The 279,396-nt window shown below is 42.0% G+C and overlaps 3 protein-coding genes and 2 long non-coding RNA genes across 14 annotated transcripts; 3 read left to right on the forward strand and 2 right to left on the reverse strand.

The window, feature by feature from the left end:
• The first annotated feature begins 8,047 nt into the window (after positions 1 to 8,047).
• On the forward strand, positions 8,048 to 140,698 carry RASSF7 (Ras association domain family member 7). 6 transcript variants are annotated; one of them, XM_072985605.2, is made up of 6 exons: positions 8,048 to 14,997; positions 120,956 to 121,109; positions 126,098 to 127,005; positions 133,898 to 134,066; positions 135,106 to 135,213; positions 137,188 to 140,698. In XM_072985605.2, the coding sequence occupies exons 2-6, from the start codon at positions 121,007 to 121,009 to the stop codon at positions 137,217 to 137,219; spliced, it is 1,320 nt and encodes a 439-aa protein (XP_072841706.2). In that variant the 5' UTR covers positions 8,048 to 14,997; positions 120,956 to 121,006; the 3' UTR covers positions 137,220 to 140,698. The 6 variants fall into 6 exon arrangements, with proteins under 6 accessions (XP_072841706.2, XP_078239779.1, XP_072841708.2 ...); XM_020784122.3 differs by lacking the exon at positions 8,048 to 14,997 and adding an exon at positions 73,346 to 73,715; XM_020784123.3 differs by lacking the exon at positions 8,048 to 14,997 and adding an exon at positions 73,847 to 73,994.
• Positions 45,949 to 73,316, reverse strand: LOC144586042 (uncharacterized). Its single transcript, XR_013540741.1, has 2 exons — positions 70,633 to 73,316; positions 45,949 to 53,148 (listed from the first exon to the last, which is right to left on the reverse strand). It is a non-coding gene; the product is annotated as an uncharacterized LOC144586042 (long non-coding RNA).
• A 40,902-nt stretch (positions 140,699 to 181,600) lies between the features above and the next one.
• PHRF1 (PHD and ring finger domains 1) lies at positions 181,601 to 213,248 on the forward strand. 2 transcript variants are annotated; one of them, XM_072985608.2, is made up of 18 exons: positions 181,601 to 181,802; positions 190,061 to 190,175; positions 190,633 to 190,746; positions 192,082 to 192,311; positions 193,426 to 193,509; positions 197,450 to 197,571; positions 197,761 to 197,861; positions 198,445 to 198,617; positions 199,073 to 199,202; positions 199,667 to 199,788; positions 200,186 to 200,373; positions 201,233 to 201,349; positions 206,546 to 206,700; positions 206,998 to 209,721; positions 210,556 to 210,707; positions 211,188 to 211,448; positions 211,956 to 212,084; positions 212,281 to 213,248. In XM_072985608.2, the coding sequence occupies exons 2-18, from the start codon at positions 190,085 to 190,087 to the stop codon at positions 212,416 to 212,418; spliced, it is 5,031 nt and encodes a 1,676-aa protein (XP_072841709.2). In that variant the 5' UTR covers positions 181,601 to 181,802; positions 190,061 to 190,084; the 3' UTR covers positions 212,419 to 213,248. The 2 variants fall into 2 exon arrangements, with proteins under 2 accessions (XP_072841709.2, XP_020639789.3); XM_020784130.3 differs by having other exon boundaries at positions 210,556 to 210,632.
• Positions 186,771 to 269,268, reverse strand: IRF7 (interferon regulatory factor 7). 4 transcript variants are annotated; one of them, XM_072985610.2, is made up of 12 exons: positions 269,142 to 269,203; positions 262,661 to 262,767; positions 260,108 to 260,270; positions 258,832 to 259,027; positions 257,889 to 257,971; positions 255,313 to 255,364; positions 249,172 to 249,300; positions 247,466 to 247,684; positions 244,888 to 245,100; positions 241,463 to 241,831; positions 238,201 to 238,319; positions 186,771 to 187,147 (listed from the first exon to the last, which is right to left on the reverse strand). In XM_072985610.2, the coding sequence occupies exons 2-12, from the start codon at positions 262,681 to 262,683 to the stop codon at positions 187,085 to 187,087; spliced, it is 1,629 nt and encodes a 542-aa protein (XP_072841711.2). In that variant the 5' UTR covers positions 262,684 to 262,767; positions 269,142 to 269,203; the 3' UTR covers positions 186,771 to 187,084. The 4 variants fall into 4 exon arrangements, with proteins under 4 accessions (XP_072841711.2, XP_078239780.1, XP_020639822.3 ...); XM_078383654.1 differs by lacking the exon at positions 186,771 to 187,147 and adding an exon at positions 236,925 to 237,199 and having other exon boundaries at positions 269,151 to 269,268; XM_020784163.3 differs by lacking the exon at positions 186,771 to 187,147 and adding an exon at positions 236,925 to 237,199.
• LOC144586043 (uncharacterized) lies at positions 218,116 to 221,445 on the forward strand. Its single transcript, XR_013540742.1, has 2 exons — positions 218,116 to 219,952; positions 220,013 to 221,445. It is a non-coding gene; the product is annotated as an uncharacterized LOC144586043 (long non-coding RNA).
• Positions 269,269 to 279,396: the final 10,128 nt, after the last annotated feature.

A 279,396-nucleotide genomic window follows, 5' to 3' on the forward strand; every position in this document is an offset into this window, starting at 1 on the left:
CCCCCCCCCGGAAAAAATAATACTCTTTCGCTCTCTGAAATATTACCCCTTCCTGATCCTTTGCTATTCCCCACCCCACCCCCTGTACTCCCATCTCAATTCCTATTCCCATTGAAAATGAAACAAAAAAAGACTTCCCCCTTCCATCCAGCAATGCCCACAGCTTCCTAACGATGAAGGGAACTACACAGGAACCTTGGGACCATTGGAGTGTAGTTGGAAATGTTTAATTTCTGAAATAAGGTTGATGGTGACTATGACACCATCAACCTTACTTACCCAAACAGGATTTCAGCTGCAGGCAGCTTATGAACATAGAAATGCATATAGGTTCAACTCAAGTTCAAGTAGTTAATTTATTGCCCTTCTGGTGAGACATCTTTACAAAAGAAAGAGTCTCCAGAAGCTGGCATAAGAAACTCATTGCTGTATTAAAAAACAGAGAGAGAGGGAGAAGGAGAAGGCAGAAGAGTAGGAAGGAGCCTAACAGGCAATAGACGGTCTCCATTAGCTATCTGGTTTAATCCTTCCTTCCCTGGAGCTGTGGCATGTGAATATATAATAATATCCAACAGATCAAACCATCTATGGTGACTTCTTGGTTAACTACTGCCTACACATGTTTGTAAGAAAGAGTTTAACCCACATATGAATGAAGTAAGGCCATTTCTCTTGTGTCTGTGGTCATGGCAGGATATGTAACCTTGTAATATATGAGGCTGGATCTAGTTGAAGTCAATTTATGGAAAGGTGTGAGGGTTCGCTATTAGCCTCCAACTTTTGCTCAAATAAACCAGGAGACATTTTTAATCTAACATTTAAACTTGTGTTTATTTCTCTTGACAACAGTGTGACATCTCTCAATGGTTCTGTCTGCATCCTCTCCTGCAATATCAACAGGCCTTGCAGGGGCAACCATAATTCAGTATCAAACGGGTTCAAGGACTTAACTTCCCAGGGTCCAGGGACAAACGGGTCATAACTGGGAGCCTCAACTTCTGTACCTCTTTCTTTCGGTAGCAGTAGTGTCTCATCATTTCCATCTTCACCCCATATTGGATCTCCTTCTCCCATAAAATGTCCCCACGGTCCCAGAGGTGCATCTTCCTCTGTGCTTCCTCCGCTCGCCATGCCCGACGTGCCTCGGCTCCTCGGACCATCACCTCTTTCTCTTCTCTCAGCTTTCGCCTCCACTCCTGGGCCTCAGATTCGCCCCAGTATGAAGGTCGCTGAGGTAAACCTCTCCTGCGATGGTAATCTGCCTCTTCCCGAGGCACCTTCACCTTTTCCCATTTCCCCATCCAGGGATCTTCCACCCAGATGAGTTCCCAACCCCCCAGTTTGTTGTCATGGTCCCTATTTATAATCCCCATTCCCGCCTCTACTACGGCCCTCCCCTTCTCCTCCTTTCCCGCCAATTCCCTCTCCGTCTGCGTTGCCACAGTCAGACCCCGCAGATTTGTTTCCAGTTCCCGGGTGTCTATCCCCTGGTGTATCTTTCTTGGAGGGATTGGCGGCAGAGTGGTCTGCACCTCTTTAGATATCTTACTTGGGGACAACACTCTGACGGGAGCCTCTATGCTCTCGTCCTGCTTATCACAAAAGGACTACCAATAATTTAAAACATTGAAAAGAAGGAGGAGTCATTTGGCAACTTGAAACCCAACAAATTTACCACAGCATAGGCTTTCATGGGTTGCAGCCCACTTAATGAGATGCATAGTGAGTCAAATATAGAAGATGTAACACCCTGAGAGCCATCCGTGCTATGGTATTTCTGATTGCTACCTACAGGTATGAAAGCCAGGCAATGAAAGCCATCTAGGAAAAAAAAGAAAAAGAATAACACTTCATTCAACATGTGGGGCAGGAGGGGAGCTTTATGGATACCATGGGCCACCAGAAAGACTAATAAGCATGTAGTCGATCAAATTAAGCCTGAACTTTCCCTAGAAGTAAAAATAACTAGACTAAAGCAAACATACTTTGGGTATGTTGTGAGACGATACTATCTGAAAAAGATTAAAATGTTTGGAAAAGTTGAAGGCAGCATAAAAAGAGGAAGACCAAACATGAGATAGATTAACTCAAAAAAGGAACTCCAGCCTTGAGTTTGCAAGACCTGAGCATAACTGTTAATGATAGAACCTTTTGGAGACTGATCATTTGTAGGGTCTCCGGAAGTTGGAAGCAACTTGACAGCAAGTTATAGTAATAACAAGGAAATCAGAGGTGAGCTTACATGTATTACAGGGTAGTAAATTTAACCAAAAAAAATTGATAGTAATGTAATTTACCCCATTTGTGATATGTTTAATGATCTAGTGCAGTGGTGTCGAACTGTGGCCCTCCACATGTTCTTGGACTTCAACTCCCAGAAGCCTTCACCACCACCTCTGCTGGCCAGGATTTCTGGGAGTTGAAGGCCAAGAACATCTGGAGGGCCACAGTTTGACACCACTGATCTAGTGGCTGGTTTGCATAAGTGGCCTAAAGCCTTGAAACTTACAAGCACAAGCATAAAGGATATCAGCTGTGCTAAATATTATTTATTATTATTTATTTTATTTATTTATTTGTCTTTTATATCACCCATCTAGATAAATCTACTCTGGGTGGTTTACAATGCAAAAAGCAATAGAATTAAAAACATCATTTTAAAAAAACCTAAAACAAACAAACATAATCCAAGATGGAAAAAACAGGGGAAGAAATTACGTAATGTCAGGAGGGAAGGCCTGCCTGAAGAGCCAGGTCTTCAGTTTATTCTTAAACATTCCCAGTGAGGGAGCCAGGCAGATCTCAGGGAGAGGGATGTTCCAAAGGCAAGGGGCCACCACAGAGAAGGCCTGGTTTCTAGTATTTTTTCCTTCCGTACCTGTCTCGGAGTTAAGTTCCTTAGCCGCCCAGCCTGGCTAGAACAAGTGACACAGGTAGAACTAGGTGGAAGAAGCAGTCTGACAGGTATCAAGGTCCTAAACTGTTTAGGGCTTTATATGTAATCATTAGCACATTGAAATTGATGCCGAATCTAATGGGTAACCAGTGTAAGGCAGCCAGAATGGGGAAAAATGATAATTTTCACCCCAGTTAATAATCTGGCCTCCGTGTTCTGGACCATTTGAAGTTTCTGCATCAATTGCAAGGGAAGTCCCACATAGAGTGCATTACAGTAGTCTAATCTCGAGACTACGAGCACATGGACAAGTGTGGTGAGTGCCACAACATCAAGATAGGTGCGCAGCTGGGCATGTAAATGGGTGGTGCAGACCACAGACGTTACCTGGGATTCCATGGCAAGCGCCAGGTCAAGATGGACCTCCAAGCTGCGGACCACATTCTTTGTGGTGAGAGTCGCTCTCCCAAAAGAGAGGGAGCTTCCCACTGATGACAGGGGCACCCACCCTCAGGACCTCCATCTTGTCCAGGTTCAGCCTCAGTCCATTCTCCTGCATCCATTGCAAAACAGCAACCAGGCAGCGCTCAAGGGACATAACGGCATCCACTGCTGATGGAAAAAAGGAGATGTAGAGCTGAATGTCATCAGCATACTGATGACATGAGGCACCACACCCCTGGATAATGCCCCCAGTGGCCTCATGTAGATATTAAACTGCATTGGAGAGATGATCGAACCCTGTGGGACCCCACAATTGAGGAGCCACGGGGCTGAAACATTCTCCCCAAACTGGACTCTCTGAGAACAATCCTCCAAGAAGTCCCAGAGCAAAGCAAGAGCCAGACCACTGATCCTCAACTAGGAGAGCCTCCCCAGGAGGATACCGTGGTCGATGGTATCAAAGGTGGCTGAGATGTTGAGGAGAACCAACAAGGACATTTTGCCCCCGTCAGCCTCCCTCAATAGGTCATCCAGCAGGGTGAACAATGCGTTTCCATACCGTGGCGTGGCCTGAAGCCTGACTGGAATGGATCCAGGGCACTGGTTTCATCCAAAAGGGCCTGAAGCTGATTGGCCACCACTCTCTCTACTAGCTTGCTAAGGAAAGAAACATTGGCGACGGACCTATAGTTGCCAATGTGGTTCACCACCAAGCTCAGTTTCTTCCTGATGCCTAATGAGTGTCTCCTTGAGGGCAAGAGGAAGCTTGCCCCCGTGGAGAGACCCATTAATTATTGCAGTGGCCCATTCCGTTGTTGTAGGCCTGGCTGCTTTGATTAGCCAGGCGGGGCAAGGGAGGAGGTGGTGGGATGACAGCGATCAAGCACTTCGTCCACCTTTACTGAAATCACCAGGTGAAACTGAGTTTAATTCTCATCGGACATGATGATGCGCTGCATGTCTCGGCTCAATCTACTATTTTCAAATAGGGGGTTAGGTCCTGGCAGATGGCCTCCACTTTAGATTTAACAAATGCTGCAAATTGGTCAGGTGAGATGGTAAGGGGAGGCCAGTCATTATGACCAATTTTGGATAGATTGTGTACTATACAGAAGAGTTCCGCCTGCTGATTGGATGTTTCACTTATCTGGGCAGCAAATTAAACTTTCCTGGCAACCTTCACCTTGACAAGGTAAGGGTTAGACGCGATCCTGGCAGCTTTTAGATTATTTTCCATCAGGTTCTGCCTCCAAATGCTCTCCAGCCTTCTCCTGTTCCGCTTCATAGCTTGCAGCTGTTGGTCAAACCAATGTGCAGGTTGAGCTCTGCACTGGAGTGGGTGTTTAGGAGCGATCGTGTCCACAGCCTTGGTGGTGGTGGTGAACCAGCTGTCAACCAGAACCTCAACAGGCCAGCCAGATCAATCAGAATCCCTTGCATGGCATTCTGGAATCCTATAGGATCCAGTAGCCTACGAGGTCAGACCATTAAAATAGGTCCCTGCTCCCCACAGAGAGGGAGAGCCATTGTGAGGCTGGCTTTTATTAGGTGGTGGTCTGACCATGACAAGGGGACTGACCCAAGGATAGTCTCCATTGGGCCACACTCACTCTGCTTAGTGGAGAACATCCGGTCTAGCATGTGACCACCTATGTGGGTGGGGCCCTTAACATGTTGGAACATGTCCAAGGAAGCCATGGTTTCCAAGAACTCAAGAGCCGGTCTGGAAACCTCCACCTCCACATGGATGTTGAAATCACCCAAGACCAATAGCCTTGGGGATCCCAACAGAGCCACCGAGACAAAGTCCGCCAGCTCAGGTAAGGAGATGGCTGGATCACGGGGAGCACGGTATACCAGCAAGATCCCAATACCATCCTTGGTCCCAATCAACATGTGAAGGGCCTCCAGATCCGGCGTCGCCACAGCATAGGGCCTAAAAACCTCAAAAGTATTTCTATGAACAATGGCCACACCCCTTCAAGCTGGAGCAGTGCAGCGTGAAGCAGATGCTCATGAGCTTGTTTTGCAGAGTAAGAAAAACAAAAGGGAAACCCACACACATTGCAGCCTTTAGGTCTGCTTGTAAAACCTCCAGCTTGCCACACCAAAGGCTGAAAGTTAGTTACCCTGTCAGCATCTGTCTGTTACGACAGCATGTAGTGGGCTTGGGTTACATTTCTCATTGAATATGCATTCAGATAATAATGAACTACACTTTCTCTAGATATGTGAGGTTGTGATTATCACTGTGAGAAAAGAATCTTAGGGATACTGAGCAAATCACATCAAACAACCTCCCATTAAAAAGGCTACTAGACTTCAAGCTTCATCACTTAACACTTGCTGATAAGCTTTATCATTATGGCAGCTCCATAACACCCAGCCTTTCCTAGAATTACATACATTTTATGCAAATTTTATAATTATATGGTGTGTGCGGTATGTTTTCTAAAATATGACACTACGCAATACCATGGCTGCTGCTGCTGTTCTTTGTCACCTAGCTAGCTTCTTTACACATACGGACATAACTGTGGGCCATGTGATGGAGGCATGATTCTGAAGAAGTAGAAGTTGGAAAAGGCAACAGGGCTGTTGGATGCAGGCTGCTGAACAGCTAGGTGGAAGGTGGCACAAACTCACAGCAGGCCCATTTGTCCCTCTGAAAGTTCACCACAGGAAGTGTCCTATGCCAGTAATACTTAAGTATTTTTAGGTACAAGTTTGTGTAGAATGCCAGCTTCTTTTCTAAATGTTTGAGGCAGCCGCTAACAGGGATCCCTGATGTTTGGAGGATTTTCTTCACTATTTTGGAGGAAATAAGGCTTGCAGGAAGAAAGTCTCCCTCTTGCTATCCTGAACTGAAGGAGGAACTGACATAAAAGGAGTATGTGTAAAAACAGCAGTTGGGAATGTAGAACTGATTGATATTGAAACAGATCTGTGAGCAAGTTACATTCATCTCTGAGTTCATGGCCTTTCTCCAGTAAACTGATGTGGGATTGTAGATTAGCAGCCATGAAGAAATCTCTACTTTTTGCCTCCACTGATGGCATGCTTATATATATATTTAATTGTGCAGCTGTTGCAAAAAGGAAATCTCCAGTTCAAAGGAAACCCAACCTGAGTGGGTGTTAGAGAAGGCTTGCGAAGCATTGGCCCTCTCTTTTGCAGTATCAGCCTCCGGGTTCTTTTCTGCAGGAGCCTCCTTGCTGTGGATGAAGGTCATGTTGCAAAACAAAGATTTAGATCAGCAAACACTTCATAGAGGACTGCTAGAAATAAGTCTGTTTAATCTGATTCAGATGCCAGCCAATTCCTGTTTCTTATTCTGTTGTACTATAGATACTAGGGCTGGGACTTTCAGGAAAAAAAGAATTCCAAATCTGATCATTCAGTGGAAACCCTTGGCTGAATTATGAGATGGGAAGCCATTAAATGGCAGGTGGTAGAGCATCCGTTTTACCTCCATGATGTTCCCACACTGTTTCTTCATGCCTCTAAAAGGCCCCCACTTCGTGTCATAACCATTGCTTGTGATTTGCAACGGTGCATGGGGGAACACATCCTTATGGAGGCAGTCTCCATATACTCTTCAATGGGTCCTCATCCCATTTGGCATGGGAGATTCCCACCAAATTATAGGAGTGGGAGTTATTTCCCCCCAAAAAAGTCCCCTCTCTAATAGTTACATCGATCCTTTCCTTTCCTTTCCTTTCCTTTCCTTTCCTTTCCTTTCCTTTCCTTTCCTTTCCTTTCCTTTCCTTTCCTTTCCTTTGCAATTCTGTTCACACATGTGGAGGAGTGTTTTTAACCTAAAACTGCATATCCATAAATTCATGACCATGGAATGGGGGCAGGAGCAGAGCATGATGTTCCCGTCATGTGATGTCATGGCCAGGCTATTGTACTTTTGTCATATAATGTCATATAAATAAGTTTCACTGTAAGACACAGTAATGCTGGGAAAAGCTGGAAGTGGCAAGCTATGAAGGAAAACAAATATGGGATGAAATGACATAGGAAGGAAGACATAATTTGAGCAGGGCTATTGGAGGTCAGTAATACATAGGCTTGTTCATGCACATGACAACACCCCTGACTGCAAAGATAACAGCATTCGGTACAGTGGGGCCTCGACTTATGAACGTCCCTACATCCCTATTTTGAGTTACGAAAAGCTCCGGCTGCAAAATTTTGCTTCGACTGCCGGAGTTTCCATTTATGAACAGAAAAAGGCGGGGAATTGAAACCGTTGGTGGTGAAGAGGCTGCTTCTTCGCCCCCATGGTTAGGAAAAGGGAGGCTCAGCCTCCCGGGCTTCCAACACCGCCCTGACCACCGCGCCGGGTGCCAGCTTCCCGGGCGTCCAAACCCCCTCCTCTGCCCTATGCCTCCCATCCCCGTGGGGACCGGAGGCAGAGGGCAGCAGGTGCAGCTTTGGAAACCTGGGATTTTTTTCTTTGGCTGGAACGGATTAATCGGTTTTCAGTGCATTCCTATGGGAAATGGTGCTTCAACTTACGAAATTTTTTAGTTACATGGGTGGTTTATTTATTTATTTATTTATTTATTTATTTATTTATTTATTTATTTATTTATTTATTTATTTATTTATTTATTTATTTATATCCCACCTATCTGGTTGTGTCAGGACCACTCTAGGCGGCTAACAACATTAAAAAGTAATACAATAAAGTGTGGTTCTAATACACACTTCATTTCCCCCCACTTCTTTGGTCCTTAGAGGAAGTGTTCAATTTGCTAAAATTGTGAAGTGACTCTCTTCACAATATTGGCAAATTAAAAGAGGAAGTCTTACTTTGTTTTGTTTCCAGTGATCACACACACTGGAAATGGACCAAAACAGTGCAATCCTACCTGCACCAAAAAAGTAGAAGCCCCTGCTAGGGGCCAGAAAGATTCAAGTAGCAACACTCTAGGGTTGGGCTGGTTTGCTCCAACAAAAGATGTTGCCTGTTGGAGTGAACCAGCCTATCCCTGCAGTACATTGAGCAGCAGGCTAAATGCCCATGTAGCCAGACTCTAAGGTGGTTTCTCTTTCCCCTTCTCTTGCTCTTTGGATTTTGTAACTTTGGTCATCTCAAAACCTCTTCTATGGTCACCTGATATTTACATGTGGTTGCCTGGTATTTACATACAATATCCTTTCCATAGCTCCCTTTCAGTTATTGAACTGAATATTTATTTATTTATTTATTTACAATATTTTTTAGCCGCACCATCTTCCACACCTTGATTTGTAGGAGGTAATTAATTATCTCATTTATTTATTTTTAATCTCAGACCACACATACAGACAAACCTAAGTGAAGTAACAGCATGGTTTCATATGGGTGGAAGACAATTTTGTCAAGTCAGTAGAAGCTATATATAGGTACTTTATGGTACCTGTACTTGGATATCTACAATCAAAGCGTAGTCATAATGACTAGAAAATAAAGGGTACAGTAGCCACTCCCTTTAAGTGAAATTAATTCTAATTTGCAGCTTTTGACAACTATGTGGTTGGATTTAGTGGAAAGTGTTAATTGAAAGTGTTAATTAATCAGCAAGCATATCTTGATAACTAGGATGTGGGATTAAAAAAAAATTAGGAGACCTAAACATAAATCAGGAAATGTAAAAATGTAAATAGTCTCAACATAATCTATTTTGAGTCATGAGATGTAAATATATACATATGTATGTGTCTGAGTGTAAAAATATGTTGCATCTGACATATAGCGACTCCCATAGGCTATTCAACATATGTGAGACACTTAAGAAGTGATTTTACCATTACAAATCCATAAGGAGTTTCTGTGTCCAAGGGAGGTTTGAACCCAGGTCTCCTGGGTCCTGGTCTATCAACTACAACACACATACTCAACAAGTCAAATAAAAGGATAAAATATCTGATAGTGATCAGTACCCTTTCCTATATTTGATGGAATGTGGCAAATGATTAATCAGAAAACTGGACTCTGGCTTCTTGAATCAAATGAGTTTTAAGAACTGTCTGTCAAGACAGACATTTGTATGGACAATACTGCCCGAGACAAGCTGGTATCAGCCAGCCAAACAGGTTCAGCCGAAAAAGACATATAAGACATATTTCTAAACAAGTCATAATAATCAACTTCCCAGTTTGTGGGCGAAACTCACTTTTAAAGATTTTTTTATACATTGCAGTTGGGGTCAAACTACATACAGTATTGAACACAGCTGTATGCTTTTTCCCTTTCTCTCAGTTTGGTTATTGATAGTTTTAAAAGAAAGAAACAATAAAAGCTGCTTTGGAAGCGGCAAGTTTCAACAGGAAAACGGACTAGTTAACATTTGGTGTTCTGCTGATAAATTTCCTTGTTTAAAAATTCCTCCTCTCTGTTGCTTTTTACTTTGCATGTTGTGGCAGGATGTGTTTATGACTTGCAATGGAGCTAAGTGATCAGAAATAAATGTGACTTTCATGTCCTCTGTTGAAACTCACAATCTGAGAGACTAATTTTGATTTTTTTAAAATGGAAGAAGAGTTACATGTACAACTAATATGTAATTTGATACACAATATATTATATAGAGGGGTTTTTGCACTGTATGTTACATGATGTCAAGTTGGAAGTGACTAACAGTTACTCTAATAGGACTTGCAAGGCAAGTGAGATACAGTATTTAAATAATGATTTAACCAGTTCCCCACACACCTCATTAATTTCCATGGCTTTGTGGGATTTGAACCCAGGTCTCCTTAGTGTACTGGAAAGGAGAGCACCAGTACTATTCTATAAAAGGTACAGAATCTCTCTTTGCAGATATTGTATGTTTACAGAATGCGTTAATAACAACTATGTAATGTCTACTAAAGACCCATGGGCTGAATAGGAAGGACACTTCAATCTGTCACTTAGGTGTGGAGTGTAATCCCTTGTGTAGTATGCAGGCCACCTCAATAAGTCTATACAAATATTTGACTTTAGTGTTTGACTGATTTAGCAAAATTATGGCCTCAACTACGGGTCTAGGCTAGATTTCAACATAATATGTATGAACAGAATGTTGATTAAACAAACAAGCTCATTGGTTGTTGTAGGTTTTTTGGGTTGTTTGGCCATGTTCTGAACGTTTTTCTTCCTAACCTTTTTGCCAGTCTCAGTGTCCGACATCTTCATGTGAAGGTGTAGAAAAAGAGAGTGTGCCATCCGCAGAGACGAAAGTGGAAAAAGATGATGAAAAGAAAGAACAGCTGACTAGCAGCGAAAGTAACAAAGAAGAGAGGAAAGGGTTAACAGATAAGGAAGGGGAGTTAAAGCTGGAAGTGTGTTTGGCTGAAGGGGAGTGGGAGGAGTCAGAGGTGACAGTTGGTGGGGGATATAAGGATAAGGAGGGGTGGTGTGGTTTAGTGCTGTGGTGGAGGAGTACAAAAGAAAAAGGAGGGAAGAAAAACGACAAGCCTTTGAGAAGGTCCGCACCCAAGGTTTAATAAGAGATTTCCCTAACCTTCAAGTGGGCGGACTCTTGCCTAATCCCTCAACTCAAAGAAAACCACCACCTTATGGACCAGCGAAAGAGTGGAAAGTGATCGTGGCTCCGTGGGAAGAAGAGTTACAGCGAGAACACGATTGGAGAAGAGTTTGATGAGGGTCCTGATGAGAGGGGGTGGATATGGCACAAATGCTGTGGGACAATTTGTGCCATGAGGAGTCCCCCACCCCCTCAGTGGGGTTGCAAGAAACCCTATGGGGGCCAGCGCCGTTAACTCCTTGGGACTACATTCTAAGTTTAGAACATGTTAATGAGAGTTTATCACCCAGTTGTAAACCGTTGGAACCGTTGAAAGATGTGCTGGAGAGTGGAAGTGGTAATAAAAGTTCGATTGTTAAAGTTATAAGGACTCAACCCTTGTTATTTCCCGCCGACATGGAGGGGCCGCCTGAGGGGAAAGGCGAACTTTCTGACACTTCAGAGAACAGGAGTTAAAACTCTGTCTGTGTTCTGGTGTAGTGTGTTCGATAGTTGAGTATTTGTAGTTGTGGGATCCACTTTTTGTCCTTTTCAGGAGATTGGGTGACTATGGTTGTGACAGCCTCATCTCACATCACAAAGGAGGTGTCACGTCACTCTTACATACACACTTTACACGGTGCCACCAACCACACACATATCTGACTCCTCAGACAATAGTATGGATTTTAAAAATAAAATGATTGTTTATTGATACAACATAAGTAATAGTAAATCACTGTATTAACTAAAAAAGGCAATCAATATAATAAAGTATCCCCTCATACACTCTCACACACAGACCTTCACTAACACAGTACCTCATAACCTGCACATGCCCTAAGTCCCTAACAAGACCCTAACCAAGTCCCTATCTGACTCACACATCATTCACTCCCCTTTATATACCTTAGCTCCTCCCTCTGAAATCCCACCTCCTGTCCTGCTATAGGCAGATGAACTCCAGCCATAGCAATGACAGGCAGGTGACATCATCGCAGCCGTCACAATGGTGATCTGAGTGTTTTTTATTATGGGTGTATTGTTGTGATGGGGGGGAGATGATCTGTCACTGTGATTGATGGGTGTTGTTAGTCTTTTGTGTGCAGTGATCACTGGTCCTTGTGGCTGGGTAGAGTTCATTGAGCTTTTTGCAGGGTGCATTTTTCAGTGCTGGGAGCCAGGCTTTGTTGAGTTTTAGACTTTCTTCTTTTTTGTTGAAGCTGTGCTGGTGTTTGTGGATTTCATTGGCTTCCTTGTGTAGTCTAACATAATGATTTTTGGTGTTGTCCAGTAATTCTGTGTTTTGAAATAGGATTTCATGTCGACTGAGCAAATATCAAGCAGTGCTTCTAGACAACCCAGAACTTTGGCTAGTTATGAGCACGTGCCTTAATCCAGTGACCCTCCTCCCTACGCCCCGTGTAGGGGATGATCCTATTCTCCATGACTGTCCGCAAATGATTGAGGCACAATTTTCTAGTTGATCAGATTCAAAGGACTCTCCTTTGAGTAACCCAGATTTAGATTTTCTTTGTTGTTGTTGTTGTTGATGGTAGCAGCTTGATATGTAATGTGCAAATAGCCATTTATGCTGTACTAACAGCTATGGAAAATATCAAAGCTGAGCCCTTGGCCCCCACACCTCAGCCCCAAAAGTGAATTAATAAATAGCACTGACCCAAGCCCTATGTTTGGCTAAGGGCCAGAAGGTTAATATATATACAGACTCCTGTTATGCATTTGGGGTGCTCCATGCCTTTGACGGACTTTGGTGACAATGGAAGGTGAGGAAATAAAACATTTGGAGGAGGTCAAGAGTTTGTTGGAAGCTGTGCATTTGCTGACTAAAGTGGTGGTGATGCATGTCAAAGGACATGGGAAGGAGGAAGATTTAAAAATTAGGGAATAAGGTTAGCTGGTGAGACAGCACGAAGCACTGCTGAAAATGCCCCTATACCCGATGCGGCATTGGCCGTTGTCCTGGTTTTGGCCATCCCATTGCGTCCCCCCCCCCCGAGATATACGAAGCAAGAAAAGTGTAGGATTTTAGAGAAAAAGGGCACACTAGGCGAGGGGGGTGGTGGTTTTATTCGACTGATGGCAGAACATTTTCTGTGGGAGCTCCATTGACTTGTAACAGTAGGGCAAACAAAACTGCTGCAAATGCAGGGAGAAAAGTGAAGAGGATTTATATCAGGCACTTTGGCAAAGAATTCTGGTGCCTGGAGAACTGAATCACCTGGAAGGATCTGTATCAATCAACATAATGATCAATTATTTGGGACAGATTCCATATATAAATTACATTCTGATATGATTGTAATCTGCTGTAGTGGAGCCTACCTCCTTAAAAAGTTGTTCTTCTTCAAGTTCCAGTTAACCATTCCATTTAAGGAAAGCATTGTGCTCCTGCTCCCATCCTGGCTCCAATCTGTTTTCCTTCTCCTGTGGTAACATTTATTTCTGTGTGTTGTCAGCATTACTTCTTGCTACGTTTTTGGGATATGGTGGTGGTAGTGAGGGCTTTTGAATTTTTTTTTTTGTACCTTGGCATTCATTGGCATTCCCACAAGCTCATGGACATCCTCCTCCTGTTTCTCATCAACCCAGGTATACTGTAGCTACAATCCTGTTAGCATTCACCCACTGTGTTTGCATTAGAAGTCATGTAGTGTGGCAACAGACAAACTGTTTAATTGCATATCTACTGCAGCCTTGTCCCAAGAGCAAGACAGGTATCTTCTCTGCCAGAAGAAACCATACAATTTAATTATATGCCTTAGTGCTAAGGTGGGAAATATATACACCAGATATACAGTAGGTGTTCACTGCTGTTTCTTGGATGCATATAGTGAGTTTAGGGCCCTTTCTCTCATGGCTAATTGTGTATGCATCACAAACTTGCTCTCAAGGTTGTGCTCTTGTTGCAGAACCCAAACAGCAATTTGTAGTGAAATTTTATCGCTCCAACAGTGTTGTAGTTTGTTGTGTAGAATAAGGCAATGTATTGCTCGTGTCTATTTGAATATTGTTTATGATTTGTTCAGCCCACACCCCATAGACACTAATGTCTTGCCTGTAGTGGGTGTTTTGCTCCTTTTTTTAGTTTGTAGCAGAGACTGATGAGGCTTCAGATCCTGAGCTCCAACCTATTTGTTTTGTGGTTTCTTGTTGTGTGTGTGTTTTTTCCCCCTAACACATTGTACAATTACAATGATATCATAAGCAGTGATACATTTCTTCTAATTAAAGGTTTCCTTTGACAATCTCGGACTGCTTGTGGTTCACACACACAATGCAATGAAATCATATGCATCTCAAATTGCCAAAGGAAGCTTTTAACTTGGTGTTGCTATTATTCCCATTGCACATGTGGTGTTCCACAACAGGATTTCAGCCAGTATGGGTTTTTTTTTAACTTATTTTTCCCCTCAAGTATGGTGTACTTTCTGACCAGGAGGCATGAGTATAAAAATTTGTGAAATTGTGCTATTGCCCTTTGAAATAGCAGCTTGAGGGTATGTTGTGCAAAAGCTAAAGTGCAGTTTTGACTCATGGCACAAAAAGTCCCAAGGACTCACCTCCCCTCTCCTTTCTGGTCAGGTTAGCTGAGTCAGTAACTTTCCACATGAAAGCAGCAGTTAGAGGCAGACGTGAACTGATGTGAAGTAAAGAGGGAGGATGGAGGATAAAGTTTTAAAATCAGATTTTGGGAAGTTGCACAAAGCACATTCAGTTAGTATATTGACTCAGCCACCATATCAGTTCTCTTGTCAGCGTGTTTTGTATCTCTCCCCCTTCTCCCCAACTTGTGGCTTTGTGGCACAGCTTAAGTAGGATTTCTGTAATGAGGGAATGTGGCGGGAGGAGGGAAGTGTTGAACTCATACAAAGAAAGCTCCCTTGGGTCCTTATGGATATTGTCGTGCTTTTCATTCACACAGACACTGAGGAAGCGTCACATGACCTAAGGCTGAGTGCTGTTTGAGCCCTGGGGTCTGATTGGTCACTGGCTCCTTTTTTGAAAGCCTAGGTGTCCGTGGCAACGAGAAGCAGGTCAGCCATACTTTCTGGGCCTCTCAGAGAAGTGCAGGACGGGCAGAAGAAAGATCAGCAACAGATGCATAGCAGGCAACACGACTTTCTTCAGGTAAGTATAGGCTGTTTAGGTTGTGGTTTTTTCCCCTTCTTCCTAGTCAAACTTTCATAAGCAAATTTGTGTATTTCTGCTTAAATGTATTTTCAAGTGAAATGTAGTGTCAAATCTTGAATCTCATGCTTAGAGCATTAGAATTAGCCGTCTTGGTTTTTCTGTGCAAAGTTTTCCAAGGCACTGGTATATATCCTTGGAAATTGCACCTGTGAAAATATTTGTTAAGTCAGAGGGCTACTTTGCACATGCTATCTTGAAATTTTTTAATTGCTTACATCTATTTTAAATATTACATATATGTATCCTATTGGGTCGGAGATGACAAATAAAGATTGACTGACATGCCCATCTATAAAATGAGACAACCATGAGCTTGCTTCCAGAATTATATATCTTACTGTATATCAGAAATAAAACAGGTGGATTAGATTTCAGACTGTATGTTCTATATAAATGATTGAACACTAGAGTATTTCTCAGCTACATTGATTTTCACAAGTGGCTTTAGAAATAACTTAAAGGTGTTTAATATAGATCCAGATCTGAAGTACTTATATTTAACCTGAAAGTAACACCTTTTTAAAGCTAAACTTGATTCTGAGCATGTATAGTTATGATTATGGTCACAGCTATATGGAATACAACACTTGTTTTTCAGAGTATCTCTCTGATTTGCTGGAAATCAGTATACTGTACTTAGAAATTCTGGCATCTAAATGAGAATGATAGAGCAGCAGTATATATTTATGTATACATTTCATTATTAACGTATAGGGCCTTCCTTCCTTCCTTGAGGGAAGCCTGTCCATCTTCAGAGTGCAACTGGCACAGCACTGCAGCCAAGGGTAGCAGACAGACTCAGGACAAAAATGAATACCCATACATACATACATACATACATACATACATACAGACAGACAGACAGACAGACAGACAGACAGACAGACAGACAGACAGACATATGTGCCCTTATGTGTGTGTGTGCATAACATGCAAACAAGCAAGCGAGCAAGCTTTCACACAGACCCCTAGCAGAAGGAGAACATGGCTGGATCCTTACTCTGCTTCTGGTAAGCAGGCAGGCAGAAGTATGCTCATACCTGTGGCCTGAGTTAGGGTCACTTGTCCTAAGGGATGAGACAGCATTACCATTTCCCATGTTAGCTCTCTATCTTTCATAGCTTCAAACACATCTCTCTTTAGCCTCACACACATCTAGTATCAAAACTGGGCTGAAAGAAAAATGTTTTCACAAATGGAACACAGCAAGATACAGTGGGGTCTTGACTTGAGAACTTAATCCGTATTGGAAGGCGGTTCTCAAGTCAAAAAGTTCTCAAGTCAAATCTGCATTTCCCATAGGAATGCATTGAAAACCATTTGATCCGTATCTGCTCTTTTCCGTCCATAGAAACTAATGGGAAGCCGCTATACTGCCTTCGACCACTAGAGGGGGATATTTTGTTTCTTTTTTTCTTAGGTCAAGAAAGGTTCAGGGAAGGCAGGGAAAATACAGTCCAGGCATTCTGAAGACTCCCAATCCACTCTCTAAACGCTGGGAGGAGCGAGGAAACAGACAGGCACCCTTTTCACTGGCCAACAGTGAACTGAAAGTTCACTTTTTGCACTTTCCCTGCCTCCCACGTGGGTTTTTTTCAGTTCTTAACTCAAATCTAAGTACTTAAGTCAAGTCAATATTTTCCTATGAGAGCGGTTCTTAAGTCAAAATGTTCTTAACTCGAGCCGTTCTTAAGTCAAGACCCCACTGTACAGTAAGGCGGGAGAGAGAGGATGCTCTGCTGTCCTTACCTGCTTGTTCCATATAATGGAAAAACAGATACCTTCCCCAGCTATGTTGTATCTGGAAAAAAAAAGGAAAAGTAAATGTGAATCTTCTGTCGTGATGGACTCTACAGCTGCATTTTCATTTATTTCTAAGTACTGTAAACATGTTCTGAATCTCCTTGAAAGCAAGTCTCACTTATTTTTAATATTACTTACACCACCTATCTATATTTATCTATGAGTAATTTTACTGCATTCAGTAGCAGTTACACAGTTTTTGTTTCAAGATCAGTAGACTTAATAGTATTCAGTTCTTCTAAAAACCTCCGGTTTCTGAATGTGGGATATTGTGCTTCTGTACCCATGATTCAAAAGGCCAGGAAATGGCCCAATATTGCTGCACAATATTGGGCCCACACTGCCAGCAGGTAAAAGGATGCCAAGCTTTGCATGGCAAAGGGCAGCCTGAATGTTGACAACACCAATGGCAGCAGTCAAGATGGTCTACAGGATATTTTCTTCTGCTCACTACCATTCACACTTATTGAAAAACAACCCTGACAGTTGCTTTGTGTTTGGGTGAGAAGTGGTGAACTGATGAAAAAAGGAGTCAGTTTCTGGGATTTTCCCTTAGTGAATGGTAGTGGTGCTGGGAAAACCATGTTCAACATGTTGGCCAACAGCCTGTGGAGAATTCCATGATTCTCTATACTATTTCACATATATGTGAAAAACCTGAAAGAGGCTGTCCTGAATTTTGTGGTCTGGTATCACCAGTATGCCGATGACACACAACTCCATCCACTTTTTAAGATCTTCCAGGAGTTCCTTTTTACTTTGCAAGTAAACCGGGTAAAATTTACTTTGAGAATCATCACCAGTCACAAAGCTAAAGGAAGGAAGGAAGGAAGGAACGAAGTTAATTTATTTAGTTATTTATTTAAAATATTTTTAACCTCCCTTTGTCCTTGAAAAAGACCCAAAGTGGCTTACAACAATTTAAAAACAGCAGTTAAGATTATTAACAATGAGTGTATAATACTAGAGGATCAATGAATACAATACTAAAAAAACATACACAGCCTGCTTACGTAAGGACAGGAAAGATGGGGCCAGCCTGGCTTCCTGTGGGAGATACTTACAGAATCTGGAGGAGGCAGTAGAGGGACCAGCAGGGTAGCAAATCTGGGGACACCATTCTGTATTCAACTGCTACCCCTACTATATTAGATCACTGAATCAGTTTTTGAATGGATCAGCCAAACCTTATAAAAATCTTAAGTTGGAATCAACTTAAAGTGATTCTAATAAGGCTTTCAAGGTAAGTGAACTGGTAAGTTTTACCAGTTTCACGTCCCAGTGAATTTCCATGGCTGAACGAGGATTCAAATCCAGACCTCTTCAGTCTATTCTGCCTACTACGCCACACTGAGTATCCAAAGAGGATATATTTCTGAATAAAAGCCTAATGTTAACTATGGTGGAAGGGGAATTCTGGGAGCAATTTCCCCCAAGCTCTGCCCATAACTCTGCATAATGGGAGACTCTCCTTCACCACACCACGTCTTCTTTCTTTTATTCTGAAGGCCATAGCAGGGTTAAAAATGACAGATACCTGCTCTTTGGGCTTACTAGAGACACATTATGATTGGCCAGAATGCTATGCTATGCTAATAAATCCTTTGCAATTCTCAGAAGTTATGTTTCTGCATGAGAATAAAACAATGCTGTTGTTTTTTAAAAAAATCACAACTCAAAAATCCTTTGCCCAAGTATCACCAAATGTAGCACAGAGCAAGAGCACACGTTCTGCTACATCCATGCCAAATTTGGTACTGATTTGAGGTCCAGTTTCATAGTTAACAATTTTTTGTTTGGAGCACTCCCTTATTTTTTTGCCTTATGGAATGTTGAATACTGCTAATGCACAATATATTGGTGCGCTGCTGGGCACCAATAATATTGCAGCCTTGTGTGTAGTTCTGGGATACGGCACACCATGATATCCCAAATAGCCAGCAAGAGGAACCAGCAGGGTCCCTTGCTGACAGAAAATGATTTTCATGAAATTTTGTAACAGATGAGAGCTAAATAGATCCTCTACAGTATTTCAAAAGGCAGAGTTTCAGAAATATATTTGCTTTTATTCTACTGTTGGTGTTAAGAGAATAAAATAGCCTGGCATTGATCCAGAGCTGTTAAATTGCAACAGTTTAACGGAGTCAGTGGCATCTCCCACCTCTAGTAGTAGAGGGAAACTTGTCAGCACAAAGCTGTCTTCTGTTCTGCCTCAAGGGTGAACGGGTGGGGGAAATGACTGCTCAGTTAAATCAAGGACAAGAATTGCTAGCTAAGGAGAACAGTACATTCTGAAGTAGGGCTGGGAGCGGCTGCCTTGTAGAAATATGAGCATTAATTGCAGGAAAAAGGTCTTCAAATGTGAAGTTGTATTACTGAATTGCAGACAAGCTTTAGAACGAAAGCAATGCCTCTGGAAATGTTCACAAACACATTTATAAAAATGCCAGAAACAACCTAGAATGAAAAAATCAGTATGTATTATTTGTCTTCCCTTACTTTGGGTGATGAGCTTCAGGTGGAGAAAAGCTGAAGCTCACCACCCAAAGTAAGGGAAGACAAATAATACATGCTGATTTTTACATTCTAGATTGGTTCTGGCATTTTTATAAATGTGTTTGTGAACATTTCCAGAGGCATTGCTTTCTTTCTAAATGTATATATTTAAGCCAGTTTTGAAATCTGCTATTGGCATGAAATCCTCTATTGGTTGTTCTTCAGAATCAGCTTTGGATATGCAGTTGTTCAAAGGCTGCAGTCTTTAGACTTCTTTACACATGCACATATATGGGGTTGAGGCAAAGAGAAATGGGGTCAAGTGCACTAATGCAATGCAAAAAAAGGTCTGACTGTAATCAGCTTCATGATCTTGACCCTTCCACTGTAAAACTCAATCAGTTTGGTACTTGTTCTGAGGATCTTACAATCTAAAATTGAACATAGGAGAGAACAGAAGAAGGGAAGGCATGGATATAGTACAGTATGTCATTGTTTCAATGAGACATACTTAGGCTTAGGCTTTGTTAGAAGCTCAGCTGCAGTGAGGCAATAAACATGGTGTTGAAACTGCCTTAGTTTCAACATCCAGTTGATCACTAAGGTATCAATTGATGTTGATACCTTAGTGATCAACTGGATTGTTTAGCATACAGTTTCCTACCTAATGCTGCAATTTTGTACAAGTACACTGGGCCATTAAATATATACATTTGTAAAATGTGCCACAGTAGTTTTTCCATAATTTTATTTCCTTGCAATTTATGTAATGAAATATATAAATGTACATAAGTAAACTTCTGTTAATTTGGATGGAATGGAGATTGTTATTTGCAATATTGTATTCTGTTTGGTTGGTATGAGTTTTACAAGTAATTTATGAGTAATTACTGCAATACTGGTGTGGAAAGTAGTAGCAAACTCCCTGCAGCAGAGTTTAATGATACAGTATACGATATTGATGACTTCTACTCACTTTGTGATAAAGCTTATTAATGTGGAGTAATATGTGAGATAAAAGTATAATAGTGCTGTTGGAGAAGAATGTTAATTGAGAAGAAAAGGAAGTAAAGGTCATTGAAATGTTAATAAAACAAGACTTATATATATAAGTTTGTCATCCTTTTCTCTTTTCTTTATAGTTCTTCAGTGTATTGCTTCCACTTTCCCTTTATTTTACAGTGGGGTCTTGACTTGAGAACTTAATCCGTATTGGAAGGCGGTTCTCAAGTCAAAAAGTCTGTAAGTCAAGTCTCCATTGACCTACAGTGCATTGAAAACCAATTAATCCCGTAACAGGCCGTTTTTGTTACATTTTGGTTTTTTTCTGGTCTGTAAGTCAAATCTCAGTCTGCAAGTCAAACCTAAATTTTGCGGCCAGAGAAGTCTGTAATTCAAAAAGTCTGTAAGTCAAGCCGTCTGTAAGTCAAGGGTCCACTGTATCTTGGTTAGATAATATGTTCCCCAATGACCTATGATTGTCAGCATGTCTTGTTTTGGTGTGTGATCAGTTTTCTCATAGATATTTTCATAGAAACTTTCAATTTCTTCTTCAGTGTCTGTAGCTGGAACATAGACTTGAATGATGGTTTTGTTGGCAGGTTTTCTAAAATTAATATTATTCATTTAGACCTTCCATTATAGCCTCTAACAGCCTGTGTTACATCTTACCAAGTATTAGAGCCACTCGGTTTCTTCTGAGTTTATCATTTTCAGAATAAAATACATTGTACAGTAGTTGACAGAAAATGTCCCATTTCAGCCCGATTTAGTTCACTGACACCAAGTACTGTACTGCAATGTTTAAATATCCCATTGCTTGCTTTACAGTTTCAAGTTTACCTTGATTCATACTTCTCACATTCCATTTGTGTGTTTTGGGTAGCATCAGACTTTCATTTATTTGCATGTTGGCAACTAGATATTCTTCTTTTGGCTGTAATCCAGTTGCATTATTAGTGACAGTTCTATTCATACTTGTCCTTTGTTCTTCCCCAATAGCTGTTTGAGTGCATTCAGATTCAGGAATATCATCTTCTAGCATTATCGCTTGTTTCATTTTGAATTGTCTCATCAATGTAAGAAAGAATCAGCAGTGATTTATCATTGCCTTCTTCTGTGCAGTCTAAAACGTTAGTGTGAGTGTAACTCCTGTTGCCTGTGAAAGATCCTCTGCCACCTTCAGCTACCCAATAGCTATCCTTCAGCAACCCCCATCACCACTGGAAACATCAATTATGTTCTGCTAATTTGACTGTTATTCCTGAAGAGGGTGTCTGTTTTGCAGTCTGTTGTCTCAAAACTTTGATAATTCCACCTTGGGTGGCCCTGTCAGAAGTCCAGATTCATAATGGAGTCTAGCCTCCTGATAGCATTGCTCTTGGTTTCTCTGAAATGCTCAAACCCCCTCACCATGTTAAGGTGTGCATCAATGATGGGGTTTAGTGTTGTAGCCTTAAAGAATCACAGCTGATCAAACTTAGTTGTTTTGTTTCTGTTGTTGCTCTCTAATTAGAAATGGTTTTTTGATGAGACATGCACTTGGTGCAGGTGCACTGTTATTTTCTCATCATTTATCCTTCTTCTGTTTTACACCATGCAAAATATTAGTTTATTACATGGACTAAATTATTATTAGCATGGATTGGATCTCACATTATATTTTTGTCATAGTAATTAACTACCTTTTCTTTAAATGTTTCAGATTAATTTCTGCATTTATACACACAGATACCTTGTCTGCCTATGTATGCAAATGTGCAAAGATTATCCAGACCTGTGAAAAAAAGGAAGTAAATTGTGTAGGACTGTCGATGCAACCATAAGCTCAAACCCAATGTGTATTTGTGTGTTTTCACCATAAGTAAATGCCAGTGGTAGAATAACGAATCTACAGAACTATGTTTATTTATTTACAAGATTTTTTTAGCTGCACCATTACCAGTGGTCTCTGAGCAACGTACAACAATATGAAAACTTTAAAAACATTAAAACCATTAAAATAGGCAATATTATAATTATACCCTATATTAAAAACAGTCATTAAAACATTAATACAGTATTAAAAAATCCTGCTGCTCATATGGCCAGCTAAAGAATATTATTTAATTAAAATGCTGGCTAAACAGAAAGGTTTTTGCCTGGTACCGAAAAGGCAGGGTCGTATGGAAGAAGGCGATCCTTTAGGTCAGGGGTCCCCAACCCCCGGTCCGCGGCCCGGTGCCGGGCCCCAAGGAGCCATCAGCTGGGCCGCGGGGACACAATGGCAGCCATGACAAATAATGGCGGGAAGGCTATTTGAATTTCCCCAGCTCTTGCCTCCCACCGCTGGGTCCGTCTGTGGTGCTGGCTTTCCAGGCGGGCTCCGGGAGGCAGAGCCCGACTGGAACGCCAGCAGCGTGGACAGACCATGCGGGAGGGGGCGAATGTAAGGACCCACCAGCTCATAAGCCAGGCTCCTTGCCGAGCCTTCCAGGTGCCCCACGTTTTTGTCTCTTTGGGGGTTGGGGTGTGTTCCTTGGGGTTGCACCTTCTAAAATGCCACCTTCGGAAGTGAGCCTTCCCCCAGGGAGCCACGCCGGCCTCCTTTCTGTGCGCTCAAAATGGGGCAGGGAGGCGAAGGAGAAGTCTGGCCACACTTTGGGGCGAACTCGCGTGCGTGCGTGCGTCAGGGCGGGCGCTCGGGCTCCGCCGCTCCCTACCCCGGACCCACCGGCTCATAAGCCAGACTCCTTGCCGAGCCTTCCAGGTGCCCCACGTTTTTGTCTCTTTGGGGGTTGGGGTGTGTTCCTTGGGGTTGTGCCTTCTAAAATGCCACCTTCGGAAGCGAGCCTTCCCCCAGGGAGCCACGCCGGCCTCCTTTCTGCACGCTCAAAACGGGGCGGGGAGGCGGAGAAAAGTCTGGCCACACTTTGGGGGTGAACCCTCGTGCGTGTGTGTCAGGGCAGGCGTTGGGCGCCACCACTCCCTGCCTCGGACCCACTGGCTCATAATCCAGAGTAACGCTGCCTCTTCCCCCTCCCTCCCCCCCCGGTCCCTTTCAAAGGTGTATGTCCCTTCATAAGAGCAGGCTGCAAACCGGAGGCTCTTCCCCCTCTGTCCCTGGAGGCAGAGCCCAGCTAGGAGGCCATTTGAATTTCCCCGGCTCTTGCCTCCAGCCGCAGTGTCCGTCCGCGCTGCTCTCTTTCCAGGGGCTTTCCAGGCGGGCTCCGGGAGGCAGAGTCTGGCTGAAAAGCCAGCAGTGCAGACGGACCCATGGGGGTCTAGGGGCAGAGGGGGAAGAGCCTCCGGCTCACAGCATGCTCTAAGAAGGGACAGGATAGGGATGCTGCCCGTCTTCGCTCTCCTGCCCCCTCCTCCAAAGGGGGAGGTCCCGGTAAGGTCCAGGCGCTGGGTCTGTCTGTGCTTCTGGCTTTCTAAGGGCTTCCCAGGAGGGCTCCAAGAGAATTAGATTTTAATTTTCATTTCACGCAGAGGGTGGGGAGGAGCGCACGGGGGGTGCACGTGTGTGAGTTGGCAGGGGCTCCTGCGCATGCGTGAAGTGGTGGGGAATGCGCGCGCAGCTATGGCGTGCGCGCCCTCCCCAAACACTTTGTGCGTGCACTGGAGAGCGCGAGCGCGAGGGGCCGCCCCACCTCCCTCAGAGGCTCCGCCGGTCCGCATGACAAAAAACGTTGAGGACCACTGCTTTAGGTAACCAGGTCCTAAGCCATTCAGGGCTTTATATGTCAAAGTAAGCACTTTGAATTGGGCCTGAGCAGCAACCGGCAGCCAGTGTAAATTTTTCAGAACCGGTGTGATATGAGTCCGTGTGGCAGCACCACTTTGAAAACTCTGCACCTGAAGTCTGCATATAGAGAGCATTTGAAGCCCCAGCAGGCATCCTTGGTCCCGGTTCTATGCTCAAGTGTGATGAGGTTAGATGAGAGCTGATCCCCTGCTTTCCAGTATCTTCCATAGGAACTTCCATAGGAACTGACAACTGCATAAATTCGTCACTAAAGTACCTCTCTAAATTGAAAACCTGCTTCTTCTGTTTTCCCTTGTGGTCAGGAATTACAGTATTAGCTAACAAAGATAGCAACACCACAAGCATCCTCCAATTTTAATTAAATTTCCTGTGCATGACATGTATCTTGCTGGAATTACATTTCTAGAAAGATATAGGTTTAAAATATAGTGCTAAATTACCATATCCTAAGACGAATAAACAAGCTCCAAATGTACTAAAAGCTCAACAGCAATCTGCCTGTTCATCCTTCCGTAGGACATAGGATCTAATGTGTGAATGGGAGTAGATTGTGTCTGTACTGGAGAGCAGCTTTCAGTCAGGATCCATTTTGCATTAAGGTGGTCATGTATCTGATTTAAGAGAAGTGAGTGAAAGTCAAGTTTAAAGATTTATCATAAAAATCTGGAAGAGAGAACAGCAGTGAATTCAAGTTAGAACTTTGACAGCAGATTGCTCAGGGATGCGGGTAAATTTTTCTTGCTAGGGAGTGATACCCTGTATTTCTATTTAACTCAGAATAATTTTTGCACTATCTATCTATCTATCTATCTATCTATCTATCTATCTATCTATCTATCTATCTATCTATCTATCTATCTATCTATCTATCTATCTATCTATCTATCTATCTATCTATCTATCTATCTGCCTGCCTGCCTGCCTGCCTGCCTGCCTGCCTGCCTGCCTGCCTGCCTGCCTGCCTGCCTGCCTGCCTGCCTGCCTGCCTGCCTGCCTGCCTGCCTGCCTGCCTGCCTGCCTGTCCACATATGCAAATTATATGGAAACACGCAAAAAACATGTGTGGTTTTGTTTTGTTTTGGTATTGGGAAGTGACCATGCTAATTTTGTAGATATGGCCTAAGAATGGGAAATGTACAACTGACTTATAAAACTCAGGTGAGAACTCTTTGTCGTTGCTTCTGGAGATATGGGCCTTTAAAACGGATGTTGTTTTTTTCCATTTAGAAGAGCAACTTACCTAATCTAAGAACACTGGAGCCACTATAGTGGGAACAGAATGAGGGAAACTAAAAGAGCATTTTCTTTCTTTATATCAGAGTGGTGCACAATTTAAATTATGGACTTATATGAAATATAGGTATAATTAAAATAAATTAAAATGTTAAGGTAATTATACTATTTTTTTGACCAGAAAGTGGGCTACTTTGAAAGCATTATCTTGGCCATTTGCTAGATCTTCTTTGCTACACCTGGTGGGGCATAAATTAACATGCACATAAGTGCTGGATTGATTCAGTTTCTCCACAGTCATAGAAAATGTGTCCTATATGTATCAAAGGTATCTTCATTTTACTTGATTATTCTTTGACATTCCTACTTCACTTTGAAGCCTAATAAGTGACTTCCAGATGGTCCAGCTAGAGTCTTGTCCTGGTGCAAAGAGCATGAAGGGTTGCTGTTGTTGCTCATTCAGGCAGTAGCAGCTAAGTTGACCTACAGTTTGCATTTTCTGATGACGCTGGTTCCACTTTGGTTAATTACTGAAAAACAGTGGTGATATTCCTTTTTCTACTACATGCAAGACACAAATTTTAAATAATACTGAATTTTTTAAAATGCAGAATGCTTACAGATAAAATAATATATTATGTAAATCTTTTTAAAAAGAAATCTGGGAGACATCCGGCTTGATGCTGTGATGAGACAGCAATAGGAGGATGGAGCTCCGTCCTCTTGGCTGAATTCCAACATGTTTGGGACTCCCTACGGGGTTAAAACAACCCCGAAGAGGTGGCAAAAGGGGAGAGAAGCCTGTTGATGGGGGGGGGAGGAACAGTGGTTACTCATGTTTTCTCCATAAAACCCCCCAATCAACCAGCGAGCTGAAACAATTAGCTTGCTTGCAAGTTGTCGGTAGCCAGCAAATGAAGAATAGATAAATCAGCCAATTTAACATCATTGTTACCACTGGGTGAGATACAAAATCTTAACTATACTGCTGTATGATTATCTCTGGACGGAATAATCCATTTAACAAAAATAAGCGTCTCTTAGCCCCAACACTAAATAGAGCAGCGGTGAATCTGGAGAAGGAGAAGATGCAAAGAGATGCAAAGAAAATAAATTGGACATTAATTAAACACTTAACTATACTTCAAGGAAGTAAGTTTATTACTTTGGTGTTAAACTTAAGAAATTTTCCTCTTAAAAGTATTTTAGCCAAACAACGTTGGGAGTAAAACTGTTTGTTATGGCTATCTTACAGTGTTGGCAAAAAGACCAGAACATGACCTTGAATACTCTAACTTGGAACTCTGTTTTGACTTTCCTTTTTTCCCTGAGAACTGACTAGAACATAGACAATTAACTTTGGAAAGTCTAATACAAACATCGAGTGAACAGGGCTGTCAACTTACGTCAGAGACTGGATTCAAAATTAACTCTAAAGGTGATCAATTTACTAAAATAGACTTTTTGAAGCAATTATTGGTGGAACTGGACTGACTGCTCTAAGCTACTGGATATCTTTCACTTGAAATACAAGTACTTGGCACCTTGGGACATAATGCTACAACAACGGAAATTTTGGGATGAAACAAAATCTACCCTTCAAGCAATCTTAGAAATAGTGAGATCCCATAAAGAAGAGGTGAAATCATTCAAGGAACAACGAACAAATATAGTGTTGCAGCCCCTGTCTTCATCTTCTCTATGGTTGTTGTTAGGCACAAAAAAATCTCACAGTGGGTCCTCCACATCATGTATAATTACTTTGTTTAATGAAATGAGTTTCCTACAATCTTTAACGCAGCCTAATGTCCTGACTTTTATGTTTTCAGTCATAGTAAGAAGCACTTCAGTCGGTGCTGTTTTGTCTTCCGTTCCACCCTGTGAGAAATTTCACATCGATCAAATTAATTTTTCAGCACTCCTACAAAAGTATGGGCAGCCCTGTCCCATGTTTTTTATGGCAGTGAGAGTTTGAGTAGCATGTTCTTTGTACCTAAAAGCAGTCTCAATCTCTTAATGTACTGAAAATGAGACTCTTCACTCTGGCGGAAAAGAAGACTATCACTGTCTGCTATCCTTCTTCAGAACAGCATGTCAGCTTTCTGGGAAAGTAAAAACTAAGAATCAGCCTCTGTAAAGAAAAAGCACTTCTCTAGGAAAAGTTATTGTACTTCTCTAGGGGGAAAAAGGGGGAGGAATGTTTTTTTCTGGAAAAATGGATTTGGGGGGGAATTTACATCTTTAGGGCACCTTTAAAAAAATTAGTATGCATTGATAGGATTGCCTACAAATATTTGCAGTTGTGACTGGGATCATACTTTTGTTGAACATAAAATCCTTCATAGGCATCCTTCAGTCTCGAGAGACTATGGTAGCGTGCTCTGTATGGAGGACTTGGAACAGCGTCTACTGTTTTGACGCTGTACGTGGAGCTGGAGTGTCCTCTCCAGGGCATGAAGCCTGGGTAAAATAATATGGAGGATAGGCTGTTACCAAAGCAGCAAATCCCCCCTTTCCACGTCACTGAAATAGTCCAATGGAAAGGCAAGAGCCAATACAACTGGTTCCAGCGATGTCGCAGGAGTTGACAGAGCAACACGAACTGCCTCCAGGACTCCGGCTCCAGTTTTTGCCTCAAGGTTAACTCCTGAAGCCTTTTCCAACTCCTATAGCCACAAACCAGTGGAGTTTTCCTTCTCCTAGATGGGCTGCCTTCCAGGCTTTGGACCCAATCGTCCAAAGAATTTTTAAAATGATGGTTCCAAAGCAAAGTGCTTTCTGTATACTTGTGTCCTTTTTTCCAATTTGCTACCAGTAAGGAAAACAAGGCAAGCTTCCCATGTTTGGCCTGCCGGGTAACAATACCTTGACCAGACTTTGTCATCCTTTGTGATGCAGTTCATCACCTTTATAAATATCTTGTCCAGCAGAGACTTTTTGCCCCTCTCTGAGGTAGAGCTATGTTGTCCTCAAGAGACAAGAGTCTGGAAAGCAGCAGAGGCTCGCTGTTAGCATAACCAAAAAAGAAAGAGGAAAAGACCCCAGAAGACATTTCCTCAAGCAAGAGATCCAGGGTGGGGAAGTTCATTCTAACTTGCTGCTTATATTGCAGTTGTCTCTCTCCATCGAAATCACCAGCAGGGCTGGCAATTGATGACAACTCCAAAGAGGGAAAAGAGTCAGAGGCATAACACCATTACCAGGTAAAGTATTCTAACAGTTTGGGGACTGAAATAGGTGGCAGGGAAGGCCAGGGAGTCCTCCGGAGGCAGAGGCAGCTTTCCCGGTGTGTGTGTGTGTATGTGTGTGTGTGTGTGTTAGACCGGGCCGACCAGAGAAGACCCAAGACCTTTCATTGGATAAAACAACTGAGGTCAGGAAACCAAGGGTTTTATACTTCATCTGTTGCAGCTGCATTTATACTCTGCCAAGGGAATCACCAGGAAACAAGAACAACGGTGAACGATCCGGAGCTGCCCCGCCTCTCCTTCCTCCTCCTGCTCCGCAGGAGTAAAAAAGTTCCCTGACTGCCCACAATATTTTTCTCTGGGCTTGAGGTGGGGCTGCAGTTCCCAGAGTCCTTTGAGGCAGCTCAAATGATACCAACATCAGGTAAAGTATTAAAACTTCACAAATATTAAAACCAAAATCTCAAGGTGCACTGTGCCTTTATTAAGATCGATTAAATACCACTGAGATGTGTGAACTTCCAGTTTCCTCAGGGCATTTCATTAGGGTAAGCCAAAGCCTAGTTAAAACTAGTGGTCACAACAGGTCTTTAATATAGACTACCTCATCCCATTTTTTGAAACATTATAAAACAGAATATTTAAACACATGTGGTTTTATTGAAGCATAACGGGAAACTGAATCTTTTAGCTATTCAGGGATCCTCTACAAAAGGTCTGGTATGACAGGAACAGACTACTGCAAAACCAGAACTGTCAAGATATTGTAAATCCTTCCCAACAGTTTTCCTTTGTGTAGCTCATGACCCCTACACACATATTTTATATGGGAGTTCCCTAAATGAACAAAAGGACAAGTATCTTGTTCACAGACCAATAAAGGTTAGAATGCAGACTTGCAAAATCCAAATCCAAAATATATTTGGTAGGGTTTGGGGATTCTTTTAATATAATTTCACACATCACATCAGCACAGCATTACATTACAGTACATCTCTTCAGGCTTCCTCACTTCGCTTTTGTTTAGTTTGGAAATATACAAATAATTCTTCTTTGCTTCATAAACATTCATTCTCGATACCACAGTCTGCTCCTGTTTTTGTTTTGGAGACAGAATTTAGCTTCTCTGTCTTCCAGTTCCAAGTATGAGACTATTTGATTTTTTTCATTGGCTAATTACTGATGTCCATGTGTATAAGTTGATTATTCCATTGCTTGAAGGGTGTGTTTGCAATAAACAGATTGCTGGAGTCATGGCATTCTCTAAGTTGCTATCTTAATTTTGGTTCTGTCTGCTAGGTGAAATTCCCCTAAATTTTCTTCTTATTTGGTTCCTATTGTTGCATTCCAGTCACCTGTGATTATCAGCAACTCTTGTTCCGATCTGTGATCAGTTTCCTCCTGGACACTTGCATAGAAGCTTTCTATTTCTTCTTCTTCAGCATCTGTGGTTGCAACATAGACTTGAATTATGGCTATGCTGATAAGCTTTCCAAGAAGTCTGACTTGGTCAGATTTTGTATTATAATATCTAACTGCTTGTGCTACATCTTTCCTAGTATTAGAACCATAGCATTTCTCCTGAGTTCATCATTTCCAGAATAAAACACTTTGTAAGTATCTGAAAATATCCTCTTTCAGTCTACTTGATTAACACCAGGTACTGCAATGTTTAAACATTCTGTTTCTTGCTTTGCAGTGTCAAATTTATCTTGGTTCAGATATCTTACGTTCCACATTCAATTTATATATGTTAGGTAGCATCCTTTTGCCTCTGTATATATTGGCCACCAGACTTCTTGGGTTAAATCCAGTTGCTTTTTTAGTGATAGTACTATTTGTACTTGTCCTTTACTCTCAGCTTCTCTGATACACTCAAACCTATAACCCCATTAGCTTGAACATCCAAGAAGAAGATGCCTGTTGCTAGATTATATCTTTTTTAAAATTAGGATAAGGGAGCATTCCTACAAACAATATTTTAGAAGGAAAAACAAGAGCACTTGTTTCTAACATCACTCTCCTTCCTGAGATAAATGCATTTAGCAAGTGTGTGATTGACTTGTATGTATACATATACATGTGTGGCACAGAGGAGGGGGATTTTATATTATTGAGGTACTAAATGTGCAAAGTGTTGGTCAAAGTCCTCTTACCAAGTTATGCTGGTGCAATACAAATGGCATAACTTTTGGATTAAAATTGTCCCAGGTTAAGAAACTACCATAGACACTATCAGTTGCATATTAAGTTAGTTGTTTTGGTGTGTAACTCATAATGTCTGTGGTGATTTCTTAACTGGGAGAGATTCACTTATAAATTATGCCATTTGTGTAGCTACACAAGGATTTTGGCCAGTTATCTGTCACAGATTACTGCATAGTTTAAAATAAGTGGAACGACAATTCTTAGCAATGGTAATAGTGATAATATAATTGTCCTTGTATTGCAAGGTTACTTGACTGGCAGAGAATTTCAAAGATCTCTTTTGAATTAATTTCTCATTAATAAATGGAGGAAGACTTCTGTTATTCAGATCAGTCTGCACCTAATCATTGAGGTGGAAGAAATCCCCTTAACACATATTTAGTCATTTAGCAGCAGATGTTTCATACATATATCGAACATGAATGTAGATCTAACTGCAGTTTGGCCACTACAAGTATGGTCATTCAGACCAAAATCTTGATGGTTGTGGATTTCTATGCAGAAATCATGATAACTTTCTCTAACACCTGACGCATCTAGAGGACACATTTCAAAGAACCTGTCATTACCTTTGCATGTCCAACATTGCTGAGTCTGAGTCTGTTTTTTAAAACAGGTTTAACCATTCATACAGATATCAAGAGCAATTTCTAATGTATTGGTTAGCAGAGAGCACAGTGGTGCCCTTGTTAAAGAAATTAACATTAATGTATCAGAAGAGTTCATTACAAATAGATGGCTTTGGATAAAACTATATGAATTCTCAGCTGGCTGGATAGCTCTTTAGTTTAGGTATCTGGCTATGGAGCCAGGGGTTGGGAGTTCAATTCCCCATGGTGCCTCCTTTGAGTAGAGCCAGAGTGTGTGGTCTTCGGCAAGCTACAGAATCACAGGGTGCTCTCAAAAGAAGGGAATGGTAAAACACTTTTGAGTAGTCTCTACTTGGAGCCCAGCGCTGGGAGGCTTGTTTGGAGTCCGGTGTTGTGAGGCTTGGAAGAACTCGGTGCTGCGAGGTTTGGAAGAACCCGACTCCACAAGGCTTGGTGAGCCTGGTGCTGGGGGGTTGAGAGACATAGCCCAACACTGCATGGCTCTGAAAAACTTGCCCCACGAAGCTTGGTGAGCCCAGCGCTGAAAGACTGAGAAGTGCTGAGAGGCTTGGTGGAGTCTTGGAGTTGGGAGGCTTGTTGGAGCCCAGTGTTGTGGGGCTCTGCTAGCTGTTCTGTTGGTGGTTCCAGATGACATTGACAATGGTGGAGGCAGAGCGAGCTGAGGCGACGGCGCTATTGTTACTCATTCAATAAGTCTCCAGAACGTTTGCTCTGAAAGTTCTGTGATTCCATCATCGACAATAGCCATAGAAACCACTCTCACTCACCTCTTCACTTGGTATGCTCAGTGAGGGTTTTTCATCTGACCTCCTGCCGTGGAGAAGGGCAACAGCAGCGCCTTTTTTCTCTCCTGCTACCTTTATTCCAGACCGTGCTTCGCTTGCAATCACTGCTCCCATAAACTTAATTCTAACAGTCTCCTTGGAAAAGACAAGATCTACAGCCAAATTAGAGGGACGTGGTAGCATTGTGGGTTAAACTGTAGAAGCCTCTGTGCTGCGAGGTCAGAAGGCCAGCAGTCATAAGATCAAATCTACATGACAGAGTGAGCTCTCATCACTTGTCCCAGCTCCTGCCAACCTAGCAGTTCGGAAGCATGTACATGCAAGTAGATAAATAGGTACCACCTCGGTGGGAAGGTAACAGCATTCCGTGTCTAGTTGCACTGGCCACGTGACCACAGAAACTGTCTATGGACAAATGCTGGCTCTACAGTTTGGAGATGGGGATGAGCACCGTGCCCTAGAGTCGGACACGACTGGACTAAATGTCAAGGGGAACCTTTACCTTACAGCTAAATTGCAACGGGACAGGACCTGGCTGTGGGGGGACATCTTGGTTTTATATTCTTTATATTCTTTCTTTTTAATTTTATTTTTACTTTATTTTATTTCATTCAATTTCACTTTACTCTGCTTTTTTTGTCCTCACTCATCTTTCTTAAACAAATGTACAGTGTTGCCTCGCATAGTGATCGCTCTGTTTTACGGTGAAATTGCTTAGCGATGCTGTTTTGTGATTGCAAAAGTGATCGCTTTGCGATGGTCCCTAAGGGTGAATTTCATTTTGCAATGATCGCAGGGAAGCGATCATCGCAAAGCCCCCATTTTCGACCAGCTGATCGGCGGTTTCAAAATGGCTGCCAGGTAAACAAAATGGCCGCCCGCTGTTTTCAGGCACGAATTCCTCACTTTAGAGGCACCGAAAATGGCGGCACTATGGAGGATCTTCACTTAAAAGTGAGTTTTAAGCCCATAGGAATGCATTAATTGCGTTTTAATGCGTTTCTATGGGCTTTTTATTTTCGCTTAGCGATATTATTGCTTAGCAGCGATTTTTTTGGAACGAATTAACATTTCTAAGCGAGGCAGCACTGTATACTCTTACACTTAGAGGTATGGTGGTCGGATGGGCTTTCTTCCTATCTTTAACTATACGAAGTATCTTACCCTACCCTAAGTTGCAATAATTATTTAAATGGTATTAATGTCTTGCCTATTTTTATTGATTCTAATTCAATTAATAGTGTGTAATTTATTTTGTTTATGTTAAGTCATTACTCTTAATTATTGTGTACTTACTCTTACCTTAATTGAGTTCTCTGCTACTGTTAGACTGTTTTGTGCTAGGAATGGAGAGGAAGGCCTGCCTACCAGTGAGGGCTTCAAGAACATATAGGTGATTATGGGTAAGGGAAGATATGGTGTTGGTACAACTCTTAGTCGTTCCAGAAGAACGGTGAACAGATGCCTGAAAGCTGTCCATTGTTCTGGCGCTGTTACCACCTACCAGGCTCGAGGTAGCCAGCTCAGTCACCCCTCCACTCTAACTTTGCTGCTGTTGAATGCCAGGTCTGTATCTGATTTTTTAGTGGATGGGGAGTGTTTGGGGAATTTTATGTATGTGCATGTGTCCGTCTCTGGGTGTCTGTAAATAAATAAATAAATAAATAAATAAATAAATAAATAAATAAATAAATAAATATCCAATAAAGCCCAGCTAATACTGTACAAGATCTTATTCTGGAAAAGGATGCAAATCTAGCTTGCATAACCAAGACATGGGGGTGTACCTCTGTCTCTGGCTTGCCCCCCCGTTATGCTGTCCAGCACCAGGGTAGACCGGAGGGTTGGGGGGAGGAGTTGTGATTGTTTATAAGGACATGAGGTTGTCAGGCTCTCTGCCATGGTGATGCCAGGCCTAGAGGCCCTCCACGTGTTGATTGGGGCCAGGGATGGTATTGGAATCTTGCTGGTATACCATGCTCTCTGAAACCCAGCCACCTCCCTACCGGAGCTAAACAACTTTGTCTTTGCGGTTCTGTTGGGATCCCCGAGACTGACTGTCTTGGGCAATTTCAACATCCATTTGGAGGCAGAGGTTACTGGTCCAGCTCTTGAGTTCTTGGAAATCATGGCTTCCTTGGACATGTCCCAACATGTTAATGGCCCCACACACGTGGGTGGGCACACTTTCGATCTGGTTTTCTACACTAAGCAGAGAGAGTGTGACCCGATGGTGACTGACCTTCAGTTGGTCTCCTTGACATGGTTGGACCATCACCTGATAAAGTGCAATCTCACAATGGCCCTCCCTCCCCGTGGGGAGCAGAGACCTATTTTCATGGTCCACCCTCGCAGACTACTGGATCCTATTGGATTCCAGGATGCCATGCATGGGATTCTGATTGACTTGGCTGGCACTCCTGTCGAGGCCCTGATAGATGGCTGATATGCCGCCGCCAGGGCTATAGACACGATCGCTCCTAAACGCCCTCTCCGCTGCAGAGCCAGACCAGCACATTGGTTTAACTAGCAGCTGAAGGTGATGAAGCAGAAAAGGAGAAGGCTAGAGAGCGTTTGGAGGTGGAACCCGATGGAAAATAACTTAAAAGCTGCCAAGGCCACGTCTAACCTCTATCTTGCTAAGGCAGAGGCTGCTAGAAAAGCCTACTTCACTGTCTGGTTAAGCGAAGCATCCAATCAGCAGGTGAAACTTTTCCGTATAGTACGCGACCTATCCGGAATTGGTCACAATGATTGGCCTACATCCAGCATTTCTTGTGATCAATTTGCAGCATTTTAAAAATAAAAAATAGAGACCATCTGCCAGGATCTCGCCCCCTATTTGAAAACAGTGGTTTGAGCTGAGAAATCCAATGCAGCACCTTGTCTGTTGAGAATTACTCAGTTTCAACCTGTGATGTCCACGGAGGTGGACAAGGTCTTTGATCCCTGTTGAGGCACCTCCTCCTCCCTTGACCGAGAGACACTATCGGCAGCGAGGGGGACCTCTGGATGCCTTCCAGGGCTTCTCTGCCACCATGGGAGGCATCTTGGAGGTCCCCCCACCGCCAATCATGCCTCCGAAGCATGATCAGTGGTGGGGGGACCTCCAAGATGCCTCCCATAGTGGTGGAGAAGCCCTGGAAGGCATCCAGAAGCACAATTGGTGGCCTACGGACTGGAAGGGGGAGGTGGGGAAAGCACCAAATTTGAATTTGGCACTTTCCCTGCCTCCCCTTCTGGTCCGTAGGTCGATTCTCTGGCCGCAAGTCGATCGGAAATTTTGCGGCCGGAGAAGTCCGTACATTGAAAAGTACACAAGTGGAGCTACTTGCAAGTCGAGGGTCCACTGCAGTTGAGAGGGTGGTGGCCGATCAGCTTCAGGCTCTCTTGGATTAAACCAATGCCCTGTATCCATTTCAGTTGGGCTTCAGGCCTTGCCACAGCACGGAAACGGCATTGGTCACCCTGCTGGATGACCTACTTAGGGAGGACTAAGACAAAATGTCTTTGCTCATCCTCGTTGATATCTCAGCTGCCTTTGATACCGTCAACCACAGTATCCTCCTGGGGAGGCTCTCTGAGTTGGGGATTGGTGGCCTTGCTCTTGCTTGGCTCCAGTCCTTCTTGGAGGGCCGTTCTCAGAGAGTGCAGCTAGGGGAGAATGTATTGGTCCCGTGGTCCCTCAGTTGTGGGTTCTTCGGAGTTCGATCATCTCCCCAATGCTGTTTAATATCTATATGAGGCCGTGGAGAGTCATCTGGGGATGTGGAGCTTTGTGTCATCAATATGCTGATGGCACCCAGCTCTACATCGCCTTTTCTCCATCTGCAGTGGATGCCATTCTGTCCCTTGGGTGCTGCCTGGAGGCCGTTCTGCAATGGATGCAGTCAAATGGACTAAGGTTGAATCTGGACAAGATGGAGGTCCTGTGGGTGGGGCCCCCCAATGTCAGTGGCTTGGGAAACTCCCTCTCTTTTTGGGGGGGGATGATTCTCACCACAAAGAATTTGGTTCATAGTCTTTGGGTCCATCTTGACCCGGCACTTACCATGGAGACCCAGGTAGTGTCCGTGTTTCGGTCTGCCAACTTACATCTTCAGCGGATTGCCCGGCTGCGTCCCTATCTAGATACGGGGGTGCTCACCACACTGGTCCATGTACTCGTAGTCTCAAGAATAGACTACTGTAACTCTCTACGTGGGGCTTCCTTTGAGACTGATGCAGAAGTTTCAGATGGTCCAGAAAATGGCGGCCAGGCTATTAACAGGGGTGAAAAGATTTTCACCACATTTCCCCCACTCTGGCTCCCTTACACTGGCTACCTAGTCACTTCCACATTGATTTCAAGGTGTTAACCATTACATATAAAGCCCTTAATGGTTTATGACCTCAATACCTGACAAAGCGCCTTCTTCCACCCAGTTCTACCCTTATGACCTGCTCCAGTCAGGTTGGGCGGCTGAGGGGTCCAACGCCAAGAGGTGGGAAAAAAACAGAAATTGGGCTTTCTCGGCTGAGATCCTCCTGGGTTTATATGTAAACTGCCCAAAGTATACCCATTCTAGATGGGCGGTATAAATGAATGAATGAATGAATGAATGAATGAATGAAACCCTGAAAAGGGTCACCATAAGTAAGAATTGACTTAACTGCACATGATTACTATTTTATAAGAACTCTCTGCATTGCGGCTAGTTTGGGTTTTGTCTTTTGTTGTTGTTGATTATGCATGCACAGCTCTTTTGATAACATGACTGGGGGGTGAGAGGAAATAATGGCATCTTGTGGGTGTTTCTTCCTTGGTGTCTCATCCAAATGTGACAGAGAGACAAATACCACTTCTTTGGAAGGGGAACATTGTTCTGTGCCCTGAGAATTGCTCGTGAATGCTGCATATTTATTGTATCCTTTCATATTACGCATTCAGCAAACCTGCCCAAAAATTGCCCCAAGCCATTCTGCCTGTCAAACAGATGCTTAAGTCAGTGATGGATTGAGCTGTTTTTGGATTAAAATGCTGTAAAATGGATCCTGAAACAGCTCCAGTTCCATTTTTTTGAAATCTTATCTCCTTCTCTGCTTCCCACCCTGCTTGTCTATAGAGCTGTAAATTAGTTTCCAAAGCACCAATTCTCCACTGGCAGTGCTACATACATGAAAGGGAGAGTCTGTCAATAATATGGAAAGAATCACCCACCCTTAAGGAGCTGATTTGAAAAGTTTTATTCTGTCTGCATGAATAAAATCCCCATGAAGACAAGGAAGGGTGAGGGGGAGAGCCCTATTCCTTTTAGGACAAAATAGGTATTATATGTATGCAAGAATTAACACTGAAAGCACTTTTGAGTTGGAGGGGAATGACTCAGGCAGACTTTCATGTTCGATAAATCAGCAAATCCCATCTTTAAGCCTTGAAGACCAGTCACAAAACAAAAAGCATTAATTTGCAAGGTCCAGGCAGTGACTAAAGCTCCTGCTGTGCTCTCAATTACTTTTAGCAGTTAAGGAATCCTCCTCTATTTTAATTATGCATTACCTGTAATGTCTGCTTCTTCGTTCAATCCTGACCTTGTTTCAGTTAAGCTACAGTGGAAAATAGTAAAGTGCAAAGTTAGGCATGAATAAGCTATTGACAAACCATAGATGCTGTCATCATGTATCATTTACCTCCCTGTGGCATTTGGCTTACCACTAGCCTCTCTGGCTGCCTTGTAGCAGTGCTCCAAAAGCAAGTGCCTTAGTTTGTATATTGTGCAAATGAAGTAGTTGATTAGTTGTATTTGTTTTCAGTCCATATGCTTCAGCCTCTGCATCATTTATATAGTAACAAATGATCAGAGAAAGGCAGAGTAATGATTGGTGTTGTACTTCAAAAAGGAAGATCCATGTCCAAATACCGGATCAGTCTCAAACAAATCTACTTCACTTGCTTCTTTTCATGATAAAATGGCCAGACAGGAACCATGATGTATATTGCCAATGCATATAATGTTTTTTTAAAGAAGACTTTTGCCATGCACGGGGGCCTCTAATGATATTAGACAGCTGTAATTTTTTGCCATCCGTTTTGTATTAATAGAAAAAAATAAAAATAAAAACCACCAATCCATGAAAACATTGCAAGAATTCATCGTGAGTGACACATTGATATCTGATTTGCAAGGGGAAAATGCAGGGAAGAAGGCAAACTGCAAAAATCAGCAAAAACAAAGTGTTATTTCCTTTTGATAACTAGATTAAACACTTCATGATAACTAAAAAAATCCTAGCTTAATTGTCTTTGCCACATTTGACATTCCATTGTTGTTACAATAATTTTGTACAATCAGGTAAATTCTGACTGACAACAACTTTTACCAGAGTTTTTTTAGGTACTCAGAAGTGGTTTACCAGTATTGTACCTTGTTCTGCTGGTGTTGTAGGACTGTACTGTTTGCTCAAGACTGCATAGAGTGGACCTTCTTCTGGGAGGCCCAATCAGAAATCGGACTCCTGACTCCCATGCTCCAACCTATTCAGCTATCCTCAGCATGTTCATATCTATCTATCTATCTATCTATCTATCTATCTATCTATCTATCTATCTATCTATCTATCTATCTATCTATCTATCTATCTATCTATCTATCTATCTATCTATCTATCTATCTATCTATCTATCTATCTATCTATCTATCTAATCCACACATATGTCAAATATTCTGAATATCAGTTAGTCCTAAACCCCAATATAAGCAGCTATTGTTTGGCTATTAGTTATTAATAATTAAAATAGTTTTAATTTTTCTTTTGTTTTTGCTTGATATGCTAGCATAGACTAACATGGGTATCTCTTCTAAAAACAGCAGAAAATAAGATTTATAGCAGAACCTGGAAATCTTTTTTTAAAACTGTACCATCCAGGAGTCCTCTGCCACATAATCACTGACCATGTTAGCTGGGGGATTCTGAAACGTGCAGTCCAGATAAATGAACTTTGCTAGTCTCTGCTTCTTAGTTAATACAAATAATTCAATCTCCTTTGCACATTCACTGAGGTATAAGACCCATTTAATTTGGTAAGACATAGCATTTCAGAGAATCATACCATATTCTCAGAACAAATAATAATGTGTGTTTGTGTGTATATAAGGAATAAACGGAAGAAGACAATAAGGGGGGCATAGAATCTCCCACACAGAGTAAAATAACTGAAACCTCTCTCACTATCAATGCAGACTAAGGACCTAACCACACATGCTAAAAGCACCCCAGTTATACCTAAGCTTTTCATACCTCCTTTGCACTGATACATTTATTTTTGTGTTTACGTGGTATATATATGTACCGTCAGGAGTGTTCACATTTTTAAAAACTCTATCAATTTCTTTCTTTTGGAACCATTATAGTTGGCTACACTACTCTTTATTTTGTATTGATTGATTTTCTCTACTGTTTCTTGGGGCAATCAGTCTCCACTTGTCCTTTTAAAAAAAAAATAACAAAACTACTTCAACACTAGAGATGGGCACAAACCTCAGTTTGGAGGTTTGTGCCCGTTTGTATGCACTGAACCACAGGTGCCGCGTGTTCCCTTCCCCCATGTCCCCAGCTGGATCACCCACTCACAAGACAGTGTGCGCTCCTCTCACATTGTGCTGTGGCTAACCTGAGTTTGTCACTGGAGCCCCATTACAGGTGATGATAGACACATTTTTAAATTCATATTTTCCCCTTTCACATGTGAATCACAAAGTGCAATGTGATTTGAACAGCCAGAGGGATGTGCAGGTGAGGGGTACTGCAACATCTGCCCTTTCATCCCTGTAGTCTGTCCATGAAATTCTTTCCTTTACTGGTTGAGGAAGAAATGTGCCTGGGAGAAGAGCCTAGAGTATAAAACAGGTAAGGAAAGATCCGCCTTCAACATCCCTATATGGGGTGTTTTTTTGTTTTGTTTTGTTTAGCCTTGAATTGCACCCTGTCCATGCAAAGAAAAAGGGGTAGATCAATATTCAGATCACTGTTAACAAGAGAAGCTCTGGCAGGCTTTACATATGTACAGGAAGCCTAAAGGTGACCCAGGATCACATAAGAATTCACTGAATTTGTGTGGCAGACTCTAGATTGGTTTGTGGGTTTGTGATTAAATAATCCAATCAACCAATCTAATCCAGCACCACCTCTTGCATTTGTACCAACATGCCATTGCCAGGAGATGTAGCATCACCTGGCATATCATGAAAGTCTCCAGTGATGGAACAGCATTGGATCCCTATGCACCAATTTCATTTTATGCTATGACTTCATGAATAGAACTGTTTCACTGCCAAATTCCATTTGAAACAAAATTCAGCAACATCTCAATAAACAAGTATTTGCCATCATTTTCTTTCTGTACATCCCAGAGCTGTTGTTTCTTGGTTGATTTAAACATAATTTGACCTTATCATATTTCAGGGTCGTGTAAAACATGAGGCAATGCTATGATGTTTTGGACTTTTTTATTTGGCACATTGGCAATTAAAAAATGAAGCAGCATGATAGAGGCATCTAAAATTTCTTCCCATCTACTTTCATTCTCTGTTGTAATAATAGGACCTGGGATAATGCAGTGAAGCTGAACATTGAGAGATTCATGACAGACAAGAAGAAGCAGTACTTTACTCAGGAAATAATTAAAATATGGAAGAAAATTGGATAAAGTTAATGAGAATGGAGTTGTCAATGACAATGACTATTAGTTGTAAGAGCTGAGTAGGTCCAGAGACTGTGATTGTCAATGCCAGTTGTCAATGCTGTAAGACTCTGCAGAGACATCACAGTTGCACCCACAGCAGAAACAACTAAAGGAATGCACAAAAATACCAGTAAGTTGTTAGCTTCAGAGAAATCAACAGCAATGAATATTTGAAACTCATCTCTCCCTTTATGATTTGTCTTTTTTCAAGAGATCTGTTTCATTCACTCATCCTGTCACAAAATACTACTTGCTTTAAAAAGTGTCTGGACGTTGCTGGTCAAAATGCTTATGCTGTTTTGCAATAATTTGGAAAGGCAATACCTTATTAAAGTATTTAATGGGCATTAATAGGTTGTTGTGGGTTTTTCGGGCTCTTTCGCCGTGTTCTCAAGGTTATTCTTCCTACTGTTTGTGTAGTCCTTGTGGCTGGGTAGAGTTTGTTGACCTTTTGCACGCTGTATTTTTCAGTGCTGGGAGCCAAGTTTTGTTGAGTTTTAAACTTTCTTCTTTTTTGTTGAAGCTCTGCTGGTGTTTGTGGATTTCAGTGGCTTCCCTGTGCAGTCTAACGTAATGATTGCTGGTGTTGTCCAGTAATTCTGTGTTTTGAAATAGGATTTCATGTCCAGCTTGTTTTAGGGCATGTTCAACTACTGCCGGTTTTTCCGGTTGTTTTAGTCTGCAGTGTCTCTCATGTTCTTTGATTCTGGTGTGGATGCTTTGTTTTGTGGTTCCAATATATACCTGGCCACAAGTGCAAAATATCCGGTATACTCCTGCAGTGGTGAGGGGGTCCCTTCTGTCCTTTTCTGACCATGACATTTGTTGTTTTTTTGTAGTGGGCCTGAATACTGTTTCTAGATTGTGTTTTTTCAAAAATTTCCCCATGCGGTCTGTGACCCCTTTGATGTATGGCAGAAACACCTTATTTGTGGGTGGCTGTTTTTCTTCTTCAGTTTGGTGTTGTTTTCTTGGTTTGATGGCTCTTGTGATTTCATTTTTGGAGTAGCCATTTGCTTATAGGGCCCAATTCAGATGGTTGAGTTCGGTGCTGAGAAATTGAGCTTCACAGTTCCGATTTGCACAGTCTACCAGTGTTTTGATTATGCCTCTTTTTTGCTGTGGGTGGTGGTTGGAGTTTTGTGTAGGTACTGGTCTGTGTGGGTGGGTTTTCTGTAGACCTTGTGTCCCAATAGGAGGTAAGTTTTACGAACTCTACCCAGCCACAAGGACCAGTGATCACTAGAAGGACTACACACAAAAGACCAGGTAATGACACCCATCAATCACAGTGACAGATAATCTCTCCGCCTTATCACAACAATACACTCACAACAAAAACACACTGATCACCATAATCACCCATCTGAAAGAACAAAAGCTGATCCCACAGCTATAAATACTCAACTCCCAAACAAACTGCAGCAGAGCACAGAGTGCTACTCCTGTTCTCTGAAGATGCCAGCCACAGAGACTGGCGAAACATTAGGAAGAACAATCTTCAGAACATGGCCAAAGAGCCCGAAAAACCCACAACAACCATTAGATCCCAGCTGTGAAAGCTTTCGCAAATACTGTACATTGGACATTAATAGCTTGATCTGCAAGTCACTAAAAACAATGAATTAAACCAGTTGATTTCCACTTATTTCAACGAACCTAAATTATTTTACACCCATATACTTCAGCGTGGTGAAACTGTGGATATAAATAATATTTAATATTTATCACCTATTTAATGCTTTACTCAACACCTCATGTATGCATTATCAGAGCTGTTCCTACAAAAAGGGCCAACTCCAGGTCTGAATAGGCCCTTGGCACCATGCTTCCTGATGACATCATCCCTTCCCAGCTTTATAGCCTTCATTCAATGACAAGAGCTTAGTCTAGGAAGTTGTCTCCCTTGTCAAGTCCCCACAGTGTCTAACAGCTCCCCTGTGTTGTGTTTTCACGGGCATTGGGGGAAATGTAATCAGAAAAGTAACTAGGGGTAATACAGACAAAACAGATGCCAGCACTGGTGGAGCCAAGAGACAGGCAATGGCTTTGGTGGACCCTGTGCAGGATGCTCATGTGTTCTTACAGCATCCCAAAGGTATTACTGCTAATATCAACTGCACCCTGTTTAGAAACAACCTGAAAGTTAGGTCAGCATTATTCCTAATAAAAAGTTATTAACTGATGTCATATTTGGAGTTGTTTTTATTTCAATTGCTGTCGTAATTACTTTTATTCACCACCCTTGTATCCATATGCATGAAGGGTAGCTTAGAAATGTTACAGTAAATTAATTAATTGCATAATTGCAGACAGGCTTGACCTGGATCTGAGAGAATGGCTTATCCAAGATCACTTGGATAAAGATGAGATTCATGTTGGAGACTATATTCCAGCTCTGTATGTATGCATATATGTATTATTTCCACTTGTATACCGCCCTAAAGTGCACACTCTCTCTGAGTGATTAATAACACATTAAATTGCATATAATGAATGATACAAAATACCATACAATAACTGCAGCAACATAGATAAGATCCTGTCACTATTTTTTACCCATCAATGTTGCACTCTAGCCCTTGAAAAAAATACTGTTAGGTCATATTGTTTTGTCAGCACCTGTTCACTTGGTTTGCAAGGTATAGAATGCAAACATTGTTGGATAATGGGTCACCAGTGAGTTTTTTAAAAAGCTATGCAGCATAGCATATCTCTGTAATAGTCACTTTCATGCTGTGTCATGGCATACTCAGTTATGTGCTTATTTGCTCAGACACTGACTCTGTCTTTGCATAGGCTCTGATACAGGCCCTTGATTACAAGTGGGTGACTGAGAGGCAGGAGAGGCAGACTTATGCTGCCTTGCAGTAAAGCAGCATCTTAATGTTTGGAGAAGAGAGGTCATCTTTAGACAAACAGTCATTGCTATTCCAGTAGCCTTCATGTCCTGTAACATAGTCAGCTGGCAGGGAACTGAAACTCTTTAACAGCTGCAGTTTTTCTTTTGAACCTAACAGCAAAGGAATGGGATCAGTGGGTCATCTCTGTGAGACCCCTGGGAAGGAGGAAGGCTCTCCTAGAAAGTCTTTTAAACCCAAACTAAATTAGTGTGACTGTGTTGTTAACTGCTTGAGAGATCCAGATGGCGAAGGTCATCAGCTGCCTTGCAAGCAGAGGCACTAAATAGTGTTTGCATTCCCAGGAACATAATGAATGCTGCTGCTGCTGCTGCTGCATCCCAGGAAAGGGGGGAAATAGATGCTTGCTGACACCTGTGAAAAACAAGATGAGGCAGGAGGAGTACAACCAGCTGTGTTGCTTCGGCTTTGTTGTTCTTCCCAACTGTGCTTTATGATCCAGGCTGCAGTTCCCTCTACCTGGAAGCAAACTTTGTTGAACCTGCGGAGCTTTGTGTTCATTACTTAACAGCATCAAAAGCACCTCTTTATGTGCAATCCTCTTTGTGCATAATCAGAAGTAAGACCTGTTATATTGAATGGGGCTTACTCTTTAATAAGTATGTTTAAGGTTGCAATCTTCCATGTATTGAGTGTTCAGCAGCATTTACCATCCTTACCCTCACAATACCCCATTAGATAGAACATTAAATTATATTCTAGTAAAGGAATACATATAGTCCAGTATAGAGCTATCTGTGCCTCTCTAGTCTGGAAATATATCCCCTTGTCATAAGTGCTTAGGTAATAGTAACTCTTTAGAGAGGGTTTGGGGGAGTCAGCAGGCAACTGAGATGGAGAAATCTTTTAAAATTTGTGGATTTTAAATAATGTTTTAAAACCTTTATTTACTATGGTTTTAAAATCTAAATTGTAATTTATTTATTTGTTTTAATTAATTCTTGATTTCAATTTTTTATGCACCACCTTGATAAAAATCAAAAGAGTAAATAAAATAAGATGTATGTAATTTTTTATGGCTAATTGTGGCTAATTGTAGCAAGGTGCATCTCAGTTGCATGCCTTGTCTCATGTCCAATGACACAACTGAAATGTATCCCAACACCTCAGCAATTGGGCACAATTAGCTGTAGCACGTAACTAGAAACTTAAACAAAAATAAATGGGATTCTGACCATCATCTATTGGATCAGACCTCAGTATTTTGACATAGTAATGATTGGGCTATATGTTGTTATTGTTATGTGCTGTCAAGTCACCTCCGACCTATAGCAACACTATGAATGAACGATCTCCATAATGTCCTGTCTTCAACAGCCCTGCTTAGCTCTTGTAAATTCAAGTCTGCAGCTTCCTTTAGGGAAACGATTCATCTTGTATTTGCTCTTTTTATTTTCCTACTACCTTCATCTTTTCCCGGCATTATTGTCTTTTCATACCTTCTCATGATGTGCCCAAACAAGACAGCTTCATTTTCAATTTTTGTCTCCAGAGATAGCTCAGGTTTGATTCGATTTAGGACCCAGTTATTTGTCTTTCTGGCAATCCAGGGTATCTGCAAAGCTTTCCTGCAGCACCATATTTCAACCAGATCAGTTCCTGTCAACTTTATTTACCATCTAGCTTTCACACCCATACATGATGATCTTTGTCTGGGTAACAGTCTTACATTTATCTTTTCTAATTCCTTCATTGTTGCCCTTCTGAGTCTCAGTCATCTTCTGATTTTTTGGCTGCAGTTTCTATTTGGATTAATTACTGAACCACAATATATAAATCTTGGACTATTTCGATTTCTTCATTGTCAACACTAAAGTTGTATAGTTCTTGTAGTCATGATTTTTATCTTCTTAACATTCAACTGCAGTCATGCTTTGACACTTTCTTCTTCCACTTTAACTAAATGACATATGAAGTCGTTGCTGCTTTCTGCCAAAAAAAAATGTATCATCAAGGCTACCCCTTTATACTACTGTCATCTGCATATCTTCAATCATTGATGTTTCTTCCACCAATTTTCACTCTTCCTTCATCTGACTCTAGTTCAGCTTTCCGTATGGTATGTTCTGTGTACAAATTGAATAGATAAATACATATAACTTTAAATATACAGTATAAAAAACTTTATTTTATAATGTTATATTGAAATGCACAGCATATGAAAGTATTTATTTATTTATTTATTTATTTATTTATTTATTTATTTATTTATTTATTTATTTATTGTATTTATACCCCGCCTATCTAGTCATTTCGACCACTCTAGGCGGCTAGAGTTACTGAAAAGTATCATTACTTTTCGGGAAGATGGTGGCAAAACTCAGATGGGAGAGTGAAGGATGTTAAGAGATACTTTAAAAATATACTCTGGGTTTATAGTGAATAATATTTCAAGGAAAATATAGAATATAATGCACAGTGATATATTCAAATTAATTTTACATCTATACCTAAAAGCCACTTCTTTACCCCCTCAGCCTTCTCCCTGGTGGATAAACATGAAACAAAAACTTATTAACTGATAACAGTGAGAGACATCAGGTGAAAAGCACCTGAGTTTTTTCCCCCAAAAGCTTGGCAAACATTGTTTTGGAGATCAATGAGAGCGGCAGTTCCCTTCTACTTCTGAGAAGTATCTATGCTGTTCTGAGTCACAATTGTAATTACAGCACTAAGCAAGAGATCCTGTCCCAGGAAGGTTTGTTTAGTTAATTATCTGGCCCAAAAGATGAAAAGGGAGGTGGAAATGTGATGTATATCAGGTCAGCAGGGTCATGGGATAAGACAGAAAGCTTAGTGGGTGTGAAGTTGAGGAGGACATGCTGTGTACAAAAGTTACAAGAGGCTTTGGGACAGTAGACCTCAGATCAAGTAACCACTGACAAGCAGACGTATTTTCATAGCTCAGTAGTCTCAATTTTTTTGTTTTTGTTGAAATGTCTGTGGAATTGCTTTGAATATATGCAGTGTGTATGAGAAACACACAGCCTTGCGAGGTACAAATTCTTCCAAGGCAACTTATAAATAACATCAAAATACATTTAAAAACCCATAATAAATAATATTAACATAATACAAAAAGTGATAGCTCATGAACAGAATTGGGAGGCACTTCCCTAATGTAATGGAAAATATGCTGTACAAATGCCGTAACACATTTATGGGCACCAAGAAAGGTAAAAGCAAAAAATACATGGAACTTGTTTTAAAGAAAAGTAGTGAAATTATCATGGCTTTTTTTACTCTTAAAGAATAATATTATTGTCTCTTATTATCTCCCCCAAATAACCCATTACAGAAGGTATTGTTTGTTGTGCTGTGTTCCAAATTCTACTATAAGAACAATTTTCTATATAGAGGAGCAGTCAGTTGCATGATCCCCATAACCTTACTAGGTATATACAGTATATCACAGAAGTGAGTACATTCTCTCACATTTCATAAATATTTTAGTATATCTTTTATTGTGACAACACTGAAGAAACGACACTTGGCTACAAGGTAAAGCAGTGAGTATGCAGCTTGTATAACAGTGTAAATGTGCTGTCACCTCAAAATAACACAACACACAGCCATTAATGTCTAAACCGCTGGCAACAAAAGTGAGTACACCCTTAAGTGACAATGTCCAAATTGGGCACGAAGTGTCGATATTTTGTGTGGCGACCATTATTTCCCAGCACTGTGTATGGTCCTTCCTTCTGTGGTCCTGCACTACACTCCTCTTTTACTTCTTTCTCTGGACTAAACCCACTCTTCTGAACCCCAGCTTCCCCTTTCCCTGCCTCCTTCTCTCCTGTAATCAAGAAGCCTTCAGTCACCTCTCATTCCCACCTTTTCTACTCCCCTCTCTCCTCCATCTGTCCTCCCTCTACTGTCAAGTCCTCCATCCTCATGGGTAGAGTAGATAAAAGGGTGCTGATTCCTTCTGGCCCAGGCGATCAAGGGGACGGCTCACTTCCAAGCTTGACTGTGTCAATGGGTTCCTCTTCACAGCATCCCTTTATATTATGTATATTTAAGAAATATTGTAAGCAGGTATCTGGATAATGTTGATGGTAACACTCATTGCACAATAGAACAGTCAGCCAATTCATCTCTTTCTCACCAGATATTCATAGTCCAGTTACTAGGTACAGTATTTCCCTTTTATATGTGCTTTACATATAAAAGGGAAATACTTCCTGCTAGATTGATCTCTAGAAATCTGAAGCAGACAATATTCTCTGATTATCTTGATTGGATATCACCTGAGACATTTCATTGCAATAGTAAAACTAGGATGGAAAGTAAGTTGATTTGCATCCAAAAATATCTGCATATATGTAACTTCTATGGCCACATTCGTGGAATTCTAGGGCAAGAAATATTTGCTTCCATACTGGGCTTATTATTCAGACGTTGTATGTGTTATTATTCTATGAGCACCAAATTTTCCATTCTTACTCATCTCTCCAGTCAGAACCAATCTGGGAGGGCCTTGTTGATTTCCAATGGCCAAACATAACTAGCTGCTCCTCCCCCGCCTCCCAGTTCAGTGCATATAATTTTCTTAAATCTGGCATGAAACTTTGCTTTGAATGCTTAGCTGAAGCTTTATTGGAGCAGCACTGCCTTTAAAAGATTGGAGAATCAGTTTTAACAGGCAAATGCCACTACAGTAACAGTAATAAACGTTGATGATTACAATGACTGCTAAGTTACTCCAGTTAAATATTAAACCTACAACTGTACACCAAAACTGGAATAAACATCACTGACCAAAATGAGATTCTTATCTATGTTGCTTAAATTTCAGTTGTATATTCTAAGCAAAGCTGGCAATGTCTTTAAAACGATTTTTATTGTGTGCTGTAGTTCTACATTGCATATTTTTTTCAAAAAGATCTGTTGTGTTGCATATATTATTTTAATGTAATAGCTGGTAATAAGAATATAATTTAAAAGAACAATTAAAGGTGTTGAGTGACACTGTATATACATTTTGCAAGGTAAGCATTTAAACAAAGAAAGACGCTTCACAAAATATGATATCAACCTAGCAGTTCCCACACACAAGGCAAACTTACTCTCATTAAGTGCAAAAGTGATGTTGCATTATATCGTATAAAGCAATTCAATAAAAGTGGCCTAACCAGTTATCTGGAAATTAAAAACTACAGACTTATCTTTTTTTATATATAAAAAAGAGAGAATAGAAAAGAAAAAAATGCTATGACCTTTTTGCTCATTTCAGGTTATGCAAAGTAGAAGTATCCTGGATGAAAACAGCAAGTCGAAAATCACTCTCCCATCGAGCTGTCTGTTTAAATATCTGCAAGACTGGTGTCTAATAGATAAATAGATAAATAAACTTTGCTTCCATCATGGAGCTAAGGGCAATGGTCCCGGGGCTCCCCGCATAATATTGGCCAGGTTGAGACCTGTTTGGTGTCTGGTGAATTCCCTTACATAGCAAAGTGATGAGTTTCCCTTGGGAACCAACTTCTTCATTTGGGTATGTTGACAGTGCTGAGAGCCCAGTGCTAGTTTACCCTCACCCATTAGTGCATGGTTGGAAGGTCTGTAAGCCATCCAGTACATTGATTGTAAGTGTTACAGACCTTTTAGATAATCTTTAGCTTTTAAAAGCCTTCTAACTTCTCTAGGGTTAGTCCTCCCTGATATGACAAATTATGCTCTTTTAAGATCTGCAACTCTTTTTAAAAAAAATTTGTACATATCTGGATGAGTGGGAGGAAGTGAAACACATGATTTTAGCATGGCTAGATAAATCATCTGCTTCTTTATCTTATAGATCTATACTTTGAATTTATCTTCAATTCAAAGCTCAGTATTTTGGAATAATACATAAATCTGGAGTAAGATCTCCTGGTGTTGATTGGATAAAAACTGACTCCAACCCCAGCTCTGGCATACAGACAGCAGATCTTGAGGGACCATCAAAAGGCAGCAAATATATATATTAAGTTTCCAACAGCAAATAAAAAAAGTAACCATAGTCCATTCATAGAAAAAAAAATTCCAAACTGGGTAATATCTTTATTGTAACTGTAGGAAATTGCAAATACTGTAACTAATAATAACAAATAATCAGGCAAAGATAGTATAAACCTTGGGTTTAAGGCAAATGGTTCAAAAATTGGGCCAGATGTGATGATCACTCATGAAACTAGACTGCCATTAAAACAAATTTCAGTTTAGATTTTACATGAGATTCTACAAACAAGTGTCAGATCTGCTGGAGGAGTGTGCAGAGGAGGAAAAATCAAGCTTTTGTCAGCAGAGCGGGGAAGGCTTGAACAGGGAAGCCACCTAGAGTGGTCGCAATGACCAGATAGGCAGGGTATAAATAGAATAAATAAATAAATAAATAAATAAATAAATAAATAAATAAATAAATACATACATACATACATACATACATACATACATACATACATACATACATACATACATACATACATAAAATAAACTGTTACCTTTGTCACCTTCTTTTCATGTGCCACCTTCTTTGGTGGCAGCCTGGGTTCAGGAGACAGTGGCATCATATCTGGCTCAAGTTTTAGACCAAGAGTTCTGGAGAACTCAAAATCTCACCCTGCTTCTAATGTTTGTCGTTGTTGTTGTTTTTTTCTGTCAAGTCACCTATGACTTATGGTGACGTTAAGAATGAGCAATCTTCAAAATGTCCTGTCCTCAGTTGCCCTGCCCAACTCTTGTAAACTCATGTCTGTGGGTTCTTTTGGGGGGTCCGTCCTTCTTGTTATTTGGTCTTCCTCTTTTTCTGCTGCCCTCAACTTTTCCCAGCATTATTGTCTTTTCCTGACTTCTATTGATGTGCCTAAAATAGGACAGCTTCCGTTTCAACATTTTTGTCTCTAGAGATAGTTCAGGCTTGAATTCATCTATGATCCACTTGTTCATATTTCTGGCAGTCCAAGCTAACTGCAAAGCTATCCTTCAGCACCACATTTCAAATGGATCAATTTTCCCTGTCAGCTTTCTTGTAACATTTTGTTGATCCAATAAAGATATTGAATAATGCAGACATTTATTCACTTTATTATCATATTGTTACTGATGGTATACCATTTAAAATTTTCTGCCTCAAGTATCAAAATGTCCTGATCAGTTACTTGTTACAGCTGCCAGTCAGCATTTCTTCTAATCTTCTGTTTCTGCCATGGGCATAGAGTGTGAATCTGTGAACTCACAACATGAAAATGTAATACTCTCTGTTTCTATGGGGTTGTGTGTATATTCTGCAAACATAAACTTTACAAATATATATATGCAATTTGTACACCCTGAGTTCTATTGACCAGCAGCAGAGCAAGAGTTGCTTGAAGAAACAAGGAAGAATACCGATATCTCTTTGAAGCAAAATAAGAACAAAATCCCAGATATATTTTATCATCCAAGGTAATAAGATCCACAGCATAAAAGAAACAACTATAAATATATAACCTTTAAATCCTTAAAATAAAATGCAAATGCTACTATATAAGGTCACTACATGGATTCACCCTTCCAGTGTCCCTCATGCACAAACATATTGCCAACTTTTCCCTTTGAAACCTGTTCATCAGCCCTTTATTTTGTTTTAATTTTCCTTAGTCTACAAAATTGGGATTCAAGAATACCTGAAATAAAGGGCCAATTCAAAATCTTCTGAGTCAGGTACTAGTTTCTTTGAAACCCTAATCCTTCAAGACTTTAGCAAATGACTGGAGTTTAGAAAAGCTCAAGTAGACACATTTCATTCCTGGCAATTCTTTAAACAGAGATTTTTTTTTCAATCCCCTATGTTACTTGCTGCCAAGAAAGGTGACAGTTTTGTGGCACGACCTTATCATTTGAAGAACACAGGCTTTTTATTACTTTTATGCAGCAGGTGCATCTTTCTGCGTTCACCAGAAACTCCCTCTTGGTTTTTCCTTTCATTTATAATCGAAATCAATGTGGAGCAAGGATTTCCCTAGCAAAAAGCTGAGGTTAGGTCTTGTAAGTAAGGATTCTGGAATTTTAAAAGAAAGAAAGAAAGAAAGAAAGAAAGAAAGAAAGAAAGAAGGAAGGAAGGAAGGAAGGAAGGAAGGAAGGAAGGAAGGAAGGAAGGAAGGAAGGAAGGAAGGAAGGAAGGAAGGAAGGAAGGAAGGAAGGAAGGAAGGAAGGAAGGAAAACCAATTATCATGGAGAATCTGGAGCATGGATATCATGTCTAATTTGGTTCCAAGAATGGCAGGGAATCCTGCAATTGCCTGTAGGACTTGTGTAATACATGTAACAATACCTTAATATTTGATCAGAGAATGGCTTTGGCCAGGTTACCTGACCAGATCCACTGAGTCATTTCCTGTGTTTTGCTTCTGGTTTAGAATTGAAACCCTTTGGTTACACCATGATCTGGTTACCACAGCGACTGTGGACTTATTAGTATATGTATCTGTTATTGCAAATCATTGTTCTATGCTCCATCCCTCCCAATATGCAAGAAATGACTCAAGACAGCATTATAAAAGGTAGTCTTTAAGGACATTGTACCCTCAATTTATGTAAATTTTAACATTTGAACCTCAGGTTTCTGTAGACCATTGCAGCTGAGTCACTTATATTGCCATTTTGATTGTGTCATAAAGTTTTCATGATAATAAAGAGGGAGGGGTTGTGGGGTTTTGCTTGTTTGTATACTGCCCAGAGTAGCTTTAATTCACTAACTGAACAGTATATTTAATTAATTTTTAGTTGTCCTTTTTTTAATGTAAAATTAAGGAATCAACAGGTGACATTGCTTGTTAAGTTGGAATTCTGTGACAAACTGTGTTATAACAAGTTGACTTTCACAGGGACAGAACTTCCCATCTCTGTACCATTTTCAATCCCGCAAAAAACATATTTTAATTTCTTAGTGTGTGCAGCTGTTAAAGGTGTGGAACATCTATTGAAAAAATACCAGTACACTAAATGAGACAAATGTTCTCAGCTAAACTAGGTGTGCTTCATCTAAACTTTCTTGACTTTTTATGCATTCCTGTGGAGAACTTCCAAAGCAATCTATTTGTAAGTGAATCTTTCATATTGAACAAACTGTGTTCTTCGCAGCCCCCACTCCACCCATCAGGATGTTTAAAATCTGTTAGTAATATTAAACAAAACTGGAAGCCAGCAATAGTTGTGTCATAAAACAAGGCAGTTAGGACTTTTGTCACAAGGGAGAAAATCAAAAAGACTTCTTCATTTTGAAATGGTAGTGAACTGGGTTTTAATTAACTATTTGGGTTGCAGCTGCTATGTGAACATGTTTTAGCACAAGGGGAGGGAAATTAAGGCTGCAGTTTTGTACACAATTGAAGCTTCTTATATCAAAGTAACTTGAATGTAAGCAGCCTAACTATGTGTAGTACAGCAGCTAAAATAATGATGTTCATGTAATGCAATACATGTCAGATATGATCATAGGACTGTAGCATGGTGTCGGAAAGAGTCCTGATTGTTGTTTACTTCTCTATGCTTATGTTCATTAACAACATGTTATCCAGTTCAGGTGTAACATGGGACAACGTCCAGAAATTGGTAGTCCTATTATCCTGAACATACTGGCCAGGTTGGCTCCGCCTAATGGGTTTTGGATCCCAGAAATATCTGTGCCAGGAAATAGATTCCCCCAGCTCTGTTCTAAACTAGAGTTATATACCCCATCTTTGGGCTTTTCTTTCCCCACTTGCCCCTCCTTCTCTGGTACAGCTACGAGGTGAATGATTATAAGCATCTGCTTCTACTTTCCAAATAACTAGATCTCCCCATAATGTTGATCTCTGTGGTCTGAAAACAAGCCAGGGTCAATTTGATTCCAGCTTTTTGTAACAATCCCCCAATCTCTTTACATGCAGTGTCAGAAATGTAGATGATGGGCTCGGATTCCCAATGAAAAGAACATTAGCTCCAATGGTTGTTGTGGGTCTTTCGGGCTCTTTGGCCGTGTTCTGAAGGTTGTTCTTCCTAACATTTTGCCAGTCTCTGTGGCCGGCATCTTCAGAGGACAGCACTCTGTGCTCTGGTGCAGTTTGTTTGGGAGTTGAGTATTTATGGCTGTGAGATCAGCTTTTGTCCTTTTCAGGAGATGGGTGATTAGTGTGACGTTGTGGGTGTACTGTTGTGATAAGGTGTCATCCACATATCAGAACCAGACTGTGGGTGCAAAGGGTGCCGAAGCCAGAGCCAGTTTTTCGAAATGCTCCATGTAGAAGTTTGCTATAACCGGGCTGAGGGGGCTCCCCATGGCCACTCCATCTGCCTGTTCATAGAACTCGTTATCCCACTGAAAGTAGCTGGTCGTTAGGCTGTGTTGGAAAAGGGTCTTGATGTCTTCTGGAAAGATCTGCTGGAGGAGTGTCAGAGTGTTCTTTATCGGTACGTTAGTGAACAGAGATACTACGCCAAAACTGATCAGTCTGTCCCCAGGGTTAAGTTTTAGGGTACTGATTTTGCTTATGAAATGTTCTGAGTCTTTGATGTAGGATGAGGTTTGTCCAATGTGGATCTGTAGGAGGGTCGCTAGGCATTTGGCTAATTCATACGTTGGGGAGCTGATGGCACTTACATGGCCGAAGAGCCCGAAAAACCCACAACAACCATTAGATTCCGCCTGTGAAAGCCTTCATGAAAACATTAGCTCCCTTTGCCAGTGTATTACATTTCTGTTTTCTTCAGTGTTCCAGAGTTCTGTCTAGTGTCAGGATATGCAAACTGGTTCTTATGGAGAAGGTGGACTGATGGACAAAAACTATGAGACACTGGTACCCTTGATGGTTTTTAACATACTGCTTTATGAAGAACTATCCTGCAAATCCCATGATTAAAATTATTCATTTAAATGGTCACATGCCATATACTGTATGTCTGAATAATCAGGCTGCACTGCTAGGTACATTTACTAGGTGCATTGACCTCTGTCTGATTTACTTTACAGTTAGCATGCATGGAATTGCATTAAATACCTTGGCCTATGACTTCTGTTCTTTTGTATAAGATGATAACTTCATAAATTAGTCAGTGCTAATGGTTTTGCAGTTATCAACATAGAACGCTATGCTTGTACAGTTGGTTAGTTAAAATGATCAGTTTTTAACTGAACAAATACACATTTGCTTGGGATTTGTTAAAGTGTTTTTGTTGCCTGTGTTATAGTTTCTAACAAGAAAAGAAAGAAGAATCAGAAACAAGCATGACCCATTCCTAACTAATGCAAGAGAGAAAGATTTGCAAGAGATAAAGTTCTGTCATTACTTTTTGGGAGAAGCAGGGGAGAGTAAATCAGGTGGTTTGTTTGCTCATGAGAAAAAGTTGAGACTAGAACATCAACAACTCAAAAAAAGTAAAGTCATTAGTTTCAGTGGAACATCCAGTTGAGTGTGTTTAGAGTTAACACTAGTTATACAGTAAGATTGTGTGACAGAGAAAGATGGAACAGATTGTAGTTCTCAAAGCATAATTTTAGATTCTTCAACGTGGTGTCTATGAATCCACACTAGTGGGTTAAGACAGTGCCTGCGCTGGCCTCTCGGAATCTTCTAGAGCTGTAGGGAAAGTAACAAAGTTTGAGTTGCCCTGTATTGTGCACGCTCCGCCCGCCAAACCCCAGTTCCATTTTTCCGCCATCGGAGTTGGAACCTCTCAGTTAGAACTGCTTTAAAATTTTTATTTCTTCGTGTTTTTGACCTGGACTCGGCTTTTCGACTTCCTTATCTCTGTTGCCCTGACTATGGATCATTTTGACTTCTCTTCTGCCTCTGGCGATATCGCAAGTACTCTCTAAATTGGATAATTGGAGCCTTTTTACCGCCCGCTGAGGCGCCACGCGCCTACTGGACTCTTTCTATTTTGTGGTTTCCTGCTCCTATTAGCTTATGCCACCTAAAAGAAAACCGTCCCCTAAAAGAGGCCCTTTTAGACTCTGCTCATCCTGTTCCAGAAAATTGCCTTTTCAGGATGGACATTCCCTCTGTATCTTCTGTCTAGGAGAGACACATTTGACTTCTCATTGCAAACACTGCAAAGAATTTCCCAAAGCCACCCTCAAAGCTCGCCAGCCATCGGATATGGAGTCTGTCCCATCCACCTCTTCAGTCCGTTCAAAAGTCACTATAGTTTCCTCACCTCCTCCTGAGTCTGCTAAAGAAAAGACCAAAGAAAAGGCAAAAAAGAAGTCTACAACTAAGAAAACACTTGCCACTTCATCGGCTCCCTCAACATCTTCTGTTCCAATGGCTTCTCAGCAACTGAAACAGAAGAAATTGATGGCTAAACCCAAATCGAAGTCTAAGGAGGTCACCTTGGTTGTGCCTCCTATATCGTCTCTGCCCTCGCCTATTCTCGAAGACTCTTCCCGGGACCGGGATTCGATGTCGGAAATGGGTGCCTCTTTACCGCCTCGACAGGAGGCTCCAGTCGATGTTGAGAGGTCACCAACGACTAGCCAGCTGGTGCAAGCAATTGCTGGCATAGTCAATGCCCCACATAGCCCTGTATTAACCGAGCGGGTGTCTCGATCCCAGTCTTCGGCACCAGGATCTCTCGGCTCCAAGTCTCCATCTCCACCTCGAGGGAGACCTGAGAAGCCTTTGGATGTCCCCTCTCCTCGACATCCATCCTCGGATTGTGATGGAGAGCCTCCATCTAAGCAACCTCAACACCATCATAAGCATAAACATGGCTCCGGTGTCGACAGGCGGAAAAAGCATCGACATCGAGACTACACCTCCTCTTCTGACTCAGACGACAGTCTCGAGAGAAGGAGGTCCTGCCGTCGACGTCGTAAACGGGATTATTCTTCAGAGTCATCCTCAACATCGAGAGACCACAGGAGAAGAAGGAAAAAGGCAAGATATACTTCTTTCTTGTCTTCACCATCCATTTCACCTCCGAGGAAGCATCGACACCGAAAATCCCTCGGTGTCGATAGACAGGAACCCTCAACGTTGAAAGGAAAGGGAGCTTCCACATCAATGGGGCATAAGCCTGATAGTCATGCCACAGGGTCTCAGCCTGCTATTCCCCAGAAAACCACTACTGGAGCAGATAGAGTTCAACACCCTGACATATTTCCTGTCTCTGACGCGGAACATCAGATTTCAGAGGACTCTTCTGAGCACGATGAAGAGGTGACATCTGAAGTTTCCTTGGACACACCTCTCCTAGGGGAGCCTTTAGGATTGGATGCTGCTGACATCCACCCATCCTCCCCATCTGAGGACTTTTCCTCTTACTCTCAGATGGTTTCAAGAATGGCAACCACCTTAAGAATGGAAGTTAAAAAATCTCTCACACGTGAAGATGACCTAATCTTCGGAGACATTAACAAAGAAAGGTCTCACCCTGTCAGCCTTTCTTATGTCCCTGAGTTACTAGACCTTATTATGCAATATTGGGAACACCCTGCCAATTCCACCTCAATATCCAGAAGGACTGAAAGCCTCTATTGGATTCATGGTCCTAAAACCTCCTTTCTGCTGAAACACCCTGCTCCAAATTCTCTGGTAGTCGAATCTAGTTCCTCGAAGATTCCTACAAAGGGTCATGCCACACCTTCCAACAAAGAGGGTAGGAAATTAGAAGTGTTGGGGTGTCGACTATACACCATGACCACTTTTGTCTTAAGGGCAATCAATTATTTGGTAGCCATGGGTGCATACCAGAAGCAACTCTGGGCAAGAGTTCTACCAGCTTTGCAAGTCGCACCAGAGGATATCAGACAGATATGCCTCAACGCCCATGCTGAAGCTTTAACTGTGTCCAAACACCAACGCTTGGCATCCCGACACATTGCTGATGCCACTGCCAGAAATCTTGCTTCCATCATCACCTTACGACGCCATGCTTGGCTCAGATCAGCAAATATTATGGAGGATATTAGAACCAGGGTTGAGATGCATCTGGCTTATTCAGTGAAAAAACCGATGAAAATCTAGCGAACTTGCACAAGAGTAAAAAGATGGCAAAGTCTTATTCTATCCAGCAACAACCTCGAACCTCCAAATTCCAATGGCATTCTAAATATTCACAACAATCATATCAGCAGTCTACACCTTCCTTCTACCGTCCTTTTCGGAACCAGGGTAAGCTAAGATCTTCCCAGGCCTCTTCTTCCAGCTCTACCTTCAAGCCCCAATCAAATAAGCGACAGTCTTACAAGACAACCGGGAGGAAGTCTAAACAATATCTTTGACTTCACCAGAACCATCTCCAGTATGGACCACATAACCCGCCTATCTCGTCATCTTCACAACTGGCTCAAGATAACACAAGACTCCTGGGTCTTAAACATTATAAGCTCAGGCTACTGGCTGGAGTTTATAGAATTGCCTCCTCTAGGATGGGTCAAGCCTACATCGTTCAATCCCATCCTAGAAGAAGAGATTCTCACTCTTCTTGCAAAACAAGCCATCCAGAAGGTACCAAACTGGGACATTCAAAACGGGTTTTACTCCCGATACTTCACAGTACCCAAGAGGGACGGCGGCCTAAGGCCAATTCTGGATCTGAGGGACTTAAATACCTACCTCAAACCACGGCGTTTCAGGATGGTCACCTTAGAAGCGATAATTCACCTGCTGAAGAGAGGAGACTGGTTTGTTGTGGTGGATCTAAAAGATGCGTATTTCCATATCACCATCCATCAAAAGCACAGGAAATACCTGCGTCTAATCTTCATGGACACCATATACCAATATGTGGCTCTTCCATTCGGTCTCTCAACAGCCCCCAAGACCTTCACCAAGTGCATGGCCCCGGTGGCAGCTTTCCTCCATCTACAAGGGATACAGATTTACCCTTATATTGACGACTGGTGGTGTCCAGATCCAAAGCAAAAGCAATTAAGGACACACAGTATGTTCTGCACACCCTGCAGTGCTAGGCCTGTCAATAAACTACGAAAAGTCCCACCTGGAACCATCTCAGGTGATGGACTACATTGGGGCAAGACTGGACTCGATCAATGCTCGCATGTTCCTACCACCAGAACACATAAGAAAAATAAGAAAAGCAGTTCGGAAGTTCAAGCCCCAAGGCAGAGTGTCAGCAAAGCACGCACAACATCTTCTGGGTCTCATGGCATCAACGACCTGTGCCTTGTCCCACGCTTGCCTCAAAATGCGCTCCCTTCAGTCTTAACTGCTTGCTCTATTCAATCCTCTACAGGACAGTCAGCACAAGCGTCTAACAGTCACACCAGAGCTAGCACATCAGCTTCAGTGGTGGACATTTCCACCACATCTTCTCGTAGGATGACCTTTTCGACCCCTACAGTTGACACGGCAGGTTAAAACAGATGCCAGTCCCCTAGGTTGGGGAGCTCACTGCGAGGGACACCAAATTCACGCCCTTTGGTCCCCTCAAGAAGCCTCGCTCCATATCAGTCACCTGGAGCTCATAGCAGTGATGAAGGCGCTCAGAGCATTTCTCCCTCTGGTGAAGGGCAGAGCGATACAAGTGGTCACAGACAACATGACGACCATGTTCTATATAAACAAGCAGGGAGGAACACGGTCAAAGTCCCTTCTGTTTCTGGCAGTTCATTTATGGCAATGGTGCTACCATCAACACATCTTCCCTGTGGCCATCCATGTATCCACAACGGACAATCAGTTGGCAGACAAGTTGAGCCGACACTCCTTTCAATCTCACGAGTGGGAGCTCGATCAGCAGGTGTTCCTCAGTCTGTGCCACAAATGGGGACATCCATCCATAGATATGTTCGCAATACAGACCAATAAGAAGTGCATCAAATATGCTTCCCGTGCAGGAAAGGGCAAAGGGTCCCTAGGAGACGCCTTTATGATCCCATGGAACAAAGGCCTCCTCTACCTCTTTCTACCGATACCCATCATTCAAAGAGCCCTAATCAGGACACTTCAAATGGAAGTGGAAGCATTGTTCTCCATGCTCCTGCAATCAGCAGTGGACAGCATACAGTTGCCCCTTCTTCCACACCTGATCACTCAAGACGAGGGGAACATCCTTCATCCAGACTTGGAATTTCTCCACTTGACAGTGTGGAGGATTTCCTGTCAATAAATGAAGTCACTGATAAAACAAGGAAGCCAGCCACAAAGCTACTCTACAAATACAAGTGGCGAAACTTTCTTAAGTTCACTGAGGAGTGCAAATTGCAATCTTCACCTGTGGCTTTGTCTACGCTCCTCCTCTGTCTTCGACATCTGTTTGACCTAGGACTTTCCAAGTCTACCTTGAAAGTTTACACCTCAGCCATTGTTGCCTTTCAGCCACATGGCTCTGAAACATCCAGGTGGTTTTCGCATCCCACACTAGAAGCTTTCTTCAAGGGTCTGTCCAACATGAGACCTCCTCTAAAAATGCCTGCACCGCAATGGTCACTGCAATTGGTACTTCATTGCCTCACTCGCCATCCCTTTGAGCCCATGGCTTCCTGTGACCTTCGGTTACTCTCTCTCAAGAATTTATTCTTGGTGGCCATCACTTCTGCTCGTAGAGCTAGTGAACTGGCAGCATTTCGTGCAGACTCACCATACCTTCAGTTCTTCAAGGACGTTTCTTTTCTCCCTAAAGTGGTTTCTGAGTTCCACGTTAGCCACTCTTTAATATTACCAACTTTGTTTCCTGATCCAGTTACTGATGTTGAGCGCATGCTCCATTCTTTAGATGTTCAAAGAGCATTGGCTTAATATGTCACTAGAACTAAAGACTTTAGGAAAGTTCCAAGACTGTTCCTCTGTTTCTATGGTCAGTGCAAAGGTTCCGCTGCCTCTTCTTCTACTCTGTCCAGATGGTTGGTCTCCACCATTTCTCTGGCCTATGAATTGCAGAACAAACCTCTCCCTGAGGGTCTCAGAGCTCATTCTACCAGAGCTGTTGCCACATCGACGGCCATGCTGCGAGGAGTTGACATCCAAGACATTTGCAGAGCAGCAACCTGGTCCAATGCGTCTACCTTTGTTACACATTACAGACTGGACCTCCGGGCCAAGAATGAGACCAGGTTTGGGAGAGCAATGCTTACTTCACTTCTGCAGTGACGGCCCTCCTTCCGGTAAGTCAGCTTGCTAGTCACCCACTACTGTGGATTCATAGAGACCACGTTGAAGAAGGACAGGTTACTTACCTGTAAACATGGTTCTTCAAGTGGATCTCTATGAATACACACATCCTGCCCAACCTCCCCACTGTCCGTCACTGTATGGTTGAGTCCAACTCTGACTATGTGGAGGGCGGATGGAACTGGGGTTTGGCGGGCGGAACGTGCGCAATACAGGGCAACTCAAACTTTGTTACTTTCCTTACAGCTCTAGAAGATTCCGAGAGGCCAGCGCAGGCGCTGTCTTAACCCACTAGTGTGTATGAGATCCACTTGAAGAACCATGTTTACAGGTAAGTAACCTGTCTGTTGACAAATCAGTATGTTCTCCAGCATTTTTGGAGCAGTAACCAGGAAAGCTGTCAGAAAAGGTTAGTCATCTTTGTAACTTATAGAATCATAGAAAGATGAGAGTTGAAGGAGCCTATAAGGCCATCGGGTCCAACCTCTGTTCAATGCAGGAATCCAAATCAAAGCAGTTCTGGCAGATGGTTGTCCAATTTTCTTTTGAATGCCTCCAGCATTATCAATAATCAAGATGTTGTTCCGTAACTTTGTCTGACAAACTCATAGAAGATGTGTAATAAAACAGGCTTCCAAGAAATTCTGCCCGCTTGGCAAATTCTCTTGTTTTGAGTTCCTTTGTTAGCATTTCCCCCAGCAGTTCATTTAGAGCATACGCAGCAAAATGTATAGTGACCCCAAGAAGAAGAAGAAGAAGAAGAAGGAGAAGGAGAAGAAGAGGAAGATCATAAAGCTAAGGTTACATATATAGTATTCAAAGTTTGAAAGGAACAAGTTATAGGTAAAACATTTAAAATGGCAGGAAGATTTAATGTAGTTACATTTCAAAAGTAAGACAGAGAGCAGTAACAACTTACATTACTGGTGTAATAATAATATTATTCTTTGTGGTCTCTGTGATTCACACAGATGGGTACTTCTGCACCTTCACAGATGCTCTTGGGAACATTCTAGAACTTCACACCTCTTCTCAGCTAATATACGAGTATTGCTCCATCAGTGGTCACTCCTTAGGTCCCTCTAACTGCTGACAGGACAACATATTGTGAGTGTTTGGACAATTAAGTTCATTGACAGAACAGTCAAAACCTAGGGGTTTATCACCTTTTTTCTTACCTTCTCTTTGTTTTGTTTTTTGTTAATTTTCCTTTTTAAAAGATTAATATATACAGTGGTGCCTCGCTTAGCGATGTTAATTGGTTCCAAAAAATTCATCGCTATGGGAAAACATTGCTAAGCGAAACACAGTTTCCCATAGAAATGCATTGAAAAATGGATAATCCGTTCCAATGGGAACGGATTGCCGTCCTTAAGCGAAAATCACCATAGGAAACATCGCTAAGCGAAATGCGGTTCCCCAATTGAAATGCATTGAAACCTATTGAAATGCATTGAAACCAATGCATCTCAATGGGGGAAAAAATTACAACAAATTGAAAAAGAGTCGGAACAAAGTCAAATTAGTTTAACAAAGGGTTTATTAAGTGCACTTATGATTTCAAGCATTCTAAACATTTTTTAAACATTTTTAAACGTATAAAAAACAGCCAACAGGAGGCTGTCAAAACCATCGTAAAGTGAAACAGGGGGACCCAAACTGTCATCGCTATGCGAAACATAGTCCCAAACATCGCTATGCAAAAATCTCCCATAGGGAACATAGTTAAACGGAGCGCAAGATCGCTCCGAAAAAGCCATCGCTAAGCGAATTCATTGTTAAACGAAGCGCTCATTAAGCGAGGCACTGTATATTTATATTTATACTTATTTATTTCAATTTCTATACCATCCCATTAGTGTTGCAACCCTCTGGGTGGTTCACAACAAACAAACAAACAAGTAGCACTTAAAAACAGGCAGTCATTGTTAAGTTATTCATGTGGGGACAGTCACTCAAAACTGTGGACTCAATCTCAAAAGAACAGCCTTAACTTCAATCTTGACTGCCTGTAAAATCCCATATAGAAATACTATGATGAGGACAGTTATTAAAGAAGACCAGGCTAGTCCTTAAAAAAACCTAGACTCTATTCTACCTAAGCCCAAAGCTTAGCCACCTGCAATGTATCAAAATTGGCCTTACTGAAAACACAACAGATTGTTCCAGAGTCATCAAAAGTTTTGACTCCATCATCTTTGGCACTGAAGAAAAGAAGGAAGGCCACAGAGACAGAGTCTTCAAAACCTTAAAAAAGAGAGGAAAGACAAAAACCAACTGTAATCAGTTGTGGTTTGTCCCTCATTACCTTGAAAGACTTCAGATTTGAGAAATATCACAGACATTGTATATTTAGAGTCAGTATCTGAAGAAGAAGCTGGCCTCTCTGGGCATGCAACACATAAGTCACCACAAAGTGACACTTATGCTTCTTCTCTGGCCTGACACCTTACCAGTTCACCAGAGCTGGAGAAGACTATTACTGATACTGGCTATCCATAAGAACCCAAACAACATCAAGCATTGACATGTTGATATTGATCGATTTCAAGATTACCAATTAGAAGGAGAGGCACAATTAAGGAGAAGACATATTCAAGGTAGACTGATGGCTCTTCTGCATCCCTTTTTTGCCTCACCACCTTTCTGTGTGAAGGTGGTCTGGCATTCTTCAATGGCACACTGTGATGATAGATGAGCTTGGGAGATGTTCCAAAGCTTATTCTACCAGATGGCAAGATCAAGAACTCCCTCAGTATTATTGAGCCACAAACCTTCAGCATTAAAGTCTTTGATGCAAAGAAAAACATTGATGCCAAAGTCCGTTTCACTGGCATTGACACCAAAGGGAAGCTGGTTTGATCTTAACTCCAGGATCTGGCATCAAGCTGTCAAAAAGCATAAAGGAAATACCATGTCTGACCCTAATAATTCTGAAACAGAACTGCCTTGGCACTGAGAAGTTAAAAAAATATAAAGAGAAGACTAAAGATGGCCTGGTAGATTTTGACCTAGAAAATATTTCCTGTGGTCATGCAAAGTATTTAAAACCAAAGAAAGATCTGTGAATTTCAACACATGACAGATTTGATGGTGGTCGCGGTGACTACAGACTTGAAGAAGCTAAAATTTACCTTGAAAAGTGCTGAGCTGGTTCTTTGTTGTTTAGTTGTTAAGTTGTGTCCAACTCTTCGTGACGCCATGGACCAGAGCGCACCAGGCCCTCCTGTCTTCCACTGCCTCCCGGAGTTGGGTCAAATTCATGGTGGTAGCTTTAGTGACACTGTCCAACCATCTCATCCTCTGTCGTCCCCTTCTCCTCTTGCCTTCACACTTTCCCAGCATCAGGGTCTTTTCCAGGGAGTCTTCTCTTCTCATGAGAGGGCCAAAGTATTGGAGCCTCAGCTTCAGGATCTGCCTTTCCAGTGAGCACTCAGGGTTGATTTCCTTCAGAATGGATAGGTTTGTTCTCCTGCAGTCCAGGGGACTCAAGCATCGATTCTTCGGCAGTCAGCCTTCTTTACGGTCCACCTCTCACTTCCATACAGTGGGCCCTCGACTTACGAACTTAATACAGTGGTGCCTCGCATAGCGATGTTAATTCGTTCCAAAAAAATCATCGCTATGTGAAACCATCGCTATGCGAAACACAATTTCCCATAGGAATGCATTGGAAACCGGTTAATCCGTTCCAATTGGAACGGATTGCCATTGTTAAGCGAAAAAACCCATAGGAAACATTGCTAAGCGAAACAATGTTTCCTCCATTAGAATGTATTGAAGCTGACTCAATACATTTCAATGGCTTTGCGAAGTCAATTTTTGCAAAATTAAGTGTGTCATAAAAGGGTCAAAAATGGTTTTAAATGCTTGGATTAGCTTCTGCACCCTCTAAAATGGATGCAAAAGTTAATTTGGCTTTGATCTGACTTTTCGTTAATTTATGGTGATTTTCCCCCCCAACTTTTGACAGCTGTCAAAATCTGACAGCTCCATTATTTCCTATGGGGGAAGAAAAAATTCACAAAAAATTAACGAAGACTCAGCAACTGTTCTAAATGCTTGGGTTCGTTAGAGGACCCCCTAGGTCGTGTGCAAACCTGATTTGGCTTTGATCTGAACTTTCATTAATTTATGGTGAATTGTTTTCTCCCCCATAGGAAAGCATGGAGCTGTCAGATTTTGACAGGTCCATTGGTTCCTATGGGCCGAAAAAAAAATTCACCATAAATTAATGAAAAGTCAGATCAAAGCCAAATCAGGTTTGCACATGACTTAAGCAGTCCTCTAACGAATCCAAGCATTTAGAACCGTTTTTGACCCTTCTAAGACACTTTTTTAATTGAAAAAAGAAACATCGTTAAGTGAAGCAGGGGACCTAAAATCGCATTCGTTATGCGAAGCATGGTTCCAAACTTCGCTAAGCGAAAATCGCCCATAGGAAACATCGTTATACGGTGCATATTATTTTCTTAAAAAACACATCGTTATGCGAATTCATCGCTAAACGAGGCAATCATTAAGCGAGGCACCACTGTACGTTCTGGAAGTCCGTTCGTACCTTGAACGTTCGTAAGTCAAAACCAAATTTCCCCATAGGAATGCACTGAAAATTAATTAATGTGTTCGTATGGGGAAAAAAAGGTCAGAAACTTAAACATAAATAAAAGAAAGCCACTTACCAGGCCTTGGTAGCCCCGGAACTGCAGGAAAAAGAGCACCAAACAGCTAAAAGCCAGGAGCCTGGCAGCCATTTTGTGCTCTTTTCCTCTCCTGCCCGCCCTCTCCCCGCCTAACAGCTGATTGGCTGGCTCTTAAGAGGCTTCTGGAGGCTTGCTCAGCACCTAAAAAGGCAGGGGAATAAAGCTCCCCCGCTTTCAGAAGTCCACCATGACCCTCAGCCAGCAGTCAAAGGGCAGGGCCCAGCAAGCCCGTCGCCGAGACAATCACCCTGCTTGGACTTCCACTGTTCATCGTGAAATCCCAAGCCTTCCACCGGCTGCTGCATTTTTTTGCCCCTTGGTATGACCTCCTCTCACAGAGAACTCTCCGTTCTAGAGTGCTGCCCTCGCTCTTTGACTCTGTGAGGGAGGTGGTCTGCAACCATTTTTCATGGCTAAAGGGGTGCAAGGTGCACTTCACAGTAGACCTGTGGAGCGGAGGTCAGCATGGCTAGCTGTTGCTCACAGCCCACTGGTGGCAGCCAGAGGACTTGAATAGTGGCAGGACTTTGGCTACAGGGCCACAGGGGGAGGCCCTTGCCCTGCCTCCAGGCTACAGGTCCATTCTGCTGCAGGCGCAGCACAGGGAAGCTCAGGCAACAGGGAGGAACATTACCAATGAGTTCTTGTCCACACTGCAGGAGTGGGCACCGGAGGGGGAGGTGACCCATGGCCACATGGTCACAGATGCTGGGTGGAACATGTTGGCGGCATTGAACACAGTGGGCTTTGAGGGCATTGTATGTCCAGACATCGACCCATCACAGGAAGACTGCAGAGTTTATCTTGTGCCAACAACCACCACCATCCCTTTTCTTCATCAATAACAAAACAAACAACATCATTGTATGGCTTCAGACTGCAGAGCTGATCATCTGGTTTTCCAAAGCTGTCGTCCTGGCTTTCCCATGCCAAGAGGGCTCGGCTGACCCAAGCCCTTCCTAGTAGTCAAAAACAGCATACTTGACTAAATAATTAAATATTTCCAGAGGCGTGTGTTTCATATGTCACCTTGATGGCAAACGCCACCCTATTGTTCATCTATGTTGAAGATTTCTGCCACTACAGACCCAATGGGCAAAGCCTACTTTGCTGGCAATTGTCTTGGTACCCAATGCCTATTAAGACATGCTTTCCTGCCTACTTTGGAGCCAACTACCTCAATGCTTGATGTGGCAACACACTCTACGTTGCTGCTGCCAACTTCCTCAATGCCCAATGGGGCAAGACACGGTACTTTGCTGCTGCCCATTACCGCAGTGCCCGATGGGGCAACACACTCTGCTTTCAGTCCCACGCCAACTCAGTAGGTAGGCAGAAGTTGGAACAAACTACCCAAGCGAATTAGCTCAGCTCACCAGTGGCCCTGCAGATTAACTGCTGTAGTAGCAGCGCAGCCGGGCTCTGCCCCACCCACCCAAAGCCTGTCTGCGTGTCACCTGAACGTGCCAAGAGGGCCATCTAACCCTTTTGGCAAACCCAGAGCCAGTACCAGCACCCCCGAACAAGCAAAGAGGGCCATCCAGCTCTCTTGGCAGACCCAGACTGAGCAGTAAGAAAAATGAATAAATAGTTGCTTTTGTACAACTAAAATGTACAAGAGTAAAGTGTTGGGTGACGCCCATAATGTGCCAAGACAGAGGGCTGTCCGGCCATGTTGGCACACCCAAAGCATGGCTCTGCCCCATCCAAGCCTGTCCAGGCGTCAACCCATTGCCTGCCTTCAGATGGCAGAGCTCGTCTGGTTTCCAATCCATGCCAAGGGGGCTGGGCTGTCTCAGCCTCCCCAGACCTCTGAGTGCTATCTTTATCAAATCTGGGCAGTCTCAGCAGCCAAGTTACAAGCAATCCCCAGCTTTCCAGTTCTAAACGAGCATCTTTGTTGCCCCATCACCCGGTTTCAGATTGCAGAGCTGATCTGTTTCCGACAGCCCCGCGCCCTTGTGGATTAACCACTGTTAGTAGCACCGATCCTGTTCATTTGATGGTGCTGTTGAAAGTTGCAAGCAACCTCAGTTGCCTCCTGGGGGCAAAAGCCTTTCCTTTGCAGGCAAATGTTGCTGAAAAAGACCAGAGTCTCCTCTGCTGCCTTTTGTCTCAGTACCCCAATGGGGCAAGACATGGTACTTTGCTGCTGCCAACTACCTCAGTGCCCGATGGGGCCAAAAGAGCCTGTTTTCCTGCTGCCAACTTCCTCAGTGCCTGATGGAGCCAAAAAGCCTGCTGTGCTGCCAAATACCTCCTTGCCTCCAGTCCTCCTGAGGGCAAATTCTACTTCACTGGCAAATGTAATGTTGTGCTGAGCTGAAGACAAACTCGATGCCTCATGCATGCCTCTGCCAAAGTGACCTCTCAATCTGCTGGGGCTAAATATAACTTGCTCAATGCCATGGGCTTCTGTGCCGTGTGGCAAACCCTCCTGGGGGGGACCCAATTTGTGGGTGAATAACTTGGAGTTCCAATATCCAATCTTCACCAAAGTTGGCAGGCATGTTGGGGAAAGAAATAGTGAGCTCTGTTGTGAATCTGGAGTCTCCAAGTACCTGGGTCAAGCTTTTCTGGGGGGTCCTCTTTGTGACTATATAACTTGGGGCTCCATGATCCAATGTTCACTGAACATTCAGAAGTTGTAGGAAAGTGTCTGAGGAAGTTTCCCTGCAAATTTGGTGTCTCTAGGTCATCGGGGGCCAGTGTTATAGCTATTTAAAGTGCAGATGAATTGACGGATTGATTTGTTCAAGAATATTCGTATATTCGTATTCGTTGATTCGTTAACCTTGATGAATAACAGATCAAAACGAATCACCATTTTTTTATTTTGATTCATCCCCATCTCTAGTCAAGAGCCCTAATATATATGTTCCCTCCTTTCCCTTTAATTCACTGAATGGTCGTGAAAATCAATGAATAAGGGACAGATGCAATACTAATAACCTCTTGGTGGTTGCAGCAATTATGATTCACAGCCCTACTACTGATAGAAGTGGACAGCCTGAGACTTCTTGAGATGTCCTAACATGTTACAATGGTCCTATGTGTCATCCAGACATAATTATAATTGAAATTTTAAACAGAGGAAATTTAAAGAGTTTGCAAAATCCATTAATGAGCCATATTTGCCAGCAACATTGCATTGTATACTTCACTTTCTCCTAAATTTAAAGAGAGAGGTCTTACGCAGTTCTTTGCAAAAGTTTTTGTCTGCTATTGTGGCTGATCAGCCAGAACCTTCAAAATCATCAAAACATTTTACAAAATCCATAGTAAAGAGGTTTATAAAAGGATTAAACAATATTTGCCCGGACATAAAACCACCAACACCACAGTGGCCCTTGTCAGTGGTTATAATTCATTTGACAAAGCTTCCTTTTGAATTCTTGCCTTCAACCCATTTGAACCTGCTGAGCTACAAAACTGTGTAAGTTAGTTAGCTGCACTGTGCTCTGACACACCTTACTTACAGTTTCATAAAGATAAGGTGACTTTGTATTCGCAAAGGCTTTCATGGTCGGGAACAACAACCATAAGGTGATTTTGTTTACGGATGTTTCATTTTTACCTAAGGTACCTCTGAGTTTTTGTACAAACCAACCATTAGCATTACATACGTTTTTTCCAACATCTACATCCTCCCTGGAAAAGATGCTTCACATAATGGAAGTTACGTGTTCTTGTATTCTGTGTTAATAGAACAAGCCAATAGAGTGTTTGTTACCAGGGAAACAAAAAAGGTGAACGAGTAATGTCAGAGAGACTATCTAAATGGGTAATAACATCAGTCTCATCAAATTAGTCAAATACCCCTTACCTACTTCATTAAAGGGACATTCAATTTGAGCTATGACAGCATGAACAACCTTTTAAAATGAGGTCCAATTACAGGACATTGGCAAGGCTGCGACTTGGGCACAGCCTATGACTTTTGTCAAATTGGATGTTAAAGCCAAATTGGATACATCATTGGTCATGCGGTGCTGTCTTCTGTGCTTGCATGACATCTCAGGCATGCAGCTGGCACTTTCTTAATTAGCTGCAATTTGCCTCATTGATTTACATGACATCATTTATTCTGGAGTAAAATTCCAATAGCAACCTGGCCACTAAGCTTCGCTCCAAAAAAAGTAACACACAACAGTTAACCTAGTGGATTACTTTCCTAACATTGTAAAATGATTACAATGAGTTAGTCTTCAGATGCATTGTTCTGTGAAGAAGTGGACTATAGCTAATGTCAAATAAAACTTTATAGTATTTGAGGTGCTATAAGATCGTCATTTTCAAACACTGACGTGAATAATGGGAATAAATAAATGGCTTTCAAAGTTCCAATACTATTTGAGGTAAACCAGAGTAAGCCTATTAATTATCATTGGTCTCCTGTGAGAAAGCCTTGCAATCAACTTTATCTGTGGGCTGTGCCATCCTTATCTACAGATGAAGAGGAGCAGCAGAAGAAGACATTTCCCAGAGCAGAGATACCAGGATAGCACTTTCTGTAATACCAGCTGGTGAAAGAGGAAACTAATCCAGTGAACAGGATTAGTAAAGTATGATGTCACAATAAGCTAATTCTCATTCTGTAAGGGCACTTCCAGACATCTGCTTCCCAAGTTATGGTGTCACAGACTTGGAAGCAAAATAGGATGAACCTAACAGGAGGATAGATAACCTGAGAAACTGGTGTTACTCTTGGTGGCAAAGTGCAGCTCTTGCTTTCTGTTGCTGTAGTGACCCTCCTCCTGCCTCTTATTCCTCTCCAACCAGAGGGTAGGCATCACCATGACTGTTCTGGCCTTGGATAATACAGTTAAATCAACAGCTACTACTACCTGCAGCAGCACAACTACATCTGGCTTGTGGATATTCATTTACAAATACAGTGGGATTACTAGAATAAACTGACAGGAGCATCATGAGGTAGAATGAAAGTGTGTTTGGTTTTGCTTCTGTCACAATCCCCATGTGGCCCCTGATTGTTTCACCAAACTAAGAGCTCATGCTACTTGTCTTTCAGCTGCCACCAGTTGATTACATCAACATTGTTTATTATTAATAATACAGTGGGGTCTTGACTTAAGAACGGCTTGAGTTAAGAACATTTTGACTTAAGAACCACTCTCATAGGAAAATATTGACTTGACTTACATACTTAGATTTGAGTTAAGAACTGAAAAAAACCACGTGGGAGGCAGGGAAAATGTAAAATTTGAACTTTCAGTTAACTGTTGGCCAGTGAAAAGGGTGCCTATCTGCTTACTCACTCCTCCCAGCGTTTAGAGAGTGGATTGGGAGACAGTCTTCAGACTGCCTGGACTGTATTTTCCCTGCCTTCCCTGAACCTTTCTTGACCTAAGGAAAAAAAAAAAAAGAAAAAATATCCCCCTCTAGTGGTCGAAGGCAGAATAGCAGCTTCCCATTAGTATCTATGAACGGAAAAGAGCAGATACGGATCAAATGGTTTTCAATGCATTCCTATGGGAAATTCAGATTTGACCTGAGAACTTTTTGACTTGAGAACCGCCTTCCAATACGGATTAAGTTCTCAAGTCAAGACCCCACTGTAGAGGTCCAGGCAATGTGTCATTTTTAAAAGAACCAAATAGAAATTGTTTATTGTTACAGATGTTGACAGGACAAGCAACGTTGTTCACTCTTAAACAAACATCCTCCTTTATCCACTCTCAACCACCGCTCTCCCACCCAAAATCCCCAAACTCTCCCAACTCGCAATCTCCCAATTTAACCCCCCCTCCTCCTGCTGAGTCCCTTATATCTCATGATTTCACCCCTTCAGAACTCCCATTGGTCTATGCAGATAGGATATGAATATTCATGACCTGAGTGGATGTCACAGCTTCTACAGGCTAATAGCTGTTTTTCTGCAACTTTTAGCTGACTGAAGCATGAAAATTAATTTTTAACCACCAATATGCAGCTAGGTAGCCCACCCCTGCAGAATGGCTCCACCACTGTAGTAATCAGGATTCTTAATGAGATATGCAGCCCTTTGTCTCCCATTAACTTGCCAGTCTCTGAGACTCAACTCCCAATGAAGTGCTGGTTGACTGGGTAAGCACTGACCTGGTTTGTTTGTTTTGAAAAGCTGGAGGAAAACAACCACAAAAATCTGACTATGCTTTGGGCCAAATGTCCCTAGAGATGATACATGCAGACTCATCTCTGGTTAAGTTTAAAAATAATTTTAAAGGCACACTTTTTTCCATTCTGCCTATACTGAGCTGTATTTGTAAATAAAAATTGGATAGATGGATGGCCAGATACAGTTGCTGCTAAGTTTGCTGCTTGATTTTGAGGTTTAAATGTTGAAATTGTACTTGGATTCATGGATTTCGAGTCTTGTAAAAACATATTAAGTACTTTAATACTTAAATGTGATAGAGCTGAGTAGGGAACCGTTAGAGACAGGGAGCTGGAAACAAATGACAGAGAACATGAGATATGAGGATGACAAGTATAGTGTAGAATCAGTGTAGATAGAGTGTTTGACTAGGACTCAAGAGCTTTAAGTTCAAACCACTGCTCAGCCATGGAAACTCACTGGTGATAACAATGATAAATATTTATATATCTCATATATCTTGAAAACTGCATTAGGGTTGCCTTAAGTCAAAATCAGCTTGATGGCACATGAAACATGACAAAGATGCATACTCTTGCTCAACCATCTGTATTCCAAGAAGACCTTTACAGAAGCATTTACTGGCTGAAATGTTGAGATCATTGTTAACAGAGGAGCTATCAACAACATCTGATGTCCAGACAACATGGCATTATTACCTGACAATTCAGATGGTCAGCAAAGATTATGCAATAAAGCCAAGTGAACTTAGTAGCTGACAGTTTGAAAATTAAGGTGAAGAAAGCCAAATTCATGGTAAATGAATGAAGCAAGCACTAAAGAAATGCAGTTGAAGGTCCAAAATGGATACATGGAGTGTTTTGGCAAATACTGTTTAAATCATTGGAATCTGGATTACCTGAACCATGGTATTGTAGCTGTGCAATAGAAGACAAACTAGAGATGACCCAGAGCATCTTAAGATGAACAATATGCAATAGAAAACTAACATTGGTTACATCTATTACACAGTGTAATTCTTTGTCTTGTTCTGATATATGGCATGGAATTGTGGATTAACACAGACAACTACAGTATTTTAAAAGACAAGCATCTGAAATGCGTTTTTATTTCTGGATGAAAAGAATTTATTGGATGAAGGTAACCAAGGAAGCAGCAATAAGACAAGTTAATAAAGAGCAAGAAATCGTTTTAAAAAAATTAAAATGCAGAAAGCAACAGATGGTTACAGCTGACCATGCACGATAAGAAAATAAACGAGGAGGAGGCGTTAGCAGGTGAAGGACATGTTGGTTGAAATAAACCGGAGGCTGGTTTGGGCCTAACTCAGCATAATTGTTCAGAGCCACCAGGATGGAAGTCAGAATAGCTATCACACCGTCCCAGCTCCAGCAGAGGAGAAAAGAAAGGAAACCACAGCGAACAATTCCTGAAAAATCGCCTTCCGGTACAGGTTAATGTTTGCAAGCCAAGACCGCTTCATCCAAAGTTTGGAGAATCTGCTGACTGGCACGCGGCCCCGCCGTGAAAACACGCCCTGGTCTTGCAGGCGGCGCCTTCTGTCCTCTCCCCGGTCAGTCAGCCCACACCTGTTGACACAGCAGGGCTCGGGGCGGGGCCAAGCCCCGGGGGGCGGGGCAAGGCCAGGCGGCGGGAGGGAGGGAGTTCTTCGCTCCGGGCCGGTGTGTTGAGGCGAGGCTGCAGGTTGCCCCGGGAGAGAAAGGAGGGAAGTCGCGGCTTTCTGGCAGGAGCGGAGCGAGGAGGGACGCGCGCCGCGCCAGGCAGCCAGCCCCTGCTTTGCTCGGAGGGGACGGAGAAGAGGCGGAGGCCGGCCGGCCAGCCAGAGACGCCACGGGGAGGCGGGTGGCGTCGGCATCGGCGAGCCGGTGCAGCGAGAGGCAGGAGCAGCAGCTTTACAAAGTCGGAGAGAAGCGACGGAGCTGCCGCCGGGAGGGCCGAGCCGGGCTGGGCCGGTGGCGCTCGGCAAAGAGGATTTGCTTCGCGGCGTCTGTCCCGGCTTATGGGAGCGGAGCTTCGGCCAGGTAAGGGGAGGGCGTGCAGGGGGCGCGGAGGTCGCTCTCTTCCCCCCTTCCCTCCCTCCCGCCGTTTCCGGATTGCCGTCGACGACCCCGCGCTCCTGTGGCTCCCTCGCCCTCCGCGCCTTCTACCCTTCTTGGAGGTGCTTACCTGGGAGTAAGCCTCCTTCGCTGGGACTTCGCGCTGAGCAGACCTCCGTCGGGACTGCGCAGCTAATCGTCCCTCCGCAGCCGCCGGCCCCTTTCCTCGTCACGCTCCCTTCGTCCTCCTCATACTTTCTTCGGGTGAGCCGCAAAGTGCCATTTCGAGTCCCTTTTTCTTCTCAGGCGGGCGAGCGGGGGCCCCAGCATCCCCCCCCCAACCCTGTTATTGTATCCTTGTAGCGTAGTCGCCGCGGAAGACCGAAGGGCAGTGTTGGTGGTTGCGGCACCGGATCCTTCCCCTCCCCCCCCCCGAACTCTCTGTCCCACAAGTTGGGAGTCACCCCCCCCTTGGCAAGCTGGCCCTTCTGCCCCCTCCCTTGTCGTCGTGCCTTACGGAGAAAGGGGGGGGGACACCGGCTGGCAATCTGCCCCCCTCTTTTCTATTCCTGTCCCTTCCTTTCTTAGGGAAAATCCACTGGCTCGGAAGTCCGCTCGGGAGTGGCTCAGCCTGTTCTACCTGCTTGCCTGTATCTCTCGATCTGCTAGAGCCACCACGCAATATTCCCAACTAGCGAATATTTGAGGACCGGGTCCCATGCCTCCCCCTTGGAGGTTGGCTGCTGAGTTTTTCGAAGATGCCCACGAGCTTTAAAACTAAATTACCTGGAATTCCTGTTCTTAAATTTTTTTTTCTGAAGGGCTTTCCAAATAGAGATCTCTTCTTAGAAAGTCGTTGAGAAGATCTTTCTATAGGATTGAAGCAGAAGCTTGGGGGAGCACAGGAGGCCTTAGGGCAAACACCCAGCCATATGCACTGCATCGGATTGTGATTTGCATGTGGCACGATGGGCTGAGACTCACATATGCTTGCATGTTCCCTATTGTGCTGGATTTATATCTAACCTCTTCCTTGAACTCTTCCATTTAGATATTTGACCCACCCTGTCCCTGAAGGCTCAGAGCATGTGTCAACAGCTATAAGAGTATGAAAAACAATACTGTACTGTACTGAGTACAGTATTTAAAAGCATGTGAATTCTACTTGAAGACATATTAGCAATACTGCAGTAGGCATGCATTTCATCAGGCTGTAAGGCTGTAGTCGCATGCATTTATTTTGGAAGTAAAATGCGAATAAATCCAATGAAAGCTTTTTTCTCTTTCCCTTTGGAAATGTTTAAACTGGTTTAAACAGAGAGATAATGTTTAAGGTTTAAACAGAGACATAATTTCTACTTTATATATCTGTCTGGAACTTTCTATATGAAATATCTTGTGCTGCTAACACTCAGTACTCAGCAGCTATCAGACAAATCGGTGGGAGGCATCAACAGTGCAGCAGACTTAGTTTTCAATTGCACATGTTGTGTTTGCACTCAGCCTGGCAACAGGATTTCAGTCTTCCCACATCTTTGTCGAAAGTTAAGGAGATGAAACAAACAGGCTTTTTATTATGTAACTTTATACACTTCTCTGCATTAACAAATTCCTTTGGGACCAGTGCAAAACTGCCAGTTCCTTTTTGTTTGCTCTGATTTTTAGGCATGATAAATTGTCCATAAAAGGAGTGCATCTTACAAGGCTTGTCTAATGTTATAATATCTGATTTTTTTCAGCAGTCTGCTCATCTGTGTTTCATTTTTTTCCCTTCTGTACTTTAACTGATGCAGCACATATGGGCTTTATATCCAATCTACAGGGTAAAATAAACATGCTGCACTGCAGTCGCTGTATATATCCTTAGTTACAAAGTAGTTTTCTGTATGAAGAAAACAACATGTGTAAAGCAGCCTTAACCTATATTGTTAGAGTTGTTATGTAAACCTGGCTGCTCCTCTGGGGTTTGTCCTGTACTCACCTCTATCTCCCAGCAGTTTTTTGTGTTGGGTGATATTATTGTTTCATGTGACTGAGGGCTGGAACCTTCTGACTTCCTCTTCTTTGTCCTGTCACTGCCTGTGGTTTGTGACCTTAGGCAAGTTTCTTATCTATTGACAAAGTCAAATTAATGTACATTGGAATTATTTGTTTGAACTACTCATGCTCTTTATTGGGTTCGACCAGAAAAAAGAGTCATAGTGGTTGCAATGAAGGGTTCGGTCATCAACACCATAAAGGGTAACATACAGCAGTCATTTAAAAAAAAACACAAGGAAGAGAATAAAAATGATGAGTGTATTTCTTTGGCACAACAGAAATGAGAAAGTTGTGAGCTGTCAGGTGGGTATCGTGTTGGAATACATTCCAGAAGATTTTGTCTGCTAAGTTCCTCTTGCATGTTACCAGATAACTTTTGTTAACTTAGATGCAAATGAGTACAGTACTAGATTTATTTGGATGTGGAAAATCACAGAACCTAATGTTAGATCAGTAGTTGAGCTCCTTTTATCATATATGCCAGTATAACATAGCATAAACAATCATAATTCCTAAATACATTAAATCATGGGTGGTCCACTTGTTGCCGTGCAAATATACTTTGGTCAGAAACTTTAGCCAGTCTGGAGGGCTATCAACTATCAAGATGGGAGTCTTAAAGTTAGTGGTCCTGCCACTCTCCAGTGAATGCTGAAATACTTGTGTATTCATAGGTTTGTCACCAGCTTTTTAAGGGTAAAGAGCAATTGGGGGAACTCTGGGTTTTCTTACTGCCTTTCACAAAATGTAGCTAATCGTATCAGTATAAACATATCTGGAGATAGTGGCTCTACTTTCATCTCTTTGGACTCTTTAATTGTTGTTTCTCTGGGTTACAGCTGCTCCTTATATTTGTGCTTGCTTGATGTTAGAACATTTATGTGTTTCTGTAGTAACAGTCAGACCCCGAGCATCTTGATTTAGAAGTAAGGTCTACTGAATTGCATAGAGCCATTCCAAATAAATGGCTCTGCAGTCTAAATCATTTTATTTTATGATCTCTGCTGTAAGTTTTAATTGATGTGGAGCCAATCTCTACTGTCTGCCCATCTTTCATAGAAAATAGCAGAATAAATAGATGAGGCTCAGGTGAAGGAATAGTGAAAATTGGTGAAAGAAGCATAAATAAAGATATGCAGATGGCACCTTCTTACTAGCAGAAAGCTAGAAACCTTGGTTCAATAATCAATCCAAAGGGAGACGGCAGCCAAGAAATAAGAAGACTGAGATGTCGCAGGGCAACAAGGAAGGAATTAGAAAAGATAATTATTAGGGAGTGGATCCATTTCTTATTTGATCTTCCTCTTTCCTGCTGCTTTCAATCTTTCTTAGCATTATTGTGTTTTCCAGACAATCCTGCCTTCTTGTGATGTTCCCAGTTTATAATTTTTGCCTCCAGAGATAGTTCAGACTTGACTTGCTGTAGCACCTACTTACCTGTCTTTCTGGCAGTCCAGGGTTTCCACAAAGCTCTCCTCTAGCACCATTTTTCAAATGAATCATTTTTCCCCTGTTAGCTTCTTAACTGTCCAGGTTTCACATCCATATGTGGTCATCAGAAATACAAGAGTGTGGATGGTCTTGGTCTCCAGTAACACATCCTTATGTTTCATGATCTTTTCTAATTCCTTCATTGTTACTCTTCCTAATCTCAGTCTTATTTTGGTTTCTTGACTGCAGTCTTTGTTTGGATTAATGGTTGAACCAAGGTATATAGAATCTCTTAATTATTTCAGTTTATTCATTGTCAACATTAAAGTTGTACAGTTCCTCTATAATCATGATTTTTCTCTTTGTGTTCTGTTTTGGTACTTTCTTCTTTTACTTTAATTAAAAGTTATTTCAAGTAAGTGCTGCTCTCTGTTAGATGGTGTCATCTGCATATTTTAAATTACTGTTGGTTCTTCTACAAATCTTCCTTCATCTGAATTTAGTTTGGCTTTCCATATTAAATGTTCTCTGTACAGACTGAACAGATAAGTTGATAAAATGCACCTTTGCCTCTAGCGGTGGTCTCAACCTTGGTCCCCAGATAGTCTTGTACTACAACCCCCAGAAATCCTAGCCAGCACAGCTAGTGGTGAAGGTTTCTGGGATTTCTAGTCCCAAGAACATCTGGAGATCCAAAGCTGGGAAACACTGGCTATAGGAAACTATTCTGTGTCTCCATATTCTGTCTTAACTATAGCCTCTTGTCCACAATACAAGTTATGCATCAGGACAATCAAGTGCTGAGGCACCACAATTTCTTTCAGAACAACTCATCGTTTCTCATGATCAACACAGTCAAAGGCTTTGCTGTAGTCTATATAGCATAGACTGATCTTCTGAAGTTCTTTGGTGCACTCCAGTAGCCAGTGAATATTTGTGATATGATCTCAAGCGCCTGTTCCATTTCAGAATCCATCTTGGACCTCAGGCCTTTGTTGTTTCATTTAAGGTAAAAGCCTTTGTTGCAACACCATGAGCCTATGGCTGCATGGGAAATTAAAGCAATGATCATGTAGTTACTGCACTCCTTAGGATTTCCTTTCTTGGAGATCGGAATATACATTGAACATTGACAATCTGTGGGCCATTGTTTTGGTTTTCATATTTGTTGGCCTATTCTTGTTAGGGTTTTGCCAGATTCAGTCTCTGGACTGAAATAGTTCTAATGATATTCTATCTGCCCCTGGTGATTTATTTCTTCCTATTGCTTTCAGAGCAGATTTCACTTCACTTTCTGGAACTGCAGGTTCTTTGTCATAGGATTCCTCTTCAAAAGAGTCTGCCATCTTTTCATTTTTGTTTCTTTCCCATCCTTCCTAATTTAAAGTATTTATTTTGTCAACCATTTAGGTTTTTTGAGATAAGCCATGTTTTCCAATGGGATGCTCAAAGTTCTTGCTAAGTCCTCCATATTTAGCTGGGTTTAATTACCACTGAAACTACTATTTAAATATATAATGATCTTTCCAGAAATATGAAAATGTTGTTATTAATAGTAAAAGTAAAATATTTGTGCAAATTCAGTTTATGAACTGTTTCCTTTGAAATAAAATCAGACAGGACAAGTTATTCTTGCTATCTTCTTTCTAATTATATAGGGTTTAAAATTGTAGAATTTAACTTGGGACAAGTGACTTTTTTTAGATTTCTGTTTTCCTTATGATAGATATTTGGAGAAAAGACATAACTGCTTAATAGTTGCTTTGCTTCCAAGTTTTCTTCTGTACAAGAAACTACGGCAAGAATAAATGAGACTGAGAAAGAAAGGACTTGTAATATCTAGCCACCTAAAATAAATTTTTAGTTTTGGGAGCTTAATGAATTTCATTCACTGACCCATTGACTTGGATAACCTGGAGAGATTCTAGGACAGTGACTGTGTGATTTCAAAGAGCCAGGATAGCTTGCTCAAGGAAACTCTGTATTTTTTTCTGAACCTGGAAGGACGTGATCTGGCCCTGAGCAGGGTGGATAGAAACCAATGTTTTTTTTAAAAAAATTAATTTAAATCAAATCCATCCTGGTCCTGAGGCAACGGTTTTATTAAATTTGTGAAGGACATAGTTGATGGAATTGAGGTGACGTTTGTACAATTTGGAAATAACATCATACTGGGAGGGGGTATGTCTAAGATATACCTTAGACAAATGGGTTTCATGATTATTTTGAGAAAAAAGAACCAAATTAATTCAACAGAGAGAAGTGTAACATTCTTCATTTAGAAATGGGAAAATCAGATTCATAAATATACACAATCTTGACAACAGTACACATGAAAAGATCTGGGGTCTTAGTATATGGTGAGCTGGTTATGAAGCAGCAATGCTTTGTTGGTGGGAAAAGGGATAATGCAATTATAAACTGCACCAACAGAAATATACTTCCAGATTGCAGCATGCAGTATATTTGTTATTGTTGGGAACTGCCTTTTATCAATATGTAACATTTCTGAAGGTACCTCTCTATTTGCTACCCTGCCAAATTTGAGGTTTTTATGTTAATACATGACATTATCTTAATATGTTGTGAGATCACATTTTCCCTTACCAAGTTGCCCAGTCTCTGGGGTCACTGATGCTCATAATCAAGCTAGTTATTAAGGAGAATCCTTTAACCCATGTTCCCTGCTACCATGGGATTTCCTCAGTGGCACATGGCCCCAGCCATTCTTTGGTTAGATTTCATTTAAAGTATTGTGTTTAGTTATGGGGATGTAATTTAAGAAGATGGGGGCCTGGCGTGCTCTGGTCCATGGGGTCACGAAGAGTCGGACACAACTTAAGACCAAACAACAATGTAATTTAAAATGGGAATCAAGAAACTGGAATGTGTGAAGAAGGGACTAACAAAGATGATGTGGACTTTAGAGTGAGGAAAGGTTGGAAGAACTGACAGTTACCTTTGAAAAGAGATTATGAAGAAGTGTTATGAAAGCTATCTTTAGCTTTTTGAAATTGGAAGAACTATCACAGATGAGGCAGCACATTTGTGTATTTCGTTACTCCCTGGGTAGGACAATGAATTCATGGGTTCAAATAGAAAAAAAATCAACTAAATATTGCAGACATTTTTCTAATGATATGAGGTGTTTGAATACATAACTCTCTTTAATTAGAGGATTTTGAAGAGAGATTTTTGATCTAACATACTGGAAGGTTTCCTGTTTCTGCTGAGGACTGAACTACATGAACCATGAGAACCTTTGCAGCAAAGTTATTCTAAAAACTCTCAAAATCTTAGCATCCAGTTCATGGAAAATGGGGTGGGGTGGTATCTAATATTGAAACATCATATTATTTGTTGCTTATTATTTAATCAGTTGCTATACTGCTCACTATAGCTAATGATATCTCGAAATAGAAAGAAAACTCCAAAGTGCCAGGTACCAGTAGATAGCCAAGGAACCACAGTGTGTACCTGTTTATAAGTCAAGGAGTGCTGTTGGTTGGGCTAAGAGGTGTTAATGCAAAAGATAATGAGGTATTTTAGATGTATTGATAATGTAAATATGTTTATTGCTCCGAAAGGGCAATTGCGGCTCTAGACAAAGGTAGCAACTACTTCAGGTAGCTGTCTTTAGGAGTCTTGAAATTACTACTCACTGTAGTTTATTACAGTGCTGTATTGGCTTTTCAAAACAGAATTGTGAGGGAAGGCACTTGTGGGATTTTCTGCCTCAGGTGTCACTCGCAGGAGAGGGAAACTATGTACTGTACTGCTTTATCTTGGGCAAAAAGATGTTTTGGGCAGGCCTTGCTCTTCATCTCAAAAGATGTAAAAGATGTAAAAGCAAAATTTCCTTCATGCATGTTATTAAGGAAGTGCTTGAGCTGATATCTTGTTATTGTGGAGTGAATAAGCATATAGAATTCTTTTCCTACATACTGCTGTTAAATCTGTTCCTCTTAAAAGTGTCAGTCTTTCACCATGTAAATGTGCTTCTGCCTCTTCAAAATTTGTGGGATTTTGGTACACTTGGGCATTTTCATCCAGTGGAATTTAGTATGCATAGCTAATGTACATAATTTATCTCCTAGGAGAAATCCATAACAATGCAGTTAACAAGACAGAGGTGAAGATGCAAATTTCTCAAGCTTACTGTGAACCACTTTAAAAGAATTGCATTGCCTTAGCTGCACTATTTGAAGCTGGTGATTTTCAGGCTGACAAATATTATAGTATGAATGAAACAAGATATATGCAGTAGGATGTTAACTTAGAATCTGTAACTTCACACATTGTTTATTCAGGAAAAGATTGATGCTGTGCAGACCACATACTGTATACTATACATCAAAGGAGTGGTTGACGGATACATTTCTAAAGAGATAGTGTGACAAAGATTCTTTCATAGTGACTGCAGAAGCCTTGGTGACCTTATGAAAAGATAAAAAGTTTTCTGTTTTTTGTTTTAATTGTGCTGGTCATCCCTCAGTGCACAAATCACATGTTCTTTTCCAATTTTACTGGTCTGCTGCATTACATAACATTATTAACATACTAGACTGAGCTCATTGGCTTTTCTTTGAAATAACACTTTGATAATTTAATCTTAACACTAGTTTTGAATGCTTTTTGTATACCTTGCTATAAAAATGAGTCAAATATTAAATGGTATGAATATCGGTGTGAAATGATACAAATATATTACTATTGCTGTGATAAAGTTCTTCTGCTATAAAAACAATATATGGCATATTAAAACATAGGCCATGATGATTACTGAAGAGTAACAGCATGTGTTGTATGTTCTCTCAACTCACTTTTCTCTCTTTTAAAATTCATAATACTGTGGAATTTAATTGGTGCAGAGTTAGTCTATATGTGAAAGGAAAGTTAACTCAGAGAAAATGTTTCCTTTAGAGGTGCTGGAAGATTTATTAGTAATTGTCCCTTGTTGAGTTGGCAAATGTTTTAATCAGAAACAGATGAAAAATGTATGGTTTTCCTGGGAGTGTGTGCAAGCCCTGAACTATGTGGTACCAAAGGTTTTGTAAGTGCAGAAGGAAGGCCTTTACATATTTGGAAACATTATGACTGCTGGAATTCCAGGAATTCTGCTTTGGTGAGCTGTCTCAAAAATTATCACTGGATGGTGTCCTGTAGTTTTTTAAAACTGTGTTTTTTTTTTAAATTACTTGTTAAATCTTTCCTCATTCATATAAAATGCAGAGGGGAGGGATTACTGTTAGTGACTGATTGTATAGTTCCAGAGTCAGATGAATGTGGGGGTAATTGTGCAACCTTTCCTTTAGACTGCAAATGCAAAAAATAAAAACTAAATCACTTTATGACCTCATCAAAGTTGTGTATCCACTATTGGCACTTGTATGCTAATAAGCATAGGGTAGCTCTGTAGCTTTCACAACAGTGTAGTGATTCTTCTGATAAGTAAGTGTTAAACTTCCTCTATAAACAATGAGAAGTCTTTGTTAGACCTTACAGATTAACATGATGTAGTTGACATAAATTTTTCAGACTGCACCCCACTTTCATCAGTTGCGTGGAGTATCATTCATCATGCTGCTATGTTATCATGACATTTGTAACATGGAAAGATGTGGGAAAGAAATGTGTGCTCCTTTCTGATTCTCTGCACATTCATTTGGCATTGTTATGCAAAAGCTTGTATGTGAAAAGAGTAAAACAAGTCCTTGAAATTAATGGGGATGTTGTAAGTGGAGTCTTGGTTGGGTAACATAGTCAGTACTGTGCTACAGAATATAGAGGTTAAACTGAAAGAGTTTCAGTCAGTTTTGTTCATTCTGCAACTTTTGAATGCAACTTACTTGGGAAGAGTTATCCAAATAAATAATAATGTATCCTACAATAAATTTAAATAGGGAAGGTATGTGTCAAAAGCTGCCCTGAAGTTGGTGAGCAAAGTCTGTTGCTAGATCATTCATGATTAGTTCCCCTAATATTCTATTGTCTGTAGATTTATTAACGAACACATGTACGTGTGTGCATGCACATGCACACATACATATACACAGCAGAATACACAGTATTGTGAGAATTGCCCCACCTCTTGCTGCTACTTAATATCCATTGGATTTGGGCCATGCACTGCACCTTTTTCATCTTCCCAGCCTTCAGTGCTGTTCACCCCACTGTCTTTGATAAAGAGACCTAGCCTTTCTTTAGCATGTCCTTCAGAGCCTTTTGAATGTTGTGAGCTATGTGGCCAGCTTCCATGTCAACCATAGTCAACAGGGTCCACCTGTAATCTGCCCTTATGTGTTGCCGTACGCATCTGCTTTCCACCAGTAATGCTGTCTTGGAGAGATATGCATGTTTTGTACACTGGCTGTTCCAAATGTCCACAGCTAAGGGTTTATTCTGGATGGCAATTGATACTGGAGTGCCAGTTATGCAACAACCCTACATAAACCAGTGTTCTTCACCAGAGAGAATGATGTCATCCATGACTATCGTCTCCCATAGGCAACAAGTAATCCTGACATTTGTATGTTTGCAGAAGTCCTTTTCCTGCACACCTCCAGGGTAGTCTGGAACTTATTCTTGAGATGTGGGTCTGGCATTTGCTATCTCCCACCTCTTGCTATTTGCCTTTCAACCTCCCTTCTTTCCTGGATGGTGGCTCAACCTCTGCCCTCTGGTGACTCTTGCTTCCCCAATATCCACTTTATTTGCCAGCAGCAATGTCCTGTGCTAAATTCTCAGGTGGCTGAGTATACTACTATTGGAGAGGTGGCCCAAGTCCTCCCATGCTTGAGCACCTTCTTGCAGTGCATGCATGCAGCTGTGTGACGTCTGTGGCATACTGTTGAAAAAGGTTCCAGATTATTTACTTCTTGGGAGCTCCAGGTTTTGACTACATGTTGCTCACAGGGATTGCGAACTTGCAGTCATTCCAGCAACTGGTGAAGCAAGTGCAATTGGAGGGACATTGGTGATTTCCATGTCACATGCTTCTAAAATAGCACCCACCTGAGTCCCCTCAGTCTCCTGCTGCAGACTCGACTCTATCTGATTCTAATATAGCAGAACACAAATCCTTCTAATGAAAAAAAAAACCACACACACAGACAAAAATTTATCAATATATGTAACAAAATCTTGTTCCCCTGCCTGATATATCCCAGAGGGCTCTAAACTTAATCTAATATTTCCCTGTTGATTTATAATGTATTATTCTATGACTCTACTAATCCTAAATCTTATTCCTAACTATATTAAGTCCATAATATTTAGTGAGATGTAGAGAATGTAAATGTAAATTGAGAGTTCAGAAAAGGACACAAAGCAAACTGCTGCACTGCAGGCTTCGACCAAAGCAAATGCTCAGGGGATTTCTAAGCAGCTATGCCCACCTTTGAATTGGGAAGAACCATTGTGAAAAAAATACCTTCCAGTGTCTGTGCCTGCTTCTAGATTTCAGTGGTGCATACAGACATCAGTTACAGATTTTGCTCTCACCTCAACCCTCCTCTCTTGGAAAACTCATGGCAATCCCAGTCAAGAGACACTGAGTTCTCTGCTCCCACAAGCCTTGGTGCCAAAGTATCTTTAAATTTCATTTATCAAGAAATCATTTCAGATTTCTTCTTCTTCCACTACCAAGCAGAAATCTAGCCTATTGCTTTCTAATCTATAGGAGTAAATAGCACTCCAAATATTAGGAATTATTGTTACATATTTTTGGAACTATCAACATATGATATATTCAGAACCATCTGAATATGGCATTATTAGGTTAATTCTGAATATTTCCAAATCCAAATACATGTCTTTACTTTCAGGTAATATTTCAAGTCCAGGGCTTCATCCAGATAATATAGAGCATGCTGAAAGAAAAGAAAGAAAGGAAGGAAGGAAGGAAAGGAAGGAAGGAAAAGAAGGGAGGGAGGGAGGGAGGGAGGAAGGAAGGAAGGAAGGAAGGAATGGTTGCTGCCCCATGCGAAATGTCCATTTTTATTGTAGGCTGACAACAGACCTTTACAATAAAGTCTTCCAAACTGGAGGCTATAGATTTTTGGTAGGCTTAAATTCTGTTACCAAAAGCAGCAAAACCAGGGAGCTGGACAGGGGACAGATTGGATTTGTCTTCAGTGTGGAAGAGATTGTCACTCTCGAATTGGCCTCCTCAACCACACTAGATGCTGTTCCAAGTCCTCCATACAGAGCATGTTACCATAGTCTTTCGAGACTGAAGGATGCCTACAAATTCTGTTACCTTTAACGTGAGATGGAGGTCTGTAGTTGAGAAAGATTAGAATCATCTATTGAAAACAGAAGTTTTCACATGTAACCCTTGACCTTCATATCATTTTCACTCTTGCAGTTTGGATAAATATGGAATAGAGCTTTTATTGTTTGTGACTATGCTAAAAACCTGCATAAGAAATACATTTTTTTAGGAGGCTTCTGAAAACCATCAATTTCCCTTCCCTTTCAAGTGTTTTTGTTATCTGAGGGGATGTAACCTGATTTTGCTGACTTCCATAATATGCTGCCATTTTCTCTGAACTTATTATGTTGGATCTAAAGACTCTTTCAGTGCTCAGAATAGTGCTGTGCCATCTGGAAACAATACTGACAAGTGTTTGTAGGTAGATGAGGCAGGTGTCTGAAGGGTGAAAGAGGAAACAGAGTAAGAGAATGAAGCATTGTCTTAAAGTCACAAAACAGGTAAAATGGGGCAGGCTTCTGAATATGTTTTCATTGTGTAGTGAGGGTGTGCTCATGGACTTCATTAACCCAGAGTCTGCTGAAGCAAACTTCCATTATTAATTTTGCTTTGAGTGACAAATGAAGGTGTAAACAAATGTGACATTTCAATCTTTGTGTGTGCGCGTACACATGCATGTACACTTTCTTGCTCACTGAGTCTAAATGATGGTTATACAATAATTTTCCAGTGGGTTTACCTTGGGCCCTTTTCTTGGACACAGAGTAAGTGTTCCTCTTGCACTGTTAATCCAGAAGTCAAATACAAGCTCTTTCTTCATAGGAGTTCTGGTAATGCGGAACAGAAAGTGACTTAAAGTATAGCCCACATCCCTAATAAACTGTTATGATAGTTGGACCATGTTAGCTTCTGCAGTTGCCTACAGAAGCACATACAAAGAGTGCATAAATGGCTAAAACTGTAATATTATACAGGTTGTTTTAATTACCATGGAGGAATCCAACAGAACTGGAAAAAGACACATCCTGCAACCCCACAAGTGAATCTTTAAAATGGACTCTAGAGCATTCAGGGACACCTTAGAGCCAATTCTTGGGCAATGTAATGGAGGAAGAGGAGAAAGCTTTGTGCAGCTGCCAGCATAAACATTGTCCTCAAAATGACTTCTAATATACTTATATCTAGATACATTACATTGTGATATCAATTGGATATAGAAGCTTGAATTTCAGTATACACCAATCTTTTGCGTGCTTTCTAACTTGCTTATTTTCCTTCTCTATATCTTTTCTACCTCAGGGAACAACTTGAAATTGGGTGAATCATTACTGATTACTCTGTTACAGATGTGGTCAGAACATCTGGATAGAATGCATATTCTGCAGCATTGTCTTGTGCATGTCATCCTTTAGGTCTCTGACAACCACAGTTTTTCTGCATCTTGAAAGCTACACTGGGTTTCATGTGTTGGCTGATTGTTGTATGCCCATGAAACCTGGATAGGCTTTTGACACTTGGTTGCAACTGCTTACAATCCCATGAACACCTGCTCTTTTATGGGTATAAAAACCAAATTCAGCATACGGCTGTCAACAAAGAGGGGTAGTGGTTAGAGTACTAAAATAGGTCTCAGGAGACTTCACTCAGCTTTGACATTCTCTGTGTGATCTTGGGCCAGTGACTCTGTCTGACTGGCCTGCCTCAAAATGCTGTTGTGAGAATAAAGGAGGGAAGAAGAGAACTCATTGGAGATGAACTGCTAGATAGCTCAACTAGGCAACTAGGTTGAGAGTTCGATTTCCCATGGTGCCTCCCTGACAGGGGCTGGACTTGATGATCCATAGGGTCCCTTCCAGCTCTGCAGTTCAAAGATTATTAAAAGGTGGGGTTAAATGTAATAAACCTTCAAATAAGTAAGTAAACAAGCAATGCTTGTAGAAATGTAGCTTGAAGTTACTGGGATTTAATACAAACAATCCCTACCAAAGACTCAGAATGCAGTGTATGCACGTCTTCTGTGGTGAGGATGTGTGTGTAAATATAATTTGTTCAGAACAGACCTTGTAGCATTTGTTCTGTTCAAAAGCCCCTACCTCATTGCAATATAAGGATGTAATGGCCATGGAGCGTCTAACTCTAGCTACTTGAAGTCTGACAGTCAGAGACACACACCAGAACTGGTCTGTTTGTTTTTTGAAAGCTGTTAAAAGATAAAACATGTATTTGTAAGTCCTCAGGGATGGAGCACATGAAAGACAATATACTTCATCTTCTTTTTCTCCATTCCTGTTGTGCGTAATATGAACAAGCATGAGTCAAAACGTCTGATAAGGTACTGGCATGATTGTGCAAAACTATTCTACGTATGATACCTTTCTTCTCTGTTCAGTTTTAAAAGCCCCACTCTCTGGTGTGAAGCAATCATTTGTACATTGCCAGTTGAACACCGTGGCTTGTTGGCCAAGATAGATTACATTCTGGAGGGTGAGATAAAGCTGTGTGTTTTGTGAAAGGTAACAAACTGGTTTGCTTAACTGCAGCTAGCCGTTCAGTGTCTGATGTAAAGGAACCCTATGAATCTATGTATTTTGGTGGCCAGGATTTATTCTGCTTCTGAGCAAATTAATTACATGCACTGCTTTTAGAAGTTGATACTTGCAGAGCACATGAGTACCCTTTATCAAGTATTTCAACCTGAATTGATTCTTGGCCATTTCTTCAGATTGTTTCTGTTATCATGAGGCTGGTTTTAGTTACTTGAAGATGTAAATTATCAGAGCAACTCTGTAAGAGTTGACAGAAAATATTAGGCAGAGAAACCCCTGTTTCTTTAGACTTGGAAGTTCAAGTTTGCCGGCACTGAAGGAACAATTTACTGTTTCCTCTCTATAGATTATTCTTTTGTGTCTGAAAGAAAGCACTGTTTGAAAATAATGCCTCTACCTGTGTTCCTGTTCATGCCATGCCTATACCATCTTCATGTAGCTTTTTTTTACAGCAATAAATCACAATAATCAACCTTACTATAATCAGTGGTCTAGAAATACATGCACAGAATAGTGCATGTATTGGTGATTGGTTTCTGCTCCAGTGAAATTGTTATACTCTTCTGAGCAAAGTCTCACACAATTATATGGAGGTGGAACTGAGGAGAAGGAATTTGCACTGCTCTTAGAGAAGTGGTGAGGAGCATTTTTTGGCTGCGTTCCTGCAGTGTGTTGGGAGTAGGGGCATAGGAGCAGAGTCAAAGCTCCTATGGGATTTGAGGGTTTCCATCGTGAACCACATACTTTGCAGAAGGTTCTAGATTCAATCCCCAGCATTTCCGGGAAGGGCTAGGAAAGATTCTTGTCTGAAACTCCAGAGAACTATTGCCAGTTAGTGGCAAGAATCATGAGCTAGAAGAATGAAAGGCCTGACTCAGTGGCCAAAATCCTGTTGCTTAATGTAGTAAATTGCACTAAAGTAGGTCCACTGAACCAATTGGGATGTAGTACGTCAACTCCTCTGTAAGGTCCATAGATTCAAATGGGATTATTCTAACTTCAATTTAATTAGTTAAAGCAGGGCCATTTGATTCTATTGAACATAGGGAGGATTTGACTCACCAAATCCTCACTGACATGGTGGGCCTACTGTAGTGCAATTTACTACACTGAGCAACTGGATTTTGACCAGCATAAGACCTCTTCCTAGGTTCCTGAATTGAATGGAGCCAAAATGGACAGGGCCATAAGTAATTCTTAACCATTTGATAATTTCCCCACCAAGTATGTAAAGTGTGTCTCTGTTCTTTGCAAGTCAGCTTAGAACTCATCCGTGGTATAAAGTACAACTCAACCCCAATGGATCAAGTTTCAGTTTTTCAAAGTGCAGCACAGCTCTGTGAAGATGATTTAAAGTTTAAATGTATTTGAATAACTTCATATCTGTGATAAGATTACAACGAAGAAGCTTGCAGGCCAAATGGTGAACTTTTGTTGGCCACATCCAGTCCAAGACCTGGAAACTTTCCATCCACCCCCTAGAAGAGAGTATGCTGTGGTACCCCATAAAACTGAGCACCCTAATAAATTCCTAGGTTTGTTATACTGTCATATATCCATCCATGCAAGTTACGTGTTTCTCAGGATCACTTGGTGGGGGAATTTTTATTAAGATGAGACATTTGCTTCTGGCAAGAAAACCTTGTAGGGTATAAACTCTTCTAGTTTGTCACAGAACAAACTCTAGCACAAGTATCAAGTGCAGAGGCCTCCCTGCTGCTTTCCAGTAATATTTGGAGAACTCAGAAATATAAGCTATTTAATTATGTTAATAGATTTCTTGGTAGCCTGCAGCAGCTGACAATTTTCCTTTTGATCTCTGCTCTAATATTTTGGCCATCATTATTTGCTCACTAAGCAGAAGCAGGCTACTGAGGTAGGAAAGGCACCAATCTGAGTCTGGCACACAGTTAATCACTCTTTAAATTTGGAGGCTGAAAACACTGAAAAGAGAAAATCCATATATGTAAATGTGCAAGGTACGAGGAATGGATGGTTATGTGTGTATATGTGATTGTTATCGTAGCTGAATACATAAGAGGCTATATATTACTACAATGTTTGCTTGTTAGATTGATGCAGTTTGCTTAGTTGGAAATCCTTAAAATATAGAAATATAGTTGAGGACAAGGACATAGACATTCCCAGTCATTAATAAAGATTTGTATTCTTTGTATCTTTAAAATGGGTGCTATTAATTCATATGGTCAATCTCATAAGGCATGATAAAGTTGCTGTAGTTTTAGGCAGCTAACATATTTTTATGATACTGTCATTATACTGTATGCTGTTGGTGAGACCTCCATGGCCCTGATTTACTTTTAGTGAGAGGCAATTCATTCTTTTGCACAGGAGTGCTGTAAACAAGATCCACAGCTTTTCTATAGAATCATAGAATAACTGAATTGGAAGGGATCTATAAGGCCGTTGAGTCCAATTCCCTGCTTACTGCAGGAACCCAAATCAAAGTAGATCTGACAGATGGTTGTCTAATTTTCGTTTGAGCATTCGAGAACTCACCACCACCTAAAGAAACTGGTTCCATTGTTGTACTCTAACAGTTTGGAAGTTTTTCCTGAGAACAACAACAAACAACAACCTTTATTATCAATGCTCAACATGTGTGCAGTGAAATTAAATGAGCCTCCATTGGTACAACCACACAAACCACAGAATACATTCAAACACAGAATACATCTCCAACCTTATAAACAGCCGCACTGAGTAGACATTCTCTAGAGGGGCGGGGTAAAAATCCAATAAATAAATAAATAAACAAACAAACAAATCCCCAACCCCAGGAATACCGGGGCTAGGCACACATTTGTTTGTGTGTGTGTGTGTGTGTGTATGTATATATATATATATATATATATATATATATATATATATATATATATATATATATATATATATATATATATATATATATATATATATATATATATATATATATATATATATATATATATATATATATATATATATATATATATATATATATATATATATATATATATATATATATATATATATATATATATATATATATATATATATATATATATATGTACTCATCATTCTACCAGTATGTACATGTTGCATGTTATACTGGCACTGTGAGTCTGTTATATTAAGTCTAGTCATGGTGTTATGTGGCATTGAGAAGTCTGATGGCCCATGGAGAGAAGCTATTTTTCAGCCTAATTGTCCAGCTGGCGACGCTTCTATATCCCAATGGTAGAAGTATGAAGAAGTGCTGTCCCGGGTGAGAGTCATCCCTAAGGATTTTACCCACTCCATTGAGACAGCGGGACCTGGCAATTTCCTCCAGTGGGGTTATGGGACAACCCATGATTTTTTGTGCTGTGCTCATCACTCTCTGTAGTGTCTTCTTGTCCACAGTTGTTAAGCCAGCTTACCATACTGTGACACAGTATGTGAGGACACTTTCTATTACTGACCAATAGAAAGATGTCATCAGTCACTGTGCCACCTGCTTTTTCCATAAGACTTTTAGGAAATGGATTCTCTATTGGGCCTTCCTGACCACCTGGAATGTGTTGCTTTTCCAGATGAGATCCTGGCTGAGGTGCACTCCCAGGAATTTGAAGGAGGAAACCCTCTCCACACTGCCCCCTTGATATAGAGTGGGGCTGGTTCCTGTCTCTGTTTCCAGGAATCTGGCTTCCTGCAACTTGAGCTGATTGTTTGTTTGTTTGTTTGTTTAGATTTTTATCCTGCCCTTCTAGACATATGTCTACTCAGGGTGGCTCACAATAAAATTATTCATAAAAACAATTACAACAACAATTTACATTGACAATATTATTATTAATCAAGATGGAAAATATGAAACAAAAGATTAAGTAGAAAGTATTACATGTCCTGCAGTCTGTTCAATGTGGTAAACAACAAAATACGTAAAAATGCAGCTCTGAAAGCACCAGTTTTTAGCCATACAGAGGATTCATACCTTAAGGGCAGTTTTCTTTAGAACTCCTGCTGTCTTGTTATAAAAATACAAAATGTGTTTCTTAGAGATGTGCCATTTGGATTTTTTGAACATCACCTCCCAGAATTCTTCATTCTGGGCATTCCATCTGACTGACCCACACCTATAGACATGTAAATGGGACTCACCTGGAAAGAGGCTTAGCTGGAGGGATTAATGGCCCCATTTTCTCTAGCTCTGCACTAGCAAGAACATATGTTAAAATATGGAATTAAGCATTCACTGAGTGCTTTTCTGGAGGGGGAAAGAAACCTTTTTAAAACTGAAGCATTTGTTCCCGAGAAAAGGAGGTTTGTGGAGTCACAAGCAATGCCTTGAACAGTATTGTGCAGAGCAGGCTTCCTCTGTGAGGTATCAGAACTGGTTTCTTGTGTTTCTGTCCTGGAGAGAAGGCTGTACCAATGAACCAACATGGTGACCCAATTAAATACACAATCACATACAGGAGTCTTGCAAAAATATTATATAATTTTCATCCACAATCATGCAAACAGATGAGGTCAAATGAATGAGTCATTACTCCTGCCAGTGCACATTCAGGATTTAGACATGCACTGTTTAGTTCTGTGTTCTTGTTTTTTCATTCAACACCTCAGTCCCATGAAATGAAGCTTCTGAGTGTCCCTGGATTTTCTTTACTTCTGGTCCTCTCAGTGGTTCTGCTGACTTCTACCGCTAAAACAGGATGGGATGTACCTGTTGCATCACTGCGTCTCAGTGGAGTTCTTGCAAGTAAAATCATCATGAAACTCCCTAGAGTAAATTGTGGTTCAAAAGTATTCGCTTTGGGGGGGCCTGTGGTGTAGTAGTCAGTGCTTTCCAAAAGGCTCCTTTTCGACTCTTGCATTCATTGTGTATTTTGTCACATAGCTTGTTATGCTCTAGTTTTGTGAATTCCTTCTAAAGCCTTTCCACACAAACTGTGCTTCCTAAGCCAACAGTGCAGGTTCTTCATGTTTTAGGAAATCAGACACATGTAATATAGGAGAAAGTTTGTAAAACCTAGTACCCATTTAGGGCTATGGTTGATTTGAATTTGCATAACGTAGGTAACACACATAATTCTAGTTAAACTGATGAAGTCTTTGAACTATATTTTCTATACTATTGCAGAGTTATGTGACATTATTCTCTAGGCTAAAGCTGCATTTGTTACTTTCATGATACAGCACACTATCAATATATTAGTAGGATGTCTTATAACGGGTGCTGTGGCCTAGCCATAACTTATTCAGAAAGTTAAAGAGGGGCCATGAGGGCAACTTGATACATTACCTGATTGGGGCTATATGCCATGTCTTCATTTAAATCTATCTGGGGAACCAGTGCAATAAGGAAACTTTATTGGCTCAGAACTTTCCCAGAACCTGTTGCTGAAAAGCTCTTTGTGTTCACAGAAAAAGCTATTGTATGCAGGAGAGAATGGTCAGGTAGAATAACCTTCAGCTTGAGTAACTAGATAAACTGGAAAGTGAACATAAGTAGGATGAATGAGCACTTTGTACCCGAAGGGAGCATGCTGACCTCCCAGTATATGAGCAAATTAAGATCTGAGTACATACATATTCAAGCTGTTGGGTCTTCTTGCTGCTTGCTTTCTTGTGTGTAGGTAGTTAGTTAGGTATATGAGATTGCTGCAGCATATTCTTAATAAAACATAAACAAAACTGCAAATTAAGACAGGCCTATAGGGCAACTTTTTAGCTTTTCACTTAAAGCATAGCAAATTGTATCAGGTTAAATTTGTCATGTAATTATATCCTAAGCTGCTTTGTATGGGGATGCATGACCACTTAGCCATGACTGTTTCTAATTAGGTAGTGTATATTGCTACAGCATTTATACATGCATTTTCTGCTAGAGCTTTAAAAGTCAGATTCTCCTTTAAAGTAGTATATCTGTGCACATGCACATGTGTAAGGGAAGGAGTGCATATACAAGTACTGGATACCTTTGATCGTTGTGTTCAGTTTCTTTGCTTGTATTTTGCTTCCACAGATAATGAAATTGCAGCTTGACTTCTTTTTGTTTTTGCTGTGAACACCTTAATACTGGAGAAGAGTTTTGTATGACATAACCATTCAAGTAGCAGCAATTTCTGCTTGTTTGATTCAATAACATCTTCAGGCTCTCTTGCTCAAAAATCATGAGGAGGCCAACAGAATAATTTGGCATAATGGAAATATTCTCCTATCATGAGTTACTTAAGCAATTTCCCTACTATTGTCTCTTCATATTTGCAATTTGCTTCCATGTCCTAGCTAATTAAGCCTAAATAGGTGAATTATTTCTCATTTTTCTCCTGTTATCCCTGCCTTTATTTCATTCCCTTTCCTCTGTGGTTTTCTCTGCCAAATTATAGGTTGTGAAACGCTTGAGTGTGGGACTTGCCCTTTTGTACTCTGTTGAGTGCCACACACAGTGATGGCATGCTGTCAGGGATGATGATGATGATGATGGTGGTGATGATAACAGTAGAACCACAGCTATATTCTAAGTAAAATGTCAGTTTAAATGGTTCCTTAATTGGCAGATGGAGAGAAGATAGGTGGTGTAATTACTCACAGGATGATCAAAGTCTGCCTTCTGTTTAACAGCCATGCTGGCCTGCTATTTGCTGTGTCTGAGTTCATACAGAAGGAAATATTTCCTTCTTTATATATTTATTGGGATAATTATGAGAGGCCATTATTCATTCAGATCAGCTTTAAAAAAGTGGCACACTCAGAAAACAGATAGTGAAATATGTGCTAGTCTGTTTTGGAGATAGATACTGTATTTATTCCATCTATACAAATCTGAAAGGTTAAGTACATGTTAAAACGGTGATTAGGTCCCATTTTCTGTGGAGTGACGTGAAGGCTACCAATGTGGATAGCTTCATAAGGAATCATCAAAGGCTGTCTGTGGCTTCTAGTCAGCATTGCTAAATATTACCACTAGAGATGGGGGTATTTGTATACAAATATGAATATCTCCGTGCAGCTGGAGTTAATGAGGGTCTGCCCCCTCACTCCCAGAGCACTGCTCTCTTGTTGCTTGGCTGGCCACTCAGCAGCCATGCAGGGAGACTCGCCCTCCCTCCCCTTGCCTGGAGTGGCCAGCCAAGCATGAAGAGAGCAGGGCTCCTGGGGCGATTGGAAGGATGAGCAACGGTGCCGCCGCTGTCAGAAGCATGAGTGGACAGCCTGGCCCCAGGGGGTGGACCCTCGTTAACTCCAGTTGTGCGGTGATATTCGTATACGAATACCTCGATCTCTAATTACTGCCAGTATCAGAAGTATTATGGATATCAGTTACTATTCTATGAAGGACTAGCAGAAAGGTTAACTTGAGGTTTCTGTAGAGATCTGTTTGACCAGTGTATGAACAAAATATTAGTACACTAAATAGCCTTTGGCTGGATCCAACAGAGCACTTTGTATGTACTTGTGTATCCTTTCCTGGTAAGATAGCTGGTCTTTATTCTGGATGTCAGAACAAAAATTATACTATCGTTCCTACACAGAGGTGGGTTTTTTTTCAGTCATGCCCTACTCCGGACCATATAGCAAGTATGTGCATGCATATTCAGATGAACTGGACTGTTACTAATTCATATTTGGGATTTATGGTGTGTGTGTGTGTGTGTGTGTGTGTGTGTGTGTGTGTGTGTGTGTGTGTGTGTGTGTGTGTGTGTGTGTGTGTGTGTGTGTGTGTGTGTGTGTGTGTGTGTGTGTGTTTTCTAAACCAGAACCTCCCAGCCATTATGGCCAGTTGAGTTTAAAAAAACTTACTTTTCTAAGCTCTGACCAGATGTACATATCTGAAGTGGAATTTTGTGTGTTTGTAGTTGTTAATACACTACAGGATTCTTAATTGCTTTTGCTGCAATAAACTGATATGGCTACCGTTCTGGAGCTCAAATGCTACGGGCTTTACCTACCTCTTCCACTGTTCCTCCCTTCTCCCTGGGTACAAGCAACTTGGTGAATGGTAATTCCAGAGAGAGGTTGCCTGTACTGGGAAAATAAATCTCTTTTCTTTCCAATAAATTTCTATAAGCATGATTTTAACCTGATTTTTCCTAGGCTGTAGCCTGACCTGGGTCCCTCTGTATCTCTGGTAAAGGGATCCCTCTCTCCCCTATGATCGCATCCTGGTTTTGACCAGAGCTTTTGGAAAGGTTGCAATAGTGTTGCAATGTGCCTCCTTGTCCAATGACAAAAGTGGCCTGGAATAACAGTTTTCTTTTTCAGCCTTTATGGCTGTAAAAGATAAAATTAACTAGGAAAAGCTTGTTCCCCTCCCTCTCCCTTTTTTAAAAAAAAAAATCAGCATTTCTGACAGTTTGAGACAAAATTGTGGTTTCTCAATGTGTGGTTGATGGCTTTGAAAGTTAATTTAGCAGCTAATCTTCTGCAGTGTGAAAATTGCAGGTTTCTCCCAATCTCTTCCAAGATGTGCTGTTAAAATAATCAAGGCAGTGCCCTCTCAGTGTGTCTACATAATTGCTATTTACATTTTAAAGAACTACATGAAGGTTAAAAATAAGACACTGTACTGTTGTTAACCACAAGCTGAAACACTAAGGGGTTGCATTCTCCAAACATTTTGAAATGCCCCAAATTGTAGCATACTAAAATAGTTGCCTTGGCATATCTCCAGAAATAGGGAATTGTTAAAATAATAAAACATGAGAGACAGTCTGCTATAGCAGATAGAGTGATGGACTCACACAACCTGGGTTGAAATCCCTTCATGATCGTAGAAACTCATTGGGAGCTGGCAATGGTAAAACTGCTCCTTAAATATCTTACTTTCCTTTAAAACCCTGTTAAGGTCACTATAAATCAGATGTTATTTAGTGTCACATGACAAACATATTGTATGATAAATATACACTTTCTTCTGCTGCTGTGTTTTAATCTTGTGCACCTAACATGGCAGGCCTATGGTCCTAATAATAAAGTTAAAGTTAACAAACATAACATGATCTTTGTGACTACTAGTCAGGATTTTCAGTAGAAAGCTCATCAACACTTAGATAACAGCCCAGATTTGAAGCAGAAAAATGCTAGATGTACAGAAATGTTTGACTGATCTTTTGGATTCTGACAAAGCCCTCCAAAAATTTGTTTTTAAAAAATTGGAAGGTCTTTTTAAAAAAATAAGAAAGAAAGGGTGCTGTGCAGCAAGAAGCATCGGCAGATCTGGCATGCTGATGCCATCCCAGGTGCTGATGCTGGGCCTGTTTGCCCATGTCCTCATCACCACCTGTTCTCTGGGTGATCATTTTAAAGCGGGTGGTAGGGCCTTGGACTTCAACCAGGAGATCTAGTTGCTGCTTTTTGTGTTTTGTGCAGCATGTGTGTGTACCCCCTTGCTTTCCAACTTGATTACATGCCAAGTAATAATTTCATTCATAGGGTATGATCTCATCACTCCATCTGTCCTACCTCTCCCTGTCTTGATTATCTGTACCTGGATGATTTTAAATGCAAAAGCAAAAACATATTGTGCTGGGTTAATAGGGTTTACAGTTCCCTCCCCAAACAAAGGTGCACTACCTACATTCTGAATGCAGACCCCAAAAAGCATTACAGTATCTTGGGGCTGGATTTGACTTTAATTCCGATCCAAATGAATAGATGTGAATGCCTCCAGGTGTAAACATTTTCTCCATATGTGGAGTGTGGGCTTTAAATAACACTTCAGTTTTGAAAAGCAAGCTGCAGTTATGAACACAATAAAACGTGTTTCATCCTATTGCTGTTAATGTTGACTGCCTTCCACTGCAAGCACTGAATGAAATCAAGGAGCTATAAAGCCTCTCCCTCCCAGTTTTATCTCATGCATCAGCAATTTGGAATGTGGCTTATATCAGAGGTTGAGCCAACATTTGCTATTTCCGCATAGGTTATGAGCACCCTGTTCCAAATTGTTTTACCAGGCAACAAATGATATACTGGGTCTTTGTGCCTGTTAACCTTTTTTATTAAGCTAGAGTTCATATTGGAGAGCCATTCTAGAAAGCAAAACTGCCCATAGGATACACACAGATTAAACACACTGCTTAGTTATAAAAGGGCAGTTGATATTTATATGATTCCATCAAGTTTTTTTATTGTTTACATTTGAAATTTGTTGTATGTGAATAACAGTGTAAGGCCCATGTTGCATCCTAGGTTGGAGTTGAAGATAAATAATTATTCTCCTTAACTAAATGTAGTCTCAATTGTTGCACATGGTTCATACATTATTAAATAAAAATTCCCACATTTTATCTTGTAGCTAAATGAGATGTTACATGGATTGTGGATTCCCTGCAATTAACCCATTTCCCCCTACAACACCACTTCCTCAGATGCAAGCCTTAGCCATCAAATTTTCAAAATATGACTCACCTGTGTTCACCTTAGAATGGCTAATCACAAAGCAAAGCACAATAAATTCAAGAAAAAGCACATGTATGGTGAACAGATCTCTTTTATTACTTGAAGGAGCACCTCATCTAAATGCATGCAAAACATATTGTTTAACTTGAGCCTTGTGTAAGACAAGGCCACACTGTCCTGAGGTATAGGGAGCAGCACAACATAGATGTCATTCTCCTGTTTCATCTTTGAGACTCAAACCAAGAGGGTTAGCCCCTTGTTCTCTCATGAGTCTAAAGCACAAAGTAGTCCTTTGGTATCTATTTTAAAACAAAGGCTATATGTATTAATCCACTGGGACCACCATGAAGAATAACAAGGGAAGAAGACAGATGAGAATCTGCTTCATTCCTGAGAAAACAAATGATATATTTAATTTCCTTTGAAGTATACCTCTCTGGAAGTGTGGAAGGGGCATGGATACCTTGTATAATAACTGTTTCTCTCCAGGGATTAGGGATTTAGCATGGAGAAAACAACACAGCTGGGTGAGATAAAGGGATTTTGTACTGCCTGTGATCAGGTGGTTTTGAAAAGGTAGGTCCTATCTGAAATTACTTGATGTTTCCCAGCAACCTGAAATGCGTGTTCTTTGAAGTGGGCTTTTATCTGCATAAGAACCTGTTTAAATGTAAACACACCAACTCATCTGGTTTCAGTAATATTTCCTCATATCAAGGTGTTGGTTTAACATGCTGCTAAGAATCACAACATACTGTACATGTGGGGAATGTTGGCATGGCTTTCCCTGCCTTACGGAATCATTTAATTAAAACCCAGTGATACAAACATTGAAGATAAATCCAGCACAAACTTGCAATGGGATTAACGGACCTTGTATTCTAATTGTTCTGCCAATTTTGGTTATAAGGGAGGGGAGTAAAGAAAGACAAAACAAAGCAATAGCCAAGTAGAAGATACCTGAAAACAACTAGCTGTCTTGATAAGGCAAAAATAACAGTGCCATTCTGTGTCATGTGGTAAAGCGTTTAGACAGTGATTATTATAGATGTGCTTTGTGACTTTAATGCTTATTGATACACACCATAATTCACTATTTTATCATTCTTGTTCTTCCTCATTTTTTCCTTACTGGAGGTTGAACACCATCATGTTGTTCTGACTTTGGATGCAGCAACTCTGAACAGTGATGTTGTGTTGCATCCAAATCAGTTGTCAGTAGGTAAATTCTTCTCCTGCCTCCATTTCTTTTCCTACATTTTTTTTAACTTGAATGTTCAGGTGTAACAAGTTTTCATTGGCTGTTTTCCGTGGAGTGTTGCTTGTCTTTTTCCATATATGTGATGCACAGAGATCAAAATGAAGAAAAACACATTGTGTACTTGTTTGTTCTTCAAGTGGTCGTCTATAGGTTCACACAGTCCCTCTCCCCTCTTCAGTACCCATGGTTTCCCTGCATGATGTGAATTTTGAACTAAGTCTATAGCACTTGTAATACTTGTGTTGTAAATAGGGTAGCTGGGGCTGTGATAAAACGATCTAAAGGGTCCAAACAGTGGCTATGTATATGCATAAATCCATATTTTTCATGTCAGCTCAAAGAACAAATATTGTAGGTAAGGAAATTGTTTTCTCAGTCTAATTCCACCCCCCCCCAGGTTCTTAGCATCCAGTCACCATCTATAGCCTACCAGGGAATGGGGACTTTTTACATTTCTACATAGCCATGTTGAGTATACTTAGAAAATATAATGTGGTACAGTAGTCTTCTTTTGGCTCACCATATCTCAGTGGTACAGCCAACTGTGAATAGCTACAATCACACTTGCAGTTTTCCATACCAACACTAACCTAGCATTTTTCCTATGGCCTTGGGATGATATGGATCTTAATGCTGCTCAAGGTCAGGCGAGGTTTAGAAGTAATTTAGTTCTTTAAGTCTCAGTGTTTGAGATCCATCACCCTGCCCTATACATATACTCCGTGTGGTTATACTCTAGATTGGTATAAAGAAGAAGTGGACAATCTTTTTTAAAAAAAGTCCTCATTCATTCATTGTGCTTCTGTTTTGCTTTTTCACTACAAATAATGCTCAAGATCAGTCATTATCATAATTAAAACAAGTTAGACAGATGAGAAAGAAATAAAAAGTAAATTTAAAAACCTGTACAATAAAACCATTAAAATCATCATCATAACCAGTAATTTAAAAAGTTGAAGAGACCAGTTTGAAGACATGTGTCATCACATCCTTCTTGAAAGCAACAAAAGTGGGCGTCATGATGCCACCATGAACACACCCAAAATTGTCTCATTCCAGACGCCAGACGGGGTTAGCCTGGTTAGTCCTTGGATGAGAATGGGAAAGTTAGGAATAATCCTGTCTGAAACCTTGGAGAGCCATTGTCTGTCAGAGTTGACAACATTAGACTAGATGAACCAGTCGTCTTTCTGAGTTGCTGGCTTCCAAAATAATTACATATCAGAAGGAAGTGTATTCCATAGTCTGGGAACAATGCAAGGGAAGACTGTGGGACTCCATAGACAACAATACTCCGAAGATGACCCCTCCTGGTGGTTTTAATGTATGGAAAGCATTCATAGAAAGTAGTTGATCCCTTAGATATCTGGGCAGGAATTTTCTTTTTGGGAGGTCATATTTTCTGAGGGCTAATTTGTCAGGGCCATATGCCAATGAGGCTGAAGCCAGGATGGGCCATGCTAATTGGAGCTTCAGGCAAACTTCTATTTCCCTGCCACTACAATTTTTTTCCCCTTTGGATATCATTTTCTCTGCCTTCACTTCCTTACAGCGTCATCAAGGTCACTCTTGCCAGAGGTCTGAATTGATCCACTTCTGAGGACTTTCAAAATTAGGTTGATGACTACATAAATACCCCCTGGCAATTCTATTTCTGCTTCCCTTCCTAATGATCCAAATGTGCCTTTTTCAAGCAGCCACATGCTGGGTGGTTGTTTTCATTGAGCTCTTTGCCATGACTTCAAAATGTCTTTCCTACTCATTTACCCCAACCTCAGATCTTCACATATACAGGAATAGGGTGAGAGAGTGGCTCAGTGTGCATAACTTCACACTTGTTTAAACTGAACTGAATTTTAATGTCTTTCTTTTCTTAACATGGAACTACAGCAGACATATAGGAACTTCTACATGGAAGCGTCAGCACTAAGCCAGAATCTCTCACTTTTAGTAAGACATTCAGGATTTCAAGCAATTGCAACTTCAGAGAAGGAACCTTTCAGTGTGTAGACAATGCAGAGAAAGATGTATCACTGAACTGATGCAGCAGCTTTGTGTGTTCCCAATCAGACTTGTACCATGGCCTCCTATGATTGTTCCTGTTAAGAGAAGGTGGAATTAGACAAATGTTGAATAAACATGGTGGAGCTGGGTTTGCCCCATAAGATACTTGACTTGTACACTTACTTCAGAATTTTAACTGGATGATTCTTGGTACTTAATGTTCCTCCAGTTCAGTTCTCTAGTGCTTGTATGTGCTTCTGTAATGGCCACTATTAAATTAACCACTTGGTTTGGTTTTCACTTATTATTTTGTTGGGGCTGTATTTCTAATAGCCCCAACTGGGTTCAAGCTTCCTGCTATGGGTGGCCTGTATGCACGACACCCTGCTCAGTTAAGTACAGTACATTTTTTTGAAACATCAAGTACATGTTTAAAGGGTTTTTTTTTCCATTATGGTCTGGTTATCTTTCTTGCTCCTTATAGAATAGTTCTTATTTATCTTGAGCATTTAACTTTTGACATCTTCATTTGACACTGGTGGACTTCTATCCGGATTTCTTCCTCAAATGTTATGTCTTGTCTAGGAAGTTGCTACAGCGGCCAGCCGGTCCTTTTCTGACTAGGAAAGGATAAGCTCATCATTTGTAAATTGATACTATTAGGCCTTCCCTGGACTGCAAGCTATCAATTCATCAGGATCAGCAGCTTTCAGGTCCAGAGTTGGAGACTTTTGCCATTACATACTGTAAATATCATACCAGTGGAGGCAACATCTTCAGTTCCTTCACTGAAGATTGCTTTTAAATGACTGCCCTCACTTCCAAGCAGCGCTGTCCCCAGCATTCGCCAAAATGAGGCACCTCCCTCAGTCAGCAGATTAACCAACCACAGTAAATTCATCCCTCATGGGTGAACCCCTTCAGCACAGTGCTGAGTCCAGGTCTTCCCATCTATAACAGAAAATGTTGGCTGTAGCATCATCTCAGTATTTATTATTATTGCACACTTATCCTGCCCTTCCCCTAAAGAATGGCTGACAAACATCATTAAAAAAAAACAAATTAAAGATACAGTAAAAGAAATTAGATATTAAAATATCATAATCACTAAAATCATTAAAATTACCACAATTGTAAATAAACAGTACTCAGTAGATGGTTGTTAAAATTTGAACAAGTATATATTGTATTTTTCATTCTTAATGTTTACACACAGGGAGCAAGCAAGAGAGAGAGAGAGAGAGAGAGTCTTTATTGGATACAGTAACTTGCCTAGGAACATTTTAAAACTCACTTGTGGGTCCTCATCCACTGATCTTTAGTACTTGTGATGCGTGGTCATCCAGGGAGTTATACAATTCAGCCTCTTGCCCTGCTGTAGGTGCCATTTCTAGTTTGTAATTTATGCTGCTTTGGCATGTGGATGTCTGAACCAAGCAGAAAAAGAGACACATTCCATGAGTGAATAAGTGAGCAAATTATTAATGGAGGCCCAACTAGGGCACAACCCAAAACTTTAGTTTATCTGTAGAAGCTTCCTAACTCTGCATGGATATAGAGCCCATATGTGTGACTTAACTAATAACCAAAGAACTAGTTACAGTAAGTAAACTGTTTCTGTTGCTTTGTTCTTTTCTGCACATGCAACGAGCAGAAAACTGAGAAGGAAAAGGAAAGAGAATGCAGTTGGGTTATTTGTTTGGGTTTTTTAAAAAATCTCATTAGTAGTGAAAATAGCTGTCCATTAAAAGCGACTATGACTCAGGCTGTTTTTTCCTTCATTGTTCTTGGAGAAAGTAGTGCAAAGGAATGATGGTTAATGATTGTGAAAGATGGATGACTGGCTAGGGCAATGTAAGATGCAAAGAATCTGCTCTTTTATGCCTGAACAAACTGAACTTGTGTTGTTTTCACTAGGTTCCCCCCCCCCACAACCCGTTTGTGTTGCTAACTTTCTCTTTACCCCTAAGAACAGCAAGAAATAACGGTCTGTAACTACGTAATGGTCTCTTACATTTGTTATTTTGTTTTCAAGAAACACAGGTGTTCTTGACTTGGGTGTGCCTCAGATTATTAAACCATCAAGGCCATTTTGGAATAGCTCAAATTAAAAAATATATATAAAAGTTAGGCTTTAAGGTGCCACCACATTTTTGTCTTTTTAAACTTTTTATTTCTGTTTTGCTTTTACCCATAACGCCTGCACAGACTAACATGGCTACCCCCTTCTACAACTACAGTTTTTGAATAGATTGCTTAAATGCTGGAATACATGGTGACAAGAAATGAGGAAACTAAAAAGCAGTCTAACTGAAATGTTTTCTGTGAATGGAATTCAGTCTGAGAAATTACATCGCCCTCAGAATATGAATGTATCTGTGTTAAGTACTGTAAGATGGAGCTGACTTGCATGATCCAGACAGGGCTTTTAAGATGAGATATTTAAGAAGCTGTGTTACCAGTTACACACCCACACCCTAAGTGAGTTTCCATGGGTGCCCAAGCATAGATTTGAATCCAGGTCTCCTGAATCCAACACTCTTATCTACTACACCATATTAGTGTCGAAATATGACTAACTCTGACAAAAAACACAAATACTTTCAACACAGATGTAAATTTCTGTTTTCTTCATGTTGCTGCCCAGGAAGGGCAAAGAATTTCAACCATATTTTGTGCCTAGTCTACTACAGAGCATAAATTGTTCTAACCTTTTTACTTTTCACTCTTGGCAAAACAAAAGACAGAACAGTGGTAGATTTTAATAACAGTGATGATTACCATGTTCATTTAATAGCATGTTTCTCGAGCTTTGTGAGCACAGATTTCACAAGGTCCTCGAATGAATTGCAAGGACTTTCTGATACATATAAATTATACCTTCAAAGGTATGATGTTGTCCTTGTGTGTGGTCTAAGCTGCTTTATAGTACAGTCTGTGTTAAGTCTTGCATAACATTTGAACAAGAGCCCTGAAAGGCAGCATGGTGTCAGTACCGGAACGTATAAGAAATGAAAATATTTCTATGTTCTTGGACAATACAAGGTGTTATATGGGAGCTCATTGAGAAGCTGTGGGTGTTTCTGATTTTCTGTGCTGAAAATATTAAACGTTGCTCTCCTTTTTCCTTTCCTGCCTTGCTCTTCTCAGTCTATGCTGCTTTGGATTCAGAGAGTGAGATTAGTATCTTTATTTTGATTTATGAAAGGATCTAGCAGAAAAAGGATGGAGGTTTCAGAAAGTTGACATCTTTTACAGGGTGGTTGTAAGGATTACTGAAACAATGTGTGTGAGGTTTTTTTTAACCTCTCAGTAAGTAACACGTAAAATTGATAAACAAGAGTTTGTTCCTTATTACAGCTGTATAATGAACACTTCATTATATTGCTTAAAGGAAAGAATTTAGCTCTATGCCATTCTGGTAGTTTCTGCTCATGCTACCTGTGAGCAAAACCCCTGGAAAATCTAGACTCTTGATCGCATGTAGAACCGCCTGTCAAGTAGGATTATCTTTACAGACATTTTATGGTTAACTGGGAAGAATTCAACAACTGAAGAATCATTGGACTGTTATTTATTTATACAGTACTTTTTAGGAGGTGAGTGGCTCTCCAAGTTGCATAGACTGAGAGTCATGCTTAGCATGAAATTTCCTGAGAGAGGAAAAGTTGAGAAGGGACAGAAGAGGCTAGTCGCTGGGAGCATGGCTTGGCCTTTCCTCATTCCCAAGTAATGCGTTCTGGCAGCTCAGAAGATCTCCTGTCTTGCAGTTGAATAGAGCAGTGGAGGAAGCTATCATAAGAAGCAGAAAGGTTGTCAGTTGAGTATAGGTACTGCATTAGTTTCAAGCGTGGTTTTGAGTCTCCAGAAGTTTTCACCCAATGAGTTGGTACAAAAAGTAGAGGATGGAATGAAGAAACAGAATTTGAAAGAATAGGCCAAATGTAACTATGAGGTCTGCATTCCAGACTCAGTCATAAGATGTTCTCTGTGAACTGAATCATCAGTGACAAGTACTGATAACTATCAGATTGCACTTAGCATGCTATGACAAAGAATCAGGGGCAGACACCAATTTTCCAAAATGTGAAGGCAAGCTATAACTCCAGTGGCTACTAACAGGTACCATATCCAAAACCACCAAGAGCAACAAGAACAATGGGTGTTGACATGCTAGGTTAAGGCAGTTGTAGTATTCAGGCAGCAGATTTGAAGGGGGGGCAGCAAAACCAGGTCCCTCATTGTTTTTCCTGAGTCTCCTACCCGTTACCACTTGCCAGGGGACAGAGATATGTATCCCATATACTTGTTTGATTTTCTAATAGGACTTGTTGCTTTTGGTGTACCATATGCTAGAGATCATGTTAGATCCTGCTGCATTGAAGTTACAGTTAACTGATACTCCAGTTACTTTGTAGCCTGCAGAATTAAATTGTAAACCTCCCAGAGAGTGCTTTAAATGAGCACCCAGTGCTTTAAGTGCTATGGGGAAGGTAGATAAGCAGCATGCTTTGCCATAGATAGATAGATAGATAGATAGATAGATAGATAGATAGATAGATAGATAGATAGATAGATAGATAGATAGATAGATAGATAGATAGATAGATAGATGCATGCATGCATGCATGCATGCATGCATGCATGCGTACATGCGTACATGCATACATGCATGCATGCATGCATACATACATACATACATACATACATACATACATACATACATACATACATACATACATACATACATACATACATACATACATACATACATACATACATACATAGAATGGGAAAGGAAAGGCTGCCCTGTCCTTTGCCTCAGGCAGCAAAATGTATTTGACAAGCCATGGCTTGGATTTTCGTTCCCTAAGTTGTTAAGGAAACTGTGTAATCTTTTCTAGCGCTTTCCTTGTAGTAGCAGAGCTAGTAACTTACAGTAACAAGTTATGCCTTCTGTTTTAAAAAAACCTGGTAAAAATGAAGAGTAAAGATTATTTGTAGCCTCACCGAGTTGAGGAACCCATTTGATCTACCAAATGTGTGACTGCACAACAATCCTGTTTCTCTGTCTCCGCACCAGTACAGAGTTGCTTCCATTCCTGTTAACCAATCACACATAGCCTTGGGAGACCAGTATGGCTTCTTTTTCTGTGAACAACCTATCAAAACAATAGGGTGTTGCAGTTTTTACAGACTGTCCTACATGGTTGCAGTTAGGTCTGTCTGCCCATGAATCAGACCTTTTAAATGTTTGGTCCCAGAGAAGAGCAGGAGTAGTAGTAGTGCCAAAACCTTTTTGTGAAAGGGTCTTGTCCGCTGTGTCTGGCAGCTGCAGTTGACAACGCACACGCACACACACATTCCTGCTCACTCTGCCTGAGGGTTGGAGTGATTGACAAGCAGTTTGTGGATTCTGCAGTTTATGAATATTGATGCTAAAATAAAGAACAGCACAGGAAAAAGGAGGTGTTGGTGCTTCCTGTCTGGTTATGATGTTGAGCACTGTTCCAGATTCCCATATCTTGGTAACCACAGATCCCTGAGACATCCTTCAGTTTTCTTCCATCCACATTACACTTCTTGATGTGCTGTTTGCCATAAGTGTGGCAAGTGGATACTTAGGTTGCCATAAGTGTGGCAAGTGGATACTTTTGCAGCATTCTTAATCTAAGATATATTCACCTTTGCAAGAATGGGAAGCCTGGGAATTGTGTTCAGATAACTATCTGAACACATCAAGCATTCATATTAGCTTATTTCAAAATATCACACCCTTGGGAAATCTTGATTATTAATGCAAAGAAGGATTAGTATCATAGGGTTCATTCAGGGCCGGGTTTAATTGGGGAGATTAACAGCAATTTCTTGATTTGTCAATGCTGCCATTGTAGAATTTGGTTTAATGTCACATTTATGAAAGTGCTGTTTTAGATCCTGCTAAGGAACCAGTTGTATGTCACTGAGTGCCCCTCTCCTGAATTAACAAACAGTGTCATTGTTATGTACTGCCTTGGAACACAACCTTCAATCTTGCTGTTTGGTACAATCAAAAGCCAAGGGAGCTGTGGCGGCTGTACAACATATTCCAGAAAAACATAGCTGTTTGGCAACTGTTCACATACCTATCTGCCACCACCAGTGCTTTTGCAAGAACTAAGAGTAATTTTAGATACATTTGTGATTATCCTGACTCCTCTAAATGTGCTCCTATTTATTTTCTGGTTCATTTAAAACGTTTTATACATTATGTTTTGATTATAAAATAAAACTAATAGCACTGGCATGAAGTATCATAAAGTCTGTGTGAGTATTATTAATTACTCATTGTGTCCCAACAGCTTTACCTGACACTCACGCAGTAGAGGCTTCACCTACTGTGGTAGTGAACTGTGCACAAACTTTCATTGGGTGGGGGTGGAGAAGCAATTGTACAGTCTTCTTGATGAGGCAGTGTTTTGTTTACTCCAAGCTAAGATTGGGGGGCATTTTAAAAAGTCTATAGAATGCTAGAGTATAATTAATCAGAAGATGCCTTCAGATGTTTAATCAGCAACAAAGCAAAGGAAAAGGACTCCCTGTTCTGTGTGTTTGATTAATAATAATCACGGATATCATGTGGAGAAGCTATGGCCCTTCTGACTTTGAATTGGACTTCCCTTCAGCCCAGTCAGCCAGGATAATCAGGGATAATGGCAGTTGGAGACCAATATGGCAGGCTATAGGTTCCCCACTCCTCATAAATGAAATCCAAATATGTGTGTAATAGCTGGAATAGGATGATGTTTATGCCTCTGTTGCCTGAAGCTTCTTGTCCACTCTGGTTGAAACATTGTGAAGCCACTGTTCTGAAGAATGGTTCTGCCAATACTATTAAGATTCATAGCAACAGTTCATTAAACTATATCCATGATGTGTATGTGAGGGAGAGGGAGAAGTGTGAGTGAAAGAGCATCTTCAAAACAGGAAAACACCTCCTAAATATCTTTATTCATTGCACTGCTTAACGTATTTTGATATAAAACAGCACTCATGTTTTAGGGGAAACCTAATTTGCATTACCTGTAGACAGAAAGCTGCTTTCCCTGGAGAATAGTGAGACTGGTTTTTATTGAAAAATAAATAATTGTTCTTTTCCCTTCCAGCATCTCTTTTTTCCACCATAGCCGTGACCTTATAACCATAAATTCAGCTGCAGATGCTACTACAGTACAGTAACTAAACTCTGAATTCTGATACAGAGCGGCGCCCAAAAAGGGAGGTGTAGTGTGCAAATAAATTGCAGATTGTAAATGATTGATGATGGTAGAGGCCGAGAGCTTCCTGTGCTCATGGAACATACATAAAATGAAACGACAGGTCCCCATGCACCCTCTCTTTCCGGTAGTGCAGTTTACTTTGGAAGAGACTCCTTAGGAAAACACAAATGGCTGAATTGTATCGCAGTATTGATTTGCAGGCATTTGGTCGAACTGCTGCCAGTACCACTTTTGTCTTTTTCTTTACATACACTTGTTGCAGGGTTGTATCCTCAAGTGCACTTTGTCTTAGTACCTCTTTATCCACATCCACTACCCCTTGGTCTTTTCATTTCTCTAGAAAGTAGCTGATTTCATTCACACATTGAAACCTCAGCTTTAAATATTTTCTTTATGTATTGCCGCCTTGGATCCTTTTTAAGGAGAAAGGAGGGGTAAAAATATTTTAAATACATAAATCTGTAGAGGGGGAAATCAGCAGAGTTATTCAGTCAGACATTTTTAAGATTTGTGGCCAAACATAGAATTACCATACCTGAAAGCCACCATGTAACATAATATTCACCTCTTAGTGATGCTTATGGTGTCATTGCTGCCCCTCTGCAATGTGGCAAGTTGTAGTCTTTACATCTACCAATCTAGGAAATTTTAAACTTCAAATTAATTGGGAAATTGTTTCATTTTTGCACAGTTTCCTTTCCTCTTTCTATAGGAATAGGGCTTAGGATGGTCTGCTTTCCTAATGCCACATTTCCCTAAACAAGTGTGAGTTTCATGTCTCTTGCTCAGAACATCTGCATTATGTAACTCTGCTACCACTTTCACATATTTCCTTGCCCACGTGAATTGGAGGATGTGTTTTTTTAAGAGACAATGCAGTTGTTCACACAGGACCATCTGAAGTACCTTCTCTGGGTTTTCTGACAATCAAGAGCCTATGCCTGAGGGAAGCTTTAAGTCAGTGTGATGCTTGAAGAATACAGTACCTGAAAGTCTCCATGTAACATAATATTCAGCTCTTAGTGACTGGTATGTTTATGGTGCTGTTGGTGCCCCTCTGTAATGTGGCAAGTTGTAGTCTTTACTTCAGTAAATAATGAATTTTGAAAAATGTATGGAAAATGGCAGCAAAACTATCAGAAATCTGGACTTCCTTTGGCGACCTAAAATCCCTTCAGTATTGGAGGAAACTTTATTTTAAAAACCATGTAAAAGTATTTTCTTTAGGAGTTAAAAAAAGAGAATAGCTATGATAAATGATAAAGGACTTGGGAAATACGAATTACTACATTTTGTAGTGTGTTGCCTAATATCAGAACCAAAGAACAACAAATGAAACTTGTGTTAGAAACATTTTGTAATTAGCTGTGAGGAAAGATCCCTTTCCACCTGGTGCGTGTGAGTTCTTGTGAGCCAGAATCCATTTCTTTATATGGAAGAAGTAGATTTTGATCTGAAGAAGTGAACTTTGATCTATGAAAGCTCACATAAAGGTACATCTGTTGGATATTAACTAAATATACTATCAGTATTTATAACTGAGCACTTAACAAAGATCAAAATATACTAGTTTAATATTACTGACACAAATCTTTTTCAGTTAACATCTTCTGGAATAGGCTCAGTCACTTCTATATCTCTCTTGTATTCCATTTTTTTTGTTTAATCTGGTGAAGAAATAAATGGCATTCCTCCAAAATTCAAATACTGTATATATTTCTTATCATTCATAAAGGCCTAGGAGATGGAGTGGAAATTCCTATCAATAATTAAAATTTCTTGTTAAAAAACAGCAATTAATTCCTTTCAACATTTTAATTTGTCATTGATATAAGCAGAAAGACTGGCAAAAAGGAATAACAATTTTTTTAAAGTATCGTGAGATTTTAAAGACTAACATATTCATTTCAATGTAGTTTTTGCAATTTACAATCCACTTCCTCAGATATATGTATTAGAGATGCGTACAAATTTAAAAATGACTCACCACATTAATTCAAAAAATCTCTAATTCATCTATTCTTATTCGTACAAATAAATGCCCCAACAAATATGGTGATTTTTAAACGATTTTTGAGTTGTCCTTTGTTTAGCTCAAAAATGCCTCTCCCCAGCACCTAGAGACACCAGAATTGCAGGAAAGCTTCTTCTGCCTCTCCTCTACAATTACTCCAAGTTTGATGAAGATTGGATTTCTCCAAGCCAGCTGCTAAGGGGTACTTTCCTGGGAGGGCATTTTGTGGATGTTTGAAACCCAATTTTCACCAAACTTAGAGGAATTGTAGAGGAGAGTCGGGAGAAGCTTTCCTGCAAATCTGATGTCTCTAGGTGCTTGAGGACCATTCTATAAGGTTTTTGAAGTAAAAAATAAATTGATGTCATCAGCATCTCTGATCAGTCTTGACAACTCAAGGCCATAGCTTCCTCTATTGAATAAATCCATCTCTTATTTGTCCTTTCTTTTTTTTCATGCTGGAGCAAAAAAGACATTTCTTTTGTCCAGAATTGCTCAGTCAAAACTGAAGTGGGGAGCCAGGAGTCATTTTTTTTTTCAACAGAAAAGAAAAAGATTGTTTGTGTTCCCTAATTTGTTGCCAAGAACACTTCTTGATCTCTAGAGAGAAGTACTGATGCAACCTTTCCCTCAATGACTGCGTACATGGCCTTGGAAGGACTGGGCCTCCGGGACAGATGAACAGCAAGCAGGAGGTGAGCGGTGAGTGAAGCTTCGCCTCCTGTTAGCATGCTCCTATTAGGTTCTAATGCCACTGCTGATCTGACAGGAGGCGGAACTTCACTCCCCATTGCCTGTGCTCCTATTAGATTCTAATGCCACAGGCACAGTTGATCTAGCAGCAGCAGGAGAGAAATGGGGAGCGAGGCCTGTGCTCCTGTTAGGTTCTAAGCCGCTGCTGATCTAACAGGAGGCAGAGCTTCAACTGCAGCTCACCTCCTGCTCACCACAAGTACACACACACACACACACACACTCCGGTCCTTGAGAAAATGGTCTTCAACCAAACTGGACCCTGGTGTCAAAAAGGTTGAGACCCACTGCTTTAGATGGATTGTAATGCATTATTGCTCTGACTGGGTCTTTAGTACTACTTGTGTTTACCATCTCTCAGAATGGTATATGTTTGTCCTCGTTAGTATTTGCATTGTTGTTTTAGCTTTGGCATTGTCTTTTAATGATGTAAGCTGCCTCTTTATAGTCACTGCTCTTAGCTTTAAATATTGTCTTTTGATGGTGTAAGCCACAGTTGTATGCTCATTGTTTTCAACTTCAAATACCGTCTTTCAAGGATGTAAACCGCCTTGGGTCCTTATTAAGGAGAAATGCAGGGTAAAAATATTTTAAATAAAACATACTGTCTCTTAGTTGGCTATACTATTGTAAAATGAGATTGATGCCCTCTAAAGGTATAAATACAATATTCTGTCTGTCTGTACATTCTTTGTATTTCACGTGTCCTTGAAATGTGCAATGTGCTGCATTGTTTTTGTCACTGGAGTTTGCAGTATTCCTGTAATTCATCTTTTGTGCTTGTGAAATGCTTTAGTCTAAATTGGGTGGATTCACCCTGCCGTTTGTCTGCCGGGCCACACAGATGGACGTTACCCTAACTCCTCCCACTTATGTGCATGTTCCTGTTTTTACTTGCCACATGTCAGCGTGGATGTAGTTGCATAAGCAGTTGCTAGAATAAAATGCTATTTTATTAGTGTGTTTTTTCTGTCCCTAACTGATAGGTAACTTTTAAAGTGATCTGTTTGGATATCTTATCAAGCAGTATAAAGACAATAGGTAATAATAATGAATAAACAATATACTTTAGAAAATCTGTATATGTCTGAAATGGAAACAAGGGCACAGGCAGGCCTGCATGCATCATACATTATATTATGTATACTGGTTGATCTTATAATGGCTGAACGTTGTTAGTAATTTTTTGCTGGTTTGGATAGTGCTAAGCTTAACATGCGGAGATGGTCCTGTATTAAAAGGCAGTTAAATAATGAGCAGAAGTAATAGAATTACCATTGCATTAGAATGCTGCTGTTGAAAACCAACCATTTCTCCCCTCCATCTCAACAGGTGGTAATAGCAGAGGCAAATTCACCAGAACTGAAGCACTTAATCTTGCCTTCTTCAGCACTGTTGCGACATTTTATCAATTCTGCTCATATCATGAGTTGTTAATTCTGTTTACTGTATGGGCTGAGAAACAACCAGACTACTGGGATTTACATGTATTTGAACAGTCTGTTTTGACTCTGAGAGTTATTTAAAAAGGCTTAGAATTTCATTCTGGGCTAGATAATGTTGAAGTTTAAATCCTGCTGGTTGAAGGACTGTCTGGCTAACAAAGTAGTTTTTGTTGATCCAGTTTATATTGGACAGACAGTGATTTTTGAAAGTCAGCCATTAGATGATTAAGTGAAAATAGTGTATTTTGTACTAGACAGTCATATGATGTGTTACCCTCTTAGAATTTTCCTTAATTGTCACTCATTAATAATCCTGGGCCATATCTGTCCCTGGCATGGTTCTTAGGAATGTTGACAACAATTACCTTGCATCACAGGTACCTTTGGTATACAGTATAGGATCACAGGTGAACTTAAGTCTTCTCCAACTACTAAGCACAAGAAATTTCCTCTCACTTTTTTCTGGGAACAAAGACCATGAGAATAGCTGACCTGGGATGCTAGCAAGCTCTTGTGTGGTCTATACAAAACTGGTCTTTCTTCCTGGAAAATTACAGTCATGGTCTGTCCTCAGTCCAGATCCTTTCAATATTTAAACAAGGAATGGCCCCTCTAAGTTGATCCATTTCCTTTCTTTTACCTGTACAACACTTCCTGAGCATATGAATCATCATAATGGAACAGAGGGCCCTAAGATGATACACAGGTTAGGAAAGTGTGACTTTTCGTGATCATTCTGTTTGATGTTTATAATGGGTAATGCGTTCAGATACGCATCACAGAATATCGAGGCATTAAAGTTTTCCTGTATAATATAGTAATTTGTGCCATCTAGCTGGGTGAGACTTCTGTAAGACCTCTCCCAGGAGCTCCTATGTGCAAAGTGCTCAGAAGAAGCTTACTCCCTCTCATTTCAGGGATGCTTTTCTTGTTGTTACGTGCCACCAGTTTGCCTCCAACTTCTGAATGAGAGATCAAAAGCACTGCTCTAAATTCAAGTTTGTGGTTTCCTTTAGAGAATCAGTCCATCTCCTGTTTATTTTTCTTCTTTATCTGCTTTCAGTCTTTCTCAGCATTATTGATTTTTCCAGACAATCCTGCCTTCTTGTGATGTGCCCAAAGGAGGACAGCCCCATTTTCATCATTTTTGCCTCTAGAGAAGTTTGATTTGCTCTGTGTAGGACTCACTTGTTTATCTTTTTTACAATCCAGGGTTTCTGCAAAGATCTCATTCAGCACCATATTTGAAACAATTTTTCCCCTTTTTCAGTTTGCTTTACTGTCAAGCTTTCAGACCACCCATACATAGTGGTCAGGAATACGATATTGTGGATGGTCTTCAGTGACACATCCTTACACCTGATGATCTTTTCTAATTCCTTCATTGCAGCCCTTCACGTTTCAGATGTCTTCTGATATTTTGGCTGGAGGTTCCCTTTGGATTGATGATTGAATCAAGCTATACAAAATCTTTAACAATTTCAATTTCTTCATTGTCAAAATTAAAGTTGTGTAGTTCTTCTGTAGTCATGGTTTTGGTTATCTTAATTTCAGCTGCAGTTCCGTTTTGACATTTTTTTCATTGAGTTTCACTAAAAGTCGTTTCAAGTCATTGCTGCTTTCTGCCAATAAGGTGTTGTCATCTGTGTACGTATCTTAAACCTTCATTGGTGTGCTCCAACAGTCAATGGATATTTGCAATATAATTTCAAGTGCCACTTCCTTTTTGAAATCCAGTTTAAACATCAGACATTTCTTGACCCATATAAAGTGAAAGCCACACCTTGGGCATCACTTTGCATGCCTGGGAAATTAGAACAATGGTCCTATACTGCACTCCTTAGCATCTCCTTTCTTAGGGATTGGAATGTATTTTGAATTTTTTAAAAAATATTTTATTTGTTTAAACTTATACCCCACACATTTAGTGTACAAGCCACTACCCTGGGCGGCTTCCAGAAAATAACAAAACATGATTTTTTTAAATGAACATATAAGAACAGAACCCCCTTTGGCAAATCATGGCCAGCATAAACTTATTTCAAATTTAATATTACAAAGGAGTGAGGTTTGTAAAGTCCTGGGTAAGAAGCCAAGTTTTAACTTCTTTTTGGAAGCTCAGGAGGGTGGGGGCCAATCGCACCTCCACCAGAAGGCAGTTCCAGAGTGGGGCAGCCACTACCAAGAAGGTCCAGTTTCTGGTTGATGATTTCCGGACCTCTCTTGGAGTGGCCACCTGCAACATCAAGGACTGGGAGGTGCAGGTGGGATGGGAGGATGACCTGAGAGAGGAGCGTTCTGATAAATAGCAAGGTCCTAAACCCTGAAGGGCTTTATAAGTTGACATCAGTACCTTGAATCTGGCCCAGAAGCATACTGGTAGCCAGTCTGTGGGCCAGTGTTTTGTTTTCTTATTTTTTGGCACATTGTTGTTACACTTGTGACAAATTCAGTCTCGGTGGCCTAAAATAGTTCTGTCAGTATTCTTAGCGTTTTCAGAGCAGCTTTCAGTTCACTTTCTAGAACTGAAGACTCATCACAGGATTCCTATTCAAAGTAGTCTGTCATTCTTTCATCTCTTCTTTTTAGGTCTTCAGTATGTTGTTTCTACTTTCTCTATTTTTCTCCCGATCAGATAGTGTGGTTCCCAGTTGGTCATTCAGCATTCCTAATCTATGCTTAAATTTCCCTTTGGTTTCTATGTTCTTCTAGAAGAGATATCATCTTTTCTCCCTTTTTTGTTCTATATGTTTTCTGCACTGGTTATTGCACTAGCACTCTTTGTCCCTGTTGGATAATCACTGAACTGTATTCAGGGTTCTGAGCCAATTTCTGTCACCTTTTGCTTTGGCTTCTGGCCTGGTCTTTCCAATTGTAAGTGTTTTTTTCCATCATACCTCTATGTTTTTCTTTTTCTTTTATTACAGGAATTGTTATTTTACATTCTTCTCTAATAATATATCCTGTTTTAATCCACAGTTCTTCTGGTTCATGGTCAGTTAAGTTTAGTAATGCAGATCTGTTTCTTATGTGGACTTTAAATTCATCAGGTATGTTGCTTAAATTATATTTTGGCACTACAATTATTTAGTGTTCTTTTTCAGCTTTACTTTAATTTTAGATATTAACAGTTCATGATCAGTACCAGATTCTTCTGGTCTTGTTTTGGCAGGGAAAAGCTTCAGCTCTCAGCTTCTCCATCTCCTCCGAGTTATGTAGACAGTTTGGTTTCTGTATTGAACATTTGTTGATGCCCATGAGTACAGTTGTCTCTTTGGTTGCTTGAAAGATTTTGCAATAAATAGATTGTTGGTTTTGCATAACTCTATGATTCATTCTCCAGCTTCATTGCTATCCCTTACACAAAATTTTCCAGCAGTATTTGATTCTTTGTATCCTAGTTTTGCATTTCTTATTATTATAGGCATGTCTTGTTTTGGTATGTGATCAATTGGAACCCTGGATAAAAACTTTCAGTTTCATCTTCTTCAAAACTGGTATTTGAAACATAGTCTTGAATGATGGTTATGTTGATAGGTTTTCTATGGAGTCTGATCAATATTATTTGGTCAGACTTTACATTATAGCCTCTAACTGCCTATGCTATATCTTGCCTCAGTATTAGAGCCACTCCATTTCTTTTGAATTTGTCATTTCCAGAATAGAACATTTTGAAATTGAACAAAGACAGGAATATAAAGATAGTAAAGAAACTGAAGTTGTGTGACTGAAAACATCTCAGTCCAGTCCACCTTAGTTCACTGACACCAAGCTCTGTACTGTTTATATGTTCCGTTTATTTATTTATTTATTTGTTTGTTTGTTTGTTTGTTTGTTTGTTTATTTATTTATTTATTTATTTATTTATTTATTTATTTATTTATTTATTTATTTATTTATTTATTTATTTATTAGATTTCTATTCAGCCCCCCTAGACAAAGTCTACTCCGGGCAGGTTCCATTAAACATTATAAACTAAAACAATTAAAACAATTAATATTAGTAATGCTCAAGATGGGAAAACAGAAAATTATAATAAGAATAAAATCAAGTATTGACAGAAGGGAAGACCTGCCTGAAGAGCCAAGTTTTTAATTGGCTCTTAAAAACACCCAGCGAGGGAGCCAGGTGGATCACTGATGGGAGGCTATTCCAGAGCCGAGGGGCCACTGCCGAGAAGGCCCGGTTTCTTGTTCTTTCTTTCCGGGCTTCTCTTTTTATGTTGCTTTATGGTTTCCAGTTTATCTTGATTCATACCCTGCTCACATTCCATCTTCTGGTTGTATATGTTGTGCCCAATTGGACTCTCTTTTCACTTCTATGCATATCTGCCTCTAGATTTCCTGTCAACTTTAATCTAATTGTATAATTAGTGGCAGCACTATTTGTACTTTTTCTTTGCTGTTCCTCAGTAGCTGACTGAGTGCTTTCCAATCTGGAAGTTTCATCTTCTAGCGCTGTCTCTTGTTTCAGTTTGGACTATTTCATCATAGGGGTTTCTTGGGAAGGAAAGTTCAGAAGAGAATTACCATTGCCACCTTCTGTTCCATACTAATACCCTGTTTCCTCAAAAGCAAGACCTAACCTGAAAACAAGCCTTAGTATGATTTTTCAGGATGCTTGTAATATAAACCCTAGCCCAAAAATAAACCCCAGTTAAGTGAAACCTTGCCCTTCACCGTTGTGCAGCAACCAGAAAAAGATGACATGACTGTATTTGAATAAATGAAGATTGTTGTGTATGAATATAAGACCTTTGGGTAGTGTGGGCGGAATGAATGAATGAATGAATGAATGAATGAATGAATGAATGAATGAATGAATGAATGAATGAATGAATGAATACATACATACATACATACATACATACATACATACATACATACATACATACATACATACATACATACATACATACATACATACATACATACATACATACATACATACATACATACATAAGAAAGACATCTCCTGAAAATAATCCCTAATGCATTTTTGGAGCAAAAATTAATATAAGACCCTGTCTTATTTTGGGGGAAATGCTGTAAAAGTTCACTTCAATCTCACCACCATTGGGGGACACTTCAGGACTGTATAACTTGCCTGAGGTTCACAGCATAGCTCTTCTCCCAGGCAACACAGTGGAGAATTGAACTTGGGCTGTCCAACAAGCTCTGTATAGTACAGTAATTGAAAATGGAATATTCTTGTAGTTTAATGGATACGGGGTGTGTGCATGAAGGGGAACAGCTGGTAGCTTTACCCCCTGACCTTACGAAGGAAAAAATGCGTACTCAGTTCAGTTGTGTTGTGTTTTGGTCTGATTAGGCTCTTAGAAGTCCTGAAAACCCTTGAAAGAATATTTCTTTTAAGTCCTCTAAAATTTCTTCTTTTGACTACAGGAAAGCAGTTAGTGTTATAAGCGCACAGATATTTTCTTAAATGCACTTCTTTTTATGTGCTGTCAAATAAACTCTGATCTATGGCAACCCTTTTCAGGATTTTTCAGGTAGAGAATACTCAGAAGTGGCTTGTCATTCCCTTATTCTGGGGTCATCCCGGGACTGTGCAGTTCACACAAGGCTGCACAAACTGGCTCTGTTTCTCAGGAGGCACACTGGGGAATCAAACTCCTGATGTCTGGCTCCAGACATACTGTGCCTAAACCACTGGAGCTATCCAACCAGCTAAATGCACATTACCACTCTTCGTATGTTCTAACAAGCAGCTTGGCACAGTGGTTAAACTGCAGCAAAGCCTCTGTTCAAGCGGTGAGTTCAGTCCCCACAGGTTCAGGTAGCTGGTTGAAAGCTGATTCAGCCTTCCATGCTTCTGGTGTCGGTAAAATGAGTACCCAGCTCACTGGGAAGCAAGAGTGTCTTTTGTGTAATTATGCTGTGTAAACCACCCAAAGAGAGCTCTAGAACTATGGGGTAGTATACAAGTCAAATCAATCAGTTGCAGTCTCCTTTGCACTAGGTTAATCTTTGCAGTTAATATTTCTCAGTTTACGTTACATCCAGAGATCTGTGTCTAAATGTTACGTATAGAGGAGAAAAATCGGAAGCACACATTCAACGATGTGAACAATCAGTCTGCTTCTCTCAGGATGTTGTTACTTTGCATCTGTGTGTGCATGCACACGTGTGCCTAGGTCTTTTCCTGTTTTCAGCTGACGTACTTTTGCACTTACTAAGGATGAGAGATGAAAACATTCTTGAGGTGTGGCATTGTTAACCAAAGGAGGCTTTCCGATGAGGGCCGATTGCAACAGACTGATATCTGGCCAAGAAGCCTTAGTTCTTCATTCTTTTCATAGTTTTGGTAGGTGACTAATTCTCATCAGGTTAACATGGAGCTATATTTAACCTGCAGAATTCTTGTTCTCTGGTGCCTGCATTGACAGCTGAATTGAATACATTCTGGAAAAAAGTTTGGGGATACTTGGGTCTCGCTCTGTGAAACCCCAAATGTTTTTTTTTTAATGGAGTATATTCTTTTCTGGATTATCCATGCTGTAGTTTTTACGCCATTATACTGTAAATGTTATGCTGGAGTAGCAGTTATCCTCTACTTCAGTCTCCCTGGATAATCTTATGCAGATGTGAAAAGGAACGGGCTAATGTTGATCCTCTAATATATACAGTGATAGCGGGGAACGATGGGACTATTTACTGTGGCCCATATCCTACTGAGCTTCTGCTGAGCAGAAAATCCTGTCGGCAACATCATGCTGCTTAAGCAGGTGCTGCCATTGTGTGGCTGGAGGGTAAGTTTTGTTCAGGGAGATCTCTGCTTGCCCTATGGCAGTGCTTATGCAAGTGATACGATCTTGTGTCCCTACACTGGCAGGATTTTTGGGCTCATCTGAAGTTCAGTAGGATACGAGCCTTTGTGTACAGCATACTATTCCAGTCAGGTGATTTTTGAAAATCAATGAAAAAGTCAATATAGTTAGTTAATCATTTATCCTCTCTCCAAGAACCTGTTTCTGCCAATTAATGGTGCCTAACCCAGCATAAATATTTGATATTAGCGTAATTCAAGCTGTAAGGCTTACTTGTTTTTTTGTGTTGTGTATTAGACCACTTGTGTGACTGTGATTAGACTTTGACTACTTCCACATTAGCCAGCAGAATTTATTTGTTTGTTTGTTTGTTTGTTTGTTTGTTTGTTTGTTTGACTTCTATGCCACCCATCTGGCTACAAGGCCACTATGTAAGTTAAAAGTTCTCTCTCTCTCTCCCCCTCTCCCCCCCAACAGGTACTTTTATAGCAATTTCTTTTCTGGCCAGATCTCATTTCAGTTATTACATGCTGGTTGGCAACACCTTCACAATGTCTTGTGCTCATTACTGTAGTGACTGAGTGGTTATGAAATGCAACAATGCTTTAATCTTGTGTTACTCTTCAGTGATTTAAGCTCTTCGATACAGTCTGTTTTTGAGGAGTCAAGCGTGAACAAAAACAGGTTAATTGTAGTTAGCTACAAAAATGTATTGGTTTCTGAAGTATGAGGAGAATGAGATATCTCTGTCCTATTTAGTTACCTTTCCTTTTGGGGAGATTGATGGAAGATAAAGAAATCTATGAAAGTGAAAAAGGACACTTGAGCCTCCCCTGTACTTACGTATTTCCTTTTGAGTCATTCTGCAGATGATCAACCCAGGACTGCTTGTTTAAAGCAAACAAGGTAGAAATTATAGGAGTAACGAGAGTAAAATGTACAGACTCTCCAAATTTCCTTCAATTTCAGCTGTTTAATGTTTTTGCTTCTGAAACAGACTGTGACACGAAAATGTATGTAGGAATGAAATCAGACAGGGCACTAAATGTCTGTTTGTGTGAAATCCCTCTGCAGGGAAGAGTCACGGCCATGAACCGGAAAGTCTAATCCCCTGCTTTCTTGGTGATGGAGCTGAAGGTCTGGGTGGATGGTGTCCAGCGCATTGTATGTGGCGTCTCAGATCAGACCACCTGCCAGGAGGTTGTCATAGCATTGGCACGTGCCATTGGTAAGTACTCCTTTTCTTGGCTTTGTCTGAAAAGTAAGCTTGCAGCACAGTCAAGTGTATGTTTACTCAAAAATAAATTCCATTGAGATAAGTGGGTTGCCGATGGGGAGAAAGGCAGCAAATGAAGAAAGGAGGAGATGCACTCTCCTATCAATATAGGTTGGACAGCAGTGTTTGCCCAGATTTCTGACTCTAAAACTTATTGCTACTTATGCTTCAGAATTTTCATGTCCCTGGTATGGAAGCAAGGATTGCTCATGTGCAATAGGTGAAAAGCACTGGTAGCCCCGTGAACATTAGCTGCTCATACCGAGGATTTGCACAGCTTTCACTCCATATCCTGCAAACATTTTCCTTTTTAGAATGGGTACCAAAGGACTTCGTATGTGAGGACTAATTTGGACACCATTTGCTGGTGTGGAAATTATTCCAGTGTCTGTGGATCCCCTGCTGAATGTCCCCCTCCCCCACAACACAGTTTCATAACTTCTACTGCTTCTGCTACTGTAGAGTAGCCTATATCCTCTGCTGCACCGGAAGCTTTGCCTCTTTGACTACTTACCCTTCTGTCCCCACAGGGAATTTGGTAGACATGGTAGGGAAACTTCATCTAGACTGGAGTTTACATTGGGATAGGTGAAGTAGAGTGGTGCCTTGCTTAACTATTTTAATTGGTTCAAAAAAATTTGTCGCTAAGTGAAAACATCGCTAAGCGAAACGCGGTTTCCCATTGAAATGCATTGAAAACTGGATAATCTGTTCCAATAGGAACGAATTGCCGTCCTTAAGCGAAAATCACCATAGGAAACATCGCTAAGCGAAACGCAGTTCCCCAGTTGAAATGCATTGAAACCTATTCAATGCATCTCAATGGGGGGAAAATTAAACAACAAATTAAAGAAGAGTCAGAACAAAGTCGAATTTGGTTAACAAAGGGTTTATTAAGTGCACTTTATGATTTCAAACATTTTAAACAGTAAACTTTAACTTTATAACATTTAAAAAACAGCAAACATGAGGCTGTTTAAACCATCATTAAGCGAAACAGGGGACCCAAAAATTTAATCGTTATGCGAAGCATGGTCCCAACATCGCTAAGCGAAAATCGCCCATAGGGACCATCGTTAAACAGAGCGCAAAAACGCTCTGAAAAAGTCATCGCTAAGCGAATTCATCGTTAAACGAAGCACTCGTTAAGCGAGGCACCACTGTATAGAGGAAAGCAGCTGGCTCTTGTTAGTTAGTGTTGTCACTTCAGATAACACTACTCACAGGCCTATTTTTCATGTGGACTAATTATCCACACAGGCTCCATCTTTCCCTTCAAATTATTTTTCCTAGCATTGGCATTTTTTCCTCTGGGAATGTTTAATAATGACACTGAAGTAACATGAGATGAAATTCTCTCTTTCCACCCCCTCTCTCTTTCATTATATACTGCTCTATTTGTGCAAACACTACTCTGCGTAGTTTACAGGTTAAAACTTTAATAATAATAATAATAATAATAATAATAATAATAATAATAATAATAATAATAATAATAATAATAATAATAATAATAATAATAATAATAATAATAATAATAATAATAATAATATAATTTATTGTCATTGTAAGTATATACACAGACACCCAGAGACCAGACACATGCACACACATAACATTCCCCAAACACTCCCCACCCACTAGAAGTCCCCCACTAAAAATACAAACATCTACACCTCAGGCCAAGTAACACAGTCCAACTAATTATTCACTACTGGTGGTCTTTAAGCTCATTATTAATTGCAATTATAGCTCTAGGATAAAAACTATTTAGAAAACGTGTGGTCCGAGTCTTAATTGTTCTATATCTTCTGCCAGACGGTAACAGTTCAAAAAAGTTATAAGCAGGATAGGAAGAGTCTGTCGGGATGCTGTGTGACTTCCTCAGACAGCGGGATGTGAAGATGTCATCCAGGGTTGGTAGCTGGAGCCCGATGATATTCTGGGCAATTTTAATGGTTCTCTGTAGAGCTTTTTTGTCCGCTACAGAGCTACTCCCAAACCATGCCAGAATGCCATAGGTTAGGACACTCTCAATGGTGCTACGATAGTAGGACAGAAGTAAATGCTGTGATAAATTTAACTTCCCGAGCATTCTCAGGAAATACAGCCTCTTCTGTGCCTTCTTTATTAGCATGTTGGCATTTATAGTCCATGCATAACAAAAATTTCACATCACTTTTCAAAGTTAGAATGCTGATAGCACTTTTTGTGAGAAAAAAAAACCCAGGTATGACTTAATATACATAATAACACATTTCAATTGAAAATTAAAAACATATAATGGCATGCTGTAAAATAGAATTAGATGAGACCATAGAAATTAGGATAGAAATAGTTTGTTTACTCTGATTTGATGGCTGCTGTTAGGAGGCACTGGTCTTTCCGTAGAAATATTAGAATAGCCATGCATTTCTTCCCTGTTGGCCATGGGCAAGTGTGTCTGGTGAGAAGGATTTAGCAGCCTTAACTGGTGCATCTGTATGGTGAAAGAAAGGAACAGCCAGAAAAACGCCTGCTCTTTCTTGCCTTCTCTGTGCTATGGCATGAATGGCAGGATTCCCTGCCTTTCCTTGTAGCCTTCTGCACCTCTAGATGAAGGGAGAGTGGTAGGACTAGCTGGTGGCAACAAGCAATGGCTGCCTCATATTAACAAGAGGCAATACTTGTGGAAATTTGCACTGTTCCTTGTCCTTTTGATTGTAGTTTGGCTGCTGTCTCTGAGTGGGGCTACTTTTTTATCCTCTTCGCATTTAATTTGAAGGGAGACCCTATAACATGATGTCCAGAGTACAATATGAGCAATAAACTAATGTGGTGGTTGGGCAACTCTGATGTTTGATCATTAACCCCAACTCCACTTTTTATAACACAACAGCCTTAGCATTGCTTGCCATCTCCGAAGTTCCAAAGAGCATGTTGCTTTTTCATCACTGGAGCACAGCACTGGTTTGGATTTATAGTGTAAAAGCATGACTCATAACAGTTGCATGTGTATGTTTTCCTCTATAATTGTTATGTGGGTACATCTATGCTGTTGGAGTTGCTTTAGGCATCATTGAAAGGAATTGTTCTGTTTTGTGATGTGGAAATGCTCTGCAATGGCAAGCAAAGTTTGTATTCATTTTTGCTTCTGCCCTTTAACCTGATTTAAGGGCAACTTCAGACCTGACTTTGCAAGGCAGGGTTCCAATTATGGCTGATGTGAATATTGTGTGAGCTAGTAAATTATCATCTGCATTTTTAAGGCAGAAAAGCTAGAAGCTTATTGACTCACTTCTCAAAAATTATTGGAGCTGCTAATTCAGAATGCTTGGCAATGATAACTTTGTCTAAAAGGGTTAGATCTATACATGAAAATGCTCCAGGGATCTGCAGCCAGAAAAATGTCAGTAGAAGTGAAATAAATGTTTCAAAGACACTCCAAAGTGTATGGGAGGGCAGCACTCCAGAGGTGGGACAATGAGTCTGTCTTATTTCTCAGGATTTTTAAACCAGATGCTGCTATGTGGTAGTTTTCTTTCCCCATGCCTGAAGGGATGAATACGGTTTTTCATATTTAATCACTTTCTTGGTCATATAATTAATTGACAAATTCTTTTGATGCATGGCTTTGCCCATATCTTTCTAGTAATGTGACCTCCCAAAAGCCTATTGTTTTGCTGGGTGGAAAATGGAATTTTAATCAGAAGTGAGACTGTAAGGGAAGGTGAAGAGTCTTGGGTTGTACCTGAAGGTGAAATGCTTCCCAAGTTTTTGTCAATTGAGGCAGAAATGTAGAAAAGGCAGTATGTGACGTTCATGTCTAGTTCTCAGATTAGAGGATGTGCTGCTATGCATGACCAAGAAACCCTTGTTCAATGCAGCTGCTTCTGATGGGATATTTATAGTCTTTTCTGGGGGGGGGGACGTATACGAATATCACCACCACAGGTGGTCTCTTCTGAGAACTGGGCCATCCACTTGCCAGTTGTGGCGCATGCTCTGTGACCATCACGGAAATAGCCCGGCTGGGGCTTCCCCACCACCCTGTGCTGCTGACCATTTAGCAGCTGAGCAGGGAGGCTTGTGATCCCACCTTCTCACTAGATTGGCCAGCAGCAGTCCCAGGCAGTCTACTTCCATGATAGACATGGTGTGAATGAGAACAGCCGTGCTCGCCGCACTGCAAGCGGTAACTGGATGGCCCGGTTCTGGGGGAGGAGTCCAGTCAGCCCAGCCACCTGTGGTGGTTTATATTCGTCTCCCCCAGGAGACGAATACAAATATCCCATCTCTAGTTGTTGTTTGTTGTTTAGTTGTTAAGTCATGTCTGACTCTTTGTGACCTCATGGACCAGAGCATGTCAGGCCCTCCTGTCTTCCACTGCCGCCCGGAGTTTGGTCAAATTCATGTTGGTCGCTTCGGTGACCCTGTCCAACCATCTCATCCTCTGTCATCCCCTTCTCCTCTTGCGGTCACACTTTCCTAACATCAAGTTCTTTTCCAAGGAGTCTTCTCTTCTCATGAGACGGCCAAAGTATTGGAGCCTCAGCTTCAGGATCTGTCCTTCCAGTGAGCACTCAGGGTTGATTTCCTTCAAAATGGATCTCTAGTAGCAGCCTCCAATTATACATCTGCATTTCCCAGAGTAAATGCTAGTTCTTAATGGAAGTAACTTTCGTTTTACAAGTGTGGAGTAGAGGTGTCTTCCTTGCACGAAGGAAAGAAGGGGAGAAGAATTAAGTGTCACTTGAAATGTTTCCTGTTGCTTAAATGTTCATAGGTCAATCTCTCTTCTTCCCTCTCTCCTTCTCCCCCTCTCTCCAAATCACTGGGATATAGTGCTGTGGAATGTGAGTATGACATAGCTGGGTGGGAGCAGAAAAGATCAACTTGTGTTTCTGGAAAAAAACTTTATTCCCCCCGCCCCCAAGTAATATCTGTCTTTCTCTTCGTAGGTCAGACGGGTCGGTATGTTCTCATTCAGAGACTACGGGAGAAAGAGAGGCAGCTCCTCCCCCATGAATGCCCAATAGAGTCTCTGGCCAAGTGTGGACAGTATGCCAGTGATGTTCAGTTTATATTGCAGCGCACGGGCCCCAGCCTGACGGAGAGGCCTTCTTCAGATAATGCCCCACAGGTTCCTGAGAGGACGTTTGTCAGGGCCAGCTTGCCTATCAAGCCAAGGCTGGTCAGCACAGAAGTGCCGAGGCCCAGGCAGCCCAAAAAATCCTTAACCTTCAACTTGGGTCCTGTGGCTTCCAGCGATTTGCTTGCAAAGAACAAGCTAAGGCAGCCCAAGAAAGACATTGTGGGTTTGAGGGATGGTGCCAGTGGTGGCCCGCTGTCCAAAGAGGAGCTATTCAAGACTGTCCTGCACCAGCAAGAGCATCTCCAGTCCCTGGAGGTGCAGGGGGATGCCTTGGAAACAGACATCAGGCACTGGGAATACAGTCAGGGCTCCTGCCAGGAGGATGAGATTCGACATCTCGAGCAGGTGATCCGGCAAAACGAGAGTGAGCTGAATGAGGAAGAATTTTGGCACAATGAACTGCGTTCTGAGAAAGAGCGGGAAAGGGAGCGTCAGGAGAAAGTGCATAGCCTGCAGGCCACCATGCAGGAGTACACACAAAAAATCCATGAGCTTATGATGAAAACAGAGGCCTTGGAGAGGGAAATCCAGCGGGAAATTGCAGATAGATCCAAGAGGGCGAAAGAAGTTCCTACACAGAGCCCTGCTGAACTGGAAGAGATGGCAGCTAAAATGAAAAGGGACTTGGAAACCAAAGTCAAGCAGAGCACCCAGTTGGAAAGCAGCCTGGAGACGGTGGCAAAGGCCTTGGAAGAAACAGAGCAGAACCTTCAGGTACATGTTAGGATCAAGTGCTCCATAGGAAAGCGGGAGCAGATGATGACTGCAGCCTGGGCTTTAATGCTTCTGAATAGAGATGGGCATGAATTGCCTATTTGTTTGTTCGTTTAATTAAATTTTAATACACCAGTGCCAACTTCACCCTCAGGGTTAGTATTAATAATATTTTGAAATTTCATTCAATCCATTTTCTCTCCAAAAATTCATTGTTTCTTCCCTTGGCGTACTTTTACTTTACTTTTATTAGATTTTTACCCCGCCCCCCTAGACAGAGTCTACTCGGGGCAGCCTACATACATAATAAATAATCACAGCGTATACCCCTTCCATCTCCAAAATACATATTCCAGAAATAACATTCCATGTTTTCTTAAAATCATGATTTTTGATAGACCTCTTCTTATTTTCATATCACATGTCAGTTTATAATTAACTGCCATATCCCATAATTCTCTATACATTCCTCTAAATTAATTTGGTTTTCATTTTTCCAATTTCTTGCAAATATTAACCTTGCTGCCATAACCATTATTATAATTAAAGCCTTATTTTCTTTCAGCAATTGATCCTCCTTGACCATATTCAGTAAGGCCGTTAATGGGGACATTTGAATATTTAGTCCAGTTATTCCCCTTATTTCTTTAAAGATTTGCTTTCATTCCTTCTTTCTTCACATAGCCACCACATATGTAAATACGTCTCCTTCTCTTTTTTACACCTCCAACATAATGATGACAATTCTTTATTTATTGTATTCAGTTTTATCGGCATTAAATACCACCTCCATATTATCTCATAGCAGTTTTCCTTTATTCTTACAGACATATTCTTCATGACCTACTTAGGGTGACTGACAGGGGCAAAATGTCCTTGCTCATCCTCCTTGGTATCTCAGCCGCCTTTGACCATGGTAACATCGACCATGGTATCCTCCTGGAGAGGCTGCCTGAGTTAGGGATTGGTGGCCTTGCCCTTGCTTGGCTCCGGTCCTTCTTGGAGAACCGTCCTCAGAGAGTCTAGCTTGGGGAGAATGTATCAGCCCTGTGATCCTTCAGTTGTGAGGTTCCTCAGGGTCTGATCATCTCCCCAATACTGTTTGATATCTATATGAGGCCACTGGGACAGGTCATCTGGAGATGTGGAGCTTCATGTCACCAATATGCTGATGACACCCAGCTCTACATTTCCTTTTTTTCCATCTGCAGTGGATGCAGTTCCGTCCTTTGGGTGATGCCTGGAGGCTGTCCTACAATGGATGCAGTCGAATGGACTGAGGTTGAACCCGGACAAGACAGCAGTCTTGCATGTGGGCAGCCCCAATATCAGTGGTTTGGGGAACTCCCTCTTTTTTGGGGGGGGTGACTCTCACCACAAAGAATTCAGTTTGCAGTTTGGGGGTCCATCTTGACCTGGCACTTACTATGGGGACCCAGGTAGCATCTGTGGTTCAGTCCGCCCATTTACATCTTCGGACGATGGTCCATCTGCGTTCCTATATAGACGCGGGGGTGCTCATTATGCTGGTCCATGCACTCATAGTCTCAAGAATAACTACTGTAACACTCTCTATGTGGGGCTTCCTTTGAGACTGATGCGGACGCTTCAGATGGTCCAGAACACGGCGGCCAGGCTATTAACAGGGATGAAAAGATTTCATCATATTTCCCCCATCCTTACTGCCTTACACTGGTTACCTATCCACTCCTGCATTGATTTCAAGGTGTTAACTATTATATTATATATAGAACTGAGACTTTGCCCGTGTGGTCAGGGAGTGGTTGAATCCCTGCAGCACATGCTATTTTACTGTATTCTGTACAAGGATATTCGCCTGTCCCATCTGTGCGCTTTTCTCTCCTCCCATTCCGGATGGGATGATATGAGGAAAATGCAGCATCTTCTAAGTGGCAATATTAAGGAACTTACCCTGTCAACTGCCAGATACGTATATGCCATCATGCAGAGACGTCGTAGCATGGTCTCGCAGAATGAAGAGCCCTAAATATGCTCTTGGCTGGCCCTTCCTACCCGTTACCCAGTGAACATTTTAGTTGTATGTTATTGTATTTGTCTGTTTTACTGTACTCAGTATGCCAATAAAGGTTTCTGACTGACTGACTGACTATATATAAAACCCTAAACAGTTTAGGCCCTTGATACCTGGCAGAGTGTCTTCTTCTGCCTAGTTCTACCCGTATCACCCATTCCAGTCAGGCCGGGCGGCTGAGGGGCCTAACACCAAGAGAGGTCCAAAGAGAAAAGACTAAAAATCTGGCCTTCTCAGCAGTGGTCCTTCATCTCTGGAATAACTTACCTGTAGAGATCCACCTGGCCCCCTCACTGAGGGCCTTCAAGACCAACCTGAAGACATGGCTATATAGGCAGGCCTTCCCTACAGCCATCACCTAGCCTATTTCTTTCATTTTTTCCTCAGTTTCTTTTTCCATCTTGGATTCTGTGATTAATTTGGATTTATCGTTAGTTTATTTTTTATGTTATATATAAACTGCCCAGAGTAGACACGTTCTAGATGGGCGGTATATAAGTTTAATAAATAAATAATAAATACACAAATAAATAAATAATTATTTCATCCCACATTTTATCCCACTCTTCTCCTATTGCTTCTTTATCCAAATCATGTTGCCACTGTGCTTTTAATCCTTGTGTATCCTGTTCGCCCTGAATTTATATATTTGACTTACAGTTCCCTTTCTTTCTGTCTTTTCCTCTAGTTTCAGTCTTTTTTCAATGATTCAAAATTTTGTCATTTTTCTACTATTCCCTTCCTTACTTTTCCATTCCCTTTTCCACATTTCTATCTGGAGCATGTTAAGCCAAGAAATCTCCTCTCCTCCCAAAATCTCTTTTAAGTTTCCTTTATCTTTCAAATTCTCCATCCAATCTTTTATCCAATTTATACCTTTATCTTTCAATATGTTCTTAAAGTTCTTTTTGAGATTTTCTGGAAACTTCTTTAAATCCTCAACCTGGGATAAGGGAGAAATCGGTGGGCTCAATACACCTCTAAACTTTTTCCACCTTTGTAACATGTTTTAAAGGAAAGGGTTAGTGATCTTTTTAATCACTTCTACAATCTTTTTTTAAAGACAATATACTTTCAATTTTTTCTTGATTACCATGCATTTCTATTTCTGTCCAAATTAAATTTTTATTGCTTTTAATAATATCTGGGATATGTCTGAGTTGATTGATTTGCTATGTAATATAATTTTAAATTGGGTAATCCAAGACCTCCATTTTTTGTGTGTTACATATCATAATTTCTTATTAATCCTCACTCGTTTATATCCATTACAATAACAATTTATCATTGTCTGCCATTCTTTCAATTGTTTTTCTGTAATCTTTATAAGAGGCATCCAAAATACAAAGTTTAATTTAGGAATAATTTTCATTTTACATAATGCTACTCTACTAAACCAGGAAATCTTTAATTTCTGATAATCTTTTATCTGTCCAGTTATCCCTTTTTTCAACCTATCCAAATTTATTTTATTTATATCTTATAAATTCCAGGTATAATTAGAATTGCGAGTTTGGCACTTCATACCAGTTTGTTTCTCAGCCAAACAGGTGTTCAGTGGTTTCCAGTCCCATCTCCTCCAGCAGGCGCCCCTGACGTCCTTGCTCCACCACCTCCAGGCACTGCCTCTGAGTGGGCGCCCGCTGGACGAAGGGTGCACTGGGAACTGCTAAACACCTATTTCACTGAGAAACAAACTGGTACAAAGTGCTGAACAGGTGTTTTGTGTCCATCTCTACTTCTGAATCTTTTCGATTATGGTGCATAGTATCCATTACATTGCCCTCTAACTTTCTGGAAGGTGTGTTCTTGTCTGTATTTCTTTTGCAGTTGAAAAGAGAATAATATATAGGCACAGAATGAAAGAGTAATTTTTAGTTTAAATTTTGGTGCCAAAGCAGTCCATCCAAAAGAGATGAAATCCTCTTGCTGGAAGGAAGGCTGGATTTCATTAAGCTGTCTTTGCCTTTTTTTGGTAGCCTGTAACTTTCTAAACTCCCCCATGCCTTGACATTGAGCAATAAACTAGCTGCGTTGTGGGAGCTTATTGAATTATTAACCTGGGAGGTCATGGGTCGCATCAGCTGTTGCAACAAACAGATGAAGCTGATCCTACATAACACCAAGTGCTCGAGAATAGGCTAGCCTGACACATTCTTGGCACCAGACTGTTGTTTGACTCTGTTAAACTTCATTGAAAACTCTTCTCATGAGGATTATGAGGTGCTTTAGTTGGAGTGGGACTATGGCAACCAGTAGCTCACAGAGTCATCCTGCCCAAAGGACTTAAAGCTCTTCTCTGCCTAATAGGCAGAAAGGGAGAGTAGTCATCACACAAATTTTAAAATTTATGAGCATGAATTGAACCTAGTAAAAATGCATGAAGTGCTCATCCGGCGTGCTTTTGTGATCTGGTGCTGATTTGCATGAGAAGAATGTGCGTATTAGATGTGCAAAATTTGCACTTATAACACTGGAAGCAAGATAAAAGGAACATTGCAGTAATATAAATGTCAGATAATTAAATAACGACACAGCTACCTGTTCGCCGACATCAAAGTGCACCTGCTAGTACTACATTAGAAGAGTCATTCCCAAACTATATGTCAGGATAAGTGGTATGCTGTAGGAAATTCTGGAATTAGACATTGGTCTAATCCAAAGCACACATTCACAGCAGAGTTTATCCATTTTGGCATAGTTCACTGTTTTGACTTTGCCTGCTTCGAAGAACTATACTTAAGGCACATTATTCTGCTGTGCATCTGCACTGGTTCATTCAATTCTGTTACTTCTTAACAGAGCACAAGCTGGAATGTCAGTCTTCAAGAAGAGAGGCCTAAAAGAGTGGCCTAGACTCACTCAGAAACATCATGCTTCAGAGGGGAGAGGCATTTTTTTTGAGGGGCTAGGAGTTTAAAATATATTTTTATGGAGTTCAAGGTTGCAATTCTAGTTTTAATTCAGGTATGTAAAATCTGGTGGAAATTGCATTAGAAAGCCTATAAGCATTTTGCTTCTGGCTGAGCATATGCTTGATGCTGCTTCTTTTCCCTGTTATTGTCCTCTTTTTAGATACAAACTACAGTGCAAATGCAAGTTCTCCCCTTTGTCCTTCCCTACTGCTTTTAATTGTAAACTAGACACTGGTGCCCTCTTATGGCCTAGGGCAGGAAATGGTGGGTGCACTTTTTGCCTCTTTCAAACCCTGGTTATAATGACATGATGGAGTATTTGTGGAACCCATTGAGATAATTTCAAGCTCTAAAAGACAGTAATTGTGTGCAAAACTGTTGCCACTCAAACGTCATTTAGAGAAGATCTGTAAAGGGATGCTTTTCAAATTGCATGTTTAATTTAAGCTGGATATTTTTTCTTCTCGATTTACACTCTTTGGTTCTATCAAAATGTGCTGCTGCTTTTATCAAGCAATTTCACACTGACACATTGTTTAATGCGCACTTTTACAGAAACAAAACAAGGCTAGTTTGTCTCCATCATGCATTGTTAAGCTCTGTGCTACAATTAGTAATGTCAGAGCAGCCTTATCTCTACCAAAGCCTTTATGCACACAGACACCTTTAAGTACTGTCGTACCTCCCATTTTTGGGCCAATGAAACATGCAATAGGACAGTTTTGTAACAGACCAAAACATTAATGCTAAACAAGTTGCTATAAATAGAGTAGTTTTTAATTAAAATGCCTAAGAGTGCAGCCTTGGATATACAAATCTCAGATTAGCCATTGTTTGGCTCCTGCATTCAAATAAACATCTTTAGGATTTCAGTTGTCACCAAATGCCCACAGAATCTGTCTACCAAATAGACTGTACAAGAATTAAGTGGGCAATTATTAGACCCAAGGTGCTTAGCTACCCAAAGTTTCTCAGCCACTCATTCAAGACAAAGCAAGGGGGGAAGTTATTCTTACGTAAACGATGCAACACATCAGCTATGGCCTACTAGAGTCTTTTAAAAACATTTACTTCCTCTGCTCTTCTGCTGAGAAGCAGAGGAAGTGTTCAATTTGCCAATATCCTGAAGTGTCTTGTTTATTAAATATGTTTCTGACCCCCCCCCCAAAATGAAACAGCTGAGATTCCCATTCAAAAAGAGGTGGACTTGTCCATGAAAGTTCACATCAAAATAAAGCAGTTAGTCTTTATATAGCCACAAGATTTTTGTCTTCTTTATTTATTTTTTTTTATTTTTCTTTTGTTTATGCCTGATGTACTTCCCATTCAAGACTGCTGCAGTCTATCTCCTTATGCCAGAAAGGGGAGCCTCTTGTTATAGAGGATTAAGGATTCTACCCTTGGTATGTGTCAATCTCCAGTCTCCGTCATATTTGGAAGGAAGAGGGAATTTGCTCATCTCATCAACAAGGAAGAAAATGGAGCATTAGGGGAATTATAAAACAGTATGGATAGGGGAATTGAGTTTAAGAATATGAGTGCTAAGATGTTTAGTTACCTTGAAATTAATTGTCTTGAGCTAGTGAATGAATTTATCTGCACCCTAACCCCACACCAGACTTTGGGCTGCCACAGGATACTAGCTCTGTGATAAAGAAACCAGAGACAATATGTTCCTTAGCTTTTAGAATGTGTAAATATCCAGGAATAGATCTAGCTGCCATATTACTCCTGTCATTATCCCTCTGCTGGCACATCATTTCTGATACATTTCTGCTCATTCTTGGAAGAACAGAGAAAAATTAATTGAACTTTGTCAGGCAGCTGGGATAAGATCAGGATTATTTCTTCTTCTGCTTCATATCTCCGAGACGCAGATATGATCTGGAATTCACTCTCTGCCTGTTCCTCCTCTGTCTTCCAGGCCCAGAACCAGGAGCTGGAGGAGCTAAATAAGGAATTGAGGCAGTGTAACTTGCAGCAGTTCATCCAGCAGACGGGAGCCATGGTGACTGCACCGCAGGCCAGATCAGAGGCGGAACCCCAGCTGGATCAAACTAGCCATGAGCTGCCAGCTCATCAGAGAAATGGAGGTTGGAACACACTGTCACAGGGTGGGCCAGGGAGGGCAGGGGCTGCAGGAGCCCTTAATTAAAGCTGTTTCTCCTGCTGTGCTAGGACATGTTTTCCTACTAAAGCAGGAAGCAGGAAGAGAATGGTACTGTCTCCTCATTTTCCAGCCACAAACTATGGTCTCTCTTTTGACAGCTGTAGACTAGGAATCCCTAGAAATGAATTAGTGGTGGTTGACTCGGCTTAATTTTCCTTGAAGGCTCACTCCAGAATCTGTGGTGGGAGAAGCAAGTGGTTAGTTTCTCACATACACAAAGGGAACAGATAAACAAGAAAGCAATGTGTAATTGTTACACATATTGCTACTACCTAACTGTTTAAAAGCAGATTCAGAATTGCATTGAAAACAAAACTCAGATTACGGTTATGTATAATTGAGCCCATGGAAGAATCTGTTCTATACAGGGAAGAGAGTATGCAATCATATGACCAGCTCTTAGGAGCATTAAATGTATCACTGCTGGGAAAAGGGGAAAATGACAGCAACAGAGTCAAATAAAAGGCACCAGTGCACTTGTTACAGACATAGCAGTTTGGATCCAAGTGGTCTTCCTCCCTGAACAGAAAGCTCTTTGGTCCTTTGGAGGCTTCCTTCAGCAGAATAAGGAAGGGGTGATTTTCCATCCTCCTCCTTTCCACTGAATCCCATATGCCACCTTCCATATTGCTACAGAGCATCTCCCAACTTTCAGGAATAGATTTTGAGGGGTGTAAAGGTCTTCAGGTGGATCACAACAGTTGTCCTTCAGCAGGCGGCACCTTTTAAATGCAGCCCATATTCTACAACTCTTCAAAACCTCCCGAATGCTGTGCATCCACCACATATTTCAAGAGGACTGTTAATTCCCCTCAAATGCAGGCGGGAATGTACATTTGCCCCACAAAGGTTGAACCTTGTTAACATAGACTGAAGTGCAGTTCTTGAAAATAAAGGCTATTTGCATTGGGGAAAAATGCACTCTGAGTTGACAAAAACCTTTATATGCTTCTTTTCAATAGATGTCTCCAATTCCAGAACAGACTCACCTCCCCGGGCCACCGCCAAACAGTTCCTGGGCCATCCACGGAACCTTCAGAACCCCCTGGTGTCCAGCTTGAACCCTGAGGGTGTGTATGTTTGAAATGGCCTACAGCTCTTGTGTGCTTAATGTCTGGTCTTGCCAAGCATCCTCCAAATGTTCTAATCTTGCTCCAGAGCGGGCTGCTATCATCTGCAAGGAGTGGCAAATGCTTCAGCTCTCTGGTCTTCCTCTCCTGCTTTCTCTACCTTTCTCTCCTTCCTCAGAACAGTAGTGGCTTGGTTGTCCTGCAGGATTTACCTGTTGTCAGGGCCTGCAGTAACAGATGGCAACAGGAATGAGGCTGAAGGCAGGAGTAGGCAGAATCATCTCTGGAGATGCTGTCTCTGGAGTCTGGGATGGCAAGCCAAGGCTGAGATGTAACATAATCTACTAATTGCATGTTGTTTGGTGAATGGGACGTTGGCAGTTGTTTGCCAGTAATGTTCTGGTTTCTTGCAAGACAGTGTTTGTTCTGCAGCTGTTGCTTTAGCCTCCAGTGCACTGTTGCTTATTTTGCTGGAGATGAATGGTAATTCAAATATATTTGAAATGCAGCAGCAAGGATATCCTGCATGTGACATTAGTTTGTCTTTCAGTCAAGCTATGTTTTCTCGATTCTTTGAAATATCACATTTGGTTAAATAGTTTGGATTATTAAAAAGTTGAGGCTAATTAGATTTTTTCCCTTTTTCCTGTTTTATAACCTGTATACAGAATGTGTGCCACACTGTGTCAAATAAAGTTTGACCTTTTGTTCGTATGCCATTCATGATTTTCTTTGAGAAATGGTAATTTTAGCTCTATGGGGATATGAAATACTATACCTAAAATTTCACCAAAGATAGTCTGTGCCATTTGAATTTGCAATTCTATACATTTCAGAATAAAAACAAATAAAATTAGTAGCTGGGCAGGAAATGAAGGGGAAAGTTTTTTGTATTGGAAGCACAGATCCAAGGTCCTTGGAAAACAATGTGATCAGCTGAGGAACTACATATATTTGAAAACATGCTGGTTTTGCTCAGAAGGAAATATGCCACAGTTTTAGATAGTTTGACTCAAAACCAGCGTAGTAGAAGAATGGTCCACCTGCTGGCTAGGAAATAGAGGCATATCAGAGAGAACTCCCCTGCAACAGCTTTGCTGATGCATCCAATAATTTTGTCTCCATGTAGCTCATACATGAAGCTGTGTCGGCCAGAGTGGGTCCCATGCTTCCCAATGATGGAGATTGTGTGTCTGTGTTGTTCTCACAGGGTACTTTTTAACGTATTTCTACAGAAAGCAATCTTTGCTAGTGCATGGTGGACCTCCATCAGGGTTCTTTTCTTCACCCATAGACAGGTTGTGAAAAAAGCCAAATCCTCCTATTGGAAATGATCTGGGTCTGACAGTTCAAACATCAGGACTTTAGCAGTTGAATAGCTTGTATATGTTTCGTCAATATTTTGACTGATGTGGAATCTTCAGCCTTATCAGTAGAACTAGCAACCAGCCCTTTTGTTCACAACTGAGGCATAACAACTGTGTAATGTGGATATTTCTCTCTGTTTGTCTGCTTTATAGCTTGTGTTTTGTTAAATCAAATAGGTCTTCTCATGCTGTTTTCCTTTGCAAGATTGTTGTGTGTTCCTTTGAGGATGTCCTCTGAGAGTGTTAAGCTTTCAGATACAGGATTGGTTGATAATAAAGTATGGCCTTGGTTGGGACTAGATTCCTGTGCTAATGATAGATATCAAGTATGGCTTTCTATGTTGTGATACTACAGGAAGGGTACACCTTCTACGTTCCTCCAACATGTATTTAAAACACCTCCCAAAACCTTGTGCATTTGCTATCATTACAACTAGCTCAAGCCATCTCAAACCATCATAAAGACTACATTTCTCACTGTTTTTGATTCAATCTGTATTTGCATGGAATAGCATATTCCTCTGTCCTCTCTGTCATCATATTCTCATCTATCAAATACTGAGCCCTCATAATGGGATCACTCCATTTATTTTTATGTGTCTTGCAGTCATATCAGCAAAGCAGAGCATCTGGAGGTAAAAAGGCCAGCCAAGGAGGACTGATTGCCTTGCGAATATAACTATGTAGAAATAGAACTCTATTTCATGTATGTATTTGACTTCTTTTTGTTGTGAATTATGAATGTAGATGGTTGTGCAAATATTTTTACAGACTTTTTTAAAAAAAGAAAAAAGAACGTAATCCATTTGGAGGAAATAGACTGCTTGTATTTTTTTAAATCTCTTTTATTATAATTTTCAATAAAGATACTGTTTGTGGCTTCTCTGAAAATATTTTTAAAGCATTTCTATTTTAAGACTTGATCACATGCAAGATTACTTGGGAGCAAATAGCTACTGCCCTGGAGTAGTGTGAAACTTGCCCGTATATGAGCTGTCCAAAGCATATAGTAGCAAGTTCTCTACATCTGCTCTGAAAGTTGTACTGTAAGCTACTGCCGTACAAGGAAGGATCGTGTTGTCAGCCAGACCTCCTTACAGGACTGTATCAATGCACTGTATGTATGCGTTGTTGAGCACCCGTTTGTATGTTGTTTTTGGTTATTTTGTGGAAATAAATACACATCATTTTAGTTAGGGAGGGAGAAATAATTCTGTTCCTTTTGTGAAAATCATATAAATCCAGAAAAATTTCACTGAGATACAGTCTTCTTGGCCTTCGTTGCTCCCTGCTTATGTTGCTGTTTATCCCGAATCTGTATTTAGGAATGACCTTTCAGAACTGGTAAAATGAGATTCAGGTGCTAGCACAGTCTTGCCATTATATGACTTGTGCCAAATATTAAATTTTTCTAGTTCTGTAGAAGAAGAACTAACAGTGTTTAAGCTTGTACATGGGTAAATATATTTATTGTCTGTATAGCTTTATGATGGAGTGTATAATAGTTTTGAATCCTAGACTATTCTAAGGTCCAGAGCAAACTTCCCAAAGCAGGTGAACTGCAGATTACTGTGTGACAGTCTTGAACTTTATGCAGGCAGCATAAAGTGCTCTCCTCTGTCGAGGGAGCTAATGCCTGGGGAGTGTATCCTGTCCTTTCTCCTCTTCAGAGGAGTTGCAGCAGGGCTTCCTAGCTTGTCCTGAACAAGAGGCCGGCCCAGTGATGCCATAATGCCACATAGCAGTACAGATGGCTTACAGGGAAAGGTCTGTCCTTTGCAAGGGAAGGGGAAGCAGATTATAGTCTCTGGAAAAGGTGTGGGTAAGAGATGTTAAGATACTTGCTATATTATTTGGATCTCCTCCTCTTTCCAGTGCCCCCATCACTTATTTATTTGGGCTTACATATATGTGTGGGAACAGGAAGAGGTAGACTGAAAGCCGCAGTTCTAGTAGAGATTATGACTCTCCCAATTTACAACAACATTTTTCTTTCAATTTGTGTTATACACTTCACATTCATGCTGCTGTTGAGCATGCTGTGAAGAAAGGGGGGGAGTGCAAACATGTAAAGATAACAATTCGTTGGTTTAAAAATAGGTAATGTGATTCCCAGCAATGGATGAATTCTGTCCACACTTGTTTCCAGTGCTTGTAGACAGTAGCTTTCTGCAGTGTTAGTTACTATGTCTTAGCTATCAATCAGACTGTGAAGCTGCATGCCCTATTCCCCTATTAATATGAACCTCAATACATGCATGCAGCCTACTATTAACTATGATTTCTTCTTAACTATTATTTTTCACAAAGTTCTCTGATCTAGCTGTTTCCTGACTGGGAGGTTATAGGAAAATTAGATTACTTTTGTGGCATGTCACTGAGTGTCAATACTTGGTACCATCCTTACAAACCTTTATTTACAACACTGGGATAATTGACCTAAGCCCCTCCATATTGATGCTGGTTATACAACAGTGTAAGAATAGGCATTAACTGGATCTCATATTACATCCAATGTTGATTTTGTTTCTGTGAATATCAGCAGTAAGATAAAGATATGTGGTGGGAAACCACCTTGTTCAGCAATTAGTGTACTAGGCAAGATTGCAGAAATATTTGCTAATATGTTAGGAAGTACAGAACTTCCAAGAATGTAATCTGCTTCTCTTCAGAAAGGTTGGCACTCTGGTTTATCAACATATCTGCTTTAGATATGGGTTGGACGCTACCATTCCTCCCGTTTGAGCGTATGCTTCACTTGCAAATCTTCTGTTGTACATATATTGACATCAGGAACCAGAAGTGGCTTTTAGTTTTCATGGAAAGAGGACTCAATCTTATTACAACCTAGTTGGAAATGTTTTCTGTATGTGTGCCTTCTTCAGTTTGTGTGTGCGAAGGTTTTTGGTGCTTAACATTTTTTAAAAAGACAGCTGTTGCTCATTTTACCAGATCTGAATGAAACACCATACATTCCAGAATGAAATTCTATTGCAGGGACAGGCATTATAGCCAGAAAATAACCCTAATATTCTTAAATTTGTTACTGATTTCTCCCACTACATAAATATGCAGCTCCATCATTCTTAATTTCTTATGAGAGCAGCAAGAACATCCTAAATTCTAATGCCAGTGGAGAAGGAGGAGGGGTTGTCTTGCTGGATAAGACCAAAGGGAAACTTTGTGATTTTTGAAAACTTGTTTCTGTTTAATGTAGACCAGCCATTCTCAGTTAGGTCCATTAGGTCCCAGGGGTGGCGGTTCCTGACACATTTGAAGGGGGACACTGACTGGAAACAATTCTTCACACACCACCTTATAAGGTTCATTTTGTGATGTGTACAATTCTGATCAGCCTATATTTCTTTTATATTGTGTTTATGGCCATGGTTAAAAAAAAGGTTGAGAATGGCTGATGTAGACTTCACTTGATCTTCAATAAATGATAAACTACAATTGCAAATGATACACTGTTTCCAGAATGTGTGATGAAAGTTGCTTCTTTAACAGCTCCTTTTTATTGGAGAATGATGATGATGATGTGCTGTTATGTAAATTCTGACTTTTGATTATCCCTTCCTGGGTTTCCCAGATATAGAGTACTTAGAAGCAGTTTAACATTCCCTTTTCAAGGTGCTCTAAGAATGAGCAGCTTGCCCAAGGCTACATAGACAGGCTTTTCTCCTGGGAAGCACAATGGGGAATTGAATTTCTAAACTCTGTGTCCACAGCAGCTGCCCAACTCATGGAGCTATCCACAAGTGTAACAGAGGGAATGAAATTATAATTACTGGTAGTATTTCTTGCTGAAGGTTTCATTCAGCCATCAAAATTTACAAACGTACATATCAGTGTTACCCAAAATTCATGTATGTTCTTAAGGTGAAACCAGGGAAGCAAATATAGACATAAGAGGGTTCACTGGTTAGGAGGCCATGAATAGCTCTGGAAGACCTAGTCTTGTTTTTATTTTATTATTATTTTTAAAATAGCATATATATGAAATGTGACTCCTGCTGTTGTTCTCAAATTATGGGTGAAAAATCATGTTTCATGTATGAATGTATCTATCCCATGCACTAGTGGTTTCAAATTTTAATTAAAATTCCTCAAAATAACTTGTGGACAGTCTCTTCATTTGAAACAGAGGTCTCTGCTGCCACCTCCTGGTGTATGTTTAAAGTGCACTATTTCCTACACCTTTCACTAACTTCTAGGCACATTCATCCTTCCTGAAAAGATTACAGTGGTGCCTTGCTAGACAGTTACCCCGCATGACAGTTTTTTCGCTAGACATTGACTTTTTGCGATCACTATAGCGATTCGCAAAACAGTGATTCCTATGGGGGAATTTCGCTGGACAATGTTTGGTCCCTTGCTTCACAAACCAATTTTCGCTAGACGACGATTTTGACAGCTCCCTCTGTACTCGCAAAACGGGACCTAAGCTTCGCAAGACAGCTATTTAAACAGCTGATCAGCGGTTTGCAAAGCGGGTTTCCTATGGCCGATCTTCGCTAGACAACGACAATTCTTCCCCATTGGAATACATTAAACAGGTTTCAATGCATTCCAATGGGAAAATGCTTTTTGCTAGATGATTTCGCTAAACAGCGATTTCAGTGGAACGGATTATCATCATCTAGCAAGGCACCACTGTATATCCTTTTCTTAAACTGTGGCAACACTGACACTGGATCTGCTATTGAAACTTCAGCAACCAAGAGTTGATGGACAGGAGACGGTAGCAACAATTGGGACTCTCATCTCTCTCTCCTAGTCGACCAGTGACAGTGGTGTGCATTCTTATCTCATAATAAACCTACTGCCCTGATCCAATTCCTATAGAAAGCAGCATGGAGGGGGAGAAAGAAGTGATCCTACTGCTGTGGATGCAGGCTGCCAAGAAGCCATGTTTCTTTAAGAGATACAAGGGATCTGTAAGTTGCATTGCATTCACCTCTTCATACTGCCTGGTGTCTGCCTCTGTTGTTTTGGACTAAAGCTCCCATCAGCCCCGATGAACATGGCCAGTAGTGGGAGACTGTGGGAGCTGAATTGGTTACCAGGTTGGTGAAGGCTACATTAATGGGACACAGCATTTCTCCTTCCTCTGTGTTCCAGACATTCCACAGTGCAGAGGCTCAAACCACAAATCTTCTCTCCTTCTAAACCTTTCCCTTGGCTACAACATTGAGTTTTGGGGGGGAAATGTCCCCCTTTATCATGCAGGTTTAAACTATTGTAGTCTTGAAAACTTTCCTGGTGTGTTCCTTTTACTTCTCAGTGCCTCCATTTTTTGTCATCATGGGTGTCCTGAGTGTGAGGAAAGGGACCCGTCACCTCTGCTCAACAAACTAAAAAGATTAAGAGAGCAGAAAGGGCACATTAAGGGGTTCTAGCCGGGAAAGAATGTCTTACCATACTTTGCTTGTTCAAAAAACCTTGCTTTATTTCTACAGATATTTCTAATAAATACTGGAGATTCTTCATGCAGCATTTCTTCCACTTTCTTCCTGTGGGTGATGAGAGTGTGTTCTGATTCACAAGCCAGCAGCATCTGGCACTCAGGTTTTCTTTAAAGTAACACTGGAAGAACTGAGCTCCTGAGACGCTCCATCATCTGTGACATCGACTGACAAGCTTTGCTTGGGTTTTGTCCACCAGGCAGTTAAAACGTTGGGCATTCCTGAGTGGCTGGACATCGATGTAGCCCATCCAAGTGTCCTAGCAATGAAACCATCTAATTTTACACGTAGCATTTCCATAGCTCCATTGCTCCTGCACTGGCAAACAATGCTCAATAATTCTTTGTACAAGATATCCCAAAGATACACACACAAAAAAAAACAAGTCAGGCTTACCTTAGAGCTAGTTCTGTGGTGACCAGTGCTCTGATGCGTTCCATACATTATGTGGCATATTTCAACTTTCCCCAGCATGGTATCCTCCAGATATGATGGACTACAACTCCCAGCATCTGTACTCAGCAAGGTCATGCCAGCTGTGGATGATGGAGGTTGAAGTCCAAAAAATTTGAAGGACATGTTGGAGTTTTATTTACAGCCTTGCATGCGGTTTGTAGTGACTGGGAGGGATTTTCAAAGCTAAGGTAACTCTCCATCCACCACCAATTGTTCCAGAATTTGACATTCTAAGCAAGCCCTGCCTCTCAGCTGAGTGTTCAATCCCTCTCTTTCATTGGTCATGGCAGTTGTTTTGTTGCTGTTGATCTGTTCAGCTGGTTCCTACTACTTATGCAGTAAAGATAGCCACATACAGAAGTCTGTAATTTTCAAGCAACTGTAAGAAAAGAAACATTTTTCATTCTGTCTCCTACAAATAAGTTATTGAGACTTTAAGTGCCTGTTAGCGAGAAAAGGGTGGTCTCTGGGGAACTCCTCTGTGGATCTCTGTACTCCTACTGTGTAGCAAAAAGAGAATTTTATCAGAAAATCAAAATTCTGCAACAGGACACCAGGCTAGATGAGGAACTGCCATACTTCGTCCCAACTGACATGGTTATTGTACTGTTTAAATTGAATTTTGTGGCTTCTGTAAGGAACGGGACTGTTGACATGATCTTTTCCATCCAACAACTACAATGAAAATGTCCAGAGCAAAATGTCAACCTTCATGCAACATCCATAGATCTGACCAAAGTTTTTGACATGGTGTGCAAAGAAGGAAAGTCTTCTTCGTGTGCAGTCCAAATCTCCTTTATTGTCATTTGAAACAATTACTTTGGGTCTTACCCTTTGGAGTCACAGAAAACAAGCTTGCCCCATCTTCCTCATGACAGCCCCTCAAATATTAAAAGACAGCTAGCATCCTGTTTCTCACTCTTCATTTTTCCAGGCTAAACCTAGCCTGCTCCCTGAACCTTTCCTCCAAGGGCTTGGTTTCCAGTTTGTCAATATTCTACTGAATTTTCAGTGCCCCAAGACGGATACAGGATTCCATTACACCTCAGTGTTGTACTCCAGGTGGGATTAATGCATATTTTTCCAGTACTCAGCTCACAGTATTTTGTGACCAGTAACAACAAAAACAGCCCTCCTTTACATGTTCGCGAGAGTGATTATGCTATGTGGAATACTGCATGCTTCTCATAGCTATTAATTTTTTCCCCCATGAAACTGCTAAGGAGATATCTATGACCAAATCACCATACCATTACATAACTGCATGTTTTTCCTTGTTCTTTACAATGTCTTCTTGCCTACTACTGTACTCATCAAGCGCTCCTGGATGAAACAGATGCCCTGGATCCATTTCAGTCGGGCTTCAGGCCGCGGCATGGTACAGAAACAGCATTGGTCGCCCTGTGTGATGACCTACTGAGGGAGGCTGACAGGGGCAAAGTGTCTCTCTTGGCCCTCCTCGATATCTCAGCAGCCTTTGATGCCATTGACCACGGTATCCTCCTGGGGAGGCTCTCCGAGTTGGGAATAGGTGGCCTAGCATTGGCCTGGCTCCGTTCCTTCTTGGAGGACCGTCCCCAGAGAGTGCAGCTTGGGGAGAGTGTCTGGGCCCCATGGAGCCTCAATTGTGGGGTTCCACAGGGGTCGATTATCTCCCCAATGCTATTTAACATCTACATGAGGCCGCTGGGTGGGGTCATCAGGGGGTGTGGGGCCTTGTGTCATCAGCATGCGGATGACACTCAGCTCTACATCTCCTTTTTGCCAACCGCAGGAGATGCTGTTCTGTGCCTTCAGCACTGCCTGGAGGCTGTACTGCAATGGATGCAGGAGAATGGGCTGAGGCTGAACCCGGACAAGATGGAGGTACTGAGGGTTTGTCCCCCCACAGTTGGGGATCTGGGAAACTCCCTATCCTTTGGGGGGGGTGACTCTGCCCGCCAGGGATGGGGTCCGGAGCTTGGGGATCCATCTGGACCCGGCGCTCACCATGGAATCACAGGTGGCGTCGGTGGTCTGCACCGCCTTTTTTCACCTCAGGTGGATAGCCCAGCTGTGGCCCTACCTTGATGTGGGGGTGCTCACTACCTTGGTGCATGCACTCATAATCTCAAGATTAGACCACTGTAATGCGCTCTACATGGGGCTTCTTTTGAGGCTGCTGCGGAAACTACAGGTGGTGCAGAATGCGGCGGCCAGATTACTCAGTGGAGTGAAAAAATACCAACACATCTCACCCATTGGCTGCCCATCCGATTCCGCATCGACTTCAAAGTGTTGACGCTTACTTATAAAGCCCTAAACGGTTTAGGGCCTCGATACTTGGCAGAACGCCTACTCCCACCAAGATCTACCTGTGTCACTCGTGCGACCCAAGAGGTGAGGCTGAGGAGCTTAACGCCAAGAGAGACCCGGAAGGAGAAGACAAGAAATCAGGCCTTCTCGGCGGTGGCTCCTCGCCTCTGGAACAATCTGCCTCCTGAGATTCGCGGGGCTTCCTCGCTGGGTATCTTCAAGAATCAATTAAAGACATGGATGTTTTGGCAGGCCTTCCCACCAGACAATTCATGACATTCCTTTTTCTTTCCCCCTCTACTGGTTTTCTATCTTCGTAAGGTTTTTACTATTTATGCTGTTTTATATATGTTTACTTTTATCATTTTCTGATTGTTAGCCGCCTAGAGTGGTCCTGAGTTGACTAGATAGGCGGGATATAAATAAATACTACTAAATTGAAACCCTAATTTATTAAGCTACTTAGAGGTCAGATACTCCTGAATGTACACAGAGATTCAAACAAATCAGACACATTGCTCACAAGAAATACACAGTACAAACAGCACCCTTAACTCACATTATAATGGCCAATTATATTAGAGGGATAAATTACCACAATAAGAAAGAAATAAGAAAGAAAGGAGAAAAACTGAATGGGAGAAAGTATCAAATCCACAGCTGGTCGGCCATATTAATCTCAGATATATTGAGTAAAACCCCACATTGCATAAGTGGAAGGCACATTTGCCCAACTCATTTATCATTCAGTGTTATTTTAGACTCATTTGAAAAATGGACAGGAGTATAAGAATTGTACTAGATCTGGAGAATCTATAAAGAGTTATGGAATTTTCTTTCAAAGAGCTATGCTGGATCAGATCAAGAATCTACTTGGTTTACCATTCTGTTTGTATAGTGGCCAACCATTTGTCTAAGGGAAGCCCAGTTTCCTATAGGCATGGTCAGAACACTGTCCTCAATAGAAAGGCTGGCCAAACCCCAAACTTCTTGTGAACTAAAACGTTTTTGTTCACAGAGACAACAATGGATTTCTTTGTTTTTGTTTTTCCATTTCCCCCCCACACACTTATTTGATACGATTTTAAAAAAAAAAATTACAGTTGCATCTTTAATTGCATATGATGAGAGACAAGATCTACTTTTGGTTGCTGGTCATCAGGACCATTTGGAGTCATCTCCCTGCCTTACCCTGTGATGGGAAGCCTCTCAATTCATACTGGAATGAGAGTTTGTCCCAGAACTGCCTGCCTACAAAATAATACAGAGAACACACCATTTTAGAATGCACATGTACTTTTACACATTAGACTTTAGTTTTTTGCCCTCGCTCGCTCGATGCTCTATCCTTATTCAGTCTTCTTGGAGTTTTCAGTGTTCTTTAGAAGCCTCCGGACATTCCATGTCTCGCCCCACATGCTCTTTCTCTAGTACTGTTTTTGTTTATCTTATTTTTTTGGATTTATACCAAGCTACACGACTCTTCTAAATCCCCAAATCTTCTCATGTACTTTAAGGTGGGATGACAGATTCCTGGTACTGTAATTCGTATAGTTGGATTTCCCCCACCCCACAAATAAACTTTGGGACACTAAAAACTTACTTGAATTCTAGTTTAAACATTTGAAAGATCACAGAAAGGGCCAAAATTCTAGTCTAATAATTAATCAGCATAGAGTAAATTACACAGCCCAATCAGGAGTTGCAAAAGTTTTGGGACATTGCTAGAGAGAAGGGGGTTGGCTTTGCTTCAAACAAAGTAAGAATAGGATGGGGTGCAGGTTCTTTCTCTTTCTATTCTGGTCTGGTGCTTTTCAGCTGTTTTCTTGTTACCATCTTTGAAGATGGAGAGATGGACATTTTTATTCTTTAAATATTCCTAACTTCTTTTTCTCTTTTGGATTTTCTTTTTAAAACTTTGTTGCTGAATTCTAAGGTGGACTGTTAGGTTTTCATGTTCCTTGTTGTACTTATATTTTGCTTTTATGCTTTTTAAAATTTTGGTTGGATGATTTTTAAAAATACTGTGTGGGTATTCTGAAACTTAACTGAAACCATCTAAATATGAAACTTTTAACTGAAACCATCTAAGAATGCTGGATGCTGTTGTGATAGATATGCATTTCTCTTGTAGCCCAAAACTTAGAATATTTAACTTCACTGGACTGGAGAGGTTACTAGATCATGCTGGAGTTTCATATCATTTTTCCCCCCCCCACCCTTACATTCTTTTAACCATTGGAACTGGAAAGGAAACTTTACAGCTCTTTCACATTCATTTATTGGAACCTTTGCTTAATATATGAATGTTATTCTCTAAAGCTTTATATATTATATATAGATTGTACAAATTTTATATTTACATTTTATGCTTTATATTGTACCTTCGCTTATTATAAGAATGTTGTGCTTCAATCATTGCTATAGTATATTATTTTTTTCATTGCCTGTTGTGACACATAGTCACATTATAACTTCATTTGCTTCAGGTTAATCTTTACTACTACTACTACTACTACTACTGCTGCTGCTGCTGCTGCTGCTGCTGCTGCTGCTGCTACTACTACTACTACTACTACTACTACTACTACTACTAATAATAATAATAATAATAATAATAATAATAATAATAATAATAATAATAATACAGTGGTGCCTCGCTTAACGATTGCCTCGTTTAGCGATGAATTCACATAACGATGTGTTTTTTTAGAAAATAATATGCACCGGATAACGATGTTTCCTATGGGCGATTTTCGCTTAGCGAAGTTTGGGACCATGCTTCGCATAATGAATGCGATTTTAGGTCCCCTGCTTCACTTAACGATGTTTCTTTTTTCAATTTAAAAAGTGTCTTAGAAGGGTCAAAAACGGTTCTAAATGCTTGGATTCGTTAGAGGACCCCTTAAGTCATGTGCAAACCTGATTTGGCTTTGATCTGACTTTTCGTTAATTTTTTGTGAATTTTTTTTGGCCCATAGGAACCAATGGACCTGTCAAAATCTGACAGCTCCATGCTTTCCTATGGGGGAGAAAACAATTCACCATAAATTAACGAAAGTTCAGATCAAAGCCAAATCAGGTTTGCACACAACTTAGGGGGTCCTCTAACGAACCCAAGAATTTAGAACAGTTGCTGAGTCTTCATTAATTTTTTGTGAATTTTTTCTTCCCCCATAGGAAATAATGGAGCTGTCAGATTTTGACAGCTGTCAAAAGTTGGGGGGAAAAAATTCAGAAAAAATTAACGAAAAGTCAGATCAAAGCCAAATTAACTTTTGCATCCGTTTTAGAGGGTGCAGAAGCTAATCCAAGCATTTAAAACCATTTTGACCCTTTTATGACACACTTAATTTTGCAAAAATTGACTTCGCAAAGCCATTGAAATGTATTGAGTCAGCTTCAATACATTCCAATGAAGGAAACATTGTTTCGCTTAGCGATGTTTCCTATGGGTTTTTTCGCTTAACAACGGCAATCCGTTCCAATTGGAACGGATTAACCGGTTTCCAATGCATTCCTATGGGAAATGGTGTTTCGCATAGCGATGGTTTCACATAGCGATTTTTTTTTGGAACCAATTAACATCGCTATGTGAGGCACCACTGTAGTAATAATAATAATAATAATAATAATAATAATAATAATAATAATAATAATAATAATAATAATAATAATAATAATAATAATAATAATAATAATAATAATAATAATGCTGCAATGTATGTCTGTTTTTATTGGTATTTCTGTTTTTACCATCATCCCTGTTATTTCAACAAATGTTTAACTAGTTTAATTGCTCTTGCAGTAGTGGCTTGACGGTCACTCTCCATCAGTTTGAATGAATGAAGCAACTCATTCTTCTGAATGAAGAAACCCTATTTCACGGCTGTCTCCAGGTCTCTCTCCCTTCCTCGGGCTTATGGGCTTCATTGTTCCCTAAAGCCCTTTTACACAGGGTTGGTGAGATCAAGAGAGCATAAAAATATGTTTTGCAGGACAGGCTGCAGGGAGAGAGTGGAGAGGAGCTCTGCACCAATGGCACACAGCTTAGACCACAGCTGCTAATGGCTGCACCTGAAAAATTAGGGGGAGTTATTGTCAAGGTTTCTAAATCCAGATCAACAATGTTTGGAAGATAAGAGGCCTTTGGCATGAGAAATATCATACTCCTTTGGTGAGGGAGGGAGGTAAGGTGGCTTTTCTTTGCAGAGCATGTGACCGTAAGTTAATGACATTCTCACCCTTTCCCTAAGAATGCAAAGATGCAACAAACAGACCTGGGCAAGGCACCCCCTTCTCTAGTGAATATAACCTTGCATGTGTCTGCAGCAAGCATCCCCTTTAAATCGAGTGCTCTCCTCTAGCCACAGCAAGCCATTTTAACCCAGGCACCTTGAGGCCACTGAGCTCTGCTATTTTTGTACACATCAGGAAGCACCATGTTTTTGTCAGACATGTACTCCTTGTTACATTCCAAGAGTTATTAGTTTAAAAGTGCTAGCCTCACTAGCCAGTAGTCCATGAAATAATCCCTAGCAGTGCCGTCTAGGTCAGATAGATGGTCTTTACAAACAAAAGCCAATGAATGCTTGGCATAGCCCACCTTTAACTATGTCTGTAAATCTATCACCAGACAGAGAAAACGTGTCTCTGTATTCATGGCATACTCTGTGTATGCGTGCATGTAAAAGCTATGGCGCAGAAGCTGCGTCCATAATACATTTCTGCCATTGTATATTTTATTGATGATTTTACTTCTGCTGCTTACCGTTCCCATTTCAAGGCTGCCTGATTGTTTCTAATTAAAATTTCATGACCCACTGGGAGAAGCCTTCTCACTGTAGAGGAGAGGTGGCTGTTCTTTTCTAGACTGCTACAGAGGAATGGGGAGGAATGTCTGGCTGCTGTACAGCAAGCTATTACTTAAGCAGGGTGTGGAAAATGAAGCGGAGATCCTCAACCCTTAAGTACCACAGTTGGCGTCTGCTGGAACCCAGTGAGGGCAGCAAGCCCAACGCCTTTGGCCTCCATATGCCAGCCTCCAACTGGAGACATTCTGCCACTGTGGCTGCAGTCTGAGACTTGACTGCAATTGGCTTGTCCCAGGAAGAGTTGGTCGAGTTTCTTTTTTTTTTGGAGAGTTCCTTTTGGGACCTGTCCACACAAGCCCTTCTGGAGCGGGATGGTGCATATCACATCTGTGTGATATGCCGTGTGGTGCAATCCTCACATCCAAATGGCATATTGGAGCTCAAGCAATCCTATTTGGTCCAGTTCCTTCCATTTTGAATTTCCAGTATTGTGAAGTGGTTTAATAAATGACCCACTTCAGGATATTGGCAAATCATGTTGAAATGTTTAACCCCACATGTTATATATAAAAACCTTACTTGTTCATTTACTTTTTCTTAAGCAACCAATCAACAATTCTTTTTCCTTCCCACTCCTGGGGGCTTAACTGTATTTACTCTGAGGCAGGTTTATTTTTCAGTAAGTAGCAGTTTAACAGACATTATGTAGAGTTTTCTCCTTAGTCATGATTATAACAGACTAAATGATTCTTACTGCTGTCTGACTGAATATTTTTGCTGGTCTAATTATATCAGGGGAATTCATGGGGAACTTGCTTATAATTTTAAGCCCCACGTATTGCTATGCAACTACACAAAATTCAACAAACTGAACACTTCTCCCTGGCCTAGGGACAGGGGAAGTAAAGTAGTGTGTTTTTTTTTAGTCTCCCACCCACCCCCAGATTCGGCTTTGGGCAGTTTCTCAATCTGTCCTTCAGACAAGGCACGATATCAGAAATTCAAACTAGAAGAAGCCTTCACAGCTAGAAAACTCACTTTCCAGAGTTTCCAGAGACCACATGTGCTGGAAATGGACTAAACCAGAGTGATACTACCTACACGAAGAAAGTAGGCTCAAAGACAGGGGCTCAAAAAAGTGATGGTAGAAGTGCTCTGGGGACAATTTGGTTTGCTCCAGCAACTCTGTTGTGATTATTGGAAACCAAATCCCAAATTCTTCCAACATTAGGTAAAGACACAAGTCACACTTACCTGAGCTCAATGTCACCAGAAAAGTAGACAATGAAGTCCTGCTTGGCACTGGGATGTTGGTCAAGGCAGCAAATGTCCACCATGTTACATAACCCAGTTGCAATGTCTGATGCAAGACTGCCAGATTTGTCTTTTTGAATTTGTTGTTATCCACATCCAATTAAACCTGCTTGTGCTAACTTCCAAAGCTCTAAAAGGATTGGGACCATTCTACCTGCGTGTTCCCATATGTTCCAGCCTAATTATCATTATTTTCAGAGGGTCATTTCTGGTGCCACTGACTGTAATGCACGACAGGTTTGAAACAAAAGGGCCATCCCAACAGAGGCCTACCATTTGTGAAAGATCCTCCTAAGGCAGACACGCCTTAGCTTCCCGATTTGTAACCCTTAAATAATGGGCTAAAATGTTCCACCTCCAGCAGGCTTTTTTGTCCTTATTAGTATTTTCCCATTTACTATTTTAAGTAATTACCTATTGTTGGTTCTTAGGATTTTGATACCAGCTTGGCCAATGTATTTGTTTTGATAGTAAACAAAGCATCATTTTGCTTTGCTTGTGGGGCTGGGTCAAGAGAACTTTTAGCCAGTCCATAAAATTGCTGGTTGCTGACACCAGGCTGCATCCGAGGAACTCGTTATTTTGAGTTGACTGAACCAGTGATATCTGGTTGGCTTATATTATGGGGAGTATATTTCAGCTGAAAATTAGAATAAAGTTTTTCACGACAAAAAAGAAAAAAAGTGGTGTGGTCCTTGTATGCAATATGAAGACAATAATGGGTGATTCCTTTATCAGCGAAGTATATTCTCTCAAAAGACAGATGCCAACACTCCAAAATGAAGTCTGTGGGATCTATTACTCAGTAATGGTCAGTCTCAGATCTCACATCTAGTGGTGTGGATTGGAATGTCCTGAGTGTGTTAGACAATGACCTGTGTTACATCTGGCGATGAATTTTGAAACTCTTATGATTTTCCAGCAGCATCTCCAGCTATGTAATGCCCAGCCCGATGATGAGTTGTGTTGAGTCAAAGGCTACCCTGTGTGTACTATGTTAATGACCTAACAAGAGGTATCACCCATCCTTTCATGATGGTAAGAGCAATTGAGAAGGGTGTGGATTCTTCCTCACTGGAAGTCTTCAAACATAAGATTTAAACTTTGAATGTCCTATACTAAGGATGAGGTTGGACTAGAAGATGACTATTAAGCCCTTCTGGAAATCTATAATGCTGTGATTCCTTCAGTTGCCCAAAGTAAGAATTTTAGAGCCTAGAGGGCTAGTTCTTAGTATACATGAGATTTTCCTGGTCCTTCAGCAACTTATTAGATTCAGTTTAAGCACCTTTGGGCAGAGGAATAAGATTTGTTATATAGAGACAAATACATTAAATTAGTAAATTTTGTATCTGCATGTGTGCATCTATGATTTTCTTTGCAAGGGTTTTTGTTCTGTAGCAGAATGAGATACTATTCTTCTCTGGATACAGTTTGCAGCCAGAATGAAAAGCAGGTGTGGCAGAAGATGTAGGCACTTTGGGAAGGCTGCAGGAATGCTGCCAGTACCCACTGCAGCAGCTTCTACTGAGAGGAATGGGAGAGTGAGAGATAAAAGACAGTCTACAACTGCTATTATAAGCCTCCTAGGCAAAATTTGTCACCCAGCTGCTTTGTTCAGCACTGACACTATGAAACAGCATCAGGCAGCAGTACATTGTCTCTGCCAATGTGTTAGAGAAGCCTCAAGGTGGGAGAGATATGAATAAATCTAAGACACTTTGCAGTGATGTCTTTGTGCAATCCAGCCAGGACAAGAAGCCAAAAAAGATGGCAAATAAGGTATTTTTCTTCTAAAGAGCCAATGTGCCAGAGAAAGACGAGGATGGCATCAACACTCAGATTGATCCTGTTAGCTATGGCAGCAGTGCTGTTGCTGCTTTTGTTTCTGGGAAACAAATTTATGAATGTGGCTGCATCTTATTCCAGGAATGGTTTACCCCCATTCCTAGCAAATCTCTCCTCTGCAAAGCAGCATTGTGGGTGGTGGGAATTCCCCTTCAAGTACATACAAATCTGACATGAGGGAAGAGGAGATTCAGGGGACCCAGGTGGGCACTATTTCAGAAGCACACTGTTATTATTAGTTTTATTTATTTGCTGCATTTTCCCCAACACGGGACACAAAGCAGCATGACACTGAAACCACCCTTGCTCACCCCCCCCCGCTGCATTTGCCACACCAGTTGCTGGAACTAATAGTGATAAGTTGGTTAGAAATCCCTGTTGGGAAAATGCAAAAACTGGATCTCCAAGTAATCTGGAAGCATTTTCAACAGTACTCAACAGATGCTCGAATGGCTAAACGCATGCACTCCAAGAAGGTGCTCAAATGTGGGTAATATTTGGGCCACCTCTCCAATAGCCACCTGAGAACTCAGCACAGGACATTACCGCTAGCAAATGAGGTGGATACAGGGAGAGCAAGTGGCTTCCTTATTGTGAAGGCTTGGAGTCACCAGAGGGCATAGGTTGAGTAACTAGCCCAGGGAAGCAGGGAGGTAGATAGGGAAAATAGCAAGAGGTGGGAGATAGCAAATGCCAGACTTACAGCTGAAGAATCTGTTCCAGGCTACCACAGAGGAGCTTGTAGGGGTGCAGGAAAAGGTCTTCTGCAAATGTAAAAATGCCAGAATGATTTGTTGCTTGGGAGTATGTGTGATAGCCCTGGATGTCTAGTGAAGAACCCTGAATAACCCTTAGCCATAGCAAGCAATACTGCATGCTAAAGAAAGTATCCACCAGGTAAAACTATTTATTTGGCTTTAATTTGGCTTAAATTGACTTTCTAGTGGTTTAACGCAATTCTTAATCCCAATTATGTTCCTGGCATTCTCTCTTTCCCTAGCAAAAAAAATAAAAAATAAAATAAAAATAAAAATAAAAATAAAAAACACAGGGAAAAAGGGGGAAGTGAGAGGGGCCCAGATTGCCTGACAGTCCTTAAAGAGATGAACCATAAATTCCGAACTGCGAGCTGGGAAGGAGCTTGAAACCAACCTAAATACTGCAGCTATCTTCATCGAAGCAACAAACAGGGCCTCAGCATCAACAGTCATTTGAATCTGGGACATTAATAACATTATATGAATTTGCTGCTTTGTTTTTTGTTTTTTCTTTATGGTCCATTCAAGGTACCACCTATTCCTGCATTTGTATTGTTTCCAAGACCTTGAAGCTTTTTCCTGCTTTTTCCTTAGACATAGGGTGGCACCACTTTTATGCTGGGGTACTGGGCAACTGGTAGAGCAGCAGCTGGCTAGAACACAGGTGGCACCTTTGACAAGTGACACTTGGGAGCAGCCAAAGTGCAAAGCATACCTCTCTCTCCCTGACAGTCTCCCTGATGGCAGGCATCATGCATATGGCAATACACAAAGGGGGGCAGCAGTGGGTGTCGAATGTGGTTATGATGGAGGGCAGTCACATAGCTCACAGCATTCAAGAGGCTCTGAGGGACATGCTACAGCAGCGGAGTCTAGCTACAGAAAGGTAAGGTGTGACAATGGGACAAACATGGTGGCAGCACTACTGGCTGGGAAGATGAAAGGGTTGCAATGTATGGCCCACAATCTCAACCTGGTAATTCAAGGTAATTTCCACAGTACGGGAGACACATGAATATTTAATAAAATTTGAGTGGGACAGAAAGGTGGCAGTGCATGTACACCACTTTATCCAGAGTGTGAGCTGTTGAAGCAGAAGCAAGAAATTTGGGATTTCCACTACACCAGCTAATCCAGGAGGTGGCAACTCAAAGAAACTCTACCTTCTACCTGCTTGAAAGAGTGGTGGTGCAGCAAAGAGAACTCCGTGATTTGGCCCTGGAGACTTCCATTGCTATGGTTGCTCCTTTTGGTAGAGAACACTGTGACATGATGAGACAAGTGGTCTATGTTCTTGGAAACTTTGGGAGTGCAAGAAAGGTCCTTAGTGGGGAGACAGCCATCATTAACCAGGTAATCCAAGCGTTCCTGGGCTTGGTTGGCACGATGAAGGGCATACGATGACAGTCTAGATGGATGGGGGATGCCAGAGAAAGAGAACCCCATTTTTTCTGGCCTTAAGTGGTAGCCCTGGCCAGCAAGCTAAAGGACCTGCTCCACTACAAGTTTACCTATTTGTGGAAGCAGCAGTATATTCTAGCAACCCTCTTGGACCCTTGAATTAAACAGCGGAAAATGGATATTAAGCAGCTGCCGGAGATGGGGCGGGCAATGCCAGCCAACTTTTGATCACATGCAGCAGCAACTAGTGAAAGAGGTCTGGCTAGGACTGAAGGACCACACAGAACAGGAAGAAACGAGCAATATTCACAGCACTCCAAACAGCAGTACTAGCAGTTGTATTTTAGTTTCCATGTCCCTCATCCCTGCAACAACAGGGAAATCTTGTCTGTCTTGACAAGTAAAGCAGTGGGGCTATCCTTCAGAGACACCACCCCAGAGGAAGGACAAAGGGACTGAAAAACACACAACAACCATTAGATCCCGGCCGTGAAAGCCTTCGTGTATATAAAGGGACTGATCGCTTGCCTTACTGGGCCAAGGAGTGTTTGGGAGGTCTGGCCAAGGTAGCGGTAGGACTGTTGTCCTGCCTACCAACCAGAATGCCCAGTGAGGGAGTCTTCTCTCAGGCAAGGGGCACTGGCTATCCATACCACTCACACCTGGAACCTGGATCTGCTTTCCGTATAGGCAACCTACCACTGCTGGGCTTTCCTGAAGTCACCTTTAAGTAAGAGAGAATAGCATGCTTTGCTCATGGTGCGAGCAAATAATATTCATAATATTCACACTGAATGTAAAAATGTTCTGGACATCTGAAAATCCAAATGTTTACAATTCCTAGCCCATAGCACTATAATTCCAAATCTGAATTTTGGTGTTAGTGCACAAGATGGTTTTTTTTTAAAAGTATCTGAAATAAATAATTTAATAATTTAAATAAATAACTGACAAAGCAATGCAGATGTGCTGTTAAGGAATTTGTCTGCAAGGATGCAACATTCTCCAAGCGGGACTCAAAACGTTCCTTTTCAGAAACCACTGGGTTTCCCAGGCAGGCCTCTTGTTAGAATATCACAGCACTGATCTCTGCAACCTGCCTTTTCCCCAACCCCCTGAAACAAACTCCATTTATTACATTTTCCTAACTTGTTCAAGGCATGCAACATTTATTTGCATTTCAAAAACATGCAGCTGAAATTGCTCAAACCAAAACATCAAAGATTCACTCTCTGGAACCAAATGTGGAATGTACAGTCTGCCCCTCAACTTGCCCTGCAACAAGAGGCACTACAAGGCCTGTATCAATTGCCCTCTGCTTGATTCTGGAGCTTGCTCTTTTTTCTGAAGTCTATTACATTATATAAACGCAAGGTGCAAAAGTACAGGAAGAGATCTGTTGATTCCAATACCCTGCCAGGTGACACACAAACAGTATTTCTCATCTATGTGAGGGCAACAGGAAGGGCTGGGTTGGCAAACAAGAGGACTCCTGGGGCAAACAGGCTTAACTACAGCAGTTTGCTCAGGAAAGCAGAGTCCACAATAAAATAGAAAGCATTATCTCAGCTGCTGCCTTGTGTCCACAGAATCTTAAAACGCACAAACTTCACTGTAACTGAAGATGGTTAAATACTGTTATACTTGCTGCACTGCACTTTTAGTATTACACATAAGCCTGAGTTTTTAAAAAATAAAACAAAAAGTCCACACCAAGGGTTAGCTTATGGTCAGAGCACAGGAGAGTCTCATCCCAGAATTTCAAGCATCTCCCACTGCTCAGAATATGGGCTATTCAGGTCCACAAGAATAAACCATACCAATTTCTGTACAGCATCCACTTAATGGTTGGGAGACAATTTAAAACTAGTCTTATCATTTTATCAGTGGCTCATGTTCTGTTTTAGAAGATATTCTGGCTGTTTCTGGATGGACGGGTTCTCTCTCCCTGTGGAATTTCCTGCCAACTGATTTTATGAGAAGGTATTATATAAGCCTTCTGCTCACATTTATGCGAAAGCAATGTGTGCTCTTCTGCCCCAAAACACTATTTACATTCTTCTACGATCCTGGTTGCATACTTAAGTCTGCAGAGCTACTTCTGGAGCAAAGAAGGTTGTTTCACTTGCCCTTGGAAAAACCTCCATGGGCCTTCTTCATAAGGCTGAAAGAAATAAAATCACAGTATCTTCAACACAGATCCATAAGACAGTAAACTTGTATCGCTGCCTCTTCCAATACGTAAGCATCTAATTGAGTAACTCCAATTAAGAGTCTTCATACTTTGTTTAAACTGCTTACACTCATATTTACATGAGACATATTGTCAGGCGTATCACGTTTTACAGAGCACAGCTGTTGATAACTTCAATCTTCAATACTTATGTCCTGGTAGTAAAACATAAAGTAGGATTATTAGATTCTTAAATTCCAGAATAGTACCCTGAAACTTTTTATCTTTTGTTGTGAAAATATTAGTAAAATTCACTATATGTATTTCTTTCAAGAGAAACTTGCAAGAGCAATGAGCACTGCTCAGCACCAGAATGCCCTACTGAGATAATAACAGCTGTCCTGATAAAGCTTCTAATACTTACATTTTTTATTGTTTGTATTTGCTGAGTGAGAACTGATGTCCCCATCAAATGGAAATACAAATGTGGTAACTTGCACATCCAGCTGAGATGATGGCAGAAAAAAAACACTCTTCCACCACTTTTTCAACCACTTGAGGATGATCAAACAGAGAGAAACTGTCATTCGTGTTTTCCCCTAAGTAATATGTACACAGCTATGTTTTAAAACATTTATTGATTTAACAACCCAACGAAGTTGAAGTGGAAATTTGGTCAATTTATATTCTCCATACACAGTTGCCACACATGTATTTAAAACAGTATTAATTATTTAAGAACTTTAAATAAACAGCACATATAAATAACATGTAGGAAATCTTTTTTGTGTGTCATTCTTGGCTGTTGTACCCTCAAACATTAGAAACTTTTTCCCCCTAAACCATGTCTTCCCACCTTCCAGAGGCTTTTAGGACATATTCCATGTGCTCTGCCATGATCTACTTACTACCTTCATCTCATTCAGTCTTTCAGCAAACCTGCATTAGGTCATCATTATTCCCATTTTACCCATCACAGTATGAATTCATGAACCATATTTAGCCTTGGGAAAAGAAGACTGAGGGGAGATATGATAGCACTCTTCAAATAAAAGACTGTCATACAGAGGAGGGGCAGGATCTGTTCTCAATCATCCCAGAGTGCAGAGCAGGTGATAATGGGCTCAACAGGAAGCCAGATTTTTGCTGAATATCAGGAAAAATTACCTAACTCAGAGCAGTGCAATAATGGAACCAATTACACTGAAAGGTGGCAAGTGCCCCAACAATGGAGCCATTCAAGAGAAAATTAGACAAACATCCATCAGCTATATTTTGATTTGGATTCCTGCATTGAGCAGGGAGTTTGACTTAATGGCTTATATACCCCTTCCAATTAATTTATAAAATTTAATGATGGTAAATACACCCCATCTGTGAAAATTTTTGTTTTGGTCATGTCTTGTGAAGTTGCCTCTGACTTAAAGTGACCCTATGAATGAATGACCTCCAAAATGTCCTGTCCTCAATAAGCACTGCTTAAGTCTTAAAAACTAAGGGCTGTGGTTTCCTTTATGGAATAAATCCATCACATATTTGATCTTCCATTTTTCCTGCTACTTTCAGCTTGTGAAAATGTACTATGCAGAATAGTTTCCACCTTTGTAATAGCACATAAACAACTTAAAACATAAGACTGAACATACTGAGCAAACAACACTAAGTTTATTTCATTTATTTATTCAGATGAGTAACTAATTGCATTTAATGTATAAGCAAACCTTCATATTTATTTAAATTTAATCCTTATTGCAGCCTGATTCATACACTGGTGTACATCCCTTGCTTACTTGAGTAAGTGAGCTGACTTTGGGAGACAAATCCATCCAAGCTGCTGTCAGAGGTTTTCTGCATGATAGCTCATTCATACATATTGTTTTCTAATTTTGTAGTAGTCAGGTGCAAACCATTCATTGAGGAATCAGCTGCTACACAGAGGAATCTGTGTTCTGTTTTCTCCAATAAGAAAACCATCCAGTAAGACTGCAGTGACCTGCACAGACACTTTAAGGTGCACTGGAACACAGCTTGGGGAGTTGAAGCATGCACATAATCACGCACACACAAGGCAACCCAGGAAGACTCATCTCCCAGCAGCTGTCAACACAGCTTCCCTTTCTTTTCCTGCAGGCATTAAGGTTAAACTAAAAGAACTGTGCAGACAACCCCTCAATGAAAGTCAGAAAGAGCTATGTTATGACCTGAAACTGCAAGACAAATGTAAATAAAAGCATATCTAGGCAAAACATTATTCTCTCTTCATATCATTCCTGAACATTATATGGCTGCTCAGGCAGATACAGATTTCAATTTTTTCCACCTGCATATATAGGGGATGAACATCTCCATATATCCTAATGTTAATATACTGCTTTTTTTGGGGGGGGGGGCTAAGATCTACACAGCACTAAACCATGTCTTCTTGAATCCTTCCAGGTGGGGAACTCCACTGTTGAACAGAAAAATCCACGGGTTCCCCATTTAGCGTTATTGGATGGGATAAAGTGATAAATCTTAGGAGATTTGGATTCATACAGGGTGGCTAAAATTCAATGTTTTTTTTTAATTGATTCAAATCACTGCTTAAATTTTTAAAATCAATTTTTAAAATTTAAATAATAAAAAAATCATTTTTAAAAATTTTATATCATGATTTAAAATCAAATTCACTCTGGACTAGTTTAGCTATGGCGCATGTGAACAGGGTACCTGCCCTCTTGGACTCAATAATAATAATGTTGGAACTGCAGAGATGAAAGGAACCCTATGGATCACGTCAGACAGAAACACAATAACCTCAGCTGCTAGGACTGACATCATGAACAGAAGAAAGTCTGCATGATATATTACAGATTGTGAAATGCTAAGCAAAACAAATGTCAGTGATACAATAGGAGTTCAGTAATTCTTTATATAGAGCAAAACTGGGGGGAAAAGTTAATCATCAGAAAAGAAAGTCCATTATTTCACCAGCTCAGATTATCTTCCACTGGGACACTAACAGTGAAGTCATTCACATATCTTTAATCACATACGTATTTTAAAGCACTGCTTATCACTCAGGAATCTTCCACACTTTGGTGAGACATGCTCAGTGATACTCTGAGAGAAGGCATTCCCGCACCTACCCAATCCTCACATAATGGCCCACCTTGATGCTAGACTTGGGTGCAATCTCACAGGTATTTTTAGCCTGCCTGCAACACTTAGTTTTTTCCCCTCTCCCAGGGAAAGTGACAAGATCAAGGGAAAGCTTGGCCAGTTTCTTTGAAGTATTCTAAGTGGATCAGTTTGAAAAGAGAAGGTCCCTGATCTTGTTCTTCTTGAAGCAGCAGCAGCAGTAGTAATGGGGGGGGGGGGGGTTGTAGGGAGGATTGGCTGAAGCCTTACCAGAGTTTATGAAGCTGACAAAGACTTTTGCTTTCAACCCTTCCATACAGATCAAAATAAAAGGCAAATTCCCAAGGTCTGTAACTCTCCAGGCAAAAAGAGGCCAGCAGAGAATGAAAAGTGCCCTTTGGATGCAACACATCCTTTCACAGGTGACACAAAAACATGGCGTTTTTGAGGAGCACTAAAATGCAGAGGCAAATCTTCATTCCTGAACAGCCACCCATATCACATAAAAGATTGATCGCGCTTTGGGGATAGCGCTGGGGTCTTTCATACATGCACACCAACAGCATGAGAGAAGCTCAAAAGTGCTTTCCGGCAGCCCAACAAGTGAACTGTCTAAGACTATACGTTCAGTTCTCTCTTCCGTATGAAGAGCAGGCCACCCAATCCTAATCGGCTACCACAAGGAAGATGAGCAAAGAGAAAGGTGAAGAAGCCTACAAACAGCTTTTTTTTAAAAAATAGTTGAAATGGCTGCTCAAAAGTCTACAGTACTGTGTCTCCTCTGTTTATACTTTCTTGTACCAATATATATTAAGAGACTCTCCCTATTTATGGTTCCGTTTGTTACCAGATAGCATCAAGTAGTTCACTCACTCATTCACTCATGTCCAGCAGGACCTAGGAGCCTAATTCTTTCATTCAATACAGTTGCCAAGCAGGCCTTTCCTCATCTAGAGCTCCCTGTCTACTTCCATTTGGAGCCCGAATGAGGGAAAGAGCAGACACAGATGTTGAGTCCCACTTTTCCGTAGTCATCCTGGACGTGCAAGCTTGCTAGTGGTTAAAGATCAGAGCGGAAGGGTCTTTTCTCCTACCGCATTCATGGCAGAGGACAGGTCATCAGATTCCGATGCGCGGTTGTTTCTGGGAAGGGAGGGTCACAGGAGGGGACACAGTGATGTCCGAAAAGCAGGTTAGCCGCTGTCACACGCACAGTGGGGACACTAGCAGCACAATGTGCGTTAGTCAGTGGCTCACCTGCTTCTGGAGAGTTATCGGAACAGGACGGCAACTGCAGGAGACCCCCCCTTCCCACCCCTGCCTCTACCAAACAAGGACCTGAAACACACAAGAGACAGATCAGATGCAGAACCCCCACTCTTCTCCACCAAGTCCCAATACACGTTTTCCTGGATTGTTCCCCAGGTTTAGAACAATATTTAAATAAGCTTAGACTGCAGCTCTCTCAGCACCCCCCCCCCCCGTTCCCTCAGAACTTATGCAACACAGACGTAGATCGCTGCATCCAGTGGGGCTTTCAACAGCATCAAGCAATGCATTTGTATTAACTCATGATTCTGAAAGATTTCATTTTATTCCTTCTCTTACTCCTCCCCAGAAATACTTCCTGGGTCACCTTCTGCTTCATTCTACAACTCCCCCCACCCCAATACAAAACAAGAAGTTGATTTTGGAGAAACACACTGAAACAAATTAGCTACACACAGGAGCCCAGTAATATACATGAAAACCATCAACAATTTTATAGAATTTTAGCAAGAGATATTGCTGTAGCAATTTTCCCATTGAAATCATTCTTTCCTATGCTGGAATATAATTCATTTCCTCACTAACGTTTGTGCCCAAATGTTCACTGATTGGAGATGAATTCCATCCTTGATCATGCACAGCCTTCCTACAGGAGTGGACTGTTTTATCTGGCAGTTTTTCTGCGTCCTGAACAACAATTAGAGCGACAAAGCCTCGTTCTTTCCAAACCTTCTCTCCATACAAGCAAGTCACCGGCTAACTTTTCCCGGAGCAAAAGTGAAACTGCTCGCTTCCCTCCAAGTGCATCAGCAGCATTTCCACCACGGATATATTTTTAAAAGTTAAAGGGAAGTAAGTTCAAAAGTCTTTTCCTGAGTGGCAAAAGGCGCGGATCCCAATGACCTTCCACGAACCTGGTTCGGCTTCTGGGCGAACATCCGCCCTTTCTTGGGAATCCACGACTTGGGAATTAAGTTTCGCCTCTTCTTCACGACGGATGCGCCTGCTCCATCTGAGTCAAAGCTCGAAATCCCGCGTGTCTTTTTTTTAAAAGAGCTTTCCCTTCCTTGTGCCCGACTGTAAAAAGCTCAACTCGCAAACCTGGGTACCAGTCCCCGTCCCGACGTTCACTCCCAGCCCAGTTATCCTACTTACCTGAACTTTCTTGCGCCTCCCCGAAGTGAAGCATCGCATCCTCCCGGAGGGGGGGGGAGAGAGAAGAAGGTTTAGGCTGCGCTTGCTGCTCTTCCCCAGCCGCGGCCACCTCCCGCCGGAACGCGCGAGCGCAGCCACCCAGCCAGCTTCCTTCCTCCGCTCCTCAGCCCATGTTGCGGCCACTACGGCCGTGCAACCTGCCTGCTCGTTCGCTCCCCCAGTACCCCGCCCCGACTTCATGCAAATCAGGGATTGTGACGCGTGCTCCAGACCCTCCAATGACCGGCGCGCCCGGCTACTTTGGAACCACGCCCCCGACAGGCTCGCCAATCAACCGCTATCCCCGCCTCGCGGAGGGTCAGGCCGCTCCCTCCTTCCATTCCCCGTGAGTTACAGCGCGGGGTGCGGCGCGTTCGGTTCTGCACGTCCTTACTTTAGGGAGGAACCAACTGTACTTGCCCAACCGTCAACGCCGCCTCCCCCACTTCCCCACAATGGTTGCCGCCCGCTAGGCTCCTTTCCAGAAACGCGGCTATGGGGGAAAGAAAGAGTCAGGCCGGGGCGAGCCTTGGGGCTTGCCTTCATTGCCCTTTTGAGTGGCGTGGGTCGGCTCGCCTCGTCCTCTAACCCTCTTGGGGAGCGCTCGGTGGTACAGCCCAGCTCGGGCTTTGCCATGAGGACAGTGTCAGTGTGCACGTAGCAAGCGCAGAAGCAACAGAAGGACGGGTCCCAAGCGGCGCGCGGTGCCGGCGAGGGCGGGCGCGCGCCGCTAGATGTCCCCCGCACGGCCGCCGAGGCAGCTGCTGTTTGCAGCTGGCGCGCGCTGTCCTCAAAGGCTCTTTGAGTCCCGGGGCCTGCCGGACGCTTCCCGAGCCCTCTCCTCCTCCTCCCCCCCCCGCCCTCTCTAACAAGGCAGAAGAAGTGAAAGGAATCCCGCCCTGCTCTTTTTACCTCGTTTGCTTCGTTCACGATGCTTCTTGCTTTGCTTCTCTCTGTGTGTGCGTGTGTGTGTGTGCGCGCGCGCGTGCAAAAAGCCCCGGGGATCTGGTTATCTTTAGCACGGGAACAGTACATTCAGGACTGTGCGGCAAAAAAAGCTGCAAATCTTGCACGGTGCCTGGGATGGTGCAAATCAAAAGCACTTGTGCACCTGAGGCTCGTGCCTCCCGTGTTGAGAAGCTTGTGGTCTGTGGATGGTGTGCAGCTTTCGAGACAGATGCCGAGCTTGGTCTGCCTGTTGTCCTTTTTAATACAGTCAGTAAGCAAAGTGTAGGGTCGAACCATCGCTGGGCGGTGCACTTAAAAGTTTAAATCAAGAAGGGAAAATAGTCAAGGAAAACTTGAGATTTCCCTTCTCGCGATCCTCCATTGGAGGAATTTTAGTTCCTTTGCAGAAATTGTCAACGTAATAACGTAATAAATAGATGAAGATTGAGGACATGCATTTAGACAACAACAAAAAGCTTTAAAACACGGAAGTACCTGCTCAATAAGCTTTTCAAAAACTATTTTCATTACACTCCAGAAATTGAAGCACGACGTCATTTGTTTTAGCATCTTATGGCACACATACTGTGTAAACTAGACATGTTTCTCCTAGGAGGTTCATAGAATGGCACAATGCAAATCGTAAAATGTCCAAGGTGGGGAGGGGGGTGAGGTGCAGAGATGACAACTGGTAATACATGATAACAATCCTTGGAAGTCATCTGCAAAATCTCTCTTCCCTCTGCACATGTTACCATTTTCGACCAAGATTTTCAGAATTGGGGTCAGCTGAGATGCATTGGATTAACATATCATATTGACTGTCCAGGCAGAAATGCAAAAATCCTTGGGAGGTGTGCAGTGAATGCTTTTGAGCACTTCCTCTCCGGGCTCAGCCTCTGCTCACAGTGTGGCGAGCGTGTTACATAAGAGGTGCAGAACGGAGTGGGTGGTGGGTGCTGCATTCCAGAGGACGGAATGCAGGGCAGGAAGCTTTCAGGCCCAGAGCCCAATGCACGGCGGTAAAAGGATTTGTGCAAAATGTATGCAACCCTGGAGGGAGATGGCTATGGATTGCTGACCCTTACCCCATGTCATAGAAAGGGGATGGAGTGGCAACCCCGAATAGGGTTGCTGGGGGAGTGGTTGTTTAAAAAGTGCTGGGATTCCCCTCCCAGCCTCCCTTGGACATTCTCTTATCAACTCCCCCAGCTCTCTGCTCCCTCCCCGATTCAGATGTCACTCCTCTGCCCCACATTCCATCCCCTGTCCAAACTTCCCCTAATGTCGCCTAGGAACAGTTACGCCATCAGGGCCACCCCACATCTTTCCACTTGCTTCTTCCCTCACCCCATGCTCCCACATTCTTCATGGCCACTCTTTCTGAAGGAACCATCCCTCCCCGCACTGTACGGAAGACTCTGTACAGAAGACCACAGAGAGCGAATTAGGACAAAGAAGAAGTCCAGCCTTACACACAAATACTGTATTAGATCCACATCTGAGTATATGATGACTTCCTTCTTTTGCCAGGCCTCTAGCTAAGTAGCTATGTGAGAAGGGCTTTTTAAATGGACTGTTCTGCCTGTTGCTTTTAAATACGTTCTTACCCGCGTTTCCCCGAAAATAAGACAAGGTCTTATATTAATTTTTGCTTCAAAAAAACATTAGGGCTTATTTTCAGGGGATGTTTTATTTTTTCATGTACAACAATCTACATTTATTCAAATACAGTCATGTCATCTTCTTCTAGTTGCTGGACAGTGGTGGAGGGCAGGGTTTCACTTAACTGGGGGCTTATTTTTGGGGTAGGGCTTATATTATGAGCATCCTGAAAAATCATACTAGGGCTTATTTTCAGGTTAGGTCTTATTTCCGGGGAAACAGGATAGTATTGATTTTATTTACCAGTTTTATTTAAATATTTTAAATCCTTTTAAAATGTTCGTCTGCTTAATGTTTTAAGCTTTTAAATATTGTGTTTTTAAAGATGTAAGTCATCTTGGGTTCTTTTTAAAGAGGTAAAGGGGGTAGAAATATTATGTATGAATGAATGAATGAATAAAGGCACTTAGAGGCACATTACTTCTCTATGTTAGTTCCTATACATAGCAGGTTCCTTTGGCCCTCTCTCTTTCCCTCCCTGCATGTCTGTCATGCAGAAGAAAGGGATCGGTCAGTGTTGCCAAGTTCAGACAGGGAGGGCTCCTGTATCCTTCTAAGGAGTTGTAACATAAATCTCTACCAGGTGCAAGCAGCTTCTATCTGTGTAGCAACTGTGGTGGGAAAATGCTTCTATGAGATTAGAAGGTCTTAAGAGCATCAAGACCAGGCAGTTTCTTACATTATTCACTGGAAAGCATCTGCAAGCCCAAAAGCATGTTAGCCCTGTTGTGATCTGCATTCTTTGCTCTCCCAGCCTGGATTATTTCATTAATTCCTCACTTGCTCACTGCTTTTTAAGCTGTGTTTGCTCCCCTGAGCCAGTGAATCGGCTCCTTTCAATACACATCCTTTTCTATATTTACAAACACATTCCCTTTTAGATGCTGTGTCCTTTTGTGATTCTTGTACATGCTCCCTGCCAAGCAAATTGAATCTGATGCCAACAAATGTGGAATTCTGCAACCAGGCTAAATCACATAATTTCAGTAGGTGGCAGAACATTTATTCTGCTTCCAGTAGGAAGATTTTAGCAAGCCCTGGTGTCAGAAGAGACTTTGCCTGGAAAATAAGAGGCTGGCAAATACTCACAGTTTCTACTTTCAAACATCTTGGGAAAGGGCTTCCCATATATTCTTGTACCATATTGCCCACCCGTTCTTAAAGCTGAGACATGTTTCCTGACATCCCATATATATTTCCTTTGTAAAATTTAAATCTTACTCTCCCAGTTCTATAACAACATTTGTAAGCATTATCTTTTAAAAAAAAACACAACACATTTAATGTCTCTTAACCACTTATTGTGTACGGAAATTTCACTGGAATAATATGCCAGTGGATGTTGGAACAGCCCAAACAGAATAGTGTTGATTAAAAAGAGAAAATAATGCTAATCTACTTAACACAGCATTTATTTGGAGGCTGCTACTTGTTATATGACCAGTAAAGTACCACTTACACACACATGGAGGCTAACACGTGTACAGAACAAATGGACTAACCCCCTTTGCAGGAGTGTGGTGAGCTTATTGGTTAATCCAGCACTGCTGGCATACATGCAAGGTAATACAATTGAAGACATGGAATTACAGTGTTTCTAAACCACTGTAAATGAGATTAGACTCAGGCTAATTGTCTTTTGTAGGGATTTTGCAGTAACTAAGCCCAAAAGACTTCAATCTCTTTGTATGTATTAACAGACTCTAATATGTATACACACAAGGACTTCCACTGCATTTCATGGCGGCCCAGTGCCTTGGAACTCCCTTCCAAGGGTGATTACGGCAGGCAAAATCTCCTTTTCCATTCAGGCAAGCTCACTAGTTGCTGAGGAAGGACCTGGCTATTAGTTGGGGGCAGTATTTTCATTACTGATGTGTTTTTAAATACTTCTAAATTGTGCAGCTTATATCATTTTTTTTAAATTTTGATCTGGTTTTGAAGTTTAATTGTACCTTTTATTCAGTATTACTGCAATCTGCCTTGAGTCCCATTTTGTGGAGAGAAACAGGGTAGGATTCCCATAAAAGAATGTAAGGGAAAAAAGAGGATGAAGTTGCATTCAAAGACAATGGTCGAAAAGATTCTCCTGATGGCTGCTGCAGCATGATATGCAGATTTCAGCAGGTGATAATGTCTACCCTATGAAAAGAATGTGCTGATTTTTGCAGATCGGGCTGCAGAGGTACAAGGGCAGGCCACGCTGTTTCTTTCATGGACAGCTGGCAATTTTATCTGTCCCTGACTTGCCATGGCTGGACTGTGACTATTAGCTGATTAGTCTCGCCTGCTGAACGCACTACACGTTAACACACACAAATGTGGGGTAAAGTCCACAGCAGTTGTGGATGACTTCCTCTCAAATAGGTAGATCTAGAATTACAGGGGTTTTTTTTAAAGTTTTAATTGATAGGACAGCCAACTGCCTGAGGAGAAAAGAAAGAAAAACATAAAAATAATGCATACGCATGAGAAGCTTGAAAAGAAAGAATAATGAGGAGAAAAAGTGCATCCATTGTCTTCCCGGTAGAGGAAAGGGTACTGCTGGACAATGGACAGACACTTCCTCTGAAGACCAGAGATTCACAACGTTTCCTTGTTGACTAACCATCTCAGTGTGGATTCTCATCCTTGTTAGTACAGTAGTACAGTACTGAGGATGTGGCTTATAGAAAAGCACTGCTGGCAATGCTGTTCAGTAAATCCATACCAGTTTACGAGGTTTGCCTACTCAGTCTGACCCACAGCCTGGTTGAACTGAAATAAACTGAATGTGCACCAATGTCTTTATATCATGGTAGTGATTTCCCTGACCCAGAACTGTCTGCTTGGGCTAGCAGCAAATCTCTGTGTTCATCAGAACACAACCCAGAACCTTTAGAGTGCTTTGCTCTGATCTGTTCCTTGGGTAGAATTATTTGTAACCCAAGTGGGATGTCTATTAGGGACCTCCTTGGGCAGGAGACAGGATGAGCATTTTTCATCCACTACAATATTTTACAGACTCTCTGTGTGGCAGATTAGGAGACCTGGGTTCAAATCCCCTTTCAGCCATATAAACTCACTGGGGAGTGGCACTAATAGAACGTTAAACATCTTGCTTAATAAGAAATGCAGATGTTAGGTTGCCCTATGTTTGATGCAACTAGACAGTGTGTAACAGATTGAATGGGACAGATACCCACTGATTCCAGTTTGAGATGTTAGTTGTTTGAAAACAAGGTTGTTCTTACCTGCTTCTTTGCATAAGACTCATTCTTTGTCAAGGTCTGAGCAGTCTCCATTTTCCAAGATGCTTTATCGTTTTTTCCTCTCATGTCCCCTGATCACCACAATAACCTTATGAGGTTAAAGAACAGTGACTTGCACAGGGTCAATTGAGAACACTGTAACTGGACAGAAAGTGGACCTCAGAACAAAAGGCATCTAAAGAGAACAGTGGAAGACTTCCAACTTTATCCCCTTTCAGTTTCAGACAGATCTAATATTGTGGTCATGATTACCGTTTCAAATGGTTAAGCCTTTATTTGCCTTTGAGTGACTCACAGAAAAACTTTACAGTCCAGCAGTAAAACTAAACCCTTCATGACTGAGTTTACTGGGGGATGTGTCTGTAGTTCTAATTATCCCAGTGCTTAGCTGTGCGTGACATACACTGGAAAACACATTGGAGGAGTCTGGAGCAGATTCAAACCCTCCACGTGAATATAATAGGGTGTTTTTTAATCAGTGTCAAAGTGTATCTCACAGTTAGATTTTTAAAAATCAGTTACAGCACTGCCCAGTAACGAAATGTCCACAGTTCCTCTGCAAGGCAGAAATAAGATCATTGATAGGTTACCTTTTACTTTGTGAGATAAGAAAGCAAAATGTCTCTTAAAAATGTAGTAAGATGTTCTTGCACATTTCCTAGACTTTAGCCGTGTTTTCTTAATTGCTCTTTAGTGGGAAACTTAAAATTTGAAATTTCCTCAGCCTAGAGGGAAACTTTGGAAAAAAAATAATAAAGATGTTAAAAACATCTTGAGAGAACATCTTGCTGGAGCTACCAAGTAACATATTTAAAGCTAGAACAATCATTATTGTTATATTGGACAATTTTTTACAGTACAGTACTTGCAGTTCATGGTAGCAATATGCCATGTGGCCTTGTGGCTCTTTATCCCCAGAGTTTTTTAGATTTCTCTAGGTGAAAAAAGAAAAAGAAAAAAATTTTGGTGGCACTTTAAAGACTAATTTTTATGTTTTTAATGTGAACTTTCATGGACAAATCCACTTCATCAGACATAAGATTTTTCAAGGAAGTCACGCATTTGTGTGATTTAGTATACTTATTCTGGGTAGCGCTGTTGTCCAAAAGAGAGATCTGTGTGCTCAGCCAAGATGTTCAAGTTTAAGATGTTCATCCAGGCTCAAATGTATTTGATGGATGTCTATGGTATCCCTGGTTGATGGGTTACTTGTCACACCCAACATCAAGGACTGGTGCTGAAATGTGACCTGCATTTCAAGGTGCTCTTGTAGGTATAGAGCCAGCTGTTTTTAAAACAAGAAAATAGAAATAGTGCTTCTAAAATTCTCACAAGAATCCCAGTGCTCCAGACTGCTGTCTCTAACCACTGACTGGGTCCCATCTTTCAATAATTCTTAAGTGAAGCATCTTATCAATAACAATACTGAAGAACAGACAATCCCTCCATTGTTGCAAAATGGGGAGCTTAAAATTACTTCTTAGCAGCAATTCATATATAGTGGAGGCCTTGTTTTTTCTCCTTCCTTCTTTAAACATTCAAAGCCTCATGAATTATAGTTGAAAATACAGTTCCTGTTTCCTCCTCTTGCTTCGATACATTTTCAGAAATATCACAAAGAGACAGCTGACTGTGGCATAGTTCATCTTGATATGTGTTGTATAGAAGCATCATAGAAACACTAACTTTTCCTCTAAGGTTTTTGACACGAAACCATAATGAGGCTGGCAAGAAACACACATGACTAATACATACATGCACATATGCATGTAGTGGAGAGAATTTGCTCTAGATATTTTCCAGACTTATGTGCATTTTTTTTCAATACCTTAGAGCAGTGGTCTCCAACCTTGGGCCTCCAGATGTTCTTGGACTTCAACTCCCAGAAAACCTGGCCAGCAGAGGTGGTGGTGAATGCTTCTGGGAGTTGTAGTCCAAAAACATCTGGAGGCACAAGGTTGGGGACCACCGCCTTAGAGCACAGCCACAGAGACCAGCGAACTGTTAGGAAGAACAATCTTCAGAACACGGCCAAACAGCCCGAAAAACCTACAACAGCCTTAGAGCACCACCTTTTATTAGAAATCATTGAGCAAATTTTGCAAAAACATAACATTTTGCATGAAGTGTGATCCTGCACATGTTCACTGAAAAATAATTTCCACTGAATTCAAGGCATCTTACCGCCAGGTAGATATGGATATGGCTGCAGTCCTATAAGGACAATAGAGAACATACTGTTCTTCACTGTATTCGCCTTACACCAGTGTTCCCCAACCTTGGGCCTCCAGATGTTCTTGGACTACAACTCCCAGAAGCCTTTGCTGCCACTTCTGCTGGCTAGGATTTCTGGGAGTTGAAGTCCAAGAACATCTGGAGGCCCAAGGTTGGAGACCACTGCCTTACACTGCTTCCTGCCAACCCATACGATTACATCCTCCCAAAATAGTCTTGTAAGTATGAGGACCCTCTTGGATGCACACCTTAATGCGGTGAAGGGGTCTGAGTGTGTCAGTTAAGCTGAGAGCAATGCTGTCAGGAGGCCAGACTCCATTACTACCCTGGACTCCTAGGATCTGAAGTAGAATGGTTACAGCTGAGGCACCAAACTAAGATGCGCCCACCCTCTTCAAAGCAGCTGCTGGGCAGTAGCAGTATCTGAAGGTGACACTGGTGAAGGGGGCAACAGCAGTGAAACTAGAGCTAACTTTCTGTACCATACAGAACATGACAACGGGAAACCCCTGCTGAACTTCCCTTACCATGAAAATCCTATGATGAGACAGTCCAAAATGAAATAAGAGAGATAGTGATAAAAGATGAGACTCCCAGGTCAGAAAGCACTCAGTGAACTATGGGGAAGAGCAAAAGACAAGTGTGAACAGTTTTGTTGATAATGACACTACAAGCTGAAAGGGCATCTGGTGGCTGATGTGCGCAAAAGTGTAATGTAAGAAGATGTTATGGAAGGCAAAGAAAGACTTTGAGGAGCGTATGGCCAGCAATATAAAGGGGAATAATAAAAGCTTCTTTAAATATGTTAGTAGCAGGAAACCTGCCAGAGAAGTGGCTGGCCCTCTGGATGGTGAGGGAGGGGAAGGGGGACTTAGAGATTTCAGAGAAATTAAATGAGTTATTTGCATCTGTATTTCACTGCCTGAACAGCCCCTCCTAACTAATTAATCCAATCAGATACAGGTTAAAAGAAAAGATGTTTTAGAACTAACAGATAAATTGAAGATCAATAAGTCACAAGGCCCAGATGGCATCCACCAAAAAATTAAGGAACTGAGGAATGATATTGCCGATCTCTTAACTAAAATATACAACTTGTCCCTTAAAACAGCCACAGTGCGAGAGGACCAGATGATAGCACATGTCACACCCATCTTTAAAAAGGGAAGGAGGGGGGACCTGGGAAACTACAGGCCAGTTAGCGTAGCATCTGTTCCAGGGAAGATGGTAGAAAGCTTCATCCAAGATAAAATCTTAAAATACATAGAAGAACAAACCTTGCTGAGGGAAAATCAGCATGGCTTCTGTAAGGGTAAGTCTTGCCTCACAAACCTTTTAGAATTCTTTGAAAAGGTCAATAGGCATGTGGATGTGGACAAACCAGTGGATATTGTCTATCTGGATTTTCAGAATGTGGTTCCTCACTGCTGAAAAGGCTGCTGAGAAAACTCCACAGTCAGGAGATAAGAGGGCAGGTCCTCTTATAAACTGTGAATTGGTTGAGAACCAGGAAACAGAGAGTAGATATCAATGGACAATTTTCACAATGGAGAAAGGTGAAATCTGTCCTAGGACTGGTGCTTTTCAGCTTGTTAATAAATGACCTGGAGACAGGGATAAGCACTGAGGTGGCCAAGTTTGCAGATGACACTAAACTGTTCTGGGTGGTGAAGACCAGAAGGGATTGTGAAGAGCTCCAGAAGGATCTCTCCAAACTGGGAGAATGGGCGGCAAAATGGCAAATGTGTTTCAATATATATAAAAAATTTAAATAATGCACATGGGGGCAAAAAAATCAAAACTTTATTTATTGGCTAACGGGTTCTGAGCTGTTTGTGATGGATCAAGAAAGAGATCTTGGTGTGCTGGTGGACAGCTCAATGAAGGTGTCAACCCAGTGTGCGCAGGCAGTGAAGAAGGCCAATTCCATGCTAGGCATCATTAAAAGGGGGATTGAAAATAAAAGTCAACATTATAATGTCACTGTACAAAACACTTGTAAGGCCGTACCTGGAGTACTGCGTACAGTTCTGGTAGCTGCTCCTCAAAAAAGACATAGTGGAACAGGAAAAGGTGCCGAAGAGAGTGACTAAAATGATGACTGGGCTGGGGCACCTCCCTTATGAGGAAAGGCTACAGTGTTTGGGGCTCTTTTGTATCGGAAAAAGGCGCCTGAGAGGGGACATGGTTGAGATGTATAAAATTATGCAGGAAACGAGTAAAGCAGATAGAGGGAAGCTCTTTTCCCTCTCACGCAGTACCAGAACCAGGGGACATCCACTTAGATTGAGCATTGGGAGAGTAAGAACATACAAAAGAAAATATTTCTTTACCCAGTGTGTTGTTAGTCTGTGGAACTCCTTGCCACAGGATGTGGTGATGGTATCTGGCGTAGATGCCTTGAAAAGGGGATTAGACAGATTTCTGGAGGAAAAGTTCATTGCAGATTATAACACATGATGGGGGATGTATAAACTCCAGGTTTATGAGGAAAGTACAGTAGTGCCTCGACTTACGAACTTAATTGTTTCAGGAAGATGGTGTAAGTCGAAATGGCCGTAAGTCGAAGCACCATTTCCCATTGGAATGCCCTGAAATACAATTAATCTGTTCCAGCCAAATTTAAAAAACACACACAAAGGATCGGTTGGAAATGCGATTAATCCCTTCCAGTTGAAGGGGGGAGGGGAAGAAGAGCAATCAACTATGCAAGATCCATTGCAAATGCAAACAAGAGAAGGCAAAAAGCAATCAAGCGGGGAAGACCTAATGCAAAGAAAAAAATAAAAAAACAATAAACTGTGGAAGACCCATTGCAAATGCAAACAACAGAAAGCAAAAAGCAATCAAGTGTGGGAGACCTAATGCAAAGAACACAAACCAAAAACTAATCAACCGTGCAAGACTCATTGCAAATGCAAACGAGAAAGCAAAAAGCAATCAAGCAGATCGTGCAAGATCAGAAAAGGGGGGGGATAAAAAGCAAACAACCCCCCAAGACCCGTCGGAAATGGGGGGAAAATAAAAAAAGCAAGGAAACTCCCCAAGACCCATCGGAAATGGGGGGGAAATCCAAAAAACAACCAACCCCCCCAAGACCCATCACAGCACAGAAACATAACCCCCAGCTCAAAACCACACTGCAAAAACACCCAGAACAGTTTTTAAAAAGCAAAAAACAACACCTTACCTTACAAGGCAGCCTGAAGCCTCCCTGCAAACACACACATACTCTCAGAAGCAGAAGGAGGCAGTCCCGAGCCTCGGAAGCCTCTGATGATCTCTAATTGCTGGGGCGAAAATGCTACAAAGAAGCAGCCTCGTCGCCACCTACAGTTAGAAATTTGAATTTCCCGCCTTTTCCCCCTGCCTTTTTCTGTTCATAAGTGAAAGCTCTGGTCGCAAGTAGAAGTAAAATTTTGTGGCCGGAGGTGGTTGTAACTCAAAACGGTCATAAGTAGGGGCGTTCGTAAGTCAAGGCACCACTGTACTTCAAAATGCCAGATGAAGGGGAGAGGTATCATGAGACAGGTATCTAGTTGTCTCGTGTGCTCCCAGAGGCATCTGGTGGGGCCACTGTGATATACAGGAAACTGGACTAGATGGTCAGATCCAGCAGGGCTCTTCTTATGTTCTTAATTGAAAAGAAAGTCTTTTGCTGTACAACACATACAACTGGAATACGGAATGTGAGAAGTATGAATCAAGATAAACTGGAAAATGATAAAGCAAGATATGAATCATATAAACATTGCAGTGCTTGGTTTCAGTGAACTAAAGTACTGTAAATGGGAATGGGATATTTTCAATTGGACAACTACAAAATGTTCTACTCCAGAGATGACAAATTCAGAAGAAATGGTGTGGCTCTAATACTGAAGCAACATGTACAGCAGCACAGACAGTTAGGGGCTATAATGTAAGGTCTCACCAAATAATATCAATCAGATTCTGTGGAAAACTTATCAGCATAACCATCATTCATGTTTATGTTCCAACTAGCTATGCTGAGGAAGGTTAAAGTTTTTATGCAAGCATCCAAGAGGAAATTGATCACACAGTAAAACAAGACATACTTATAAGCGAACAAAGCAGAATTAAAAGTTGAACAGTTTGGCTTATGGGACAGAAATAAAGCAAAAGAACAACTCACAGAGTTCTGTGAAGTAGACAATCTATTGCAAATACAAGCTTCAATCAACTGAACAGATGGCTGTACATGTGGACATCACCACAATGCTCATACAGGAATAAAATAGACTACTTAATTGGAAGCAGGTAATAGAGAAGCTGCATTCTTCCTGCCAAAATGAGACCAGGAGTGGATTGTGGTATTGAGCATGAACTGTTCTAACATTAGAATAGACTTGAAAAAGAACACTAAAAGATTCCTAGTGCCAAAATATGATTTAAGCAACATTCATTATGAATTTAAAGTCCACAAAAGGAATAGAATTGCATTACTAACCTCAGTTTACCATGAACCAGAAGAACTGTGGATTAAAACTGGAGATATTGTTAGGGAAGACTGTAAAATGACAATTCCTGTAATAAAAAGGAAAGGAAAGGAAAAGAAAAGAAAGGAAAAACATAGACTTACGAGTATAATGGAAGAAACATTTAAAATTAGAAAGGATAGATGAGAAGCAAAAGTAAAAAGTGATGTAAATAGGGTCAGAACCCTGAATGTAGTTTTTCAGTGGCTATCATATAGAGACAGAGCTATTACAATAACCAGTACAGATAAATAGAGAACAAAGAGGAAAAACAAGAAATCTGTTCTTGAAGATCCAAGAAATAAAAAAGGAAATTTAAGCCTAAATTAGGAACATGGCACAACCACCAGGGAAGCACATTATTTGATCAGGAGAAAAATAAACAGAAGGTGGAAACAGTATATTGAAGGCCTATACAGAAGAGACGTAAAAGGATGACAGAACCCTTTGAAGAGGAATCTTATGATGAAGTACCTGCAGTACTACAAAGTGAAGTGAAAGCTGCTCTGAAAGCACTACGAATAAATAAATCCCCAGGGGCAGACAGAATACCGATAGATATATTTCAAGCCATAGAGACTGAATTTGTCAAAATTGTAACAAAAATATGCCAACAAATATAGAAAAAAAATGGCCCGCAGACTGGCAATGTTCAATGTATATTCCAATCCCCAAGAAAAGAGATGCCAATGAGTATAGTACAGGACCATTGCTATAATCTCCCATGTAAGCAAAGTAATACCCAAGGTGTTGCAACAAAGGCTTTTATTTTATATGGAGCAAGAAATGCCTGAGTTCAAGCTGGATTCCAAAAAGGAAGATATCATATTGTGAATATTTACCAACTGCTGGAGAGCAAGAAAGAATTTCCGAAGAAGATCAGTCTGTATGTCATAGACTACAGAAAAGCCATTGACTGTGTGGATCATGAGAAACTAGGGGTTATTCTGAAAGAAATGGGTGTACCTCAGCACTTGATTGTTCTGATGTGTAACTTGTATTGTGGAGGATAAGATACCGTTAGGACAGAATGGTTTACTATAGGCAAAAGTGTCAGACAAAGGTGTCTTTCATCCTTTATCTGTTCAATCTGTACACAGAACATTTTATATCGAAAGGCAGACTAGATTCAGGTGAAGGAGTGAAAACTGGTGGAAGAAACATCAATAATTTAAGATATGTACGAGATAACACTATCTTATTGGCAGAAAGCAGCAATGACCTGAAATAACTTTTAGGGAAAATGAAAGAAGGAAGTGCCAAAGCAGGACTACACTTGAACATTAGGAAGAAAAACAGAAACACCAAGAACTAAGCAATTGTAATGTTGACAATGAAGAAACTGAAATGGTTAGAGATTTTGTAGACTTTGGTATAGTCATCAATCCAAATGGAAACTGCAGCAGCAACAACAAAAAATAAGGAGAAGATTGAGATTTGGAAGGATCTATAAATAAATAAATAAATAAATAAATAAATAAATAAATAAATAAATAAATAAATAAATAAATAAATAAATAAATAAATAAATAAATAAATAAATAAATAAACAAACAAACAAACAAACAAACAAACAAACAAACAAACAAACAGATAATCAGGTGTAAGGATGTGTTGCTGGAGACCAAGGCCGAGATCATCCAAATTCTTCTGTTTACAATCACTATGTATGGGTATCAAAGCTGGAAAATAAAGGAAGCTGACAGGGGAAAAAATGATTTGTTTGAAATGTGGTGCTAGAGGAGAGCTTTGCAGATACCTTGAATTGCCAGAAAGACAAATGAATGGGTCCTAAATCAAATCAAGTCTCAACTATCTCTGGAAGCAAAAATATTGAAACTGAAGCTGTCCTACTTTGGGCACATCATGAGAAGACAGTACAAAACTCTCTGGAAAAGACTATACTGTAATGTTGGAAAAGGTGGAAGGCAGCAGGAAAAGAGGGAGACCAAATGATGGACTGACTGAGTAAAGGAGCCCACAGGCTTGAGTCCCAAGAGCTGAGCAGGGCTGCTGAGGACAGGACATGTTGAAGATCCCTTATTCAGAGGGTTCCCAGACAGAAGGTGACAACAAGTATGAGGAAAGAATGGTGACAGAGAAATCCAGATGGTGTATAATAGAACTATAACTACACAGTGATAAGAAGACAAAATAACACTTCTTTGCATTGCACCAGTGGCCACCCCCCCACCCCCACCCTCGTGTTCCCTCAGAGTTTAGCTGTAATTCCCATAGAAGCTGAGATATTCCCAGGGACAGGATATTGTTGCAAGCTATCACTGTTGTGATGCGAAGCGTTGTAGGGTGGTTTGGTCTTGAGTTAGCAATGAACAGTCCTAAACTTTACAAAAGGCATGTCCCCCGTTTGTTGCTACCGACCAATTCAACTGATTCCCCGCCTATGCAGATTCTAGACGAGTTGCCTGCACTTCCACAATTACCACTGTACAGGGCACAATAAATAGTATATGAAGTTTGCCCCTGGAAGGTGGCAGCGCTAGGTCACATAGCTAAGCCCTACAAGACGATTCTACCGATTTCATGTAGTCCTCCTACGTCTAGGGAGGAGATGGGTTACTTTACACTTCTTGCTAGAGTAGCAAATACATTTAATGCAGGGAAAATAAGTCTGGTTCTTTCGCTCTTTGCGTCTCTAGCTCATACAGTTACTTGGAGCCTTAATAATACAAGGGTTTTCCCGCTCGCGCGAGCTGCATAATCCTTATAATCCCAAACCCTTCAGCGGGAGAATAATACTGGCACGCAGAACTGTCCGTCCGTTCCGCGCGGTTTTACACGCACGGCTCGCTCTCATTACGACTGCAGGGTGTGGTGCCGCGGCTGGGCGCCACAGGGGGCCCCCTGGTGGTAGAACTGCCGCATTGCCGCTTGTGGAGAACGTCGCGAAGCCCGTCCGGTGCGTACATAACAACGGAGAGACCGCGTTGAATGTTTCGCGAGCCACGTTCCAATGGGGCGCACGCGCGCAGCTGTCCAAAAAGGCACCGCGCTATCCAATAAGAGCCACTACAGACAATCGGCGCGTTTAATATGGCAGCCGTAGTAGGTCAGGCCTCAATTGCATGATGTTTTAACTTATGAAAGCCAGAATTCTTCTTCTTGTTGTTCTTGTTCTTCTTCTTATTATTATTTCTATTTATACCCCGCCTATCTGGTCATTGCGACCACTCTAGGCGGCTTACAACATACAATATAACACAAATATAAAAAAATTATAACACAATTCTAAAAGATGGAAAACATATGAAATAAATCAAATAGAAAGAAGAGGAGAGAGAATCAGGAATTAATGGAGGGGGGGAGGCCTGCCTAAACATCTACGCTTTTATTCTGCGTTAGGGTATGCATTAAAGAGCCCACTGCAAGGTGCAGCCTGCGCCTGACCCTTTCATCTGGCCTCAGTGACACGTGCCTTAGTTGTGCCTTAGTTGCGTCCTGTCTGCAACCTGCGGTAAAAATGGGGCTGCCTCTGAAGTGTGGTTCAAAATGCTGCAGCCAGCTTGCTGACTGGTGCTGATTGCAGGGAGTGTGGAACTCCTTTATTACAACAGCTTCACTGGCTGCCAGCCTGTCTCTGGGCCAAATTCAAAGCACTGGTCATTTACCTATATTTATCCAGGCTATTTGAAGGCTTTTCTGGGGAGGCCCTTGTCTTGGCTTTGCCACCTTCCCAAGCTCCTTTGGCAAGGACAGGAGGGAGGGCCTTCTCAGTGGTTGCTCCCAGTCTTTGGAGTACACTGCCCCAAGAAGCCAGATTGGCTCAACTTTTAAGCTACAAATGCCTCAGGTTTGCTTTGTTTAATAACTTACAGATTTTTAAAAAATCTTTTAATGTCTTAAACTTGTTTTTAATCTTATTTTTATTTTTATATGTTTTATTGTTTTTTAATATGCTATGTATATGGTTTTATAAAACTGTGGATTATTTTATAGTCGTAGTTGTTGAGAGCTGCCTTTGCCCCCATGGGGAGAAAGGTGCCTTATAAATAATATAAATCAATCAATCTCTGAGTTAGACCTACTTCTGGGCACAATGAAGACATCATGGTGGCATTAACAGTTTTGACACTGGTTAATTTTATGAGATTAAAATTCAGACTTGTTTTTGTTTTTGGTTTGTTTTAATTTCAGGGTTGGAAAACTGCAACCTTTCCCTATCTTTAATCAAAACTTTTAACTTCACATTTCCTGACAGGCTGTCCTTTACAAAGACACTGTACCAAACCAAAGGAAACAGTTTGGTTCCTATTGATTTAAGAAGGATTTTTGGTTGGCTGCAATTTGTACCTTTTCTCACCCACATCACAATTTGTGTTGCCACAACAAAATTCCTTCTTTGAAATCCTGTGCACACTTCTCTGGGAATAACTCGAGATACAATAGGTGTCTACAGTCCGGGAGTTCAAGTGAAAGGAGCTCTGTTTACCTTTGTATCTAGTGCCGCTGAAAGCGTGAATAAAGAAGGGTGGTCCTGAGAGTGTGCAGAGTGACTTCCCTTTAGCAAAAGGGAACCACACCCCTCTTGCTAGATTGAACATCTCCAGCACCTTTGTTGTTGTTGTTTAGTCGTTTAGTCGTGTCCGACTCTTCATGACCCCATGGACCAGAGCACGCCAGGCCCTCCTGTCTTCCACTGCCTTCCGGAGTTGGGTTAAATTCATATTGGTCGCTTCAATGATACTGTCCAACCATCTCATCGTCTGTCATCCCCTTCTCCTCTTGCTGTCACACTTTCCTAACATCAGGGTCTCTTCCAGGAAGTCTTCTCTTCTCATGAGATGGCTAAAATATTGGAGCCTCAGCTTCAGGATTTGTCCTTCCAGTGAGCACTCAGGGTTGATTTCCTTGCAGTCCAGGGGACTCTCCAGAGCCTCCTCCAACACCACAATTCAAAAGCATCAATTCTTCATAGGTCAGCTTTCTTTATGGTCCAGCTCTCCCTTCCGTACATCACTACAGGGAAAACCATAGCTTTGACTATTCTGACTTTTGTATTAGTGAAGGCTGGTTCTTCCTAACGTTTAGCGTCTCTGTGGCCGGCATCTTCAGAGGACAGCAAACTGTGCTCTGGGTAGGCTTGAGAGTGGGTGGAGTATTTATGGCTGTGAGAAGGCTAGTTTGTGAGGTAGGCTATTGTCCTGATCAGGAGATGGTTGATTAGTGTGTTTTGTTGTGGCTGTATTGTTTTGATAAGGAGGGGAGATTATCTGTCCCTGTGGTTGATGGGTGTCATTAGCTGGTCTTTTGTATTCTGACTTTTGTTGGCAAGTTGATGTCTCTGCCTTTTAAGATGCTATTGAGGCTTGTCATCGCTTTCCTCCCAAAAAGCAGGTGTCTTTTAATTTCGTGGCTGCTGTCAGCCCCATAATCTACCAGTTTCTGGGAGCGGCCTTTGCTCATTCCATGAGCAAATACTTTATATCAACTGATGCTGATTTTGTCTTCATATTGATTGATTAGATTTTACCACATTCTGTTTCTTATTGTTCTTGTCTCATTATAAGTATTTGCTTATGGCTTTGACTGTTAACCACCTAGCACTAATCGGGCAGTGTACAACATTTAAGAAATAAAGAGATACGTGAGGCCCTTGATCCCAACTCTCGCACTTCAGCTTAACAGAAAAACCCTCAGGAATCAAAACATCTCTTCTTGCTCTTTTGAGGTGCTGCCAGCCGGCGAAGGCCGTTGAGAGCTGCTAGAACAACGAAGAAGAGCCGCCTGGCACCCTCAAGGCTAACGCGGTGCGAGGCACGGTGGACGACCGCCCTCTTCTCCAGTGGAGAGCCGGATAAACTTGTGAACTGAGCGACTCGTGTCAGCCTGTTTTTTTTTTTTTTAGCATGAAGAACAAAAGCACTGTTGGACTTTGAACACTAACCATTTTATTCCGTGCATTTATTGAGATCGCTGTAATCCACGAAAGTTTACACCAAAATAAATCTGTTGGTCTGCAAACGTCTCAGGACATGAGTCTTTCCGTTACACATCCATATAAAGCAGCTTCTGCTCCTTCGTAGGTAGGCAACGAATACACTCACTGTATTGCCTTGAGTGCAGTGTGCTCAAGAGCGAAGCCTTGGCAAGTAGGAAACTGGACTGGGACGAGCTTATCAGCCCGGGCTACATCCTTTCAATGTGAGAGCAAACCTTCCTTGATGAATTTGTGGGGGGTCCAACCGTTAGCTAAAAACCTCACACGACGCCGATATTTCTTTGGACTTCTCTGCCCCCTCCTGCTATACACAAATGGTACATCCCAACGCGTCCTCTTGTGCCCTGCCGCCCATTGCGTCAAGATACCCGGAAGAGGTAGTGCTTCTCTTCCGGGGGCGGCTCTGGAGGCGTTCTTGGCCTGCTCCGTTGCCCCGGGTTCGCCGCGGTTTCCGGCTTTTCTTCCGTCGTTCTTCCTCGGCCCTTCAACGGCTTGGCGCGCGTGCGCCGTCTTCGCTTTGGTTTTTCTACGTAGCCTCGAGGGATCTCCTTCTCGCAGGTATGTTTTTTGAGGCGGGGGAAGGGGGTGCTGGTGTTTCATTGCGGGTCTTCGGTGGGACCAACACGCCGTTGCGGGGAGGCGGCGGGAGGCGGATAGGGTGGCAGGAGCTGGGCAGCTCCGGAGAAGGGCGTCGTTACGGCGGCGCGCGTTTCCAAAGCGGTGGTTGGGGTGCTGCCCGGAACCGTTGATGGGCCTGGAGGATCGAGTTCGTAGTCATGGATCCAGTCGTAGTAATACGTGAAGCTCCCCTTAGGATGGGACTCGGCAGGGGAAGGCGCCTGGTTTGGATTTGGCCCTGAGAGTAGTTTCTTATTGCACTTTTCTAGTGTTTTTGCTGGAACCTTGCTTTTCCTAAACGATTTCCCACTCTTGTGCATGTTGTGTGCTGGAAACCAGAATGGGTGACCCATTTTCATCTTGGATCTTCCCTGGGCCCATACTTCCCGTGACATTCAATCCAAAGAGGGTTTTTTTGGCATTAATTTCACTTTATTGTTATGTATTTATGTGCCGTCCCTTTGACCTAAATGATAATACTATGGGAAGGATTCATAGCATTGTTTGCTCGTTAGTCATATCGTAATTTTTTCCTTATTTTAGAGAACTTCTGCACCCAGTAGTTCATTATTACCATTGCTAAGGCAACTTATGGTGACATCTAAACAATTGAATGAATGATATTTGTCAAACATTAAACAAAACATTTGTCAAACATTAAGCAAAATCTGTTTTTTCCCAAGTCTGCTTATTGCTAGATAACAAGGGTAATTAGCATGAGTTACAGGACATTGATGACTTAAAAGATCTTAACAATTTCAAAGTGAAACTTACTCTGATGCCACAAAGCAACCACAGTTCTCAAAATGAGTAAAGGACCAAGCAGTATAAAATTACAGACCACTGTTGCAGAAAGTTTGAAATTCTCTACACTTTATTCAACCTGAGTTTCTAAACCATGTTTATTGAGTTTTACCTGGATAAGTTTAGCAGACTTAGGGGTAGTGGTTGTCTCCTCTCTGATAATTGTTTTCTGTAAGTGGGAAGTGACCAGTCTGGAGAAAAGATGCTTCTGTCACATCTAGAATGTATGAATTTACCTGATTAAGGAACAATCCTGTCAGCATTTACAGATGTCTGTATCTTTATTCAGTCATTCCTTGCTTGCTAAATATATAGTACCTCTTAGCTTTGTGCACCAGGATCAAGTGCTTCACTTCTTGATGGCCAAAACTAAGGCTGTAACGGTAGGCTCCCAGCATGACTTTGACATTCTTGATTAAAGAGCCATAGACAAGATTGCTCTGAATTAGGTTTCTAATTCTGTCTTCGGTTATTCCACTCAAACTCAATGGTAGACTTTGAAAGGAGTTTGTCTCTTCTCTTATTAGTTGCCTGTGTCACCTTGGCAGACTTGTCTCACATTTGGAGAGTATTCTCTTATACCAGGTTTCAGGAGCTTTGAATCCCCAGTTTCTATGATCCTTTGCTTTTAGCCGTACAGCCTTGAGTTTCTCAGTCAGGACAACTGGAAGGTCAAAAATCCGCCACCACACTTTGTGCCTTTAGGCTGCAGTCCTCTATTTAGTTTACTGGAAGTAAGCTCATTGAAGTGGGTAGAACCCAGTTCTAAGTAGATGTATGCAGTGTAAATATTCCTCATTGCAGGAAGCATGTATAGAATTGTCAATCGGCCCACTCATGCAGTGGCTAACAGAAAGCCTCTACTGCCATCATGTAGACATACTGGGCACCCCTCTCACATCTTTGCTTTTTCCTCTTTTTGGTCTAAACCAGTACCTGCTATCAGTAATGGGCTGAATGAGGTCAAAGGAACAGAAACTTAATCCCGCCAAGACAGAGTGGTCAATCAGAAGACAGATGAGGGAATAGGAATACGGTCTGTGCTGCATGGAGTTACAGGCCCCCTGAAAACCAAGTTCGCAACTTGGGTGTACTTCTGGATTCATCCCCAAGCCAATACCCAGGTTTTGGCAATGGCAGAGAGTGCTTTTGCACAGTTAAAACTGGTGCACTAGCTGCTTTCATTCCTTGAGATGCCTTGTTTGGCTACAGTAAGTGACATGCCATGGATTACTACAGTATAACACACTCTGTGTGGGGCTGTCTTTGAAGATTCAAAATGCAGCAGACTACTGACTGGGGCCAGTTATAGGGAATATATAATGCCCCTGTTACAACAGCTGCACTGATTACCAGTCCATTTTCGGGTCCAATTCAAAGTGCGGGTCATTACCTATAAAGCTCTATACAGCTTAGGTCCAGGCTACCTGAAGGACTGTATCTCCTCATATGATCCTTCTCTCAGAGGAGGCCCTCCTCTCGGTCCCATTGCCAGCATTGATGGGGACATGAAAGAGGGCCTTCTTTGTGGCAGCTTCCAGGTTATCGAATGCTCTCCTTAGGGAGATCAGGCTAACCTCCTGCTTTTTATTCTTCTGCCAATAGCTGAAGACCCATCTTTTCAGGCAGGCTTTTTAACAGTCATGACAGAATCCCTGAATTCCTTTTGAAGTTAATACAGTTTTTAATGTTTATTTGCTTTTAATCATTCAGTGGTATTTTAACTAGTGTATAGTTTAATTTTTTAATGTTTTAATGTTTAACTTATGTCTTTAATTCTGTTCTTTTTAATATTGTGAGCTGCCTTGTGTCCCCTTATCAGGAGAAAGGCAGCCTATAAATAAAACAAACAAACAAATAAATAAATAGATAATTTCTGGGATTGTTCAAATGAAGTGGTTCTTCTCTCCTTTATGCATCTCCCTTTCAGACTTTCCCCTTGCCTCCACCATATTGCTTTCTAGCTTGATGCATGCATGCATGCATGCATTTATTTATTTATTTATTTATTTATTTATTTATTTATTTATTTATTTATTTATTTATTTATTTATTTTAATTAATTAATTAATTAATTAATTAATTTCATTCATTCATTCATTCATTCATTCATTCATTCATTCATTCGATTTATATCCCGCCCATCTGGCATATTCTGCCACACATGAACTGTGACATTCAACACTGAACATTGTGTTAAAATAAGGCCTATCTAGACAGTGGTCATAGCGATAGCCCTTCTCCTCATTATTATTATTTTACCCCAGGTGTTAATTTTAGGCCAGTTACTTCATATATCTGCTTTTGTATAATTGATAAACTGAGTATGACTCTTAATTATGGAAAGCAACTCTTCCTTATTACATTTTATAAAAGTTATGTATGTAAAACTAAATAAAAATTGACTGGCTTTGTAAAGAAAGCAAAAGGGCTCCTTCCAGTATGTTTATGTCTACAGTTGTTAGTGACCAACATGTTACAGCCCCAGTAGGTAGTGTTTATATAATTCTGTTTAATAACATAACTACAGCTGATAATTCTGGATTTAAATAAGTTCTCATTCCAATGTCTATATCCCATTTGCAGCCACATATATCTGAAACCCCCAAATTGCATTGTCTGCATTTGAGGAAGTACACTTTTTGTCCTGAAATGCGTGTGTTTTTCATAAAGTTGCCACATGAATCTTTATCATGCCAAAGAGAAGCTTTAAGCTTATTGTTTAACAATGCTAGAACACAACACCTTTCTGTTTCATCATCTAGACAAAATCAGGATATGATATGGTTTGAGTGAGTTTCAGAAAATTCTTATGCAAGTCAAACCTTCCAAACTCTGTATGTAGCTAGCATATTGATTAGCATACAGTTTTATACTAGATATCGCTATCTTACAATCAGCTTAAGTTGCCAGACTTTTCTCTAGGAGCATTGTATTTAGAATTATGTCCTAAACAGAACAGTGGATAATGGCAAATGTTGGTAGTTAACCATACTGTATTTTGCTTATGCAGAAATGTTGCTTTGTTGAAATATCCCTGTAATGCTCTCCCAGAAATCCAGAAAGCAGCTGTTCCTATCACTCTCATACTGAGTTATCTTGAAAAGCTGCTTTAATCTAAAAACTGCATCTTGATGTAAAGTTGTTTTTTTCATTTTATGGCACCTGCACAAGACTGAATAGATATTCTACAAATCTGTGTTAGCATAATGTTTCTGTGTGACTGAGCAGCCTTGCATTTTGGATTTCCTTAGACTAAAGTACAGCAGAAAACTCTTAGTGCAGTCCTATAAAAGCCTCTTCAGAAGTAAGTTACTGCATTCAGTGGATCTTACTGTGAAGTGGTTATGTAGAGTGCGATAGCCATAGTAGGTTCAGACTTAGTCTCATGGATTTTAGTATGGTTGCATTACCTTGTGTTCAAATGTGAGATCTTTTCTTTAGCAACTGACCATTACATTGGAAAAGAATCATATTGCCCAACTTGTTCTCCAAACATGGGGACAAAATATGACTTGTTTGTTCATATGTAGAAGAAAGCCTTTGTTGTGAGTATGCATTACTGTTAATGTGGCTGATAGGTGTATAAAATGATACTGGAATAACACAAAAATGAAGATATAGCAGGGGAAGGTAGTGCAAGCTCCTAAGAAAACATATACCTTCTCTCTAGGTTATTATTGTTGCTTATGTAAGTTTATGACCTAGTTGTTGTGTTTAGTTAAAAAAACCAATATAGCTTATACTGCAAAAATATTGTTGTATACAAGAAAACCAACGTTATATAGCAGAATTCTCTCTGCTACTCAAACTGTGGTTACCTAGATCAGGACTCAAAAACATACACCATAAAGAGATGGGACCACTTCAGGTTGGGGGTTAGAAAGCAGTTATCTCTGGTTAGCAACTGAAGGATATATGTAGAGCTGTCTTACATTAAATTAGGCCATTCACATAATCATTGTTCATTGTCCTTAGCAAAACCAGGAATACTCAGGCTTAGGCATTGTCAAACATTTACTGCACCTGAATGAGGCTGTTTGAAAAAGATGTGAGGTAGATTTTCAGAAGACTTGGGTTTTTTGCTTTTTTTTAAAAAAAAGCTTTATATTAGGGGTTAGGGTTAGGGATGGAGACAGGGGACATGGAATTAAACAAGGGTTGTAAATCAACATGAACATTTTACAATATTCATTGTTATCTGTTATATTACAAAGATACATAGGTTTCTGGTGTAACTGATTTATCATACATATTCTAACTTTAATTTTAGGCTTTCAATTATCAAATATTAATTTACATTCTGTTTCTAAGCCAATCATAAAATTTATGCCAACAATATTCATGGTTCGTCTTTCTTGTTGAGTCTAGCCATTCTGATAGTTTGTCCATCAACGCTGTGTCCAGGATTTTTGCTGTTAACTCATCTTGAGATGGATTCTCCATGTCCTTCCAGTGTTTAGCAAAAAGAATTCTTGCAGCTGTCAAAATATGGATAACTAAATATTTTTCCATTACATCTATTGAATCCAGAATTATAATTAGAAGAAAAATTGGGGGGTTACCGTTATCGGAATCTCCAAAACCTCATGTAAACGCATTACAAGCCTTTTCAATATTTTTGGGATTTCCCATATAACCACCGCATATGATAAAAAGAACCTTCTTTTTGTTTACATCTCCAACAGAAATTTGAAATTTTTTACATCCATTTTGGCTAATTTTGTGGGAGTTATGTACCATCTATAAAACATTTTGTATATATTTTCTTTAAAAGCTACTTTCTTAGTGAGTTTTATATTGTTTTTCCATATTTGTTCCCAGTGATCCAAGTTTATATTTTGTCCAATATTCTGTGCCCACCTTATCATGCATTCTTTAACCACTTCCTCCTGGGTATCAAAATCTAATAAAAAATTGTATAATGCTTTGATATGCTTATCTTTGGCATCCAGGAGAAGTCTATCAAAGGGTGTATTAGCTACATAAAAACCTCGCTGCTTATCTTTATCATATCTTGAAATCAGCTGAAAGTGTGACTATCAATCTATATCAAATCCCTGTATCATTAGTTCATCTTTGTTTTTTAATGTCCCATCTGGTTTTAGTGCTTCTCTATACCTTAAGATTTTCTTGTTTTCTCTCAGATTTAGAAGAGAGAATGCCTCTACTGGCATTGCCCAACATGGTATTTTGACATACATTTGTCTTTGAATTTTAGTCCAAGACCATAATAAAGATTTTCTCAAAATATGGTTATTGAATTGTTTAAAATCATCCACTCTACTGTACCAAAGAAAGGCGTGCCACCCCCATTTCGGATCATGGCCTTGTAATTTTAACAGTCTTTGATTTTCCAATAAAATCCAGACGACTTGGTTTTGAATGGTATCTGCAAGAGTTTTCCATCTTTCCTTTTCCGTATACAGTATGTTGCAGATCTGTCAGGGTTGACTGTAGCATTTTGAAGATATCTTTCAGATGCTGCTCAGTACTGTATCTGTGTTTCTTTCTCCACTCCTCTGTCTTGTACAAAACTGCTTGCACCCTGCAGTTAATAGTTAGATAGCAGCAACAGCTGCAGCCGTAAAACCTTTTGCAGTCTCTGAGAATATATTCCTTCCAAACACCTCTAGGTCAAAAAGTGCCTTCAAAAATGCCCCTTCATTCCAACTACACATAGAACTTTTACAAAACAATAAAGAAGATTTAGTTTTTGAAGGGATTTAATGGGTGAAAGAAGAATGCTTTCAGATTTTCCTCCTAGTTCCACTTCTTTCTTGCTATGTCCCTTCTTCAAGAGCCTCTCGCTTTGGAGCTGTCTTTTTGCTCCTACTTGCTTTTTCACATGTGAAAGGGATGGAGTGGAGCTACCTTCTTTGGTTTTATCCTCTGGAAGCTGTCTAAGACTTGGGGGAACTTCGGGGGGGGGCTGGCGGCTGGCGGCAAACCACTGAACTCTGAATGGGAGCTGCTCTAGAGAAAAACTTGTGCTGAAAAGTTGGAATTGACTTATAGCCACCCTAATAAGGTTTTCAAGGTAAGTGAGTGTTACATACAGCACTGATGGTACCTGTCTGTCATGGGTTTGGAGGGAAAGTTCCATCCTATGGGGAGTGGAAGGCGGGACATCAGGGGGGAGGTGCTGTACTGTATATATATCTGGAGCTTGTGTGGAGAGTGAGGAGTTGGAGTCTGTGTGTCAGACTGAGTACAACTGTGTGTCAGTTAGTACATACCTGATAGGTTCAGGTTTCTTTATAGGTAGCCAGAACTGATAGGTTCAGGGTCTGTGCTTTACTTTAAAGTGTTCTGTGTGAACCAAACTGTTGTATGTATGATTGAGACTAAGCCACGTTACAGTATCTTATTTACCTGATCTTTTTATTTACCCTGTTTGTTGTTTAAATAAACCTTGTTCTTTTGTTCAGTAAAATCCATTCCTGGTCTGTGTGACTCCTTATAGGGAATGGTTGGTGGCAGCATAGTTAAAGTGTGGCATACTCCAGTAGGTCTGGGGTAAGTGAGGTATTTAAGGAGTGGCTTTGCCAGTTTCACTACCCCATTGAGTTTCCATGGCTTAAACAGAGAGTGGAACGCAGGCCTCCTGAGTTCTAGTCTGTCACTCTATCCACTAAACCACACTATTTAAAAGCCAGCTGGGATTTCTTTGGGAGAGAGGGAGCAGCACTTCTCTTCAGCTGTGTTTATCCTGGTGCTGAAAGCAGTTGCTGTACTGGGATTGCTAGGAGTGTGGGAACTATTCTAAATGTTCAGAATGAGAGCTAGGGGGACTCAGGCCCAGGGTGGGTAAATATCAAATTGATTTAAATCACAATTTAAATTGAAGATTGATTTTTTTTAAAACATTTCAGTTGACAAAAAATTGGATTTGTGGATTTTTTAGTTCAAATCCACCCTGCTCAGGCTTTTGAGGATCAGTGCCATCTGCTCCATTGCCCTTCTTTATTTCATGAGAGGAACCAACTGCCACTTTTGGTGTGTTGGAAGAGGAAAATACTCAGCATACATTCAGAAGTATTGCAATACAGTAGTACCAACAGAATTTACAGAGCCCTTTTGCTGGAAGATGGATTGCTGTGACAAGACAGCTCTTGCTCAGAAATGGCTTCAACCATTTTTGTCAAAAAGATTAAATTGGTTGGAGGTGCTCTGTGCTTCTGAGGTCGTCTTGGCCTGTATGAGCTAAAGCTGAGAGGCCTAAGCTTATTTTAGGTGCTTGTTTTCATGTACCATTTTAAAAGGCTCCCAAATTCTTGGTACACGTATACAGGGTGCATTTTTACCTCTGTGGTCAAACAGATTTGTTTAACTGTTGAATTAATGTGCTCTTTGCATATATGTGTCTTCAGCTTATGCCTTGTTTCTTGTAGGGAACCAGTTCCAGATGCCCTGCCATGGACGATGACAGTCAGGATGAACTCATAAAGAACAACGCTTCAGTAGGCAAAGTCAAAAAAACAAATGCACTGCTCTTCAGTGATGCAGGTAAATGATACTAGCCAGAATGTGTTCCAAGCTACCACCACTTCCTAATCTTAAATAAGTATTTTCTACATGACATGTGACATAGATTTTGAATGCAGAAATATCTTAATCAAAGAAGGGCCTCAGAGTATTGCGTTCTGTTCTTTGCATGTGTTCTGTGATTACTTGTACACTTTAGATACAGGTTATATTGTGTGATGCATAAAGAAAATCAAATATTAGTGGTCTTACATCATTTCTAATATCCACGTGTACAAGTGGAGGGTGGCTCCCATCTATTATTCTCTACATCAACTACAAATAGTGGCACAACTGTGGGAGGGGAAATGGTGAATGTTTGTCCGTTATTGGACCTTGGATAACAACATGGCTCCTGTTTGCCTGTTTAGGTCATATACTACTTAGTAATCAGCACTCATGTCCTTTCCTGCCCCCTTTTGTTCCCATTATTCAAAAGAAAGCAGTGATGGCAACAGTGGTGACTCAGATGATACAGGAAGTGATGAAGAAGATGATACTAGCAAAGATGGAAGTGAAGAGGATGAAGAAGGTGAAGATGAAGATTTAGAAGGTGGTTATATAAAACCTCTGAGTAAAGTGCTTTAGTATTTAATGTCATAACTTAATAAGGACTTGCTTAATAAGAGTGAGCCACCAGGGTGCCTATGGAAGGTGTTGCTAGCTTAAATAATTTACATACATGTTTATAGTATTAGGACCAGAGCAAAAGGAGTACACTTCATGCATACTGTTGTTATATTCACCCTACTCTTCTTCCAGAGATCTTTTGGCCTAATTTATCCATTACATAGGGTTATTTCTACACTAACACCATAGAAATTACTCTGTTTAATGGGTAGATTAGACCAAGAGGAAATGACCAGTTCAGAATGACCCAGTAAGCTTTGTGGCCGAGCAGGAATTTGAGCCTCGGGCTTGAAATCATAACATACAGCACTGCACCAATCTTAACTGGGTAATTTCTTTAAAATAGCATTGTTTGGTTTTTGCGATGTCCAATCCGGGTCAAATGTAGTACAGTGGTGCCTCGCTTGACGATAATCCATGCCGTTGAAATTGCTGTTAAGCGAAATCCTCATCAAGCAAAATTTAAAAGCCCATTAGAATGCATTAGAGACTGGCTCATGTGTTCTAATGGGGGAAATACCTCATCATAAAGCGAAAATCCTCTGTAGGGCAGCCATTTTCCGGTGCCTGTCTTGCGAAAAATGCCTCCTAAAAACAGCGATGGGCCATTTTGAGAGCCAGCGGCCATTTTGAAAACTGCCGATCAGCTGTTGAAAAAACATCGTTTAGCGAAAAATCAGTTCCCGAAGCAGGGAAGCAATCATCGCTAAGCGAAAAAAACCCATTCAAACATCGTTTTGCGATCGTTTTTGTGATCACAGAAACATCGTGAAGCAGATTCATCGTTAAACGGGGTAATCATCAAGCGGGGCATGACTACAGTTCATCTGCTGTGGTACTAGATGGGACTACCCTGAAGGGTCTCTTGTGAGTATTTTGGCCATGTCACTAAAAGGACATAATGGTCAGACTCCTGTCAGATATTTATACATGCACCAGAGCAGTTGCAGAAGCTGTTACAACAAGGTGCTGGGTGCATTCTAGACCCATTCTGCATATATGATCTGGCACAGAATCAGGCACCTTGCCGATAGCTTGTCAATTTGCTGTGGCCACTTCCATTGTTGCTCTTGTGTGTGTGCAAATATTCAAAAGGACTCTGGCCAACATTGAAAATATGTATTTTTGCTCATACAGAAATCCTGAATTCAGCTATTGATTCTCTTCAGAATTGTGCGACACCATAACATTCTAGTTCAGAGTGCACTGTGTGGACGGAACTGGAAGTACAAATCTATTTCTTTCATTGTTTTTAAAGATTCTGATGAAGAGGAGGAGGAGGAAGAAGAAGAAATAGATATGACTGCTGAGCAATCAAGATACTCTGTTAAAGCCAAGCCACAGTTTAATGGAGATATGATATCTTCTTCTGATGAAGATGCTGAAAACTGCCCAATATGTCTCAACACATTTAGGGATCAGGCTGTTGGGACACCTGAAAATTGTGGCCATTATTTTTGCTTGGACTGTATTGTGGAGTGGTCTAAAGTAAGTACCATTTAAACATTTTGCTTGCTAAGTCTTATATCCTGATTGTGTGAACTGCCTAGCACATATGTCTTTGGGCTAACTTCCCCAGGGGAAAATAAGAAAATCTTTCTGGCTTCTCCAGATTTTCCCTAAGAAGGCCGGTGGAGTGGAAGGAGTAGAGTGTTCGTGTTTTCTTGCCTCTTCCTATCTCTTCCTCAGGTTGCTGTTTGGTAGCTTAGTAGCCTGTGTGTGAGGCTGACAACTGTTCAAAGCCAGATGTTATGGCAGTGAAATAGACTTGTGGACAAGGTTCCCTCTAAGCTATTTTATTTATTTTTTATTTATTTGATTTATACCCTGCCCATCTGGCCTAAAAGACCACTCTAGGCGGCTTCCAGTGTAATATAAACAGTAAAATAATACAAAGAATTACATAAATCATAACATTCACAATACACAGCTACACATGTGACTCCGCCTCTCTCTGTGCAGTGATTGTTTTCAAACCCCTTTGGCTCTGGTTGCAATGGAACCCCGCCCAGAAGGGCTGAAAGTTAGAGAGTTTGTTGCTTGTGGACCTTCTAAAAGCAACAAAAATCAGAAATATCGACTTGAACACTCAATAATATTGCCCCAAAATGCAAAGTGATTGTGACATTAATTAATGAACATCTGTAGTTGTTAACCAACGTGTAGTAGACTGTTCAAGGCCAGCTGCAAAAAACTACACTATATTTTGGCAGGAATTGTCTATGCTGTAATTACAGCAAATTTCATGTGCTCACTGAAGACTCTTGGAGTCTGTGTGAAGTTTTGTTGCTTGTGTGGATCTTCAAAGTCTAGGTTGCAATTGTAGAGGATCCTCTTTTACCAATCTTGCACTCTGTGCATGCAGATGCTGGCTGCTTTCAAACATATTTGCAGACCCCTGCATTCAGATAATTGTGAAGTTAATTTTCACTTAGTTTTATAGTATAGAATAATATGCAGTTTTAAACTTGCTTCTTTGAAAGTGGAAATGTGCACAGAGGAACCAAATAATAAGTCAATGAAATAATCTTCTGAATAAAAAGAGATAATTAGAAACTGTTGAAAATCATAAACATTCATTTTTTCTTCATCTTTTCCACAGAATGCCAACTCTTGTCCAGTGGATCGAATTATTTTTAACTCTATCTGTGTTAGAGTGCACTTTGGTGGAGAAATTTTGAAGAAGGTAAATTTTCTGTTGAATTAAATATAAGAAAAAAAATAGAATTCTTATTCTATACAGCTTGTGCAGAGCTTTCTATGTTAGTGTTTCCTTTTCTAGTGCCAAATCCTAATTCATAGTATGTTTCTCTCCTGGATTTTGTCCTCTTGTCACTTAAAAGTTTTGAAGCATCATGCAAATGCACAGTTGATAGAAATCATCTATTTTTACACATTCATATGAGTTTATGGAGTTCCTTAATTGTTCTGTTCCTTTGATTTTGTGAAGTAAAGCTAATGTAATCTACGCATAGTAATACAGTCAACCCTCGACTTACAAACGGCTCTAGTTACAAACATTTCGACGTACAAACCGCTCTGATAGAAAAATATTGACTCGACTTGCAAACTTAGATTCAAGTTACGAACCGAAAAAAACCATGTGGGAGGTAGGGAAAGCGTTAAATTTGAACTTTCAGTTAACCAAGGTCTACCCGTATCACCTGCGTGAATCAGAAGGTGAGGCTGAGGAACCTGACACCAAGAGAGGCCCGGAAGGAAAGAACTAGAAACCGGGCCTTCTCGGCAGTGGCTCCTCGTCTCCCTCCGATGATTCATGCGGCCCCTTCGTTGGGTATCTTAAAAAACCAACTGAAAACATGGATGAACCGAAAAGGGGGAAAAAAAGCGGGAGAGGCATTCTGGCTTGCAAAGCCTGGGTCAATCAGCACAACATGCTTTAAAACATGCTTTAAAATTGGCTTCGTTGAAAAAAAAAAGATTTCAAAAGTGCTTTTAAAGCTGTTCCCTGCCTCCCCACTCCTTTCCTGAACTTTTCTTGACCTAAGAAAAAAAGAAAAAATATTCCCCTCTAGTGGGAGAAGGTGGAATAGCAGCTTCCCATTAGTTTCTATGGACAGAAAAGAGCAGATACGGATTAAATGGTTTTCAATGCATTCCAATGGGAAATGCAGATTCGACCTACAAACTTTTCGACTTACAAACTGCCTTCCAATACGGATTAAGTTTGTAAGTCGAGACCCCACTGTATAGGAAGCTTGGTTTCCTTTTTGCATGGAAATGCTTTTGTATACAGAGGTCATGGTGTGACACACACATTCTATGTGCTTTCCCTCATGATGGTCTTTTTGTAGCAACTTTGCTCTCATGTCCCAAATGTCTAATACCTAAGAACACTAGACTTTGCAGTACTATAGCAATACCAGCGAAACATTTTAAATCTAACATAGGGAATATAGCTGGAAGTCCATTTATTTATTTCAGATATTTATATACTGTATTCTTGAAGGTTTTCACGGCTGGGATCCGATGGTGCTTGTAGGTTTTTTGGGCTGTTTGGCCGTGTTCTGAAGGTTTTTCTTCCTAATGTTTCGCCAGTCTCTGTGGCTGGCATCTTCAGAGTACAGGAGTTAGAACTCTGTTTGTGTTCTGGTGTAGTGTGTGGTATAGTTGAGTATTTATAGCTGTAGGATCAGCTTTTTGTCCTTTTTCAGGAGATTGGGTGATTATGGTGAGCAGGGTACTTTTTGTTATGGGTGTATTGTTGTGATAAGGGGGGATGATCTGTCACTGTGATTGATGGGTTTTGTTACCTAGTCTTTTGTGTGCAGTGATCACTGGTCCTTGTGGCTGGGTAGAGTTCGTTGACCCTTTGCAGGCTGTATTTTCAGTGCTGGGAGCCAGGCTTTGTTGAGTTTTAGACTTTTTTGTTGAAGCTCTGCTGGTGTTTGTGGATTTCAATAGCTTCCCTGTGTAGTCTAACATAATGATTGCTCACCCTGCTCACCATAATCACCCAATCTCCTGAAAAAGGACAAAAAGCTGATCCCACAGCTATAATACTCAACTATCCCACACACTACACCAGAACACAGACAGAGTTCTAACGCCTGTCCTCTGAAGATACCAGCCACAGAGACTGGCAAAAAGTTAGGAAGAAAAACCTTCAGAACATAGCCAAACAGCCCGAAAAACTTACAACAACTATTTATATACTGCTTGACTTAATGCAGGCACTATTCTAGGCAATGTACAATTGATGAAAATTAACTCAATAAACCCACCCCACAAACCAAACATTAGACCAACAAATACAAATGCAAATAACAAGAGCAAGCTAACTAAGACCTAAATGATGGTGGGACTGGATGACTCACATATAGACTGATGCAAGAGAGATTGTCCTTAAAAACGTATTTAAAGAGCAATGTCTTTAACGTCCTCTTCAAGGTTGGGAGGGAGGGGGCCTGGTGCAACTCTAATAGGAGCCCATTCCATAAGGAGGGGCTACAATCAAGAAGGTGTGGTTTCTGGTAGCGGTCTTCCTTGCATCCCTTGGTGTGATGACCCCTAAGACTTATGAGGATCTGGTGGTAGCAGAGAAGTAGCAGGGCTCCAAACTGTTAAGGGATTTGTAGGTTAAAACCCAGACCTTGAACCTGGCCTAGAAAGGAATGGGGAGCCAATGCAGGCAGGCCAGTACTGTGATGATCTGATTAAACTTGTTCACACCAGAAACCAGCTTGGCTGCCACATTCTGTATCTTGAAATTTCTGAGTCAGCATCAAGGGCAGCTCCATTTAGAGAGAGTTACAAGTACAATGGTGCCTCGCTTAACGAGCGCACCGTTTAACGACGAATCCGCATAGCGACGCGTTTTTTGCGATCGCTAATGCGATCGCATTGCGATGGTTAGATAGGCTAAACATCACATTGCGATGATCGGTAAGCATTTCGCTTACCGATCTTCGCATTGCGATGTTTAGAAAACAGCTGATTGGCGGTTCCAAAATGGCTGCCGGGTGCAGAAAATGGCCACCCGCAGCGTTTTCGTGCCCTGCCCTTGCTTACTGGGCAGCGAAAATGGCAGCCGGATGGGGGAATCTTCGCTTACCGGTGAGTTTTTCCTCAATAGGAACGCATTAAACGGAGTGTAGAGTAGTCCCATGCTAGAGAATATGGAGATTTCCTGCTCCCAATTTCAGCTGAACGAGGACACATCCTGGGGTGGGAGGGAACCGTGGCTCCTTCAGAGGCCGGGCGCTTTTGCTTTCAGTTTTATTTTTGCTGGAGACATTCAAAAGAAAGGCATTCAAAATACAAGCTTCATGACGCCATGGGCACACAGGTAATAAAGCAACCCAAGTCTGAGGGTATAAATTAGCGATTCCCAACCCCAATAAATTGCAAGGCTATAGTCCAATCATGCTAACTGGTGAAATTTTTGACTGACTGATGAGACACTCTAAAATGTTTCAAGTCCTGTTGATCTTTGAGACCACTACTGCATATACTAGCATTGTCAGGGACTCCTCGTCCAGGTGGAGGCATAACTGGGCAGTAAGCCTAAGTTGACTAAATGTCACGGCAATATTGGTTGTTTCAGTTAAAGGGCTGGGTCTAGGAGCACTCCCAAGTTACAGACTTGATCCCTAAGAGGAAGGCTAATTCCATCCAACTTAGGTTGCCAACCCCCAACCTTGTCTGGTGCGCTTCCCAGCAGGAGGATCTCTGTTTTGTCTGGATTCAGCCTTTTAAGCCTTCATCAGTTGACATTCAGTGTAATTTTGTGACAGTTTCAGTGGTGTCCTGATGAACATCTGAGATGGTGATTCTAGTAGGCACTGTTGGGAGTAGTACCCATGGAATACAGTGGGACTTATATTGTAGTAATAAACATTACCAGGATTTGACTGCATCTGTCCTCAGTTGGAGGTAAACATTATCTTATAGCTTGAGTTTTCTTGAATTGCTTATTACTTTATTTTTTCTTCTTCGGTTCACTTTAGTTGATTTTTCTTCGAGTCAGTAAAAAGAGGAAGCATAAACCCAACCAACCCCAAAAAACTCATGCTTATTTGAATTGGAGTAAACAGGTGATTGCTTCATTTTGTTGATCTAATATGACCATACAGAACTTTCTAAGGACATGCATCTTTGATCAGATTCCAGTTGAAAACACAAAATCTCAAGAAGATGATGTGGAAGATGATCCAACCTTTTGTGAAGTGTGTGGCCGAAGTGACAGAGAAGATCGCCTGTTGCTGTGTGATGGCTGTGATGCAGGGTAAGAAACCATTGTTATGAGAAATCCTCCATGGTGTGTACTCTTGTCAAATGCTTGTACTCTGAATTAGAATTCTTGCCTAATTCACACTTGCATATTGAAGGATGGCTTTGTATCTTAGGCAAGGAATATGACCTTTTTAAAAAGATCAGCATAGAAGATTGTATTGTCTGTGCCTTTTTTTTTTAGCTATCACATGGAATGCCTTAATCCACCTCTGAGGGAGGTACCTGTGGATGAATGGTTCTGTCCACCGTGTGCTCCAGCAAATGCTGGTCCTGCTGATGCTGGCAAGTATCTTATTTATAAAATATTCCACAGGTTAACTTTGAATTGTAGGAAACTTGTTTTTGTGAAAAACACTTACCCATAATTTACATGGCTTTTAAGGTTTTAAACAACATTTTTTTATTGTGACAAGGTTTTTTCCCCTCAAGTAAGGAAATGACATTACTAGGATGATAAAAATAGTAACAGCACACATACTGCTTTTGTTCATGCAACTTCAGACAGCAATAGCATGCTGATCCCCTTTGTACAAACAGTGGCATCTAGAATTGACTGTTGAACTTATTGACACCAGTGGGTAGTAAGCATCTTGACCTTAACTATTTTTTGAAGCAGGCTGTTTCCTTCAAATGGGAAATACTGGGGTTTCCACAAAGAATTCTAAACCAGAGGGTTTTTTGTTGTTGTTGTTGTTGTTGTGGTAGTGAGTCCTGCCAGGCACTTATGGGAAGCTTTGCCGTTTGTGTGAAGTTTCAGAGTTTTGGTTGTGGAGGTTTCAAGGAAGACTGAAGTTCGCTTTTTAGAGAGGTTTTTGGGTGCTGCCTGAAACACAAGTGACAACTGATGTACATACCTTGTTTTCAGAAACAGACCACGTCAGCGAAGAGGAGGTTGCCTCCCTCATAGCTGATGTAGTCCCTACCACTAGCCGACTCCGTCCCAATGTCCGAACACGAGCTATAGCAAGAACACGTCAGAGTGAGCGTGTGCGGGCAACAGTGAACAGAAATCGGATAACAACTGCACAGCGAATTCAGGTATTGTGCAACCAATTTCAAAAAACCCCCGAGTTCTTCACTGACTAATCTGGGATGGGCAATTTCCAGAAGTCCAGGGGCTGCATACCTTTCCAAGACCTCTCAGTGCCCCAGTTTTTTAAACTTTAGAATGGATCGCTCTTTGACGATGCAGGGGAAATGTTGCCACATTTTTTGCCTATACTCGGATGTGTTTTAAGTTTAAGGGTGTCACTTGTTTGAGAGCAGAAGTCACTTTTGGTTTCAATCCTGCCTCTGTGAGGGGTGTGGGGGAGATTTTGAGTGACTTGAGTTAATGAATGAGATGGAAGCTGCTACTCATGGTGGGAAAGATGGGAGCAGCTTTATCTGTGAACTAAAATGAAAGATAGGCTTTTCTAGTTCTGGGTTTAATGCAGTTTGACACTATTTTGAAGGAGACAGCTTAGACCAAAGATGTTCATCTTTTATTTTAGCATGTTCCAAGGTACCTCATGTCATCTCTTCTTGATGAAACCATTGAGGCAGTTGCAGCAGGGCTAAGCACGGCAGTGTACCAGAGGCCGTTGACTCCTCGGGCCCCGACTAAGAGGAAACGGAAAGGAGGTAGTGATGGCACTTTTTATTAGTTAATGTTTCTAAGGAGTCTTACGTCATTCTCTTTCCCCCCTCTTTGCTTTATCTTAACTATAATCCTGGGATTTGAGGGCTGGTATCACTTCATGGCAGAGCAGTGGTTTGAGCCCAGATCTTCCTTGCTTGATGGGATGTAATAACCATGATGAATGCAGCTTGCTCGGATGATCTAGAATTTGCATTAAATCTCAGTGATCAAGGAATTTATCAGAGCAAGCAAACAAACAGTACTTTACAGTAAAAGTTCCATCAGAGGGTGTGCCACTTCTCTTCAGAAGGACATGTGTATTTGAATTTAGACTGGGGCATATCAGATCTAGTAGATTAGCTTTCCTACTGTAAATATTTTGTGTATGCAGATTCCAGAGAGCTGTTGATGACAAGTTCATGTTTGTTGACTTCTTATGCATTTGTTTATATTTTGTCTAACTCAGTGAAGAGAAAGAAAACAGCAGGTAAAAAAACTCATACAAAAACATCCACTGGAAAAAAGAGTGCTGGAACATGGATGAAGAGACGCAAGCGACGAAAACGACGACGGGTGAAAAAAGCAAAAGTATGTTTGAAGATTATTTTCCACTCTTCTAATACTTTTCCTATGGTAAAGTACTTTCTATTAGGAATTTTACTATGGGATGGAGGATGTATTCCCACACCTGCATCATATATCCTTTTTAATGGTTGCAGCAGTTTTGATGGAAATCCTCCTACTAGCATATAAGTGACACAGGGCCAGGTGTCTCTCTCTCTCTCAGCACATGTACTTTTTCTCACCTCTGTATCTTGCATTTAGCCCTGCTTTGTTTTGTGATTGGTCATTGGAAAGTAACTGGGGCTTAATTTGTAAGTTTGGTTGCTGAGGCATGAAACTTTGAGGAAATCCTATTGCTAGAGGGCACATATCTTGGTCACAGTTCCTTAATTTCTAATTTGACCCTCTCTGTTTTGCTTAGGTGAAAACTGAAGTGACTGCTCGTTCCCGAATTGCAAAAACCCTTCATCTTGGCAAGCCTGTGCGTGGTGCTTCAATCCCGTCTGTATACAAACCATTTGAACCCTCACTTGGCTTCATGAGAGCTGACATTGGAGCTGCCTCCCTCTCTGTCTTTGGAGATCCTTTTGAATTGGATCCATATAACAGGTAAAAATATGACAGATCAGAAGAAAATAATGAAGTTCAAGCCAAAAATGTATGACCAGGTTGACAAGCCATGTAATGTTTAGGGTGACGAGTAGTTGTAGTCAGGTGGCCAAGGACCATTCTATGCATGGTTTTGATTGCACAGTAGATCTCATAGTTTTAAGTTAGTTACCCACCCTAAGCTCTAGAGTTTTAACTTATAAGCACATTCTTGGTTTACAGCAGAGATTGGCAGTACATGGCCACATGCTGCTGCCCAGGTCCCTGTTGCTTCACCAGATCTGCTGTAATAACAGCAGAAAACACATGTTTTTTCACCACAGCAGATGATTTGGCAGTGGGTGTGTGGTGCGCCAGTGCTTCTCCGATCTCTGGAAGTCACCCAGCCCTACTTTGAAGCAAGGTCACTGCTTACCATCTCTTAGCACTGACATCCGTGCATAGCTCATTTTAGCTATGCTTTGCATTTGACACTGTAGTTAACAAGGCTGAAGACCCTGTGGTTTTACTGCTCCGTCCCCAAGAGCCCTCCCTTAAGCACTTTTATGAAGGTGTGATCACACTCTGTTCAGCTGGTTATTGAAACTGTATTCAAGCTGTAGTCACCTCAGCCAGTCAGGCAGTATAAATTCCTGAACAACAGGAAAGAGGAAGAAATGGGATTGAAACCAAATTAGATTGTGAAGTTTGTTGGCATTGAAGCTAGCCCTTCTTTGCACCTGTTGAGTGTGCTTCTTTATGTATATGCATTCTCCTTGTCAAAGACTCAATGTATTCTTTTTGAAATATTTCCATTATTTGAGCTTTGTCATTCTAAGATGGAAATTGAAAGTAATCTTCCAAATTCCTCTCGTTTTAGTAATGATGAGCTTCCTGTTGTGAACTCCCCTGTGAGCACAAAAAGAAGAGGGCTTTCTCAGTCAGCGCTGAGATCCCATCGCCCTGTTGCGCGACCAGTCGCTGTGGGGCTTCCTGGGTAAGACTAGCCAGCTGCTGCTTTCTTATCTCAAATGGCAGCTTAGATAAGCCAGAGACTGTCCTGCTTAGTTTTCCTTCAGTTGCTGGTCTCTCTCCTATCATTTCTTTGCATGGAGAAACCTCAGACCTTCCTGTAATCTTTGGAAATGTTCAGTTCTGTGAGATATTCTGTATAAACTTTTTCCAAGTTTTCAGCAGGGCATGTAAATCATGGGTGGAAAACCTTTGGCCTTCAGCTCCCAGAATCCCTAGGTGGTGTGGCTGGTGGTAAGGGAAATTTTGTCTGCAGGACCCAAATTTCGGTGAATCCTGACAGATCAGGGTGATGCACATTTGGCATGTTAATGTTGTGACTACTATCCGTGTTGCATCTGTTTTCTTTTAAAAAAAAAATCCCCAGTGCTGAATGTGGATCCAGCCTCAGTCAGCTAGTAATAATAAGAAAAAAGTAAGCCATTGCCTCCTTAACAGAGCCTGAAATAGAATATTGTGGCTGGTAGGTTTTGTTGCACTTGAAGTGGGGTCCTGGGCAGCCAGGAGAGAAGGGGAGGCAGCCGGGCTCTGCAAAGCAAGAAGAGTGCGGAAGGGGAGAAGCCATTGAAACCATGAGGTTGATGAACACAAGGAGCTTCAGTTTGTCATTTGAGTTCCATGGAGTCTTGAGTGTAGGAGTTCACTTCTGTTTTGTCACTTAGAAAATCATGTTTTGTTATAAAAGTAATTGAAATACGTATATAGTGCTACCTATATATATGATGCTTACCTGAAAGGGCGTACATTATCTTGTACTTGAAAACAAGAAAAGGAGAGCCTAAACAGGAGTGGGGACATGCTATGACTGCAAGCATTTATAGATAGAAAAGTATGGCCCTCCTTTCTAGGCCAAAAGACCTTGTCTAGGTGGCTTAGACTTGCTTTACAGTAGGAGGTGGGTTGTGTGCCAAAGACTGCAGAAAAGTTGGGTTTAAGGAGAGATTGGAAAGAAGTAAGAAAGGTGATCAGTTGCTGCTTGATTCTTACGCTGCCTCAGGTTGCATGAAAGAAGTATTTATAATTAGATCTTTGTTCTCCCACCTGGCTAATTTCCCCAGCTTATATGTAAAAAGATAAAAGCAGGTGACGTGGAGCCCACAACCCCCTATAGTGTTATGTGAAGTGCATGACTTTAAATGTCTACCGGTTTTCTCAGTGGATCTTAGACAACAACCCTGCTATTTATGAAAGATTAGAGGCAAATGAAACATGTAGGGAAGTAGCTGTTTGTGTTTGACATCTCTGTGTGAAAAGGAACACCTGGATGATGTATTTCAGGAATAACAGACTCATATCTTTGGTTCTTCTTCCTTTCAGAGTTTCAGTAAAGCTCTCTAATGCACTAATTCACTAGCTTCTCTTGTGAGCATTGTATGCAGCCATTTTATTTACATGTATTTATTTGGATTCTGACTTGTTACATTTGCATTCTAACTTTCTTTTAAGGAGCTGAAGGTCTCCCCACCCCACCCCAAATCCCACTTTATTGGTGTAACAACCCCGGCCCCATTTTTATCCTCACAGCAATCCTGTGAGGTAGATAGGTTAGGCAGAAAGAGACTGTGATTGGCCCAGGGCTGTAGATCCTAGGCTTCCTTTGAGAAGACAGAGTGTTCTTTGCCTAGGATTTGAACAGGGTCGTTTGGCTGGATTCCTGCTCCTCACCTTAAGATATGACAAAAAGTGAACTTTGTCTCATGTTGAGTCCATGCCTGTGAAATTCTAGAACAAATGCTTAAAGGTTTAGGGAGCTTTCTGCTTCCTTTTTATTAGGAGCCAAAGTGTAAGCTGAGTACACTGAGATGTTCCCTCTAGAGCCAAAGAGGGCCAAAGCTCATTGAAAATTAGGGGAGAATCCACCAAAGAGCAGGAATGCAGCCAAATGTTCACCTCCAGAGAAGGCAAGTAGCAGGTGAGTTACTACAGGTAAGGCAAAACTAGCTAATGGCACCTGATGGGACTGCCACAATGAAATTCAAAAATGAGAAACTTTACTTCAATTTTAGTTGTTACATATAGTTTGAGAAGTATGTAGACATCCTTCAGCATGTGGAATGGTGTGTACTGAAAATACTATTTCAGGTGAGGTGATCTGAAGCCATTGCATCTTCAAACTGAGCTTCTAATGTATATTTTTAAGTATTTCTGTCTCACCTTTCTAATAAATAAATTCTAATAGTCAAGGTAGGAACACTAAAGGGAATGTGAAATACTGATCTGGGTCCAGCAGCAGTAGCAACAACAAAAGCCTCTTATCAATTGAATGGTTCTTTTTGGCAGCAAGAGGTTTGTGGTCATGCTGGGCTTTTTTCCTGGCCAAACGGGGAAGGATGGTTGGGTTAAGATATGCCAAGCTGGTCCTCCCCTGGAAGATTGCTTCAAAGGTTAGTAAGGCCAGTGGCACATTGGAGAGAAGTGATAGAGGATGCAGAGGAAGAAGTATTCAACTACTTGCCCCCCTTTGCCTCCCTTTCCACCAGCACCAGCAGAGCTGATCTCCAGTCTGTTACCATTATGGATTTCTTAAATTAAAAATCTAGTAGTAAAATGACTCCATAAGAAAGAGCTCTGATAAGGGGTTTGTTGCAAAATATGTTGGTGCTTATTGAAAAACAGGTAGTGTCAGAATGGGCAGGGGAATTATAAAGCAGGGCCTCTTGCAACATTTGCAAAAATCAGGAAGATTCTTGTAAAGATCAGGCCATGGTGGATGAGGTTCTTAAAATGCTGTGCTTCCATGTGATTTGGGGTAGATGATATAAGACAGGAGTTGTGTGTGCTGTTCTGGCCATTCAAGAAATGTCCCAGCAACCTAGCATGGACTTCTCAATTCTCTTGAAAAACAGCTCCCTGAAGAATACATTAGATTAAGCCAACCTGAAGGTAGCTGAGTAAAGGAAACCCACAGCCTTGAGTTTGCAAGAAGTGAGCAATGCTTTTAATGACAGAACCTTTTGAAAGTCAGTATCTAAGGTTGCCATGAGTTAGAAGCTATTTCACTGCACATAACAACAGCAACAACAACCTGATAGTGACTGAGGGCCAGCCAGCCAGGTCTTGGTATACTGTGGCTATAGCTGCTGGTAATGTAGTACTGGATGTACTTTATCTCCAGGATGATGCAGGCACCATCTGATACAGCAATGTTGCTTTGTCCTGTTTTGATGTACATTATATTGTGACTTCACATCTAGTAGGTTAATGTTTTTTAGTGTTTTTGTTCACAACATTCTTTACAGTACAGTGGTGCCTCGCATAATGAGCACACCATACAATGACGAATTCGCATAGTGATCACTTTTTGGGATCGCTAATGCGAAGGCATACCGGCAGCCCCAATGGGCAAAACTCGCATTGTGAAAATCAGTAAGGGTTTCGCTTACCGATCTTCGCATTGCGATGTCAGGAAATCAGCTGATCGGCGGCTCCAAAATGGCCGTGCGCAGCGTTTTCGCGCCCTGCCCTCGCTTACCGAGGGCATGAAAATGGCTGCCGGATGGGGGAAACTTCGCTAAACGGTGAGTACAGAAGCCATTGGAACGCATTAAACTAAGTTTAATGCGTTCCAGTGGCATTTTCCGTTCCGTTTAGCGATGTTTCCCCATAGCGACGGTTAATCCAGAACGGATTAACCTCGCTATGCGGGGCACCACTGTACCTTCCTTTGATTAAAAAAAAAGCTGAAGGAAAATGTGTTAGGGAGAAAGGTTAGTTTAAAAAGTCGAAGTGTTAGAAAAATATGCATTCTTTAAAAGTGATTAAAATTCTGTGCCAAGGAAGGTATTCTACAGCCTGTTTAACTTTTGCAAATCAAACATGTTTAGATTGTCATCAGCATACTAAATCCTGCCCCCTCCCAGCCCCAGAAACACTGGAAATATTATGGATCTATTTTCCTTTGGCTTCTGAGCCTTCGTAGAGCATTTGTTGTTTGCATATTCTAGCCATTTAAATGAATATATGTGTGGTGGCGCTGCGGGCTAAACCGCAGAAGCCTGTGCTGCAGGGTCAGAAGACCAAGCAATCGTAAGATCGAATCCACGCGATGGAGTGAGCTCCCGTTGCTTTGTCTCAGCTCCCGCCAACCTACCGGTTCGAAAGCATGCAAATACAAGTAGATAAATAGGGACCACCTCGGTGGGAAGGTAACAGCGTTCCGTGTCTAAGTCGTACTGGCCATGTGACCACGGAAGATTGTCTTCGGACAAAACGCTGGCTCTGTGGCTTGGAAACGGGGATGAGCACCGCCCCCTAGAGTCGAACACGACTGGACAAAAATTGTCAAGGGGAACCTTTACCTTTTTATGCCTTGCTACAAAGTCCTGTGCTAGTTTGTTCCACTTAAGTGACAAGTTTAAAATTGAAATTTTGCTTATTGCAGCATTTTATTCTTTTTTCATATTTCTTTGATATTGTTATTTATGGTTTATTTTGGCATGTTAGTAAGATGCATTTCTGCACTTTGCCTAATATTGTGGCATACAGATTGCTTTGGATATTACTTATTCCCTAGCTATCCCTATACAAAATGAAACCTCTCAACAACAACAACAACAAAATTAGACCCTGGATATTTTCGTTTTCTTATCCCAATATTAGTAATATCAGTAATGTGTCATCAGGTTGTGTCTGACATATGGCAACCTTTTCTGGAGTTTCTTAGATCTAGAGTGCTCAGAAATGGTTTATCGTTCCCCTTTTCTACTAAGTCTGCTTTGGGAATGTGCAATTTGCCCAAGGCCATACAGGTTGTCTCTTCTCCTCCAAGGCACAGTAGTGCATCAGACTTGCAGCAGCAATTAGTGCTGCATCTCACTGATAGCAGTGCTTGTATTCAGTGGAATGGATTCCTTGTGCCCTGTGACTCAAATTTGAACTGGCAAACAGGAAACACTTGAAGAAGAGGGTTACAACGGGGAGGAAAGGATTGGGAAGTCTCTTTTGTACAAGTGGATATCAGCTCCTGTGATGTTGGATTTATGCTCTAGCTGTCAGCATAGCACAGGCCATTGCTGCTTACAGGGACAGTCATAGCCGTAGGTGTGCATTCAGTCACACCCTACCCTGTCTTCCTGAAGAGGCAACTACCATCTTAAAACCAGATGGAGAGCTTGCATGTTAAATGGGGAAATAAAGGTGCTCTTCTTTGTGTAATTTCTAGGAGGAGCATGCCCGCCTTGTCACCTGAGCCAGAGTCTGAGTCACCACCTGTTCCTGACCTGGTGGGAAGCATCCTGACTGGACAGAGCCTCCTTATGATGAGCGGTTCTGATGTCATCATCAATAGAGATGGATCCTTAACAGCAAAGAAAGCAAGTAAGGATTTTGGCTTTTTTAATCCTCAATTGCTAATATGATGCTCAGCCAAGCAGATCTTAATTCTGTAGAGAACTTTGTACTTGATGCTCATGAATCTTCTAATCCATGCAGCATCTAGGCAGACAGTTATGCATTGATTTGTAGCCATTGTGCCCTCTGATGGTAAGCCTTGAATTGGCACTTTCAGATGCCATCATTTTTGTCATTTAGTTTTCAAAGAATATGCTTAGTAGAATTGTGGATTAGAACGAATAAGGGATTGAAGCTCTTTCGTTTTCCTCTTGTATCTTTCAGTTCCAGTGCTGCATGACAGTTCAAGACAAGAAGAAGACTTGGAGGAGAGTATCCAGCCAGGAGCATTACTTTTGGGGACTCCAGTTAGTGGCACTAGCACAGAATCTTCAAGCCCAAGACTTGCCATCTCAAATGTAAACTCCTCATTTCCATCATCACTGAGCATAGTAAGCAAACCTATGAATTCAACACCAGCTACATCTGGAAGAGCACCCATTAGATTCGAATACTCAATGACTCCGAGATCTGTTCAGACTCAGAATTTGGCAAATCTGAATAGATGTGGCCCCAGGCTGGGTGAAGTTTCCAGATTTAATGGGGGCTCTAAGCAAGCCTCAGCCCCTCTTCTTGCATCTTCTAAATGCATGCAGAACAACTCTAGCTCAGTCTCAAAAATGGTGCCCCCCAGGCAGCCTCCAAAACCTTCTCCCAAAAGGCTTGAAATATCTGAACTTCCCAGGATACCAAAGATTAAAAAAGAAACCACAAGTGGACAACTTGGATCACAGTCTGCTAATGACCAAAGTGGTGACATTCCCAGCTTCTGTATAACACAGCTGACTGGCAAAGGGAACACAAACCAACCGGTTAGAGGGGTTAAGACAGAAGGTAGCAAGTCAAATTCTTCTCATCGGCAAGCACAGACAGCAGCTGGAGGCACTTCTGCACACTCAGTTTCCCATAGTACTTCTTCTCCTTCAACAAGGGGGAAAGTTGGGAGCTCTTCCTTTGAGAGCTTTAAAATCAACATCCCTGGAAATGTTGGGCATTCCAGCAGACTATCTAATCCTGGATTTTGCAATACTTTCCGACCCGTTGATAATAAAGTGCAACAGAAAGAGAATCCTTCACCTCTGTTTTCATTGAAGAAAACCAAACCAATAAAAAGTGAAATATATGATCCTTTTGATCCAACAGGCTCTGATTCAAGTTCAACAAATAGCAGTCCCGAAAGGTTGCCCCTCACTAATATCACCAGAACAATATCCATAACAAGTCCAAAAGTTCAGACGTTTCAAACTGTGCGCCGCATTACACCATACACTTTGGAAAACATATTTGGACCAGGGGCTGAATCATCTGATGCACAGTTGACTAATGTGGAGGCTCAAGAAGAGGTTATGATAAAGGAGAAAGTGGCAGAACAGATTTTCAGTTCAGAACAAGAAAAGGTTGAGGAGGAGGAATTGGCAATTACACCTTGTACATCATCTGCCATCAAACAGATAGCTTATATAGAACACTTAGATGAGGATAAGGATCTTCCTAAAATCAATTTTGATGAAGATGAAGTTAAACTAAGAGTGAAAGTGGAGCCAGAGAGTCCCATGAGGGAAAATAAGCAACAAAACAGAAATGAGCAAGTGGTAGAGTGTCATTTTTCAAGATCTCCATCAAATTCCAGTTCTCGGAGCCAGAAAAAAAGCAAAGAAAAAAGGGCAGGTATAAAAGAGTACAAAAGCACCCCATCTAGATCTCGGTCAAGATCAGGATCATGCTGCAAAGAGAGAAGCTCCAGATCTAGTTCATACTCGGTTGAAGACAAATATAGCAAAAGCCACCGGGTTAAAACCAGAACCCAAGAATCATCAAGTGACCGCTCCAACAATTACGAGCATTCAAAAAGAAAGAAAACTAAAGAGAAAACGAAAGAGAAAAAGGCAAAAAGTTCTTGGCCAAAAGAACACAAGAGAACTAGATCCCGATCTTGTAGTCCTGACAATTTTGACTTATATGAAAGCAGGAAAAAGAAAAAGCACTCTGCTTCTAGAATAAGGGGGCGACCGTACTCTCGATCAAGTAGTGCCGAGAGAAGTAAAAAAAAGAAACATAGACGAGAGAGAAGCTATGACAGACATGAGAAAGAGAGGAGCTCACGATCACGAGAGAGAAAAAGATCACGATCTAGGTCTCGGGAGAAGCGGAAAAGGCGATCACGGTCACCCTCTGAATCACGATCACGGGAGTCCAAAGGGACTAAATCAAGGGAGAAACTACCACGGTCCAGGTCATGTTCTAAGGAAAGGAGACATAAGCCAAAAGAGATGTCACCTGTATCTCTGCAAGCGGAAGACCAGAAATACTCAGTTGACAACCTAGACAGTCCTTATGCTCATCTTCCATCTCACACACAAGAGCCAGAAGATAAAGTGCAAGAGACCTTTAATGTTGATTTAGACCAGGGTCCTGTATGGGATCTTCTTCCAGAGGGTAACATTAAAAAAGTAGATCTGGAAGAGGACATTCTAGTGGAACAAATCTGTGAGAAGTCTGTAAATGAAAAAATTCCTTCCCAGCCAGAAGCAGCAGGTTCTGGAGTGTTACCTGACTGTGTTGATTCTTTGATTGGGAGTGAATTGATAATGGACTATGATTCACCAGGGCTTGATAGTCAAAGTAGTGTGAAACTGGAAGAAATGGAAATTAAAGAGGAAGACAATGATGTGTGCCCATTTTTATCAGACTCTTTTGTTCTAAAGAAGGAGGAACTTACACCAACTCATAGTGAGGCAACAGTACTTCCAGCGTTTTCTGAAATTAGAACATTAACTGAGACTAAACATGGAAGTCCTTTGCTGGATGAGAATGCAGCCGATGTAAATAAACCTGAACTGGAGGCTGCAGCTCAAGGTCCTGTTTTGAAATCTAAAGCGCCAGTGAAAAGGGTTACATGGAATCTTCAAGAGGAAGAAAGTGGTTCAGTGACAAATGACAAAACACCAAGTAAGTGTAAAGGATTTCTTTTTAGTCTGTAAGGCAGAAGTCTTGAGGGTGGAGGTATTTAAAAGTAGCATAGATTAATTTCAGCTGGATTTGTATCATTTATCTCTGATCTCTACAATAGCAAGCAGTTGAAGCTCAAAACATCTGCCACAGTTTGAGGGAGAAAAAGGAAGACCATCCTTGAATGCATTTCCTAATGATGTAACCTCTTTGGTTTTAAAGAGAAAAATTGTCAATCATATATGATTGGTTCAGAGTAAACCATGGTTTGATAACATTAAAGTGAGTCTTGGTCTCATATGCTCGCTTGCTTTGTTTCCTTTTGTACTGTTCTCTGCAAACTATAGTTGATGAGTTGAGATAAAATTGCAAACAATGCTTTACTGTGAAGAAGGGGTCTGAGGCTCACACTTACACACATTTTTTTAGTGACTTCTACAGAACATGTCCAAGCAGCTAAAAGTATGTGATACAGGATTGACCTTTAAAATTTAAATGCTTGAATGTTGAACACATTTAACATCTGAATCATTTTAAGGTGCTTTAAGTGATGAAATTAACTGCATGAAGTATTTTAAAAATCCTTGAAAATGGTTGATATTTAAGAAAAATCTGCTTAGAGCACTTGTGACACTTAGAGTAAAGCCCTCAAATTCAACAGGACTTAAAGTCACACTGATTCCGAAGAGTCTACTAAGTCTGGGTCCAACCCCCCATAGTATATTTTTCTTTCCCAGGAATAATGATAGATAGGTTAAGATGTGTTTATTTGCTCTGATTATTTGGATTCATTGCTATGCTGAAATGCCTTTTCTTCTCTTTGGTGAAATCTAGGAGTGCCATTCTGTAAACAGCAGAGAATGAAAGACGGGGTCTGGAAGGCAGAGGATTTGACCCAAACATTAAATCAGGTGCAGTTAACTGAGCCTCCTCCAACCAATTATATGATTCCTGAGCCTATGTTTCCTGATCTAGATTCCTCTCAGGTTGGTTCCCACTCCAGAAATTGGGTATCATGGAAGGCCATTCCACTTCATCTGTGAACTTTAATCCTGCCTGATTTCATTGTGGACAGCTTTTCCTCTTTCCACATAGAGTACATTTCATACAGGCTATACATGTCAATAACCTTCTGAGTCTACTATTATCACACCTTGTACATTAAAATAGAACCCATGCTACTGATGACTTTTAATTTGCAGTAGCTTTATCACTGAAATGGGGGGGGGGAGACTTTGAGATATTTTCAGAAGAGATAAGAGACTGTGTAAAAATATGGTTTGTACAATTAACACCAACAGATGTGAGAATAGGGCTGCTGAGGGAATAAAAGCTTTAGCTTTTTGAATGGTCAGAAAAACACACAATATTGAGTTGAATGAAAGCCGTCCTTAAAATCCTGATCCCCCAGTAACTTTGTTGTGATGTGAGCATCAGTTTCTGACTCCTGTTTTGTTTTTCTTCAGGTTTACAACCAAAACCTGCCTTTGACACCGCCATTGCCCTCCAGCCTGCCCCCATATGCACCTGTCAGTCAGCCCACTGTCCAGTTCATAATGCAGGGGAGTCTTCCTTTGCTCAGCTGCGTGGCAGGCCAGGGATTAACTCCGGAGCCTGGTAACCTGGCTACGGCTTCAGAGCCACCAATTCAGGCAGCTTCCACGGGAGATACAGAAGAAAAAGTCAAAGCACCTAAATCTCCAACCGATAAAACTAAAAGCGAAGAGGTGGGTAGATGAGAATGGCTAGCTAAGATGTTCTTAAGATAAGATCATCTCCTTTCTAAGGAGAAAAAAATTAAGAATTGGCCTGGGGATGAGACTGCCTAGTTCAGATTGAACAACAAATGCCTCCTTTCCCTCACATTTATTTGCCAGAACTTTAAATGTGTGCGCCCCCCCCAGCTGTTGTGGTAAAGAGCTGTTCAGAGGCCTGTGGATATGAATGGAATATGATACCACCCCCCAGTGCATCTAAGCTATTGACCATCACCATATATGATGGCCAGAAGTTCTATAAATTAATGATTTAGTTCATAAAGAAATAGCTTGTCATTCATTGCTAATCTCCCTGCCATTCAGTTTTTCAGTATTGCCCCACATTCTGAAAGAATAGCTTTTCTCCATTCATTTAACAATCTTTATTTGTGCTTTAATACTATAAATGGTGTTTTAGTTTGAGATGCTGCTGATTGTATTTTGATTAACACCCTCTTTTTTAAAAAATCCTTGTAGTACATGAAGAAACTTCATATGCAAGAGAGAGCTGTGGAAGAAGTAAAGCTTGCAATTAAGCCCTTTTACCAGAAGAGGGAGATCACCAAAGAGGAATACAAGGACATTCTCCGGAAAGCAGTGCAAAAGGTTAAGGGACAACAGAGTTTAGTTTAAGATTCCTGGGAAGGAGGGATGGGTTTGTATGCTGTAGCAGCTGGATTTTACTTGCTGACCTAGCAGTACCCTTCTTTTCCAGCAAAGGAATCTAATGTGAAGAAATGTGATTTGAGGTTTGCCCCATTAAGCATATAAAAACTAATTTGTTTCCTTTTCCCATTTGTAGATCTGTCATAGCAAAAGTGGTGAAATCAACCCTGTGAAGGTGGCTAATCTTGTGAAAGCTTATGTCGAGAAGTACAAGCATATGAGGAAACACAAGAAGATTGAAACTGAAGAAGAGCTGCATGGAACTGGGAACTGATATGAGCCCCAAAGGGAAACAGGCGAAGGCTTGTCTTGACAAGGAATTGTTCTTCCTCTGGAGAGAGGCAGGGGCATGCAATTGCATGTTGCAGCCCCTCCACTCAGAAGCTGGATGAAGGTCAGACCTTCCTGCAGGGGGATCCTTTTTTGCATAGGAGTTGGATCTCCTCTTGAATTTGACTGCTGTTTGAGAACCAAATGTCTATGTAACCCTCTTAACGCGGAGAAATTCTGGACAGAGAATCTGGGTGTGTGCTGGGATGTGCTTTATCAATTGCCATGATTATACTTTGATCACACTTCTTTTTTTGGTCTGTCCATCTGTCCTCATAGTTTAAAGGAGAAACCCTTTTATATGCACTATACAGCAATGTGTGCTGCTCCCGTTGTGTTCGTATTTATCAGACGTACAGATTCCTCAGAAGTCTTTCAGAAAATGGTTTACTACTTGAACCATGATAATTTTAATCTGTTCTGTAAAAGAAGCATTGACTCGATCTGTTGTGAGAGTGGTAGGTGTGTGCTAACCTTTACTAATTCTTTTTTGAAATATTGCTTCAGAGGTGGCAATTATTTACATTTTGTTAAAGTATCAATTGTCTTGGATCTTTGGGGGCATGGTAATAGGAGAACTATACTGTGTTGCATCTCCTGTGTAAATAATGCACTAAAGGGTGGTGTTAAATTGGTTTTGCATTCAAAAAAACTACCTTTTGCCAAGGAAAAGAAGAGCAGAACTTGCAGACTGTCGGTAGCAACCCAGAAGAAAGTGACAGAAATATGTACAAAGCAGAAATGTGACAATTTATAAAGTTATTTTGAATTGTTCCTTGTTTGTACAGGTATTTTGCTTACTATGATTCTTGGACTCAAGTGTTCCAATAAGCAAAAGTACAATATAATTTATAAAGGTTAGAAGGTAGCTGGACATACAGTTTTTATTACTTGACTATCAGGCACACATCCATCAGTTCTGGACATTATATGCAGCAGTCATCAGCCTGTTCAAATGAAGCTGAGGATGGTCCTAAATCCTTTTGGATATCCTGCTGTTCCATATAGATGTCGGAGGCTTCTCAAGCTCCTTTTAAACCCATGTTGTTGTCACCTTCCTGTTCCATATCCTGAGTTAATTTCAAAATGGACTTTGAGCTTGTTTACCCAGCACAACCTTGGATACAATGCAACTATCATGTACAGTTTCCTCTAACAGCTATTTTTATTTAACTTTCCCACAATTCCCTATTTTTCTGACAAATCATTAGCTGGTGATCTGATTTTTCACAAACAAGCAACTTGAAATCATTTCTGAGGAACTCTGTGTGTCAAGTATGGAAATCACATAAGCTGTATGCATCTGGAGATTTCCAGGAGTACTGATTCCCCTTTAAACTGAAACTAGGAGTCTTGCTGTAGTTAATAAGGGTTTCTGATTTTGTCACATACCCCCAAATGGAAGTTATCCTCTGGTCATTTTCAGTTAAGGGGAGGGAAGGAGAAGGAAAGTAATAGCATGCTGGAAAGCAATTCAGACTTTAGTGGGTACTTGACAGGTTCACCACAAGAGATAGTAGACACGTTGGACCCCGAAGAGGCGTGTAACTATCAATTGATTAAAACGGCTATCCTAAATAAGTTTAATTTAAACGAAGAAGCATACCGGAGGCGATTTAGAGACCTCAGAATGAAACCAGGGCTACATCCCAGAACGGTGGTACAAAAGATGAAAGTCAACGCCATGCGGTGCATTGAGCCGAAAGGAAAAACCAGATAATGGACATCATTATTATGGAGTAGTTAATTTCCACACTAAGCTTGGGACAAAGGAATTGAGTGATGAAACATAAGCCCACTACGCTAGAGGATGCTGTGGTGTTATTAGAGGACCATATGGAAGCAGACGAGACGTGGCAAGGTAGATCTGGGACGCAGCCAGAACGTTTGAGAAGTAAGGAGAAGATGGCAGAGACTAGCGTGCGAGCTGCAACGAGAAGCCCAGTGATGCTGGGATACAAGAAAACGAGGCCAGACTGGGTAGACTTTCTGAACACATCCGGAACCAGAATTCCCAGGCCATTAATAACATTGCACCCAACAAGCAATTGACAACCTGGAACACAAAGATGACCGTGTGTTTCGGGTGTGGGCAGTACGGCCACATAAAAAAGAACTGTCCCACAGACGAATGCGTGTGGACTAACATCTACGCTTTCATAGCCAAGGTGGGTGAAGACCACCTGGGGTGGGCAGTAAAGGCCAAAGTGAACAGACAATAGAAAAACCCTTATAGATACCGGGTGTAGCAAAACCCAAAGACTGGAAGGGGCATGCCTGCCGGATAGTATGATTATCAAGTGTGCACACGGCGATGCCAAAGAATATGAAACAGCCCTGGCTGAGACAGAGATAGGGGACCAAAAGAGGATGCTGGAAGTAGGCATAGTACTGGGGCTAGGAAGAGATATGCTCCTGGGGAGAGACTGGCCCAGTGTGGAAGAGTTGCCATACACTGTAGCTGAGGCATGTAATGGGGAATTAGTGAACTGTGTGATGGAATCTGAACTAGGGGGTTTGTCCAGAGACCAATTAAGGAACTGGCAACAAGATGATATGGGGCTGGAAGAAAGCCGACTGCAAGCAGTCCCCAAAGTGACAACCAAAGAAGGAGAAACAAATTTTGAGGTTAGGCTGGGTTTGCTGTACCGGGTTACTAAGAATGATGCTGGAGAAGTGACTCAACTGGTGCTGCCAGAGCAGTTACGGGACTGGATCATGTACCTGGCACATGACGTGCCACTGGCGGGACACTTAGCCACACAAAAAACTTTGGCTAGAGTTGGCCAGAGGTTCTTCTGGCTGAAAATGGCTAAATCAGTGGAAGAATATTGCCAGTCTTTCCCGATGTGCCAGATCATCCAGCCTAAAGCCAGACTGGGGGGGGGGGGGGAGGAATGATGCCTATGCCTTTGGTCGATAGATCCTTCAATAGGATTGCCATGGACGTTGTAGGACCTTTGGTTAAGTCAACCGGGGGACACCCATATATACTGGTGATAATAGATTATGCCAACCAGTACCTGGAAGCCATTCCCTTGAGATCTACATTTGCCAAAGTGCTGGCTAAAGAGCGGCTAGGGGTTTTTCATGGGTGGCCCTCAAAGAGATTATATGTGAATTGCCGGTCAGGTTTGCACCAGATTTTGACGTGCCGTTTACCCTCTTTACAGATGCCTCTGATCGGGGTATTGGAGCAATCCTGTCACAAGTTAAAGAGGGGGTAGAATACCCTGTGTTGTATCTGAGTCGTAAATTATCACCACGAGAACAGAAATATGCTGTAATTGAGAGGGAAGCCTTAGCTATAAAGTGGGCTACCCATAGCCTTAAGTATTACTTATTAGGGGCTCCTTTTGATCTAATCACGGACCATGCTCCCCTACAATGGTTAGAGAGAATGAAGGAAACCAATCCCCGACTAACCAGGTGGTACTTAGCTTTGCAGCCGTTCTCTTTCCAAGTGAAGTACAGGAAAGGCAAAGAGCATACTAATGTCGATTATTTTTCTCGGCAGGGTCCGTGGGCGCGAAGCGCGGAAGAGCGAGCGGCACTCTCGGAGGGGGGGATGTGTGACACCCGTGATCCGGGTCGTGAGGTGATGCTGGGAGTGCCGTCTCGCCCAAAAGCCTCCGTGGGCACTCAGACAGCCCCCAAGCCGTTCCCACCCCGGATGCTACACCAGTCCTTTGACACAGTGGACTTGGAAAAGGGGCTGAAGGGGTTAAATATAGCTACCCAGACTCCTCTGGTTTGGGCGGAAAAGGGGGCTAAGGATCCTGAGGAGAGAGCGGCAGGGGAAGTCAGTCACCGACGGGCAGGGGAAGAAGGTGGATGGGAATGGGTGTCCATCCAAGACCCCTGGTCAGGTAAATGGGAACAGGTCTGCCTAACTAAACAGGAGGCAGAAGAAAGAAGAAGGGATGAGACTAGGGTCCGCCCCTCTTATTGGGGAGAGAGAGAGACCCGGGAGTGGCGCAGGAAGTTAGTAGAGGAGAAGAAAAGGGTAGAGAGAGAGAAAGAAGAGAAGACCAGATGGCATCTGGAGGAACTGAAGAGACTGGGGTATTATCCGGACCTTGGGAACACCCCGGGGCAGAGACCTCCATACCCTGGGGATATGCAGGGTTCGAAGAGACGACCCCACTATTAACAATGGAGCGGGAAGACTTCGATCCCAAAGAACCCTCACAGGTTCAGGCCGGTCCATGGGCGTCGAAGTCAAGTAACCCGTTCGATGAAGATTGGGTGCCCCTGTATGAACCGTTACTTCAGCAGGAGAAGTTTGTTCCCAAGTTGATTGACATTTCTATCCCTTTACCCCAGTTAAATAAAGAAGACAAATGGTTTTGTTCAAATGCGTCTACGGCTTTATTTGGGACGGGGGAGGTGAAGAATAGCGGACCCTCACAGCGTGCTCTGGTCCATTTAATGACTAAACAACAGCAACAAATAAGCACAATGACTGTATATCCTAACAGGCTGACAAGCCTGGAGGCATTTGGTAAGGGAGCCCCCACCAGAACCAGCAGGAAACGGGCCATGGCTGGGGGGGGAGGAAGCGAGCAGCGGCTGAGGGAAAGATTCAGATGGCTGGGAAGAAAGAGGGAGGGAGTGTCTGACTTCAGGGACAAGGGAGAATCTCAGCCCCTCTTCGGCTCCAACACAATAGCAGGGACTACGAGCCTGCCCGCCCTGCGCTTCCCCCTTCTCCTTCACCTTGAGTGTCCTCAGTTTGGGGAGTAAGGGAAGGGCTGGCTCATCCTCCCGCATTCCTTCCTCACAAAGAAAGACCGCTGCTTGTTCTCCCTCCCCGCCAAACGAGTCCCCACCCACTAACAACGCTCCCCCATTCAAGGAGGAGGAGAAGAAAAGTGGTGTCTTTTTGTTTTGGGACTTTCAAGTTTCTGACAGACCACTCTGTCTCTCGCCTGCACAAGCCCCAAGCCACCATTCGTGCATGCGCATGAGCGCGCGCACAGGCTCAAACAGCGTTTGCAGGGGTGAGTGTATGCAGGGGGCGGGGTCCGAGGTCTGGGTTCAGGGCCCGGTCAGCGTCAGGCCACGGACCACTACCGGGCCGGGGACCGGTCGTTGATGACCTCCGGTCTAGAGTACCCTGTACTTTATTTAAGTCAGAAATTGTCACTGAGAGAACAAAAGTACGCAGTTATAGAGAAAGAGGCTCTAGCAATTAAATGGGCCACCCATGCCTTAAGATATTATCTACAAGGTGCATCCTTCACCTTGGTAACTGACCATGCCCCACTACAATGGCTGGTCCAGATGAAAAAAAGCAACCCCAGGCTTACCCAGTGGTACCTTGCCCTACAGCCATTTGCTTTCAATGTCCAATACCAAAAGGGGGCTGAGCACACTAACGTAGATTATTTCTCTCAGCAGGGGCCATGGGCCAGGAGTGAAGAGGACGACCCTCTTGGATGGGGGGGGGGTATGTGAGGCATGAGGCGAGGGGGTAGAAGCCCTTGCCGGATTGTCGTCCTCCCTCAGTAAAGAACAGGAGGCGCAAACAGATCCGCTTGCATCACCCGTCGAGATGATACAACGAGGAGTGAACACCCATGAGTTAGAACAGGGCTTGGCTAAATTGATTGTAGCCACTCGGGCGGACAGGGAAATGATGGGAAAAGAAGAAAGGGGCAGAACCACCGGGGAGGCGGGGATGGGGGATATAAAGGGGGCAACAGATGATAACCCGGGTGGCTGGGTACTAATATGGGTGGAGGAGCCATGGACCCGGAAGTGTGAAAAGGTCTGGGTTCCCAGGGAGGAGGCAGACTACAGAAGAAGGAGGCTGCCTCCCGGACCCTCTTATTGGGGGGAATCTGAGACACGTGAGTGACGCTGGAGACAGAGAGGAGAAAGAGGCCATAGAGAGCTGAAAGAAAGGCAAGCATGGAGGCTGGAGGAAGACCAATGGAGGGGATACCTGCCGGACCCTGGGCTCCCATACGAGGATATGAGGACTCAGAGGAGAGAGACAAAGAGACAATACCATTATTAGACCCAGGGACTGACCCTCTAGACTTGGATGACAGTAATACGTTTACCAAGGGACTCTGGAATGATTTGGACTTTAATCCATTTATGAAGGATGTTTGTTTGCCCTTGTGGGACCCATTGGCAGCGAGAGACAATGTTAAATCTAATCTAGCAAATTAGGATTTATTGTTTGAGTTACCAATAAAATGCAGTTTCGATTTTCCAACTCGAGAGCCTCTTGCGTCTCTGTCAAAAATAGAGGAGACCCCAGGTGAACCCTCACAAACTCTATTCCCCTTCCCCTCCCTCCTGACTGCACTAGTTTTTCTTATACAGTGGTGCCTTGCTTTATGATTGCTCCGCATTATGACGAAACCGCTTAATGACGATCTTTTTGCAATCGCAATTGCAATCGCGAAACGATGGTCTGAATGGGGGAATTTTGCTTCAGGAACCGATTCTTCGCAAAATGATGTTTTTCGAACAGCTGATCGGTGGTTTCAAAATGGCCGCTGGGTGATTTAAATGGCTCCCCTCTGTGTTTAGGGACGGATTCCTCGCTATACAGGCACCGAAAAGGGCCGCCGTATGGAGAATCTTCGCTGGACGGTGAATTTTTACCCCTTTGGAATGCATTGAACGGGTTTCAATGAGTTTCAATGGGGTTTTTATTTTGGCTTTACAGCGATTTTCCTGGAACGGATTATCGTCGTTAAGCGAGAGCACTGTATCTTCTGTAGAGGTATTCACGATGCTTTCAAGGAAGTTTTATAAGCATTACAAAAGCTTGCTTTTGAAGGCACATATTCAGATGGTGCCATTTGGTCTTTGTTTAATTAGACCCCATTTTCATTTAGGTGGCTAAGAGAGAGGTGTGAAAGATTTTATTTATTTCTGATTTCCATCTTAGATCCAAGTTTTAGCATACCTAACATATGAAAAATATGGCTTCCAGACTAATGTGTTGATTGAAAACTGCTTTCCCAAAACTATTTGGGGGAGAAAATGCTTGGGTAAAGAGGGAAATGCTCTCATTATGCCCTTAACTTGCTACCTATCATGCAGCCATTCATCTGTTTACCAATGCATGAGAAACAACTACAAATAACCTAACAAGACAGATTTGCTTGGATTATTGGTATTACACAGGCATAGAGAGCAATAGGATTCTGACCATAGGATTTCCCCCCCCCCCCATTGTCTGATTTAGGGAATATTGATAGGGAGTTTGTCCTGAAGACTTGTCAGAAAATGATAGCAAAATTATCTCACATTTGTAACAATTCTCATACTGTACAATTTTTTGTTTTATTTTTTGACCTCTGCAGTGCAACCAAGTACCTTGCTTCTTCATAGCATCCTTTAATGCCTAGGATTTTCTGGAAAAAGCTGCGGTTTTATCACTGACAATTCAAAGGTGTCTTTCATTAGGGACTTCAGAAGAGAACATGGATGATATGGCACCATATTTTCAGGTGACTACTTGAAACTGATGAGCTATATTGAACATGGATGATATGGCACCATATTTTCAGGTGACTACTTGAAACTGATGAGCTATATTTCTGGTAATATTTCTGCAGAAGGTTTGCACTTTTCAGGTATTGGGTCCCCTTCCTGCTGATGATGTTAATACAGAAGGGGAACACTAAGACTGCAATCCTGTCTCCACCAACACTTCAAACTAAGTTGATTCAGCAGGGCTCATTTCTGAAGTTAACAGCCAGAGGATGTAATGTATGATGGTGAAATTAAAATGACCCTTGGTTGGAGAAGAAAACAAATAAAACTGTCTTCTGATTTGTTTCTGACCATGGTTAAGAAAACAAAAGAAACACAAACTGCTTATGTATTAAAGCAGATGTAGTTCTAATCTTACAGTTTGAAAGTGACCTGAACAATAGCAACTGAGGTCTTTCATAATTTTACCTTCCACCCTGTTGCTGTCATCATCTGCCCTCTCAGTGAAACTTGGGTGATCAGTAGGTTCATTGTCTAAAATTTTATATGCTTGTGTCTACTTGGCACAGATTTTAGACATGCAAGACAGTATAATGTAACTCATAAAATCAGGTATGAAGTTTATTTTAAAAAATCATTACAAATAGTCAACAAAAGTTGACTGTCCTATAAACTGATATAATCTCCAGTTTCAACAAAGGACAAATCTTCAGTTTTCTTTTAGGCATTCTGTTGAAAAATTCTGCCAAAATGGCATACAATGGAAAGGGAAGCTGTAGATTAACAAAACTTGCCTTAGGCTGTGGAACCTTTTGGCTCTCTAGAGACCTTGTCTTCCACCAGTCTATGCTGGCCATGCTAGGTGAAGCTGATGGCGCATTCGGGAGCAGCCCTCTGAAAGGGCAAAGGTCCCTATCCTTTGTTACTCTGGGAAGACAACAAATGTGATTCTCTATTGTGTTCTTTGCATCCCTTCAGATAAGCAAATAAGACAGGATCACACCTGGATATATACCAGGTGTGATATCAATTTAGATTTGTTGGGAACAGCCCTTTCTTTTCATTTTGTACGTGCTGCCCATGGTATTTTGAAATGACTGCAAGAAAGAGGTTAAGGAGGTACAGTACCAGCAATGTGAAGCAGTGGCCATGATCTTCCTATCTGCCTCTACTTTCCTCTCCACTGCCACCCCCAAACCCTAGGGACTTTTTCCAGAGAAGCTGACCCTGCTGATTTTCTGGTGCACACAGAGAATGCCAGCCCAGTGATGGCCAACCTCTGGGTCACACACCCCCAGTTCCCGTTTGTTCTTCCACACAACCCAGGTTCACTTTCTCAACCCTTTTCCACTGCCACCAGAGGATTTATTCCTCACTCTATCAAATATGACTCTTAAATCACACTTCTCCAATATAACAATGCTTATTTATGTGTTTATCAGTAAATCATGTACAGTGAATCATGGATGGTCTTATTTTATTCATTCAATAAATTGTGCTTTGGTAACATTTATATTTGCTTAGGTAGCATCATTTTAATCAAGGTATTTATTCATTTGTTTTCACTTCTCTTTCCAATCATAAGCATAAACCATACAAGGTTTGAACTTTCCTTGTCTTATTCTCTATCTCTCTATTACCCTTCTCTAACACAAGGCTGGTCCTAACTGCCTAAACTGCTTCTCTCTAACTGATATCCCTAACTGAAGTCCCTAACTCTAACTTCTAACTCCTAACTCATCCCTAACTGATCTTTAACTGACTTCCATTCTTCTTATATTTCACTAGTTCCGCCCTTCTGTACAACCATTGGCTCTTGAATCAGGGTTCCATTGTGATGGACAGGAGTGGTTACTGATCTGTCTGTCACACTCTGTGATTGCCACACTCCCTCAAATGCAGGCTGTGAAAATGGTTTATAGTGTAATATATAAGCAGTATTATCTCAGGGATGAGGCAACCAAAGTGATTTCCCACACAATTCAGTAGGTGAATGGAACCTCTGAGGATGTAAAGTCCCCAAGCATATGTTATAACCTGTATGTGCAACTGCTTCTCCCTGTGGTAATTACCATCTTTTTCCGTTTAAAACATGTCCTCATTTATAAGATCCCCCCTTTCAATTTTCTAACCCAAAAATTAAGAAAACTTATCTTTGAGGATTCAGCCTCTGAGCTCAGAACGTCAGACATTTTGTCTCTGTTGAATCTTGAGCCTACAGGCTCCGCCTCCGAGGAGGTGTGTTCCAATTGGTTTGTTCAGGGTCAGCTGACGTCAGTTCCATAAGGCTCCTGACTGGAGGAAACTAAGCCTCGTGGCTGAAGCAAGACTTTAGAGAGGCAAGGTACAATGCTGTTTTGTTCTCTCTTCAGCTGTCTCAGCTTACTTCTGTGTAAAAGGTGCCCCTCAATTTTTAGGGTAATGATTTTAGGAAAAAGTAGTGTCTTATAGATGGAAAAATATGGTAAGCCTTTACATGTACATTGGGGTGCAATGGTTTCTAGTCATTTGGATTATACACTTGAGATGTGCAAGAAGTTGCAAAATGGACTTGTAGCATTTTGACAGAAGACAGGGCCACCCCTGGCTAAGCCTGCAAGCAGCACAAGGAGGAAGCACCATGGGAGGAGACTGACATTAGCCATCAATGAAACTCCATCGCTCTCCTGAGCAATCCACTGCAGAGACCCTAGTAAGCTATCAGAGTGAGAGCCCTTGAGTCTACCTATCCTCCTTCAGCTGCTTTGGCAGCTGTTTCCTATTTAGTCTTGCATTGCTTTTAGGTTAGCTGTTGGCTTCTGGAATTTCCCTTTTTAATATTTCCTCAGCTTCTATACCGCCTCTCTGGCTACAAGGCAGATATAGGTTTATAATACACATATGTATTAATTGGCTTATATTTTTTTTGCATTACCCTATCCAAGTTTGTGTATGTGTATACTGAGAATGTGGATAGATGAATGTGCTTTGATTAGATAGGTTACAATTGCATTAGACAGTCCCTTCCCCACTTCTTGGGTGCTTTCCCCCTTTCTTTTATCCTAGTTGGTACCCTGGAAAGATATGGTGGTAGATATGCTCTTATAGCCTGCTGGAAAAAGTCGAAAGAACAGAGTACTCCTCCATTCAACACAGCCTTTTTGTTCATTCAGTAATTCCAGATGTTTAGGTTTAAATTGATTTCATTACTTGTTGACATAAGAGGTGCTCAAAAGTTTATTCGCCAGCATATTTTATTGCAAAACATCCTGGCCAAATGCCAGTAGCCATGCAAGACGTATCATCAACCAAAAACTCATTCCCGAAAGATCAATGTATGTTCAGTCCATGCTGAACTATTCATATATTTATGTCAGAGCTGCATCGTCATGCTTTCATTGTTCAAATACAAAGAAACTTTTTTCATCTCTTGTGGAATGTCAATTTATTTGCATAGATATAAGTAGTGCAATTTTTGTGAAGCTGCAGTTTATGGAGCTTCCAGCATAGCATAAATTACAGAAATATTTTAAAAACTGATTGTGGTAAACACAAAATCTCATTAGATATACAAAGAAAGTTACTATACCCACAGAAACCCCACACAATAAAATCTTAACTCTTAACATGCAGACACACACACACACACACACACAAACACACAATAAATTGTTATGATATTTAAAAAAGCATTAAATATCAAATTGAAACTGACAATAAAAACAATACTAAAACTACAAGTAAAATTGAATAAAATGCTCCCTTTTTTAAAAAAAAGCTACCCCTGGTTAACTAGTATAAAGTATCAGGACATAATTCAATTAAGCAGAAACCAGATTTAGCAGGTTATGGAGAAGCACAAGACAATTGGTTCTGCCCTTTCCCAAACAATTGGGATTGGTAACTACATACTTCAAAACATTCCAAAGATTCTAAATAGGTTTACAAGGCTTCACATTGGAAGCTTGTGTTTCATTGTCATAGAAATAACTAAGGCCTCTCTAATCTATGAAAGGCAATATGCACACCTTTTGAATGCAAGCAAATGGATGTTGAACGTGTGAATAGACGTGTGGGTATTTGTATTCGTATACGAATATCCTCGCACAGGTGGAAATAACAAAGGTCTGTCCACTCACGATTTCGCCACTGCCACCGGCTCTGCAGAGGCTTCCTGTTGTACTGTTCTCCGCAATGGATTAGCCACTCTCCAACCTGGCAGAGAGGTTTGTCAGCCTGCCTCCTGCCAGGACTGTGTAATCGATTGTGGACAACGGCATGATAGGAAGCTCTGACTGTTACATACAGCACTGATGTTACCTGTCTGTCATGGGTTTGGAGGGAAAGTTCCATCCTATGGGGAGTGGAAGGCGGGACATCAGGAGGAGGGGCTGTACTGTATATATATGTGGAGCGTGTGAAGCTGAGAGAAGAAGCTGGTGTGGGAGTCTGTGTGTCAGACAGGGTACTACTGTGTGTCAGTCAGTACCAACCTGATAGGTTCAGGTGTCTTTATGGGTAGCCAGAACTGATAGGTTCAGGGTCTGTGCTTTATTTAAAGGTGTTCTGTGTGAACCAAACTGGTGTATGTATGATTGAGACTAAGCCACGTTACTGTATCTTATTCACTTGATCATTTTATTTTCCCTGTGTGTTGTTTAAATAAACCTTATTCCTTTATTTGTTAAAAATCCATTCCTGGTCTGTGTGACTCCTTACAGGGAATGGTTGGTGGCAGCTTAGTGAAAGTGTGGCATCCTCCAGTAGGTCTGGGTTTGTCACATTGATTGGTGTCCAGCGTGTGGGATACGACTGGTCCAGTTGTCCAGTGGAACAGCAAAGCCTTGGCAAGTGTGCCCAGAGCAAGGGGGGTCTAGTCAGGGACAATCTGAGAGCGCGTAGGTAATCTTCTAGGCGTACCTCACGGGGAGGTGCGCTAGTGGAAGAACGTGCCAACTGGGGAGACTAGATTAGGGAGCTCTGAGGCAACCTGTTTTGGCGGGAAAAAAGCTGAGGCAAAACTGTGTGAAGTAGCAGTGATCTAGCCTGCCTGCTGAGAGGCCTAGCAGAGGGGGGTAGACTCTGGCTTGCAACAGTTGCAAGTTAGTGCTGAAGAACAGCAGCAATCTGGTTCTGAGGCAAAAAAGAAAAAAAAAGTGGTCGCTTTATTTTGAGGCTTGACTTTTGAAAGCAGCCTGTTCTGAGGGGGGATTATGCCCTTGACTCGAAGCCAAATGGCAGAAATGGGTGAAGTGAAAGACCCACAGGTAGACCAAGGTTCTGAGGATGAATTTGGCTCAGTGCAGGGTGACAGCACGGGAGAACAGAACCCAGAACTCAGGAAAATGCTCATAGCCCAACAGCATGAACTGAGGGTGAGGGAAATGGAGGAAAGGGAAAGAGAGAAACAAAGGCAATTTGAAATAGAGAAAATGGAAAGAGAAGAAAGATTAGAGAGAGAGAGAATGGAAAGAGAAGAAAGATTGGAGAGAGAGAAAATGGTGTTTGAGTTAAGAAAATTGGAACTGATGAATCAGAACAATAATAACAATAGAGATTCTGAGGTGGGCCAATTGTCTAAAACTGACCTGAAGAAATTCCCTGTGTACCACAAGGGAGATTGCCCTGAGGTGTTCTTTTCCCTCGTGGAAAGAGCGTTTGTGGACTTCTCAGTAAGGGAAACTGAGAAGATGACCATTATGCGATCTTTAATCAGTGGCAGCCTGGCAGAAGTCTATGCAGAGATGCCAGAGGAACTGTTGAAAGATTTCGCAGAGTTTAAAAAACTGGTGTTTGCCAGACATGGGATAAATGCGGAACAGCTGAGGCAAAGATTCAGGTCACTCACAAAGAAACCAGAGCAGACTTTTACCCAAGTGGGGGCCCAACTGGTGAGGTTGCTAGAGAAATGGCTGTCGCAGGAGGGGACAGAGACCTTCCAGCAGCTCAAAGACCTGATAGCACTGGAACAGTTTTATTCAGTCCTGCATGGGGAACTAAAGTTCCATGTGAGGGAAAGGAAACCGAAATCTGTGGCAGAGGCGGCCGAGATCGCAGATTTTATTTCCCAAATAAGAAAGCCCTTAGGTGAGGGGAAATCGATAGGTAAACCTAAAGAAACCTACAGCAAGTACTCTCAGGGACCAGGGAAAAACCAGCAAGGGGGAGGGGCCCATGTTGAAGGGAAGCCCTCAGACATGAAACCACAAAGACCTCAGATTTTGGAGGGAAAACCAAAACCAGATGAGAAAGACTCCAAATACAGCAGAAAATGTTATTTCTGTCAAGGAAAGGGCCATCTAATCTCAGAGTGTGAGAAATTAAAGCAGCTAAAGGGAAATTTGCCTCATGATTTGAGTGGAACCAAGCCAAAAGCTGTGTTCTGTGTCCAGAAAGAGCAAAGCTCCTTGCCACTGAGGGAGCCTGTTGCCATGGCTACTCAATCTGGAACAGTTACATCTGCAGATCAGGCTGAGGAAAATGGTCCTCTTGTGGAGGTCAGGCGCTGCTTACTTGTGAGAACAGATTCACAGTTGTTTGAAACAGCAGGGGTGGACGTAGGAATACTTGACCATCAGTATCGGGGGTTAAGGGATACTTGTTCCCAGGTGACCCTGTGCCATCCAGATATTATTCCTAGGGAGTATATAATCCCGAATGAGAGCATAAAGGTGGCAGGGATTGAGGGACAGGTGATCTCGCTGCCAGTAGCTGAGGTACCTGTGAACTTTCAAGGCTGGAGGGGAGTTTGGCGGCTAGCGATTTCATCGACTCTGCCAGCAGCCATGCTCGTGGGAAATGACCTGGCTGAACATGTGAAACGGGTGCTAGTGATTACACGCTCACAAGCCACCACGGGGACAGTTCAGGGGGGTACTGAAGGGCCCGAGACGGAAGCAGATGAGGGTGGTTCCGAAGCTGTGGTGGAAACCTTAACCACAGACAGCCGATTTGGCCAAGAGCAAAAGGCAGACGCCACTCTCCAAAAGTGTTTTGAACAGGTGACAGACGCCCAGCTAACACCTGAAACCCCAGTGAGATTTCGAGAGGAAAAGGGAATTTTATATAGGGAGACCCTGAGGAATATCTCAAAAGGGGGAGATGGGATCAGAAGTGAGCTGGTGGTACCTGAAAAGTATCGCCCCATGATCTTACAAAGGGGGCACTCTGACATGTTTGCTGTGCACTTAGGGGTGAACAAAACCCAGCAGAGAATCACACAGAATTTTTACTGGCCTGAAATAGGGAAGCAGATCAAAGAGATCTGTAAACAATGTGATGTGTGTCAAAGGCAGGGGAATAACCGCGACAGGACCAAAGCAAAGTTGTGCCCTTTGCCTGTGATTGACACTCCGTTCAAATGCATAGGGGTGGATATTGTGGGACCTTTGCCCAAGGCCACAAAGAGGGGGAACAGGTTCATTCTCACCATTGTGGACCATGCCACGAGGTACCCTGAAGCCATACCCTTGACTAAGATTGAAACTAACACAGTGGCAGATGCCTTGGTGGGGTATATGTCCAGGATGGGATTTGCCTCAGAAATAATCACAGATTTGGGCGCATCGTTTACATCGAAGCTCATGAAACGGTTATGGCAAATCTGTGGAATTAAACACAAGGAAACCACTGCCTATCACCCTGAAAGTAATGGGTTAACGGAGAAGTTCAATGGGACTTTGATGCGCATGATTAGGGCTTACTTGGCAGAGAATCCAAACAATTGGGACCAGAAGCTGCAATCCCTTTTGTTTGCTTATCCATCAGTGCCACAAGCCAGTACCGGGTTCAGTCCATTTGAACTTTTGTTTGGGAGAAGGGTGAAAGGGCCACTCGATTTAATCAAACAAAATTGGGAGCAGATCACCCAGGATGACCCCCAAGACGTTGTGACATATATAGACACCTTGATGAATGACCTAAAGAGAAACCTAGAGCTAGCAGCAGAGACCCTGCAAGCTCAAAAGGTCAGAAAGAAAGCTTGGGATGACCAGCAAGCCAGGGAGAGGCACTTTAACCCAGGGGAGGAAGTGCTTTGGCCTAGGCCCTGCAAAGAGAGCAAGTGTCAGCTGGGTAGCCCAGAAATAAAATACTTGGGTCACATAGTAGGGGGAGGAATGATCAAACCCCTAGAGGCCAAGATAGAAGCCGTTCGTGATTGGCCTAGACCCAACACCAAGAAAAAAGTCAAATCATTTCTTGGGTTGGTGGGCTACTACAGAAAGTTCATCCCGAGGTTTAGCGAGATTGCGGCTCCGCTGACCGATCTGACGAGGAAGAAGACTGATGACCGCATCCCGTGGACCAGCGACTGTGAGGAGGCGTTCCAGAGGTTGAAGGAGGCCCTCATCAACTATCCAGTGCTGCGTGCTCCAGACTTCGACCGGGAGTTCATCATCTACACCGATGCGTCTAACAGCGGGGTAGGAGCAGTTCTTTGCCAGGAGGATGAAAATGGTGACCAGCATCCAGTGTCCTACCTGAGTAGGAAACTCCAGAAAGGTGAGAGACATTTGGCAACCGTGGAAAAGGAGTGCCTGGCCATAGTCTACGCGATCCAGAAGGCCAAGCCTTACATCTGGGGAAGACATTTTATTCTGTGCACTGACCATTCACCACTGCAATGGTTAAAGACAATGAAAACCCACAATAGCAAACTTATGAGGTGGGCTTTAAATCTGCAAGACTATGACTTTGAAGTGAAGGTGGTCAGAGGGTCAGTGAACTGTGTTGCTGACGCCTTGTCAAGAAGACCCGAAGAATGAAGACGGCGAAAGAAACATGGACTATGTATATATTTTGGTGACCAAAGGTTAAATGTATCTGTTTATCAAACATGCTTGGTTTGTATGAATGAAGGTAACTTGATGTATTGTAAATGGTAAATGTTTAAATGCCTAATTGATATGTTTATCCTAGAGTAAGTATGGTATTGTATGTTATTGTATAACTGTTTTTGTATGTTTTGGATCCAGGTTGTTTTTTGGAGAAAAGCACTTTAGCTTTCCCCCTACAAAACAACTTATAAAGAGGGGAGGTGTTACATACAGCACTGATGTTACCTGTCTGTCATGGGTTTGGAGGGAAAGTTCCATCCTATGGGGAGTGGAAGGCGGGACATCAGGAGGAGGGGCTGTACTGTATATATATGTGGAGCCTGTGTGGAGAAGCTGGAGGGGAAGCTGAGAGAAGAAGCTGGTGTGGGAGTCTGTGTGTCAGACAGGGTACTACTGTGTGTCAGTCAGTACCAACCTGATAGGTTCAGGTGTCTTTATGGGTAGCCAGAACTGATAGGTTCAGGGTCTGTGCTTTATTTAAAGGTGTTCTGTGTGAACCAAACTGGTGTATGTATGATTGAGACTAAGCCACGTTACTGTATCTTATTCACTTGATCATTTTATTTTCCCTGTGTGTTGTTTAAATAAACCTTATTCCTTTATTTGTTAAAAATCCATTCCTGGTCTGTGTGACTCCTTACAGGGAATGGTTGGTGGCAGCTTAGTGAAAGTGTGGCATCCTCCAGTAGGTCTGGGTTTGTCACATTGATAAGCTCACGTCAGCGGTGAAATCATGAGTGGACAGTCCGGCCCCATGGAGCCGGACCCTCATTATTTCCACCTGTGTGGGGATATTCGTATACAAATATAAATACAGTAGTACCTCAGTTTGCAAAATGGATCCGTTCTATGTGATGTTCTGTAGTACAGAAATTTCACAAACCGAAATGCCAATTGCACTACGAAAGGGGTGATGCTACAGGCACAATGCGCCCTGGGAAAAGTCTTTTGTAGTGCCAAAAAAAATGTAAACCGGTGCTTTATTTCTTATGGATTTGGGTTCGTAAATCAAAAATTACGTAAACTAAGGTGTTCGCAAACCGAGGTACTACTGTACCCCCATCTCTAAATGTGAACCATAAGGAATAGGCAAGTTCCTGCCAGAATTTAGGTCTCTGAGGAGTTGGACATGTAATCTTTCAACCTTATGATGAACATCATGTGCTGTGCAAAATTTTCTGTCTGCCAAAGGGCCACATTCTCTTAGGGACAGTTTCTTAGGCGGCTGCGTATCAGCAGTGGATGCGGGCAGAGACAAAATGGGGAGGAGCTGGCCCTTTTCTTCCTTGTTGTATTCCTTCCTCTCTGCCACCCTGTTCTCTCCATGACTTCCCATAAGTTACTGAGGGAGACACAGATCTCTTTTGCAGAGACCTGAACAGACTACACAAGACTTCTGAAGGAAGACTGAGGACTGCAAGAGGTACAGGAGCACAGCCTGCACTGTGTAGGTAGATATAGTGTTAGGCATCTAGTTTCAACAAGAGATGAACAGATTTGTATTTCTGAGCTCTAATTTCCTATAATTCTCTCTGCTGCCTAGGGAATTTTAGGCATCATAGTCCAAAAAAAGCCACAAATCTGCACACTTCTAACTTCAAATATGAAGACTGAATTTCCCTATACAGTGGTGCCTCGCAAGACGATATTAATTCATTCCATGAAAATCGCTGTCTTATGAAAACATCGTCTTGTGAAACGAAAAAGCCCATTGAAATGCACTGAAACCAGTTCAGTGCATTCCAATGGGCTGAAAACTCACCGTCCAGCGAAGATCCTCCATAGGGGCAGCCATTTTAGTTGCCTGTAAAGCGGGGAATCCATCCTGAAAACACAGTGGGGAGCCATTTTGCACAGCCGGTGGTCATTTTAGAACCATCGATCAGCTGTTTCTAAATAATCGTTTAGCGGAAAAATCGGTTCCTGAAGCAGGGAACCAATCATTGTTAAGCGAATTTTCCCCATAGGAACATCGTTTTGGATTGCAAAAGCGATCACAAAAACTTCCTCGTAAAGCGGTTTTGTTGTTTAACGAGGCAATCATCAAGCGAGGCACCACTGTATCCATGGAAGAGAAATGTTCCAGGGGTTATCATTTATTTGCCTTCTGATCCTTTAGCATAGCTTCTCTCCATGTGGTGCCCTCCAAATGTTTCAGATTCCACTAAGCAAGCACAAGCCATACAAAAGATGAATGCAGGGCACAGGTATTATTGGCTATCCTGCTTTAACCAAACAAGATCATTCCCTGTTAACCTATCAGCCAGGTTCCTTTTTTGTAGCTTTCCTGACACAGTGGGAGCAATGTCACTGGCAGTGGCAGGTTGCTGCCAAGCAAAAGATTCCTGCCTTAATGTCCATTTGTGTGTGAGTTAATAACTATCTGCCGCTGCTAGTGACATCCCTCTCTCTGTTCCAGCAGAGCTAATGAAGAAGCTAACGGCCATCAAATCTAAGAAAGAAGGTGTGTTAAACCAAGTTCTATGAGTGGCTCTGGCCTTAGTGTTTATCTATGGAAGAGGGGAATGTTGGTCTTCCACGTATGGACGCAGCTCAGTAGCCTCCGATCCATTTTAATGCTGAGAATGGACAAGTTCTAATCGTACCACTGATACTGGCTGCTTTAAATATCAAATTCGTCATTTAAACTGGCCTTTTGAAAGAGGTCTCATTTTCACAATAAAAACAGCTAATTAGTAACGAGAGGCAAGCATATCTATCTATTTGAATACTTTAAATGATGGAATTCTATATCCCACATTGTCAAACAAGCACTCTCAGCAATTACTCAGCCCTCTATAGTGGGGGCTGGCAGAGTAGCCCCGAAAAGCACTGCTCCTCCTCTTTTTTCTGAAGAAGTACCCTTGTGTCCTCTAATTACGGGTGGATCTGGTGGGGAGAGATAGTCACTTCTCAAGAAATTTTTAATTATGTTCAATGCTATATGTAAGTACAAATCACTGGGAAGCCTCACCAAAGGAAGCTGTTGAATATCCCGCTGTCCTTTTGCATCCTATATGTACTATCATATATCCTGCAACATGGGGAGATGGATGGACGTGGATTTATACCTTCTCCTCATAAAATAACAATTTTGATTGGAAAAAAAAATCCTCTCTTAAATTTATTACTGCCCTGCCACTTGCCAAATATGTTAGCGGTACAAAACAAAACAAAGCAAAACCATCCAAGGGCCGTGTCAGGGCCTCAGTGCTGCCCCAAAGGCACAACGGTTTTATCAGGCGTCGCCTGCTTTGAGGTAACCTTGTATGGGTTGCTTAGAGATACAAACCATATGTAATACAGCAGCGAATTCCCAGTATGTGTTTTACAGACCACACAACCCCACTTTTGGATCAGCTGTTTTGCTTTCTCACTAGCTGAGGAGCCCTAGTCCAGCCTGAACCACTGAGGCAAGATATCTGGAAGGCCACGTCCTCCCATATAAAGCATTCTAAAGCCAGAGATGACAACACTGGGTCAGATACCCTTGTATATCCTGTCATCTTCAACAGGAGTTCCCAGCTCCGGGTAACCCAGGTGTTCTTGGACTGTACTCCCAAAAAAACCCCAGCCAGATCGGTACCACTGATCTAGCAGCAGCCCAACCTCCCTTCCTACAGAAGGCAGACTCACACCCTACTTTCCATCCACTGGAATACAGGAGGCTTCAGAAGCCTGGGTCTAACGACTGAACCATCTTAACCCAGTATGGTCAGCTCTGACTGATAATGGCTCCCTCGGATTTCCAGCAGGGGAAATTTTTCTAGCCCCTCCTGAAGACCCCTGGTGTGTGGAGGTTTGGCGGTACCGAAGAAAACTTTGGCATCTTTCTGCACCATAAACAATTGCTGCTGTGCTGGCAGCCGCAGTAGCAACATTACTTTCAGGAAAACATGCTGCTTATATATCACCCCATAGTGCTTAAAGCACCCTCTGGGCAGTTTACAATTTTTAATGATGCAAGCTACACATTGCTCCCCCCAGCGACCTGGGTACTCCTTTTTCTGATCTCAGGAGGGAAGGCTGAGTCAATCTTGAGCCGGGTATCTGAATCTGTTGGGACTGAACACAGATCACAAGCAGCTTTTGACGGCAGTCCTGCAGTTTAACCACTGCACCAGCATCAATACATCCCCCAGTATTTTGGGGGAGGGCTTGGTGTGGGTTCCCGCATTGGGAAGTTGCTTGCCCCTGATGTCTATTCATAGCGAGGAAAAAAATACTTGCATTGCCCATCTATCCATAACCAAAATGGCACAGTGGAAGACAAGGCAGGTTTACTGATAGCAACCTTCATTAGAAGGCTCAGGAAAACAAAGTGAAATGCAGCCTCATAACTTCCCTTCCTTTGGTATCCAAGAAGGAAAAAAACATGTTGCGCCCCCCCCCCCAAAATATGCCCACAATTACTTGTGCAGCTACACAAATGAAGGCCTTGATCATGCAAAGTGCTGTAATATTTTCTACTGTAAAATAAAATTAAAGGCTGGGTCCAGATTAAACTGTCAGCAGATTTTTGCCACAGAGAATATCATGGGCCCTGCTTTACGGGATGAGCTATGGGAGAAAAGAGGAAATGCCTGAAAACCAGGCAGAGCTCTTCTCTATGAGTGGAGCTATTTTTTCCTATGGAAAGCGCATGTGTGTGCACTCTGTGCCACCTCTCAGGACATAAAGAGTTTGATGCTTAAGGCAGACAAGAGCAACAATTAACTGTTTTAAATTTGACAGGAAAGGTCAGCATACAAAACCCATATGCCTTCATTTCCAGAGCCTCTTAACCAGCACATCACAAGTACGCTGGCAAGAGAAAATCTGCAGGGTGAGGTGCTGGGAACAGAATTCAACTAAGAACATTGGTTGTCAGTACAGAGGGGCACGAACTGAGCCACAGACCAAGGGGGGGGGGGGGAAACCCATGAACTAGACTGGTTCATGGTTCAGTTCGGGGATCCCATTTTGCCAGAATGAAGCGCTGAACCTTTCCCCCCTCTGTGCTTCGTTTTGCTTTGGCAAAAAGGGACGTCCACCCCTCCTCTTCAAGACAAGATAGGAAGTGGCAGGGGCAGAGGGCTTGGCAAGTGGGTAGTTCCCCCCCTCCCGGCATAAACTTGAAAAACTAACCTTGAACCAGTTCATTTTTCGGGTGGTGGTGTGATAGTTTGTGGTTCAAGGCTAGCCACAAACCACCGCAAGTCACTGGTTTTCTGATTTGTGCCCATCTATAGTTGTCAGCTTTTATTCTTTGCTATGAACATGCAACCCAAGGATACAACAGGTGACGGTCCTCTGGATGCCATCAGCCCCAGTCAGCACAGCCAATGGGCCAGAGATCATGGGAAGTCTGATACAACAATGTCCCACCTGGGGAAGAGCACTTCCCAAGAATGGTGGCTGACTTAAAGTCTGCAATAACTCTGCATCAGCCACCATTACCAATTGTGGGAAGCTTCTGCCCAAGGCCATTAGTTGTTATCTGTTACAGTGATGTGCAAACACTCCTGGCAGAGAAGCAGCAACTCCCAAGGGGCAGGGTGACCTCTCATTCTGCCTTTCTGCTTAGAGTTAGGCCATAGGTTCAAAGACTTTCTCCGGCCAATCCTAGTGGTGATTAGATAACCAGTACACTATCTGAATTCTCACAACATTCTGTGTAAGTGCTAAGTTAATAAGAAGAGTTCTCAAGGCGTTGCTTTTATGCTCCACTGCCTCAGACATCTGTGGTCGAATTCTTTGTACTTTCTCTAAGGTTAATTGCTTCCCTAATTGTCTGTGATCACCCACATCATTAGCCTTCCTTTTGTTCCGTGATCACCTAAATCTGTTTGCATGTCACTGTAACAGATAACAACAGCTTCCCACAACCAATACCTGAACCTGAACCAGTTGTGCAAATGTGGTCAATCTGCGTTGGTTCAACAAAGCATAGAATTTGGACTGCAGAGGTAATTTTCCATTTTCTTTGTTAAACTGGAGCACATAGAATTACCATGATCAGTTCCAGAAGCCCCTGAAAAGACAGACTAACTAGACCAAGGGCACAGTTACACTAATAAAATACTGTAAATATGGTGATGGATTGGAGCTCTTGAATGGTTTAAAGTCATGCGGCTTTTGTGTTGGTGTGTGTGCCCTCTTAGGAAAACTTTTAATCCATTTTAAGCAATGTTGCATACTGGTTGAGGGGGCTACACACGCTTTTGGAATAATTCATGTAATTATTCCAAAAGCGTGTGTAGCCCCCTCAACCAGGTTTTGAGGCCTTGTCCTATGCCCACCCACTCTCACACTGGAGGCCTCTCACAGCCACTAGCTGCTGCTGCTGAGGTATTTTTATTATTTTTATTTCTTGCAATCTGAAATGATCCTAGAACAGAGTAACAGATAGGGAAAAAATGAAAACAGACCGTTCCCTGAAAGTTGACGAAGGAACACCAGAGAATGGCAAACCCCACAGACACAATTTACACTGACAGAGGCATTCATGCATGCCAATACGATTCAAAATACATTGATTTGACATTTGAGTTAAAATAAACAACCTTCTGGCAGAAGAATAAAACACCTCACCTTCCTTGTCAAAAGAATCTGCACTTCTATGTATGTTGTGTAGTCACCTTTTAAAAATAGATTGAAAACATTCTAAATCCAATTCAAATACAGTGGTGCCTCACCAGACAGTTACCCTGCATGACAGTTTTTTCGCTAGACATCGACTTTTTGCGATCGCTATAGCGATTCGCAAAACAGTGATTCCTATGGGGGAATTTTGCTGGACAATGTTTGGTCCCTGCTTCGCAAACCGATTTTCGCTAGACGATGATTTGCTTTTCACTAGACAATGACTTCACTAGACAGCGATTTCAGTGGAACAGATTATCATCATCTAGCGAGGCACCACTGTACATCCTTTTCAATATGTAACTACACTCTCAGTTGAGGAGGCTCCTTAACTGAGCTCCAGGTAGGATTACATATAACGTATGTTATAAGGATCCTGTGAAAGGACAAAGAAGTTAGGAGTGAAGCCCTGTTCTGGAAGCTCCTTCACAGAATCCAGAAACCCTCAGTCCATCTTTCCACAACGTTCCTGTCCTTCACAAGTCCCATGTTCCTGACTAGACATGGGGATGAATAAAAAAAGGATCGCAATATTTGTAAGAAATCACTGATTCGTTAAATATTCATTCCTTCATATTTGTCAGTTCGAGACCCCGCTGAATACAAAGGAAAAATATTTCTCCATTTTTATTTGTTCCCCCATAGGAAGAGAGGGAAGGCTAGCCTTCCCTCTCTTCCTATGGCTTTCCCACTCTGCCTACGGGGCTGCAGATTGGCGGGCTGATAGGCCGCCACCCATTCCCACAGCCTATACCCCATCCCCTTCCTCTCTCTACCTTAGCCGCTGCCACCATTCGGCGCTGCCGTCCTCCATTGCCACCCACTGTGGTGTCCTCTGCAGCTATGGCCTGTAGTAAGGGACATTGGGTGGCCTTTGCAAAGATGACGGAGGCAGCTTCATTTAGGGTAGGGAAGCTGCAGCTGCCATCTTTGCAAAGGGCAGCCTCGATTAAGGAAATCCAGGCTGCCTTTTGCAAAGATGGAGACTGCCGCTTCCCTACCCTAAATGAAGCAGCAGCCACCATCTTTGTGAAGGGCAACCAGTGCCCTTTCTACAGGCCATAGTGGCGGCGATTATGGTTGGGTGGTGGCAGCGCAGTGGTGTGATTATGGGGGGCAGCAATTATAGTGGGGGACAGCGGGGCTCAGCAAGGGGCAGGGCAGTGGGGGTATAGGGTTATTTTAAGGCAGCCTCTGGCTATCTAAGCCCTCCATGAATCGACGAATACATTCATGCTTTGTCCGTTCATTGGGGAGAGCTTTGTCCTTCGTCAACTTTTCCCATCTCTATTCTTGACCCCATGATGCTGCTAGCCAGGGATGCTAGGAGCTAAATTTTTCTAGGTCTTTTCTGGTCTTACTCTATGATGCATTAAAGGTTTTCTCACTGCTGGCTGCCTGCAGCTATCATGGAGTAGGGCAAGCGTTCTCACAGTCTACTGGGAAGAACCTGACCTGGGGGAGCTATTTTCCACCTGCATCATTGTGGCACAACAGTTCCATCATCATAAGCTATTTAACAGAGTTCAGAGATTGAGAATAGAGGTGGTTTTAAAAAAAATAAATTTCATGCATAAATTGTCATGTGTAAATTAAATGGAGAAAGCGCCCCCCCATCCCCAACACATACACAAGACACTTAATCCACGGATAGGAAGAGAACCTTCAGGGTACCTCTCTTGGTAGATAGCTGGTAGAGAGCTGTTCTATCATATCATATAGGCTGTTGGAGATTTGTAAGCTGTCGTTCTCAGTGTTTAAGGAGGAGGCTCCTTCCCTCTGCGATTGTTCATGCCAACATTTGCAAACCCTTGACACTAACTGCAAAATTTAAAAAAAAGCTGGTTAAAAGCTGGTTAAAAGCTGGAGACTCTTGCAGATTGCGAGCGGCATACAAGTCGAATGGATAAATAAATAAATAAATCTACTTGCACAGGGAGACAATTCTGTGCAGTTGCTTTCACCCCAGCCCCACCTTCCCACAGACACCAAAGCAAAGAGAAAGGAATGGAAATAGACTGGCAAATACTGTTTAAGAAAATTCAACCTGGTGTCTTCTCTCACTCGTGCCTCTGCTTGTCCCACTGCCTTCTCTGGTAAACAATCTTTGCACCGAATTTAAAAAAAGATGCCTAAATAAGCAAGAGAGCCAGTGTGGAATCGTAGACAGAATGATGCATTAAGTTCCAGTCTTGCCTTGGCCAAGGAGATTCACTAGGGGTGAGCTTGGGTGCCAATGGTAAAACCTTAAATATCATACTTTGAAAACCCTATTAGGATCAAGTTGGATGCAACTTGATGGCACATAACAAAAACAAAGGCAATTGCAGAACAGAAGAAAAGCTAGCCACCTCTTGTGTTATGTGCCATCAAGTCAGAACTGACTTACGGTGATCTCAGTAAGGCTTTTGAGGTAAGATATATATTTAAGGAGTGTTCCTTAACCACTTCAACCCCAACCCCTTGAGTTTCCATGGCCTAGTGGGGATTCAATCCCAGGTCTCCAAGCATCCTGGTCCAAACACACTATATGCTACAAACCCCACCACTGGGCATGATGTCACATCTACTCTTCTTAAAAACAGTGTCCGTCTCCAGACTAGAGAAATCAATCAAACACCACCTTTTTCATTTACTGGGCACTCTGAGAACCTGGGCTTAGAACCATGTTCCAACTGATATCAAAAAGAAAGATTAAACCCTTTCTTCCTAGAAATCTGGAGATACTCGGCGAATAGACTTAAGGATATATATTTTGCACAAATACTTCTGTTCTCAAAGAATCTACTGTATGATAGCTTAAAGGGGTCTGCTTTCCTCACCTTCACCAAGATTAGTTTGGAGTCCTTAGGTTTGCTGGCAGAAAGACGTTGTCCGAAGCACAGGTAGATGGTATAGTCAGGCGATGAACGTATTTGGCCACTCATGAATTTCTTCAGTTCTGTTAGAAAGATTCAGGACATATTTTGTAAGCAATTAGACCAAAGCTTCTTGTGTAATTGCACAAACAGCATAATTGTCTCAAATTTAAAAAATCACTGCTAACATTATCAGTTGCATGCCGAGTCACACAGCTCAGTCAGCCACACGTAATTGTTGTTGTTTGTTATTTAGTTGCTAAGTCCTGCCTGACTCTTCATGACCCCATGGACCAAAGCACCCCAGGCCCTCCTGTCCTCCACTGCCTCCTGGAGTTGGGTCAAATTCATGTTGGTTGCTTCAATGACACTGTCCAACTATCTTGTCCTCTGTTTCCCCTTCTCCTCTTGCACTCACACTTTCCCAACATCAGGGACTTTTCCAGGGAGTCTTCTCTTCTCATGAGACGGCCAAAGTCTTGGAACCTCAGCTTCAGGAGCTGTCCTTTCAGTGAGCACTCAGGGTTGATTTCCTTCAGAATGGATAGGTCTGTTATCTTTGTAGACTCTCTAGTCTCCTCCAGCACCACAATTCAAAAGCATTATTTCTTCGATGGTCAGCATTCTTTAGGGTCCAGCTCTCACTTCCATACATCGCTACTGGAAAAACCATAGCTTTGACTATGCAGACCTTTGTCAGCAAGATGATGTCTCTGCTTTTTAAGATGTTGTCTAGGTTTGTCATCGCTTTCTTCCCAAGTAGCAGGTGTCTTTTAATTTCATGGCTGCTGTCACCATCTGCAGTGATCATGGAGCCCTAGAAAGTAAAATCTGTCACTGCCTCCATATCTTCTCCTTTTATTTGCCAGGAGGTGATGGGAAGTGGCCATGGTCCAATTTTTTTGCTTTCTTGCATTTCCTTTTCTTTGGGATGGTTTTTGTTGCTGCCTCCTGTACAGTGTTACGAGCCTCCATCCATAGTTCTTCAGGCACTCTGTCCACCAAATCGAGTTCCTTAAATCTGTTCTTCACTTCCACTGTATATGCATAAGGAATTTGGTTTAGATTATACCTGACTAGCCCAGTGCTTTTTCCTACTCTCTTCAGTTTAAGCTTGAATTTTGCTATAAGAAGCTGATGAGCCACAATCAGTTCCAGGTTTTGTTTTTTCTGACTGTATAGAGCTTCTCCATCTTTGCCTGTAGAGAACATAATCAATCTGATTTCGTTATTGGCCATCTGGTGATGTCAATGTGTATAGTTGCCTCTTGTGTTGTTGGAAAAGATTGTTTGTGATGACCAGCTTGTTCTCTTGCCAAAACTCTATTAGCCTTTGCCCTGCTTCGTTCTGAACTCCAAGGCTAAACATAACTGTTGTTCCTTTTATTTCTTGGCTCCCTACTTTAGCATTCCAGTTGGCTATAATGACAAGAACATCTTTCTTTGTAAGTCTTCATAGAATTGGTCAATTTCAGCCTCTTCAGCATTGGTAATTGGTGTATAAATTTGTATTACTGTGATGTTGGTCTGTCTTGGATTTGTATTGAAATCATTCTATCATTTTTGAGAGTGTATCCCCGTACAGCTTTTGCCACTCTTTTGTTGACTGTGAGGGCTACCCCATTTTGTCTACAGGATTTTTGCCCACAATAGTAGATATGGTAATCGTCTGAACTGAATTCGCCCATTCCCATCAATTTTAGTTCACTGATGCCCAGGATGTCAATGTTTATTCTTGCCATCTTCTGTTTGACCACATCCAGCTTACCAAGTTTCATAAACCTTACATTCCAGGTTCCTATGCAGTATTTTTCTTTGCAGCATCGGACTTTCCTTTCACTTCCGGGCACATCCGCAGCTGAGCATTCTTTTGGCTTTGGCCCAACCACTTCATTAGCTCTGGAGCTACTTGTACTTGTCCTCCGCTCTTCCTCAGTAGCATGTTGGATGCCTTCTGACCTGAGGGGGTCATCTTCCAGCATCATATCTTTTAGTCTTTTGTTTCTCTCCATGGAGTTTTCTTGGCAAAGATACTGGAGTGGCTTGCCAGTTCCTGCTCCAGGTGGATCACATTTAGACAGAACTCTCCACTGTGACCTGTCTGTCTTGGGTGTCCCTGCACGGCCTAACCCATAGCTTCTCTGAATTACTCAAACCCCTTTGCCATGACCAGGCAGCAATCCATGAAGGGGATGTCACAAATAATGCCAAGAATAATCTCTTAACTTCAGGCAATGTGCCTCTAAAAGTTTTGCCATTTTTTTTTCTGCTAGCATAAAACACAGCAAGAAAGATTTGGTCCATTGTTTGTGTACATTCATAACAAGAAAAGTGAGTAAAAAGGGTAGAGCAAATCTGAAGAGTCCCCTCCCCAATATGTCACTCAAAAGCCAACAATTGCCTGTCACATTCTTCATGTTACATGTGAAGATTCACAGGTTTTCTAGTCAACAGGTGTTTAGGCACATTTCTGCTCAACTGTTTAAGGAGAAAGAGAAGTAAGTTGAGCCATTCATCCAGGCAGAGGCACTGCAATTCACATTGCAGAAGGAAAAACAAGAAGGGAAACCCAACAAAAAAATTTCACATCACCATTTTAAAAAGAACGAAGCAGTTATATCAATATATTTTCACATGAAGCTCTCAATACCAGTAAGAAAGTCTCAGGTGTGGTCTTCAAGTATTTTTTAAAGGGGAAGGTAAAGGTTCCCCTTGACATTTTTAGTCCAGTCGTGTCCAACTCTAGGGGGTGGTGCTCATCCCATTTTTCAACCCGCAGAGCCAGCGCTTGTCCGAAGACAGTTTCCGTTGTCACATGGCCAGCGTGACTAGGGAACGCCGTTTTAACTTCCCACCGAGGTGGTACCTATTTATCTACTTGCATTTGCATGCTTCCGAACTGCTAGGTTGGCGAGGAGCTGGGACAAAGAGATGGGAGCTCACTCCATTGCTTGGATTCGATCTTACAACTGCTTGGTCTTCTGACCCTGCAGCACAGAGCCTTCTGCGGTTTAGCCCACAGCGCCACCACGTCCCTTTCTTAAAGGGGAAAACCCCACGCAAAAGCTGCAAAACCACCCCATGCTAATATTATGGGAAACCCCATGATAATACTACGGGAAAGGCGCATGGTCTTTGGCGAAACCCTAAATGGCTATATTCAGCCCCAGGGCTTAAATCCTCCCAACCCTGCCACGGAAGACACACCACTCTGCTTGGGAATCACCTTGAAGGAACTTCTCATAGTTGAAGATCTCTATGTCTTCGTCCCGCGGTAACATTCTGGGTTCAGCCATGTTATTGAGTTGCTTGGAAAAGGCCCAGAAGACTTTACTTTTACCAAGGCGCTTGGCACAGAGCTTCTCATTCTTTTGATACAGCAGCAGACCTGTTTCCTGCAACACTGCCAAGGTATGGCAAGCTTGCTTCGCATCAGGTAGCCCCTCCGGTCCTGGGAACACTATAATCTGTGCATTACATGGAACGTGGGCATAGTGGTGATTGTAGGTGAACACACAGCTGCTTTCTTCCACTTGCAATTCACACAACAGTCTGCCTCGGTAGTAGATGGAGACATCCAGACGAAGAGGGAAAGCTGATGCAAAAGACAAGATGCAGCTTAAGTGAGTGGGGAGCAGTTTACCATCACCATGTCTAAAATGGTTTGTGCTAAACCTCAGGCAGGAGCAGGGAGGTGAGAGTCACTGATTGCCAGAGGATGGAAGGAGATGCAATAGAGTGGAGACTTAGGACAATTATAGTGGAAATCTGAAAAGAAAGGGGACGTGGTAAATAGAAGTAAAAAGGTTTGGGGCGAAAACAGCTCCAGCATTAATGCTATAATTAGCATTTACATTATTTATGTAATTATTGTTATATCAGGATGTCTCCATTTCCTTTACGTATGTAATTAAATTAATTACAAAAGGAATATCAGCTGGGAGACAGCAGAAAGAAGACAGGGCCTATATATTCCAACCAAGAAGCCAAGATTTGTGTTTGGGATTAGTTTCATTCATTCATTCATTCATTCATTCATTCGTTCGTTTGTTCGTTCGTTCATTCATTCATTCAAACTATTTTTACCCTACCTTTCTCCTTGCAAATGACCCAAAATGGCTTAAATAGTTAAAACACAATATTAAAAAGCTAAAAATAACAAATTATTCAAATATTAAAGAAGAATAACGTTATATTAAAAAAGTTAGGTAACAGAATTAGAGAAACAGATTTAGCAGCCACAAAATATGAGCCATCCCATTTATTGAATCCTAGACAGTCAGTCACTAAGGACAAGCCTGTCTGAAGAGAAAGACCTTTGTCTACTTGTAGAAGGACAGCAAAGATGGTGCAAGTCTGGCCTCCTGTGGGAGAGAGTTCCAAAGTCTCGGAGCAATAACAGAGAAGGCCCTCTCCCATGTCCTCACTAAGTACACCTGTGAAGGAGGTGGGACTGAGAGAAAGACTTCTCCTGATGATCTCAACATCCAGGCAGACCCATAAAGGGAGATGCGGTCTTTGAAACAGTTTGGACTCAAGCAATTTAGGGCTTTTTAGGTCAAAACCAGCACCTTGAATTGTGCCTGGAAACAGATCAGTAGTCAGTGCAACTGCTGTAGCAGGGGATCAAAACTGTGAAGAGCACTCAAATGTTTAAAACATAACGTATGTTTTAACTTCAGTGCAAAAGCATGTAGATTGTTGCTTTAAAGGAAAAACCCCATTTAGATGAGAGGGTGAGGAGTCCTGTTGATGTTGGACTCTAACCCCTTCCCTCCACCGTGGGCCATGTTGGTTGAGGCTGGTGAGAACTGCAGTTCAGCATACTGGACAGGTTCCTCATCCCAATTTAGATATATGTACAGTGGACCCTCTACTTACGGAATTAATCTGTATTGGAACGGTGGCTGCAGGTCGAAAAGTCTGTAGGTCGAGTCTCCATTGACCTACAGTGCATTGAAAACCAATGAATCCTGTAACCGGCCATTTTTGTTCCATTTTTGTTCCATTTTGGTTTTTTTCTGGTCTGTAGGTCGATTCTCCGGCTGCAAATCAAACCTAAATTTTGCGGCCAGAGAACTCTGTAACTTGAAAAGTCTGTAAGTCGAGCCGTCTGTAAGTCGATGGTCCACTGTACTTAAAAAAAACTGGGAGAAAAAGATTTCCTAGAATATTTAAGACTGACTAGAGGCTGTCTCTTTCCTGCAGAACCTGAGGGTGAAAAGCTGTTGATTTTTTTTTACCCCAAAATAGGTGGCTTCTTCCAAAAAAAAAAAGAAAAAGAAAAGAAAAAGAAAAGAAAGACTGCTCATGCTTTGCAATAAGTGTTCAAGCTGATCTTTTAAGAGAGGACCGTTCCAGCTGTTGGACAACAGAAAAGCTGATGCTCATTCAGTTCAGCTGGTAGAGATTTGGCAGAAACTCATGGTACGGATTCTTCACAAAGCACACTGAAACAGTACCTGGCACCACTCTGGTGCCAGTGAATGGAGATTGGCCCACAGAAAACGAGGACAAGGGATTATCAGGGCCAGAATGGGACTGTCCAAAATAAAGGAGCCCCAGACAGCTTGTTGTTATTGTTGTTTTCAGCCACTAAGTCAGTTACAACTAATACGTGAACCTATAGGTTGGTGACCTGCAAAAGGCCTTCTCATTAACAGCAAGCAAGCTCAAGGCCTTGACTTCCTTTCCTCAGACAGTTTGGGAAAAAGAAAAAAAGAAAGGGAGGTGCCCCTCTTTTAAACTACAAAATAATTTAAACGGCTAGCTTTCTAAAAGGATGCCTAGAGACTACTCACACAAATGCACAACCAGTGATGTCAATAATCATATTAAAACAGTTTCCACAACAACTGTGACTCAGGACAGCTGGCTCTTATTCCGCAGCACTTTGCCGACAGAGAAACATCTTCCCCATACCTTAACGCACTAGATACTTCGACCTGTATCCCTTTTAATTCACACTTTTATTTGTAAGATGAATGTTTTCACACTGTCCTTCCTCCAAGGACTGTAGGAGAGTGAATATAGTTCCTAAACACACACACACACACACGCACACGCACATACACACCTCTCACAGAAGCTGTGAAGTCAAGCCGAAAGGTTTTACAAAACCACATTCTAACTCTGAATTTATAAGAATGGAGGCGGATCATGTGAATTCTGCCACTCCCTCCTCGCCCTTGTTCAGTTAAAAAAGCATTAACATTTCTACTAGAGAGGGGGGTATTTGTATATGAATACCCTCCCACAGGTGGACATAACGAGGGTCCAGCCTCCTGGGGCCAGATGGTCCATTCACAATTTCGCCGCTGCCATGAGCTCCGTGGATCCTTCCTATCGCTCCGGAGCTCTTGATCCGCGAGCCACTCCTGGCAGGAGGCGGGAGGACGAGCCTTCCTGCCAGGTCGAAGAGTGGCTCGCAGATCACGAGCTCCATAGCAACAGGAAGGGAGTCCAGAGCTCATGGCAACGGCGAAATCGTGAGTGGACCACCCAGCTCCAGGGGGATGGACCCTCATTATGGCCACTTGTGTGGGGGTATTTGTATACGAATACATCCATCTCTATTTTCTATTTTTCAGCTTCAGTGACAAGAGATCAGCACCTGTTGCCATCAGGAACACAGAGGATGATTTCACTGACCTATGTTGTTCTGCAGTGGAGCGGTATTGGCAGGTGGTTCTGTGGAGGTCAAAGCTGGCAGTGCACAGATGCCCTCTTCCATCATGGGTTGCTGGCCTGCCCCCATGTGACAGCCATTCCTCGTGTCACTGTTCATGATCACTTCCTCTCCTTCAGGTTCTTCATCCATGAAAACATTTTCAATGAAGCAGTTGTTATTGTGCAGGGCTTCTCCTAGTACAAAGGAGGAATATTTTGAATATTTTGGAGTGTCGATTGGCCAGTTTTATTCACTGCTCAGCCCCGCTGGCAAGGGATGACATGTTCCTCCTGTGGACTATGCTGCCTTAAAAAAATCATTGCTGCAGGACTGGGTATGATGCTCCTCTCAGTGTCAACAAACACGCCATTAAAAAACACTTCCGCTTGCTGTCCAATTAAAGCAGGGTCTTTAGCTTAATTAGAGATTAGAAAAATCTGCAGCCCCCCAAATTCCCCAGGGCAGTGTGGCCCCAACATGCTGGCTGGGAGATTCATGGAGTTTTAGTCTAAAAAAAAAAACACACAAAAAAAACACAAAACTGTTCCAACCCTTGACATAAATTGGCTGCCTAGCATTTTGTTTGTTAGTAAAACAAATTCTAGATTAACTATAGTCCCATTAACGTCTTTTTCACCATCATCATCATCTTGCAAGTAAGACTATAGTTGCATCCGATATCTCCTTTGACTGTTAGGTTCATTTATCTTAATTAAAGCCATCATTTATACACTGGTTATAAAGAATCACACAGAAACACACAGAATCAAGGAATTAAAGGACCTTGGGTCCTTTTGAGGAGAAAGGTGACGTTAAAATAAATAAATAAATTAGGAAGTCTCTCTTTAATATATCTGTGAAGAATCTCTCTTTAATGTTCTTATAGTTAGTCAAACCCTAAGATAGCAGAATGAAATATATGTTCCCTTTTGGGATTAGTCTCCATTTGGAGTAAATTCAAACACTTAACTTGGTGGGTGACCTATGCCGGGAACTGGACAGGGGCAGTGTATCCCTGTCGGTTCCGCTGGACCTCTAAATGGCTTTCAGTACCTTCAACGATGGTATTCTTTTGAGTATTTTTCTGGGATGGATCTTAACTACAGATGGGGGTATTCGTAGACAAATACAAATATCCCCCCTGCAGGTGGAAATAATGAGGGAATGAATGTCCACTCACTCTTTGGCCACTGCTGCAGGTGCAGCAGAGTCTTCCTATCACACCATTGTCTGCAGTGGATTAGCCACTCTCTGACCTGGCAGAGAGGCTTGTCGTGGGGCCGGCCCCTCGTTATTTCCACCTGCAGGGGGATATTTGTATTCGTCTACAAATACCCCCATCTCTAATCTTGAAGCTACTGTCTTACATTGCTTCCAATCCTTCCTGGATGGATGAACTCAAGACGGTGGTGTCGGGAGAGTCCCATTTGACACCCTTTGCATTAATCTGTGATGTTCCTCAGAGCTCAGTCCTCTCCCTCACGTTACTCAACATCTACACAAAACTGCTGAGAGTTTGTTGTGCTTTTGAGGTTCAGTGCCATTAGTATGCTGATAACACCCAACTCTATCTCTCCTTCCCATCTGATTCCAAGGAAGCTGTTCTATGCTTAGGCCTGGATCAGTTGTCAATGATGGAGTGGATGAGGGTCAGCAAACTGAAACTTAACACAGACAAGACAGAAGTGTTTCTGGACAGTCACAAGACAAACCAGGGGACAGGGATTCAGCCTGTAACAGATGGGGTTACACTCCCTCTGAAAAATCAGGTCATCAGCTTGGGTGTGCTCCTGGGTTTGACACTAAGCTTGGATGCAAAGGCTTCAACAGTGATCAGGAGTGCACTTGCACAGTTAGAGCTGGTGGGCCAGCAGCACCTGTTCCTTGAGATGTCGGATCTGGCTAAAGTGACACAGGAGTTACATCTTGTTTGGACTACTGCAATGTGCTCTACATGGAGCTGCCTTTGAAGTGTGTTTGAAAACCTCAGCTGGTTCAAAATGCTACAGTCAGTTTGCTGACTGGCACAGATTATAGAGTATGTATCTTGCTTATTACAACAGCTTCACTGTCTTCCAGTCTGTTTCTGGGCTCAATTCAAAGTGCTCATTATTGCCTATAAAGCCCTATACGTCCATATAGAATTTTATTACCCCACACGAGTCTTCTTGGCTCTTAAGATCTTCTGATGAGTCCTTTCTCTTGCTTCTACTACCGCCCCAAGCTTGTCTGGTGATGAGACAAGAGACGGCCCTCTCAGTGGCTGCTCCCAGGTTTTGGAACGCACTGCCCTGACAAGCAAGATTGGCCTCTTTCCTCTTCAGGCAGGGTTTAAACCATTAATTATCTGAGGAATGCTGGTTTTTTTAACTTAAAGATTTAAAAAAACACATTTTTAAGCTTGATTTTTAAATCTTAATATATGTTTGTTTTTTAAATATGATATTTATATAGTGTTTTTAAACCTGTTGTTTTATCTGTTGTGAGCCCCCTTGGGTCTCTTTATGGAGAGAAAGCAGCATATAATTAATTAATTAATTCATGGAGTACATTACTTACCCACAGGGTTGTACTGATTTGTGGCAGGATTAGTTTGTTGGGCCTGCTGCAATGGAACTGTGGCAAATGACTGAGAATTCTCCACATTTTGAACCAACCACTTCACTGGCTCTTCATAACAGTTATTCACCACTACTGGTTCATTCACTTTTTCATTCCTAAATGGCTGGTCCATTTGAGGGACTGCATAGGCATCATTTTGTGCATACAGAGTTTCCTCTGCAGTATTAGAGAGAAAATGAAACCAAAATTACTAGCAGAAAATGATAACTGAGAACATCCTAGACTAATAGTGCATAAAACTAAGGAGCTGAGATGCTGTGGATCAAGGGTCCCCAACTCTCAGTCCGCGACCCAACAGCGGTCCAGGTCGCAGACACAGATCTCCTGTCTGCCCTGTGAGTGCCCCCTGCAAGCACCTCCACGTGCATGTGCAGGAGCACCACTGTGCGTATCTGCATTGCACCCCTGCAAGTGCACCATGCGCATGCACACAAGCAGGTCCTCCCGTGAGTGCACGCAAGTGCACTCTGCCCCCCCTGCAGGCATGCCACACCCCTGTGAGTGTGCCACGTCCCCTCAAACCGGTCTGCGGTTGGGAAAAGGTTGGGGACCACTGCTGTAGATGATACCCCTGGCTATAAAACTCTGTCCACCCCCCACCCCCCCACCCGCGTACTTTCACACAGTCTGTATTTTGTGCACTGGAGAGGTAAACCTCTGGCAGGACAAGGAATCACAAAATTACTCTCCTTACCCCATGAAAAAATGATATAGTTCATGTGCTTTTTACCATAGAAGAGACTGAGAACAATTCTTTTCATAAAATAACTGAAACTGTAATAATATAGTAACAGTAACAAGTTGCACAGAATGACAGTGCTTGTTGCTTTACTGCATGGACATCTAAGAAGTGGTGTCAAATTTTTATTTGAATTTTATCAATCAGCCATTCTGCACAGCACACTTGACACTTCTCCAAGGGAAAGACGACTAGTTTTATGCAAAGACAGTTTGCAGAAATCATGGTGGCCTCTTCCCTAAAGAATCTCATAATCTGGCCTGAAAATGTGGAATCTCCTGGGGCTTGAAAAATTCTCTTTGGTATGAGTTGCTGAGTTGACGCACTCTACACTGATGTTAAACAAAGAATTTAGTGAGTATTCTTTACACCCCAATTGTTCAGGTAACCCTGGGACAAAAGGACTTTATGAATGCAATTTAAAGCCCATTGGCTGCTGTTTACAAAATAGGCTTTTAAGGCAAACACTGAAGAATTTGCACAAAATGTCATCCACCCGGGTAGATGAGGCTCATTAGCTTTGGAAAGCAGCCCATCTAGGAGAAGAAAAACTCCAACTTCAAACCTCCACTGCCTTGTGGCTATATCTATCGATGGAAAAGGCTTCAGGAGTTAACCTCGAGGCAAAATCCGGAGCCGGAGTCCCGGAAGCAGTTCGTGACTGTGTACAATCATGCTCTGGCAACTCCTGCGATGTCGCTGGAACCAGTTGCATTGGCTCTTGTCTTTCCATTGAACTATTTCAGTGATGTGGAGAGGGGGGATTTGCTGCTTGGGTAACAACCTATCCTCCATATTACTTTACCCAGGCTTCATGCCCTGGAGAGGACACTCCACTTCTATTCACAGCACATTACCATAGTCTCTTGAGACTGAAGGATGCCTACTACAGGCCTTGACCTACCGACAGGATGATTGCCCAGAGCAGGATTCCATGAGACTGACTGAATTCCACCCAGATTGAGTTGGGCTTGGTGCATAACCCACTGGAGAGTATCGTGGTTGAAGTTTCCAGGTGTATTCCCATTTGGCACTATAGCAGAAACACAAGTACATGAGATCCTATTATTAACAATATTTTTATGCTGCTAATTCTTGGGGCCACCAGCTTTCATACTTAGAGGTGAACGCTCTCTCTCGGAGACCTGAACTAAGGAACTAGGACACCTTTCTATACCAAAATGGAAAGTACCCCTATATGAAACTCAGCAAGTTGTTCTTAGCAGATGTCTCATTTGTAGTCCATGCCAAACTGAAATTGCATTTGTCACTTTTTCCTGTACCAATAAATGCTAAAATGTGAAGGCTAGTGATATACATGTAAGATCAGTAGTGCATTTACATAGAAAAGGAATGCAAAGGGATAATGCAAGTCTTGGGATGCTCAGTGTGGTGTAGTGGATAGAGTCAAGGACTAGGATTTAGGAGCCCTAGGTTCAAATTCCTGCTCAGCCATGGAAGCTCACTGGGAGTGTGAAATTGGTAAAACCACTCCTTAAATATCTCATTTACCTTGAAAACCCTATTAGGGTCACTATGTCAGTTCCAACTTGAAGGCACATAACAATGCACGCCTTAATTTACCAATTAATAACCAAAACAAGCTTGATAAAATATTTATTTGAATTTATTTAAAATATTTTTAACCCACCTTTCTCCTTAAAAATGATCCAAGGCAACAATTAAAGGACAGTATTGACGCTTGTACAATACAAAAAAAAATCAATGAATACAATACCAAAAAACATAAGCAACACCAAAATATACTCAGTGCGGTAAGGTACAACAATCTATTTTAAAAAACCCCACTTGACAGCCATTCACTCAGGGCAGGTTTGCCTGAAGAGAAAGGTCTTTGCCTGCCTGCTGAAATACATGGAAAGGTGGGGCCAGCCTAGCCTTCTGTGGGAAGGAGATGCAGAGTCTGGGAGCAGCCACAGAGAAGGCCCTCTCCTGAGTCCTCACCAAAGGCACCTGTGAAGATGGTGGGAGTGAGAGGAAAGCCTCCCGATGACCTTAATACTCAAGCAAGCTCATAAATGGATGTGTCGTCCTTGAAATAGCTTGGGCCCAAGCTCTTTAGAGGTTAGAAGAACGATCACTTTGAATTCAGCCCGGAAATGTTTCAGCAGTTAGTGCTACTGCTGTAGCAGGGGTGTGTTTGGAATCCCTGTGTCCAGCCCCAGTGAGCAGCCTGGCTGCTTTATTTTAGGCTTGGCTGAGGTTTCCTGACATTTACCATAGGCAACCCCACATACAGGGTGCTACAGGAATCCAGCTGTGATGTAAGGAAGAGGCATGTGGCACTCGGACCAATCTGGACCTCTCCAGGAACAGGTGCCGTTAGCACACAAAGATTTATTTATTTATTTATTTATTTATTTATTTATTTATTTACAATATTTTTCAGCCGCACCATTGCCAGTGGCTTCTGGGCGGCGTACAACATCAAAACCTAAAAACATTAAAAACATTTTAAGAAACAGTATAAAATACGATATATTAAAATATTTCTTAAAACAATTAAAACATTAAAAGTAATTAATTAAAATGCTGGGTGAACAGAAAGGTCTTTGCCTGGCGCCGAAAGGCCAAGAGTGTCGGAGCCAGGCGGATCTCTCTAGGGAGGGTGTTCCAAAGTTGGGGGGCAACAACCGAGAAGGCCCTATTCCGACATGCCATCCCCTTCACCTCTTTCAGGGATGGCACCTTCAGAAGGACCTCCTGGCCTGATCTTAGAGGACGGGCAGGCACATATGGAAGAAGGCGGTCCTTTAGGTAACCAGGTCCTAAGCCGTTTAGGGCTTTATATGTCAAAGTAAGCACTTTGAATTGGGCCCGAGCAGCAACCGGCAGCCAGTGTAAATTTTTCAGAACCGGCGTGATATGAGTCCGTGCGGCGGCACCACTTACCAGCCGCGCAGCCCGGTTCTGTGCCAGTTGCAGTCGTCGGACCGTCTTCAAAGGCTGCCCCACGTATAGCGCATTGCAGTAATCCAGTCTGGTTGTTACCAGTGCATGAGTGACTGCTGCCAGGCTCCGCTCATCCAGGTAAGGGCGAAGTTGATATATTCTCCGCAGCTGTAAGAAGGCACCCCTGGACACCGAGTCCACCTGGGCTTCCAAGGTCAGACTGGGGTCAAGGAGCACCCCCAAGCTGCGGACCCTATCCTTTAGGGGGAGTGTGATCCCGTCTAAGGTAGGGAGATGGCCCTTTAATCTATCTGGCGGGGCACCTACCAGCAGCACTTCAGACTTGTCTGGATTGAGCCTCAGTTTATTGACCCTCATCCAGACCATTATCGAGTCCAGGCACGAGTTCAGAACGGTGACTGCCACACCTGGATTGGTAGAAAATGAGAGGTAGAGCTGGGTGTCGTCAGCATATTGCTGACTCCTCAGCCCAAACCTCCTAACGACCTCCCCCAGCGGTTTCATGTAGATATTGAACAGCATGGGGGACAGTATAGAGCCCTGAGGAACCCCATGACGCAACCGCCATGGGTCAGAGCTACTGTCCCCCAGCACCACCTTCTGGACTCGATCAGCCAGGTAGGAACGGAACCACTGTAAAACAGTGCCTCCAATTCCCATCCCAGCCAGTCTGTCCAGAAGGACACCATGGTCGATGGTGTCGAAAGCCGCTGAGAGGTCCAGGAGAATCAACAGGGATGCATTACCCCTGTCTTTCTCCCGGCAAAGGTCGTCATACAGGGCGACCAAGGCAGTTTCCGTCCCATAACCTGGCCTGAAACCCGATTGAAATGGATCTAGATAATCCGTTTCATCCAGGAGAGCCTGGAGCTGCTCAGCCACCACACGTTCCAACACCTTGCCCAGAAAAGGGAGGTTTGCTATTGGACGATAGTTGTTCACTAGACCTGGATCCAGATTAGGTTTTTTTAGGAGCGGGCGAATCACTGCCTCCTTTAATGGGGCAGGAACCACTCCCTCTCTTAACGAGGAGTTGATGACCTCCAGGATCCAGGTGCAAACTCCCCTGGCAGATTTCTTTATTAGCCATGATGGGCAAGGGTCGAGTTGTGTAGTGGTGGCACGAACCGATCCAAGCACCCTGTCCACATCCTCAGGTCGCAACAACTGAAACTCATCCAATAAATTATGACATAAGTCTGGAGCACTGGACACAACCATGGGCTCTGCATCAACAGTGGAGTCCAAATCTTTGCGAATCTGAGCAATTTTTCCCTCAAAGTGCGTAACAAATTCGTTACAGCGAGCCACTGAGGAGTCCAGGACCTCCACCGAACCATTAGGTTGAAGAAGGTCCCGGACCACTCGAAATAGCTCTGCTGGACGACACACCGAGGAAGCGATACGGCTGGAGAAATACTGGCGTTTCGCCAGCCGTATTGCCACAGAGTAGGCCCGATAATGGGCTCTAAGCTGTGTTTGGTCATAGTCGCAGCGATATTTCCTCCATCTGCGCTCAAGCCGTCTCCCCAACCGTTTCATGGCCAAAAGCTCCTCTGTGTACCATGGAGCCTTATAGGCTCTGCGGGCAGGGAGAGGGCGCCTAGGTGCGATCGTGTCAACCGCCCGGGCCATCTCCTTGTACCACAAGGCGACCTGGGCTTCGACAGGAGCGCCGACCATATCAGCTGGAAACTCCCCTAGAGCATTCAGGAATCCTTCAGGATCCATAAGTCTCCGGGGGCGGATCATTTTAATTGATCCCCCACCCCTGCAGAGGGTAGTAGTGGCTGAGAGTCTAAATTTTACCAGGAAATGGTCCGACCATGACAACGGAGTCAAAGATAAATCCACCACATCCGGACCACCATCCCCCTGTCCCGCAGAGAATACTAGGTCAAGTGTATGGCCTTTCTCATGAGTCGGGCCGATGACATGTTGAGACAGCCCCATGGTTGTCATGGCGGCCATGAAGTCCTGAGCTGCCCCTGATAAAGTGGCCTCAGCATGGAGATTGAGGTCCCCCAGTACCAAAAGTCTGGGGGTCCTCAACACCAGATCCGAGATCACCTCCGTCAGCTCAGGTAGGGAGACTGTTGGTAAGCAGCAGGGTGGGCGGTACACCAGCAGAATCCCTAGTCTGTCTCGCAAGCCCAACACACAATACAGGTCCTCTAGACCATTTCCCAAGGGGACAGGGAGCCTGGAAAAATGGAAGGAATCCTTGTAGACTATTGCCACACCTCCTCCCCGCCCCTCCGGGCGACCCTGGTGTTGGACCAAGTACCCAGGGGGACATAACTGAGATAGAGGAACTCCTCCTTCTTCTCCCACCCAGGTCTCAGTAATGCATGCCAGGTCGGCCCCCTCATCCAAAATTAAGTCATGGATGAGGGCAGTCTTGTTTTTTGCCGACCTGGCATTTACCAACAATACCATGTGGCCCGGGGGGTGGCTGATGTGGTCACCTGGTACCATTTGGCTAGGAGTAGAGCTAGAAAGGGGGATAGGTGTAAGGTATCTAACCTCCTTTCTCCTACTCGGGCATGCTCTACTCCCACCGCCATATCTTCCCCTGCCGTATATTGTCTCTATTGGTTGCCCCAGAGACCCCTCAGACCCCCCTATTTCCCAGCTTGTTCCCCAACCGGTTCCTTCAGGGAATCTGGCAGCCAGCGAGAGCCCAGCCATAGTCCCACCGTCTCTCACTCGGTGAGCTGCGGAAGGCAGATGAAATTCGGCTCCCCAGAGTGCAGGAATGCTGGTCTGAAAGGGCCCCAGAAGCAGCTCCGGCTTAAAAGCCTTCTTTTCCCCTTGAGCCAGGTGGCTGATGTAGGGAGGGGAGGAGGCAGCCAAGAAGCAACAGGGCTCAATCCTGCAGAGCAAGGGTGACTTAGCCAGTTCCCTCCGCAAAAGGCTGGCAGCCGGCCAACCACAAACCCACCGTCTCTCACTCGGTGAGCTGTGGAAGGCAGATGAAATTCGGCTCCCCGGAGTGCAGGAATGCTGGTCTGAAAGGGCCCCAGAAGCAGCTCCGGCTTAAAAGCCTTCTTTTTCCCTTGAGCCAGGTGGCTGATGTAGGGAGGGGAGGAGGCAGCCAAGAAGCGACAGGGCCCAATCCTGCAGAGCAAGGGTGACTTAGCCAGTTCCCTCCGCAAAAGGCTGGCAGCCGGCCAACCACAAACCCACCGTCTCTCACTCGGTGAGCTGCGGAAGGCAGATGAAATTCGGCTCCCCGGAGTGCAGGAATGCTGGTCTGAAAGGGCCCCAGAAGCAGCTCCGGCTTAAAAGCCTTCTTTTCCCCTTGAGCCAGGTGGCTGATGTAGGGAGGGGAGGAGGCAGCCAAGAAGCAACAGGGCTCAATCCTGCAGAGCAAGGGTGACTTAGCCAGTTCCCTCCGCAAAAGGCTGGCAGCCGGCCAACCACAAACCCACCGTCTCTCACTCGGTGAGCTGTGGAAGGCAGATGAAATTCGGCTCCCCGGAGTGCAGGAATGCCTCTTTTTCCAGGTGGCTGATGGTCTGCCTCATCTTTGCCACCAGTATCTTTCTTTCTTTGCCTTGTCATTGATGTTTCACAAACACAAATGTAGTCTTTGTTTATCCCCATCTGCCCTGTGCTTTTTAACCAGCTGCAAACCTCAAGTATGGTGACACCTGAGGTGGCCGCTCATTCATATCAGAGCCAGTCCCTCTTCTAAGGAGGAATCATGCCGAAGACATAAATGCTAGAAACAAACGAGGCCAGCAGCCTTCTATAGTAAATCAAACTTTATATGAATAACATTATACACCACCATCGCCCCTGTGTCTATTTGTCTGCAGTTTGGCAGCTACTATGTCCACAAAAGTTTCCCCAGTTTTGACAACAAAAGGCCGAGGATTGTTGATTTCCAGTGATGATCCGTTGAAGGTATGGTCTTTCAGATTTCCAAATCTCAGTCCAAGTCAAAGCAGACAAGCTGATCTGATCTGAAGCAGGGCGTGCTCTGAAGCACTGGATCAGGATATGAACCAGACCTCGTGGTCTGTGCACATCCCTGTTCCAATGACAGTATTTGCCCCGGATGCCATTTGAAACAGTTGAGCATTAAGCAATCATATCCGCTTACCTGGGGCTGGATTTCCTAGTGTCAGAGTTCCAAAGGCATCATTTATCTCTTGCTGTGAAGCAGATAAATCAAAAATTATTGCCAGACTCTGAGGGGTCTTCACTCAACATTTCCCATAGAACCTTGATGGTACCACCACACCTTATTGTATGACCCTACACCACTTTCAACCATCAGCCGTCTTTAAAAAAAAAAAAAAAAACTTCCAGGGTATGAAATAACAGGCTTTTCTCTTAATGGTACTAAAACCAAAGTGGTATAACATCAAAGACAGGCACCGATTCAAATTGCTTTGTTGCATAAGGCAACAGCTCCAGTTGCAAATCTTGACTTTGAAAAGGTAAATGGGTCTATATAATCTGAAGACAAACATGGCTGCTACCTTTATTAGACTACAAACATCTCACAGTCAGAGGGTGGCTTTCAACTCTGCACAAATCTTCGTCAGGCTGGGCATTACAGAGCCCACGACAGTGCAGGAAAAACAAACACCAAAGTTCTAAAATCCATGACCAGCTTTCTACGTAGTTAGTTAGCAATGTAAGGCCTGCTGCTGGTGGTGGTGGGAGGCTATTAAGCCACCCAAGCGAAGACAGGCTACTGGTGCATCTTCCCCTCTACTGCTGCATACTAGTACAGCAGTATTTCCTGTTTCTTTAAGCTGCCGGGTAACTCCACGCAGGGAATGGCATTTAACCTGAACCCAACCAGCCTTTTGATGTCTCATATACCATTTCATCATATTTATGACTGTACTGGTTCCTGCCATATATCTCTTTTGTTTCCAAAAACCAACCAACCAATCAATAAAAATATCGCACACTGGGAAACCTGACATTCAATTAATTACAAGCAGATTTTCAATCAAATACCCAGAAGGTTGCTATGCCGATTAACTTCACCCAGGCTTCTCCAACTTGGGTTGACCAGATGCTTCAGACAACAGCCCTCATAACCTATGCTGATGGGGGTAGCCTTGAAATCTGACATAAGATGTTAAGCACTGACCTAGCAAATAAAGCTATTTGTTTAGTTTCTACAATAAAGTTTCTACTGTTCTTGTCACTCTCTTCCTCACTCCTTTAAAAATGTACCCAGGATATTGGCTGAAATTCTGTTGCTTAGTCTAGTAAGTTGCACCTAGAGCAGGTCCAATGAATCAGCAGGCATTTAGGGAGTCATCTCCTCCATATGTTCCATTACTTCAATGGGATTTTAGTCATTTGTTCTTAATTATTTTTCTGCTAAGATAAAGGAGCCCTTCTGATTACAGCAGAATGTGTTACCAATAATCTTTGCACCGAGATGCCTTTCAGATGTTTATGAGCTTCATTTATTTAATGCAAGCCAAGTCCCCAAATCAGAGTTCTAGTGATGCCAGCGACACCTTCAATGATTTTCCAGGTTATACACGAGACAGTGTCAACTGCTGGATAGCTCAGTGGCTTAGGCATCTGGTTGCAAAGCCAGAAGTTGGGCGTTTGATTCCTACTGTATCTCCATGACATGGGCTGGGCTGGATAATCCACAAGGTCCCTTCCAATTTATTATTATTATTATTATTATTATTATTATTATTATTATTATTATTATTATTATTATTATTATTATTATTATTATTATTATTATTATTATTAACATATTAACACCAGGCACAATCAATCAGAACTATAAAAACATTGACTGGCACTATATAACAGATACAAGTTTTAACCAAAAACTTAAGTATCTGTTAAATATCGGCACAGTATGTATGCTGTTCCTAACACTGCCGTTTTTGTAGCTCTGTTGGTGGGATTTCTGAGATCTGCAACTGCTTATATAGTACAGTGGGGTCTTGACTTGAGAACTTAATCCGTATTGGAAGGCGGTTCTCAAGTCAAAAAGTCTGTAAGTCAAGTCTCCATTGACCTACAGTGCATTGAAAACCGATTAATCCCGTAACAGGCCGTTTTTGTTCCATTTTGGTTTTTTTCTGGTCTGCAAGTCAAACCTAAATTTTGCGGCCACAGAAGTCTGTAACTCAAAAAGTCTGTAAGTCAAGCCGTCTGTAAGTCAAGGGTCCACTGTATTGTGTGAAATTTCTTGATTTTGTTCCCAAAGCCCCGATGACTAAGGGGACCACTGAAGTGCACTCCATCCACGAATTAGATGTTTCATGTGCTAGATCTCTGTATTTCGTCAGTTTTTCCAATACTTTACACGAGATGAGCCTTTTGGCGCAGTGGTTAAACTGCTGTACTGCAGCCAAAACTCACAGCATGGGGTTCAATCCCAGGTAGCTTGGCTCAAGGTTGACTCAGCCTTCTATCCTTCCGAGGTCGGTAAAATGAGTACCCAGCTTGCTTGGGGGGTAATGTGTAGCCTGCATAACTAACTTGTAAACAGCCCAGAGAGTGCTTGAACCACTATGGGGCAGTATATAAAAGCAGCACGCTTTGCTTTGCTTTACTTTAGCTTCAACTCTGGCATCTCCTGGAATTGTAATCATTGTCGTCATCACTACCACCACATACCAGATTTAGAGAGTTCAAATCATTTCACATTCTTCTCAAACAAAGCAATCCCGTATGTACCTGTACCAGAGGTGTAGGCTGGTGCAGGACTGGGACTCCTTCATTGCAGGGGTTTACATCAACCACAGGGTTACTGCCGTTGTCTTCGGAAGGGAGTGAGGAAACATGAAAAAGATAAAGCAGGAAAAAATTCTAGAGAGAAGACTAATCAGAGATGATATAAAATGTTCTGCCCTCCTGTGGGTGCATCAATATAGATGTCAGTCTGTGTTTGAGACCCTTGTCATGCTGGCATCAAATACTCAACTGGCACAGACAGAAATGGGAAATGGTTGGGGGTTTTACTGGATTACAACTTCCACAATCCTACAGACTACATGGTCATTGGCTATGCTGGCTATGGAACATCTGGGAATCATGATCCAAATCCCAAATATTTCCTATCCCTAGGCAGAGGAATGGGAATGGCCATAGCTGGAGCATGTGTTTGGGAGGCATAATCCTGCTGCTGCCATGTCTTTGATGAACATGCGAGGTGGTACTGTATGAACATACTGAAATATAGACTACAGCAGTTACAGAACCTCTCCAATTTCATTTTTGAATGATTGCAATGAATTTATGTGAAGGCTGGAATGAGTTGCTTACACGGCTGCAGAGCCAGAGGCTGGGAGCTCCATTCCCCACTGTGCCTCCCAGAAGAGCCAGCCTATGCGGTGTCGGGCAAAAGTTCCACGGTCCCAGGCTGCCTCCCAGAAGATGGGAATGGCAAACCATGTCCGAATTCTTCATACTTAGAAAACCTTGGAAGGTTTTTCACTGGAATTTACTGCACATCATTATCATCACCAAAGCAAGTTCACGTCATTATAAGTGCACACAAGCATTTCACAGATCATGCATATATTTGGCTTTTTAATACCTTAACTCCTGTGATGCAGAAGGCTTTACAAAGATAGCATTGACCCCTGTGAATTCAGCAGGTATCCCCTACTGTCCTTACTTGTATCAGCAGGAAGGTTGGCAGCCGGTGTGTTATTGGGTTGTGTAGAGATGATTCTGTACCTATGAAAATCAGGTTCATTTGACTTGACCTCTTCAAATCTCTTTGTACTGTTCAAAGCACAGCGGAAGTTGGTTTTCCACTTGGCCGGATCCTGTACAGCTTCATTGTACTTCCTGCTGACCATAGCCCATTCCTTAGTTACAAGAAATAAGAGACGGAGACATGTGAAACAAAGGGTTCTGCTGAATTCTGGGCTCCTGTCCCATGAACTCACCAGTAGGACAAAGTAAGATCAGTGGCAGACCAGGAGTAGAGGACAAGCAGCCCACCAGATATTGTGAGACTGCCAACTCCCATCATTCATCACAAATGGCAATGCTGGTGGAGGATAATGGGAATTGTAGTCCAACATTTGGCCATCACACAGTAACCATACAATCTTGCCTTCCACAATTATCTTTAATACATAGCTGGCACTGGGAAATCCATCCTGGGATCACGACATGCAGACGAGGGAGGTTTAACTCTGTCCCTACCCATAATCTCAACAAAAGCCCTCCCTCTCCTCCAGCATTCAGTGCAGGACTATGATAGTAGCATATGGTTAAAGTCACCCCCCACACACACCCCAGTCTGGATCCACCATGTCCACCGTGGAAGAGCAAACTACATGGCACCCAGTCATCTCCAATACCAAGGGTGTAATCCTATGTGTGCTTATAGTGTGCTGACTATAAGGCTGATTCCAAAGGGAAGGATCCTGGCACTGCTGATCTAAATGGACTCTCACGGCTATCTACACCTTAAGGGAAAACCCCAGACAGCTGTAGTCACCTCAGAATTCTGTGAATGAGTCAAGACTATGAGCAATAAACGCACCTGTAATTCCCAAGGAGATGCGCACTATGATGGCCTTGTATTCCCTACCAGGATACAAATCATGATTCTTTAGAATATGAAAAATCCTGCATATAAATGGACACACAGTTCCTACTCTCGGTTTTAAGTAATATACCAACTAAGTCTGTTCAACTGCAGGTACCTGTGTGCTATGAGTAGAAATGGAGACTTGGCAGGCATACTTGCAGAATTTCCAGACCACCTTAGTCTCCTGCAGGATCTGCTGGAGACGCCAGTCCATGAAAGCCCAGAAGACCATAATAAATGAGGCAAGCTTTCCAGGTAGTACAAGTCTGCTCCTGATACAAAGATGGTGAATCTTTGGCATAGCAAAGACATACAGGAACCTGCCCTGAGTAGAAGAGGCTCCTACCTTGAAAATCATGTAATCACTGGACACAAGGTCCTTCCTTGCGTTGTGCTTCCAAGGGATACGGAAGATAGTGTGGTTCTCATCAAGCCAATATAGTCCCTCGTACTTCCCACTGTTGATCTCATTGACCAGCCAGTCAAAGAAGCAGATCTTTTGAGGGCCCCTGAAAAGGCAAAGGCACATACTTAGCTTCTGGAGAAAAGGCAGCCGAAGTTTCTTCGCCTCAACATTGCAGCAATATTAATAAGAGTAACCGCACAGAGTTCATCTGCAGGGTGGGTTCTCTGCTATGTCCAGTGGCAGGCCTCTTAATCCTATGGGGGAAAAAAAATACAAGTCCGTTTCTATCATGATTTTTCAAGGATCCGTTGGGCTGGTTGATGATGAAGTCGGGTATGGTCCACAAGATCTTATGCCCAGGTGTTAGTCTTCAAGGTGCCCTCAGATTCATTGTTGATGCTGCTTTTGTTCTGGGTCTCTAATCTCAAATACTTTCCCTCTCAGAAACCCAGCAATGGGGCCAGAGGCAACTGTCAAGGCAAGACAACACATTGTGTTTATTACCCCTGAATGTGCAGGTTTACTGTCACCTGGATTCCAAAAAAGGTTTGGCAAACCACCTTATTCCTCTAATCCCGCCCCGCCCCCAAAAGAAACGGTTCCTCCATTTTCGGCAGGGCTGCCATGGCACGGCCCCTCCTGCCCACAAGGATGGGAAGAGGTGGCTTGCTGAGAAACTCCGGGTCAGGCAAAGGTGGAGGCAGAGAAGAATTTAGGGCTAAGATGGGAGTCACTTTGTAACAAGGCCCAGCAATATAACCCGGGAAAACATTGTATTAAACGATTGACCACAGAAGCATACGGTAGGACCACAGTATCCGCAGGGGAACTGGTTATAGGCCGGCCCCCTGTGGATGCCAAAAAACGTGGAAGTATCTAACAAAGTCTCTTGTACAGTCTCTAGCTCCCTCTTGTGGCCAATATGGCGAATACACCCTGGAAATACATATAAATACGTTCTTCTGGGGTTTTTTATTTGCCATTTGTTAGGCAATGGATATGTGTATCAGCGGATAGCGATCTCATGAATAAGGGGGTTCCTACTATACTCAGTAGTTAATTGTTTAAGCATACTGGTGATACTAAGTTCTGTGGGTACTTCAGGTTACACCGAGAGAGAACAGGAGGAGGAGGAGGAGTGGAGACAAAAGTGGCCTGCAAGCAATATAAGAACAGAAATAGGCGCCTCCTCTGCATCTAACCACAGAGGACAATAACTGTGCTAGTAATGCGCCTCCTGGGTTCGAGCAACAAAGGACTTCCCCATATTGTGGCACTGAGGTGAGTGGGGCTGCTTCATTTCAGCAAAGGCACACATATCCAGGCAAAACCATATATTAAGGTAAACCAGTTCTTGCAATCCCCCCGTCCTCTTCTGCCACAAGAAGCAGGGGGGAGGGGCCATCGTGAAGGCAAGAGGTCAACCTCTTCCTCTTTGTACAGTTTTTCTACTGAAAGCTCCCCAGAACTGCTCTTTGCCATAAAAGAGTTCTTGCAAAGGACCCCTTTAGGAGCAAAGAGCAAGGCTGAGTGGGGGCAGGGGGGGCGGGAAGCACAGATGGGGGGAAAAAAAGCAGAAACTTTCATCTCTGCTTCCTACTACAGTCTGGTCCAGAGTCTCCCAACTACTTTTTGTGAAGAAGAGGGTGCAATGGTAAATTCACACTTTGATGTGCTTCACGTGCAACATACTGTATTTTGAACCACAGCTACATCTGTAAATAACAGGAACAAGAAAAAAGGGGAAAGCCTTGGCTGACAAGAGACCATCAGCATACAGTACATTGGTCACACAGTCTTCCAAATTTAATCTGAGAGTTAACAGAGTGCTATAACCTTTATCTCCTCTTCTGCAGAAATATCCTGCACTACAGCTGGCCTGTGCCGCTGTTTTGCCATTTTGCTAACTTTGGCAAGTAAAGCCAGTCCTAAACACACTTCTGAATCAGTTATCTAGGTCAGTGCTATTTCTTGGGGATGGGGGAATACAATTTTGTTCAAAATGCTCCTACATGTTTAACATCACATGTGGAGGAGGCTCTTGAGAGCCTGGACTGCAAGGAGAACAAACCTATCCATTCTAAAGGAAATCAACCCTGAGTGCTCCCTGGAAGGAAAGATCCTGAAGCTGAGGCTCCAGTACTTTGGCCATCTCATGAGAAGAGAAGACTCCTTGGAAAAGACCTTGATGTTGGGAAAGCTTGAAGGCAGGAGGAGAAGGGGACAACAGAGGATGAGATGGTTGGACAGTGTCATCGAAGCAACCAACATGAATTTGACCCAACTCTGGGAGGCAGTGGAAGATAGGAGGGCCTGGCGTGCTCTGGTCCATGGGGTCACAAAGAGTCCGACACGATGTAATGACTAAACGATGTGCAGAGGACATTCTTCTTCACCGACAAAACTACAGCACATATTAAGGTGTCCAGATGTGTTTGCACTCAGCTCTCCCACTCAATGTTTAGCCAGCTGTCTGTTAATATTGGCACTCACCTTTCATTTGCTGCTGCAGTCATTGTACAGTATCTTGGTCAGTTGAACTACAGAAGGCTGCCCACAGGTTTTGGACTACTTAATGTCTTCTCGATTAACGGAAAAACCTGAATCAACAAGATTAAAACCAGAAGAGGAAAACTAGGTCAACAGACTTTTGATAGATTTGTAACATACGCTTTATGATAAACTGGCCAAAATCCAGTTATATCATGTAACTATGTCATCAACTATGGTGATTTATTTATTTTTTTTACTGAAAATAAAGGATTTCTAATTTTTATTCCAAAGGTCCCCAGGCTCCTCCAAAATCACTTTTGTCACCAGGAAGTCTCCAGGGGCTGTGTGATGGGTTGGCGATGGTGGAAATTAAACACGGATAATCTTGAAAAGAATGTTGAAACATCTTCTAGAGCTCTTTAAAAGGAGTAGGAGAATTAAAAGGCCTTCATCTGGTAGTGAAAGCATTCCTACAGAGAGTGAGTGTGGTGTTTTGAGTAGACTTCTGGGCTCTAATCAAATTCGGGAGATCTTGCTCAAATTCGTTTTCAGCTATGTATGAAACTTGCTTGCTAATCTGGAGCCAGTCAACCTGTTCTCTACAATAGCCTTCTTGTATGATCAAAGGAAGGACAGGAGGGCTCTGCACACCACCTTATGGGAAGGCAGAATATGAATTCAGCTGATGAAATAAATAATAAACACAATGTGGGTCCCCATCCAGCTTCTTTGTGAAGTACATTCTGCTGGAGTTTTGTTTGCCATCTGACATGCTGCTTGTGTGATGGGGATGGACTTTTCTGGGCTGAGGTGATTGTCTGTCTATCCAGCATTAACCAATCGTTCCTTCCAGCCTTTGAATGCAAAGAGACGTGTTTTTTAAACTACTCTTTTCTCCTACAGACTGAGTTATTGAGGCTTTAAGTACCAATTAATAAGTAAGGGGGTGGACCATCTGGGGAATGTGCAGCTTTTATCCTTTGGGACTCTGTGCTTCTATGGTGTAGCAAAAGGAGAATTTGACCAGAAATTCAAAACTCCAACACATTCCACAAAGAGGGCACCAAAACTTCCAGCCCCCTACTGAATCTCATGTGCTCCAAGTACCCTCAGAAGGTCCCCCCCCCCATGAAAACCAGGAAGTAATTCATTTACCATGGCAGACAAAAAACCATGAGTAAGTTGTGTGTGTGCTTCCTCCCTTTCAAATAACGGCTGAAATTCTTGTCAGGGAAGGAAAACTGAGTTTTATGCCTTTTTTCCCCAGCAAGGGGCTGGGGGGGGCAGACACACAGGGGAGCAGGAAAAAAATGGAAACAAAAAACCAAATGTCCATACCAGAAGTGGCAGCATTCTGATTAGCTGGCAAATATAAAGCTGGGCAAGAGGAGAAGGAGACGATAGAGGACGAGATGGTTGGACAGTGTCATCGAAGTGACCAAACTCGGGGAGGCAGTGGAAGACAGGAGGGCCTGGCCTGCTCCGGTCCATGGAGTCATGATGAGTCGGACACGACTAAACAACAACAACAATAAAGCTAGGCCTAGAATGCTCAAAAAGCAAGACTTCTTACCAAAAATCTGGCCAGGAAACAGATTTCTTGCAGCATCACGAGTTACCACACTGTGGTTCTGGGCTGCCAGGACCCAACACCTGCAAACAGCCCAGCTCCACCATGCTGGGCTGAACTGTCTTCAGCAGCAACCCCCAGTCCAGGGCATTCCAGGTCCTTCTTATTATCGGGACACATCTCCTTCTCCCAAGGAGAAAAGGCTGCTCTCCTCGAAGAAGGGGCACATCGGCCAAAGCTAATCAAAGGACTCTGAGCCACTGTCTCCACCCAACATTTCAGAGGACAATCAGGAGCTCCTCAAAGCTGTGAAACTGCACTGTTAGAATGGCTACAATGCCATCTGGCACAGATATTTTCACTACTTCATTTGTTCAAGGCTCATCCACCACAAGCAGCTTTGTCTCATCCCGAATAAGTTTCAGTTTATTTGAACTCAGGATTTCGGTGCAAAAGATCCATCACACCTGGTTCGGATGAAAAAAGAGAAACAGAACTTGTGGCTCCTCAACTACTCATTGCTACCTCTTTCACCAATTCATGAGGTTGAGAAGCAGGAGGCATAGAATAAACCTGCATGGTATTTCAAAAAGTAACCTGTCTCAGGCCCCGATCAGAGAAGCATTTGTCCCACTGTTTGGTGCACTGCTGGGAGGGGGGGGATGTAGGTGGGTTGGCTCACTCTTTTTTTGCCAGTGATAAGACAACCTGATCACTAGAGTGAACCAATCTGTCCCCAGAGAGCCCCTACCCGCACCTTTTTGAGCCTCTGTCAGGGGCTTCTACTTTTTTTTATTAATGTGGGTAGGTGTGCTTTAGTTTGGCCCATTTCTAGCACACATGATCACTGGGAATGGACCAAAATCAAGTCTTGCAGCAGTCAATGCTCCTGCCACTGTCAATTTCTGGTACCATGAAGTGGCTTAAGAGTCACTTCAGGATACTGGCAAATTGAATACTTCCTCAGCAGATGGGCAAGGAAAGTGAAATTATTTTTCTGCCTCTGCTAGACCGCCATTGATACACTAAATCGTTTAGATTAAATTTAAAAAAAAAACAGTTTTTGCCTTTGTGTGAAGTGTTAATTGAAACCACAATTAGCACTACTCACAAGACAATTTTTTTAAAAAAAATTAAACTGAGTGATGTAGCACATAAGTGACTGTCTAAGCAGACACAAACAAATGTTTTCACTTCCCCTGCCCCTCTGTAACCTCAAATGACTCTATTTAGTCCAGCTCTTTCCATTGTCAATGTCGAGTATTGTGACATGGCTTAATAACAAAGCCACTTCAGGATATTGAGACTGGATGCCATTTGAACATGAGGACCTCACCAAATGGCATATTGCTCCTCCCCACAATCAGGCAACCTTATTTAGACAGCACCAGTCTGCTCCAAAAGGGCCAGTGTAATTGGAGCCCTCTTCAGGCTTTAAAATACTCTGCATGGATGCAAGAAGCTATCATGGCCAATAACATCAAAACTTGCTCTGAGGTCCATTTTTAAAAACTGATGTATTAGGAGTAGTTATGGGGCAGCCTTTGCCAACACTATTATACTTTTCATTAAATTTTGAACATTTGTTTGTCTTTACTTGCATCTGATTTGCTCCTGAAGGTGCTTTGAGACTCATCACTTACAAACATATCTTTGTTTTTTTCTTTAACAGATTTTTTTCACCCAGTACACAAAGAGAGAAAGAGAGACAGGTAGCAGGGACACAGGAAGGCTAGACATAGAAGAAAACATCTGTATCCCTGATACAGTTCTATGAACGGGGCAGCATGACTATACAATAAGAACCTGGTCTGGAAGTACCCCAAGCTACAAATTGGCATTGGACAATGGCTTGCTGCTTGAGTAGGAAAAACATGGATTCAAAAGAGAGCACCTGCATTGTTTTGTGCACAATACCCACAAAACAGAGCTTGAAGTCCTCTTGAAGTCACTTTGCCTACCACTGACGCCATTGATTATCCCAGCAGCTCCAATGGGAACCAGCCTTCAGTGACTGTGGCCCTTTTTATTTTCCCAGGCTGACAAAAATCTATAATTACAGGAATGTGTTCCTACTCATTACATGGCAACCCCTATAAGAGCTATTAGAAGTTCAGCACCTTCTCACTCACTTCATTTCCATTTCACATCACTCTCACCCCTGCCATCAACCTGAGCCTTTCCTGTGGCAACAGAGGCACAGATGTTGATGGATAAAATGTAAAGCAGGGGATACTGGTTCATTTCTGGATGAACTACAGCCTCCATCTTGGTTTAACAATGACAACTAGAAAGCTTTCCTAACCTTACATTATCTGCTTACAAAAATTAGGAGTGCCTTGAAAATACTGGAAACAGGCTTATGCATGAAATAACCTGGTTCCAGTGCTGATCACAGATTCCTGCACTGTGCATGCAGTCTCACTAGAAAGCAAAGCAAACTGTACTACTTATATACCACCCATTCATGCTGAAAGCACTCTCTGGGTGGTTTGCTTTTTAATTATGCAGGCTACACTTTGTTGGTACTCAGTTTACTGACCTCAGAAGGATGGAAGGCCAAGTCAACCTTGAGCCAGCTATCTGAGCTTGTGGCAATTGAACCCAGGTAATGAGCAGAGTCTTGACTGCAGTACTGCAGTTTAACCACTCTGGCAGTAGGCTAAAATAATTAAACTGAGGCTACCAGAGAAGACAAAACTCACTGAAATAAAAATTAATGCTAGGAAACTTGACAGCAGTAGAACAAGAGGAAGACTAATATGAAATAGATTCATTCAATAAAGAAAGTCATACCTCTTAGCCTGCAAGATCTGATCAGAGTTTGTTAATTATCAGAACTTCAGGAAGTAATTAATCACAGATCTCCCATAACCAGAGATGACTTCATGGCAGATCACACAACCAGGCCCCCTGCTCATGGGTTTTCACATGCAGTGTCTGTTTACAGAAATTTTCCTTCCAAGTATTGATAGATTCTATGAAACAGAGCTCCGAGATAACACAGAGCAGAGCAAGAAAAAGAAATTGTTGATGGACAAGGACCTTGACCAACATCTAGAATTTTTTTAACCTACCTGTAGGATTATCTAGGGGGTACATTTTCCAGGACACCATGAGAGGCTGCTTCCACTACTGTGCTCCTCCCCAGCTCACATCTCCTGCCTAGCCCACTTCACAAGAGTCTAGTCTTGCTCTACAGAGACTCAAGACAGGCTAGAAGGCCAGGACAGGAGATGCCATACCTTGACACCCTATGTGTTCAAAAAGCATGGGCACCAACTCTATGAAAAGATTCATGAGGTCTCTCTACCTGCTAACAATATAACTTACTGCACAATCGGATGGCAAAAAGGTGACATTTTGGATCATTTCTGGCACTGTCTGATAGCAGCTATTTCCTGGCAATCACACAATGTACAGGAAATAGTGATCCAGCTGCTCCCTCAGTGTAGTCAGGAATAACCTACTGTACTAAGCATCTGAACAATTTCAGTATGAATTTCCCACAATAAAAGCAGTAAGAGAGATTATGGTAAAGTAAGGAGACAGGACAAGTCTGCAAATGCTGAAGCTAACAGATGAAAAACAGAAATGATGACATTTCTGAAATATAAAGAAATAGAGATACCTACGCATGTATCTTGATCTGGATTTATTTAACACTTTACTAGAATTTTGCAATGCCTGACAGAGTGATATTTATGCACTAGATTAGATCCCAGTTTAGGCACACTTAAGAGTGTTGTTATGAAGTTACTAAATCACTTCTGATTTACAATGATCCTAAAATATTTTTCTTAATACTGTATATAGCATATTCAAAGAGTGCTTTATCACTGTCACCAGTCCAGTGAGCTTCCATGGCCAAAAGGGGATTTGAACCCTAACCCGTTATACTCTATCCATTACACACCACCCTGGCACTCTCACATCTAAGAGCGGACCTAATAAAATCAATGGGAGTCACTTGACTAGCGCAAGAGTCCCACCGATATCAGTAGGTCTACTCTAAATAGGACTAAATCCTGTTTTAATCCCATGGTCAATAACTGCTCGTTGGCAAAGTCTGATTATAATACATTTGCATGAGATACGGACTGGAGACCTCAAAGCGAAACAGCCACTTTCTCCTAGAAGGGCCTCTGGGGTGCTTTTCAACTTCTGCAGCTGCGGCATTTTTCCACCTCAACCTCAACCTAGCGATGCAAAGGGCAGTCCGTCCGTCCCTTGGCAATCCCGCTCTCGAGGCACTCGCGCTCTTTTAAAAATGCAGAAGCTCTGCCCCAGACCTAGAAGCTCCTCCAGACGAGCTAGTCATTTCGATCGCGCGAGGAGCCGAGACCTGATGAGTTTCACCCCATCCCAGGGGTTCAACTTTTGCATCGGCACGTAGCCAGCACGCAAAGGCTTAATCCGTGCCAGCAGCACCAGCATCCTCACGAGCTGGCCTGCATCGGGTTCTCAGCCCGGCTACACCAGACGAACGAGGCCATCCATCCACGGCGGGGTGCCCTCCTTCCCGCCTGCACACCCTCCTCCCAACACGGCTTTCTCTCAAAGGGAAAGAGAGCAACAGCCGATCTGCATCCCTGTCTGCCGCCCGGCGGATACGCGGAGCCATCAGGGCAGCCCTGCCCGCTGTGGTGGTCAAGTTGCACAAAAAGAACGGGGAAAGCGGCCCCTTCGCTGAGAGAAGCTCGGCACGAGAGTTAACCACCCTGGAGACGATCAACACCGATCCTCGCTTCATTTGCCAAGTCCTTGATCGCGTCTCAAAGAAACACAACAGATTTGAAAGCTTATCACAGCCACCACTAAAGAACATTGAAAAACCAGGCTCCTTTTCCCGCCACTCCACACTGAACTCATTTTGCCCCTTTAGTTCTCCATCGATCCCATGGCCAATACCTGTAATACCTTATTACCAGACGCTTTCCACCGCCCGGGAGAGGAAAAACTTCGGAAACAACAAAACTCACGCCCTCCCTCCAGCCTTTTATAGAGCAAGCCGGGAGGGGGGAATTGGTTGGAGTCCTTCTCGACCAATCACAGGCAAAAGACCTTTGGCCAATCAGAGGCAAGAAGCGGGGTGGATAGTCCGCTTTTTTTCCCCCGCTCGTGGAACGAAGTGCGGTGGAGCGAGTTCGTGATGATGCAACAGGAGTAGAACTCGGAGGGTTTTTGCCGGCCTTGGGGATTCCGTTCGTGGAAATCACGTGGCATGCAGGGAAGCACCGGTTTCGTTTCTGGTGACGTCCTTAAGGCTGCCCTCCTTGGACAGCAAGCGCCAGCTGGTTTCGTCCTTTTGGAAAGTTCCGGGAAGCGAGGGGAGACAGGAGTTGCCTTTGGGGGGAAAAAACACACACAGTGATGTAAAGTTTGGATATTAAGTGGGAGAAAAAAAGAAGACACTTCAGTTCTACTGAGTAGGCTTTTGTGCTTAAATGAATAGGGAGAAAGTCTAGTACCGGAAGGCTGGAAGGAAATAATGAGAGCTTCATGAAAATCAATGCAAGCTACAGAAGAAACTGTCAATCAAACTGATGAACTTTTTAGCCCTTTAGTGTGTTTTTCTTTTAAATTATAATTTTTGTGATCTCTTACCGTTAGGTATGCCGGTTTCTGGGAGTTGTAAAGTCCAAAGCAGGTGAAGAACCAAAGGCTGGTCACACCCAGAAGGCACAGGACTTTTTTTGTAAGTTGCAGGCAGGTCACTTCACCCGGGACATGGTGGCACTGCGGGTTAAACCACAGAAGCCTCTGGGCTGCAAGGTCAGAAGACCAGCAGTCGTAAGATCGGACCGCTTGTCCCAGCTCCTGACAACTTAGCAGTTCGAAAGCATATAGAAAAATGCAAGTAGATAAATAGGTACCACCACGGTGGGAAGGTAACGGCGTTCCGTGTCTAAGTCGCACTGGCCACGTGACCACGGAAACTGTCTACAGACAAAACACAGGCTCCACAGCTTGGAAACGGGGATGAGCACCGCCCCCTAGAGCCGGACACGACTGGACTAAATGTCAAGGGAAACCTTTACCTTTACCACTTCACCCATCTGCAGGCGTGGTTGTACATGTGTGTATCTAATGGGCTGAGATACAGCTTGGTGGTTTAGATATCTGGCTGTTGAGCGGAAGTTCAATTCCCCACGGTGCCTCCTAGGAGTGGGGTGTGGCCTTGGGCAAGCTGCACAGTCCCAGGTGCCCCTAGAAGAAAGGAAAAGTTAAGCACTTCTGAAAAGAGTTGCCTTAAATCAGAATTAACTTGGTGGCACACTATTATTATTCTTATCTAATGTGCTAAATATATAGCAAATCTTTCATATTCTGTTTGATGTGCATGAATGTGTAACATAAGCATATGAGGCAAAGGGAAAAATACATATGACCCTGTTAAGTGAATGTAAAGATCTATATAGCAGGAATGGGATAAAGTACAGCCCTCCAGGTTTCTTGGACTGCAATTCCTATCAGTCCTGGTCAATATAAAAATGGTGAGAGATGCTGAAAGAAATAATTCAGCTACATCTGGATGACCATATTATACCCACCCCTGCAATAAGATTTCCTTAAAAATGCTCCCATCCAGTACACTACAGAAACAGCAAAGGTTTTTAAGATATTTTAGTGTGTACAGGAATGCAGACAAAACATTCTCAAAATAAAAATGCAAAATGTTTATACAATCTACCAGTTTTGAAGTGTAGAAAATCTTTTGATGCAATCCAGCTCAGAGTTTGAAGAATCAAGAACATTTTTAGTTTCAAAAAGAACTCTCAAACAGAATAGAATATGCTCCCTCCATGTGTTAATTAGGACCATATACAATTTTTAAATAGACAAAAAGAAGTATGCACGTCTATACTTCTGTCTCCTCAGAACAGAAATCACCTGTACTACTCAACTGTGTCTTCAGTCTCTTCAGATCTCTCTTACTGCAGCTATTAATAATTTGTCTGGGTTAAAGACTGCTTCTGTGTTGATTGATCACTGCAGCACTATGATGACAGAACAGTAATTCCAGATTTCTGAAACACTAAGAGCTTGCGCACAACATGATACTATACAAATATTATCATCTGCCTACATTATGCACACGGTGATACAAGCTATCCCTGCTGAAAACCACTAAAGAGACCCTTGCAGGGTGTGGGCGGCATACAAGTCAAATAAATAAATAAATAAAACATTTAAAGACACTCCAGAGGCTAAGAAGAGTGCAAACATAAACTCAAGGGTTAAAACACTGCTCGCTCAAGGATGGCTGTGACTCGCAATGTTGCAGTAGGGCTATAGCATACAGCTACTGTAGACTCTTCCCTTATGCTTGGTCTCCCACCCATGGCTTGCTGGAAAAAGTTTTTAAGGGAACACCTCAGGCTCAGTTTTTCTAGGCCACTGAGATTGGCTATCTCTGCAGATGAGGTAGTCAAGACATCACACAAGCTATCATTCTGTCTGAAGGCACAGTCAAGGAAATCCAAATTGCTTGTTCTTCTTTTTTCTATCAGCTTTGACTATGAATACTTTGTGTTGTCTACCTAGATGCCCCCCCCCCATGTGTTCAGTTCAGGTTCTTCCTCCCAAAGAAATGCATCTAGGTTGGCTTGCTCACAGCTTTATTGACTCTTGTGGAGGGCTCAGCTATTGTAGCAGATTCACTCTTTTTGTGTGTGCTTGATCATTCCTGAGAGACAATTAGTATAGAAATGAAATGGTGTGTGTTATTTCAGCTGTATATTTCTACCGCCTTTATTGTAGCCTTTGGCCAAATTCTGATATTTTGAAAGATAGGTTTACTGTTCACACACACACCACCTGTGAGCTTCTATGGTGAGGTGGAGAGTTAAATCCAGGTCTCCAGAGTTCTAGCCCAATAGATTTGCACAGGACACAACGTAGATTTTTATTTCCTTCCAGGAAGTATATTGCCCCTTTATTCAGGCTGGAAAAAGTGAAAATGTAAGACAGTGTGATTGTGTTCATGTCTACTCAGAAGCAAGGCTCTACTAAGATCACTGAGAGACAGTCCCAACTAAGGGTGCATAGGATGAGAAGCTCGGACTATGAATGTTTTACATGCTTAGTCTCATCACAATCCTGTTGAATACAGTGAGAGGTAAATATGCAAAGCATTTTGAGTAAACAAGTAAAGCACTGATGTGTGAGTCATAGAGTGTAGTTTTGAATTTGATGGGGTCGCCATCTTTTTTCCTGGACCTGCTCCAGTGTAGAAAAAAAGCTAAGTGTGTGTGTGTGTGTGTGTGTGTGTGTGTGTGTGTGTGTGTGTGTGTGTAAAGCTATCAACTTGCAGCCTTGAAATGTTGTGTTGAGTCTCATCCCAGATATATTTTTCCTTTGTCTCCAATAGTAAAAGAGCAGGGGAAACATCTTCTTTGACTGAAGAGTTTTTAATCTTATTTGGAAAGGCCAGATTACCATTGTTTTGGAATGCACGCTTGTGCACGGGTAGAACAGCTTGCACTATGTTCATCTGAGGTGCTCCCAGGTTATTGTACATAAGACTGCAGCTTTGGTTCCTGCTCAAAACAAGCTGGGGTTTTTTTCACACTGATTTGCTCTTAAACGTCTTCTACATGGATGTTGAACTTGCTTGAGATTCTTTAAAAGCTCACACAGATACTTGCCCAAGTTGGACCAAAGATGCTGGAGGGGTCAGTTTGTCTAATGGCTTCCCAAGACTGGCAGCCCCTAAGTATTGGATTATATTACCTAAGGATGGTAGGCAAAATAGGTTGCACTTATGACCTATCCTATTGTCTCTTTTCAGAAGGGAAACCAACAAAAACACAGTCAAGCAGAAGGAAAAATTTCAGTTTTCTGCAGAAGTTAAATGAAAAATTCTGCATGAGTAATCTCTTCAAAGGCCAAAGCATAAGTAAAAACCTTCCTGCAAACTCCCAGGCTACACATAACAATGTTGGGAGCCTCAAAGGCTGGGGTGTATGCCCAAAATTCTCACACAGCCAAGGACATGGAAGCCCAGAAGGTGATATCACATAGCATCAGTTTGCTAGAGCTGAAGGTAATCAGTTTGGCACTATTACAGTTCTTCAGCATCATGCAGGGTCAGGCAGTGTTTTTGAGCACAAAGCACTACAAAAGCCTACAGAGGACATCAGGAAAGGACACAATGCTCTCCTACTCATGGCAAAGGCAACCGTTTTATTAGCTTGGGTGGGACCTCACCTACTTTTCTTAGAAGTAGAACAGCTATAAAAACCAGTCAGCAGAAACACAGGATAAGCATTTACAAACAAAGGGAGCCTGTTTACAGAAGTATTCAACCTTAGCATGTCATGTTTAGGCTTCCTAGTGATGGATAGGTTTACTCTGCCAGTAGATTGCAGGATGAAATACTTCTAATCCAGGTACTGGAGGAAGGGAGCAAATGCCATAGAAGCCTTGATGGCAAGGTGGTCACTAGACCTCCTGTATGCCTTCTGATCAGTGGCCATGTTAGGAGGGGTCTAGAGAAAAATCAGAGCAGAAGGGCATAAGTCAATACTTGTAGCCCTACAGCAGCCAAGAAAGGGCATCGTTTCAGTCTGCCTGGCACATGCATCCATCAGATTACCAAAACCAACAAAGATTCATTCAGTCAAGGAGCAATCTGTCATGTTGATTCTGAATGGCTACAGATTCATGCTTGACTACTGAATGCGCCCCTCTACTACAAAACACAGATTAGCATCACATGCGAACTCCAGCAGCAGACTGTACAAAACAACTTGGAAAGACTTCACCAGAGGGTGGCAAAGAAAATGGAAGCCTATGTATCACACAAAGGCTGAATCTACACTCTCCAGAAAAAAAAACCAGATTGAATCTGCAGTGACTCCTATCACAGCACACAATGCCGAGCTCTACAAGCGGTTCTTTGAAGAACTCAGCTGTCTTTGGGGGTGCAACCCAGCACGTCCTGCTCAGAGACATAACACTTTCTATAGAGCAGAAGGGATTTGACTGTTAGGGTCTGGCCACACACCACTGAATTAGACCTGCACTTGAGAGTCTGTTGTCAAATCCGGATCCCGAGGCTTGGTTCTTTACAACGCAGATCCTTTTTTGGTCAGTCCTGTTAGTGTTTCTGGTTTGAATGATGCCAAAGTCACTATCAGTGTATACCAGGTTTCCCACACCCCTGCTAGAGTATTTGAGGAGGGCAATGAAGTGGATATCATCTGCTAACTTCTGTGCATTAAGCTGCTGTTAAAGATATAGTGACAACGGCTACTTTAAAAATGGGCATGTCTGTGTGTAATGTAACTTGGTGGTAGGTTTCTGGAGCATGAGGCTGCTATGTAGCATATACAATTACATGAGAGTAAGTCCCACTGCACTTACTGGGATTTACCTCTGAGTAGACATGTTTATGATTCTACGTTAAGGAAAGGAAGTTGCAGTTCTCATCAGGACTCACTAGTGAGGATAAAAAAAAAAATCCAATATCTCTCCTTTCTATTAAATGTACAGTAATAAAGAATTAGGGAGCTAGCATGTTTATAGTGGATAGAATGCTGGGCAAGGACTTAAACATCTCATTTATCTCAGAAACCTTGTTAGGATCACCTTTAATCAGAACTATCTTGACGGCACATAACATACAACGGGGGGGGGGGGGATCTAAAGAAGTAACTGCCAAATTTGTTGTCTTTTTGTGTCACCCAGATTTTTTTCTGCCTGAAGCAGCCACCTCATTGAACCTAGTATTAGGGCGAGTTCTGCTCTTTGGGGAGCTAGGGTCAGGATATATGCTAGGCATCTGTGCTTAGTACTTATTCATGGCACCTTAGAGGAGATTCCCTCCCTACTTTTGTGGTCACAAAACATTGGAGCTGGCAGATTCGAGCTCGAAGTTCTGCCTCCCTATTGGCTGCAAATAAAGTGTCCCCTGACATTCATCCCAACTTGTAGAGAGACCCACAGCCCATGTCATGATTAGATTGCCATGGTTTGTTGTATAATTTGGCTACAATCCTGTATAGGCAAGTATGAGCATCCTTGAATACTGTGTGAATTCTTTCAGCATAAGAATGCCTGGCAGGATCACAAGCTGTTTTCAAATTGCTAATTTAAAAAACCACAAGGATTTTATCTGCAGATGGCGCGGAAGAATGCTACAATTTTACAAAAGCATTCTTATTGCTGATACACATTTGATGTACTCTGTTTCTAAAGAGCAAACCAGCTACCATATTTTTCTGTTTAGAAGACGATTCAATGTATAAGACGATCCCCCTTTTCTAACCCCCAAATTAGAAAGTTTGCGCGCTCGCACCCCTTTGGTCCTGAAGCTCTTTCATGCCTGATTCAGGATCAAAGGGGTGCCAGCATGCCGCCCTTTCATGGCTGTGTTACTCTCTGGCTTCACAAAAGGCAGGGAAAGCGACTGCCTTCCGTGTATAAAATGACCCTCGATTTTTTGTCAAATTATTTAAGTACTGTAAAAAGTGTTGTTTTATACACGGAAAAATACAGTAATTAGAACACTTCCCTGTCCCAGCCATAGTTTTGCTTTCTAGCCCTCTTGCTGATACCAGCAGTCTGCTCAGCTTCCTCTCTTCGAGGTTTTTTTGTTCCTAAGAAAAGCTATTTGGTGAATCAAATATGCAACAGGAAGTTCAGTGTTTCACTGTGAATACTAGAGAGGATATACAGATTTGTGCCTGGTCTCAGCTGCTGATCTTTTCCTAATAGTTCATGTGAGCCTTGGGCAGTATCTGCCCAGCAGATGGGAAGGGATGGTAAAAATTACTTTCACAAAGTGATAAGTACTGAGAGGCTTTATAACCAAACATTTGAAGTGGCTGGCCTATGGTTTCTTCTGGAGATGCTGGTCTGGCTTCCCTTTTCCCATTTATGTGGACAACATTTTACTCCCTTAGAAGTGCAGGTACCTACCCTTGTCTTTCATACTTAATGGCAGAGTTTATAAAATATACCTTTTCTTTTATGTCACAACTCCCAGAATCCTCCACTGGCAATCTTGCTTGGGGGTTATAGCAGTTGTAATCTAGAAAGTAACTTTTCCAAACTTTAAATACAATATTATGATCAAACTGAGCAACTCACATTTGGGGCTGGGTTACAGAGTATATAGATAATCCTTGAAAATTCTTAGTTACGCTGCCAATATTTTGCAGATAATAATTCAGAATGGATCATTTCCCTTAGTTCTATTTCCCCCACTCCCATGTGACAGAGCTAAAAGCAACTTTTAATTCTCTTTACTTTTCTCATTGTGTGGCCTTTTTTCTGTGCCTGAATTACTAGTGAACATCTCCGGTTTCACCAGAAGCAACTATGAGCCTTCTTACCGATTCTCCTCTTGTGCTCACCTTCAGAACTTTAACAGGAAGAAATTGGGAGGGTTGTTTTCCCCACGCCTTGGTACCTGCCATTTACTTGCTCTATTTCTGCATAACAAGAGTAGAGCCATTTGAAAAGTTGGCAACCCTCAAAGTAACATGCTCTGTTCATGCGGTCTGTGGTTTGCTCCCACACATTCATAGCTTTGTGCATGAGTGAGGACTAAGTGAAACTGTAGGAAAGCTGACTAAAGTCTGTAATCAGATGAGTCCTAATTTTTACATAAATGGGATTACCCGTACCTCGGTCATATTTTTTTTCCACTTGTTATTCTCTAAGGTTAGGACGTATGTCAAATTATAGCTTGACCTGACTTTGAAAAGGAAGAAATGGATCACTTCTCGTCTTAGGCTTCTCATCTGCCAAGCCAATTATTGTCTTAGAATAGGGTGGCCCTCCAGATATTGCTGGACTACAACTCCCATCAGTACCACCTAACATAGCCAGTGGTAAAGGATGATGGCATTTACACTGCAGCAACATTTGGAGGGGCCCAAATTCTGCATTTCTCGGTTAATGGGATCAAGAATGTTCCTGGAATTTATTTCAAAGGCCTTGGTCGTGCTTGTTAAAGATTTATTTTAGGTTTTTTTTTATGATGGATGAATCTTTGTATGATGAATAATAAACTGGATTTTAAAAATGCACTGCCAAAGTGACTAAATACTTTCTTTTTGTTGAAGAGACTAACTGGATTTAATGCTTGCTTCCCTTCCTTCCCTTCCGAGACATCCCTCTCTGAAACTGAAGTCATCTACCTGTGCTTGCATAAATGGAGGCAGGGTGTTATCAAGAGTGATGGGGAATACAGTCAAAGAGATAAGTGGAGCTCTGAAAGATCTGATGGTGCCAAGCCATGAATTGTCACGTATCTTCAATCTGCATATTTGTGAATAAATATAAATGTTTACATACTTCTCATGTTTTCCTTCCAGATGAAACCAAACAGGTACCCTGAGGTACTCACTGTTCGGAAAACTAGAATAGGTGCATGATAAAATCATACCAAAGACAGATGAATTTGTTCTCCATCCTTTTGCCAATCAAATCCACATGTACATCTATTGAGTTCACCTTATACTACAGTTCCCATCACCTTTCACCATTGTCTATGTTGGTTAGTGTGTTACAGCCCAACATCTTGGTCTCACCTTTCCTAGTACCATAGCACAGGATTGTAAGAAACAAGAAATATTTTACAATCCCCCAGAAGTTGGCTCAGGTTCATCTCCTGATTGATTACATGCTGTCAGGAACCCCTGGATAGCTCAGTGGCATAGGTCTCTGGCTGTGGAGCCAGAGGTTGGGAGTTCGAGTCCGCTTAAGAATCGGGGCTGAACTCAATGATCCGAAGGGTCCCTTCCAGCTCTGCAGTTCAACGATTATTATTATTGAGTTAAATTCCAACTTATGAGGAGCCATGCCAGGGTTTCCTAGAAATAAAGTACTCAGAAGTGGTTTGCCATTCCCTTCTGAGGGTGCAGCCTGCTCAAGACTCCACAGGTTAGTTCTTCTACAAGACACTATGAGGAGCCCCTGGCTCTTTAGCCATGTATCCTGCTCACTGAGCTATCTAGTCAGCATCCCTTCTCCCAGGCCTTTCCTTAACGCCATCATAACAAGATCAAAACAGCAGTTCATGGGAGAAAAGAAGATTTCTAAAACATGAACAGATCGACTGTTCTGCACAGGGGTGTTGTCAGGACTGAGTCCCAACTTGGCAGAAGGACCAAGAGGGTCACCATATACAGGAGTGGTGACTTCATTGCATTTTGAAGCAAGCAAGAGTAGTCCTCATTACAATCAGAACAGTGGGGTAGGTCTGAGTTCCAGTCTGAAGTCTAAAACCAGCTGACTATACTGTTCACCCTACATACAGGGTAGGTGGCTATTCCAAGGTATGGTGGTGCAGGTAATTGGGAAGGGCTATTGAGGGATTTTTGGAAGGGAGCATAAATTTGGCAGAGCAAATACATAGGGTGAAGCTCCACCCACCCACCCCAAAATGGAGCTGTGCTCCATGATGAAGTATAGAGGCAGAGACAGAACTAACAGGTTTCTCCAGATCAGCCCAGGCTGGAAAGGCACCACAGAGATGAGCAGATCTTTCTGGTAGCCAACATGCAGAGCAGACTTTTGAATTATTATTTTAACATGCACAAGCAAGGTACTGTCTGTTTCCAGGCCTAATTCAAAGTGTTGGTTATTACCTATAAAGCTCTATATGGCTTGGGTCCAGGTTATTTGAAAGATCCAATCATCCCATACAAGTCTTCTCGGCCTTTTAAGACCTTCTGGAGAGGCCCTTCTCTCTGTTCCATCAGCTTCCCAAGCCCATTTGGTGAGGACACAAGAGAGGGCCTTCCCAGGGGTTGCTCCCAGGCTTTGGAATGCCCTGTTCAAAGAAGCCAGGTTGGCCCCCCTCCCTGTTGTCCTATTGTCCTTCCATCATCAGAAAAAGACATTCCTCTCAAGGCAGGCCTTTAAGCAGTAGGTTATCTCAAGAATGTCGATTTTAAACTTAAAGGTTTTTTAATGTTGTCTTAATAATTGTTTTTAAACTTGATTTTCACCTTAGTATATGTTTATTTGGTTTTAAAAAATATATATTTATGTAGAGTTTTTAAATCTATTGTTTTATCTGTTGTAAGCTATGTTGGGGCCACTGTGGTAAGGAAGGTGGAATATACTGTAAATACTTTAAGTGAGTGAATGAATGAATACTGAGTCATCTCTGTAGAGAGGAGGAACCTATTCATCCCTTTCTTCC

This window comes from Pogona vitticeps, chromosome 1 (assembly GCF_051106095.1).
Source record: "Pogona vitticeps strain Pit_001003342236 chromosome 1, PviZW2.1, whole genome shotgun sequence".
Classification (NCBI taxonomy): domain Eukaryota; kingdom Metazoa; phylum Chordata; class Lepidosauria; order Squamata; family Agamidae; genus Pogona; species Pogona vitticeps.

Coding starts and splice junctions, on each gene's coding strand:
- RASSF7 (XM_072985605.2), top strand. CDS start 121,007: ATGGAGCTGAAGGTCTGGGTGGATGGTGTCCAGCGCATTGTATGTGGC. Junction 121,110..126,097: donor AGCATTGGCACGTGCCATTG/GTAAGTACTCCT, acceptor TTCTCTTCGTAG/GTCAGACGGGTCGGTATGTT. Junction 127,006..133,897: donor AAACAGAGCAGAACCTTCAG/GTACATGTTAGG, acceptor TCTGTCTTCCAG/GCCCAGAACCAGGAGCTGGA.
- PHRF1 (XM_072985608.2), top strand. CDS start 190,085: ATGGACGATGACAGTCAGGATGAACTCATAAAGAACAACGCTTCAGTA. Junction 199,203..199,666: donor TAAGAGGAAACGGAAAGGAG/GTAGTGATGGCA, acceptor TGTCTAACTCAG/TGAAGAGAAAGAAAACAGCA. Junction 201,350..206,545: donor GTCGCTGTGGGGCTTCCTGG/GTAAGACTAGCC, acceptor TGTAATTTCTAG/GAGGAGCATGCCCGCCTTGT.
- IRF7 (XM_078383654.1), bottom strand. CDS start 262,683: ATGACTGCAGCAGCAAATGAAAG. Junction 247,685..249,171: donor TCTGGGCAATCATCCTGTCG/GTAGGTCAAGGC, acceptor CTAATACTGCAG/AGGAAACTCTGTATGCACAA. Junction 237,200..238,200: donor CCAAACTAATCTTGGTGAAG/GTGAGGAAAGCA, acceptor TAAATTTTGCAG/TTAGTGTCAAGGGTTTGCAA.